The 243,793-nt window shown below is 38.9% G+C and overlaps 12 protein-coding genes and 1 non-coding gene across 21 annotated transcripts; 8 read left to right on the forward strand and 5 right to left on the reverse strand.

Moving 5' to 3' along the window:
• Window positions 1–1,686: 1,686 nt before the first annotated feature.
• LOC130931234 (interferon alpha-inducible protein 27-like protein 2A) lies at window positions 1,687–4,685 on the forward strand. The gene is made up of 4 exons (XM_057859847.1): window positions 1,687–2,055; window positions 2,144–2,173; window positions 2,296–2,457; window positions 4,486–4,685. The coding sequence occupies exons 1-4, from the start codon at window positions 2,046–2,048 to the stop codon at window positions 4,569–4,571; spliced, it is 288 nt and encodes a 95-aa protein (XP_057715830.1). The 5' UTR covers window positions 1,687–2,045; the 3' UTR covers window positions 4,572–4,685.
• Window positions 4,686–18,536: 13,851 nt separating this feature from the next.
• Window positions 18,537–22,502, forward strand: LOC130931132 (interferon alpha-inducible protein 27-like protein 2A). The gene is made up of 4 exons (XM_057859654.1): window positions 18,537–18,793; window positions 18,896–18,928; window positions 19,024–19,185; window positions 22,321–22,502. Exons 1-4 carry the CDS (start codon window positions 18,784–18,786, stop codon window positions 22,404–22,406), a joined length of 291 nt encoding a protein of 96 aa, XP_057715637.1. The 5' UTR covers window positions 18,537–18,783; the 3' UTR covers window positions 22,407–22,502.
• Window positions 22,503–30,259: 7,757 nt separating this feature from the next.
• On the forward strand, window positions 30,260–31,277 carry LOC130930656 (interferon alpha-inducible protein 27, mitochondrial-like). Its single transcript, XM_057858654.1, has 4 exons — window positions 30,260–30,285; window positions 30,381–30,410; window positions 30,896–31,039; window positions 31,144–31,277. Exons 1-4 carry the CDS (start codon window positions 30,276–30,278, stop codon window positions 31,227–31,229), a joined length of 270 nt encoding a protein of 89 aa, XP_057714637.1. The 5' UTR covers window positions 30,260–30,275; the 3' UTR covers window positions 31,230–31,277.
• A 6,749-nt stretch (window positions 31,278–38,026) lies between these two features.
• Window positions 38,027–56,333, reverse strand: LOC130930693 (cytosolic 5'-nucleotidase 1A-like). 2 transcript variants are annotated; one of them, XM_057858731.1, is made up of 6 exons: window positions 55,756–56,321; window positions 53,214–53,381; window positions 52,522–52,651; window positions 48,543–48,665; window positions 47,516–47,700; window positions 38,027–43,547 (listed from the first exon to the last, which is right to left on the reverse strand). In XM_057858731.1, exons 1-6 carry the CDS (start codon window positions 55,876–55,878, stop codon window positions 43,212–43,214), a joined length of 1,065 nt encoding a protein of 354 aa, XP_057714714.1. In that variant the 5' UTR covers window positions 55,879–56,321; the 3' UTR covers window positions 38,027–43,211. The 2 variants fall into 2 exon arrangements, with proteins under 2 accessions (XP_057714714.1, XP_057714715.1); XM_057858732.1 differs by lacking the exon at window positions 53,214–53,381 and having other exon boundaries at window positions 55,756–56,333.
• Window positions 56,334–94,688: 38,355 nt separating this feature from the next.
• On the reverse strand, window positions 94,689–115,180 carry LOC130930691 (protein L-Myc-1b-like). Of its 4 annotated transcripts, none has more exons than XM_057858730.1 (3): window positions 113,659–115,180; window positions 101,220–101,794; window positions 94,689–97,066 (listed from the first exon to the last, which is right to left on the reverse strand). In XM_057858730.1, exons 2-3 carry the CDS (start codon window positions 101,740–101,742, stop codon window positions 96,510–96,512), a joined length of 1,080 nt encoding a protein of 359 aa, XP_057714713.1. In that variant the 5' UTR covers window positions 101,743–101,794; window positions 113,659–115,180; the 3' UTR covers window positions 94,689–96,509. The 4 variants fall into 4 exon arrangements, with proteins under 4 accessions (XP_057714713.1, XP_057714711.1, XP_057714712.1 ...); XM_057858728.1 differs by having other exon boundaries at window positions 94,690–97,066; window positions 112,235–115,179; XM_057858729.1 differs by lacking the exon at window positions 113,659–115,180 and adding an exon at window positions 102,070–102,220 and having other exon boundaries at window positions 94,690–97,066.
• On the reverse strand, window positions 113,064–113,137 carry trnai-aau (transfer RNA isoleucine (anticodon AAU)). The gene has a single exon. It is a non-coding gene; the product is annotated as a tRNA-Ile (tRNA).
• On the forward strand, window positions 113,398–118,735 carry si:ch211-67f13.7 (uncharacterized protein LOC565426 homolog). 2 transcript variants are annotated; one of them, XM_057858725.1, is made up of 8 exons: window positions 113,399–113,847; window positions 113,916–114,028; window positions 116,275–116,381; window positions 116,463–116,637; window positions 116,708–116,825; window positions 116,900–116,979; window positions 117,052–117,140; window positions 117,217–118,727. In XM_057858725.1, the coding sequence occupies exons 1-8, from the start codon at window positions 113,467–113,469 to the stop codon at window positions 117,762–117,764; spliced, it is 1,611 nt and encodes a 536-aa protein (XP_057714708.1). In that variant the 5' UTR covers window positions 113,399–113,466; the 3' UTR covers window positions 117,765–118,727. The 2 variants fall into 2 exon arrangements, with proteins under 2 accessions (XP_057714709.1, XP_057714708.1); XM_057858726.1 differs by lacking the exons at window positions 116,275–116,381; window positions 116,463–116,637 and having other exon boundaries at window positions 113,398–113,847; window positions 117,217–118,735.
• On the reverse strand, window positions 115,275–185,406 carry si:dkey-157l19.2 (uncharacterized protein KIAA1522 homolog). 3 transcript variants are annotated; one of them, XM_057858723.1, is made up of 8 exons: window positions 185,136–185,406; window positions 164,147–164,465; window positions 133,050–133,190; window positions 132,928–132,971; window positions 132,715–132,850; window positions 127,473–127,583; window positions 121,683–125,408; window positions 115,275–118,703 (listed from the first exon to the last, which is right to left on the reverse strand). In XM_057858723.1, exons 2-8 carry the CDS (start codon window positions 164,439–164,441, stop codon window positions 118,645–118,647), a joined length of 4,512 nt encoding a protein of 1,503 aa, XP_057714706.1. In that variant the 5' UTR covers window positions 164,442–164,465; window positions 185,136–185,406; the 3' UTR covers window positions 115,275–118,644. The 3 variants fall into 3 exon arrangements, with proteins under 3 accessions (XP_057714706.1, XP_057714705.1, XP_057714707.1); XM_057858722.1 differs by lacking the exon at window positions 185,136–185,406 and adding an exon at window positions 181,456–181,619; XM_057858724.1 differs by lacking the exons at window positions 164,147–164,465; window positions 185,136–185,406 and adding an exon at window positions 134,233–135,250.
• Window positions 185,407–190,333: 4,927 nt separating this feature from the next.
• On the forward strand, window positions 190,334–192,342 carry LOC130931554 (syncoilin-like). The gene is made up of 4 exons (XM_057860464.1): window positions 190,334–190,756; window positions 191,417–191,827; window positions 191,893–192,017; window positions 192,215–192,342. The coding sequence occupies exons 1-4, from the start codon at window positions 190,334–190,336 to the stop codon at window positions 192,276–192,278; spliced, it is 1,023 nt and encodes a 340-aa protein (XP_057716447.1). The 3' UTR covers window positions 192,279–192,342.
• Window positions 192,343–194,813: 2,471 nt separating this feature from the next.
• On the reverse strand, window positions 194,814–201,940 carry rbbp4 (retinoblastoma binding protein 4). Its single transcript, XM_057860250.1, has 11 exons — window positions 201,780–201,940; window positions 201,152–201,299; window positions 200,929–201,074; window positions 197,839–198,012; window positions 197,632–197,747; window positions 197,396–197,556; window positions 197,195–197,321; window positions 197,029–197,106; window positions 195,472–195,606; window positions 195,272–195,382; window positions 194,814–195,181 (listed from the first exon to the last, which is right to left on the reverse strand). The coding sequence occupies exons 1-11, from the start codon at window positions 201,793–201,795 to the stop codon at window positions 195,119–195,121; spliced, it is 1,275 nt and encodes a 424-aa protein (XP_057716233.1). The 5' UTR covers window positions 201,796–201,940; the 3' UTR covers window positions 194,814–195,118.
• A 6-nt stretch (window positions 201,941–201,946) lies between these two features.
• Window positions 201,947–212,805, forward strand: zbtb8os (zinc finger and BTB domain containing 8 opposite strand). The gene is made up of 7 exons (XM_057860251.1): window positions 201,947–202,124; window positions 208,837–208,861; window positions 208,947–209,068; window positions 209,135–209,217; window positions 210,276–210,328; window positions 210,430–210,466; window positions 210,548–212,805. The coding sequence occupies exons 1-7, from the start codon at window positions 202,043–202,045 to the stop codon at window positions 210,632–210,634; spliced, it is 489 nt and encodes a 162-aa protein (XP_057716234.1). The 5' UTR covers window positions 201,947–202,042; the 3' UTR covers window positions 210,635–212,805.
• Window positions 212,806–219,422: 6,617 nt separating this feature from the next.
• khdrbs1a (KH domain containing, RNA binding, signal transduction associated 1a) lies at window positions 219,423–223,961 on the forward strand. The gene is made up of 10 exons (XM_057860486.1): window positions 219,423–219,779; window positions 220,259–220,380; window positions 220,564–220,680; window positions 220,764–220,910; window positions 220,984–221,105; window positions 221,192–221,447; window positions 221,563–221,639; window positions 221,724–221,785; window positions 221,871–223,687; window positions 223,758–223,961. The coding sequence occupies exons 1-9, from the start codon at window positions 219,689–219,691 to the stop codon at window positions 221,978–221,980; spliced, it is 1,104 nt and encodes a 367-aa protein (XP_057716469.1). The 5' UTR covers window positions 219,423–219,688; the 3' UTR covers window positions 221,981–223,687; window positions 223,758–223,961.
• Window positions 223,962–226,994: 3,033 nt separating this feature from the next.
• tmem39b (transmembrane protein 39B) lies at window positions 226,995–243,546 on the forward strand. Of its 2 annotated transcripts, none has more exons than XM_057858616.1 (9): window positions 226,995–227,102; window positions 230,354–230,539; window positions 230,616–230,835; window positions 235,273–235,356; window positions 235,616–235,770; window positions 238,895–239,228; window positions 240,674–240,861; window positions 240,945–241,065; window positions 243,183–243,546. In XM_057858616.1, exons 2-9 carry the CDS (start codon window positions 230,409–230,411, stop codon window positions 243,414–243,416), a joined length of 1,467 nt encoding a protein of 488 aa, XP_057714599.1. In that variant the 5' UTR covers window positions 226,995–227,102; window positions 230,354–230,408; the 3' UTR covers window positions 243,417–243,546. The 2 variants fall into 2 exon arrangements, with proteins under 2 accessions (XP_057714599.1, XP_057714598.1); XM_057858615.1 differs by lacking the exon at window positions 226,995–227,102 and adding an exon at window positions 227,701–228,356 and having other exon boundaries at window positions 243,183–243,544.
• Window positions 243,547–243,793: the final 247 nt, after the last annotated feature.

The following is a 243,793-nucleotide window of genomic DNA, read 5'->3' on the forward strand; positions in this document are numbered from 1 at the left end:
TGCGCCAAACTTCCCGTGCTTGTTGAGAGTCATACCCTGAAGGGCCTTGTAGAGATCATTTGCATCAACCCTACAGCGCCAACTAGTGGCAATAGAAAGTCACTCGTTTTTCCAATACATGTCCAGTTCTTTTCAGGTTGGTCATTGTAATTTGAAGACCTATTGTAATACTTATTTACAGCCCATGTCCACGTGTCTCTGTCTGTTGCCGTGACGACCCTTTATTCGCCATTTAAAGGAAATATTTTTTTTCAAAGACTCAGGCAGCTTATATAGCCACAATATTTGGCACACTTCGTCGAATTGGCCCAGTTAGAAGATTAATTTTGGTTTTGAATAAGGGCTTGGCTGCACAGCTCAGTAGTGGCTCCTTTTTTGTAGTACTCTCTCCAATAGGGGTTTTTATCTCTTGGGTGTGGGAATGTAAATAGGCGACTTTCGAGCATGTTATGTTCTAATGAGATGATTAGAGAGGAGCATCTGCCAACACCCTGACCTGCACACAGTCCGAGTTGCGTGACGTCCGAGTTGCGCTAGATTGCGAGGGCCCGTTCAGTCCTGCTTGCAGGCCTAGTTTTTAGTTTAGAATCAATAATTGATGTCTAATCTTTCGTTTAAAAAAAGACTTTAAAAAATTATTAACTCGCATATTTTTAACTTTTAAACAAATTACGTCACAATGAAATGGTGTCTGTAAAAAAAAGTTAAGGATCTCTACCTCATAACTATCGCTTAATTGTATGTTTTTTGTTACTGTCGCATTTTCTCCAATATGTTAGATGATAAATAATGGATCCAAACAAAGAAAAATTGTGGGGGGGGGGGGGGGGCGATGACATTTAAAAGGGTAAATATATGAAAATGAAGATCTCGACCGCTCCTTGATGTCTGCGATTTCTGCATCGGGACCCTTGATATATCACCCCTAAAATCCCCCCAAAATCCAACTGTGGCCATTCACATTTGTGTCTTGACACTCGGTGATATATGCTACATGGAGTTTTTGGATCGAAACAAGGTAAGTACGCGATAATATATCGTTAAAGTCATGGCGTCTGTAATTCTGCTCTCGCGTGCTCTCACCTCCAGATAGGGTTTTGCTGTTTCTTTTTCTTTTTTTTTTTTTTTTAAATGCCCTCCTGTTCAAAAGTTTTCCTCCCCCAGAAAATTGAGATTTTAAGCTTTCCAATGATGTATCACGCATGCATATAGGACAATTCTGAGTTTGGCCAAATTGGGAGTCTCAGAGCGGAACTTCAAGTCACCTGAGTGTTTTCCGCCATATGTATAATCCTTTATCGGACAGTCATTTAACTGATTGGCTGCCATTTGATTGAGGTTTGAATCAGAGAGTCAGAATGGATTAGACGTCTTGGACTGTCAATGGCACTGAAAATATGAGCACTCACAGCCAGTCCCCACAGTTTAAATGAAAATGGCAGGCAATGAGTTAAATACTGTACTATGAAGTTTTAAAAACTACAACCAGTGTTTTATTTTGTTTTTAACATTTTATATGTAATAAACATTTGATTATATACTAGTATGTAAAAATAATAATAATAATAATACAGTAGTCACTAAAATTGGACTTCAAGATTAACCCTTATTTGTTTAGTTTAATTATGTGCAAACGACGTAGGTAACTGCTCATGAAAACATTCTTTCAACACCCTAAAAGAAATGTCAACACCCTTGTTACATTTTAACTCATTGGCTGCCGTTGACGGCACAGACGTCCAATCCATGTTGGCTGGGAAGGAAAGCTATCGCTACTAGCTTCCAGTAAAATTAGATTGGACGTCTAACGCCGTCAGTAGCAGTAAAACATGATCACTCAATGCGAGCCCTCCCAGTTGATCTGGAAATGGATGACTTTCAATGGCAATTAAGTTTCGTTTCTTCAAAAGAGTGCACCGCACAGACGCCCTGCATTCTTTCGCTTTCGTTTATCCAGAATCGACACCACATGCGCATGAGATTGCAGTATATAAATAAACCTGGCCAAACGACAAGGAGAGGAAAAAAGCGGAGAGCAAGAAAACATGGACTTGTGTGAGTATCGCTTTCTCTATCGCTATCGCTTGGCGACTGAACCACGGGATAGAGTTAGATTGAACCCTTGTTGTTTGATTATTTTCAGTGACTGTTGCCGGTGTTGCTGCGGGCGCAGGTAAGATGCTTGACATGGAAAGCACATTAGGCGTCATAAACAGCCGCACAAGTTGTTGTTGGCGGCTTTAATTACACGTGCGCATTTACAGATTGTTTTGCTACAATAATGCTCCCATACAGCTGCCTCGGTGGTTGCGGCTCCTGTGGTCCTTGGGGCTGCCGGATTCACTTCAGCTGGGATAGCAGCGGGCTCCTACGCAGCAGGCTGGATGTCAAGCGCAGCCATCGCTAATGGAGGAGGGGTGGCGGCAGGAAGCACTGTGGCTGTCTTGCAATCAGCTGGTATTTAAAAAAAAAAAAAAAAAAAAAAAAGGATTGCAGTCATTTATTAATCTTCTGAGAATTTATCCTTACGAGGGTCGTAGGGGTTCTGGAGCGCATCCCGGCTAACAACGGGCAGGAGGCAGGGTGCACCCAGAACTGTGTGCCAGCCACTCGCAGTCTTTTATTTATATTTGGCGGAAAACACTGAGGTGACTTGAAGTTCCGCTCTGAGACCCCCAATTTGGCCAAATTTCAAAATTGTCCTATGTGCATGTGTGATACATCATTGGAAAGCTTCAAATCTCAATTATCTCGGGGCAGAAAAGTTTTGAACAGGAGGGCATTTAAAGAAAAAAATTTAAACAGCAAAACCCTAACTGGAGGTGAAAGCACGTGAGAGCATAATTAAAGACGCCATGATTTTAACGAGATATTATCGCGTACTTACCTCTTTTCGATCCAAAAACTACATGTAGCATGCAGTGTCAAGACACAGCTGTGCATGGTCACAGCTGGATTTTGGGGGGATTTTATGGGTGAAACATGGTAATATAACAAGAATCACGATGCAGAAATCGCAGACATCAAGAAGTGGTCGAGATCTTCTTTTTCATATATTTGCCTTTTTAAACATTTTTTTTCTTTGTTTTGATTGATTATTTATCATTTAACATATCGGAGAAATTGCGACAATAACACAAAAAAAAAAAACAACAAAGCGATAGTTATGAGGTATATATCCGTGACTTTTTTTACAGACACCATTTTTTTCATTGTGACGTAATTGTTTTAAAGTTTAAAATATGCGAGTGAATAACTTTTTGAAGTTTTTTTTTTTTTTTTTTTTTTTTTAAACGAAATATTAGACATTAATTAATGATTCTAAGCTAAAAATGACAGACATTTCGAATAATATGATTAGTTCTTTTTATGGCTAGGTTGAAACAAAAGCGGTCGCGCAACGTCTGTAAACGGGGTTCCAGGGTAAAACGGACAGATTAAAACTAGTTCGGGGACTTAATGCGCCATGAATCTGCTTTGGCAGCATATAGACATATTGTTCAGTCAAACACAACAGTTCTTTTGGCTTTAAATACAGCAGTTTATTCTAAAGAGGTGTGAGAAACTGCTTTTTCAGCTTTGTCTGTGTTTTCCCGCTATATACTGTATATACAGTATGTATATATATATATATATATATATATATATATATATATATATATATATATATATATATATCAATTACACTAACTCAGTTAATGTAAACGTTTGATCCATTTTGACTGGAAGGGAATCGAACATTCGCTAGCAGCCTCTCCCAGATGAAGTATATTTGACGTCTCTCGTCATAAATGAGAGCCGCAAATGGATGTAAATCAAGTCAACAATTTTGAAAAGCTTTTTTTGTGTGTGTGTGTGTGTGTGTGTGTGTGTCCACGAAAACGGGTAATGAACCATAATGTAATTAGATTTATCCATTTAGCCATCAGAAGTGCTTTCTATGGGATTTGATATTTCATACCATGTATCTTTTTCATGTTTAGGTTGCTTAAATACTTAACAATTCACCTATTCATTGTTTCATTGTCAGACCAAAGTTCTTCCTGATATAAAAGTTCCTTTGGCATCATCATTTCTCTCTACAAATTTTTTCAAAAGTCATGAATTTGGCAGTACTTAAGGAATTGTAAAATATACTGTCTCTCACTAATTATATAGACAAGAAAACACAATGCCTGAGTAAAACAAATCTGGAACTAAAGGTGTGACTTCACCACAAGAAGATTTCAAAGCAATATCAAATGATCGTGGTAGGAAAAATCCTAAAATCACACTTTCATGTGTGCAGTCGTGCTTGAATACATAAACATAAGTACATTGTTAGGTTAATCATAACAACAGATTTATATGTTACTCATGTTAGATCTTAGCAGAAATTGTACAGCTGCACTCAGCCTTGTGTCCATGTTCAGTTCAACACGATGCAGTTAGAGGACTTGAGAAGATAGGTAGATTAATGCATTGTTTTTTTTTTTCTTGCTGTAGGTATGGCTGGTTTGTCAGGTGCATTTTCTGCAGCTGTGGCCGGTGTAGGAGGAGCTGTGGGAGGACTTATCGGTTCACTCTTCTGAGGCCAAAACTTTAACCTAATAAGATGCTAATTCACATGTGTCATATGTCATTACGTTACTCATCCTAAGTCAATAAAAACCCAATAAAATGCTGCAACAGTACATGTGTAGTTATTTTTCTGAATTGCTTATTTGTTTCTGGTTCACATGAAAATAGAAGTCTATCCTGGTTAGCCTATGTGCAATGGTGTGATATATATGACCTGGACCTGTTACTTGTCACCAGGGGTGAAAGTGTGCCGGAACGCCGTTCCGGTAAAAGACTCGGGGGTGGAATGGTGCTTTAATCTCGAAAAAATAAGACTGCAACTGTCAAAACCCTATGTTTAAAAAAAAAAAAAAAACTGCCAGGCTGCCACACACGCATTTAATCTCCAAGAAGCAACAGGCATAATAAAGTGCTTGTGTAGCGTAATCCGTTTTCACAGATTTTATTCCACAGACGGCACTGACCTCTCCTAAACTGCAGCTGTTATCTGAGTCTCACGAGTTGTGTCGATATACGCATGAGCGCAGCAAAAAACCCTGGACTCAGTTGTCCGTTCAATCGGCTGACATACTGGCAAGTGATCAGCATAGATAGTTGCTCCGATTGGTACAAATGCACGTTTTCTGGAACAGCAAAACTAGAAAAGAAACAAGGTTGTTGAATCAATGCGATATGAAAGGGCAATGCAACGGAAAATTGATCCGATATTTGAGAGGAAAGTGTTGAAGGGGCCTACTGTATTTAAATTTATTTGCTCTGATAGTTCAGAATATCATCCATGTCAATGTTCACTTTGGACTAGGCCTGTCGCGATAACAAATTTTAGTGTGTGATAATTTATCGCATAAATTATTGCGATATGCGATATTATTGCGCCACCCCCCAATTGTTTTCAAACCAATTTACAATAACACAGTGAGAATACAGTATTTATGAATAGATGAAGTACACTCATTTAAACGCGATAAATATTTACTTTTAAATTCAAAAACACTTGAATACTATAAGGAATCACAACTAAAAACAATAGACCATGCCTCTTAAGTAAAAGACAACAATATTAATACCGTACAGAAACACAGAATAAATAAAATGTGTTTTTCAAGAAAAAAAAAGAAAATAAAATTGCACTTAATAACTTAAGCATTTAGGCAAATGAAAACTTTTCCCCTCATAGCTTCTGCAATGGTGTTCCATAGAGATGCAACGATACAGTTAAGTCATGCTTCCATACGATTTTCAATACAGGGGACACAATTTTCAATCTGATTCAATACATTAAATGCTCTGAAAAAAAATTAACAATTGTATTTTTTTTTTTAAATTTTTTGCTAACGAGCAAAAATTAAATTGCCATCATATAAACATGCATTTTAGTGCATAATATTTATATGCTTACTTCTTACTGATCTGAAGAAATTTTGTATAAAAGTGCGGAGAACAATCTTTACTGTTTGTAAAGTGAGGCGGGGCACACTGTTGATTGCTACAGCTCTCTTAGCAGCTAGGTTTACTACATGAGCAAGACATCCTATTTGTGGTCCGAATCCATCTGTGTCATGTACTGAATTAACAATATTTGCAGCATTATCTATAGTAACTGGTATGGATTGATTTGGCCTTCTTACCTTCCATTCAGTCGTGGCGGTTTATACGGTAATTCATCGATGTAGTATATGGAGTACGTGTCCCATAATCACTCTGGGCTCACGTAGCCAATGGCATGGGACGTAGCACATCTAGTTTGCTATTTCATGATATTTAGTGTGTGCGCGCATTAAAAAAAGTTAGCAAACGCCACAGAAATCACGTCTGCTCATGACTGCACAACACCAGCATATGACAATCGACTTTCATAAACAGGAGGAGTTTGAAGCACAGCGCTTTTAATTTGCCACTCAATGTCCGTTGTCGAAGCGAGGTTGTTCGTAGCAGCAGATGTCGGTAACAATGTTTGGCGGACTTCGCTGTAAATATCCGGTGTAGTGCCGAAAAATAGCCACCCCGCGTGAAATGTTACCCCTGACGGGAGCGCCCACACGTCAACAACACCGGCACGCCGGAGATGGTTCGCAGTCAATCCGGTGCACTGGTGCAGCCAGTATACGTTGAACAATAGGATTTAATGGGAACGATTGGCTCCGGCGCTATTTTTTGCCAGACCTGGAACGGAGATACATTTTGCGCATTTGGTAACAAGGAATCCGAACTTTTAACAGCACGTCTGCCGCACGTGCACGCGAGGCGATAAATCGCAGTGGAAAAATTACCGCCTTCATTTTTATTTATCGTGCGATAAATGGAATTATTGCATAATGCGACAGGCTTACTTTGGACTTATTTTTGTTTATTTATGTTAGGCTACTTATTTCCTTATTTGGAAAAATTCAATGTTGGGGTGATCTTCAAAATACAATTTATTCCATTTCCCTGTACATAATTTTGTGAATGTATGTTAGTTAGATCTTATTATTTAGAAGGGGAAAAAAGTAAATGTTTACTTTATCCTAAATTTTAATGTACATTGTATATTCTTCAGTAGTTAAAATTGAGGTTTTGCATTTAGATTTGAGGAAATGAGGGAAATAAAAATTAGGAAATGGAGGTGGGGGTTACTGCTGTTTTTGTTTATTGTTATTCTGCACATTATTGAAAAAATACAATTTTGAAAATCAGTTTCTCCCGTATGCCTTGTATGAGTAATGCTGTAACCTAATGCATTTGTAAAACCAGTTTTATCTGTGTATGTGTTATAGGTATAATACATTTTCGGGTTGTCACAAAGAACCCAATGCACTGGCACAAGCTCCAATGTGTCTCTTATCTCCATTCCATTATATATGATCATATACAATGGGGCAAATAAGTATTTAGTGAACCACCAATTGTGCAAGTTCTCCCACTTGAAAATATTAGGCCTGTAATTGTCAACATGGGTAAACCTCAACCATGAGAGACAGAATGTGTGTGTGTGTGGGGCGGGGGGGGAACAAGAAAATCACATCGTTTGATTTTTAAAGAATTTATTTGCAAATCATGGTGGAAAATAAGTATTTGGTCAATACCAAAAGTTCATCTCAATACTTTGTTATGTACCCTTTGTTGGCAATAACGGAGGCCAAACGTTTTCTGTAACTCTTCACAAGCAACACACTGTTGCTGGTATTTTGGCCCATTCCTCCATGCAGATCTCCTCTAGAGCAGTGATGTTTTCGGGCTGTCGTTGGGCAACACGGACTTTCAACTCCCTCCACAGATTTTCTATGGGGTTGAGATCTGGAGACTGGCTAGGCCACTCCAGGACCTTGAAATGTTTCTTAAAAAGCCACTCCTTTGTTGCCCTGGCTGTGTGTTTGGGATCATTGTCATGCTGAAAGACCCAGCCACGTCTCATCTTGCTGATGGAAGGAGATTTTCACTCAAAATCTTTCGATACATGGCCCCATTCATTCTTTCCTTTACACATATCAGTCGTCCTGGTCCCTTTGCAGAAAAACAGCCTCAAAGCATGATGTTTCCACCCCCATGCTTCACAGTGGATATGGTGTTCTTCGGATGCAATTCAGTATTCTTTCTCCTCCAAACACGAGAACCTGCGTTTCTACCAAAAAGATCATTTGGGGGGTTAAACCAAAAATGTGGTCACCCAAATTATGATTAGGCACACATTCGATTTTTTATGGTTAGGGTAGAGAGAATGTGTGTAATATATTGTTTATGAAAATAGTTGATCTTGAGGTAAAGGCATTTAATTCATTAGTTTTGTTTAGAAAATAGAATAAGGGTTAGGCTATATATAGGACTATTGTATAAAATAAATTGAATATGAATTTGAATCATTTTAACTTATTTTATTATACTGTTCTAGCAAACAATTAAAAAAGAAAAAGTTGTATGATGTATAACAACCCCCATCAAGTAGTTTTTGATAAATAATCAGAGAAGGAAACTTAACTTATTTTGCACATCATTGAAAAAATACAATTTTGAAAATCAGTTTCTCATGTATGCCTTGTTACAGTTTGTGTAATGCGGTAGCCTAATGTATGTGTAAAACCAAGTTTTTTGTGTTTATGTGTTATAGGTATAACTGTGCCAAAAGCAGTTTTCTCTGCATTTCAGTGTTTTTAGGAGCTTGATTGGACTGCTGGAACGTGAATTTCACCATCTCAAGCCCAGTAACGATTCTAGAATGTTTTGCCTGAGGTGGTAAAATTTTGGCAGAGGTTATTAATCCCCCACAGTGAATAATGTTAAAACGATTATGATGGTAGCGAGCAAAGCATTGGGGGAAAAATATCGAGGTACAGTGCATTTGCAGGCCTGCTCTCAATACAAAGTACAGCTAAATTCCTCAAAAGATCCTCAAGAGGACTAAATTTTCTACTGTATTAATCCAATGTATTACATCAAAAGTAATACTACATTCAAAATCAGTGTTTATTGTATTTCTATGTATACCTTTCTTTATGTCTATTAAAAATGTAAGACACAGTTTTAGAAAAGAGTGTTTAGAAATGTTAATGGGCCTCTCTTAAAAAAATAAAGAACAAATAAAATTTTCCACGCTTCTTTATGAAGAGGCTGAAAATAGATTTTTGTTTTTCAAAACAAAATTCTTTCAGTTTGTCAGGGCAAAAACAATTGGTTGTTGGGACACTAGCAATAATGACTATAATTATGTGTATCACAAAAGTGAGTACACTCCTTGCATTTCTGCAGATATTTAAGTATATCTTTTCATGGGACAACACTGACAAAATGACACTTTGACACAATGAAAAGTAGTCTGTGTGCAGCTTATATAATAGAGTTAATTTATTTTACCCTCCAAATACAGCCATTAATATCTAAACCCCTGGCAACAGAAGTAAGTATACCCCTTTGAAAAAACATACATTCCTAAATGTCCAAATTGAGTACTGCTTGTCATTTTCCCTCCCAAATGTCATGTGACTCGTTACAGGTGTGCTGTCAGCATTGCCGCAGAGATTGAAGAGGTGGGGGGTCAGCCTGTTAGTGCTCAGTGTTTGCGGGCTAACCACGGAACAGCGGTGATATGAACCTTTTAGGGGCCGTTTAAATGGTGACTCTCTGAGAATACGAAAAATTTCAAATTTGCATTTGCGTCTCCATTTGAACAATGTCGCAATTCCGCATGAAAACGATGTAGTATTCATGCCAGGCCCTAGGGGGCAGTGCAGATTTACAGTGCGACAGAGAATGATGCACTTTGACCCCACCAGGCTCCCGCAGCCCGGAAAAAAATTATGTGTTAGTTCATTTCAATACGATGCAATCGGGAGAAAAAGAAAAATAGTCGTTTGGGACAGCCCTAGTTGTACAGTGTCCCAGAACATATTTCCTTTACACCCTTCTCACCTTTTTTACCCTTGACCCATTTTCATGCCTGCTTTATCCATGTGCAGTCTGTTCTTGTTGTGCCATTGTCGATATTGGTGTCCAAGCCCTCGTGGTCCCAATCCTCTGCCAAGTACATTTTGATACCTGGTTTTGGTTTGATCCTCCTTGCTTTTGTTTGAACTTTTTTTTTTTTTATGTTCAATAAAACATTTTTGGGATCACCACCCTGCCTTACCTCCCCTTTACCCTGCATTTTGGTCCACCTCGCTGTCCATATCTTGACAGTTTTATTTTCATGACTGTTTAAGTTATAAATTCTCACTGAAGGTAATAAAACTATAGCCACGTTTACATGCTGACTTTTATTCATACCGATTCAAATCATTCCGAATGGAAATTTCAGATCAGCTGTTTACATGCCACTTCATCTATTCCGTTCCAGCGTTTACATGTGACTGCCTTTATTCCGAAAGGAAGTTTGACAACTGCCGTCTGACATGCGCAGATTAATCAAAACAAAGCGTCACGTTGCAAAACGTGGAGATCGATCGTCGGAGTGCTGCTGCTTTAACTCTAACCCACTTGTTGTGTTTGTGGGGTCGTATCCGCTTCTGCTGTTTTGCTCTTTTGCCTTGTAGTAGCCGGTTTTCCACCGGTTTCTAATCTGGTCAACGCTCCGGTCTATTCCGGCTTCGTGTAACCTCTCGTGAACTTTTTTAAATAGTCCACTGTTCCTCGTTTTACGCCCGTCTAAGCGAGCAATTATATTCAATTCTTTTAAAGTTTGAATTAAATACAATCTTTCCGCCGGACTCCAATTAGGTGCGCTGTGCTTGGAAGCCATGTTGCAAGTGACGTTACTTACGTCACAAAGTGACGTCACCACGTCAGTACGGAGCATGTGCAGAAAGAACGCAACCAGACACCATTCCGCTTCCCTGTATACATGATATAATTTTACTTCTAATCGGTTTGGGAAAAGGAATATTCCACCCCTGTGAATCGGAATGAAATTCCATTCGGTTTGGGCCTGTTCATTCCGAATGAAGTGTTTATATGGAACACATTTATTCGGTTTGAACAAATATTCCGATTGTAATTGGAATATTTGGCTCCATGTAAACGTGGCATATGATTGAACACGTGTGGAAGTACAGTGGTACATCTACATACGAAGTTAATTCGTTCCAGAACCTTGTTTGTAAGTCGAAATGGTCGTATGTCGAGCCGGATTTTCCCATAAGAATACCTTATAATTCCATTAGTTCGTTCCACAGCCCAAAAACCTCCACTAAATCCTTAATAAATACTGCTGGTACTATTACAAATGACAGTTACACATAGCAAAACAAATAAATTATAAATAAAAATCGAATAAAAATAATAATTCCTGTAATAATGTAACGAATCGCGTTCTAATGTGGCAGACGTTTTTTTGCTGTACGTGAATGCACCGCGCAGTTTGTGTAATGCATAATGCATGTGTAAAACCAAGTTTTTTTGTGTCTATGTGTTATACAGTGCCTTGCAAAAGTATTCGGCCCCCTTGAATCTTGCAACCTTTCGCCACATTTCAGGCTTCAAACATAAAGATATGAAATTTAATTTTTTTGTCAAGAATCAACAACAAGTGGGACACAATCGTGAAGTGGAACAACATTTATTGGATAATTTAAACTTTTTTAACAAATAAAAAACTGAAAAGTGGGGAGTGCAATATTATTCGGCCCCTTTACTTTCAGTGCAGCAAACTCACTCCAGAAGTTCAGTGAGGATCTCTGAATGATCCAATGTTGTCCTAAATGACCGATGATGATAAATAGAATCCAAATGTGTGTAATCAAGTCTCCGTATAAATGCACCTGCTCTGTGATAGTCTCAGGGTTCTGTTTAAAGTGCAGAGAGCATTATGCAAACCAAGGAACACACCAGGCAGGTCCGAGATACTGTTGTGGAGAAGTTTAAAGCCGGATTTGGATACAAAAAGATTTCCCAAGCTTTAAACATCTCAAGGAGCACTGTACAAGCCATCATATTGAAATGGAAGGAGCAGCAGACCACTGCAAATCTACCAAGACCCGGCCGTCCTTCCAAACGTTCTTCTCAAACAAGGAGAAAACTGATCAGAGATGCAGCCAAGAGGCCCATGATCACTCTGGATGAACTGCAGAGATCTACAGCTGAGGTGGGAGAGTCTGTCCATAGGACAACAATCAGTCGTACACTGCACAAATCTGGCCTTTATGGAAGAGTGGCAAGAAGAAAGCCATTTCTCAAAGATATCCATAAAAAGTCTTGTTTAAAGTTTGCCAGAAGCCACCTGGGAGACACACCAAACATGTGGAAGAAGGTGCTCTGGTCAGATGAAACCAAAATTGAACTTTTTGGCCACAATGCAAAACGATATGTTTGGCGTAAAAGCAACACAGCTCATCACCCTGAACACACCATCCCCACTGTCAAACATGGTGGTGGCAGCATCATGGTTTGGGCTTGCTTTTCTTCCGCAGGGACAGGGAAGATGGTTAAAATTGACGGGAAGATGGATGCAGCCAAATACAGGAACATTCTGGAAGAAAACCTGTTGGTATCTGCACAAGACCTGAGACTGGGACGGAGATTTATCTTCCAACAGGACAATGATCCAAAACATAAAGCCAAATCTACAATGGAATGGTTCAAAAATAAACGTATCCAGGTGTTAGAATGGCCAAGTCAAAGTCCAGACCTGAATCCAATCGAGAATCTGTGGAAAGAGCTGAAGACTGCTGTTCACAAACACTCTCCATCCAACCTCGCTGAGCTCGAGCTGTTTTGCAAGGAACAATGGGCAAGAATGTCAGTCTCTCGATGTGCAAAACTGATAGAAACATACCCCAAGCGACTTGCAGCTGTAATTGGAGCAAAAGGTGGCGCTACAAAGTATTAACGCAAGGGGGCCGAATCATATTGCACGCCCCACTTTTCAGTTTTTTATTTGTTAAAAAAGTTTATATTATCCAATAAATTTTGTTCCACTTCACGATTGTGTCCCACTTGTTGTTGATTCTTGACAAAAAATTAAAATTTTATATCTTTATGTTTGAAGCCTGAAATGTGGCGAAAGGTTGCAAGGTTCAAAGGGGCCGAATACTTTTGCAAGGCACTGTAGGTATAACTTTGCCCAAAGTAGTTTTCTCTGCATTTCAGTGTTTTTAGGAGCTTGATTGAACTGCTGGAACGTGAATTTCACCATCACAAGAACAGTAACGTTTCTAGAATGTTTTGCCAGAGGTGGTAAAGTTTTGGCAGAGGTTATTAATCCCCTACAGTGAATAATTTTAAAACGATTATGATGGTAGCGAGTAAAGCATTGGGGAAAAAATATCGAGGTAACGTGCATTTGCAGGCTAAATTTGAGGTACATTTAACCTTGTTGACGGAGGTTTATTTTGTTTTTCTGCTCTCACGACCAGCACAAAGGACAGACCAACTCTGGGACAGACAAAAAAATCTGCATTTATGCATCACCAAAACAGTTAAAAGATCCTCAAGAGGACTACATTTTCTACTGTATTAATCCATTACATCAAAAGTAATACTACATTCAAAATCAGTGTTTATTGTATTTTTATGTATACCTTTCTTTAAGTCTATTAAAAATGTAAGACACAGTTTTAGAAAAGAGAGTTTAGAAATGTTAATGGGCCTTTCTTAAAAAAAAAAAGAAATTTTTTTCCCCACGCTTCTTTATGAAGCGGCTGAAAATAGATTTTTGTTTTTCAAAACAAAATTCTTTCACAGTTTGTCAGGGCAAAAACAATTGGTTGTTGGGACACTAGCAATAATGACTATAATTATGTGTATCACAAAAGTGAGTACACTCCTTGCATTTCTGCAGATATTTATCTTTTCATGGGACAACACTGACAAAATGACACTTTGACACAATGAAAAGTAGTCTGTGTGCAGCTTATATAATAGTTAATTTATTTTACCCTCAAAATATAGCCATTAATATCTAAACCCCTGGCAACAAAAGTGAGTACACTCCTTTGAAAAAACAAACATTCCGAAATGTCCAAATTGAGTACTGCTTGTCATTTTCCCTCCCAAATGTCATGTGACTCGTTACAGGTGTGCTGTCAGCATTGTCGCAGAGATTGAAGAGGTTGGGGGTCAGCCTGTTAGTGCTCAGACCATACGCCACACTCTACATCAAATTGGTGTGCATGGTTGTCACCCCAGCAGGAAGCCACTTCTGAAGACGGTTCACAAGAAAGCCCGCCCGTCTCATCAGACCATAGGATATGGTTAGAGTAATCTATGTGCTTTGTTGACATGTTTTCAGCAAACTGTTTGCGGGCTAACCACGGAAAAGCAGAGATATGAACCTTTTAGGGGCCGTTTACATGGTGACTCAGAGAATACGAAAAATTTCAAATTTGTATTTGCATTTGCGTCTCCATTTGAACAATGTCGCAATTCCGCATGAAAACGATGTAGTATTCATGCTAGGGTGCAGTGCAGACTTACAGGGCAACAGAGAATGATGCACTTTGACCCCACCAAGCTCCCTCAGCCCGGAAAAAAATTATGTGTTAGTTTATTTCAATACGATGGAAAATTTGTCGTTTGGGACAGGCCTAGTTGTATAGTGTCCCGGAACATATTTCCTTTACACCCTTCTCACTTTTTTTTTTACCCCTGACCCATTTTCATGCCTGATTTATCCATGTGCAGTCTGTTCTTGTTGTGCCATTGTCGATACTGGTGTCCAAGCTCTCGTGGTCCCAATCCTCTGCTAAGTAAGTTTTGATACCTGGTTTTGTTTTGATCCCCCTTGCTTTTGTTTGAACTTTTTAAAAAAAAAAATTATGTTCAATAAAAAAATTTTGAGCTCACCGCCCTGCCTTGCCTCCTCTTTACCCTGCATTTTGGTCCACCTCGCTGTCCATATCTTGACAGTTTTATTTTCATGACTGTTTACGTTGTAAATTCTCACTGAAGGTAGTAAAACTATGATTGAACACGTGTGGAAGTACAGTGGTACCTCTACATACGAAGTTAATTAGTTCCAGAACCTTGTTTGTAAGTCGAAATGGTCGTTTGTCGAGCAGGATTTTCCCATAAGAATACCTTATAATTCCATTAATTCGTTCCACAGCCCAAAAACCTCCACTAAATCCTTAATAAATACTGCTGGTACTATTACAAATGACAGTTACATATAGCAAAAAATAAATAAATTATAAATACAAATCGGAATAATAATAATAATTCCCGTAATAATGTAACGAATCCCGTTCTAATGTGGCGGACGTTTTTTGCTGTACATGAACGCACCGCGCGGCTGACGTGACAGAGAGGGAAAGCTTACATTCAATGTTTTCTTGAGAACACAGTCAACTATGGGGGACAGTAGGCATTGCACAAGTTGATGGAATAAATTTTTAGAAACTTGACGAAGCTGGCAATTTCTTTGGCGATGTTACCACAATAATAATTGTCACCTTAACTTATAAAGACTGGCGAACGGTGGTCGTCGGAGGACCGTGAAGATGTATTGTTGAGCTAGTTCACGGATGCACACACCACACTCTTATTTTTCTATCATTAGCATCGTCATTTCAATGGTAAGCATCACCTTTTTCCTCGTTTCACCTCCTGTACCAACCTTTTGAAACCTGTGGTTTTTCTCACAAGAAAATCTGCCGTGCGTTTGTCCGTGGTGCTGTCATGTCCTCGCATTACGAGCGTGTCGTCGGATGTAGAAACAAATGGCGAGTCAAATTTTGAGTCGGATGTCGAAAAGATTGTGTGTCGAAGTGATCGTATGTCAAGGTACCACTGCATGTATTTATAATACATATAATTTTTAATATGTGCAGTGCCCTCCATAATTATTGGCACCCCTGGTTAAGATGTGTTTTTTGGCTTCTAATAATTTTTTTAAATTCAAATAATATGGGACCTTAATGGAAAAAAAGAGAAAAATCCAACCTTCAATACAAGTGCATTTATTCAGTGGGGAAAAATCCCACATAAAGAAATAATTATTTGACATCAAATAATGCGTCAAAATTATTAGCACCCCTGGTGTTAATACTTTGTACAACCCCCTTTTGCCAAACAAGGTCTGGGGACTGAGATGGCCATGGGAGGAGCTTGATTTTGTGTCTGGTGAACCATTTCTGTGTAGATTTGGCCATATGTTTAGGGTCATTGTCTTGCTGAAAGACCCAGTGACGACCCATCTTCAGCTTTCGGGCAGAGGTGCTCAGCACCTCATACCCACTGTGAAGTATGGGGGTGGGTCAGTGATGCTGTGGGCTGTTTTGCTTCCAAAGGCCCTGGGAACCTTGTTAGGGTGCATGTCATCATGAATGCTTTGAAATACCAGGACATTTTATATCAAAATCTGTTGCCCTTTGGACCTTAGTGTTGTATTGAATGAGGTGTGTCCGAACTTTTGGCCTGTACTGTATGTTATACAGTTGAGTTGAAATGGTTAAAATGGACTTTTTTGTTTCATCAGCCAGATCATCTACTGCAGCCAGAAAGTTATAACAAAGCATTTTAATATCACAATTTTAAAAAACTTAATTTAAGGTGCACTAACTGGCATGTTTGACTGTACAGTCGGTATGCTTTACCCTTCACTTGCCAGGACAATTTTGCAGCCAACTGCGTCAACTGGAACACAGGCAGGAACTGCAGCTGCAGCAGCTTCATCTCCAGCAGGAACAAGTAGTCATTGGGTGACTTGGTGGAACCATTTGAGAACTGTAAATCCCTACGATTATGGCAAATTCTGAAACAAAAAATATAGCGGGGGTGAGCTCTATATTGCTCTTGACTGTTAATTGCATTAGTAGCAGTTAGTAGAGATTAGGTTGGACTGATCACCAATTTTTAAAAAAGCCTGACCTGCTAATATCAAATTTTGCGGATCCCTTTTTTTTTTTTCAAAGCGAGTTAGCGGGTTGCATCTATAATATTTCAATCCATTTTTTTTTTTTTACTGTGAGCCAAGACTGTTCTTTTAACAGCACATGGGGTGGGCAAACCGGCCCTCAAGGGCCACAGTGGGTCCTGGTCAGGGGCGGACTGGTAATCTGTGGCTTCTGGAGGATCACAGAACGGCCGGTGCCCTGGACGGCCGGCGGCCGCCATTCATTATACATCACTGTTTTTATCCCCCCTATCCTCTGATTATCTACAGTTCGTATCCAATCCGACAGGAGGCAGCAATGCGCCTGGCTGTTCACCACCAATCTGATAGAAGAACGAAGAAAGCACAGAGTAGCCTTCATTGGTTTCTTGTGGAAGCAAAATAGCGACGAGCGTTAATGCACAATATGGATGGTGGTGGCAAAAAAAGAAAAGAGATGGGTGGCGCGGAGAAGTTTAGGGAGAAAAATTAAAGAAACTGGAGAGCGAAGCATTACAATGTCATAAGTTGACAAATATTTTCGCAAGCAGCAGTCTGGCTGCAACGGCCACGTCGGGTAACAACTGCCCAGCCCCCGGCGATGGTGAGAGTGGGAGCGGCAGCCGCTCTGACGTGCAGCTGGTGGAGGGAGAGAGAAAAGAAGAGGGAGGTGGTAATGATAAGCTGGTGGAAGTTCCCCAGACAAGCGCAGAGCAAATAAGTAGGGATGAAGAGAGTTACTTGCTCGGTATACTGGCAATTGTTATCCACCAGGTAGCTACATTTTAAATGAAATAAATGACAATTAAAGGGTTAGTGGCAGCTAGTCCATGTACCCGTTTGAAATCGTGTCAAGTTACAGTATGCTAGTCCTACTATCCCTCTCCTAAGAAAAAATATTTTAGCTGTAAAACAACGTATGCACACGCAGCAGCAATATTAATTCAGAAGAAATATAAAATATTAATGAATGGTTTTACTTTAAAGTTTAGGTAGCTAAATTGATGATATATATTTTTCATCTTATATATATCGTTTTGTTTTTTTTATAGTTAATACTTTCCAATGAAGGTTATGTATAAAGGATTTGTCTTGAAATGTTTATTGCATTTTAATTGAAATTTATTATTTGTGTGGCAAGATTAATTATGGCATAAACAATGAAGTCATTTTATAGACACAGGGGATAGGTGCTAATCAATTGGATACATAAAACTTGCATTAAAAAATAAATTCTTTCATTTGTTTATTCAGGTTGATCATAGAGCTAGGGCAGAAGATGAATCCAAGTCAGGCAGTCACAGTCTAGACACATTTCTTACTTACCACCCTCAGAAGACAAAACACCTGACTGTACAAAGAGTATTCATATGCAAAGATGGCACAGATAGAAAATGGCTAACATACTGCGAAGAAAATCATAAACTACATAGTCTATAAACTATATATATATGTTGTCCGCCCCTGGTCCTGGTCTTTGTTACAACTGATCCTACACAGGCAGTTTAACCAGTAAGGAGCCCAGGGAAACTAGAAGCACCTGACTGCAATCAGCTGATTGCACTTGTAAAACACCAGATTGGCTTTTTTTTTTTCTTTACAAAGAAAAAATTGTCACTTTTAAAGGGTTAATCTTGAAGTCCAACTTATTTGTTGACTAATTATGTGCAAATGACGTTGGTAATTACTCATAAATACATTCTTTCAACACCCTAAAGAATACATCATTCAACACCCTGCTAACATTTTAATTTATTTATTACCATGGATGGCGACCGACTGTTGAATTGGAAATGGGTGACTTAAGTTTCGGAAAGGGTGCGCTGCAGGCTCCCTCCATTTCCTTTGACTTTCGTTTCTCAGGAATCGACAGCACATGCGCAGGAGAATCTTGTACTGTAGATAAATAAACCCGACCTGGCCAAACAACAGGAAAAGAAGAAAACATGGGTCTGTGTGAGTATCGTTTTCTCTTTCCATGCCATCGCTTGGCGACTGAAACACGGGATGGAGTTATTAGACTGAACCCTTGTTTGTTTGTTTGTTTGTTTTTTTCAGTAACATTTGCCGCTGTGGCTACAGCAGGCGCGGGTAAGCATGACACACAGAGCACTTTAGGCGATTGTACTCGCACAAGTTGTTCGCGGCTTTCATCACCGATGTGGTTCACCTTCCTTTTCGTCCAGCCTCTTCGGTGGTTGCAGCTCCTTTAATCCTGGGGGCTGTCGGCTTCACTTCAGCTGGGATAGCAGCGGGCTCCTACGCAGCAAGCATGATGTCCGCCGCAGCCATCGCTAACGGAGGAGGGGTGGCGGCAGGCAGCGCTGTGGCTGTCTTGCAATCCGCTGGTAAGTAAGAAAAAGGATTACATTTAGGGTTGTGACCAGTGTTGTTAATTTTACTTTAAAAAAATAATTAATTACAGTTACAAACTTCTCCCAAAAAGCAATTGCGTTAGTAATTCAGTTACCTGAATGTAAGAGTAATTAGTTACTTGGCAAAGTCACTAGTGATAATTTTCATGTTTTATTTTCTCAAAAAAAAAAGAAGAAAAAAAACCAGGTCACACAATGTGAAGTTTAAAGGGATTTTGGGACAATTGGCCCTAGCCCAATTCTTTACCCTCCACTTAACTAGACACAAGGGTATTGCGATAACTAGATAATAACCTTTGCGATGTGTGGAAGTCATTTAAAGTTGTGAAGCAACCGTTAAAGTTGTTAAAATTGCTTTCTTTATTGCATTAGTTCCCTTCTGTCTACTTTCAACATGTGTAAGTTTGAACTGTTTCATCATTTAAAGAAGTACTTCTCAAATAGTGGGGCGCGCCCCCCAGGGGGGCGCAGAGCGATGACAGGGGTGGCGCGTGTGACCTCGGGGAACATGCTTTTTTATTTTTTTTGCCGTACTACAATAAAGTGTACTTGCACATCCACTCAGTGGGTGGCAGTGGCGCTCTCATTTTCAAAGTGCGCGCAGTATTTTTGAAGTAAGCAAGAGCACACGGAAGAGACTCATGAATGAAGAGCTGGAGAGCTGTGCGTCGTTTTCAAAAGCCGTTTTCCGGCCGGACTCACGCAGCGACCCACTGTCTTCTCCGGTTCTCACGTGTCCGCCCGAAAAGTGCCATTGTCGGCTTGGGATCGTCACGACGACCGCCGTCACCTACGGTTCTCCCTCGGCCGCCGAGAATGCGCTTTTTTCGGGCCTTTTGGCTTTGACATTTAATACAGTGGTAGACGAGGAAAGACCACTGTTTACTGTGTCTAAAAATGATTATAGCGGACAGCCGGAAGCCAAATCAATTAAGACGCCACTTAAAGACATTAGACCCCAATCTCATTGATAAGCTGCTTGGTTGTTTTTCAGCGAAAACGTGCCGAATATTGCCAACAATCGCCCTGCTTTGTCAGTGATATATCAGTAAACCAGTGAGCACTGTTAGCATGCCCAGTGTAATATAACCCCACATCATTGCAAACTGGAGGTGATACTGGGAGCAGCGAGCAGCGAAAATAAAAACTGTCCTTCTGTCCAAAGACACTTTTTTTTTTCTTCTATTCAGTTTTTTTTTTTTTTTTTTTTTTTCTTCTTCTTCTATTCAGTTTTGTTTTTTTTCAGTCAAATTTTTTGGCATATTGTCCTCATGAGTTAATGTTTCTAATCAATTTGAATTTGTTAGTATTTACTGATTTTATTTTTCATTATCAAATGGTCAAAAATGTACCTTGAGTGTATTTTTACAGTTTGGATGTGATTTTTTTTTTTTTTTTTTTTTAAATTCAGGCAAATTGATGCGTGTTAAGTCTTTTCTGTTACAAACAAAACAATGTTAATAAAGTAATACTTTATAAGTTGATCTCAGTTATTTTCTCTAATAGAAAAAAAAGGATACAATGTGAGGCAGAGGCGTACTTATAATAGTAATAGACAAATGATACTATTTACATTGGTGGCAGAGTTTTGGGGGGCGCAAAACATTTACGTCTTCCTTGGGGGGGGCGTAACAGAAAATAATTGAGAAGCACTGATTTAAAGATAGATTTAAGTCAAGATTTTGCCAATTTCGGAGAATTTTAGATTTAAAAAAAGTTACTTAGGTTCGCTAGGAAGGATCTCTACAACAGAGCCTTCCTGAGAGGTCTACTGCTTTAAGATGGCGGCTGTTTCCTAACGCATGTAGTCCTTAAAACATGTTGCCAATGCAGCTGTGTCTGTCATTTGCATCTAGTTTTATAATATATGATATGTACCGTATCATGTGGGCGTAGTTTGTAGGCTATTGGCTACAGTCAGGTATTATTGGAGCCACCTAGCATCGCGTTTGCAACGGCGTCTTCCCCACTCCTGCTCTGCTCTCTCGTCTCCGTGAGGCCGTCTCTCTCAGACTTTTTTTATTCAACCAACTTAGTAACGCATGCCTTTCCCGTCTCAGTAATGGTAATGGCGTTGCCAAGATGAGAAAAGTAATTAGATTACTCACTACTGAAAAAAATAATGCTGTTATATTCTAATGCCGTTATTAACAACACTGGTTGTGACAAAATATCAAAGAGGTGATATATCGTGATACTTTGTATTCCAAAAGGTTATCGATTTTTTTTTTTTTTTTTTTTTTTTTTTTAACATTGACCTCGATACTTGCATACCTGTCAACCCGAGGCCGTTGGCAATCTTACAAATAGTGACGTATGCCCTTACAAATTGGTGACTAATCTTATAACGTTGTATATAGCGTGCAATATGAAAAAATATAAAACTCTGTTTTTAAAATAATATGAATTATTGGTAATTTTGTAATATATAACATGGAGCAATTAAAGAACAATCAATATCTACAGCTACATCATGATTACTAAAATTAAAAGTGACTTTTGTTGTAATTGTATGTAGTACTTCATCTTAATGACCAATGTTGTTAATCTTACTTTTAAAAAGTAATTAATTAGTTACGAATTGCTTCTCCCAAAAAAAAAACAAAAAAAAAAACATTGTAACATTTGTTATGTTTGGATGTCATTTATTTATTATTTCATTTCGACGACACTGCCAATGGGAAAACCCATTGGCAGTGTATCAAATACTTGTTCTCCCCACTGTACATATTCCCACAAAAATCGGCTGAATATACCTATAAACTAAATTAAGAATGCATTAAAAAATAATTAGCTCAAACAAACTTGGCTTACGTTGGTCTTAACAGGGAGCAGTTGAATTCAGCCATGTGAAAAGAGGCAGACCAGAGGGCAGAGTATCCACCCTCATCAATAAAACTAAATGCAAACACTTTCAAAATAAACCATTGCAACGGTACTTTAATGAAAAGAATACTCGAACCAACAAAATTTAATTTGAATATTTTTTTCGAATCGAATACTCGAGTTAATCGATTAATCGTTGCAGCACTAGTTCATTTCCATACGATGCAATCAACAGACATGAGAAGTTAGGTAGGGTAATGCAATGTTTTTTTCTTGCTGTAGGTATGGCTGGTTTGTCAGGCGCAGCTTCTGCAGCCTTGGCCAGTGCAGGAGGAGCTGTGGGAGGACTTGTCGCTTTACTCATCTGAGGCTAAAACGTCACGTACTGTAATAAGAAAGAAATTCACATGTGTCATATGTCATTTCGTGACTCATCCTAATTCAATAAAGTTGTGACAGTACAAGTGTGTAGTTATTTTTTTGAATTGCTTGTTTGGTTCTGACTCACATGAAAATTGAAGTATTTCCTAGTTGGCCTAAGTGCAATAATGTGATCTCACCTGGACTTGTTGCCTGTCACTCACAGGATAGAAAATAATTCATACCCACTCAGCAAATACAGTAGGGGAAATGGTAATACAGAACTGACTCACACAACTCTATCCTCCCTGCACAAATATGAAGGAGATAAAAAACCAACAGGCATTATCATGTGCAATAAAGTATGTCAATATGTATATTCAAAGTTGAAAGGAAAATCCCAAGAGGCTGATTTGATGTTTTCTAATGCAATATTAATGTGTAATAATTGTAATCATAATTGTACAGCTGGAACATGAATTTCAGCATCCCAAGACCAGTGCCGATTCTAGAATGTTTAGCCTGAGGTGGTAAAGTTTTGGCAGGAGGTTCAGTTGGGAGGTGGTTAATACCCCCACACTAAGATAGTTTAAGATGATTATTATGGTAGCGAGCAAAACATTGGGGAAACAAATATCAAGATACAATCAGTGCCTTTGCAGGCCTGCACTCAATGATATTGATGGGTCAGCTCGGCCATGCACACTGCAACTCCTTCAAGCAGGGGGCCGCCCACATCAAGAGGAGCTATTCACAAACACTCACGCAGCGGACTAACAGTGGATTTCGGTTCAAAAAGTATGAAAGCTGTTCCACCTACAAACAGGAAGGATTGTCTCGGGAGTGATTTGGTCGAGGATTCAAGTTAATTATTATTTTTCGTACCATGCATGCGTTTTGAAACGTGAGAAATTGGCTGCTAAGGCATTGGAATCATAGTTCGCAATATTAACGTAAAATAAATGCTACCTGCAGTTTTTTTTTTTTTTTTTGCTTTTTTTGCTTTTAACCAAGAATCGAGACTGTTTTAAATCCATATCTGTAAAAAATTCAGGGATTTAAGCATTTATTGACAAAAATTTCAATGTAAAAGCTCTTTGTTGTGGTAAGGCGGCGCCACAGTGAACTTAAAGCCGAGCCGCACATCTATGAAGAATTCAGGGACTTAAACATTTATTCACAAGAATTTTCAACGAAAAAAGCTCTTTCTGACCCCACTCGGTCAGCTTTGACAGCCTCGTCAACAATGCAGGCCCCCTATTTATAGGCCCCGCGCCCCATGTCCCATCAATTACATTATGAAGTCCATGGCTGAGCACGGCTAAATTTTGAGGTTCATTTAACGTTGTTGATGCAGGTTTTTGATGGAGCTTTGCAAGGCAAAGCCAATCTAATAAAATTTCTCAACTTTCTTATTTCTAATGACATTCGAATTACAGTATATTTAAACTAGTCCTACAGTTTTTGACTAAATCACATAATTTAGACATATTTGTTTTGTTCTTCTGCGCTCACAACCAGCACAAAGGGCGGACAAAAAAAAAATCTGCATTTATGCATTACCAAAAACGTTTTGAGATCTTTAAGAAGGCCCATCAATTTGCCACTGTGTTAATCCAATGCATTACATCAAAAGTAATAAATTTAAAATCATTGGTGGTATTGTGTGTTTCTGTTTACCTTTGTGTTTATTGTCAGAGGTTGGTAGTAACGGGTTACATTTACTTGAGCATCTTTTTGAGAAAAATGTACTTAGCGTAGTTTTGCCACACAATACTTTTATAGTGTCATTTGAGTAGATTTTTGAAGAAGAAAGAAACACTACTCTTACTCCCCTACTTCGGGCTACACTAGAGTCGTTACATTTTCCTCTTTATTCTACATCTTGAATTTAGTTTGACAGAAATGCCGACAGTAGTGTTTTTTTTTTTTTTTTAAACTAATGACATGTCACAGCAATGAACACATGACTCCATTATACAATTCAGAGGTAACTGTGTTTTCTCCACTAGAGGCCACTCATGCTCTTTGGACGGGTAATGGGTCACAGTGTTCTGGTTTAAATTTGTGTCATCATTTTATAATACGGTCATGTAATTGGCTCAGCAATTTAGCAGGGATCCCAAAGTATCGGGCCAGGGACCGGTACCAGTCCTGTGCCTCTTGACTAATCCGAGTCGAGATTTGTGAACGTCGCCCTCAAGTGGTTGGCCGCCAATACTGGGGTGTTTGCACATCTATAGAAGCCCAGCGTCAGTCAATGTAAACAGTAACGTTAGCTGTCAACTGTGTGCTGCGTGCAGTAACATCTTTGGACTTTTTTACGGAGAAAAAGCCACCGGCTGTGCCAGAAGAGGAGCCTGCAACCAAGTCCATTCTGCATAATATGTGGCTAAAAGTTAGCAAACGAGGCAACACAAGAAAATGCACTGATAGCATTAAACCTCGTGGCGAACCGTATCGCTAAACCCAAGAAACCTTTCTCGATTGGAGAAAAACTCATTATGCCTGCGACCAAGGATATTTGCCATTTTAGAAGAGGGCGCTGTTAAAAAAGGTTGATTCAGCCTATGGTGCGTTACATTTTCCCTGCACTTAATGTGCATTTTTAGCGCTGTCATGTTATTTTATATTTACTGTAATTGTCTGCCATACATTGCCAGACCGTGAAAAAAGGTCCACATCACACCAGGATGTGGTGCAAAAAAGGTCAGGGACCACTGCGCTATAGTACGGTATAACAATAACAGTTCATATAGATGAGGTTATGCTGAGAAAATGTCTTTATATAGATTTCTTTAAAATCTGACATTGTAAGCAGTTACTCACAATGTTACTTATTATCTGAGTGTTCTTTTCAACGAATACTTTTTTAGTTGTACTTCAGTCAATTTTCTCTATGACTACTTTTAATTTTACTTGATTAATATTATTTACAAGTAATGCTACTCTACTGGTTACTCTACCCACCTCTGTTTATTGCAATTGTTTGACTCATATTTTTATTTTCAGAAAAGAATCTTTAGAAAGAAAGAAAAAAGAACAAATGGAACATGCTTCTTTATGATTAGTTAAAGATACAGTGGGGCAAATAAGTATTTAGTCAACCACTAATTGTGCAAGTTCTCCCACTTGAATATATTACATTCGCTGCTCAGCATTCAACGCGTAAAGACTCACTCCTCAGTAAACAGATGCAAAAATGTCAGGGACATGACTAAGCCATAACCTTGTACGTCCTGAAACTAATTGAGCTGCTTGACTGGACCTTCGGGCAAATCATATCACATTTTGTAATTGTCAATGATTGTCAATGATACCGATGATGATGGCAATAAAATTCCATTACATTACATTAGAGAGGCCTGTAATTGTCAACATGGGTAAACCCAGGGGTGAAAGTGGGCCAGAACGGTCAGGAACGCAGTTCCGGTATAAGAGTCAGGGCCAGAATGCAGTTCCGGTATAAGATTCAGGGCCAGAATGCTGTTCCGGTACACGTAGCTTTGATTCCAAAAATATGATGGCAACTGTCTAAACGCTATGTAAAAAAATAAATAAATAAATACGAAACTGCCACGCACGCATTACATCTCCAAGAAGAAAACAATCTACCAACATCAGATTTACGTACACAAGTGCTAACAACAAGCATAATAAAGTGCTTGTGTAGCGTAATCCGTTTCCACCCATATTTATTATTTGTTTTATTCCACGGTCGCCATGGAGGTTTCCCCAGCCGCTGCAGTTATCTGAGTCTGACGATGATGAGTCACGTCAATGTGCGAATGCACGCAGCAAAGCAAAACGCCTGGACTCATTTATCCATTCAATTGGCTGACATACTGACGTGTGCTCAGCAGAGATAGTTAGCTCTGATTGGTTCAAATGTGCATGTTTTCTGGAACAGCAAAAAAAAAAAAAAAAAAAAAAAAAAAAAAATATATATATATATATATATATATATATATATATATATATATATATATATATATATATATTTTTTTTTTTTTTTTTTTTTTTTTTTTTTTTTAATTGATGCGACAAAAATGCAACAGAAAATGGATCAAATATTTAAGAGCAAGGAAAGAGTTGAGGAGGCTTATTTATCATATTTAGTTCAGAACATCTTAGCTGTCAATGTGCCCTTTGAACTTATATTTGTTCATTTATGTTAGGCTACTTATTCATTTCCTTCTGATTTAAAAAAGTAATGGTTTGCGCGATCTTCAAAATATATTCCATTTCACTCTGCATAATATTAGTCATTTGTATTTATTTTTCTGAATGTATGTTACTTATATCTTTATTATTATTATTAAAGAAAAAAAAGGAAAGCAAAGGTAAATGTTTACATTAACTTCAGTTTTAACATACATCCTATGTTGTTAAGTAGTTAAAATTTAGATTTGGCATTTAGTATGTGAGGAAATGAGGGAAGATAAAAATTAGGAGTTGGAGGTTGGGCTTATTGCTGTTTTTGTTAATTTTTTATTTTGCAAATCATTGAAAAAATACAATTTTGAATGAAAATCAGTTTTTGTATGTGGTATGCCAAAACAGTTTTCTTTGCATTTCAGTAGTTTTAGGAGGTTTGTACCCCTCCCCTCCCCCCAAAATGAAAATAAATAAATAAACAAAATTTATGTCTCCGTGGCGACCTTCATGTTGGGGAGTTCCTGCAAGAAATTCTAGCCACTTTCACCCCCGGGTAAACCTCAACCATGAGAGACAGAATGTGGGGAAAAAAACAGAAAATCACATTTTTTTTATTTTTAAAGAATTTATTTGCAAATGATGGTGGAAAATAAGTATTTGGTCAATACCAAAAGTTCATCTCAATACTTTGTTATGTACCCCTTGTTTGCAATAACGGAGGCAAAACTTTTCTGTAAGTCTTCACAAGCTTTTCACACACTGTTGCTGGTATTTTGGCCCATTCCTCCATGCAGCTCTCCTCTAGAGCAGTGATGTTTTGGGGCTGTCGTTGGGCAACACGGACTTTCAACTCCCTCCTCACCCCGTGGCGTCAAAATGATAACAAGAACGGTGAACAAAAATCCCAGAACCACACGGGGGGACCTAGTAAATGACCTACAGAGAGCTGTGACCACAGTATCAAAGGCTACTATCAGTAACACAATGTGCCGCCAGGGACTCAACTCCTTCACTGCCAGACGTGTCCCCCTGCTGAAGAAAGTACACGTCCAACCCGTCTGCGGTTCGCTAGAGAGCATTTGGATGATCCAGAAAAGGACTGGGAGAATGTGTTATGGTGAGATGAAATGGTGAGAGGAGAAAGAATACTGAATTGCATCCGAAGAACACCATATCCACTTTGAATCATGCTTTGGGGGTGGTTTTCTGTAAAGGGACCAGGACGACTGATCTGTGTAAAGGAAAGAATGAATGAGGCCATGTATCAAGAGATTTTGAGTGAAAATCTCCTTCCATCAGCAAGGGCATTGAAGATTAGACGTGGCTGGGTCTCTCAGCATGACAATAATCCCAAACACACAGCCAGGGCAACAATGGAGTGGCTTTGTAAGAAGCATTTCAAGGTCTTGGAGTGGCCTCGCCAGTCTCCAGATCTCAACCCCATAGAAAATCTGTGGAGGGAGTTGAAAGTCGGTCTTGCCCAACGACGGCACCAAAACATCACTGCTCTACAGGAGATCTGCATGGAGCAATGGGCCAAAATGCCAGCAACAGTGTGTGAAAAGCTTGTGAAGAGTTAAAGAAAACGTTTGGCCTCCGTTATTGCCAACAAAGGGTAAATGGTAAATGGCGTTATACTTATATAGCGCTTTTCCACCTTTCAAGGCGCTCAAAGCGCTTTACACTACACATAACAAAGTAATGAGATGAACTTTTGGTATTGACCAAATACTTATTTTCCACCATGATTTGCAAATAAATTCTTTAAAAATCAAACAATGTGATTTTCTGTTTTTTCCCCCATTCTGTCTCTCATGGCATGGTTGAGGTTTACCCATGTTGACAATTATAGGCCTCTCTAATATTTTCAAGTGGGCGAACTTGCACAGTTAGTTGTTAACTAAATACTTATTTGCCCCACTGTATAGACCCTACTCACGTGACGTCACAGCCACGCCCCCGCGCCATGCTGTCCGTATACTCGTCATGTTAATGCATTAGCGCTTCGTAAATTCCTCCTATTATGGCGTGTTTTTCTGCTCGTTAACATTAATAATCAAAATGGTGAAGTCGTGTGTGGCGGTCGGTTGCAAAAACAGAGAAGATAGACGGAGAGACTTGAAGTTTTACCGTATTCAGAGAGACCCGGAGAGGAGACCGAGATTGACTGCTGCAATTCGACGAGAAAACTGGGCTCCAAACGACTACCACAGATTATGAAGTAGTCATTTTATATCTGGTAAGATGCATTTAATATATATTTAGAGGATTTTGGCCTGACAACCACAATTAAGATCATTGCTAGGCTAATCGCCGACAACATACACTCAGACGTTGTGAATGAACTACCTGAAAATATATAATTATAGGGGGATAATCAGACAGTTGTCATACAATTAATTTACAATTTCACTATTGAGGTCAAAAGCCAAAAAATAAATTCAACTAGGGACAATCTGGAGTAGTGCTATCGCACTTCATATTTACTACATATTATATATGTATGGTGTGAGAGTGCAATCGCTAAACCATATAAACATTAAAAGCCCTAGCTCTATTGACAAATGACATGAAATACATTAGACTTGACAGTAGATGTTAGCAAGAACAAAAGATTTTGAATTGAAAATTTCGTAACTCACCTTCCGAGCACAAGATTCCTGCTGAATTTTCGTGTACGAGGACCTGTTTCACCCAACCAGCAATGTAGCATTTATAAGCCTCCAAGCTCTTTCTTTTTTCAAACTTTCGTGAGAATAGGCTGATTTTGTGTGGACAAGATAGTTGTAAATATCAGGGTCAGGCAAAGATGGCGAAGCCAGCGGGTCGAAAAACATTGATTTTGGCATCAAATACGGATCTGGCGAATGGATAAACTGAAGCTTTTCCACGTAACGCCTTTTATGCAACGCATCCAATGAGTTTACAGCGTCAGATAACACCGGGGCTTCCATGAATTGCTCTATAACTTGCACGACTAATTGAAAACAATGAGAATAGGTCTAAAAAATAGGTACAATATGGCGGCCGGAAACAGCGACACGCCCATTTTGTGACGTAGGTGAGTAGGGTCTACATACTAGTATATATTTGAGCAGAATTCTTTCAGTTTGTTAGAGGAAAAAAAAAAGATTGTTGAGACACTTTGACAATAATGACTATAATTTTATTCAAATGATATTTATCAAATCAGCATAAATGATGGACAAACAGGGTGCACTTATCCATCACCCAAAAAATTAAAGAGATCCTTCAGAAAACCCACAAAGTTGCTATTAATCCAATGCATTACATCAAAAGTAATACATTCAAATTTGTCGGTGTTGTTTTTGTGCCTATACCTTTCTTTATGTTTATTGTAAATGTTCGACTCACATTTTTATCTTTTCAGAAATCTTTAGCAATGTCGACAGGACTCTCTTTTAAAAAAAATTAAGAACAAATAAAAGTTCCCACGCTTCATGAAGAGGTTGAAAATAGATTTTTGTTTTTAAAAACAGAATTCTTTCACAGTTTGTCAGGGCAAAAATAATTGATTGTTGGGACACTTTAGCAATAATGACTATAATTATGCTTAAATGACTTCTATCAAAATCATTCACTCAAAATTGATGTTGTTAGAAGAGGAAAGTCTTGTTTCTCTACTCCCTTGTTTCTATATAAGGTGGACACGGGCTGAAAGTGAATTTACCTGTCACTTCACAGGACAAGAAGACGACATGAGTTGGTGTGAGTATCGCTTTCTTTACACTCCATCCTCACCAAGAAACAGATATGAAATAAGGATAGAATTGAACTGAACCATAATATGTTTTGTCTTTCAGTGGCAGGTCTCGCACTTGCTGCTGGTTCAGGTAAGATGTTTCAAATAGCAAACACATGTTTAAAGGTCAAAACAAATACCTGTAGCACAAGCAATTGTGTTGTTGGGTGATTATACCAATGTCGTTCACCTGGCCTTTGGTCCAGGTTGTTTGGCGGTGTTAGAAATTGAATGTCTTAAGGCCACAGGACCGCAGTAGGTGTTAAGGGAAAACAATAATAATTAACTTTTGGTCGTGTTCATTTCCTGAGAGCAGTAGTATACTAATAACGCATTAATAGTTTAAAGAAGAGACTCACAGACCTGAAGTTGCAATTATATCTGAGTGTATTGATTTCAGAGATAGTTGCAAATGTTAAATACAGAATTCCGGCAGATAGTTCCGTACCCCGAGAGGTAAGGGAAGGTAATCAGTGATATCATCATACGATTAAGGCATGTTAACAATGTAATTAATTTTACACATGTATGTAGAGTAAAAAATCAATGATATCGGACGCAATTTTATTTAAACAGCGGTTTTGGGGCCGATGGCCCTTGGCTTCACTTCTGCTGGGATAGCAGCAGGCTCCGTCGCTGCAAGCATGATGTCATCCTCAGCCATTGCTAATGGAGGAGGGGTGGCGGCAGGCAGCCTTGTGGCTGTCTTGCAGTCTGTTGGTAAGTCAGTAAAAGTATTACAGTACAGTGGAGCCCTTTGTATTTGGTTGACAAATGCAGTTTTTTTTGTTTTGTTTGTTTGTTCTTTTTACCTCGCTTAATAGGTGCGACTGGATTGCCAGGCGCTGCCTCTGCAGTTGTGGCTGGCATTGGAGGAACTATAGCAGAATTAATTGCGGGAAACAACTGAGGCCAAACACGTTAGCCAAATGGATCCTACTTCAAATTACAATATGTCAATAATCTGATTCCAATATTATATGCATCCAAACTCAATAAAACTTCATTCATTTTCAGTTCATTTTCTGTATTGCTTATTTGGTTTGGGGTCACAGGAAAGTTGAACCCAATCCTGGCAAGTTTAGGTGGAGTGGTGTGCTTGACAACCATTCACACATAAATACAATTGGGGATGGAGCCAATCCGGTAAAGTATCAGTGTCTGGTTCCAATACCAGATTGATCAATGGATAAGATCAATCCAACCGATGAACATTTCCAATCCTGAGCCGTATCTGCGCCTTAAGTGTTGTATGTTGAAATAACTTCACAATTGATACCCTGCTGGCTTCTCTACTTCCTGACAGTAAAAGAGATCTACATTTCAATGAGAGTTGGAATAAAGAGGCCTGCCCCGATTGGAAAAAGATCTCCACAGTTTGCAGAGAACCAATGAGATGTTTCCTGTTAATAGGATTGTCTTTTTTTTCTGACGTTCAATTAATCTAGCATTCATATTATACATATCTCACTTGCATACAAGTAAGAGTTGATTACAGCCTCATAAACAGTAGGGAGCAGAAGTACAACCCCTAACAAAAAGTATGGAATCACCAGTCTTGGACGAGCACTCACTCAGCCATTTTATTACGTAGAACAAACTCAGATAAAAAGCTTGAAAAAATAATGAATTAGTTCAAAAGTGCAACTCCTTGGCATTCAGAAACACTAAAAGAATTGAATAAAAACATTGTGGTGGTCAGTAAATGTTACTTTTATAGAGCAAGTGCAGGGAAATAAATATAGAATCACTCCATTCTGAAGAAAAAGATATGGAATCACTCAATTTTGAGTAGAAAATACAGACACACCCAGTCAATTTCCTTTCCTTAATCGGGCCCCTGCCTCAGATTAGATCTGCTTTTTTCTCAGCAGTTAAAAACAGTGCAGTTATAACATCTTGGAGGGCTGCTGGACCAAGTGGGTTCACAAGAATCATGGCTCCAACAAGACAGATGTCTCTTGAGACTAAGGAGAGGATTATCAAACTTCTTGAAGAAGGTAACGCTACACGTACAGTTACCAAAGATGTGGGCTGTTCACAGTCAGCTGTATCAAAAATCTGGACCAAGTACAAACAGCATGGCAAGGTTGTTAAAGTTAAGCGTACTGGTAGACATCCAAACGTCATGACAAACAACTAATGATCATATGTCTTCAAAACAAGATGTACAACAAGACGAATGAAGAAGAAATGAGAGGAAGCTGGAGTCAAGGGATGTGACAGAACTTTGCAAAATCACCTAAGGGAAATGGGATTTTCATACAGGAAAGCTAAAAGGAAACCATCATTGACACTTAAACAGAAAAGAACAAGACTGCAATGGGCTAGGGAGAGGCAATCATGGACCGTGAATGACTGGATGAAGGTTATTTTCAGTAATGAGTCAAGAATCTGCACTGGACAAGGTGATGATGCTGGAATTTTTGTTTGGTGCAGTTCCAGTGAGATTTGCAAAGATGACTGCCTGAAGAAAACATCAAAATTCCCTCAGTCCTTGATGATATGAGCCTGCATGTCATGCAAAGGCACTGGGGATATGGCTGTGGTTAGATCTTCAATAAATGTGCAAGTTTACATTGAAATTTTAGGCAGTTTTCTTATGCCTTCAATTGAAAATATGTTTAGGGATAATGAAATCATTTTCCAAGATGACAAATCATCATGCCACAGAAGTAAAACTGTTAAAGCATTCCTTGGAGAAAGACTCATCCAGTCAATGTCATGGCCTGCAAAACGCCCAGATCTCAATCCTTATGAAAACCTGTGGTGGAAATGGAAAAAAATGGTCCACAGCAAGGCTCCGACCTGCAAGGATAATCTGGCAACTGCAATCAAAGAGAGTGGCACCAAATTGATGAAGAATACTGTTTGTCACTCATCAAGTCCATGCCTCAGAGACTGCAAGCTGTCATAAAAGCCAGAGGTGGTGCAACTAAATACTAGAGATGTGTTTTGATTGTTATTTCTTTGTTTGTTTCTCATGATGCCATATATTTTTCCTCAGAATGGAGTGATTTCCACCCCTTGTGATATTGCAAGTTAGCCCACTTAGAAAATAGGTAGAGGTCTGAAATTTTAATCATAGATGCATTTCCACTCATAGAGATATGATCTTTAAAAAATCCCCAAATCACATTGTATGATTTTTAAAATAATTTGTAATTTATTGGGGTTCATACGTATTTGTGCCCTTGAGAATCACCAATAATTATGACAGTCAAAGAGTTGTCAGTATACCTTTAAAAAAGTCCACCTTTACCCCATGAGTAACCAAACCACCTGTTTGAGCTCTTTACAGTCATCTATGCACCCCACAGTTAGTCATAGTCCAACTGCTTCAATGAGCAAGACCAGAGAGCTTTCGAAAGAGACCAGAGAAAAAAATTGTTGAGCTCCACAAAGATGGAAAAGGCTATGGGACAATTGGAAAGCAGAATGGTGAGAATAAAGCAACAGTTGCAGCAATTGTTAGAAAATAGAAAAGGCTAAACATGACTTATAATCTTCCTCGGACTGGGGCTCCATGTAAAAATCTCTCCTCGTGGGGCATCACTCATGATGAGAAAAATGATTGCTCAGCCTAGGACTACATGGCAGCAGTTGGTCAATGACCTGAAGAGAGCTGCATGCCAGGGCCGTGCAGAGACCGATGGAGGGGCAGGTGCTCATTGATTAAAAGAGGCACATAAATAGGAATTTAATAGAACTTACGACAACATAACTTCCAGTTTAACCAGCTTAACAGTATAATTGGCTGTGACTGTGACAGTCTTTAATTGGGAGGGGGGAATAGTGAATAGAAATCAACACTGTCATCAACACTTTCTGGCTGTGATTCAGTCAGTCTTTGCCTCTTTTCTTCCTTCAACCTCTATGTTCAAATTTTCCTTCCTCAACTTGTTGTTCATCTGAGAACAAATGACATCAGATGTTCACTTATATAATTGTTGGATTTTATACCTGAATATCCTTGCAAACTGTGTTTTTCTAACCTATTGTGCTCTTTACCGAGCTGATGAAAGAGCCACTGCCTTTAGCAGCCTGATCCAGCTCCCTTTTTTTTTTTTTTTTAATCCCTCAACCTTTCCTTACGAGGCATGTCTACATAATAAAATATAAATCTTAAATAAATAAAAAAATCTGATTCCCAGGTGGCTTTTATTTTTAAAGCTTTCTTCATTTCTTTCTTTCTCAATAACGTTGTGAAGAGAGAGAGAAGACAAAACACTAAACAAGGGGGACTAGAGGGAACAATACAAAACATAAATTTTACCACAAAATACAGAGAAATGGAATTACCTCATTATCACATTAAGATTCATACAAACACCGGAATCACAGAAAATGAAATAAAGGGGCGGATTGCAAATATTAAATTTAGATTAAAATGAGAACTGATGTGTACCTTTCTAGATAACATTGTAAAATGAACGGACAAATATGGTTGCCTACAGAGAGTAGAGACACACGGATCGATAGAGCCATAGGGCGGGGGGTAATTAACAGTGTTGTTAATCTTACTGAAAAAAAGTAATTAATTATAGTTACAAATTACTTCTCCCAAAAAGTAATTGCGTTAGTAACTAACTTACCTGAATGTAAGAGTAATTAGTTACTTGGCAAAGTAATTGGTGATAATAACTTTTTTTTTTTTTTCCCCCTCAAAAAAAAAAAAAAAAAAAAAAAAAAACATTGGCCACACTATGTGAAGTTTTTTGAGAAGGTTTTTGGTACAATTGGCCCGAGCCCAATTCTTTACCCTAATTTACTCTTTACCCTGAATCAACTGTTAAAAGTTGTTAAAATTGCTCCCATTATTGCATTAGTTCCCTTCTCTCTACTTTGGACATATGAAAGTTTTAAAACTGTTTCATCATTTAAAGATAGATTCAAGTCAAGATTTTGCCGATTTAGAAGTATTTTAGATAAAAAGTTACTTAGGTTCGCTAGGAAGGTTCTCTACAACAGAGCCGTCCTAAAAAGTCTACTGCTTTAAGATGGCGGCTGTCTACTAACGCTTTTAGTGCCATGTCTGTCATTTGCATCTAGTTATATCTATATACAGTACATGTGATATCTACCATGTCTACCATATCTACCATAACATGCGGGCGTAGTTTGTAGGGCTATCGGCTACAACATGTATTATTGGAGCTACCTAGCATCGCGTTTGCTCGGCGTCACAACTTTTTTGCCTCCTCCCCACTCCTGTTCTGCTCTGTCGTCTCGGTGAGTCCGTCTCCCTCAGACTTTTCGACAAATATAGTAACGCATAGTAACGCATGCCTTTCCGTCCTCAGTAACGGTAACGGCGTTGCCAAGATGAGAAAAGTAATTAATTAGATTACCCACTACTGAAAAAAATAATGCCGTTAGTAACGCCGTTATATTGTAACGCCGTTATTAACAACACTGGTAATTAAACATCAATCAAGTACAAAACTATATAAGAGAAAATTACCTATCATTAATTATTTAAGAAAAAATCCCCACAATTAATCAGGTGTAAGAATATTCACTATTTGCTCGAACACGGTTTATCAGGGTACCACCGTTTCCAACCACCAGATGTCCTCGAACTCTTCACCACACACCTAGGACCTACGTCAAAGAGGACCAACGTGCAGGGGTGGGCGGGCACACAGACGGCCTTTTTTTTTTTTTTTTTTTTTTTTTTTTTTAAGATGTTTTCTGCATTCAAGTAAAGTATATGTACTAAAAACAAAACCTTTAAAAAAAAAAAAATTTAAAGATGTTTTCTGTATTCAAGTAAAGTATATGTACTAAAAACAAAACAAAAAAAGCCCAGTCAAAAGGGGCACCTTGGCCATGTAGGGGCAAAGAGGCAGGTGCTCAAGCACCCGCCGCGCCCCCCTCTGCACGTGCCTGCTGCATGCACAGTTTGAAAGGCTATTGTCAGTAGAACACTTACAGTGCAATGGTTTAAAATCATGCATTGCTCAGCCCCTTTTGAAGCATGTACATGTGAATGCCCGTCTGAAGTTTGCCATGGACCATCTGTATGATGCAGAAGGGTCATGGGAGAAAGTCATGTGGTCAGATGAGACCAAAGTAGAACTTTTTGGTGAAAACTTTACTCGTCATATGTGAAGGAAATAGAAGGATGAGTACAATGCCAAGAACACCATCCCCACTGTGAAGTATGGGGGTGGAAACCTCATGCTTTTGGGCTGCTTTTTGGTAAAGGGGGCAGGACGACGGTACTGTATAAAGCAGAGGATGAATGGTGAAATGTATTGTCAGATTTTGAGCCACAAAAGCCTTTGAGCCTTCCCTCTGTCAGAAACTTGAAGATGAGTCATTGTTGGATCTTCCAACATGACAATGATCCGAAGCACACAGCCAAGCTGACCAAGGAGTGGCTGCGTAAAAAGCATACCAAGGTTCTGGAGTGACCTAGCCAGTCTCCAGACCTCTATCCAACAGAAAATCTTTGGATGGAGCTGAAACTTCGTGTTTCTCAATGACAGCCCCAAAATCATAGGCGGAGTTTGACTTTTGGGGCTGGGGGGGGCAAAATATGTTGATGACCCCAAAACACAGTGTCAGGAATAAAATTAACTTACAAGAATATTTGAACTAAGTTGACAATGAGCGTTTTTTTGTTTCCCATCATTCCTGAGGGGGATTCTAAATCAGGCTGCTTAGGCAATACTTTTCGCCAAGATCGTCATCCATTGAATTTGGTTCGCCCGCTGGTGTCGTGCCAATGTAGTTACCCCAGTCAAAAATTGTATCCCCTGGGCAGAGCCATATGGCGGTAGATTTGTGTCTTTATTATTCAATCCCAAAAAAGATGCTTCAATTAAAAAAAAGTTCATTCAATCAAAATATATATTTTCAACAAAAAAAAGTTGCTTAAATTAAAAAAAAAAAAAAAAAATGTGTTTGAATGTAAAAATAAATTTGAAACTGCATTTGAAAGCTATTTTTCTTTGATTTTTTTTTTTTTTTTTTTTTTTTTTTTTTTTTTGATTGAAGTCAAGTTTTTTTTTTATTGAAGAAACTTTTTAATTGAAGTAATGTTTATTTGTGTTTGGGCCACATTTTGGCTAGGACATTTTTCTCTTTATTATTCAATCAAAAAAATAAGTTGCTTCAAAAAAATATAGATTTTCAAAAAGAACTATCACTTCAATCAAAAAAAGAAAAATTTCAATCATAGAAAAAAGTTTTTGAATGCGAAAAAATATTTGAGATTGAAAAATTTGAATTCGAAAAAAATTTTCATTGAAAAAGTTTTCTTTGATTGAAGCAATCCTTTTTGTGTTTGGACCATAGTATGAGTAGGACATTTGTGTCTAAATCATTCAACCCCCCAAAAAGTTGCTTCAATCAAAAAAAGAAAATTCAATCAAAGAAAAAAAGAACATTTTTAAAAATATTTTTTTTTCTCTAATGTGTATTAATTTATATTAAATTATATGCAAAGCAACTGACTGTCTAAGGTGCTCGAAAAATAATTTTGACCCATTATAAAAATGTTTTTTTATTCATTTCATTCATGTTTTTTGCAGTTTTATTGCTTTACAACTTTTACATATATATATATATATATATATATATATATATATATATATATATATATATATATATATATATATATATATATATATATATATATATATATATATATATATATATATATATGCCTCCCCCCTTAAAATCTACTTATGCCCAAAACCTGACAGTTCTAGAGAAGATTTGTGTGGAGGAATGGGGCAAAATCCCTGTTTCCATATGTGAAAACCTGGTGAAGAATTTGCTAAGTGGGTGAACTTGCAAAATCACAAGGGCTGCAAATACATATGGTCCTCACTGTAAAATCAACTAAACAATCTTGGAATAACATTACAGGAAACAGTTCTACTATCGAAATAGTGTCGGTACCAGCAGATATCCTGATTTAGGAATCAAAATTAGTGAATCCCTAAATACAATAAAATTACGCTGTTATACTGTACACTGTTATAAGTCACACAAATACATTCTTTCTGGATGAATATAAAGTGGATAAAAAACAAACACATTCATCATGTTTTATACAATCCTTGTATAAGCAAAAAAAAAAAAAAGATTCTTCTTCTTCTGTTTTTTTTTTTTTTTTTTTTTTTTTTAAGCAAAATGCCACAGATGGAATGATCATATAATTTCCTGATAGCCACCACTCTGATAGACACACCTGGGCTCTGTACATTGTTTTTATTGTTTAAGTGAATTCCCTGATTTTTCTATTCACTGCCAGACAATCAGTGTGGCATGGGAAGTGTCCTATTTTTGTGGAAAATCATCATGAGAACCAGTTTAGAATAAATAGGAGAAAGCCTACCCTTTATGTCGTGAGTAGGTTGGTCTCTGTCACCCTCTACTGTCAAGAATAAACTACATCTGGGGTGTGTTAAAGCATTTGTACTCCTAACATTTGGAAGATTTCCATGTTTAACTATGCAATGTTAATATTTTGTAATTATTATAACCAAGATTAGATTGTTTGAATGCGAATTTCTGTCTCAGGACTCACTTTGCACTTGATTATCCTTCCTGATTCAATAGAAAGCTTGCATGCTTTGATGTGTAGGCTGCATTGTGCCGGACAGTTTGCATGTTTTCTCGGAGTAATCGTGTGTGCTCCTGTGTCAGAAAAACAAGCATGATTGAACTCTCCAAATTCTCCGAAAGCGTTATTGTGTATGTAAAAGGTTGTTTGTTTACCATTACAAGGTGGCTGGCAACCAGAACAGGGTGTTCGCCGGCTCCTGACCATCGTCAGCTGGGATAGGCCCCAGCTCCCTAGCGATACTTTTGAGAATAAGCAGTTTCGCAATAGAATGAATGAATGTGTGTGCGTAGACTTCATAATGATATTGACGGGTCACTTCCGTCAGACACTGCGACACGCCTTCAAGTAGGGGGCCTGCACACATCAAGAGGAGTTATTCTCAAACCCACGCACACAGCGATCTAACGCCAGATTCAGGTTGAAAAAGTATGAAAGTTGTCCCGCATACAAACAGGAAGGATTGTCTCAGGAGTGATTTGTTCGAGGATTCAAGGTAATTATTATGTTTTTCGTACCATGCATGCATTTTGAAACGTTGTGAAAAAAGTCAATGGGAGAAATTAGCCGCTACAGCATTGGCGTCATAGTTCACAATATTTTCGTAAAATAAATGCTAACTGCACGGTTTGTTTTTGTTTTGTTTTTTCTGCTTTTAACCAAGAATCGAGACTGTTTTTCGTCCATGTTTATAAATAATACAGGGATTTGAGCATTTATTCACAAGAATTATCAACGTAAAAAACTCTTTGTGGTGATAAGGCGGCGCCACAGTTGCTTAAAGACAAGCAGCACATTCGACATATTTACATAAAATAAATGGTAACTGCTGCGTTTTTTTGTTGGTTTTTTTTAACCAAAAATTAAAACTGTCACCTCCATATCTATAAAGAATTCAAGGATTTAAGCATTTATTCAGAAGAATTTTAAACATAAAAAGCTCTTTGTCTGTGTTTCCACTCGGTCAGCTTTGACGGGTATATGGCCCCCTATTAATCGGCCCCGCGCCTCGTCAATATTATCATGAAGTCTATGGTGTGTGATAGTTCAGTTAATGCAGCCTGTCCATGTGCAGCGTGAACAAAGCTTTTGAAATCTGTTACACTCAGTGTTGTTAATTTTACTTTTAAAAAGTAATTGGTTACAGATACAAATTACTTCTCCCAAAAAGTAATTGAGTTAGTAACTCAGTTACCTCAATGTAAGAGTAATTAGTTACTTAGCAAAGTAAGTGACGTTACTTTTCATGTTCTACACGTTATTACATGTTCCATTCAATCACATCTTTCAAATCAAATATGTTTATATTAACTGATTGAACTAAAATGTCGTTTTCATTCCCAAAAAAAAACCCATAGGTCACACTTTTTACATTTTTTATTTAATTTCACCTACCGTATATAAGAGCGTAATGGTCAGTGTTGTTAATCTTACTTTAAAAAAATAATTAGTTACAGACACAAGTTACTTCTCCCAAAAAGTAATTGAGTTAGTAACTCGGTTACCTTAATATAAGAGTAATTAGTTACTCGGCAAAGTAAGTGACGTTACTTTTCGTGTTGTACACGTTATTACATGATCCATTCTATAACGTCTTTCACATCAAATATGTTTATATTAACTGTTTGAATTGAACTCTTTTTCATTCCCAAAAACATAGGTCACCCTTTTTACATTTAAAAAAAAAATTTCACTCATATAAGCTGTAATGGTATACAAACTTTAACATTGAAATGCTGTGGGAAAAAAAGCCTTTTTGTTTTTCCTGTTGTACTGAATCCGCACCAAACCGTGACCCACGTACCGAGGTACGTACTGAACCGTGACCTGTGTGTACCGTCACACTTGTGTGTTCCTTTGAATTTTGGGAGCAGTGTATATACTGCACTGCAGCAGTTCAGTATATACAGTGTTACCTATTACTTGAGTATTGTTTTCAAGGAACACTTTTTTACTTGTACTTGAGTAAATTTTTGGATGACAACTTTTACTTGAGTAATATTATCTGGAAGTAATGCTACTTTTATTTGAGTATAATTTTTGGCTACTCTACCCACCTCTGCTACTGACAAAAATAACGTCGTTATACTCTAACGATGTTATTAACAACACTGGTTAAATGTCTGAAGACAAAAACCTTTTTTTTTTCTTTTTTTGTTTAGTCTGTGTTAGGTTTGTTTTTTCTGATTAAAGGCAGATAAATGTCCAGACAAGACAAAAGGAGACATAAAAATTAGAAGTATCAATTATATTTCAAATGTGTCCCATTTCAAGGAGAGTTTTTTTTTTTTCCCCCATAACATACCACATTTGTAATGGGAAAATACATCAACAAATCAACAAACCACATGTACAACATCTCTCTGACATTCTTCAACATAAAATACACAAAAATACTTTAACATTTGACAAATTTACGATAAACTACTTTATAACAGACAAATATGTTTTTTGATTCTGACATTTTGACAAAGAAAATATAACTTTAATTCCAATGAAATTGGGACATTGTGTCTAACATAAATAAAAACAGAAAACAATGACTGGCAAATCATGTTCCACCTACAGTATATTTAATTGAATATGCTGCAAAGACAACATATAACTGATCATCTTTTTTTTTTAGCAAATATTCATGACCTTAGAATAGCATACCGCACGAATGGTATTTTTAGACCGTGACGTCGCCATCGTAACCTGGAAGTGGGTCAACATAGACACGCCCTCGCATACAACTCATGTTATTACTGCTTGTTTTCTGCCGGTAATCTTTCAAAAATGCACATGCCGAGTAAACACTGCTGCTATGGAACTTGTAGAAACGACTTGAGACGTTACGACATATGAAGGATGTTTTCTTCATACGTTTCCCAAAGCCAAAAATGAGCAAAAATGTGAACAATGGATCAAATTGTGCGGACGTCCAAAAGACAAGATTAACGCGAGCAAGGTGAAGCCATTCACTTTCATATGCAGTAAACATTTTGTTGAGGGCCATAGTCCTACAAAGGACAAAGAAGTAAGCCATTATGAAATTTTTACTTATTTTTTAGCGTAGCGTTTTGCCGTGCTGCTTCTGTCTGACAATGAATGACCTGACAAAAAATTTAAATAGTATCTGACTGCTACTGTTGTTACCTTTTGTTATGAAAAAAAAAAAAACTTTAGGAAGGGGGAAGTGTACATAAATTATAGAATTAAGATTTGTTATTAATGAAAAACATTAAAAGTGTTCATTGGCTGTCAACGAGTAGCATTTGCGATCGCTACCCAAAAATAGCAATGTAAATTACCCCCATAAGACATAAGACAACCAGAGGATATAATATATAAGAAAGACAGGGCATATGGTGGTAAAGGATAGTTTGTTGAAACGGGAGAATGTCATTGTCAGTGGCGCTGGGCAAAGCACACAAGAAAAAGGTGTCGATATAAAAAGCTACGTCTGGATCAGGTCGGCTCTTTTTCCTGTCTTTTTCAGTCCTCGACACTCAAGCCATCTCTTTAATTGAACATTTGTATGTTCTTCCACATCTTTACCAGTGAATTTAGCACCAGGGACATCATTTTCGGACAGAATTGGTAGGTTTAGCTCAGTAAACATCTAATTTGTACACTATTTGCATGCATTTAGCATAAAGGACAAACGAGAGCTTCACCCGCCTATCAACAATTGCTAACGTCATGAATATTAATTAGCAAAAGTGACGTGTTGCGTGCAGTACATCATTGTATAGCTGCAACACATTCCAAAAAAGTGACTGAATCATGTTTACCACTGTGTTAACCTTTGCTTTTAACAACATTCAATGAACATTTAGTAACTGTTTTTACTGTTTAACTGTTTAGCAAAAGTTTTTGTAGTTTGGAATTCTTCCCCATTTTAATGTGCAGCTTTAGCAGTTCAACAGTCGGGGGTCTCTGTTGTCGTATTTTACACTTCATAATGCGCAAACATTTTCAATGGGCGACAGGTCTGGTAAGGAGGCGGGCCAGTCTTGTACCTACACTCCTTAGTGGTATAGCATTGTCTCGCTGAATTAAGCAGGGGCATCCAAGTTCATGATTATGTGCCTAAAACATTTAATACAACATTTAATATCTTGTTTTTTTGTAGTCCATTTAATTAAACATGATTTGCTGATAATTGCATTCCATTTTTAATTTATTTTTAACAATGTTCCATCATCATTGGAATTGGGGTGGTAGCATTTTTTATTTCGTGTGCAATCATTTTCATCCACTTTAGCATAGATTTTTCTGCCCTCTACTTCCAGACGTATATGGCCTCACCATCAAGGTTGTAAGAAGTCATTTCTTTGCCTGTCTCTGGGCAATGCCGTAAGGAACGTGACAAGCCACTGTGCCAAGCTCGGCCGCCCCTTCCACATGAAACATCTGGTCGTCAAAGAAAATGTGCGGCCTGATCTTCTCCAGCATGGGGCCCTTAGGCGCTCCTGCTAGAAAGAGAGCCTCGTCAATCTCCAGGCCCCACGACCGCAGAGTCTTTAAGGCTCTGGTGCCGGAACTGGCAGCGCTGCGTGCCGTCACCAGATAAGTGCGAATAGGGCAGTCCATTCGTAGGCCTTTTTCAAAAAACTTCCTCTGTAGTTTTCCCAAAACCTCCAGGAAGCCCTTCAGTGGGCCCTGCAGCAAGATGATAGAGCACAGTGAGGACAATATAATGCTTTATTTTTTTAAAATGTTTACTTCCTTGTGTGCACGACATTTTTTTAATTTTACAGCTTTCATAGAAACAACTGGATTGCTAATTCAGTTTTAAATGTCATTGGACAACACTACTTACTGTGAACGGTTACAAAACTTAAGACTGCTATGGCAGCACAAGGCCCCAAGAGGACAAAAAACGTCCAATGCCAAAATATTGCATCCAAAGAGAAACAGGACAGAAAAAGAACAGAGCTGTTGGAAATACTTAGATTTATACAATTTATTGAAAGAATTGCTTTTTTTTTTTTTTTTTTTTTTTTTTAATATGTAAATCGGTGCTTATAGTGTTTGAGCTGTCAGATTATAAGAACCTGTGAATTAATTTCATTTGCTTGGCCTCACATGTTTTTCTCCTCCTGATTTAAGGTGAAACAATTCCGTAGTACCATGTTTACATTACACAAACTCTTCCTTCCCTATTATTGAGAATCCCCCCAACAGATATCGTTCACTACTTCGTGTTTCAAACTTCACGCCCTACGTCCATCGTGGAATTTCTCTTTCTTTTTTTTAATTAAAAAATAAATAGATACAGATGAGCTGTCCCCATCTGATCACGTTGTCTCACTCTCTCTCCTGCTGCTTTTCTTGGTCAGGCAGTGCACTAAAGTTAACAATGATTGAGAGGCGTTAAGGTTTGATCTTGCCAGAGATGCTTAGAAGCTGAAACTTCAAAGCACCGCCTACGTCATTCATCGTTTAGCTTGTTAAACAGTTGCTGTGGCAACTCATTGTGTGTGAGTGAGCAGCTTTTTAAGTGGACACACTCAATGAAGCATTTAACAAGGGCCAGCATTTTTCTACTTCAGTCTTGTTTGAAAATAATTCGGTGGGACAGTAATATGTTTAAAACCTATTGTAATTATTGCATCTGAAGTGCTTAAAATCCATTTATTAAAATACACTATATATATATATATATATATATATATATATATATATATATATATATATATATATATATATGTATAGTAAGTACTAGGGTTGTTCCGATCATGTTTTTTTGCTCTCGATCCGATCCCAATCGTTTTAGTTTGAATATCTGCCGATCCCGATATTTCCCGATCCGATTGCTTTTTTTTTTGCTCCCGATTCAATTCCAATCATTCCCGATAATTTTTCCCAATTATATACATTTTGGCAATGCATTAAGAAAAAAATGAATAAAACTCGGACGAATATATACATTCAACATACAGTACATAAGTACTGTATTTGTTTATTATGACAATAAATCCTCAAGATGGCGTTTACATTATTAACATTCTTTCTGTGAGAGGGATCCACGCATAGAAAGACTTGTAATTCTTAAAGGATAAATGTGACTTTGTATATTGTGACTAAATATATCCATCTAGTGTATTTGTTGAGCTTTCAGTAAATGATACTGTAGCCATTTAACTGTTCTGCGCAAATGCATGATGGGAAGTGCAACCATGGCTGTGCGTAGTGGCACCAATTGATATATCTTCTCTGCGTTGGGAAATAACATAGGGTGTAAAGAAAAAGGTCAACTACTACCTTTCTTCCCAACATTGCTTCCCACGATATATCTAATTGTTGAGAGAGGGATTGTAAGGTTTTAGCCAATTACAAAAAGGCTCCAAAGGCTGCCAAAATTCTCTCTACTCATTTTACGCTGCCTTTTAGCTCTATATATAGGTAAAACGGTGCCATTATAGATTGAACCCGACAATGCGTGAGTGGGTCGTGCAGAGCATGCATTAATTGCGTTAAATATTTTAACGTGATTAATTTTTTAAAAATTAATTACCGCCGTTAACGCGATAAATTTGATAGCCCTACTTTAAGCCAAAACTAAAGACTCTGTGTAAGACATTTTGTCTGTAACATTAAATACAATTAGAAAACGATTTAATTAAAAAATATATATAAATCCAAAAAAGGCATGTCCGATATTTTTTTGCCGATTCCGATACTTTGAAAATGACGTGATTGGACCCGATCGATGCTGATCGATCGGGACATCTTTAGTAAGTACATACAGTGGGGAGAACAAGTATTTGGCAGTGTATCAAATACTATACTATATATATTTATGTTTACACACACACATATATATATATATACAGTGGGGAGAACAAGTATTTGATACACTGCCAAATGCTTGTTCTCCCCACTGTATATATATATATATATATATATATATATATATATATATATATATATATATATATATATATATATATATATATATATATGTGTGTGTGTGTGTGTGTGTGTGTAAACATAAATATATATATTTACACATTTGGCAGTGTATCAAATACTTGTTCTCCCCACTGTATATATATATATATATGTGTGTGTAAACATAAATATATATATAGCGGAAAACACAGACAAGACTGAAAAAGCAGTTTCTGCTCTTGCAGTCCTATTTAAAAGAAAATGCTGTATTTTTAGCCAAAACAGCTGTTGTGTTGGATAGAACAATATGTCTATATGCTGCCATAGCAGATTCATGGTGGATTAAGCCCCCGAACTATTTTTAATTTGTCCGTTTTATCCTGAAAACCCCCGTTTACAGACGTCGCTCAACCGCTTTTGTTTCAACCCAGCCATAAAACAAAGGTAAATTATATTTATTATTCAAAATGTCTGTCGTTTTTAGCTTAGAATCATTATTTGATGTCTAATATTTTGTTTGAAAAAAAAAAAACCGACTTTAAAAAATTATTCACTCACATAGTCACTTTTAAACAAATGATGTCACAATGAAAAAAATGGCGTCTGTAAAAAAGTCACACATATCTACCTCATAACTATCACTTAATGTTTTTTTTTTTTTTTGTTACATTTCCTCCGATATTTCAGATGATAAATAATCGATCCAAACAAAAAAAATTGAAGAAAAAAAACGTTTAAAAGGGTAAATATATGAAAAAGAAAATCTCAACCACTCCTTGATGTCTGTGATTCCTGCATCGCAACCCTTGTTATATTACCATGTTTCCCCCATAAAATCCCCCAAAAATCCAGCTGTGGCCATTCACAGCTGGATCTTGACACTCAGTGATACATGCTACATGGAGTTTTTGCAAGTATGCGATAATATCTCGTTAAAGTCATGGCGTCTGTAATTCTGCTCTCGTGTGCTCTCACGTCCAGATGGGTTTTGCTGTTTAAAAAACTTTTTTTTTTTTAAATGCCCTCCTGTTTAAAATGTTTCTTCCCCCAGAAAATTGAGATTTTTAAACTTTCCAATGATGTATCACACATGCATATCGGACAATTTTGAAAGTTGGCTAAATTGGGGGTCTCAGAGTCTCAGTGTTTTTTTTTTATTATACTTTGAGTAAACATTGAAAAAAAACATGACTTATATGTATTGCTTTCAAATGCAAAATCTGAATAAATACATTGACCATAAAAGAATTTTTTTTTTTTTTTTTTTGCGCGACTAGTTTTTTACTTATTGCGGCGGGTTTTGGTCACCATTAACCGTGAAAAACGAGGGATCACTGTAATGGTAACATATATTTTGTTATTACCTCATAACGTTAGCCTAAAAAACTATTAACTATTTATCAACCTGTAAGACTTTATTGGTCAAAATTTGGGAAAACCAAAAAATATTGAGACTGAAATTAAAATTCATAAATAATATATTATAATAGTATCCTGTTATTTTGTTTTTTTTTTTGTCTAAAAATTTCCTGATCATGACCTTCCTTCCCTGACTAGCCGAGAGGAATCATGTGGTTTTTCCATTTCAGAAGAAAGTGTGTGACCATCACCATTTTGAGCTGTTACTGACACTCAACCTGTGCTCAAAAGCAAAACTGCAACATTGACTTTTATTAATACTTATGATTCTGTCACCCATCAGCATGCACTGTGTGTAGGGCGCTATACTGTACATGGTCCAGAGGCTTGTTCTCATGAGCCTTCTCATGTTCAAAGAACTTGTCCAGTCCATGGGCCTTGAAAATGCGTTCTGACTCGTCAGAGAAGAGGACAGCGTCGCCGTCAAAGGCGACTCGAAGCTGAGTCTCCGACACTTCCTTCATCTTTTCAGGAGTGAACATGGTGGCTGCCGCAATACCTGACACACAGACACACATACTTATATTGTTCACACGCTTGTATTATACCACTACTTTGCGCTACTCTAGTAATGACATTTTTCCCCATTATCCTACATATTAGATTTTACTTTTTTTTTTTTTTTTTTTTTTTTTGCCACAGACGCCAACAGTGGCTCAACTAGTTTCACCAATGAGACATAGCAATAATAATCATATGACTCCATTATACCAATCAGGCTCAAGTTGCCGTTCTATGATTGCGCCAGCTTGTTCAATCACGTTACGTCTTTAAAGCAAAGTAGAAAATTAAGTATTTGACATAGCGCGCCAACGTCAATATGACTCGAAAATATGGATTCTAATCTGTCTCCCAGTTTTTATTTGGCACTGATTGACCAAGGAAAACCGGAGATAGGATCCTTTTAGTTTCGTAATGGGAAACATATTTTCTCCACTAGAGGGCGCTCATGCTCTTTGGACGAATAATGCTTAATTTCTGTAGATTTTTTTTTCTCTCGCTGGAATTCAATGTTTTTGTTGTTGTTGTATTTCTTTCGCTTCGTGTGGTTATGTAATATGTTTCAGTATAGTATACGGTAATAATAGTTTATATAGATAACCTTGTGCAAAGAAAAAAATACCCTTGTTTAAAAAAATAATAAATCAAACGTCTCAAGCAGTTACTCACAATGTTATTCATTACTTGAGTATTCTTTTCATTAAACACGTTTTTACTTTTACTTGAGTTCCTTTTTTAGGATGACTACTTTTACTTTTACTTGAGTAATATTTTGAAGTAACGCAACTCTTACTTACCAACCTCTGATTATTGTATAGTATGAAAATGGCTCATACTGACCTTCGGCCAGAGCTTCTCGCACTTTGGATGAGTCAGCTGAAAGATACAAATTTGTATGATAGGCTTTCAAGTAACCAATGGGACTGTTTCCTCCGGTCATACAGAAGCGCTCGATGAGTAAGTCTGAAAGACAATCAGAACGACTAGATATTATTTTACTGAAAATAATAACATTTGAAATCCAAAATATTGAAACACGTATGTCCATACAATGTTTGAGTATTTCATTAGCGTGCAAGTGTGAGCATGAAAAAAAATAACACATTTTTCCGTAGTTTCAGTGGTGTCCATAATGGTATTTGAGTTGGAATCAGGGAGGGCATTCGTCCATCTACACCCAAATGTACTTTTTAAAACGATTATAAGTATAGTGTATGTAAGTGTTTTATATAACATTTTTGTCCTCCTTGGTGGAGCGAATATTTATTTAGGGACTTGGCCTTATTTGTTTCCACACTGAGTGAACAATTGTCAAATAAACAAATTTTTTAAACCATGAAAACTCATTTTAGTCCAGCTTTGAGTCCAATCCTGACAGTAAGAGAAAAATAATTATGTAGTATACAGTGATGCCTCTACATAGGGGTTAATTTGTGCCGGATCCTGCTGGAAAGAGATCCGGCCCCTCTTGATTTTGGCCTCCCTGTGTTCCGAGACTTATTTGGGCAGATCTGACACCTCTCGTGTACAGAAAATAATAATATAAAAATGATTTTTAGAAATGTATTGTAATAGCTCCGTTGTCCAGCCAGTTAACTCACACGCACACCACGCTCATATTTTTCTTATCATTTACTTCTTAATTTCAATGGTAAGCGTCACTTCTTTCCTTTTATCACCTGCACGAACCTTTTTCGGACCGATGTTGATTTCTCTCACATGAAAATTTGCCATGCTTCCATCTTGTGGGAAAACAATGAAATTGCAACGCTCTCATAAATCGTCGAGACAAATGGGAAGTCAATTTTTACATCGGATGTCGAAAGGATTGTATGTCGATGCGATCGTATGTCGAGATGCCACTGTATTCGAACATTTTAGTACTGTGTAAGAGTGTTTCAATTATTTGTGCAAAAGCACTGGAGAAGTACTGTTTGGATTAAAGCATTTCAGTAGAGCAAATGAGAACATTTCAGTCGTACCTTTTGTGAATGTTTCAGTGCTGAGTCTGAGCAGAAAGATAATATCTCAAGTGTGTATGAAACCCTTTACACTTGGTGTACCGGGGTGGTGTTTTCGTAGTGCGTGTGAGTGAAAACAATTGTGGAAACGTCCATGAGAGGAAATCCTGAATGAGTTCCCTGATAGCACCTTGCAAACATGATGTTGGTGAGCAAGTTGGTCACATTATGTAAAAAGATCATAAATGATTAAAATTATAAAACTGTATCCTTGTTAATAAGATGATAAATTAATAAAGTCTGTACAGTCCGTGTCTGATGACATACAAGCAACTAAAGTGTAATGGTTAGAGAGGACTGCAAATAGCTCGCGAATACAACCATGATTCAGAACAACAAGGGAGATCAATTTCTTAAGGAGACAAATTTGATTTGAGCAGAGAAAAAGACCTGGGAAAAAAAACATATTACTGCTGTAAAGTGGAGCAATGTATACACTGCAGCATCGATGAGATTTCTAAAGTCTAAGTTACAACTTGAAGCACAATTTCCCTGAATGCATTCAAATCGTAAGACCATTAGGACATTCCACTGTAGCCCATTTATTCAATTTCTATAGTGCGTGTGCCTCCGCTTTGGGATAGACAACTATTCCCATAGACATTGTCACTCTCAACAAATTTGAGTCTTTTATAACGACCTACAAGGTTTTGGGAATATGGGAGGGAGCCCAGATTCTCACTCCATGTTATCAAGAACTTCACATATTTTAACCCTTTGATTATCCCATGGAGTCATGGCTGTGGGAGTGTGGGAGTCCCCAATTCCCCTACGGCACATTATTTAGTGTGTGAACCATGGGAAAGATCCGCTTTTTAAGCAGACATCAATCTATGATTAAGTCAATAAGAGGGACTTGACAAGGGGGAAAGAAATTTAGCACCACAAGACAAGAATCCACATTTGTCCTCCTCCTCTTCCTTCCTTTAACAAAGAAGGCTGGATGCCAGGATGCCATGAGAATTCTTTGTAACACATATTTGTGTGCACAGTGTCATGACAAAAATTGAAGAATTTAATTTTCAACTGTCCTTGTTCTTTTGACAAGCATTCGAAAACCGTAAAATTATTGGGGTTGGGGGGCTGTTTGCCTTTAAACATTCCTTAGCAGCCATTCTTAATTCAAATAAACCAAGGGCGTAGGTTTGGTCTCAACATTGGTACGGACAATATAACAGCATTACCTGCATGTATATTTTTTGTTCGGGTTGGATATTAATAAGACCAAACAGATTGGGTAAACAGGGGTCAGGGCTACAGTTCTCAAGAATAGGCACCTAATTAAATGACATGCTAAATCAGGGGTGCTCATTACGCCGATTGCAACGCTAGCGTGGGTAGCTTGCTGCATCCCCCCAAAAAATGAACAAAAACAGAAGGACATGTCTCTCTAGGCAGCTTCCTACTCAAGTTTTGCAGGGTAGCAAGTTCACACAGTTTAATGTTATGCTAACTCTGATGCAGGTCGGCCTTTCAGTAGCAAGATGAGTGGTGTGTTTCCCACCTCCACAACATCGGCGTCTTTTTGAATTACTTACAGTGGCTGCTGCTGGCCGAAAAAAACGTATAATATTCCTCCTTTTTGAAGGAGGCATGTTGTCTACATTTATTTCTGTCGGGGCTGTGTGTGTGCGTGTGTGTGTCGGGGTTGGTCAAGTCATTAGCCAATCCACGTGCATTTGAGGGGGGAAATGGAAGAGCACATTCAGCAAGTGAAAAGGGGTAAATATAAGGTTGAACATAATGAAAATAATTCCCTTAATGATTGTAGGGTGAATTATATCGTTACAACATAACTTGCTTAAAAGTTGGTGGGGACAATTTGAGCATCTTGAAAAGTTGGTAATGTTATGTCTCTATCGTCCATATGCAAACCTGCGCCCTTGAAATAATCAGACATCTGACCTTCATTTTGATAATTCAAGGGAATGGACTTGGTTGTAGTCTCCTGTTCTGGTACAGCAGGTGGCCTTTTCTCAGTAAAAAAAGCTGTCCAAAGATGTCGCTGCCCACAGCACACAGTCAACAGCAGCTAACGTGACTGTTTACATTGACTGACACTGGGCTGTGGCTAGGTGTCCAAACACCCCAGTAATGGCAGCCAACCACTAGAGGGCAACGTATACAATTCTCTACTCAGATTAGTAAAGAGGCGCAGGGCAGATTGTGATCGTTATATTTCTCTGCGGCTCGGTAGCAAATGAACAAAGAACCGGTACCGTACCGATCCCCAGCCCAGTGGTTGGGGATCGCTGATGTATAGTACACTATAATAATATTAATTCATATTGAAAAAAATATACCGTCTCGTAAAAAAAAAAAAAATGACATTGTAAGCAGTTACTTACAATGTTACTCATTACTTGAGTATTCTTTTCACTGAATGCTTTTTTTACTTGTATTTTAGTACATTTTTTTGATGACTGCTTTTACTTTTTACTTGAATAATAGTATTTTTGAAGCAATGCCACTCCGACATGAGTAAAGTTTTTCGCCAATCTATCCACCTCGGTTCATAACCCATGTAGCAAAAACGCATATACGCTACACAGAAAATATCAAATACACAAATTACCACTGAAAAGTGTCAAATCTCATTTCGGTACTGAGATGGCAACATTTGGCTTTAGCGGAAAGCCTTACAAATGTCCAAATCAGTTTGAATTATATTATTAAGAATACAGCAAATTACAGAATCATTCAATATGTCTCATAAAGGCTACAGAAAAATATAGTGAAATGAAAAGTAAAATCACCCTGTATTGTGTGTGTTCAGTGTTGTATGTCATGTAACTCACGGTGATGATTGATGGTATTAATGAGCCGGAGGCCCACGTATGCGTGGTTGTTTGTCACGAGCACCACGTCAAACAGCTCCTCACTGTGTGGGTAAAGTTCCCGCAGTCGACTGTTGACAGCCTCCAAAGCCTGGGAACACAACCAAGCACACATTTAAACTAAAATGTACAAACTAGCTGGCACGAATCTGTTTGTTATTTAATCCTTATTCTTTTTAACCACCCACACACACCAAGCAGCCTATTAAAACACTTTGCGGGGGCGAGTTTTATGCTCAGCATTTGTCACGACTAAATTATTACGCCAGAGGTGAACGTTTGTATACTTCATCAAACAGGTGTATTCCCCTCTTATGCCAACACAAATCATTATTTTCACATCTCCTGAGGTAGGACACTGACACAGAAAGAGAAGATACTGTATATCAGGTGATTGTTATTGTTTCAGTTTTAGACTGTTGTACAAAACGTTTGCTTTCTTGTGACATTTGCAGCCTTAGTATGTCCATTCAACTGATTTTACAAAAACATTTTAATGTTAAACTAGTCTGGGCTATGTAAAGCCCACTGTCAAATTATAGCTTTTTAAGATTTTCCCTCTAAATACTACACTAAACACAGCAGTTTGCATTTGACCTGACAGGTTTTGTTGTTTTTTTTTCTGCATTTGTACTGTTCTGGGGCTCTCTGACCTTGACAAAGGAAAAGGCAGGGCCAGGACTGAAAGGCTCGCTTTCATGCTCCAGCTGATACTTGAGATATTCCTCCATGCCTTGCTGCTCGTAGATCTGCTGCTCCCGCTCCATGTTGAAAAGGACCCGTGACGACACAGCGATAGTGATGGCATTCTCAGGTTTGGGCTGGGTAGTCACAGAGAACATCAATCCATTTTCAGGATTCAGGAAAAAGTTTAACTCAATCAATGATATGATTAGATCAGTGTTTTTCAACCAGTGTGCCGTGGCACACTACTGTGCCGTGAGAGATCGTCAGGTGTGCCGCGAGAAATTATGCAATATCGTTTTTTTTTTTTTTTTTCTACGTTGTCGGGTGTAGTTCCAGTAGGAAGGAACGAGTAGGTAGAAGGTTGCGGTCGTGTTGATGAGCGAGGTATTGCTCTTGTCGCATTCAAGAACTGCTCAGATTTCCAGCCCTCAGCCACCTTATTTACATGTGAAGACCGTCAATCCCCTCCCAATACATTGTGGAGGACAGCAACGTGGCTGATAGCTAGAAATCCAAGCAGTTCTTGAAGGTGGCATGAGCAATATTTCACTCATCTGCACACAATTGCAACCTTCAACCCACTCCTTCCTTCCTACAACTCCGACTTGTTGCTGAACATGTTGCTGAATCCAAAAAGTCCCACACTTTGGTAGAAACATTAATACTACCTGCCTGCCAAGCCATTGCCAGTGAGATGCTCGGCCCTGACGCAGTTAAAAACATTGCTAAAATCCCTTGTCTGATAATACTGAGCTTTTCAAGACTTACTGCTATAAAACAATAAAAACAGAGCAAGAAGAGCTGTTGAGGAAGATTCCTGCCAGGATATTGGCTTTGTGTTCATCTCACACTGAGGAAGTATAAATATTGAAAACTATTTTATAATTAAATACAATAGTGGAGAAAGTAATTTTGGAACATTTTTAGTTTGTGGTGTGCCGCAAGATTTTTTTCCAATGTAAAAAAGTGCCGTTACTCAGAAAAGGTTGAAAAACACTGGATTAGATGATTATACAATAAATTCTTGTGGAGTTTTAGGCTGTCACAATTCACTCAGATTTTGCAACTGACAACATCAAACTATTGTCTCAAATAAGACCATGAATAGGTTGTCATTGGTAACGCTCCGAAATTGTCATTTTTCCGCCTTACGAGACACCAAACAAAGACTGAGACCTAGACTGGGTTGCAAATTAGTCGATGCTATAAAATTTATGCATGATTATAAAACGCTATTAGCATCATAATCAACCATGCTGTAACACAGGGATCCCCAACAACCGTTCCGGAGACTGCTACCGGGCCGCAGAGAAATAATAAATATTTGTTAATGACTGCAATATGGCCTGTGCCTCCTAACTAATCTGAGTAGAGATTTGTGTACGTAACCCTGAAGTGGGGTGTTTGCACATCAGTCAATGTAAACAGTAACGTTTGCTGCTGTTGGCTGTGTGCTGCGAGTGGCGACATCTTTGGATAGCTTTAGCCAGGCAAAAGGCCAACTGAGTCTATTCTGCATAATGTGTGGCTAAAAGTCACCAAACGAACAAAAGCGAATGCACTGAGAGCATCATACCTCGTGGCGAACCGTATTGTTAAAGGCGAGAAACCTCTCACGATTGGAGAAGAATTAATTATGCCTGCGACCAAAGATATTTACCGTCATGTTTCAGGAGAGACCGCTGTTGAAAAAGGATGATTCAGCGTATGGTGAGTCACATTTTCCCTTCATTTAAGGTTCGATTTTAGCTCTGTTGTGTTATTTTATATTTACTGATACATTGCCGGTGCATGAAAAAAAGGCCCACAGCACACCAGTCAGTGGTGCACAAAAGATTGGGGACCACTGCTGTAAGGCACTAACTGAGATAATACTCTTGCGGAAAGAAGGAATCTCGGGGAATTCTGGAACACTGGAAATCAACTACTCGTTATTAAGTACAAGATTCAAATCCTTAGAAGTAGAGTATTCATTTGTGATCTAGTAGGCAGTCTATTTTTACTGTTCTGCACTATGGCCAAGAGTCATTTATTGTCACTTACTGTCGCTGGCAGAGACAAGGTGACAGTGATAAAAAACACTGCATCCCTTCTACACGGCCACATACCAAAATGTCTGTTTGTTGATATCAGTTGAAAGAAACAGTTGGCGTAAAGTGCCCATATAAAATGCTTTAGTAACTCCAAATGTTTAGCTCGGCTTCTGGGTTGTACTTTTCTATGCAGCACTTCCACAGGTTGGAGAACAGGCAAATGTGAAGAAAGAACATGGCCTTTATTTATATAGCTGGTAGAACAAAGGTAGTCCATTTATAAAACTTTTTTTCACTAAATGGAGAGATATTGTTAACAAGTATTTTCCCCCCTCTGAAATTTTAATCCAAAAATGTGCTTTTGTACTCTCACACACATTGCAACCCATCCAAGCGTTGAGAGATGTCATTATGAATTTCAACTTGATCACCAAATGGAGAAATTTGAAAATTTCATGATTGAACGCATACTCACTGGTTGAGGTTTCCTAGTTGGAGTTGAGGGCTTCATAAGTGTCTTCTTATCTTCCAAGCTGCCACCTGCGCCATTCCTGCTCTGTCCTCTAACTGTCGGAGTTTCACCATTGTTCAAATTCATTTTGAAAAACTGATTCCTTGCTCTGTTCTAACAGTGTAGTCCCCCTCTCTGGCTGCAAGGAGTTACCGTCAAAGTGCTGTCTCACTCATGCACAGTCACAATTTGAGCTGAGCCCCTGTGCACTCAGCATACGAGATCAGTCAGTCCGCATGCAGCAGTACGGCGAAACACTCAGGAAGAGGAATTACATGGAGGAAGAATGGGAAGAGATGGGAAAATACACATCCTTGATGACAGGTCTCAACCTCTGCATCGTGAGCATTCTCGTTCTGCTTGAGATCTCTCCTTCTCTCTCGTCTCTCATCCAACACTGTTGACTTCCAGGCATTTGATGTCATCCGCCTTATTTTAACCCTTTCACTGGTGACTGTGACTGGTGCCTTTTGAAAGACTGCATATCGTAGAGAGTGATACGTCAAAGTACAGTCTTTTCATAATATTTTCATCCATTTGTTATATGCTGAATTGATTTGCACATTTGTTTTTTTTTTTTATGTAATCGCTATCATGTTAATTTCATGCTAGGTAATTTTTACATCCCATAATTTACTGCCACTTTATACTGCTGCTCAGCAGTGTGGGAAATTGAGTGTCCTGCCCCCGTCCCCCCACAGCCTCCAAAAAGAATCTTGGCAACGAAGCAGCACTCGGTGTTGCCAGGCAACGGCCACAGACTGGTTAGGAGGGATACCTACCTCTAAGATCTGATTGGATATGGGAACATAATTCACTGTAGGCTCACTGGCCACTGCATTGGGTAAGCATACACAATTTAAAGGATCCATTGATAGAAAGGCTTGTAGTTCTTGAAAGATAAACGTTATTATGAGTTAAAATAATTTGATCTTAAAACCTCTCTTGATGTTTTTATACAATTTGTAAAATTAGTTTAACGAGTAGGTCACCATTGTTGGTGACGTCGCAGGGCGGTGACGTCACATGGTTAAGATGCTGGGCTTCCAGAGTATGACTTTAGCATCAGGAATCTACATGTGGACTTCCAACTCAAATGGAAAAATGTCATTTTTTTTCTTTAAGAATCTCAAGAATGAGAATGTTTTTATTATTAATCTACTCATCTTTTAATCGAAATTCTACCTTCACAAATGTAAATTTAGCAAGCTGTTACCTTCTTTTTCTCACTTTCATAACGAGACTGCTTAAAAAAAAAAAAAAATCAAAGAATATGAAAGAGGAAAAATCAATTAGTATTTGTGAATTTTTTTTTGTGAATAATTGATTACGGCATTATTCATTGTTTTTTTTCTTTGATGTGCAGTATTTGGAATGTTCATACCTCCTGGCATATTTGTTTTTTTTTTTGTTTTGTTTTTGGTTTGTATTGCTGATTGTTCATCTGTCTGTTTACCATGATAATAATAATAATGATGACAAGACAAAAAAAAGAGTAAGACTATAGCGACATAAACATGTCATCTGTTCAACCCTTTCAATTTGAACCTGAATGGAAAATTAATGAGCATGACAGCACTGTCGTTATTCACAGAACAAGCAGCAAAAGCAAAATGAACAGGGAAGACAGGGTGTGACGTGACGAGAGCATCACAAAACAGGTCTTCTGCCAAAATGTGCTACACCTGCGAAATGTTCTACAAGAGGCGAATTTGACACCCAAAGTACTACTGTGCGCTTTCAACTTGTTCTATTTAGATGCATACCGACAGAACATACTAAAAATGCCTTAAGAAAATACTTCAACGTAGTAATATCAAATAAGGGGTGTTTGAATACACTTACGCGACTAGTGTGGTCAACAGATCAACAATCTGCTTTAAAGCTACCACAACAAAACACAATGCTTTAAAGTATAAGGGGGAAAACACATGCAAATTGTATTTTGAGGCAATGAAAAGGTAATAAAAGACTCAATAAAAATAGAAATAGCAAGTACTCGCCGCTTTTAATCGCTGTGCGCATGTGTTGGGCGTCTCGCCACGTTGAAGGAATTGCCAATTCCTTCAATGTAGTCATGTCGCGTATTTAAACCGTCCTTATTTGATATAATTACATTGAAGTATTTTCTTGAGGCATTTTTTAGTGCATTCTGCCTGTATAGATCTAAACAAAACAAGTTGAAAGTGTAACGAGTATACACGTTGTGTATCCGTTGTAGCACGTGGAAACCTCCCCGCCGATTCCTTCATGTAAGGACGCTAACGGCTACGCTGTTGGCTCGAGCTTTAATGGCGCAGTGGTTAACATCCTTGCCTGCCGACTAGATTCGTCACGGCGCGCGGGTTCGCGCCTCAGCCTGGTCAGAGGTGGGAGCGGTACGGGTATCCGTTGTGGTACGTGGAAACCTACCCGCCGATTCCTTCATGTAAGGATGCTAACGGCTGCGCCGTTGGCTCAAGCTTTAATGGCGCAGTGGTTAACGTCCTTGCTTGCCGATTCGAGCGGCGCTGACACTCGGGTTACAAAAGCGCACGGTAGTACTTTGGGTGTCAAATTCGCCTCATGCAGACGTTTCGCCGATGTAGGACATTTTGGCAGAACACCGTTAGTGTTCGTCTAGTGATTGACAAACTACTACATCATCACTCCTAACGTCCATTGTGCGCATAAAACCTGGTGCCCTCCGTAGGGTAAAACATGTACTAAATGTTATAGATTTTTAAATCAATGGCAATATTTTATGTGTTTCTAATAGCATATTTTAGTAAAGGAGAACAATTTTGGCTCATTATAACCTACAAGTCTTTATGTCCGAGGTTCCCTTTAAATTGGCAACAGCAGTGGCATTGCCAGTGTTACAGAAGAGACTCTGTTTGCTTAAAGGGGAAAAACATTATTTACTCCTGATTTGCTCTGTCATTGTTTTATGATGTAGCTCTCTACAGCGCAGCATATAGCATCAGTCAGAAAGACAGACACAACATTAAACAAAGATGAAAGTGAATTGTGGATTGAGCTCATCAAATGTACTATAATTCAACTATAAACTAATTGAGAGCAGCACAGGAGGGCTTCTGGGTAGGTGATGCTAAGCAGACATATTTGTAGAAACTCAATGAGGAAGAGGAGGTCCCTGGTTGACACTTCCTCAATATCATGTACCCATAGCATGTCAATTGTGAACAAAGGACATGAGCTCAGGCCCGCTGCAAAGTCATTCATGTAAACCACTGTTGTGTGTGTGACTGTGTTATTTCATTATTGTACTTCTGGTTGGATCCTTAATGCAGCTTGACCACAGAAGAATTCTTTAATAAATTGGAAAAATTCCAAAAATATATATATTTTCCTGAATTGTAATAGTGGAGAAAAATGTCATTGAAAGTCCAGATGGGGTTTGAAACAACATTAGAAATTGATTGGTCTAGATCAGATTTGAAAATATCAGATACAATTTTTTTTTTTTAATTATAATAATAATAAATTGGAATTGAGACACTTCGGCCTGCAGTATGAACATAGCCTTATAACTGAAATCAGTTTTCATTTTTTCGTGTTTAAAATGTATTTTCTCCAATATCAGATGTCTAGGAAATTTGCAATTTGCACATTTAAAAACTGAGCAGCTATCTTTTATATAAAGGTAATTTACACTAGGTGATGTCTTGCGCGTTAACGCATTCATATTATTTATTAACTCTATATTCATAAATATAACTATACTATACGAGTATACATTCAAAATTTGCATCATTTACATGTTCTTGAAATATCAAAAAACATATTGGCGGTCCTATCGTTTAACTACTGGTATGCCGTAAATTAAGTCAACTACTGTAGGCTGCTTGCAATAATATTGAGACCCACCAGATGTCCCTATTTGACAACAGAATTGACCAATGTGCCGGGACGGTTCACAATGTTCCATCTATTAACTTTGGCCTTCGGGCACATTATGTTGTTCATCTTTTGTGTGCGTTACCTGCATTTATAACAGCTGCCTGACATTATATGCCGCTCCATTCGAGGCTCCAGGTGTGCCCAACCCTCTTATCATCCCATTTTTACAGAGGTGGGTAGTAACGCTTTACATGTTCTCCATTACATTTACTTGAGTAACATTTTGAGAAAACCGTACTTCTAAGAGTAGTTTTACTCTGCCATACTTTTTCATTTTACTTAAGTAGATTTGGGAAGAAAAAACGCTACTCTTACTCTGCTACTTTGGGCTACACAAGAGTCATTCCATTTTTCCTCTTTATTTTACATATTAGATTTTTTTTTTTTTTTTGCTAGCGATGCTATTGCTAAGAGTAATGCTACTAATTTCACCAAAGGGACGTCGCAACAATAATCACATGACTCCGTTACACCAATCAGGCGCAAGCTTGCCGTTCTATGATCACGCAAGCCTGTTCAATCGCGTCTTTAAAGCACCATAACAAATGAAGTATTTCACAGAGCTCTGCCCTCAACATGAATCGAAAGCACAGATTTAAACCTCTCCCAGTTTTTATTTGGCACCGATTGACCACGGAAAACCGGAGATATGATCCTTTTAATTTCATAATAGTAACTATGAGGGAACTACAGTATTCATTATTCAAAGTAGGAACTATTTTCTCCACTAGAGGGCAGGACACTTTAATTTAATGATTCTTTTTTTTTTCCCCCTTTGGCTTAATGTGGTTATGTAATGGGTTGTTGTACAGTATCATTATAACAACAGTTCATCTAGATAAGTTTGTGCTGACAGAAAAAAAATACCATTGTTTAAAAAAAATAACAAACAAAAATTTGCAGTTACTCAAAATGTTACTCATTACTTGAGTATTATTTTCACTAGATACTTTTTACTTGTACTTGAGTACATTTTGTGGATGACTACTTTTACTCTTACTTGAGTAATATTATTTTTAAGTAATGCTACTCGAGTAAAATTTTTGGCTACTCTACCCACCTCATTTTTAGAAGAAACAGAAGAACATGAAAGCAGTGTATTACACGATGGACTGGATTTGACAGCCTCCAAAATAATGACAGTAGTTCCAAGTGTAGCACGAGTACCATCAGTGGTACACGGGCTCCCTCTGGTGGCACGCAACATTTGACTGAATCCATAAATACATTAGCTGTTTATTTTTTCCCAAACCCCAGGGGCGGACTGGTAATCTGTAGCTTCTGGAGGATCACAGAACGGCCGGTGCTCTGGACGGCCGCCGGCCGCCATACATGCATCACTGTTTTTATCCCCCCTATCCTCTATGATTATCTACAGTTCGCATCCAATCCGACAGGTAGCAGCAATGCGCCTGGCTGTTAACCGCCAATCTGATAGGACAAGAAAAAAGAAAGCACAGAGTAGCCTACTTTGTAAAGCCTTACTCCTTGTGGATGCAAAATAGCGACGAGCTTGGATAAACAATATGGATGGTGGTGGCAAAAACAGAAAAGAGAAGGGTGACGCGGAGAAGGTTAGAGAGAAAAAACTGAAGAAACTTGAGAGCGAAGCATCGAAATGTCACAAGTTGACACACATGTTCGCAAGCAGCAGTCTGGCTGCAACGGCCACGCCGGCTAGCAACAGCCCAGCCCCCGGCGATGGTGAGAGTGGGAGCGACAGCCACTCTCACGTGCAGCCGGTGCAGCGAGAGACAACAGACGAGGGAGAGCGTAATGATGAGCTGGTGGAAGTTCCCCAGACAAGCGCAGGGCAAGTAAGTAGGGATGAAGAGGGTTACTTGCTAGGTAACTGGCAATCGTTATCCACCAGGTAGCTACATTTTAAATTAAATAAATGGCAATTAAAGGGTTACTGCCAGCTAGTCCATGTCCCCGTTTGCAATCGTGTCAAGTTACAGTATGCTAGTCCTACTATCCCTCTCCTAAGAAAAATATTTTAGCTGTAAAACAACGTATGCACACGCAGCAGCAATATTAATTCAGAGGAAATATAGTCTCCTGCCTTTTTCTGGTTCTACATAGAGATCCTGAGAGTGTTCTGTTCATTTCTCAGTGAAAATTCAAGTTAAAATGTATAACTACAGCCTCTTTTCACTGTGATTTATCATAAATCATACCATGTTTTCTTTGTGCTTCAGGCTGTCTCCTGCCTTTTCTGGTTCTACATTGAGACCTGGACTGTTCTGTTAATTTCTCAGTGAGTATTCAAGTTAAAATGTATACTAATGCAATGTGTAATTCTTCATAGCCGCTTCATTTTTCTCTCAAAGTGCACGAAATTGATGCATTTTACAATAAAATGTAAAAAAAAAAAAAAAAAAAAATCTCCCGTGGGGCCATGCCCCCGGACCCCCAGAGGGTCTGTGTTTCCCTTTGTACAGCGATTCTTGTGGGCTTGGCTGACTCAAAGCCCAGGGCTGCTTTTTAGTTCCAGTCCGCCCCTGCCAAACCCTATGTGCAGTATCAATGCTCAAACTGAGGATTATAAAAATAATTCCTCTTTTTTTTTAAAGTGTGCTTTGGGTCATTGTCCTGCTAGACCCATGACCTCTGAGGGAGCGTTCTCACACTGGGCCTTACATTATGTTGCAAAATTTGTTGGTAGTCTTCAGACTTCATAATGCCATGCACAGGGTCAAGCAGTCCAGTGCCAGAGGTAGCAAAACAACCCCAAAACATCAGGAAACCTACACCATGTTTGACTCTGGGGACCGTGTTCTTTTCTTTGAAGGCCTCGTTTTTTTCCCGGTAAACTCTATGTTGATGTCTTGTCTTTTCCTTTTGTCTCATCTGACCAGAGAACATTCTTCCCAAATGTTTTTGGCTTTCTCAGGTAAGTTTTGGCAAACTCCAGCCTGGCTTTTTAATGTCTCTGGGTCAGAAGTGGGGTCTTCCTGGGTATCCTACCATAGAGTCCCTTTTCATTCAGAAGCCGACGGATAGCACAGGTTGACACTGTTGTACCCTCGGACTGCAGGACAGCTTGAACTTGTTTGGATGTTAGTTAAGGTTCTTTTCCCACCATCCGCACAATCTTTCGTTGAAATCTCTTGTTAATTTTTCTTTTCGCCCACATCTAGGGTGGTTAGCCACAATGCCATGGGCTTGCACTTATTGATGACACTGCACACTGTAGACCAGTGTTTTTCAACCTTTTTTGACTCACGGCGCGTTTTTACATTGGAAAAAGTCTCGCGGCACACTACAAACCAAAAATGTTCCAAAATTATTTTCTGGGCAGTATATTTAATTACAAAATAATTTCTCAGTATGTATACTTACTCAGTGTAAAACTTGAGCCTGTTTAGATGAACACAAAGTCGATATCCTTATTCTTCAACAGCTCTCAGTCGTTCTCTGTTTTTATTTATTATTTTTTTAATAGCAGTTTGGCTTGAAAAAGCTCAGAATTATCAGACAGGGGGACTTGAGCAATGTCTTTAACCACATAAGGGCCGAGCATCTCCCAGACAATGGCTTTGCAGGCAGGTGGTATTAATGTCTCTGTCACGGTGTGGGACTTTTTGGATTTAGCAACAAGGTAACTGGCTTTGAGGGCTTTCTCATTTACCTTCGTAGTTTTTATTTAAAAAATTTGCCTGTTTCTCTGTGTTTTCACGAAGGCGAACAAAATAGTCCATCGAGTAGTTTTGGAGTGACGGGTGTTTCGTTTGGAGATGACGTTTAGGAGAGCTGCTCGTGTTGCGTTCAAGAACTGCTCGGATTTCTAGCCGTCAGCCATTTTGCTGTCCTTGACAATGTGTTGGAATAAAACACAGTTGGAGGATTGACGGTCGTCACATATGGATGAAATAGAAAGGACACTTTCGAGTATATCGACACATGACGAGTCTAACCAAATAATGTGCAGTAGACGTGCTGGGGTCCACATTGTCACGGATAACAAGGTCGTTGATGGCTAGAAATCCGAGCAGTTTTTGAACGCGACACGAAGAATACTGCGCTCATCTGCACACGACTGAGAACTTTCTACCTACTCCTTCCTACCTTCCTACTGCAACTCCGCCCTACGCGGTAAAAAAAAAAAAAAAACCTGTAATAGCTCCGAATGGGGAAATAGAAAGGAGAGGAGTCGGTGATGACTTTCCCACTTTATTGTGGCAACAATGGAAAATATTAAACAAAATAACAGCGGCATCCGCAACATGCGACCGCCAACTCCACTCTCACGCCGTTCTCCCTCCCTCCTTGCTTGCTTCTCGCTACGTCACCACTCTGCAGTCTGATGGCCCCTTCAAGGGCCTGCTCCGTTACGGACATTACAATATTTATATATATAAATGCGACATTAGATAATTTCTCGCGGCACACCTGACGATCTCTCACGGCACACTAGTGTGCCGCGGCACACCAGTTGAAAAACACTGCTGTAGACAGAGGAACATTCAGGTCTTTGGAGATTTGTAGCCTTGAGATTGCCCATGCTTCCACAATTTTGCTTAAGTCCTCAGACAGTTCTTTGGTCTTCGTTCTTTTCTCCATGCTCAATGTGGTACACACAAGGACAAAGGACAGAGGGGGAGTCAACTTTAATCCATTTTAAATGGCTGCAAGTGTGATTAAGTTATTGCCACCACTTGTTATGTGCCGGAGGTAATTAACAGTTGCTGTTAATTACACAAATTAGAGAAGCATCACATGATTTTTCAAAGGGTGCCAATACTTTTGTCCAGCCCATTTTTGTGGCTTTGTGTAAAATTATTATTATATATTTTTTTAATCCATTCTCTTTAGTGTTTTTTCATTGCAAGCAAAATAAATGAAGATATTACTACCAAAGCATTTGTAATTGCAATCATTTTCTGGGATAAATTGAGCATTATCTGACAGAATTGCAGGGGTGCCAATACTTTTGGCCAGCAGTGTATATTATGAAGTCTATGCCTCTGTTCTATTTTTCATACTTTTTAAAAATGGCTAGCATTGATTCAATGCCTCACTGTACCTCATACAACAGTTTTGTGAGAACGCTTGGAGGAAGGTCTCAAGTTCTCGCTTACTTTGTTGTTCTTCTTCTTGGGAGGACACTTACTAAAACTGCAACTATTCTGGTATTTATGACAGATCAGTACGAAATTTTGTAGGTACAGTGGGGCAAATAAGTATTTAGTCAACGACTAATTGTGCAAGTTCTCCCACTTGAAAATATTAGAGAGGCATGTAATTGTCAACATGGGTAAACCTCAACCATGAGAGACAGAATGTGAAAAAAAAAAACCAGAAAATTACATGGTTTGATTTTTAAATAATTTATTTGCAAATCACGGTGGAAAATAAGTATTTGGTCAATAGCAAAAGTTCATCTCAATACTTTGTTATGTACCCTTTGTTGGCAATAACAGAGGCCAAACATTTTCTGTAACTCTTCACAAGCTTTTCACGCATTGTTGCTGGTATTTTGGCCCATTCCTCCATGCAGATCTCCTCTAGAGCAGGGATGTTTTGGGGCTGTCGTTGGGCAACACGGACTTTCAACTCCCTCCTCACCCCGTGGCGTCAAAATGATAACAAGAACGGGGAGCAAAAATCCCAGAACCACACGGGGGGGACCTAATGAATGACCTACAGAGAGGTGGGACCACAGTAACAAAGGCTACTATCAGTAACACAATGCGCCGCCAGGGAAATCCTGCACTGCCAGACGTGTCCCCCTGCTGAAGCCAGTACACATCCAGACCCGTCTGTGGTTCGCTAGAGAGCATTTGGATGATCCAGAAGAGGACTGGGAGAATGTGTTATGGTCAGATGAAACCAAAATAGAACTTTTTGGTAGAAACACAGGTTCTCGTCTTTGGAGGAGAAAGAATACTGAATTGCATCCGAAGAACACCATACCCACTGTGAAGCATGGGGGTGGAAACATCATGCTTTGGGGCTGTTTTTCTGCAAAGGGACCAGGATGACTGATCTGTGTAAAGGAAAGAATGAATGGGGCCATGTATCGAGAGATTTTGAGTGAAAACCTCCTTCCATCAGCAAGGGCATTGAAGATGAGACGTGGCTGGGTCTTTCAGCATGACAATGAACCCAAGCACACAGCCAGGGCAACAAGGGAGTGGCTTCGTAAGAAGCATTTCAAGGTCCTGGAGTGGCCTAGTCAGTCTCCAGATCTCAACCCCATGGAAAATCTGTGGAGGGAGTTGAAAGTACGTGTTGCCCAATGACAGCCCCAAAACATCACTGCTCTAGAGGAGATCTGCATGGAGGAATGGGCCAAAATACCAGCAACAGTGTGTGAAAAGCTTGTGAAGAGTTACAGAAAACGTTTGGCCTCCGTTATTGCAAACAAAGGGTACATAACAAAGTATGGAGATAAACTTTTGGTATTGACCAAATACTTATTTTCCACCATGATTTGCAAATTCTTTAAAAATCTAACAATGTTATTTTCGGGGGGGGGGGGGGTAGGGGGGGGCGATATGGCCTTAAACATGTATCACGATAAATGGAGCAGATTTATCTCGATAACGATAAATGACGATAAAGTCGTCCAAGCGGACTGTTATATAATTTGAAAATCTGAATCAATGCATGAAATACAGATTAACAGTTTCTTGTTGATTTAGTTACCAGCATTCAATTTGATATATTTAACAAATGTACATGCAGTCTAGACATTAGGTTTATACAAATGAATTGTAAACAATAAGATTTCAAGTATGAGCATTTATAACAGAGTGTATGGCTTGAACAATGTACATTGTCAAAATCGATATGCCTGTGCAAACATGTCATTGTAACACAAATGACTTGCAGCTCGAACAGTACACTTCAAAAAGACAATTTATTGTTAATGGCTGCTGTGACATAATTATTCAATACAAGTGTTTACTTTATGGTTTCAGGGTCCCCCCCCCCCCCCCAGTGCATTTTTAAATAAATGCACACATACATGAACCCCCAAACAGACAGACAGACAGACAGACACACATTAAAGCTATATTGATCTTCTGCAAATGAAACACTTAAGATTTTATGATAGCAATAATGACACAGAATTAAACACATACAGAAAAATAGCTGGGGCCATTTGTGCTTTATGCTGAATGCTTTACCATCACAAAAGCTATCAGAGAAATCACACACAGTCAGATACAAAATAACGCGACATAGTAATTGCTAGATGCAGTCCATGCCCAATCCACTCATTAAATTCAGCCGTTTCGACAAGGTTAGAGCCGCTATCCGACTCCATCACGTTCATTTGTAGCGTTAGCCGCTAGCGGCCGCTAGCGTTAGCGGCTAGCGTTAGCCTGTGGCCTGGCTACCGGTAGAAAGCATTGAAAGCACCATCTCCGGAAATTGTGAGAACAAGGGAGGACAGCTGGTGAAAGCCCGTCTGGATGCCACCAAGAGTCTATTAAATGTCGGGTGAAAGTTTGGCGAACCTCCCTTAAGCCACACTCCATCACGTTTTGCTTGTAGCATTAGCTGCTAGCGTTAGCTTACCGGGCTTCTGTTTGATTGGCTTCCTGATGATCACGTGACTCCCTACGTAAGTACATTCACTGCTTTCTTAAAGGGGAATGAGCATAGACGAACAACACAGAGTCAAAGCGGGATGAAAAGACTATTTTCTTGTTTTATTAATTTACCGAATTTACCGACATGGTCAAAATTACGTCGGTCATCGTGAAGAATTTCGGTGACGGTAAATTTTCGGTTTACCGCCCAGCTCTAGGGGGGGGGGTGTCACATTCTGTCTCTCATGGTTGAGGTTTACACATGTTGACAATTACAGGCCTCTCTAATATTATCAGGTGGGAGAACTTGCACAATTAGTGGTTGACTAAATACTTATTTGCCCAACTGTATGTCCGAAACTTATGTTCCCGGTGTCAAATTCAGTGGTAAAGATGTGGAAGAATATACAAATGTTCATTTAAAGAGATGGCTTGAGTGTAGATTGCTGAAAAGACGTGAAAAAGCCGACCTGATCCAGAGGTAGCTTTTTAGCAACACGTTTTTTTCCCCTTACTAACATTGCGTTACGCCACTGACAATGACATTCTCGTGTTTCAAAGAGCTATCCTTTACCACCATATACCCTACAAATGTATCGTCTTGATAAATTTGAATTTAAGTGGACTAGACAAGGAAGTAGCTTGAAATACGCTGTTGTTGTTATTTATCAGCATATTTCAAGATAATTCCTCATGTAGTCCACTTAAATGTGAATGAAATATGCTTATTCACTGAAATTTATGTATAACTTCAGTGGCCATCAAATTTTGGTTACTGAAATGTCCAGTGCTACACTTTACCTTATTCTGATATTATTAAATATGATATTGTTGTAAAAGTGTATATTAAGAGGGCCAATTTATTAATACTCCCAATTTGTTGTTTGATAGAAAAAAATTTCAAACATCAAAATAGTGTAACGTCGCTTGGTGTAATATAGCCTATATGACAATCAGATTTACACTACATCATCAAACAACATGTTTGGACGCTTTTATTTTCTTCTGTGTCATTAACATCGAGAGGTGACATCATATAGAGATCCAACAAGATGTTAGCTGCGTAGAGAACATTATTTGCCGAGTTCACCACTTTCCTTCTTTTTGACGTTGGAGTACTTGCGAATTGCCATGGTATTGGTGCTTTTCTCTTGCACTTGACAATACGTTCAATCTGCAACAATAAACAAAAATTCTTTACAAAACTTTACAAAAACTCTTAACTTCTGAAACATGTCACTGTAGATGAGGCCTAAGTGATCAACAACAAATGCCTAATTCCCAATTTTCAACATCTAAATAAAAAAGATTGTTCATAAATATCACGATTGATGTGTGAGGCAATCTGACTATTGGCAAAACAGTTCAGAACAACAGTGGCAGTCAAATACAATTTTTTCAGGTCAGTCATTGTCAGACAGAAGCAGCACAGCAAAACGCCAAGCAAAACAATAAGTAAAAATATCAAAATGGCTTACTGCTTTCGGGCAGGCTATGGCAGGCAATGTGTCAAGATTGTCATCTGTAGGACCATGGCCCCCAACAAAATGTTTACTACATATGAAGGTGAATGGCTTCTCCTTGCTGGCGTTAAATTGGTCTTTTCGATGTCCGCATAAGTTGATCCATCGTTCACATTTATGGTTCTTAGTTTTTGGCTTCGGTAAATGAATGAAGAAAAAATCCTTCATATGTGGATGGTCATAATTTCGATTCTACAAGTTCCATAGCAGCAGTGTTTACTCGGCATGTTATTTTTTTAGGGATAACCGGCAGAAAACAAGCTGTATTAGCATGGGTCGTCTGCGAGCGCGCTTCTATGTTGACCCCCTTCCAAACCGGAAGACTGGGTGATGATGGTGACGTCATGCTGCCTTGCGGTCTAAAAATAGCATTCGTGCGGTACGCTATTCTGTAATGACCCAAATTGTTTTATGTGTGTGTGTTTTGAGTCCTACAATGTAAAAAAATAAAAGTTGAGCTAATTTAGATTTTAGGTAAGCACAACTCAAATTTTCAAGTTTTTGTTACTAACATGTTATTTTGAGTATTCTTAACTCATCAAGGTAACTCCCTTGCCTTTGATACAAAAACTGCATATGCAAGATATTTCAAGTGAAATAGGTTTATGTGTAGTGACATCAATTTAGTACAAATCAGCTTTCTACAGCACAAAATCAGACTTTTGTTTTGTGGCTTTTTAAATATGAAGCAGGTCAATTATTAATTGGAAAAAAAAAATAGTACTAAAAGGCCTCAAACAGACCTGTACAAAAATAAATAAATAAATACTGTATAAAAAGGAACTTTGGGCATTGATGGGAAAAGGGGCACCTATATCGAAAAAACCCCACCCATCTCGTAACGCCCATTCTCTTGTGTAACTGTGTCAGTTTCATAATAAACTTCCACTGGGAGTGACAAATGAAAGCTTGAAGCAGGCAACTTAGCACTGTAAGTTATTTCCTCAAAGTGATGTAACACAACAGTTTCCTATTTCTTGACAGTGAAAGGGTCAGCATATGGCCAAAATAATATTTTGAAATATTTTGTTTTGATAAGATTATGAGTTGTTTAAAGCTCATGACACTTCTGCCTTAAAGTTCTGCTCATGTATGATTCTAATTAAAGCATCTAATAAAAGTCTTAAAGATTAGAACATTTTTTTCCACTTATTATTATTATTATTATAGTATATATTTATTTTCATCAAACCATTTTTTGTTGTGCTTATTTGACTGAGGTTCAGAGAGGGTTAACAGGACATGGAAACAGTTGGGCCGCACCCACTGAGCTGATTTAAATAACGTAGGCGTTTTGGCGCGAGTCTGTGAAGAGCCGACCTTTCTTTATAGTTCAGACCATGCCCCTCTCCCCTCCCTGCCATCTGAGTGGCTGGAAATGATATACCAAAATACTCACACAAAAACAAAAGCAACAAAAAAGATCCCAGAAATAACCTAAAGTGGTTTATCTACTCCACACTAACTGCATTGGTTACCTGGAAACCTAATAGAATTACCTGAGGGCAAGAGCGAAAATAATAGTTATGCCAACCTTCCTGTTGAGAGACAAGCTCTCAGTGGGGAGAGTTAAGTAGACCAGAACAAAGAGGGTTCACTTTACTCCTTATTAAAGCCCCACCCCTCACTATACAGTATACAGTATATCCCAGAGGCACTACCTTGAATGCCTAGAACAAATTGAAGACTTTCACTTTGACTAAAATATACGTATATAGCAAAGAGTTAAAGACATACATTATTTTTGATAAACTTGTGAAATAGTGAAAATGAGTGCAAATGTGAATATAAACTTTGCAAATCGATTTACAAAAACTTTACAATACAAAATTTACAAAAAAATTCGCCTATAGCCTTGAAAAAGTGCACACTGTACGTATCTTTCTCGCAATCACAGTGGTACCTGTACGTACGAAGTTAATTCGTTCCAGGACCTTGTTTGTAAGTCGAAATGGTCATATGTCGAGCATTATTTTCCCATAAGAATACATTATGATTCCATTCATTTGTTCCAAAGCCCGAAAACCTACACTAAATCCATAATGAATACTGCTGGTACTATTGCAAATAGCAATTACACAGAGCAAAACAAATAAATTATTCATAAAATTTGGAATAATAATATAATAATAGTAATAATAATAATAACACCGTATTGGCCCGAATATAAGACGGGCCCGATTATAAGACGACCCCCTCCTTTTCAAGACTCAAGTTTGAAAAAAGACTTTTTGAACACCAAATTAATTTTTATACAGGAAATAATTACAGTACATCTGAAACAAATGATTATAACAATATATTTGAGAGAAAAAACATGTTATTTAGCCTTATTCAATTCTTAATATCTGAACATTTAAATATGTAAACTAAAGTGCAATCACATTAATAAATGAGCGGCTACTGTTTTTTTAAATGTAAATAAACCAATCTACTGTGATAAAACAACAAATTTGCAATAACTGCATTAACCATCAAAGAGAAGTCTAACTGTAACTGTAGTCTTGAAACAAATCTGAATAAGGAAAACCATTGCAATAAAATAATGCAAACTGGTTAAACTTGTGAGTAGCTGAGATCTGTCATGACAGAACATCGCGTCAATGATATCTGGCGCCATCTAGCGTCGTGAATGGGTATAATATCTAGACTGCGAATATAAGATGACCCCCACTTTTTCAGTCTTATTTCAATGCAAAAAACACTGTCTTATATTCGGGCCAATACGGTATGAATAAAAATTGGAATAATAATATAATAATAGTAATAATAATAATACCTTCTAATGTTGCAGATGTATTTTTGCGTGATGTACCTGTAGCTAACGTGTCAGAGTGAGGGAGGACTTTTTACTTTCACTTCACTTGTTCAGCTGCGCGGACAGTAGGCATGTTGTGTTGCACAAGTTCTGAAATAAATGGTTGAAAACCTGACGAAATTGGCGATTTCTTTGGCGATGTTACGATAATAATTATTGTCACCTTAACTTATAAAGACTGGCGAACGGAAGAGGACCGCCAAGATCATAGACTGTCTATGGCCGTATTTGAGCAAGTTCACAGATGCGCACCCCATGGTCATATTTTTTTTTTATCATTTCCATCTTCATTTCAATGGTAAGCCTCACCTTTTTATTTTTTCATCAACTGCACTAACATTGTTGGAACCCATGTTGATTTCTCTTACAAGAAAATCCACCGTGCGTCCATCTTGCGTGAAGACAAAGAAACTGCGGGGCTGTCGTAAATCGTCGTATTTCTAGCATGTTGTCGGATGTAGAAACAAATGGCGAGTCAAATTTTTCATCAGAGGTCGAAAAGATCGTGTGTCGAAGCGATCGTATGTCGAGGTACAACTGGATACAGAGATTTTTTACACCAAAACCTGACGGGTTATAGATTGGCTGAAGTCAACAAATTATTTTTAAAGTCCACAACCATTAACAGTTCTCTTAAGACCATTGACGGTGAAGATATTGCCTGCCTGTCCTGTTGTGAATGCTTCCTGAGTTCTGTTTTGCGATATCACTGCTTTCCCTGGTTTTCCTGCACTGTGATCTAAGGTCCATTTTGTCAAAAAGAAAGAAAGTTGGGAGATAAAACCCGCATTAAAATGAAGGAATGAAGAAAGAATGGAAAGAAAGAAGGTTATTTAGGCTAGGTTCATACTACAGGTCTTAATGCACAAATCCGATTTTTTCATATCTGTTTTTTTGGCATGCCTGTTCAGACTGACTTCGTCCATTCAGACCGTTCAAGTATCACGCATGCGCAGTAATTCGCAGTCCGTGATGCGCTCAGCAAAGAGACCCGCCTGCGCGGACGCATCAAAACAAATTACACATGCTAGCTGTATGTCATTCCAGGGTGATCATATTTTGATTTCCAAAAAGAGGACACAAATAGCAGACATTAATAATCCCCGTTTAGTCTTATATTCAAAGTTTATATGGACTGATAGAACGCATACATGCACACACATGAGCCTTGACGTGTGTGCGTCAGTTTGCCCCGACTCGGCCATGTGTGCAATAATGAAATATTGCTCATTCGGCGCACAGAATGAAAATAGAAAATTGTAAGGCTTATTCTTTTCTTCATTTAAATTTTTTTTTTTTTTTTATGACTGTGGTGAAGCCCGCTTCGTGCATAAAAGCAGAGTTCAAGCTAGGCGCTAATGCCTACATGGCTGCTGTCCTCCGTGCCTCTTGCTCTTTGCTGACGTAATTGCTGCATGAATTCCGATATGGGAGTCTTGACAGTTCAGACAGCCAGTCATGTTCTGAAAAAATGTGGCCCAGATTGGATTTGAACCACATACAAAAGTGACTCAGATCGGTTTTGAAATGGTCCACTTCTATGCGACTTGTCCCGTTCAGACAATGCCTGACTCGAGAAGTAAAAACAAGAAAAAATCGGATTCGTGCATTAAGACCTGTAGTATGAACCTAGCCCTAGAGTGGGAAATGTAAAACTTGTTTGAAAAAAAAAAAACATTTACACATGTACATACAAATTTAGATACACACTCTGGGAATGTCAGTCCTCAAAGGACGAGGAACCGTATGATGGTCATACATCGTTCATAGACCACTAAAAGCATCCACCAAGCACTCAAGTGATTTAATTCAATTTGCTTCCATTGCTTTCCTAAAATGCGATTGCCCGGCCAACCTGTTTGAAATCACTAGTGTTTGCGACTCATAGTCACAGAACAGCACTTTGTCTCACTTCCTGCCTCGTTTGACTCAACCCAAAAACAGGAAGTGTGTGCTGCCTGTGTGTTTCCTGGGCCTTCTAATGGGCTAAAGGTTCAGGTGCCTAATATACAGGTTGTATAGCGAGACTCATTTCTATTACATGAACTCCATTGTGGTGGTCCCTGATGACTACAGACCATGGTTGTTGTAAGCACCTACAACAAATATCAGCCATCTGATCAAAAATGCCGCGGGATTTTCATAGTATCTGCATTGGAAGCATCCAAATGCATTTTAATGCAGATACACTGTCACCTATCTATTCTCTAACAATGCAGTAATTGGTCAATAAATTGACTTTTGATGTGCGTGGTGGTGGGTGTGGAGGGGAGTCATCTAATCAGGCCTTACCCCCGAGGGTGGGGGGTGGCAAAGAACGCAAGAACTAAAGTAGATACCCAATGTGTTTGTGGGGGGTGTAGGCTTTAATGGTTTTAATGGTTGTAGGGTGATAAAGATGAGGTCTGCAGGGGGTGTGAGAGGAGTGGGGGAAGGGCAAATCTCCTTGCCTCAGTAGCTTGGGGGGTGCAGAAGGCGCGGGGGTTGGTGGTGACAGTCGTCAATGGGCCTACATTCAAAAGATGCGGCCCAGGTTCCAACTTCAGCAGAGGCAACTTTACACCGCTGAGCATAACAATGGAACATCTGCTAGCTGACAAAGCAGAGTAGCTGTGAGTTTAACTGCTTCACAGTCCTCGGCAACAAGTACACCCCCCCCCCCCCCCCCCGTTTGTTAATGCTACTCATGCTATCACACATCAAGATTCAATTTTACAACTTATTATTGGGGAAAAAACCCCACAGTTTTGAGCAGAAATTTGGTTCTGTAGAAAGGTGTGATTACCAAATAATTAAACACTTAAAATGGTTTGCATATAAAGCTGTGAAAAGCCACATATGCCCCATTCTTAACTCTTTACTTATCACACATAAACATTTCAAGCCATCAAACCAACTTTTACTCACTCACAAGGATAACACAAATAACGAATAAACTGGTTGTGCTACCCTTGGCAACAATATCGGAGCTCAATCGTTTGTGATACTGTATCTGATAATAAGTCTTTAACATCATTGAAAGGATGAATTTTGACCCAGTCTTCTGTGCATAATTGCTGTATCAGTCATACTGGAGTGTTTTTTGCATTAACTGCCAGTTTAAACTCATATCAGAGCTTCTCTATTGTAATTGAGTTCAAACTTTGACTTTGATGCTCCATTTTTTTTTTTTTTTCCCAGCAATGCAGGTGTGGATTTGTTGGTATGTTTTGAATCGATGTCCTGCCATGTAAAGCAGAAAACACAGCTTTTAGGGTTACAGTTCGCGTAGAAATTTTCCTGATGAACAGCAGAATTCATCGTTTAACTAATCACAGTAATTTGTCCAGGTCCTGAAGCAACAAAGCAGACTCAGACCACCAAACTGCCAGCACAGTTAACAGTTTGAAAGTTGGTATTATGTTCTTTGTATAGAGTGCTATGTTACTTTATCTCAGATTAGCTTCAAACCTTCCCAAATGTTTAAGTTTGTCTAGTCAGGGAAAAAAAATTCTCCAAAGTCAGAAAGGCAATTTTTGAAATAAGCCTTTGTGTTCTTTCTAGGTTCTTTTGTGATATCCTTGATGAGTCTTTGTTGCACTCTTAAAGTTATTTTGGTAGGCTGATGACTTGTAGAAAGGTTTACCACTGTTGTTGTTATTTTCTGTTTGTGCATAAAGACTCTGACTGTTGTTTCTCACAAATAGCTTGCTATATTTTTTAAAACTGATTCTCTTCAACCACGTCGTTTCTCATCTGTTCTCCCATTTCTTTGGATTTTGGCATTAGGCATTTTAGACCTCTGTTTGACATGTAATGTTAAAGCATTCTTGATTCAACAAGTAATTACCGTATATTGTACCTAACTAACTATCGTGTAATGTCCGAAGTTGCTTCTTTGCAGACCTTTGTCATGCTTTGAATTGAGTTGTTAGGGTTAGGGTTAGGATTTTGCCCTAATGTTTCTTGTCCATGTGATTTAATCATTGATTTCTGCTCCTTGTGTCTTGACCAATCCGCTGCCTCTTGGATCAACCACCTGTGTCTCATTGTTTCATTACCCAATGTATGTATTTAAGTTCCCCGTGTGCTGTCTGTTCTCGTTCGGTCATTGTCTATCCAAAGAACTGTCGAGTTCATGTCTATTTCACCGTCCGTAGCCCAGGTGTTCCTACATCCTCAGTTTAAGTAAATTTTTGATGATTTTGGTTTGTATTTTGCTTTTTTGGGCTTTTGTTAATCATTAAAACCATTTTGAGTTCACCTCCACCTTGCCTCTCCTCCGTTTCCCTGCTTTTCGGTCCACCTCGCTTTCATGTCCTGACAACCTTTCTCTCTGTGCTTGCATCCACAATACATGCAAGTGTACGTGAGATATTAAACAGACGACCTTTATAATACAACCAAGAACAAGATGCCAATATCGATGTTAACTGCTAATTCAGCCAACATTTGTCCTGTCTGGTCCACTAATGAAATCAGGCCTCAAATGATGGCTCCTAGCAGGAGCCGACCCCCCACAAAGCGCAACTGAGCACCCAGTGAAACTCAGCCAGGCTGACTCCTTCCCAGTAACAACTTTCAACCCTTCCCCCTTGTCGATACTTTTGATGAACAAATGATTGATCTTCCCACTCTTACTTATAGTAAGGACTGGACATTAGCCAGTAGAAGGTGAAATGTAGACAAAACACCATTCATGAATACGGACAATTTAAGCACCTTCACACATACCTGAACTCCGGTTAATTCCCCGGATTTAAACGGGTAGCCCTTGTGTGTGAAAGCAATTTCCCGTGTCAACTGACAGGTGACATGGACATTTACCGGGTTGCGTCCCAGTATAATGTATAATGACTTACCTGAGACGTGGCATGTGTGAAGGCCGGCGTTTAATTCCTGGGTCACAGCGCGAAGGCTAATGACATAAATATCATGGTGGGTCAATCATCATTTCCTCATTGTTCACAGTAAGATGAAAAGCGGAGAACAAACATCGCAATTATCAACATTGCATACTGGAAATAGAAAAATTCAACTGGAAACATAACAAAATTAAATAGCTACTGGATCGTAAAGCCGAGTAAGAGACAGTCCGTCAGAAGCGCAGTCCGTCCCACGGACGGCTCGCTAAGGGTGTAACATAAAACGAGCCACACAAGTTTACAAGTGGACACAAATTTATTCACAATAATCAAACTCGCAATGAATATACTAGTATACAAAATGCGGAAGAAGCGCACCTTCAGGGTAAGCCCAGACCAAAACAAACAAAAGGAACTACACTTAAACCCCACCCGCTAGCTAAAACCTGATCGTAAAAAGGAAATAAAGAAAAGACAGCCACGACCCTAGCTCCCTACTCTAAACAAAATAGGAGAAAACGGGTTGAACAGAAATGGCGGGTTACCCCTACTGCTTCAGTGCTCTTATTTACAGTGGTGAACAAAAACGATCCAATAACGAATAAACACAAAAGACCTCACTGAAAAAGCGGGAGTGTAACAAAGTAACGATCAAACGCACACAAGAGTGAATGGCGAGCTAACAGCTGGCGAGGAGGACCTCGGAATGAATGCTGTTAAAGGCGACTTCCCAGTGCGTTGACAGCGGCAGGTTTATGAAGCTTGGCACCTTTTCGTCATGGCCAATCAGCGGCGGCGGCGGCGTCTGTCCTTCTGGCGTTGATCAGCTCACGTCACAGTGGGAGGGGAGGCAGCCAGCTGGCGGAGGTGACGATCAGCTGACTGGAGGCTTCTCAAAATAAAACAACAGTTAAACGGCCAGGGCCGTCACAGTCCGCCTTTGGAATTGTGTGTTGTTGTTTTTTTTGCCGATGCTGACCAAAAATGACGTAATGTCCGGATTAGAAAATCCCGCCAGTCACCCTCCCCGCGAGTGTCGAGTCTTCAACATGGGACAAGTTGGAAAGTGTCCAACCCGGGTTATTCCCGGGATATCTCCCCATGCCTAAAAGCAATATCACAGATAAATCCCATGTCACCTTACACGGGAATTTACCATGATACAAGTCTGAAAGGGGCTTTAGGGTCTTCAAAGAACTTAACTTCTATGTTTTTGACGGCGTGAGAAGGCCTAAGTACTCCGAAAAAAGGACTAAATGCTAGAAGAAAAATGCAAACAGAACATCAGAAGGCCACCATGCTGCTTTACTCAGTATCATAAATGAACATAAAAAAAAATTTTTTTTTTTAAAAGTACTAACTACATCCGCCTCACAGTTATGAGACGGTTGGTTCAATCTCGCCTCTTTCCTCTCTGTGTGGAGTTTGCAGGTTCTCCCCATGCCATGCGGGGGTTTTCTGCGGGTACTTCGGCTTCCTCCTACATTCCAAAAACATGCATGGTAGGCTGATTGAACACTCCAAATTGTCCATAGGTGTGAGTGTGTGCATGGATGCTTGTCTGTCTCTTTGTGCCCTGCGACAGGCTAGCAACCAGTTCAGGATGTACCCTGCCTCCTGCCCGTTGTTAGCTGGGATAGGCTCCAGCACCCCCACGACCCTTATGAGGACAAGCGGTTCAGAGGATGAAGAAATAAATGAATGAATGAAAAACTACTAACTGAATATTGTTGCCATAAATTCATTCCTTTTTTTTTTTTTTTTTCAAATTTATCGTTTATCGTTAGTTTTGCATCAGTCATGTCATCTAAAATTTCCGCGAAATAATTGTCACTCTGTTACAGTCTACATGCCAATTAAATGGCTTGTTAGCAGTTCCTGTAAATGTCATGAAATCAAAATGCACCTGGCTTAGCAGGTAGTGTTGATGTAGCAGTTTCAAATTCTTTGTCAGTCATCAGTCTGCAGTTATAAGTTTGTCGTCATCTCCTGTAAATCATGAGCATGATCCTCTGCAAGACAAGTGTGAAATGACATTGAGATTTAATTAGTTAATGAGACTCAAATTGCAGCAGCCACATTCCATTGCACTGCAATAGCAAACAGCAAAGATGATCGTAGTCTATGAAGGTGAAAAAACAAGTAGATTATGTACATTTTGGCTGTGATATAAATTCTATTCTATGTTATATGACATTGTTATATATCAAATGACAACAGCCATTATCTCAAGGGCCACTATCCTTTAAGACATCCAATGGATCACCACATGTGTAAGCACTTAGGCAAAAGTGGCAATGCGGAAGAACCACCTCAAACTCTGAATCAGTGTACAAATCAGTTCATTGAAAGCATTATTTTTATCATATTTTAAATCATTCCACTGGCTGATATGCATCTATGAAGTGACCCTGTAGTTATGCTATGTGGAATGTTGTAAGTTTTATAAGCTTCAACTGTCTGTAGCCTGTAAAGATGTCTTGATTAGATAGTGGGTGGTGGTGGATGGAGAAACGGAAGCATGTTTTAGGGGGTTAGGCAAAACACTTGTTTGACTTTTTCTCCATTTCACAATGAAATGTTGTTAATTGACCACCACTCTGCCTTATTTCATAGTTTGAGCAAATGCATCATTATTGTTATTATTATTAGGTTTTTTTTCCATAGCTACAGGAGGGCATGAATTGATGAATTCACTAATTGACAGATGACTTGAGGATTTAGGCTGTTGAGAAATTGGATGTGTTGTAGATGGCTACGTGCTTTCGCCAATTGTGTTCAGTTTGAATTTGGTATATTTTCTCCCCGAAAAAAGTATTTTTAAAAAAAGATATTATCATTATCTATTCCACACTATAAATTGTGAGGAGAAAAAAGTCGAGGCAAAGATAGCCGGAGTCGACTTTCTCTTTTTACAGGTTCTTTACTTCTCTTAAATGAACAGAAGATGATGACACACAAATTCATAACAAATCAAAATAAGAATAATGAATACAACATGAACCAAAAGTATCAAATTAAATGAGAACAAAAAGGCAGGAAATAATCACTTTAGAAAGTCCAATTGTAAACCAACCCGGGCCACGCCCTCTGTCATTGATGGAATCAAGAGAAAAGGGGATGGCCCCAAGTGACGGGCAAGTTTATATTGTTCCTACGCAAATGAGCAAATTCATCCCAGCCTCTGGGTGCTAAACTATGGAATCATACGCGATGGTAAAATACAAATTGTAAGCAATGAATTCCTATGTCCCCTTATCACATCTTTGAGGGGGAGAGTTCAAATTTTTACATAAAGGAGAACAGGCACTCTGTGAACAGTAACAGAACAGCAATTGATGAATACGTACAACTACCGTGATTTCCCGAATATAAGGCGCACCCGTGTATAATGCGCATCCCAAATTTACTTGTAAAATCTAGGGGAAATTATTGTACCCGTTTATAACGTGCACCCTAATTTTAGCACCAATAAATAGAAGAATACAATGAAACAGAGCTCGTGTACAGATACAGAAATGTCATTTTATTGACTGGTGAAACACAGCACAAGCATAGCACATTGGTAGTTCAAAACATTACCATAAACTGACAATATTTACGGTAATAATATGATTTGACAACTTCTCCAACTTACTAGAACCTAGGAGAAAACAAAACAGATGTGACTTTTCTTCAAAAGGCTGCTGTATAACTTCCTCGTTTCATCATGATAAATAAATGTTTCTTCCATGGATTGATACGGTAAAATGAAAGGGAGAACGTAAGTCGTAAATCCGTGAGAGCTCATCGCTGTCAACACGACAGTAACAATAGGAACTATTGTTATTTGGGTTTGAGTTTCCCGAGGGACAGATATAGTTGACGGACACAGGAAGTCTGTGTGCTTACGTTTGTTGTGGTCCGAGTTGCAGAGCTGCAATAAATGTTGACTCAAATGACTTCAAGAAACTAAATTCTGTGCTTTATGAAGACTGAAAAAAGCTGAATTTAACACGGACGAAATCATTCGGCCGATTAGAGTGAAGTATTACCGAAACAAAATGGTGACGTCACGTACCGTAATGGTCGGCAACGGGTCGCCGCATACGTTTCTTCAACACAACGTGGCTGTGTCAATAAAAAAAAAAAAAAAGGTTTATATATATATATATGTGTGTGTGTAATATATATATATTTCGGTCTCCATCCATGTATCTGTTTATAATAAGCACCATGATTTTACAAGTTGATTTTGGGGGGAAAAAAAGTGTGCGTTATATTCGGGAAATTACGGTATACATGATTACATGAAAATATATTCTTATTCTAGTGCATCTGACTATAATTCGACCCACACAAATGCAATAAAATTAAGAAAAAAACACATATAAGCTGACTATAAGCTGCAGGTGTCCACATTTTATTTTTGGATATTTATTTTGAAAGGTTTTACAGAGAAAGATTTGATTAAAAATCTCTTCTATCCATCCATTATCTACCGCTTAATCTGGGCCAGCAGAGCCAAGTCTAGTTTATGTTCTCGGGTCTAGTCTGAAACACCAAAAGCATTACACTTTAAAAACCAGGTGACTACATTTCAGAAGAAGAAAAAAAATCACTTTACTTTGACTTATTAGTTTGTGGATGCTGACAGCTGTTGCTCTAGCCTTAACAATCGCAGCTTGGTCATAAATCATAGATCGTAAATCTGTCAAACCCCTCATTTTCAAAAAGTGATATGTGTAAAAATAGTCCAAAAAGATTAGTCACAAGAAAAATTAAAGTTTTAAGAAAAACTATAATTCTTCATGTGATTCTGTTCTTAGTTGTCTTTCCTTGTCGTAACTTCCTTATCTGTGGAACATGTCTACTGTCAGTGTGATTGTGTTATACATACAGCTTAGTTTGAGCCCCTGAAGGCTTACGCAGCGTGACACCTTGAAGACTTTTTGACGGGTTTATTATAATGAGCGCCATGGTGTTTGTGGGCACAGATGGTAACAGTGTTTACACTAAAAGGATTTGGATTGTCGCCAGATTAGACATACAAATTGATAGGTCTACTGTACTAACATGACAAAACCATATAGCCCTAAATAAGACTTCAACCTGTCTTCAACCCAGGTATAAAACCCTCCCAGAAGTTACATGGCATTGTATCAGATTTTTACTACTTTTTGGTAGTACAATATTAGATGAGTAGTTCAAATGTTCATGTTCAAATTGCATTATTCATTGCATTATTCATTTTTTTCACCCTTTCACATTTAACTGATTTTTAAAATGAAAGCAATGCACACAAGACTGTTTATGGAACTGAAATTCTCTGCTAAGATTTTTTTTTTTTTTTTTTTTTTTTTTTTTTAGCGTCCCTGAGTTTATGTTTGATTGTGATTTGCCTGCAATCCTCCAGGACCCTTTGCTTGAAGATGCTTCAAAAGTTCTCGATAAGGGTGGACATCAAGGGAGAATGAGTGCCACACCAGCGCACCCCATTATGCAGATGTTTTTCTTAGCCACAGATGTGCACAGTTTAACTTAGTGTAGCCTCTTTCAGACTTATATCCTGGTAAATTCCAGTGTAAGGTGACGCGGGATTAACCCGTGTCATGTCTTTCAAACATAGGGAGATATCCCGGGAATAACCCGGGTCGGACTCTTTCAGACTTGTCCCAGGTTGGCGACTCTGCGCTCTCTGTGCGGTGATGACAGGGGACAGGATTTTACAACCCAGACATGACATCATTTTTGGTCGGCATCGGCAACAAAATAAACCACACATTTTTAAAGATGGACGATGGACGGTCTCTTCCTCGGCTCAACGATCCAGTAGCAATTTAATTTTAGTTATGTTTCCAGTTTAATGTTGCTATTTTTAGTTTGCCATGTTGATAATTGGGATGTTTGTTTACCGCTTTTCGTTTTGCTGTGAAGAAAGAGGAAATAACAATTGGCCCGCCATGATATTTACGTCATAAGCCTTCACGCTGTGACCCGGGAATTCAACACCTGCTTTAACGCATGCCGCATCCCGGGAAAGTCCCAGACATTATACTAAGACGCGACCCAGTAAATGTCCGCTTAATCTCCGTGTCAGTCGACCTGGGAAACTGCTTTCACACATAAGGGCTACTAGTTTAAATCCTGTGATTTAAATGGTGTTCAGGTATGTGTGAAAGGAGCTTTAGTAGTTTTAGTATTATTCCAACGTTTTCTTACGAACAACTAAAAGCGTACTAGTACGTGGCGCTTATGCTTGATATCAACGATATTGAATAAAAACTCAGATGTCTTGCCCTGAAGATGTTTGAGTTTCTATTTCATATACAAACAAGTTTGCTGAATTGTCCTACTAGCGCGGATAAAGAGTGGACTTATTGATATCAAGAGGAATATGACAGAAATGTACAAATTCAGTCAAATAATACTGTCCATTATCCTCAGTGTCTTCATCAAGAATTTCACTAAAAAGAATTCTTAATGCTCACTCAATAAATATTCCTAGCCAGACAAACCCCACTATTTGATTTTCTTTTGTGTCAAGTAAGGCAGGGATCCCTGATGCGTGGCACATTTGACACTGGGCTGCAGAGAGATAATAAATAATTTGTTAATGACCGCAATCTGGCCTGTGCCTCTTGACACATACAGTGGGGCAAATAAGTATTTAGTCAACCACCAATTGTGCAAGTTCTCCTACTTGAAAAGATTAGACAGGCCTGTAATTGTCAACATGGGTAAACCTCAACCATGAGAAACAGAATGTGGAAAAAAAAAAAAGAAAATTACATTGTTTGATTTTTAAAGAATTTATTTCCAAATTAGATTGGAAAATAAGTATTTGGTCACCTACAAACAAGCAGGATTTCTGGCTGTCAAAGAGGTCTAACTTCTTCTAACGAGGTTTAACGAGGCTCCACTCGTTACCTGTATTAATGGCACCTGTTTTAACTCATTATCAGTATAAAAGACACCTGTCCACAATCTCAGTCAGTCACACTCCAAACTCCACAATGGCCAAGATCAAAGAGCTGTCGAAGGACACCAGAGACAAAATTGTAGACCTGCACCAGGCTGGGAAGACTGAATCTGCAATAGGTAAAACGCTTGGTGTAAAGAAATCAACTGTGGGAGCAATTATTAGAAAATGGAAGACATACAAGACCACTGATAATCTCCCTCGATCTGGGGCTCCATGCAAGATCTCACCCCGTGGCGTCAAAATGATAGCAAGAACGGTGAGCTAAAATCCCAGAACCAAGGCTGCTAACAAAGGCTGCTATCAGTAATACAATGCGCCGCCAGGGACTCAAATCCTGCACTGTCAGACGTGTCCCCCTGCTGAAGAAAGTACACGTCCAGGCCCGTCTGCAGTTTGCTAGAGAGCATTTGGATGATCCAGAAGAGGACTGGCCCATTTTTGGCCCATTCCTCCATGCAGAGCTCCTCTTAGAGCAGGGATGTTTTGGGGCTGTCGTTGGGCAACACGGACTTTCAACTCCCTCCTCACCCCGTGGCGTCAAAATGATAACAAGAACGGGGAGCAAAAATCCCAGAACCACACGGGGGGACCTAATGAATGACCTACAGAGAGCTGGGACCACAGTAACAAAGGCTACTATCAGTAACACAATGCGCCGCCAGGGACTCAAATCCTGCACTGCCAGACGTGTCCCCCTGCTGAAGCCAGTACACATCCAGACCCGTCTGTGGTTCGCTAGAGAGCATTTGGATGATCCAGAAGAGGACTGGGAGAATGTGTTATGGTCAGATGAAACTGAAATAGAACTTTTTGGTAGAAACACAGGTTCTCGTGTTTGGAGGAGAAAGAATACTGAATTGCATCCGAAGAACACCATACCCACTGTGAAGCATGGGGGTGGAAACATCATGTTTTGGGGCTGTTTTTCTGCAAAGGGACCAGGACGACTGATCTGTGTAAAGGAAATAATGAATGGGGCCATGTATCGAGAGATTTTGACTGAAAATCTCCTTCCAGCAGCAATGGCATTGAAGATGAGACGTGGCTGGGTCGTTCAGCATGACAATGATCCCAAACACACAGCCAGGGCAACAAAGGAGTGGCTTCGTAAGAAGCATTTCAAAGTCCTGGAGTGGCCTAGCCAGTCTCCAGATCTCAACTCCATAGAAAATCTGTGGAAGGAGTTGAAAGTCCGTGTTGCCCAACGACAGCCCCAAAACATCATTGCTCTAGAGGAGATCTGCATTGAGAAATGGGCCAAAATACCAGCAACAATGTGTGAAAAGCTTGTGAAGAGTTACAGAAAATGTTTGGCCTCTGTTATTGCCAACAAAGGGTACATAACAAAGTATTGAGATGAACTTTTGGTATTGACCAAATACTTATTTTCCACCATGATTTGCAAATAAATTATTTAAAAATCAAACAATGTGATTTTCTCTTTGTTTGTTTTTTCCGCATTCTGTCTCTCATGGTTGAGGTTTACCCATGTTGACAATTACAGGCCTCTCTAATATTTTCAAGTGGGGGAACTTGCACAATTAGTGATTGACTAAATACTTATTTGCCCCACTGTAAATATGCCTGTCTACACTTGACTAATCCGAGATTTGTGTACGTCGCCCTCTAGTGCAGGGGTGGGCAAACTGTTCCGCAAAGGGCCACTGTGGGTGCGGGTTTCTGTTCCAACCCATCAAGAGGAAACCTTTTCACCAATCTGGTGTCTAACAAGCGCAATCAGTTGATCGCAGTCAAGTGCTTTTTGTTTCAGCAGAAACCTCATTGGTTAAACTGTCTGTGCTGCATCAGTTGGAACAAAGACCAGGACCCACTACGGCCCTTGAGGACCGGTTTGCCCACCCCTGCTCTAGTGGTTGGTCGCCATTACTGGGGTGTTTCCACACCTATAGCTGCCCGCCCAGTGTCAGTCAGTGTACACAGTAACGTTAACTGCTGTTGGCTGCGTGCTGCAGACGGCGCACCTCAATATTGGCAGACGAGGTACTACCACTCGTTTTGCTTGGATTAGCTATCTATATGCGCTTGTCGTCGATAATGATGTTGGCGCATTAGATTTGTGCCTGGAAATAATAAGCCCACGTTAGCAAAGATGACTGAAAAACAAACGTCTTCAGACAGCTTTTTTACGGGGAAAGGGCACCTGCAGAGCCAGAAGAGAAGCCTACAATCAAATCCATTCTGCATAATACAGTATGTAGCTACAATCTAGCAAACGAGGTAAAAAAAAAAAAAAAAGAAAAGAAAAGAACCTTATTGCTAAAGCCAAGAAAGAGAACTCATTATGCCTGTGACCATGGATATTTGCTGTCAAGTTTTAGGAGAGGCCGCTGTTAAAAAAGGTTGATCCAGAATATCCAGAGTTTTAATGTCCCCTGCACTTAATGACCGAAGTGCCACGTTTAATCATTGACTACTGGGAAGATAACTCATGTGTAAAAAAAAAAAAAAATATATATATATATATATATATATATATATATATATATATATATATATATATATATATATATATATATATATATATATATATATATATATATATATATATACTGGACTGTCTCAGAAAATTAGAATACACAATATTCTAATTTTCTGAGACAGTCCTGTACATTAATCCACCATTTAAAGCAGGGGTGTCCAAACTTTTTGCAAAGGGGACCAGATTTGGCGTGGTAAAAATGTGGGGGGCCGACCTTGGCTGACGTCCTTTACATAGAACAATATACAGGACTGTCTCAGAAAATTAGAATATTGTGTATTCTAATTTTCTGAGACAGTCCAGTATATATTGCACTTGTATCACAAAGTGAAATGTCTACATTATCATGCGAAGATTTGCGTCCTTTGGTTTAATGGGGACGGGATTTATTAAGCCCAGGCTTCTCCCGTCAGCCCTAGTCTTTTCTTCAGGCTAATTAATCTTATCACAGTGCTATCTTGTAACTGTCAATGATACCGATGATGATGACAATAAACAACAACAATGTTCCTTTTTAGCTCCGTTTTGTTATTTTATATTTACTGTAATTTTCTGACACACTTTGCCTTTCCATGAAAAAAGGCCTACATCACACCGGTTCATGGTTGGGGACCACTGCTGTAAGGCACTGACAGAGATAATACACTTGCGGAGAGAAGGAATCACTTGGAATTAAAGCAAAGACCTACAGGTGCTAAAAGAGGAACTGCGTGTTTTTAGTTGGTCTTGACAGCACCAAGAGTGGCTTTGCTCATCAGAATGTCATGGCAAGCCCAACATCAGTTCAACACCAGCTCCCTGAAAAAGGAACAAATGTGGCCCGCTACAACTGAATCATCACTATTATGTAACGCTGACCTTCGGATGGGGAGGGCAACGGAAATGCACGCATGGAGGAATTGAACAGAGAAGCATGACCCAGATCACCAAACCCACATTCACATACCTGGGGAGCAACAACGTGTGGCTGTCAGATAGGAAGTTGATAAGAGGGGAAAGTGGGAGTGGTTGACAAGAAAAAGCAGTAAGACAGAGGATAAAGATTATGACTCGCATGCCTGTGAGTAGTGGCTGCCGGCTCAGTTCCAGGGACACAATCCTGCTGGAATGTGGGTCAGTAGGCAGAGAAAGAACATAAGTATGACTAGAGAAAGTTTCTTTAAACGTTTGTGTGCCTTTCCCACCACTGAAGCATGAGTGTCTCTCCCCACTTGTTTTTCCCAGTGCTTCCTTAACTGTCACCCTCATGAAAATAGACTAAAGGGATAGGTGTGTCCGTTTTAAGTGTTGAGCAAGTTCCAGCTTCTTCCTGCAACTACCAAAAGTCTCTGTGAATAGCATCCGATTGCTTGATTACGATCCCGCCATTTACAAACAGTGAGTTTGATGTTACCGCAAGATAAGCCTAATTATCTTTCGTCTTTATAATGTGTCCTATATCTGCAAAAGGGAGGTCAGTGATAAGGAAGAATGTCACAGGAATCACAAACCACTGCGGTGTGCTTGAGGCCTTTTCCACACCACCTCACTATGTAAACACACAATGTAAGCCAAGCCAGGTGGAAGACAACTGTCGACAGTGGTATAAATATTGCGTAAAAACCTCTTTTTAAAAAAACAGAGGCAAGAAACTCAGTACATGCTGGCGGATGTTGCAAAATTATCCTCCCTCTTTCCTAGAACGAAAATGCACTTTATCTCATTGCTCAATTCAAAAGTCTGCAAAGGTAAAGTTGATGCTATCAGCATTTACGTATAGCAACACATTATCATAAATGTGTAATAATAAATATGATCCTGAATTTCCATAAATTTGGAGGGCAAAAATGTGCTTTTGGTGCCAATTGTAATTGGATTTCTCATCAGATCTGAAATATCATTGCTGTTTTGGAAGACTCATCAAAATAACAGGACAGCCCAAAATATCAGTTCTCAAATTTAAACCTAAGTGTTTGGTTTTGATTGAATTGCATATTTCTGTGCCAGGTCAAGGTACGCTCTAAATCCTTCCCAAAATCAACTGGAATAGCTTCCATTTTACCTACGACCCGAATGGAGACAATCTGAGTGTGGGTGGGTCAGCATCATCATGAAGCAGACAAGTATCACTCTTAGTTGCCTTTTGTTTATTCTGCAGCTGAATTCTAACCACTAGGTATGTGCCAATAAGTTATTCTGACTGTATGATAACCTTAAATCAAAATATCACGGTATTGCAATTACAGCTCTAAAATGTGTTACTTTGAGATGTCTCGGTTTTAAAACCAAAAACTTTTTTCCATTGAACAGGATTTTTATTTTTCAAAACATATTAGCAAATTATAACATAAATATATTACATTAAAATAAATCAAAATAAATAAGGCAAGGCAAGGCAAGGCAAATTTATTTATATAGCACAATTCAACACAAGGCAATTCAAAGTGCTTTACATCACATGAAGATCATAAAAATCACATTTAAATCAACACAACGTAAAAACCAAGACAAATGATCGCATTTAATCACAGAATAAAAATAAATAAATAAAAATAATACAAAAATAAAAATAAAGCAAAAACTACTACTACTAATAATCATTGAAATCAGCAATGGAGATAAGCACAAGAGGAATAGAAGGCAGGTAGGTTGAACTATATAGACAGTTATGGATATGCAGTGCCAAACAAAAGCGTTTTTAGCCCTGATTTAAAGGAGCTAACAGTTTGAGCATACTTCAGACGTTCGGGTAACTTGTTCCAGAGGTGAGGAGCATAATAACTAAATGCTGCCTCACCCTGCTTGGTTCTTGTTCTTGGAACATGCAGAAGACCCGTTCCAGACGACCTTAGGGGTCTAGATGTCTCATAGGAATCTAACAAGTCAAGCATGTATTTTGGTCCAAGGCCATTAAGTGTTTTGTAGACGAGCAGTAGTATTTTATAGTCTATCCTTTGACTCACTGGAAGCCAGTGTAGCGATTTCAAAACTGGTGTAATGTGGTCCAGCTTCCTTGTATTTGTGAGGACTCTGGCTGCAGCATTCTGTACTAGCTGCAGCTTCCTGACTGATTTTTTATCAAGACCTGTAAATATACCATTGCAGTAGTCCAATCTGCTGAAAATGAATGCATGCATAAGTTTTTCCATGTCTTGTTGAGTCAGAAGCCCCTTAATTCTGGTTATATTTTTTAGGTGGTAATAAGCGGATTTAGTGACGGACTTTAGATGGCTATCAAATTTTAGGTCTGAGTCAATAATTACACCAAGGTTTCTGACTTGATTTAATAACATTAAAATAAATGCAGTCCTTTAGGTAAGCCTAAACCCACGGCCACAGCTCAACATTATTACATCAGAACAAAAATAATTGAATTGTTTTTCATAAAAAGCATGTGTGTATCTTGTTTACATTATGCACACACTCTCTTTCTCAACACTCTTGCCAGAGAGAAAAAAAAACACATTTTACCAACGCTAGACACACTAAACACGCTGGAGTTAACGCTCGTAGCTGGTGGGAAATGTTCATGACATTGTTTACTAACCTTTAATTTTGTATTTATGCGAAATCATTTCTTCTTTTTTTAAATTAAAAAAATAAAAAAAATAAATGTGAAATCATATTGGAGGTATTGCCTCCTCGGCAGCCATCCTCTGCAAACATGTTTTACTTGTCAGTTGGCCCTCCTCCTCTAAGCCAGCGATTTTGTTTTATTCGATGGGGAAAAATGATCAGGAGTTTCACCTCCTCCAGCCATCGAATATTACAGCTGACTCCCTGCCACTGAGCAACAACCGGTGGGGGAAGGTTGAGCCTTTCAGCTGCAAGCAAGGGATTTCTCCATGCATTTTTAGGACATAAAAAATTGCTAATACCTTAGGGACGGTATGACGGATTTTTTTTTTGCGGTTTTGAAACCTTGCCGTTTTCACACCACGGTATACCTTGAAATCGGTAATTGGCACATGTCTACTAACCACGAGCCTCGATCTCCAAAGCAAACATCAACTCAATCTGTTATAACAGTGCAAGAAATTCTTAATTTTATTGCTGGTCATGATCCCCTCGCGATCCAACCTGCAATAGGTTTGTTCCGCCTACACCCAAACTCACCAAGATATTGAAACCAGCAAGCCCCGGATCCGATGCCTGATGATTAAACTATGATATAAACTGAGATTAAACTATGAATCGAGCAAAATGCCAGAGGTCAAATGTCAAATCAAACCCATGTCTATTTTCACCCTTCACTTGGCTACCACGCATTGTTTTTGGCAGCCCTTTTAATTTTCGTCTTCACCTTAGTCTTTTGGACAATAATACTTATTAGCCTTAGTGATGATTTAGTCATTTCAAAATGTGTTTGTCGTCAAGTTTTTGTTGACGAAAACGCAGACTAATTTCAACTAGTTTTAGTCAAAGTTTAGTCAACATTTTCGTCTGTAAAATTGGAAAGTTTTACTCCAAAATTAAATTTAAAAAATTTAAATGAACATTGACAGACGAGCACACATTGTAGCATTCACAATTCTATCACGTGATAATACACCATCAGCAGGAAGACAGCACATTAGTTTCAATTATACCCACCTGGATGCAACGAACTGTATGTAAAAAAGTTGTCAGAGAGTTTAAGAGGACTATCGCCGTTAACAATGGCCTATTGCTAACGCAAACATGAATGCTAAGCTAACGCTACGACTTACCAGACACTGCTATGATGCAGGCTAACTACACATCAAATTGTGAACATGTGACAGAAACTATGGCGCATTTTGTCTTTCTCGTCTCGTCAGACTAAAACTGGCATTCGTGTTGCTATGTTTTAGTCTCCCAAGACACGTTTCTAGCTCATTGTTGTCTCGTCATCGTCATGAAAAAATTGTTTGTCGACGAAATATTTTCGTTATAGTCATCGTTGACGAAAACAACACTGCTACCACGTAATGTGCTATTGAACCACATCCAAGTTTCACTCCCGAGCAAAAGCAGATTGTCTCACAGATAAGATTGAGCGTGCATGGAAAGAGGAAGTACAAAGCTAAAAAAGGCCTCTGCATGCAGCCAAATCATCCATTCTCCACAGTCCCACCCTGATCGCACGCATCCTTCTTTGCATTCAAATCTAGCATGTCAGCAAATTGTCCTTCACATAATTAAGGAAAGCATGAATATTAGTATTTAAAAATCATAATTGTTGGGAGCAGAAAATGAGCCCTTGTGCTGTCCAGATGGGAGTAAATTTAAAAAAAAAAAAAACTACACATGTATGAGGTGTGTGTGAGGAGTGTGTGTGAAAGTGCACACATGAAGCTGTGTGTGGGCGAGAATCGGGAGCTGAAATTCTGGTCTGGCAAGTTTGTAGAGTTGAACCGGCAGAGCAAAGCATCTCCCAGGACAAAATGATCCACTGGTCCTGGTTAACTCATTTGCTCCCAAAAACGTATAAATACATTCTATTTTTTATTGTTTCAGTGTCCCAAAGACGTATTTATACGTCTTTTGTTTTTTTTTGTTGTTGTTGTTTTTTTTTTCAAAAAAGACATCTCTGGGTCGTGATTTAACTTAGCTCCAAAGCACAAAGCTAACAATCTATTTTAAAGCAATAAAACTGGCCACTGGAGGGCAGTAGTTCATTTGGTAAGACCCGCAACCCGATTCAACGGCAACGAACAGCCAAGCCGCACGGCCAGCCGCCGGCCGAAGACGATCGAATGGATGCCAGGCGGCGGACGACCGAGCAGAACAACCGGTAGGACGCCCGGGATGCCAGGCGCTGGACAACCGAGCAGAACGACCGGGACCACTAGTGCAGCGGACGATGCCTTTGAGTCCGTGCTGCTCGCGAGCAGAGCCCGCAGAGACTCAACCGGCTGTCGCGGCGAGAACAGCGTCCTCTTTCTTTTAGTTATGTGTAAATAAATTGTTACTTTGCTATCAAAAGCTCTATTTGTCTTGTGTTTATCTTATTTTGTCAAAGGAAAACATTATTCAGATGTTTGGGATGTAACTAAAGCAAAACATAGCTGTGTATAAGTCAAAGTTATTTTTGAAATGTATGCTTTCACAAAAAGCTCAATTTCTCCGTTTTTTCATCAGAAATTGGAAAATTGCTCAAACTAAGCTATTTTCTAATGCTGATTTCTAAAGAATGGAAAAAGATTGAACTAACTTTTTTTCTGCTGAAAAAAGAGAATCTAATCTTTCTTTTGGTGGGTTCCATGTTTATATATCAATAGAACAGAATTTTCTGTCAGCCTTGCAAAATCAGTCAAAATCCAGTAAAACAGCCGGGAGCGAAGGGCCTTGCTCAGGTGAAAATGGCTGGGAGTGAATGAGTTAATGAAAGTCTGCCTTTTGGCACAGGAACTTGCCAAGTGTTTGGGTATAATTTGTATTGAACCCTAAATGTGCTCAACGAGACTTATTTTGTAATTAATGAGAATAAGGTCAGTGCGATTGTACATCCCAAAGAGCCACAGTGACTCTTTTGAGAGCTGTTCTTTGGATATGGACTGCATTGTTGAACTAAGGATCAATAGCCTGTTTGTCCACGTCAACTTAAAAATGAGGATATAATGTAATACTAAAAGAGGATGATACTGGCCTCAGTCTACTCCTTACTTTCACTTCCTGATGTAGTAAAAGTTTAAACCATCTAGCCAAGGGTGACAAGGAAAATTGATGGACTATACACAGTATATTGTCAGATTGTGTACAATAACTAATTCAGTTCTTCAGTTTTAAGTAGGGCAGTAACAGGCGTTAGACCCCATGGTTAATGAAGCCCCGGCTTCTGAAAAACTACAAGATCAAGGTCACAAACATTGCTATCTAAACGCAACCCGGCACGCCAGATTGATTGTTCCATATATCCGCTATTAATATATTCCATTTATTAATATGGGAAAGGTCCAAACGAGATCTATTTCATGAGAGGAACCTTCACAAAATGGCTCTTCTCGTCATATTTGTGAAAATATTGTTTACCGAAATATCTTTGCTCCTCTTATAATGAGGAAATGAAGTGTATTTCAGATAAAACTTGACCTATTTTAATTGACCTATCGACAAAAACCGCATCGCATTCTGCCTTAGTAGTACTAGTCAAGCAGATAGTGATTTCCTGGTAACGTCTGCAGCTCCAGCCTCTTCTCAGATAACTGGAGAAGTGGTTGTACGGTTGAGGTATGCAAGAGGGTACTGCATGATAGATCAATGAATCAGGAAGTAGTGTCTTGCTTGCAAGGCTAAGCTAAACACTGATTGGTAAGGAATATCTGTTAGTTAAACAAAAACTAAACACGCAAATTTATCTTTAATAGCAAGTGACAATGTGTATGACAGTGTTGTTTTTGGTAGCCCTATTTTTCTCTTTAGTCTTTTGGATGATAATACTTCAGTTTTAGTCATAGTTTAGTCAAATTAAAATGGATTTGTCGTCGTCTCATTTTTGTTGACGAAAACTCAAGACTAATTTCGTTTAGTTTTATTCGACGTTTATTAAAAATGTTTTTGTCGGTTGAATTTTAAATAAATACTCAAAAAATAAATGAATAAAGGTTTCCAACTATTTTGAATGAACATTAACAGACGAGCACAATCATAGCGTCGTCAAGGACAGTGCCAACTTGGTGATTACACTCTCAGGAGGTAAACAGTGTATTATTTTCAATAACTATAGCCATCTGGATCCCATGAACTGTATGTAAAAATAAGTTGTCCAAGAGTTTGGAGGACACCGGCCATTAGCATTAGCCCTAATACTCATGCGAATGCTGTGCTAACGCTATGAGTTACATTTAGTGTGTGGGGATCACTCAGCAAAGGCTTTTAAAGGCTAAGGCAACATTGCATATTCTCTCTGGCCAAGAAAACAAATCTTACCGTGTCTGCAAGCCTGCATAGAGACTGGGAACGACACACTGGTGAGTCGGGAAGGGGGGGGGCAGCATGTCGCGAGTGACACAACCAGACACTGCTACATGCAGGCTAACTACACATAAAACGTCACACATTGTGAACATATGACGGAAACTATTGCGCATTGTTGTTTTTGGTAGCACTTTTAATTTTCGTCTTTAGTCTTTTGGACGATAATACTTACTAGTTTTAGTCATATTTTAGTCAGCTGGGTTTGTCTTCGTCTAGTTTTTGTGAAAATCTCAAGACTAATTTCGGCTAGTTTTAGTCGACGTTTACTAAAAATGTTTTCATCTGTAAAATTTAAAAATGTTATTTATTTTTGGAGTAAAGGTTTTCAACTATTTCAAATGAACATTGGCAGACGAATACAATTGTAGCGTCTAAAAGGACACCAACCTGGTGATTATACACACTCAGCAGGAAAACATTATTTTCAATAATTGTAGCCACCTGGATGAAACGAACTGTGTATAAAAATAAGTTGTCGGAGAGTTTAGAGGATGCCCGCCGTTAGCATTAGCCTAATTCTCACGCGAATGCTATGCTAATGCTACGAGTTACATTTAGTGTGTGATGATCTCAAAGCAAAGACTTTTAAAGGCTAAACCACGATTGCATATTCTCTCTGGCCAAGAGAACAAAATCTTACTGTGTGCAAGCCTGCATGGAGACTGGGAACCACACACTGGTGAGTCGGGAGGGGGGGCACGCAGCACGTCACGAGTGACACAACCAGACACTGCTATATGCAGGCTAACTACACATAAAACGTCACACAATGTGAACATGTGACAGAAACTATTGCGCATTTCCGTCTCGTTGATGAAAACAACATTGTAGATTTACACTAAGTTTATCACTGTACCGACATATGAGGTAAGAGTAGCCACTACAGTAGACAAACAACCTTTAATTACAGACTGACAATTTCAGTCAATTACAATGCATGTTTTCTTGTTTATAAATTTCAGTCTTAAATTGTCTTGCATGTTTGTGGAATGTGGAAGAAAACTGACCCAGGAAAACCCACTGGAAGGACCTGAAAATTCCACACACGAACGCCGGATTTGACAACCACTTATGCCACCACCATAAAAGCCCAATAAATGTATTATTGGACTATGTCAAAATGTATTTCAAGCATACAAATGAAAGTAAAGAATTTGCAAAGTGCTTTTGTAAATTCAAACTGAGTAATTTCAGTATGTTGTTGAATTATTACTCCTATTTCTTTTCTTGCTGAAAATGTGTCCTCAGGGGTGAAAATGTTCAGGAAGCTGGGGAAACACCAACCAATGATGAGGCCTTGGCAAAGGAAAGGTGTGACATGTTATAAGTGCAGGGTGTGTCAGGCTCGTCCTTCAAGTTGTACCTGAACAAAATTGTGCTTAAGTGTGCAACTGACAAAAATTCCACCCAGGCTTGCTGGGACTTGTCTACGAGGTCATCAACGTGGTCACCATGCACAGGAACAAACTGTACAGTGATCCCGAATTAAGACCAGAAACATGGAGTGGCCCATGATTAAAGAGTCTGACCATTTGTAGGAATGGTAGTAACAATTATTGTTCCAATAATATAATGTAGGTCACGACGTGGGAACAATAGGGAAATGTAGGTCCAAGACTGTGTGATAACTGCATAGAACCACTGCTTCAGAGATGCATGTAGTGCATTTCTCCAGCCTGTAAAAAGCAAAAGTAAAGGTCTATATGGACATCCCTCTCTGGGGACCATTCCAAAGATGCAAGATGTGTGTGTGGGAGAGTGTAACCTAGAGAGCACATCAGGTACTCTGTAATGCAGCAGCCACTGCAGAGAGGAAGATGCACGGCAGAATCGTGCACATGCTTGTCAAGGGCAAATCTCAAGGACAACCCCTCGTGTTGGCCTGTAGCTCGCCAATAGAACATGCTGCTTGAATGCAAGACAGAGTGAATTAACTGTAGGATATTGATCAGTTGGGTCTAAAAAATAAAAAAAAAATTTAAACATGTCTGTTGGTGTGTTTCTTGTGGATAAAGAGAAACTGCATCAATGTTTGGTTTGCAAACATGGTATCAAAATTTAATGTTGCATGAGTAAGCTTTAGAATAAACCAAAATCAGAGGATGCTTTGTGATCACAAAGTGACGTGTGAGTATATAAAGTACAGCAGTGCTACTTAGCAAACTTTTTTTTTTGTTTTTTACTCCAGATTTTTTTTTTAACAAAATAGAGACTCCTCAATGCCTAAGCAGAAAATTATACACAAGAGTAAAGTTCAATGACAACTCAAGATTTTGTTATGCTCTTCCACCAGGAGCAATAGGCTATTATATACAGGGAAATGTGAACAGCCACACACAAAATAAAAAACAAACCAGCTCACACTCGGCACTCCAATCCATTATGAATGTGCAATGATGGAATGAAGTCATCTCATCTCAATTCCACACATATTCTGAAGGATACGTCACACAGGTTATCACACATACCAGCAAATATCTTTTGCCATAGCTACAAACATCTTTTGTGTTATCCTCACTGTATAGCTGTGCAAAACACGAAAGAACCCCCACAAACTGACATCTGACAACCCTACAGTCAATGACAGACTCAAGTAAAAAAAAATCTGCTACAAAATGAAAGTATTCCAAACATAACTGGAGGCTAATGACATGAGGCATGTTGTCATAAAGAAAAATGTGGCTTTGCAATAGTTTGGAGTTTCAAGATCGCTTCAATGCAGATATTCTGCGCAGGAGATGTTGCTGTCGAGCTTTGAGGCGTTTGCGCTCCTGCAGTTGTCGTTTCTCTTTGGCGTGCAGCTCCATGAGGTATTCCGTAGCATGGGTCAAGATGGCGACCTTCGGGGTCTTTGTAGACTCCAGACCCGGGATCTGATCTCGTAGAGCCAAAAACCTGGATCGCAGGTCATTTCTCCTCTTCCTCTCCAGGTAGTTGTGAGTCTTCCTGCGGTCCGTGTCTTCCGCATCAGAGTTCAAGGAGCTTCCGGAGGGCGAAGGCAGACGGCTCCACGCCGGGAACGTATGCCCGCTTTGGAGCTCTTCATCATCTTCCTCCTCCTCGTCATCTTCATCTTCGCCGGGCCCACTGTCGGGAGAGCGGGCGGCGTAGTTGTGCTGCTGCCGGTGAACCGAGGCATGGAAACGCTTGGGACAGGGGTCCGCACGCACCGTGAGGGTCACTTGTTTACGGACACTGGCCAGTCGAGCCCGGGTGTGTTTGCTCTCCACGGTGACAACATCAATTTCCTCTTCGTCATCTGATTATGTGAAAATGAACAGAGAAAAATATAAATCATTATTCGATACAAAGACTTGTACTTAAAACTTATATTTATCAATTATTATTAAATCATTATACAGATAATGTATCTTTGTTCATCTGTGCATGAGAGTTATGTATGGTGACAGAAAGATAACTGCAGTGCCATGTCTGGAATAGACATCCGGTCCACTTTGATTAATGGATTGGACGTCAATCGCCGTCAATGAGAGCCAATGAGTTCAATGCCCTTACACTAGATAGTATGGCTAGATAGATCCAGATTTCACAGTTAGAAAGAAAAATACTTAAATTGTCATTTTTTCCCCCCCTCTGTACTTTGTGACAATATTGGAGTCCCGTGAGATTTGTTTCACACTCTAAAAAATGATCCTGATGAATTTACATTGAAATACTTTCAGCTCTGGTTGCTGGAATCTTACTGCTACAAAAGGGGGAAATATAAAATATGCGTAAAAATGTTAAGCTACTTTGGTAATTTGCCAGAAGTATTTTTCAAAAAACTGAAAATTATGCTAGGAAAAAATGTTAATAGTGTGGTTTTTTTTAATACTGTGATACATACAGCATGTAAATTGTCTTTATGATGACATCAAGCGCCCTGACTACAAAATTATTGCTGTGTGTGTAGTTTAGCAAAACCCTATTCCTTGAGAACTTAAAAGAGTGTACTAGCAGCTCCAGGTAGCCTGGGCAAATAGCTCACTTGTAGGCATGTGCCGATTACCGGTTTCAAGGTATACCGTGGTATGAAATCGTCACGGTTTCAAAACCGCAAAAATAATCCGCAATCATACCGTCCCCTACGGTATTAGCTATTTTGTATGTTCCAAAAATGCAGGGAGAAATCCCTCACTTGCAGCTGTAAGGCTCAACCCTCCCCCACCGGTTGTTGCTCAGTGTCAGTGAGTCAGCTGTGCTACACGATGGCTGGAGGAGGTGAAACTCCTGAGCTTTTTCCCCCATCAAGAAGAAAACAAAATCGCTGGTGTGGGAATACTTTAGCTACAGAAAAGTCACAGATGGTCACGGCTTAGAGGAGGAGGGCCAACCGACATGTAAAATATGTTTGCGGAGGGTGGCTGCCGAGGAGGCAACACCTCCAATATGATTTCGCATTTATACAAAATTAAAGGTTAGTAAACACTGTGGTGAACGTTTCCCATCAGCTCAGAGTTAACTCCAGCGTGTTTAGTGTGTCTACCAGTGGTAAAATTTGGTGTTTTTTTCTCTTTGGCAACTATCTGTGTTGAGAAAGAGAGGGTGTGTATAATGTAAACAGGATACAAGTCATACACAAGTGCTTTTCATGGAAAATAATTCAATTATTTTTGTTCTGATGGTAATAATGTTGAGCTGTGGCGTAGGTTTAGGCTCATCTAAAGGACATTTATTTTAATTTTATTTAGAATATTTGAGTTTTTAAAAAATGTTTTTATTTTTTATAATTATTTCAACTTAACATTATACATATGTTCCAATTTGCTCTGTTCTGTTCAGTAGAAAAAGATGTTGTTTTGTTTAACCAAGATACCTCAAAGTAACACATTTTTGAGCTCTTATTGCAATACCGTGATATTTTTGCTTGAGGTTATCATACCTTCAGAATTTTATACCGGTATATGCCTTCTCAGTAGTCAGCACGCTTGACTGCCACAGTGAGAGCGAAGGTTTAAACCCCAGTTGCAGAGGGGGCTGAACAACAAATGGAGTGCAGTTACATTACCATCACTACATAATTGCTTTCAACAGCAATTACTGTAACACAACTTTTAGTATGTGGTCGCTTTTACAGTACTTTTTTGTTAAATGAAAATTAACTTATACCTGTTTTCTTATTTTTTAACAGCACAGTTCTGGCAACCACATCTGCCTATATTTCACTGTAAATGTTTTTTTTTAACAATATGTATTTAAAAAAAAAAAAAAAAAACAAAAAAAAAAATGCAATAGGGACACGGCAATCCAGATTCGGTGTCACTAGGAAGTGCATTCCAAAGCCAAGCAAGCACATCACTACTATTTCCCCCACACAGCCTCGGGGCATTGGAGCACAGAAGAATTCAAGCCTTTGTCATGGGCTACAAGGAACATTCATCAGCAATTGTAATGAGAGGGGACCTGGTGGCAGTAGGCGTCCCCCAATTGGAGAGATCTGAAAGTTTGGGGATTTTGCTGCGGAGTGGAGCATGTGCTCCTAAATCCCTCGTGTTCAGCCAATCCAGATCCTACTGTGGACTCCGATTGAACTATACCAGTAGAAGGTGCTTAAAGAGGCATTTAAGCGCACTTTTTAAAGAGCCATTGTACAGTGGGGCAAATAAGTATTTAGTCAACCACTAATTGTGCAATTTCTCCCACTTGAAAATATTAGCGAGGCCTGTAATTGTCAGCATGGGTAAACCTCAACCATGAAACACAGAATGTGTGTGTGTGTGGGGGGGGGGGGGGGGGAAGGGGACAAAATCACAATGGATTTTTAAAGAATTTATTTGCAAATCATGGTGGAAAATAAGTATTTGGTCACCTACAAACAAGCAAGATTTCTGGCTGTCAAAGAGGTCTAACTTCTTCTAACGAGGTCTAACGAGGCTCCACTCGTTACCTGAATTACCTGTATGCTTCTCCCGTCTGCCCTTGTCTTTCTTCGGTTCTTTCTTCCTTCGGGCAAATCATATCACATTTTGTAATTGTCAATGATACCAATGATGATGACAATAAATATTTCATTCATTAATGGCACCTGTTTTAACTCATTATCGGTATAAAAGACACCTGTCCACAACCTCAGTCAGTCACACTCTAAACTCCACTATGACCAATACCAAAGAGCTGTCGAAGGACACCAGAGACAAAATTATAGACCTGCACCAGGCTGGGAAGACTGAATCTGCAATAGGTAAAACGCTTCGTGTAAAGAAATCAAATGTGGGAGCAATTATTAAAAAACGGAAGACATACAAGACCACTACTAATCTCTCCCGATCTGGGGCTTCATGCAAGATCTCACCACGTGGCGTCAAAATGATAAGAACGGTGAGCAAAAAACTCAGAACCACATCGGGGGACCTAGTGAATGACTTACAGAGAGCTGGGACCACAGTAACAAAGGCTACTATCAGTAAAACAATGCTTCGCCAGGGGCTCAAATCCTGCACTGCCAGACGTGTCCCCCTGCTGAAGAAAGTGCACGCCCAGGCCCGTCTGCAGTTCGCTAGAGAGCATCTGGATGAGCCAGAAGAGGACTGGGAGAATGTGGTATGGTCAGACGAAACCAAAATGGAACTTTTTGGTAGAAACACAGGTTCTCATGTTTGGAGGAGAAAGAATACTGAATTGCATCCGAAGAACACCATACCCACTGTGAAGCATGGGGGTGGAAACATCATGCTTTGGGGCTGTTTTTCTGCAAAGGGTCCATGACGACTGATCTGTGTAAAGGAAAGAACGAATGGGGCCATGTAGCGAGAGATTTTGAATGAAAATCTCCTTCCATCAGCAAGGGCATTGAAGATGAGACGTGGCTGGGTCTTTCAGCATGACAATGATCCCAAGCACACAGCCAGGGCAACAAAGGAGTGGCTTCGTAAGAAGCATTTCAAGGTCCTGGAGTGGCCTAGCCATTCTCCAGATCTCAACCCCATAGAAAATCTGTGGAGGGAGTTGAAAGTCGTGTTGCCTAACGACAGCCCCAAAACATCACTGCTCTAGAGGAGATCTGCATGGAAGAATGGGCTAAAATACCCGCAACAGTGTGAAAAGCTTGTGAAGAGTTAAAGAAAACCTTTGGCTCCGTTATTGCCAACAAAGGGTACATAACAAAGTATTGAGATAAACTTTTGGTATTGACCAAATACTTATTTTCCACCATGATTTGCAAATACATTCTTTAAAAATCAAACAATGTAATTTTCTAGGTTTTTTTTCCCACATTCTGTCTTTCATGGTTGAGGTTTACTCATGTTGACAATTACAGGCCTCTCTAATATTTTCAAGTGGGAGAAAATGCACAATTAGTGGTCGACTAAATACTTATTTGACCCAATGTATATTATCGTCCTGTGCACGCAGCTCGCACATATACGCATTGTGTAGAGGACAATGATTCGGAGGTCAAGCTGAGCCCTTACCGGAGGAGTCGCTCCGGGACTCGGAACCAGATGAGGCTGTCTTCCTGCAGCTACTCGCGGGATAGGTGAGAACAGCTGCAGGGTCGACGCAGTCCGCCGCCGAGGCGGTGAGGTGAAGGCTTTGCGAGACGCAGTGCGCTTTACTCGGCCTCACGGGGATATGCGTAGTCGGGGGGGCTCCCGTCGGCTGAGACGGAGCCGGTTGCCTCCCGTGGACAACCTTCTCCAGCTGTTTGCTGGCCGAGAAACTACTCCACATACAGTCTTGGATGATGATGGAGCTGAGGTTGCCGAACAGCTCTTGACCATCGCATTCGTCGACTCTGGACAACCAGCTCAGTTTGTCTCCCGTGGAGAAGAGCACGCCGTCCCCGCTCTGTAGAGTCCGAATGGGGGACATGGGAGGGGTGGGCAACAGCTCGAACTTTTTCCAAATACCCTCGCTCGGCGCGGTAGACTTGTAGAAATCCTCCTCTGTGTCAAAATCATCGAAAAAATAATGCTGGTAACAGTCCAACTCCATTGTTAGGCAAAACTGGGGGGGAAATCCTCTTTTGAGTTTAGTCCTTTTAAACCTGAAAGGAAACAGAGTTTTTATCGTCTTTGCCATCAAATAATAATAGAAATAATACCTTACACATTGAATTAACAATTGATTTTTCCGGTGACGCCGGCACACATGTGGAACTATATTACATAATGTTCTATTAATAAATTTCGGCGGTAACTATCTTGACTGGCAATGAGAGCGGCTTTTAAATGACCACACACACAAAAACTGCAAAGTCCACATGACCAAACCTCTACCGACCAAAACTTTCACGGAATTTACAACTATAACCTCACCTACTCGGAAAATGCAAGGAAATGACAAATCCACCGGTAGACTCCACGGCCCCAAAGGTGCTGGAATATTCGTGGTTTCTTTTTCTTTTGTTGTAGTAGTCGTTTAAAAAGCCAACAAGTAGCTGACTGCGGTTCCGCCCAGCGACGTGTTAAAAAAAAGCCGCGCAGTGCGTTTTTCGCGCCAGTAGAAATCCTGTTATAAGACGACAAAAGTAGAGGGAGGGGCTAGCAAATGTCTGCAGCAGAAGATCTGGGTTTAGCCTCCTCATTTGCGTTGTGGGCGGAGCCTGACACCCCACCGCGCCCCGCCCCGTCTGCACAGCCACATACTGTATGGTCACAGACAGTCTGCTCCAAGCAAAACATAATAAAAATGAAAAAAACAAAACTAAAAATGCTATTCATGGATAAATCAATTTCAAAATAATTTTGGGTATTTCTGGTCATTTCATTGGCAACACATTGGCTGCCATTGACGGCACTAGACGTCCAATACATTTTGACTGAGAGGGGTGAATAAATTTATTGATTGATTATCTCAAGTTAAAGCGCCACGCAGATATTAATAAATTTAATTGTGTAAGCAGGATTTGTGTATTATTCTTATTATTTAATTACAGGTGTTTCAGCTCATTTCAATTTATTCTATTTTTTTAGGGCTATTATTTATTTTATCATGTATTTATGTTTTACAAATGTGATGTAGTATTCATTTATATTCTATATTTTATGTTGTATAATTTTAGTTCCTATGTGAATATTATTCCTACTTGTTTTGTTATGGTAGGGTGGTTTTGTATTGAACACGGGGGTACTGATGCACTGAGATTAAAAGCAGAGTTGATATTGTCCTGCCGTGTTAGTTATTAATATAACAGAGAAAACAGCAGTAAATCAACAATAGCCACGATTACATGCTGACTTTTATTCATACCGATTCAAATCATTCCGAATGGAAATTTCACATCAGCTGTTTACATGTCACTTCATCTATTCCGATCCAGCGTTTACATGTGACTGCCTTTATTCCGAAAGGACGTTTGACAACTGCCGTCTGACATGCGCAGATTAATCAAAACAAAGCGTCACGTTGCAAAACATGGAGCTCGATCGTCAGATCAGCTGCTGTTTTAACTTTTCGAGTGGAAACAAAACTTCAGAATGATACGCCGTTCATTTAAAAAGTTGTATGGGTGCGCTGTGCGTGTGCTTGGAAGCCATGTTGCAAGTGACGTTACTTACGTCACCGAGTGACGTCACCACGTCAGTACGGAGCATGCGCAGAAAGAACGCAACCAGACACCATTCCGCTTCCCTGTTTACATGATATAATTTTACTTCTAATCGGTTTGGGAAAAGGAATATTCCACCCCTGTGAATCGGAATGAAATTCCATTCGGTTTGGGCCTGTTCATTCCGAATGAGGTGTTTATATGGAACACATTTATTCGTTTTGAACAAATATTCCGATTGTAATTGGAATATTTGGCTCCATGTAAACGTGGCAATTGACAAGTAAATTGTGAACCGATCTACTCACAGCCTCAAGAGATCTGATGGACTCGAAAAGTAATGGTTAAGATTGCATATTATTTTGAAAATCGAACGGATCCACCATATTTTTACACGAGTGACTTCCGAAACTCTGCCGTTCTATTCGCATGCGACGCGTTGAGCCGCTTCTGGGATGTGTCTAACACGCGGCTGTACTGTGACTGGTGTGCATTGGATAATTGACTTTAATGGCCACGTTTCCCTGTGTTGTCGCGGCGGCAACGTTGTCGCACCGTAGACGTTTCTGGTGTGTTACCGGGGTAAGCTCAGGTGCTAGTTGAGTCCAAGATTGAAGTAAAGCTCAACTAAATCATGTATTATCATTTTTAGCATGCCGAAACTGCTGGTGTCCGATGCGCGCCTGAACTTATCCGCAAACGATATAATAAAAAAAATTAAAAATGAGTATCTTACAAAAGAACAGTTGGCGAGCTTGCATAGCAATCGTCCGCCATCTTAAATGCTACTTAATGCTAATGTTTACCAGATTGTTTCTGGTACTATCTGGCACCAGATAGTATGTGGTGCGCACCAGATAGTTTCTAGTGCACACCACATACTATCTGGTGCGCACCAGATGGTTTAAATTTATTTTATTTCTGTCAATGTCTGTTTAGGGGCGCCGTAATTTCTTGAATTTTTTTAAGTGTAAATTACATGAATTGCATAAACTGGGAGGACTGGCTGTGAATGCTTTTGTTTCAGTGCCTTTGATACTGCTAGACGTCCATTCCATTTTGATTGGGAGGGGCAAATGAACCAATAACAGTACAGTCATTAAAATCTACAATATACTAGCCAGTGGCGTGGCCTTCATATTTATTGAGGCACATGGCTACCCCTGGGACACCATATTTACCCTTCTACCCATGTGTTGCTTTAGACAACATTTCAAGTGAAAAAGCACTAGTGGGATACTGAATATCATATCTAGGCATGTGCAGATTACTGGTTTCAAGGTATACCATGGTATGAAAACGTCAAGGTTTCAAAACCGCAAAAAAAATCTATCATACCATCCCTAAGGTATCAGCTATATTTTATGTCCCAAAAATGGATGGAGAAATCCCTCGCTTGCAGCTGTAAGGCTCAACCCTCCCCCACCGGTTGTTGCTCAGTGTGTCAGCTGTGCTACACGATGGCTGGAGGCGGTGAAACTCCTTAACTTTTTCCCCCATTTAAGATAACGAAATCGCTGGGATGGGAATACTTTGGCTACAGAAAAGTTACAGACGGCAGTGGCTTAGAGGAGGGCCAACCGACATGTAAAACATGTTTGCAGAGGGTGGCTGCCGAGGAGGCAATACTTCTGATATTATTTCACATTTATACAAAATTAAAGGTTCGTAAACACCGTCATGAACGTTTCCCACCAGCTATGAGAATTAACTCCAGCGTGTTTAGTGTGTCTAGCGGTGGTAAAATGTGTTTTTTTTTCCTCTCTGGCAACTGTCAGTGTTGAGAAAGAGAGTGTGTGTATAATGTAAACATGATACGAGTCATACACACGTGCTTTTTTATGGAAAATAATTAAATTATTTTTGTTCTGATGGTAATAATGTTGAGCAGTGGCTGTTGGTTTAGGCTCACCTAAAGGGCTGCATTTATTTTAACTTTATTTAGAATATTTCAGTTATTTTTTGTTATTTTTTAAATTTGTTTTAACTTAACATTATACTTATGTTCCAAAGTTTAATTGCAATACCGTGAAACCGTGATAATATTGCTTAAGGTTATCATACTGTCAGAATCTCATACCGGCACATGCCTAATCAAATCATATTATTACAAAAAAATAATAAATAAATAAATATATTAAATATTAAATCTCATGTGTCTTCCGGTGTATTATTTGTGGGTTGAAAAACTCCAAACAAAATTACATAAAGGGAAAAAAAAATAACAAAGTGCAACAACAAATATAATCCCTGAGATATAAACTAGGGCTGTCAAAATTATCGCGTTAACGGGCGTTAATTTTTTAAATTAATCACGTTAAAGTATTTGACGCATTTAACGCACTTGCCCCACTCAAACAGATTAAAAGGACAGCAAAGTGACATTTCCACTTGTTACTTGTGTTTTTTTTTCTTTCAAATATTTTTATTCATTTTTTAATGTACATAGATCAACAATAAACGACAACAGAATTATGAATACAATATTATTACAAATGAAAAACAGAAGCGTAAAGAAAATCAAAACAACCCCTCCCACCCACAACCCCAACTTTCCTGACTAGTTATATAATTCAGGCACACCATGCATACCAATGATAGGTTATTAGCAGTGCAACACAGACAATCAAAGCTGTTGTATTTATGTCCATCTACATGTATATATTCGATAACCTCTAGAGAAGGAAAATTAAACATAATAATAGTAATAATTATACACGTCTCAAGAGCCGTCTCCCCACCTCTAAGCATAACTCATGGCTTTGTTAGAGTATTGTGAAAATAGGTCAAAAAAGTATCCCATGTCGTTACTTGTGTTTTTTGGTGTTTTGCCACCCTCTTTTGGCGCTTGGGTGCGACTGATTTTATGGGTTTCAGCACCATAATTATTATTGACATCAACAATGGCGAGCTACCTTTTTGATTGAAAATTTTACAAACTTTATTAAAACGAAAACATTAAGAGGGGTTTTAGTATAAAATTTCTATAGCTTGTACTAACATTTATCTTTTAAGAACTACAAGCCTTTCTATCCATGGATCGCTTTAACAGATTGTTAATAATGTTAATGCCATCTTGTTGATTTATTGTTATAATAAACAAATACAGTACTTATGTACAGTATGTTGAATGTATATATCCGTCTTGTGTCTTATTTTTCCATTCCAACAATAATTTACAGAAAAATATGGCATATTTTATAGAAGGTTTGAATTGCGATTAATTACGATTAATTATTTTTTAAGTTGTGATTAACTCGATTAAACATTTTAATCGTTTGACAGCCCTAATATAAACATATTTTGCAAAAAAACAAAAAAAAAGATTAAAATAGGTGCGAAAATGGTTAAAATAACAACTCCTCGTATAAAGTTGGGACTGTGTACTTTTTAGTTTTAGTTAAAAAAAACAAAAAAGAGACACAACTTGTCCACCTGCTGTGAGCAGGTACTAAAGAAAAGGATAGAAAATAGACAGTCATTCATCACGATTGTAATGGTAAATTCAGCACACAGAAGAAGGTCTAATCATTCATACAAAGGAGATGCAAATAATTCAGTGGGTACTTGCCACACAGATACTCAGCATGTTTATAATGATGAGATTGAGCAGTTGAGGTGACACCTTAAAAGCGTGAAGGCAAGAGCCCTGGAAAACTACAATATGCTCCATGTTTGTGGCAAATAAAGAAGCACAACACCACACTGTACATAAAGGCAGCAGACATCAAATGACGGTATCATTTGCTGCCACCAACCCTTTTTGTGCTCTCTTGCAAGGAAAAGGCCAAAGTTCACCAACGTCTCGTGGCCAGGTCAAACCACTGTGCCAGCCGAGTGTGCCTCCACCTCAGCTTATTTAGCATACTGATCCCACTTGCTCCATTACACGCTCAGCCTTCATCTTAAATCGCACATCCCGGTGGGCTGGATAAAAATGGCAGTATCATGTTCAAGCTGAGTGAACTACATTGATTAGTGACGGTCGTCTGTCTTTCCTGAACAGCCTGAGGTCAACACATGATGGTGACGCCCCTCTACACCAAGCGTATATTGTATGATCAGAATGGATACCTTAACTACAATAATACACGCTTTTAACGTCTTTATAAAGCAGGTTGCCTATTTATGTAAAAACTGGCTTGTTAGCATTGCTCTATCATGACATCACATTCATGTATATTACTTGTCTTTAACACGAAAGTAAATAGATAAACCTACATAAAAAGTACACAATCACAGTACCGTACTTTCCGTGAACCAAATTAAATCTGTACAATACTTATTCAAAATGATTAGCTTTTGAATATAGAGGTATTTAAAATACACATATATATTTACAAATATTTTGTGAAGGGCACGTGAAAATCAAGAACTGAATTAATATGTTTGCACAAGTGTACACACGCTCTTATAACTGAAGATATGCCTGTATTGAGAATTAAACAATCACATTCTATCTTATGTTGAATGCACATAAGCACACACTTGCTGCCATTTGAAGTACTTCTAATTAACACAAAATTAATTTTAGATATTTGAGCAGGATTTTCGTGGCATTTTGTGGCATTTTTTTAAGTAGCATTTTGGTGGGTCCATTTTGCAAAGAACAATTGCAACAATTGCCTTGGGAAAATGTTTTACTTACTCTTTTTTAAGTTTTAGGCGTGGAATGATCTATTTTGAATTTGCAAACAGACCTGCTTGTAGAGTCTGCAGTATTAACAATTTTATCTGGTACTGAAGAGAGCCATAAAAGTAGACCTCATTTTCAATCCTTTAAAATATTTTTCTTTCCTCATCGGTACTTTGTTGGGGTAACAATACTTAACACCAACAATAGCCTCCACCATCCCTACCCCCCATTTAACTTCAAGTGGCCACCATTGTCCTTTATTGTTATAGTACCATATGTGTGAGGACTGTAAAGAAAGGAAAAGGGGGTAGGGGGTCATCTCAGTTGAGCACTCGTGTTAGTCACATGACTCATTGAGTATCTGAAGGAGGCTCACTCAGTCGGCAGTGATGGAATTTGGATGCTTGCATGTGCCTATGTTATATACAAGAGAAGCCCTCCTTTTACCCACGACCTTTGTGACACTCACACTAACCTTTAACCTGTACATCCCGTCTTGAAGCAGGTTTTAAAATGGGTCGAGTCAACCAGAGACTATGCACATAACATGAATAATTCACACAAGTTTTATTGCTCCCCTGAGAGGTAAAACACGACCACTCAGACACGCCCTAAAAACTCAGTAGGGTTTTCAGGGATGGTTTCATGTAGCCTACTCATCCACATCCATCAATGAAAATAACCAGCCTCATACTTTATGCCCAACAGCTGCAGCAACTGTTCACCTTCTTATTTATCATTTGACTTACAGTGAATGAACTGAGTAGCTTATCATTGATTTTGAGATGTTAGATTAGATTTTTAGAGGTTTATGTCAATATAAGTAGAGCCACACATATAAATTTTAGTGACAGGTTTTCAAACATTACTTGTACACAGCAAAAACACACCTCCTTAAAACTAGTGATTTTCCCTTGTTTCCAGAGTAAATCTAAGTCTAAATTATCTGCTAGAGCTTCAAGTAAATTTGACTTGACTGAGGTTTTTTTGCGCTGCCAATAAACGTAACAGATTTATTTTAAGCAATAAACTAGTATATTTAATCTTGAAATGTCAAACGTACTCAATTCAAGAATAGATATTGTTTAAAATATTATTTGAGAGCAGAATTTTTCTTGATTCAGGTAAAGAATGACCAATCTTAGATGTGTGGGCTTAATAAGAAAAAATAGTAATATTTACTTAAAGTAAGTGGAATTATCTGAGGCATTAATCTGTTAACTAGTCTTCTACACTCAAAACAAGATGGAGAAAATTATTTGACTAGATTTGAGAAAAATAATCCGATTGAGACGCTATAAATTTGCAGTGTAGAATAGGCCTGCACAATATATCGTTTGAACATAGCCATCGCGATATGCGCAATAGTCCCATTGCAGGACGGGTGATTGTTTTATTTATTTTTTGAACATGTAAAATTTTGTTTTGCTTAATAAAAGAAGCAAGTGTGCAGAGACATGGCCTCCCGGATCCCTGATATATGAATATATATACAGTATTGGCCCGAATATAAGACGGCCCTGATTATAAGACGACCCCCTCTTTCTAAAGACTCAAGTTTGAAAAAAGACTTTCTGAACACCAAATTAATTTTTATACAGAAATTAATTACAGAACATCTGAAACAAATGATTATAACAATATATTTGAGAGAAAAAGCATGTTATTTTGCCTCATTCAAATCTTAGTATCTGAACATTTAAATACGTAAACTAAAGTGCATTCACATTCGTAAATGAATGGCTTCTGGTTTTTGAAATGTAAATAAACAAATCTATTGTGATAAAACAAAATTGCAATAACTGCATTAACCATCAAAGTGAAGTCTAACTGTAATTGTAGTCTTGAAACAAATCTGAATAAGGAAAAACATTACAATAAAATAATGCAAACCGGTTAATCTTAAGAGTAGCTGAGATCTGTCCTGACTAAGCCTGTCGCGATATGCAATAATTCCATTTATCGCACGGTAAATGAAAATGAAGGCGGTAATTTTCCCGCTGCGATATATCGCCGCGCGTGCGACAGATGTGCAGCCGACTTGCTGTTAAAAGTTCGGCTTCCTTGTTACCAACAGCTCAATATGCTGTGACGAGGATTCACTCTGTACTATTGACTTCTGGGTATGTTCGTTTATATACACTCCAGTTTGCGTGACCATCATTCAATCGGGAGAGGCGGGGCCGAGTGCACTGTCTGCATACAGTGCACTCGAGATCGCGCAAAATGGCGTTCACTCACGGAAAGTGTAGTCCGCTTCATTGCTGAAGAAATGAGACCGTTTTACCTCCGTTTAGTGGTGTTTGACACTTTCTAGGTTCATACTGCAGGTCTTAATGCACAAATCAGATTTTTTCGTGTTTTTCTGACTCAAGTGACGCATTTACTTGACGGTCTGAACATGACAAGAACGTGACAAGTCGCATAGAAGTGGACCATTTCAAATCTGATCTGGCTCACTTTCGTATGTGGTCTAAATCCGAGCTGGGCCACATTTTTCCAGAATGTGGCTGGCGGTCTGAACTTTCAAGTCTCCCGAATCAGAATTCATGCAGCAATGACGTCAGCAAAGCAAAAGCAGCAGGCAGGACGGGAGCAATGTAGCTGTGCATTAGCTTCAAGCTTGAACTCTGCTTTTATGCAGAAGCCGGCTTGACCACAGTCATAAAAAACTTAATGAAGAAAAGGATAAGCCTGACAATTTTCAATTTTCATTCTATGCGCCGAATGAACAATATTTCAGTATTGCTTAAATGGCCAAGACGGGGCAAATTGACACACCCACGTCATGTCACGCACACAAGTCAAGGCTTATGTGCGTGCGTGTATGCGTTCTATCAGTCCATATAAACTTTGAATAAAAGACTAAACGGGATTTATTAATGTATGTTATTTGTGTCATCTTTTTGGAAATCAAAATATGATCACCCTGGAATGACATACACCTAGCATGTGTAATTTGTTTCGATGCTTCTGTGCATGCGGGTCACTTTGCTGAGCGCATCTCGGACTGCGAATTAGTGCGCATGTGTGATACTTGAACGGGTTCCATGGACAAAGGCAGTCTGAACGGGCGCGCCAAAAAAACAGACATGACAAAAAAATCGGACTTGTGCATTACGACCTGCAGTGTGAACTTTTCCTTTGTGAAGCCAAATTTTTGTTATTGCCACTTAATTAATGTAGTTTTCTCTTGTTGTTGAAGTACAATTGTTTGTGTTACTAAAACATTATACCTCTGTGCCTAAATGCTTAGTTATCGAAGTGCAATTTTAATTTTTCTTGAAAAAGAAATTATATTTATTCTGTGTTCCTGTGCAGTATTGATATAGAGTAAACGTTTATTGCGTTTGAATGGGTGTACTTAATATCACTTAGTAAGAATACAATATATATTAATAATACTATGTTATTGTAAATTGGTAAAAAAAAAATGTGGGTGGGGCGCAATAATATCGCAATAATTTATGAGAGAATTTATCGCTCGCTAAAATTTGTTATCGCGACAGGCCTACTCATGACAGAACATTGCTTCAATGATATCTGGCACCATTAAGCGTCGTGAATGGGTATAATGTCTAGACCGCGAATATAAGACGACCCCCACTTTTTCAGTCTTATTTCAATGCAAAAAACATCGTCTTATATTCGGGCCATTACAAAATTATATATATATACACACAGTATATATAGTGTTAATTCTTCATCATTCAAAGATTAACCCCCTTTGCGGGGATTAAACGGAATTGTATGAATGCGGTCATGGCGAGTCAACCAGTCTTCCCAATTTAATATTGCAATCTATGTATAGTGATATATCGCAAACACCCAGAAAGTCGAAATATAGTTTTTTCCAATATCGCTCAGCCCTAGTTTGAAAGCAATGTAAATTATGTCTTTTACAGTGTACAGTATAAAAACTTCAAAGTGAACTACGACCACCAGCTCGCTCCCTAAATGTCTCATCAGCCAGAGACATGATAAACACACCAGAAGAGCGCGCATATATTATAAAATCAAATTAATATATATTTTTGGGATCTTTAAAAAAAAAAATTCTCTCTGACTCAAAGCTACCATGTTGCAAAGTCAAAACAACCATCTTATCTTATTTTCAAGGAGAGACACTGTAACTGCTCCCAAAAGTTTCTACGTTTGAGACAAATAAAGCTATATGCTCCACCTTGCCAGGTTTTATTAACCTCTTCTGAAAAACCAAGAGTGAAAAACTACAGTGAAAATAAAAAACTATTCATTCAGCAATAAACAAAATTCACTATGATACATTTAGGGCTACCTACCATAATCGCGTTCTTCTCAGAGTTCAATTCTCTTGCTTTCCTCTAGTTTTCACAGTCCTCTGCTCGTTCTCTACGTATGTGAATGCGCATTTGTCATAATCTTCATTTTTAAGGCTGTTTTGCCACCTATGATTTCTTTTATGTGAACACTGGTTTATACCACCTTTGATGACTTTTATGTGAACGCTCAGTACCGGACACGTATTTGTCATGTCATTTGTACATGTTGGATTTTCCAAAATATACAGAGAAAATGAAAACATTTCACTGCGACAGCTTCAGAGGTAATTTTCGAGGCGTTTTAATTCTACTGGGGGACAGCAATACTGTAATTGCCATTTCCCTTGTTGCATTCATGACTGCTTGTAGTAGTATGCCACTTGGTGGGCTGGATGAGTAACTACAAACATTTTAAGTGGCGAGAAAGATTCGATATTGGCGTTATCTCTTAATGTATTTTAAAGTGACTCAGGTAATGAAATTGAATATTATTCAGGAAATCATCCTTGCTGTCTTTGTAAATGTTTTGTTTTTTATTATTGGTTTTGGACAAAACTGTTTCAAAGATATTATCGTGCGGATAACACTGCACAGAGCTGCGTAGTGCTGTTGTCCGTTTTAATTAATTAGTTAACTACTTTCGTCAGGGTTCAGATTCAGTATTCAGATTATGTATTTTCACTCGACTTCTTTAAATATTCGGACCAACGTTATATAAATGACGTGAACGGCGAATGTTGTTGTCGGTAATTGCAGCCTATTTTTCAAGATTTGTAATTTCTTAACGTCTTGTTTGACGTTCCAAAACTGACCCAACGAAAAAACCTAATGGCCCGTACGGGGATCGAACCCGCGACCTTGGCGTTATTAGCACCACGCTCTAACCAACTGAGCTAACCGGCCACACCTATTGACGGGCGAATGTTCCGAAATCATAAAGACCCACAGTGTTGTACTGTCCTGATTCTACACTTGTAATTAAATTGCAATATTTAACCTGAGAGATTTAATGAACTGTACCTTATTCTCTAAAAAGCATCGAATTTTCTGTATGAAAGACATATAGATTTTTTTTTTTTTTAAATGTCCAAAAATAATGTCAGTCAAAATGATGCACTCCAATTCTAGATTTTTTTTTTTTTTTTTTTTTTTAAACCATCACCTCTAATAGCACCCACCTGCGAGCGTGACGTTCTTTTACGCATACATTTGCGAGGAAACAGAACGTGACAATGGAAACGAAATATATTTATTTTTTGTTTTGTGTTGTATTATTTTTTGGGTGCTGCGAAATGAGCTTGAAGTTCACCGACAGGCCAATTGAAGTTACAAAACTAGGCAGTCCACATTCCAAACATCACACCTCTCGCGGGTTTCTTGACCATGATCCAACAGTTGGAAAAAAACGTTTCAACCGGACATACCTTCCAGACGTCTTGCTGACCTGCTCAGCGTTCGACTTGGTCGTCCGGGTCAAGCCATCTTTCTACGGATTCGGTGCAGACGAGTCAGAGCTCCAATTGGGCCAAAGCTGCCGAAGCAACGGTGTCCTGAGACCGTACGGAGACCTGCTCTTTGCATATCCCCTGACGGCGTGCGGCTCCCGGAAAGAAGTACGCGGTACTGTCGTCCACTTTCATCTGCCTCCCAAAATAACACATTGTATGCCTCCACCGCGTAGTCAACGAGCGACTTCTTGGTCTACAAATTCACTCTCCATTATGAACCTTCAACGGAGAGGTTTCCAAGCGGAGCGCCTCGGTTTGACGTCGTAATTGAATGTCGTTATCAAAGGTAAGCAAAAGTACTAAATTCGGTAGTCCTGCCTGCGTGTGTGGGGAAAAAAAAGACCCTGGTCAAGGGCTAAGGTAGTTTACAAATCCTGGAATAAAATTAAAATCTAAAAACTTTTTTTTTCTTTGGTTGTCTACAACTGTGTTTTTCAAATTGTTTTAAGAAAAACTGATTTTTAGACAAGTTTCCTGAGCGAAACACGGGCGGCGCCATCTTGGAAAATTTCTGCTCCGAACTTCCGGTGTTCTGTCAAAATATCTACATCAGCGAAACGTCCTACATTAGTCGAATTTGACACCTAAAGTACTACCGTGCGCTCTAAACTTGTTTTGTTTAGATGCATACAGGAAAAACGTACTAAAAAAATGCCTGCAGAAAATACTTAAATGTAGTTATATCAAATAAGGACGGTTTAAATACGATACGTGACTAATGTGGTCAACTGCTTCAAAGCTAACACAAACACAATGGTTAAAAGTATGAGAGGGTAATACATGCAAAAAGTATCTTTGAGGCAGTGAAAAGGTTCTAAATAACTAAATAAAAACAAAAATAGTAAGTACTCGCCGCTTCTAACCGATGTGCGCATGCGTGTGGATGCATGCGCAAGCACCCTGAGCATTGTGTAGGACGTTTCGCCGCGTAGCAAGGAATGGCCGAACACCGGTTTAGAAAGAACAGGCATGAATTGCGTTTGAAGTAAGCAGTGTGTTGACAAGGTTAAAACTGCTAAATTAAACCAGAGGAACCCACGGAATCTCCAAAAATGCATTTAGCACGACGTAGATTAGACTCCGAGACTTTCTGTGCTGTGCTTGAACTCCTGGAAGTGCCTATATACATGGTTTAAAGTGGAATGTTTTGAACAGCGTCCAGCTTCAAAGCGCCAGTGTGGATCTACCTCGCCATCCGCCTTAAATCGAAACCAGCTGCAGATAAGAAGCTAAGGATGTGATTTAAACCTAAGGATATACCTCAAAGATTGTGTCACTTCGTTGACCGTTTGTGGACAAAATTATAACAACCTGTAAGCCTGTGTTGACGTGAGGTGTAGATTGATACGCTGGCTACGTCAGTGACCAAAATGAAGTGAATTTACAATACTGCATTTGCCGAATGTAGAAGAGCTGACACAGATTTTGTTGTTACAAGGCAATACTACAAGGTATGTACATATAAACAAAAATAGTATGTAATTCTTTTTCATTGCAGATATTGATCGCAATACAACATTTGGACAACATGATTCCATTTCTTGTTTTATTTAAAACGATTAGTGCATGTGCAAAACAGGTCAATAGATCACAATTTATAAATTGATAAGAAAAATGGCATTCGAGAATGTGATATCAGACAGCAGAGCTCCGTAGCGGCTTAAGAGAGCCTCGCCAAACTTTCACCCGACATTACGGCGGCCTCCAGACAGGCTTTCTCCTGCTGTCCTCGGTAAATCTCCAATAGCGCATCTTAAAGTTGCTCCAGTTTAAAAGCTCGTAGTTGGATCTCTGGATCAAGTTGACTGTCCGCCGAGAGGCGAGCCACCGTCTCCCAGCCCCAGCTTCTTGGCTGTCCCCGGGTAGAACGCAAATGTGGTAGAACGATATATTTCCATCAACGTACAGTAAGGCTTGTTGTGAGGCACATCAACTTGTCTTCCCTTGCCTAACAGTGTTTTCCACCTGTAAACAAACTAACAAAAAACTTGTAACACTTGCATTTATGTGTTGACATAATTGTGCCATCTACATGTACTGATTAGCAACAGGCTAGCAGCCACAGCAATACAGTAGTTGTAGTAAATAATATTAAAGATCATTATAATTACAATCATCATTGTAATAACAATATCAAAGGCAACAAGTCGTTTCATTCGGAAGATTTAGCTTTAGTATTTTTTTTTTTGAGCACCGGACACATGGAAATGCTCGGATAGGAAGAACATACCTTCCATAACACAGCGGCAACATGGCTACAAAAACACCCGGTCTTTTTGGTGGCAAGAGCTTGGTTCCACATCTACCTTTATGAACATGTTGTCCTACCCTGTCATGATGATGGCAGATGGATGCGGTATTTCCAAATTGTCTTTTTTAAGGGATTTTGATGAGTAGTGTTACTTCAGCTCTGCTCCACTGTTGTTTTGGATGGAGAAATTGTAAAACTGAAGTTGCGAGCAGAAATGCGGAAGTAAACCTTGGAAACTTGTCTATATCCTGTACTGAATCTTTAATGCTATCTTTGCCTAGGTACAACTATGTACACCAACTCGCAGTCAAGCCCACTTGGACGACAGTGCATTTGCGGAAAAATCTGAGAGTGCATCCAAATGAGTTCCAAATCCATTTGATGGATGGTATGCATAAATACAACACACGCGTATAGAGTTATTTTACATTTAGTACATTATGTAATAGTAATTATGTATAAAATTCAGATTCATGGAGCAACCCGGTCAAAAATCAAGTGTTCCGGCTTGGCCAGAAAGTTAATGTCCAGGTCTCTGCTCCACATCTGCCTACCAGAAGGAGACTGTACATCAACAACTGCTTCGCTTTACCAGACAATAACTCTTCTATATCCCACAAATACACTATTATTGGCAATTTGGGGTACAGATTGTGCAGGAGATTGCAGGTTTGCCCCTAGGTGTTGGCGCTTTAATGTTCATTCCATCCAAAGGTGTATGCTGGACAGCAAGCGGGACCCTGGCGGGGCTTCTCGGTTCATCTCACGCGCTAATAAGACCCTGAGATTTTCGTTCAAAGCCTTCCAGTTTATTTTTGATCCGGAGAGTGAGGTGAGAATCGGCAGCCAGGCTTTGCCCGTCCTCACGTCAAATGTGATTTAATGCTGTCGTCCGTGCGTGTTCAGATCAGCATTTACTGCAAATTGTTTGCTTCATCCAAAGAACCAAGTCCAGCTCAGAAATCATGCTCTTACAGAAACAAAAGGTGAGAGAATGCTAAATGTATTTTTCAGTGTTTTCAATGTGTATTGGGCATGTATTTTTGGGCCCCTGTTAGGTGGAAGGCTCTCTTGGGACATGACTCTATATGCCAGTGCTGTGATTCACAGTGTGGGAGCTCAAAGTCAAAGAGAATAAGCATAGAAGGTACGGAAGTTCCTTTATTTCCCCTTTCTGTACTATGATTTTTTTTTTAAATGCACGCTCTTGTCTTTTTGCAAAGGTTCTGTAAGAAGTGCCCTGTTGGTTGCGGATCAGCCACTTGTTATTGAGGAAGGCTTACTACGTGTCAGTAGAATGACTCAACCTCAACATGTGCACAGTGGTGACATCTTGTGGCCAAATGATGATGTACCCAAAAATGATAAAGATTATGGAGGAAAAAGTGTGATTCTGAGGGGAAAGCTAGGACATACCGTTGGGAAAGTCGACCTTGAGAAGAAAAAGTCTGAAGAGGCAGGTTTAAAAGGGTTCATAAAGGATGGATATGATGTGGTGGAGGAAGAATTTAAAGGCCTAGGTGCCAAACATGCGATCCAAGATGATGAAATCAAAAGGGAAGAGTTGAGAGACCAAGTGAGAATGGAGCATATGTTAGTTTCACAAGTCCCTGAGCAAAAACTAGTTCCAAAACTTAATACTGAAGGTGATGAAGGAAACAAACACACAAATGGGACAAAAGAGGCTGCAAAAACGCAATCCTCTGACGTCCAAAATAATTATGAGCAGGTAGATGATAAAGAGCTGGCTTGGTATTTTTCATGGACGTAGTATAATTGAATGCATCAATCTTCATGGAAATATTTTTGTTTGACATTAAAACACTGTACATGTGGCAGTTTTTGTAGTTTCTTGTAGAACTATCTTGTTATTCAACAATCCTGACATTAAATCATTAAAGTTATAGCTTAGAACAGATGTGAAACCTGAAATAACAGTCGAACAAGTTGCCTGATTTATTACCCTCAACAGCAAAACCCACACATAAGTAACAGACCATATAACGGTGTTCATAAGTCTTTATTTTTTTCCTTATATAAAATGATTTATTACATTAGTTTTGGAAAGTGGGGAGAGTTCAAAGCAAAATAATCCCACTATTTGAGTCATAACAGCAGCAGAAACAGTGTTTCGGTATTACTTGACAGTGATTATTAACTGACCCCCAATTATACATAATAGGCCATGGACACGAATCCTTAAAGGAAAAAAACATACGATATGTGTAAGAGTGATGCATAAACTCATTATTTTAGAGATTTACACAACTTTGCAAAGAGGACTGTGGGCATCCGCTTTTTGAAAAATAACTTAAGATTTGTTTTCTTAAACGTGTTCGGAAACATCTTTGGTAAATTTGAGAACAAACCAGATTTAGCTTTATTTACAGAAGAGGGCGCCCTGAAGTCCCATTGTCAGATTTCGGACAGGCACCGATTCAGCAGGTCATACAAAAGTGGTACAATCATTTTCAAACACTCAAGGGCAGCGTATTTCAATGGTTTCTTGCACAAGTAAAGCTCAAAATGCCATGTGACAGGAAAAATGTGCTGTAGCTATTAAACTGTTGAATGTACACTTGAAAAACCCACACCATTTGCATCAATGAATTTTCTTACATCTTAACAGTAAAATCCATCGTTTGAAGGGATCATGTCTCTCCTCCTCCAGCACTACCTGCTTCTGCACTATTTGATTTCCCTGCAGCGTCTAAAGTTGGAGAGAAAAAAAAAGGAGGGTTTTTTTTTTTAGATAAAGTGTATAAAATGATCTCAACATTTTTTGAGTTTTTCCAATTGTAGATAACTATAGGATTAACTTATAAAGTCATTAAAAAGTCACTGCCGGTTTTCAACTGCTACTTCAAAATGTTAAATAGCATCTAAGCTGTGTTACTAACCCTCTTAGCAATCAGCTTTGTAGAATGACTAATATTAGTGTGGTACTGATGAAATGAGGCGTTGAAACATTACGACACATATCTGTCTTACAATACTTGGCCAAGGCCACATAAAAAAAGCAGCACAATGGCCATTTAATTGATTCAGTGAGAGAAAAGTTGTTTAATTTTATTTAATTCCATGTATGTGAAAGGCACTACACTAGTGAAGTTTTCTTCATCTGGTTTTATGAGTAAATATACCAATATTACCATTATGAAAGTGGCGTTTTTCTTCATAAAAATACAAATTACAAAACACAAGTGTAATAGTGTTAATTAATCACCTAAAAGATTTTGCATTGTGCACCAGGCAAGCTTTTTTAAATAGGGGCAAAGTGGCCCAAGTAGAGTATATAGGGGCTCACAACCCTTAAGTCGGTCGAAGTTATTAAACACATGCAGCGATCCAACGCTGGATTTAGGTTGAAAAAGTACGAAAGCTGAACTGGATACAAACAGGAAAGATTTTCTCAGGAGTGATTTGTTCGAGGATTCAAGGTATTATATTTTTCGTACCATGCATCCATTTTGAAACGTGAAAAAAAATCAATGGGAGAAATTAACCACCATCGCATTGGCATCATAATTCAAAATACAGTGGGGCAAATAAATATTTAGTCAACCACTAATTGTGCAAGTTCTCCCACTTGAAAATATTAGAGAGACCTGTAATTGTCAACATGGGTAAAGGTAAACCTCAACCATTAGAGACAGAATGTGGAAGAAAAAAAAACAGAAAAATCACATTGTTTGATTTTTAAAGAATTTATTTGCAAATCATGGTGGAAAATAAGTATTTGGTCAATACCAAAAGTTCATCCCAATACTTTGTTATGTACCCTTTGTTGGCAATAACGGAGGCCAAACGTTTTCTGTAACTCTTCACAAGCTTTTCACACACTGTTGCTGGTATTTTGGCCCATTCCTCCATGCAGATCTCCTCTAGAGCAGTGATGTTTTGGGGCTGTAGTTGGGCAACATGGACTTTCAACTCCCTCCTCACCCCGTTGCGTCAAAATGATAACAAGAACGGTGAGCAAAAATCCCAGAACCACACTTGGGGACCTAGTGAATGACCTACAGAGAGCTGGGACCACAGTAACAAAGGCTACTATCAGTAACACAATGCGCCGCCAGGGACTCAAATCCTGCACTGCCAGACGTGTCCCCCTGCTGAAGAAAGTACACGTCCAGGCCCGTCTGTGGTTCGCTAGAGAGCATTTGGATGATCCAGAAGAGGACTGGGAGAATGTGTTATGGAGATGAAACCAAAATACAACATTTTGTTAGATACACAGGTTCTCGTGTTTGGAGGAAAAAGAATACTGAATTGCACCATACCCACTGTGAAGCATGGGGGTGGAAAAATCATGCTTTGGGACTGTTTTTCTGCAAAGGGACCAGGACGACTGATCTATTTAAAGGAAAGAATGAATGGGGCCATGTATCGAGAGATTTTGAGTGAAAATCTCCTTCCATCAGCAAGGGCATTGAAGATGAGAAGTGGCTGGGTCTTTCAGCATGACAATGATCCCAAACACACAGCCAGGGCAACAAAGGAGTGGCTTCGTAAGAAGCATTTCAAGGTCCTGGAGTGGCCTAGCCAGTCTCCAGATCTCAACCCCATAGAAAATCTGTGGAAGGAGTTGAAAGTCCGTGTTACCCAACGACGGCCCCAAACATCACTGCTCTAGAGGAGATGTGCATGGAGGAATGGGCCAAAATACCAGCAATAGTGTGTGAAAAGCTTGTGAAGAGTTACAGAAAACGTTTGGCCTCAGTTATTGTCAACAAAGGGTACATAACAAAGTATTGAGATGAACTTTTGGTATGGACCAAATACTTATTTTCCACCATGAGCTGCAAATAAATTCTTTAAAAATCAAACTATGTGATTTTCTGGGTTTTTTCCACATTCTGTCTCTAATGGTTGAGGTTTACCCATGTTGACAATTACAGGCCTCTCTAATATTTTCAAGTGGGAGAACTTGCACAATTAGTGGTTGACTAAATAATTATTTGCCCCCACTGTATTTACATAAAATAAATGCTAACTGCCACTTTTTTTTTTTTTTTTTTGCTTTTAACCAAGAATCGAGGCTGTTTTACCTCCATATCTATAAAGAATTCAGGGATTTAAGCATTTATTCCCAAAATTTTCAACGTAAAAAGCTCTTTATTGTGATAAGGCGGTGCCACAGTAGCTTAAAGACTAGCAGCACAGTCGACATATTTACGTAAAATAAATGCTAACTGCCCGTTCTTTTTACTTTTAACCAAGAATTGAGACTGTTTTACGTCCAAATCTATAAAGAATTCAGGGATTTAAGCATTTATTCACAAGAATTTTCAACATAAAAAGCTCTTTGTGTTTCCACTCGGTCAGCTTTGACGGAGACAGGCCCCCTATTAATCAGCCCCGTGTCCCGTCAATATCATTATGAAGTCTATGATCTAGCGGTGGTAAAACGTGTTTATTTCTCTCTGGCAACGTGATATCTTTGCTTAAGGTTATCATACCGTCAGCATATCATACCGGCACATGAAAAATATATCTAAACTGTCAAATTTTAGGGACAAAATGCCTTCATTCAGGGGGCGTCTCGAGCCGTGATTTGGGAAAGAGACCATGTCCCTTTATTTTCAATTGATAACTCAAAAATTGGTGGCCCTATAACCTTTTTAAACTCGGTGTTTTCCTGTAATTTGTCACCACGCAAAGTAAGTTATTCGAGAATTATTCTTACCCATGATGCTCTCTGTCTGTGCTGGCTGTCCTTCAGTCTGCTCCATTCCATCGCTGCTCTCCATACCAATAGCCTTTGTTTTGGGCTTCTTTGCAACAGGTGGTGGCATCTTTGCTTTTGTTGTCAACTCCACCTCGTTGACCACCTTTGTAGAAATGTGTTGAATTTTCTGTGAGAGAGTTGTGGGGTCTATCCCCATCTTCTTGTTCTTTGAGAAGATAAAACTTGCTGTGCTGGTTGGAGACGGACAGTGATCTTTTGGTGAAGTAGGTGAATGCAAGCTGAGGCGAGATGCAGAACTGTCCCTTGATCTGGCAGCTGTCCGCAGGCGGATGGCCTCCTGTAGGTTCATGGAGGTGGTTGTTGCTGTAGATTTGAAGGGTGTGGGTGAAGGTTCAGGTGGAACAATAACGACAGACTGGGCCTGAGTTAGATCTGGTTGGGAGGTGACAATTGCAGGTGGAGACGTGGATGTAGGTGAGGATATGATCAGAGATCTTCTAATGGGCTTCTGTGGGGCCTCGGTGTTGGTTTGGGGAGATTGGATCAAGCCATTGAGTACCTGGATTTTCACATCTTCATCTTGAGCTGGCTCTTCCGCTGCAGGAGGTTCAGGGCTGTTGTTAACAGCCCGCAGTTTAACCATTTGCAACAATGAAGGTGTGACCACAGGGACAGGTTGCTCTTGAACAATATCAGAAGAAGGTTCAGGGCTTTCATTTTCTGTGTTTGCATTACTTGTGTGGTGCAAAGGACTGTCATGATTCACGACAGGAAGAGGTGGTGGCACAGGAATGCTTACAGGTGGGGAAGGTGCTGGTTCCTCAGGCTTCTCCGGCGATGGAGAGATATCAACATTTGATGGGATGGAAATGTCTTTTGGTGGTGAAATAGGGCCCTCATTAAGGTGCAGCCCATCAGTGTTTGGGAGAGCAGTCACATCTGATGGGAGAAGTTCTGAGGGAGGAGGAGGAGGTGGAATACTTTGAGGGGGAGTGAGAATACCATTACATGATATTTGCTTACTTTGAGATTCAGATGAGATGCTTTCTTGTTTAAGGATCACCTCAGAGTCCAACTTTAGGGTTTCGCTTGGTGGTGGGGGTGGAATACTTAGAGGTGGATATAGTTTGGAATCAAGGGTTTCTTCTTCTGTGATCTGTGAATTAATCTCTTGAGAAGATGGAAGAACATCTTCAGAACAGGGAGGTGAGACTGTTTCTGCAGGCAAAAGTGGGTGTTGGCTAACCTGAGGAGGGGGATCTTCCTTAACACGGGACAAAGGTGGAGGTATGTCTTTTGTCAGTAGAGAAGGCAGTACTTGAACCATTGGAGGGGCAGATTCTTTAGTTAACACAGCTTGAACCACATCTGGGGGTGGTGGAAAGACCCTTTGAGTTATCAGAGGAGAGACCTCCTTAGGTGGAGAAGGAATGACTTCTTTAGCTCTCACAGTGAGGGCAGCTATGGTTGGTGGAGGGGGTGCTGCATAGGTTGGTGGAGGGGGGATAATCAAGGGAGGTGAAGGTGCAACCGATTGGGACGTTATAGAATCCTGTGGTTCTGGTTCCGTGGTCACAATAACTGTTGGAGTTGTGCAAGAGGAGTGATATTCTGTGATAGTTGCTGCAGCAGGAACGTTACTCGGCGGTGGCGGCAGAAGCCCCTCCGTAATTAAGGGTGGAGGTGGTAGGGGGAAATCCAACTCATCTGGCATACTGGCTATTTGTATTATTGGTGGAGGTGGTGGGGGCCAGGAGGATTCAGGAGATGCCGCATTGTTTACCACTGTGATTTGTTTGCTGGGGGGCTCTGGGGGTAAGTGTGCAGGAGGAGGAGAAGGTGACGGGGATGTGCGTGTTAACGAAATGGCATGTACAATACTCTTTTTAACCTTCAACTCTGAAGCTTGCGTGGGTATACTTTTGCCTACGCCGCCACTCATCGCCACCAGTCTTTCTTCCCTTTTTTCTGCAGCTTTCACTAACATTCCATTCAACATGTCACTTACTCGTACCTTCTCATCGTTTTGTTTCACTTTGCCATTTCCTTCAAAATCTACGCTCTGATTTGTCAGTCTTTCATTGCTGATTTTGTGAATCTGATTCACATTCAAAAGTGCACTTTCTTCAACTTTCTCTTTCCCATTTGTGGAATCCACTGATGTAGTCAGATTTTTCTGTTTTCTTTCTCCAGTCAAACTTTTCACAGAGCCCTCTGTAGACACAGATGCAGATGATCTTTGTTGTCTCCTGTCTTTTGGATTCTTTTTTATAATAGCATAGACATTGTCTGGGGCTGGGGGTCCCAGTAGCAACTCAAAGGTGCGCTTGTTGTGAGCCCAAACCTCGGGAGGGGGGGCTGGAGGTGCGTGGACTTTAGGGTGTGGAGGGATGTCAAAGAGTTCTCTCAAGGTCTTTACAGAGGGGCTGACAATTTGACAATCCCCTCTTTCTGGTTGAGACTGTGGATCTTTGGAGGATATTGCACTTTTATTTGTTTCCAAATGTATGAGGGGGGATGGCGATGAGGCACTAGGGAATAACTTTTGAAGCTTTGCTAGAATTCCTCTTTTGTGTTTTGGTGAGGCGCTGCTAGGCTGAAACTGTGGGGATGTGCAATCTTGGCTTGAATAGCCACTGGACGGGGAGGTTATTTTGCTGACTTTATTCTCTTGTGTTGGTTCCAGTTTTTCTCGTGACGAAGGAACCGTTTTTACCGCCTTAGCTGAGTCACTGGCCAGTGGTGATTTCGTCTTATAAAATAACACTGAGCCTGTTGAGTCCTCTAGAGAGCTGGTATCTCCGTTGTAGCCGGGGCTATCTATCGCCCTTACAGGAGAAGGCGCTTCAGGTTCCTCAGTTCCCTCTCCTAAAGCAGAATTGCTTTGAGGACGTGGCTCCTTTGAAATAACCACCACCTCTGCTAAATCTCGCGATCGACGCTTCATCTTATTGTGCAGCGAATAGGAGCGACTTGGCGGAGGCGGAGCCCTTTTTGGCTTCATGACAGAGAGGCTCCGTACAAAGGGTCCCTCTTTCTTATTACCTTGTTCCATAGTAATAACGAGCTTGCCATTGACAGTGATGGAATCTGCTTCTTTGTCTTTTGAGGGCTCTTTTCTAGAGATATTACCACTGGAGATGGTAGAAGAGTCTGACACCAAAGTCTCTGAGGACTCGGAGTGGCTCCAGCCCGAAGTGTCCGATAGGTTGTAAGGGTTGTGGCGGTAGGCCGAGCTGATTTTGGAGCTTCTAGAGGAAGTGGTTCTAGTCGAGGTACGGGATGGGGAAGGGCTGGACAGAAGAAGGCTGCTCTTGCTGACAGTTCGGAGGCTGTTGCGGCTCTGGCCTCGGCTGATCTCCACCACTTCAATAGATGGTGGCAACACAGCATTGGGAATGATTTTGGACATGTAAGCAGCCTGGGGAGACATTGACATGACCGGGGATGGCATCTCCTGTTGAAGACTATTGGCGGTGGTCATTGAGGGAACTGCCACTGACCAAGGCCGCTGCCCATCTAGCAAGTCCGGGCCCAATCGCTGCAGCAAGGCCAGATCATCCATATGACCAACACGAATCTGCTCAACTTGCTCCTCGCTGATGGGCTGGGTGACATTTCTGCTGGGTTCGGATGCTCTTGTATGATCACTGTCACAATCGCTATTGAAACGTTCTTCCTCATCTAATTTTAAAGGCATTGACTGGCCAGCTCTGTCCAACCCTGATGCAAGGAGGAAAAGTTACAATCAATTCTTGACATCTGGAATCTGAATCATCTTTGCATTATACAGTCACCAATCTTTATTTAAGCATTTTAACTGCGTTTTAAAAGGATATTTAAATTTTACCTTTTGTTGCTTGTATATTAAATCGTAGCTGAGTCTCTAGAGTGCCTGCATGCAAAAGCTTGGACACCCCTGGGTATTGCCAAACTTTCGCATGTACATGTAAAATCAAACAACCAAGTATAAATAGTAAATAATAAGTATCTTTTTGGACCTAGCCAAGAAGCCAATTATGAAATTGTGTTTGTGAGAGAGTACTTTTCCAAGTAGAGCTGTCCCGACTAGTCGACATAGTCGACGTCATCGATGACGTAAATCCGTCAACGAGCACAACATCCCGTCGACGGTTAATGAAGGGTTAAAAAAATATATGCGCGGAAAGTTCAGAATGTCGGATGCTCTGTATGCAAGCGGGGAAAGCGGCACAAAGCCAAAAAAGCGCACCAGAGTGTCCAAAACATTGACTTATTTCAAAGAAACAAAGGAGGGTACACTCTTCTGTCCTGTCTCTTCAATGCCAAGCTTGGCTGCACGTCGGCCGTGAATAAACACCTCAAGCGCCGTCACCGTTTGTAATTTTTTTTTTTTTTTTTTTTTTTCCTTCATTTTTTGTACACCAGAGGGTGCTGTCGCCTTACTAGATAATAATGTTTCATTGACAATGGGCCTATAAGTGCTATTAGTATTGTTCTTAATGCTAACTGAAAGGTTTGTTTCATGTTATGGTTTATTTTATGGTATAGAAAATTATATAAGGTTAAAAGGTCATAAATATATACAGTATATACAGTGATTGCACTCAAGGGAGAGATTGTCAATGATAAGGTAATAAATTAAGGATAAGGCAATTCATAGAGGCAATTCACTGATATATAAATAAGGTTTAAAAGGAAAAAGGTAAAAAGTTTTCGTTAATTTCTAATTGTGTTGTTTAATTTGTGTGCACCGTAGCTCTTACAGTGTGATTACATCAAGGATGGAATAAGAGTTGTAAACCATCAGTTTAAGAGACCATCTTTTAAATCGGGATGCTACACTAGTTAATTCTATCAGCATTTAAACTCATTGTTTATTTGTGATTTATTATTGTTATTTACGTGTTTATTTGTACTTTAATAAATAATTTAAGTGTTCCAATATGTTTTTTGTGAATTGATAAGCGTCAACAAAAATTTCATTGCTAAATTAGTAAACAAACAAAAAAATGATAATATATATATTTTTTTATAATTATTAGATTAGTCGACTAATCGTAAAAATAGTCGGCTGACTAATCGGGAGAAAATTAGTCGTTTGGGACAGCCCTACATACAAGTACCGAAAGCAAAAAGCATTTGGGGGAATATATACAGTAAGTACATAAAAACTATATATTTTATACAACAAAATTGAAAAATTCATTAAAAAGTAAAAGGAAATTGGAAAAAAATATAAAGCAGGACCTTATTTCTCTTTTTGTATTTCAGAAAATAAACATCTTTATCTTTATAAAGTTTTTCATCCATAAGTTTGCAATATTTAGCTATATTTCCCATTGTTTTTCTCTTTTTATGAAATTTTAAGGTAAGGATTTTCCAATTTATAGCTGTATTTTTCCGATTTTCTATTTTGTACTTTGGTTTATGTATTATCAATACTATTCTATGCACTTATATAATTTATTGTAGGAATATATATTTGTTAAATGTAAATTCAGGAATCAAGTGGTTCGGATACTTTGCATTTAAACATATGATAGGCAGAACTGAACTTTTATTCATTTTTGCACTTAAAATGCAACTTCAAAAATCACCTATACTGTTGAACTATTAGGGTTATATGACTGACAGTGGCAGTTTGGTTACTAACTCTCATTGAATTATTGGTGTTTAGTCTTGGATTCCAATGTACAGTAGATTGCCAACACATTACATTGTTTTGAAAATCACCCAATGGCTAATAATGTGTCCTCTAAATCAGATCGTCATTTCAATGTTAGATTTGACAAATAAGTTCCATACCGAGTTCTCGCTGTACATGACGAGGGATGCTTCCCACGGTCTTCCTTTGTCGTCTTCGTGTCCTGCCTTTTTCTGACTGCTTACCAGCGTTTAAAGGCCTGAATGTTGATCCTGGTCAAAGGGAGGGAAAGTGGGGGGGACGGGGAGAAAAGTGTCTATACGTAAGCAACAATTTGGTTTTACTTAAGTAAAATATTGAAAGTACTTTTGTCACGATACTAAAACGTCACCTCGATTTCGATACTACTCTTTTCGATACTTAATGTTCTTTTTTAATAACTCTGTACCATTGACTGTGATAGATGTCCAATCATCCTTCTGCTGCGAATTGAAATGAGTAAATAGTACACGTCCAATCCATTTGAACTGTAACTGCTAACAGAGAATGCCTATTTTAGTGCTGCAATGATTATTCGCTTCAAATTCAAATTCATCAAATTTTGCTGTTTCAAGGATTCAATTAATTTGTGATGTTATAATGGTTTGTTTTGGGTGGATTTGGCTGCCCTCTAGTGGCAACAGTAAATATGCAATTACTCATCTAACATGGCCAATTGTTCTTTTGCTGTACTTAGATCCTCATTTATTTTAAAATGCATTAATTACTCTTGTGAATTCAAAGTGCAATTCTGCATCGTTTGAAGAAACACTCAGGAATTTTATTTTGTATTCGCAATCTTAACAAGCCAAAATAAATATTATTGCAAACATAAATACTTGTTTGTTTCCTAACATGTACAGTGGGGCAAATAAGTATTTAGTCAACCACTGATTGTGCAAGTTCTCCCACTTGAAAATATTAGAGAGGCCTGTAATTGTCAACATGGGTAAACCTCAACCATTAGAGACAGAATGCGGGGGGAAAAAAATAAAATCACATTGTTTGATTTTTAAAGAATTTATTTGCAAATCATGGTGGAAAATAAGTATTTGGTCTATTCCAAAAGTTCATCTCAGTACTTTGTTGGCAATAACAGAGGCCAAACGTTTTCTGTAACTCTTCACAAGCTTTTCACACACTGTTGCTGGTATTTTGGCCCATTCGTTCATTCAGATCTCCTCTAGAGCAATGATGTTTTGGGGCTGTCGTTGGGCAACACGGACTTTCAACTCCCTCCTCACCCCGTGGCGTCAAAATGATAACAAGAACGGGGAGCAAAAATCCCAGAACCACACGGGGGGACCTAGTGAATGACCTACAGAGAGCTGGGACCACAGTAACAAAGGCTACTATCAGTAACACAATGCGCCACCAGGGATTCAAATCCTACACTGCCAGACGTGTACCCCTGCTGAAGAAAGTACACGTCCAGGCCCGTCTGCAGTTCGCTAGAGAGCATTTGAATGATCCACAAGAGGACTGGGAGAATGTGTTATGGTCAGATGAAACCTAAATACAACTTTTTGGTAGAAACACAGGTTCTCTTGTTTGGAGGAAAAAGAATACTGAATTGCACCATACCCACTGTGTGGGGTGGGAACATCATGCTTGGGGCTGTTTTTCTGCAAAGGGACCAGGACGACTGATCTGTGTAAAGGAAAGCATGAATGGGGCCATGTATCGAGAGATTTTGAGTGAAAATCTCCTTCCATCAGCAAGGGCATTGAAGATGAGATGTGGCTGGGTCTTTCAGCATGACAATGATCCCAAACACACAGCCAGGGCAACAAGGGAGTGGCTTCGTAAGAAGCATTTCAAGGTCCTGGAGTGGCCTAGCCAGTCTCCAGGTCTCAACCCCATAGAAAATCTGCGGAGGGAGTTTGAAAGTCCGTGTTGCCCAATGACAGCCCCAAAACATCACTGCTCTAGAGGAGATCTGCATGGAGGAATGGGCCAAAATACCAGCAACAGCGTGTGAAAAGCTTGTGAAGAGGTACAGAAAACGTTTGGCCTCCGTTATTGCCAACAAAGGGTACATAACAAAGTATTGAGATGAACTTTTGGTATAGACCAAATACTTGTTTTCCACCATGATTTGCAAATAAATTTAAAAATCAAATAATAAGATTTTCTGGGTTTTGTCCACATTCTGTCTCTCAAGGTTGAGGTTTAACCATGTTGACAATTACAGGCCTCTCTAATATTTTCAAGTGGGAGAACTTGCACAATTAGTGGTTGACTAAATACTTATTTGCCCCACTGTATTCTGCAATGCATTAAATGTTATAATCTGATTAATTGATTAATTAAATAATCGATAGTTGCAGCCCCAGACTATGTGCTCATGTTTCAGTGACATTGGCAGCTCAAGATGTCCGATTCACTTTGACTTGGAAGAGCGAATGATTATTGGACATCTAATGCTGTCATTGGCCGCCAATAAATATATAAGAAAAATGGGGGGGGGAAATATCCTGCATTACCATTACTATCAAGAGTAGTGAAAATTTCGAGTATCAATACGTTTTCAGTCAAATGTGAAATCTGGTGAAAACATCTCAGTGTTGCTAATTTTCAATATACGTACTTGACAACCCCAATTTAAAATAAACTCAAAGTACAGGGTGAACCATAAAAACAGGAACTTTTTAACAATCCAATTAAATCAAGAGTGATGGAAGAAAAAATATTTAAATAATTATGGAAATTGATTTTATCTTTTGTCTTTTTTTAAATGTCATCCGCCTGTACAAATGCATTCTTGAAATCTGCTGATTCCTCATTGATTCCTAATCTAAACTGGGATACTATGAATTTCATCCCCAATTCACCATGGTTACTAAAATGGCGCATTGTTTACAGTGATCCCTCATTTTTTGCGGTTAATGGGGACCAGAGCCCGCCACGATAAGTGAAAAACCGCAAAGTAGCGCACCCTCCTTCCCAAATTTTTTTTTGTGTGTGTTCAATGTATTTTTCAGATTTAGTACTGGAAAGAGATACATGACAAGACATTAGGGGTGTAACGGTATATGTATTTGTATTGAACCGTTTCGGTACTGGGTGCTCGGTTCGGAACGGAGGCGTACCGAACGAGTTTCTGACGTGATGTAAAGTGCTGTCAAATTTAATGGGCGGTAATTAATTTTTTAAATTAATCACGTTAAAATATTTGACGCATTTAACGCAAGCGCGGAATGCCTGCTCATGCATCCCATAATCCCACTGTTACGTCCCACGGACGGCTCGCTAAGGGCGTAAGATAAAACGAGCCACGCACACAAGTTGCAAGTGGACACAAATTTCTTCACACAAGTCGAACTCGCAATGAACAAAATATACAAAATGCGGAAGAAGCTGGCTTCAGCGTAAGCCCAAGCCAAAACAACAAACAAAATGAAACTACACTTACCCGCTAAGTAAACCCTGATCGTAAAAAAGAAAACAATACAGCCACTACCCTGGCTTCTACACTAAGCAAAACGTGTTGAACGAAAACAGCAGTTTACCACTACTGCTGCGGTGCTTATATACAGTGGTGAACAAAAACGAATGAACACAAAATACCTCACCAAAAAAGCGGGAGTGTAACAAAATAGCGATCAAATGCACAGGTGAATGAATGGCGATAACAGATAGAAAAGATAACAATTAAACGGCCAGGGCCGTCACACCACTCAGAAGTACAGTGAGCAGCGTGGGTAACAGTTAAATGTAAACATGGAAGAAAATCAGGTTGGCCCTCTGGGTGGGGAATTCAAATTAAAGAATATAGATGGTACAACTCTCAGAAAATGTAAATAAGTTGGTTTGCCTCAGCAACTGGCTAGAGGATGAATAGGGAAGAGGGCCACATTTATGTGTGCACTACACACACTTTGCACACATTTTAAATAATACTGGTTTTGTTACTGTTCTAAGGCTCTGTTGTGTGTTTGTTTTTGCAGAGAAAAAATGTCTTCAACAGAAATAATGTTAATGCCATCTTGTGGATTTATTGTTATGATCAATAAATACAGTACTTATGTACAGTATGTTGAATGTATATAGCAGTCTTGTGTCTTTCCATTCCAAAAATAATTTACAGAAAAATATGGCATATTTTAGAGATGGTTTGAATTGCGATTAATTACGATTAACTCAATTAAAAATTTTAATCATTTGACAGCCCTAATAACCCTTACTTTTCAAAGCTGTGGTCATAAAGTTAATATGAGAAACTTGAAACTGTTCAGTGTTGCAACTGTTCAATTTTGCTCATGAGATATTTTTTTAAAGAAAAAGTCTTAGCCAAAATTATTTTTAATTTGTTTTTCAAAATATCTACATTTCAGAATATTGTATATTCTATTTTGGAGCAGAATTCTAGCTTTGTATAGGCTAATGTTCCTATTGTTGAAAGCACAAAAGTGTGTAATAAACAACTAGCACATTTATATTTTGCATTTTGTTTTTTTACTGTACCGAAAATGAACCGAACCGTGACCTCAAAACCGAGGTACGTACCGAACCAAGATTTTTGTATCCCGTTACACCCCTACAAGACATGTTATTTCACTTTTTTTCCCCAGAGTATATATATATATTTTTTATATGTATATAATATAAATAAATTATTTTTAAGCACTTCAAACGTAATAATTATGATAAGTTTTAAACATGTTGCTGACCCACCGAATTATTTTCAAACATGAATAAAGTAGTAGAAAAATGGTTGGCTTTATTGAATGCTTCATTGAGGGAGTCCACTCAAATCCTCTTAAGCTGCCCACTTACACACCATGAGTTTCCACAGCAACTGTTTAACAAGTTAAATGATGATTGATGCATGCGGCACTTTGAAGCTTTGGCAAGATCAAACCCAAACATCTGTCAACATCTGTTAACTTTAATAAGCAACTCCAGTGCAGTGACTGACGAACAAAGAGCAGGGAGTGGGAGGGAGGGAACGAGAGTGAGATTACACGATCGGCTCGGGACAGCTCATCTGTATTTGTTTTTTTTAATTGGAAAAAATATCCGCGATGGACTGAGAGTGCAAAGTAGCGAGGGATCACTGTACTTGCTCAAGTCTGACAATATGCAAAAATACCAATTTTTTTCGACAGTAGTCAACAGCAGATTTCAAGAATACACTCATAGAGTAGGACGTCATTTAAAGGATGTCATTTTCAAATGAAAATTCTAGAATTGTTTCTTAAATGGCGTGTTTTAAGGTTTCAATTACTATGAATAAAGTATTTCTCTTCCATCACTCTTTGTTTTATTGGATTGTTAAAAAGCTCAGTTCTTTTTTTTTTTAATTTTATTTTAATTTAGCGCATTTAATTATAGTGTAATTGTGTCTTATTTTGCATTTACCTTGCCTGGTCAGACCAGAACGGGATGATTTTGAAGACACAGACGATTGCATAGAAGCAACAGAGGATGCGTCAGGAATGGTGCTGTCAGTTGTAAACCCGCCACCCTCACCATCTGTCTGGGCTGTCATTGTCGACTTCCAGGGGAATAATATAATAGTGTGTTAGTTTTTAGAAAAAAGAAAACTGAAATTTAGGTTGAAATATCACTTACAGTTGTGCTTTCATTATCTTGGAATTCCACTCCAGCATTGTTCTCTGTAAAAAGAGTTACTTTTAAATCTGCACTGCCTCTTCATGCTTAGCTCAAAGACTACAAGTTTTATTTATACGTACCTTCTTGTTGCATCATTTTCAAGCCTTCCAAGGCCTCACTGTGAAGGTCCTCGAGGTACTTGGGCCTGCTGGCCTCGATGAACACGTTCTCCTGGAGCAGCGGAGGAGGTGGGGTCTTATCATCATTCAGATTTAGCACAGCTTGAACGAGAACAAGAAAGACAGGGGGAGGTGATCAGCAAAGTACATAGTTACTCTAACAGCAGATTAGTTGCCCATATGGACACCAAAGAGGCAATCATCTTGCTGCTAGGCACATTTAAACCCAAACAAATACATATGAGCACAAACAACAGGAATAATATCCGGATTAAACCTTTGTTCCACTCCTTAATTCAGGATTAATTTTTGCCTTTGAGAATAGCGCAAAGGAGGATTATCAAATCAAAGATCTACTTTCCTGCAATGTATGATAGGATTTACACATTCTTCTGGACTAGATGTGAGCTTATTAGACAGAGGAAGGGGAATTATTAAAACTGCCACATTCAATTGTAGATGCGTATTCCTATACATTTCTTCTTCGATAATTAGGGGATACAAGGTATTACGTGACAAGAACCATGGACGAAATCCATAAAAAAAACAACCGGATTTGAGATACAAATGACTTTCGGTCACATGTGAACTTCAAACACTGCAAAAACCTGAAGAACCACTTTGAATGGCTAATGAATTGACTCAAATTTTCACTCTTCATCACTGCTGTCCAACTGTACATACATCTATCCCTTATTTTTTATCTCCACACAAATTAAACCATGTCAAACATATGGTCGCTTCAATGTGTAGTGAACTTGCCACGTGATGCAACTCTAGTGAGACCTGCTAAGACACTTTTACGTAATGCTGACACCTGCTCTACATTTAGCCACCTACTGTGCTCAATTTGCCACAGTCACTGTAAGGCCATGCTGAAATTAGCCTGAGCAGCCACATGCTTAACTATTATTAATCGTCATCACTGTGTCTATTGTAACGGAATTCAAAAAACAAACATATTACATAGTATTTTCCCCCAATTAGAGAGAATTTCTATCTTAACTAGAGGATCACTTAAAAGGCAAGATTGATTTATGTGGTCCATATTGAACTCATTTTCTAAAAACAGTGTTGGCCATATTACAGTCATAATCTAATCATTTTTATTGAACTCTAATCAATTTGTGCTGCCTTCACTTACCTTTCTTTTTGAGTGTGGTAAAGCAGTAGAAATTAGTGGTGAGGTCATTGGTCAAAAGTACCACCATGACGGACTTCTTATATAGCTCATCAATTAACTTTAAAAGTCCAACATAAAATGTCTTGAATAAAACAAGGTAAAAATCCCCATGTGCCGTAAACAGACTGTCCGATCAGTACAAAATGCTTATCTGCATTGTTTTTGAAAATGATGTTTTTTTCCCAGTTCTATTCAGAGGCTCATCTGTGAATGTCTCAACAGCCAATAGACAACTGGCGTCCAAGCACACTAATCCTGTACAGCCTAATTCCTGCCATCCCTTTTGCCACCCATCTGCAAACACTGATTGGTCAATGGGGATTAAAGAGTGATCATAGATGTAAACAATGAAGGACTTGTTAAGGATTTGATGAAAGACACTCAGCGCAGTTTTCCCATATTACAGCATACTGTGATTTGTGGTACAATTATCAAGTTTCTTAAACACCTTTACTTGTAATGAGATTTATAAATGCACCACAAGGGGGAGCATGAATTTTAAGAAAATTTATTCCTAGAAACAAGTTTAAAGAGAAACCTGTGGCTCACGGCACATGGTCATGCATGTGAATGAATTCCTGGAGCCTTGTAAGGTTGTAATAATACACGGGGAAATTGGGGAACATTATTCATTGACTTAATTCTTTAAAACTCTTGTTACTTTTAGTTATTTTCTGTTTACATCAGCAATATAATATGTGCACTTCCTGTTACACAGAAAAAACAACTGAACAAATGCTAAATATTCTCATGCTTACAAGCAAACTAACAGCAGTTTAGAGATCAAAACAATTTCATGTGTCACAATTCTGAACCAAAATAGCAGCTTAAGTGGGTGTGCATGTACAATGTACAAGTAAATTAAAGTGCCTGTGACAGCATCCAAAAAAAAAATCTTAAATAGCATTATTATGTGAATTAGAATACTCTTTTGAGACGATTTGACTATACACGACAATTTGGCAAAGCGCAGATGACGAGAAATTAGTCTTTAATCTGCTGTTTAGCCCCGCCCGTCATTACAGTGCTCTAGTGTCCCCAGCTGGATGGTGACATCGGCAGGGTCACGATTTCATCTGATTTAGAATTCAGCCCATTGAGGGGGAAGATTCAGAACGAGGGAACTGCGACAGAGAGCAGCAAAATATCATGATTGTTTCAATCTCTCTACTCCAATATTTTTACAGGGCATTATTTTATCTAAGTATTTTCCACCAGTTGCTAAATAATGGTATGGTGATGACAAATAACAGTCTTGTGCCACTGTAAATGGAATATGAAATATTAAAAATGCATTTATTCAGTCCAACAGGGCAAAATTACTGCATAATGGTCAAAACTGCCGACTTCTTCCCCTCCCAAACGGTATTTTATGCCACCGGAGTTAGTCCGGCTTTTGTCATTTCCCTGCCCCGGCTTCGGAAAAGGAGGAAAGAGCGTAAACAAAGCAGGAGGCGTGACAGCTAGCCGACATGCTAACCCGAAACGACTAATGCCACACACGGCGGCGGTTTTGATTGTCTTCACCGATCGGCTAGCCACCGGCGGTGAGCAAGTTACAGCTCGTTGTTCTGCTGCGGCTCCGGCGGGCAGGCAGAGAGGGGAATAAACACCGCAATCTAGGTGGACAAACTGGCTGACACCGGAGCGTGAGGCTGCCCGAGCCCAAGCCAAGAATAGTGGTCTATTGGCGGCCACACGAAGAGGACCGAGGGGGTGGAAGTGACTATGGTGTGCGACAAGCCGCCGGTCGTTGGCCGAGTGGCCTTCTCTGTGGACAAGGAGTATTGTCACCCACAAAATGCAAGTCACCTCCTTATTAAAACATGTGCCATGATCCCAGTATTTGACATAATACAAAACACGTAGTTTAGTCACTTCGTCGTCGGTCAAATGTTCCAACAGTTGTCGGACTTGTTTTGGCCATTCTACACGGTGAACGGGAACATTTTGAAACCCAAAAAGGATCACACGCCTCTCCCTGGTGCAGCAACAAAAGCCTGCAGCACATTGGGCTGGCAGAATGCGAAAAACAAACAAATTAATCCGCAGTCCATCTGCATGCTATATAGCAATGGCTGTATTGCGAGATGGTGACCCGGCTGACGTCACATTCGCATTCTTCCTCAATCCAGGAAGTCACTCATTTTCATGGTGCTGGATTTAAAAATAAATAAATAAATTGATCGCTTTCACACACATCCAAGCCGTCCATTTCATTCTGAAAATACAGCGTGAAAGATGAAATAAACATGCTTTTTGCCGCCATAGGCACTTTAATATGGACAAAAAAATTGAACACACTTGACAAGATGTGGGTAGGGTGATACTATTAAAGGGAACCTCGGACTGAAAGACTTGTAGGCTCTAATAAGCCAAAGTTGTTCTTTTTTACTAAAATATGTTATTAGAAACGCATAAATCCACTGATTAAAAAATCTACAATATTTAGTACATGTTTTGACCTACGGAGGGCGCCATGTTTTATGGGCACTCGGGGTGATGACGTAGTTTGTCACTCACTAAACCAACACTACCGGTCTTCTGCAATTCCTTCTGCGCAGCGAGACGTTCAACACATAAAAACGGCGAGTACTTACTATTTGTGTTTTTATTGAGTCTCTTATTACCATTTCATTGCCTCAAATATGTGCTTCCCTTTCATACTTTTATGCGTTGTGTTTTCTTGTGGTAGCTTTAAAGAAGATTGTTGATCTGTTGACCACATTAGTCACGTAGCGTATTTAAACCACCCTTATTTGATATTCCTCCATTTACGATTTTCCTGACGAAAGTTATGACGTTCTGCCTGTATGCATCTAAAGAAAACAAGCTGAAAGCACACGGTAGTACTTTGGGTGTCAAATTCACCTCTTGTTGGATGTGTAGCCGATTTTGGCAGAACAACGGTTTTGTCATACTCTCGTCTCGTGTCATCCCGTCTTTACTGTTCATTTTGCTTTTGCTGCTCGGTTTGTGAAATATTGACAGTGCTGTCATGCTCATTAATATTCCTCACGGGTTCAAATTGGAAGGGCAGAACCAACAACATGTTTATGTAGCTAACGAGTGACACTGTGGAAGTACGGCAGCGTAACCAAGCGCCATTGACAACAATGGCGACCTACTAGTTAAACTAATTTTACAAATTGTATAAAAACGAAAACATCAAGAGGGGTTTTAATATCAAATCATTTGAACTCATAATAACATTTATCTATTTATATTAAGAACTACTAGTCTTTCTATCCATGGATCCCTTTAATGAGAAGGGACTTTAACTATCACTGGTTATAGTCAAATAGTGCGCATATTAATCACTCACCTCTTAAATGCACCATCTGTCCGTTGAGGATTGACAGTATTAACAGGCTGGAAGTGATTACTTATCAAATCCAGGCTGATGTTTACATCTTGGATTTGAATAAATGTACTAAATCCAATGATCGTGCGCAACAATTTGATTCAAATTCCACAACTCAGCCTTCAGAAAGGGAAAAACATTGTGTGACAGAAAATCTGCTTAAGGAAATATGATTACATTTCAAGGGGCGTATGATAAATAATAATTCTCTTTATAGTTCTTATGGAGATAAAAGGGTTTTAGAAATATGTACATAAATGTATTGGTCACAATACATTTTATTGTACCTTGAATTTGATAGTATACATTCATACCTTCTGTTAATCAAACTGGCCCTTTTGTGTCGAAAAGCAGTTGTTGTTTTTTTGTTTTTTTTTTTAAATTATCTTAATGCTAATATACACCATTAATGCGGTCACGAAAATTAGCAGTGTGTATTGTATTTAACTCTCAGATCAATGAATACGCTCACGCAATTGCCAACACTGCCAAAAACAAGTTTTATCAACAGCATTATCGTGATATCTTCGTCTATTACTCAATGTTACCGACAGTGACAGACGAAATCTAGGCAGCACAGAACTTTTGAAGAATGGCTGTTTTTGTAAATGTTTTCATTGTTGAGTGACTTTCTCATACTTTTCTATTACTTATTGCATTTGAAATTATAGACTTTGTATGTTAATATATTGGGGTTGCAGTTTTAAATACTGCCCCTTAAAAGTGTTGCTTGCCTCTTCATTTGGGGAGATTCCTGGGTCGCTTCCTTTTCTGTAAACCAAAATCAACAGGAAGTGACCCATAAATGCAACTCATTGGTTGCCATTCACCACCATAGATGTCTAATCCATTTGAAATGGGAGGGATTTCAGCAGATTCTTAAAACCTATCATAACAAAACAAAAACAAAACTAGGCCTGCAAGCAGGACAGAACGGGCCCTCGCAATCTAGCGCAACTCGGACGTCATGCAACTCGGACAGTGTGCAGGTCAGGGTGGTGGCAGATCGTCCTCTCTAATCTTCTCATTAGAACCTAACATGCGCGAAAGTTGCCTCTTTACATTCACACACCTAAGAGATAAAAACCCCTATTGGACAGAGGACTACAAAAAAGGAGTGAATAAAGGGTCATCACAGCAACAGACAGAGACATGTGGACATGGGCCGTAAAATAAGTATTTTAAAAGGTCTTGAAACTACAATGACCAACCTGAAAAGAACTGGACATATATTTTAAAAAATGAGTGACTTTCTATTGCCACTAGTTGGCGCTGTAGGGTTGATGCAAATGACCCCTACAGGACCCTGCAGACTATGACTCAACAAGAACGATATGTTTGGCGCAGATATGTTGTAAAAGTTATGACTGTTCAAAACTTGTGGTGAGACGAAATGGCTTCAGTCATTTTTACTTCTCCTGTTGGACCCTTCTGCTTCAACCAGAACACTAGAACTACTAGAACAATGCACACGTCACAAGAATCGCTGTCAGCGTGAAGGGATTACTGCCCGTCCGAGTTTATCCAACCTGCCATCCACACTATCAAAAATACTGGGGAAGTGGTTACAAAGCGGTGCCATTAAGCCGCTACTCTGCCGACAACAATCTGCTTGGAGATCTTTGGAAATTAAGTTACTAACTGCCGCAGCTAGCTAGCGGGCTAACTAGCCGCACTGCCTGGAGTGGAGTGGGCAAGTGGCGGCGTGTGGAAGCTAACGAGGCTCTTCGTTAGCTCCTTCTCTTGGAGGAATGGGTCCAAAGAAATCCGGTAAAGAGACTACTACTGATGAGGAATATGTAACTGTCAATGTCCTCACAGAAATGTTAGATCAGCAGAAAATATTCTTGAAAGACATGATGGACCTCCAGGAAAAGAATTTAAAAACTTTCCTGCAACTAATCATGGAGACAACTAACAAGCGCATCGACGACCTCGTGAAAGATTTCAATGAATATAAACACAGCCTGGATTATACCCAAACGCAGGTGGACAACCAAAAAAAGATTAACGATGAGATCACCGCTATGTGCAAGGACGCACGCAAAGACATCAATACTGTTTGCGAGTCTGTAATATCACTTGATGTCAAGGCGGATTATCTTGAGGCCCAGTCAAAAAGAAACAACATAATTATTGATGGCATTCCGGAATCTAAACCAGAAAGTTGGGAAGAAACGGAGAATAAAGTCCGCCGTATTTTATCTGAAAAGTTGGAAATGAACATGGAACGGATCGAGATGGAACGAGCCAATCGGATGGGCGAAACGAAAACAAACCGACACAGACCGATCATCGTCAAGTTCTTCAGGGGGAAGGACAAGGAGGCTGTGATGGCGAGAGCCCACAAGTTGAAAAGAACGAACATCTATCTTAATGAGGACTATTCCGAGGCTGTGAGGCAAAAACGAAAAGAGCTCATCCCAGTCATGAAGGCGGAAAGAACAAAGGGAAACATTGCCTACATTCGCTATGACAAACTTGTTGTCCACCCTCCCTCCCAAAAGCCTGTCGCGCTTGCAGAGGGATCCAGAGTACCCCACCGAAGGTCTGAAGGAGTCGAGGGGGAGTTGCCAGCTGGGAACACCGGCCCGTGACAAGCTCGTGTGCACGAACATAAACTGGACTTGGTAATCATTCTTTTCTCTCTCTCTCTCTCTCTCTCTGCTTTTGTTTGTTTTTTCCTCCTAATTTATTTATTTATCTTCGCTCTCTTTTCTCACTATGTCCCGGTTAACACTTCCCAAGAAAGGGTTAAAAATAGCTCATTTAAACATATGTAGCTTGAGAAATAAAGTTGTAGAGATTGAGAACCTGTTATTATCTGACAATATTCATATTTTAGCCATCTCGGAAACTCACCTTGATAAGACATTCACTGATGCTACCGTGGATATACAAGGATATAGCATTTATAGAAAGGACAGGGATATGCATGGGGGTGGTGTGGCAATGTACATTCAGAATCACATTCCTGTTAAAATCAGAAGTGATCTCATGTCATTTGATGTTGAAATGTTATGGTTACAGGTTCATTTACCCCATCTAAAACCTATACTGCTGGGGTGCTGCTATAGGCCGCCAAGCTCTAATTGTCAGTATCTTGACAACTTGTGTGATATGTTTGAAAGGGCATGTGATGAAAACCGTGAAATCTATGTACTGGGAGACCTGAACATTAATTTTATGATGTTAAGCTGTCCTTTGAAAAAAAGAATTGTTAATACCATTAATGTCTGCAATCTTGTTCAAGTCATTAATCAACCAACCAGAGTAATCACCAATAAGAATGGGAGTACATCATCCTCATGCATCGATCACATTTACACCAACGCTGTGGAGCTCTGTTCAAAAGCCATATCTGTTTCTATTGGTTTTAGCGACCATAACTTAGTTGCCATTTCCAGGAAGGCAATAGTGCCAAAAGCGAGGCCAAAAATTGTTTATAAAAGATCATACAGGGATTTCTGTCATGACTCATATGTTAATGATATCAGTAATATTTGTTGGACTAATGTCAGTAAGCAGAGTGACCCAGATATTGCATTGAATGCTTTCACAGATTTGTTAATTCCAATTATGGATAAACATGCACCTGTTAAAAGGTTGACTGTCAGAGCCACTAGATGTCCTCGGATTGATGATGAATTAAGAAAATGTATGGCGGAGAGAAACGAGGCAAAAGTAAAAGCAAATCGGTCAGGCTGCATGTCTGACTGGCAAGTGTACTGTAAATTAAGGAACTACACCACTAAGCTGAATAGGAATAAGAAGAAGTTGCATTATAAATCAAGAATAAATTATGTAAAACATGATAGTAAAAAGCTATGGAGTACCTTAAATGACATCATGGGCAGGAATACAAGTTTGATTCCATCCTTCATTGAAGTAGACGGCTCTTTTATAACCAAGCCTACTGACATTGCAAATTATTTGAATGAATATTTTATCAATAAGGTATGCAAACTCAGACAGGTAATGCCCTCATCAAAAAATGAATCACTGTATTCATATATACAAAACAAAATAATGAAGGACAGGAAATGTAGTTTTGAATTCTGTAAAGTAACGGTTGAAGATGTGAAAAAACTATTGTTATCTATAAATAATGAGAAACCACCAGGCATTGATAACTTAGATGGAAATTTATTGAGGATTATTGCAGATCATATTTCCACTCCTGTTTCTCACATTTTTAATCTAAGCCTTGACAGCAACAAATTCCCACAAATTTGGAAAATGGCTAAAGTAATTCCTTTACCCAAAAATGCTCGTGCAGCCTTTACTGGCTCAAACAGCCGGCCGATCAGCCTGTTACCCGCTTTAAGCAAACTGCTGGAGAAAATTGTGTTCAGTCAGATACAATCCTATTTTTCATTGAACAATTTAATGAGTAATTACCAACATGCCTATAGAGTAGGATACTCGACTTCTACGGCACTCACACAAATGACAGAGGACTGGCTAACTGATATGGACCAACAGAACGTAGTAGGAGAAGTTCCATTAGATCTAAGTGCTGCTTTCGATGTCATCGACCATAATATATTACTTAATAAACTTAGGTGCTATGGCTTTACGCCATCTGCTGTAGCTTGGATGGAAAGTTATCTGACCAGTAGAACTCAGAAAGTTATGTTCAGTGGGTGCTTTTCAAATGCACAACAAATACATTACGGAATTCCGCAAGGTTCTTCACTGGGGCCGCTGCTCTTCTCTATTTTTACAAACGACCTCCCACTTGTTTGTAAAAATGCGAGCGTGTGTATGTTTGCTGATGACTCAACACTCTATAAATCTGCCAAAACAGTGGAGGAAATCACCTCAGCCCTTAACCAAGAGCTACAGTTGGTGTTCACTTGGATCACGGACAACAAAATGGTTCTGAACATATCAAAAACTAAGAGTATTATTTTTGGAACGAAACATTCATTAAGATCCAAACCTCAGTTAAACCTTGTACTAAACAATGTGGTTGTAGAGCAGGTACAAGAAACCAGAAACTTTAGACAGCAATTTATCATGGTCAACACACATTGATTTGTTAGTGCAAAAGATGGGTAGGAATATATCAGTAGTAAAAAAATGTTCACCCTTTTTAACATCTCAGTTGACAAAACAGGTCTTGCAGACCCTTGTATTGTCACACCTGGACTACTGTTCGGCGGTCTGGTCAGGTACAACAAAGACGAACCTACAGAGGCTCCAACGAGTACAAAACAGAGCAGCCAGGCTTGCGCTTAAAAGCAGCCAAAGAGCCAACACAGACAATATGCATGACAAACTGTCTTGGCTTAAAGTGGATTCAAGGCTGCGAGTATCTCTTCTTGTTTTCCTGAAAAACACCATGACATTGAGCAAACCAGGCAGTTTGTTTAAGGATTACTCTCTGAGCTCAACTCTGCACTCATACCCAACCAGACATGCTATTAGCGGTAACTATACCATACCTATCATAAAAACTAACTTAACACAACGTACAATACTATGTAGAGCTATGATTGAATGGAATGCCCTCCCCGACCAACTTTTAAAAACTCAAAGCTAATTTCAAGAAGCAAATAAAGCAGTACTTTCGGGTCAACTGCATTTGATCACTGATGTAATTTGTAATGTATGCCTCTTTGTTGTTGTTGACTTATATTTTACCTCTTATATTGTCTATTTACCTCCTTACTTTCTTCTGTTTTTATGTTAGTATGTTGAATTATGTTTGTTTTAGTGTGTAAATTTTTCAAGATAAGAATTCTTCTTTTTTATACAGTATAGCCTATGTTGATTGGTATGTTAATGTTTTGTCTGTTTTATGTTTTGTGTGGACCCCAGAAAGGGTCCTCCATAGATTAGTATGTTGATATTTTGTCTGTTTTATGTTTTGTGTGGACCCCAGGAAGAGTAGCTGATGTTTTCATCAGCTAATGGGGATCCTAATAAAAATACAAATACAAACCAAACCTCAGTATTTTTCATCAGGCACCTGAACACATTTGGCGGAATTATTTCTAGTAGTCCAATTGGCTAAGAGAGGTTTCAGCTCACTTTTGACCCTTAAGAGGACAACTGGTACAGAAAATGAATTTGAGGGCGGCTGTGGCACAGTTGGTAGCTGGAGTTGTCTTTGGACCGAAGGGTCAGCGGTTCGATTCCCGGCTACGACTGCCCACTGTCGAAGTGCCCTTGGGCAAGGCACTGAACCCTGATTTGCCTCCAATGGGTTGACAGCGCCTTGCATGGCAGCAGCCCCATTGGTGTGCTAATGAGTGCGTGAACAGGTAACTGTGTACTAATGTAAAGCGCTTTGGGCATGGTAACCATGCAGATACTGTAAATGCGCTAAATAAGTACTGTCCATTTACCATCTACCATTTTAAATTCCCTGCACAAGGTGGATGTTTTCATGAAGCACTACAGAGAGTAGCAATCACATTAACTAGAGTATATGACTATCACATATGCCAAACAACACGACATCATGCTTGAATAAGGAAAATCTAGCAAGTAGCAATTGCATTAGTGTCACGCTCACATTGTATGTGTATGTGATGTGGATGAACAATTGTGCCGAACAATGGCCTCCCTGATTAGCAGTGTTGTTAATCAAACTTTTAAAAAGCAATTAGTTACAGTTACAAATTACTTCTCCCGAAAATAAATGAGTTAGTAACTCAGTTACCTCAACGTAGGAGTAATTAGATACTCGGCAAAGTAACTAATGTTACTTTTCGTGTTCTACACGTTTTTACATTGTCCATTCTATAACATCTTTCACATCAAATATGTTTATATTAACTGATTGAACAGAACTGTCTTTTTCATTCCCAAAAAAACCATAGGTCGACCTTTTGTTTAAATTTCACCTTGATTATACTATAAGAGTGTAATGGTATACAAACTTCAATTGTGGTGAGAAAAAAAAGCCTTTATCTTGTTGTACTGAACCGGGACTTGTGTGTACCGTCACCCCCTGACGTATATAGCTATATTTTTCAATATGCAGGTGGGGCTCTCAATCTCTTCCACCTTTGCTGTAGTCGTTTCGATTAAAAAAATAAAATCACAAACGTTTTATGGATCCGTGATTCAAGAAAAGTTTAGGGCAAGTAACTATTTTTGGTAATAAAAAAACTAAAATTATTATTATATTGTAGCATCTACAAGGAAAACAGTCCATTATTTCCAATTGATTGTTCCCACCTGAACGCCACGAACTGTATGTAAAAAAAAATAAAAAATTCCCCGAACGTTTAATATGACACACTTGCTAAATGCTAATGCTAGCGAAAATGCCAATGCTATGCTAATGCTCTGAGACACCTAGCATAGCGTTTGCAACAGCTTCACTATCCCCTTCCACTCCTGCTCTCTCTGTTTCTCTCAGAGATCTCTCATCATTCAACCAAACTGTAGTAACGCAAACCTTCATGCCCTCAGTAACAGTAACGGCATTGCAAAGATAGGAAAAGTAATTAATTAGATTACTCACAACTGACATAAATAACACTGTTAGAAACGCAGTTATTCTCTAGCACCGTTATGAACAACACTTCTTATCAGCACACTTGCAGTAGCCAAAAGTACAGGACAGTAGCAGTGGTAGTCAAGTAGCGGAGATTGTCGAGTGACAATCTCTGCTACCTATGTCAATTCTTTCATACAAGTCAACTTCCAAGATTTGAGGTTTTCATAGTATAATCAAACCCTTCTTGATACACATCAGCTACTAGTAGTGAACCAGATTCCAATAAAAACTGTGCAGGAGAATGTCAACTATTTAGGCTTGCTAGTGCGTGTTTAAGTGCAGCTTTACAGTTTCTTTCTGTATGATACTACAGGCAATTAAATTGAATTAGTAGTTTAAAAGTAGTGATACACAATAATGTGGTGGCCTGACTGACATGTATTGAGACAAGACATAAGTCAGTGGATTATCAGAAGAGTGCGAGTTTATCACTGCTGGCTCCTGACCTTGACTGAACACACCGTGCTAAGAAAAGAAACAACCAGTTCCTTTGTTATACTGAAGCCTTCTGTATGTTGTCATCCATACTATGATTTCCACTTTTTAAATATTGAGACTTTTGTTACAATGCACTCATTTGACGCCGTTTTTCCTGGCTAGGGACTCGCAAAACATAGACTTATCAATCTTTGTGTGTGCTTGCTACACTGCACCTTTCCTTCCTTAACAATAGTCACACTGTAGCATATCTCGCAAACGAACAATGTGTGATGTCATCAGCAATGGCAGGCAATCTGTCCTTTTAGCCAACACTAGACGACAAACAATTGAAGATTGCGCTGAAAAATTTAACACAGCAAATGGAAGTGGAATATTGGTACCATGTAAAAGGTCATGAAAGTGACGGATGTGATTACCTAAGCTAGACAGTATTTGGGTGTGGTGACGCTACACTGAACAAAATAGAATACCGGTACCTATAAATCATTGTGAAAGTCTGTTGTCATACAATAGGCATCATTTACTATCCAGGCAATCATGTTAAAGAAACTCTCATCTCACACATTGCAAATCAAATTTGAACCCTAGTTGAACCTCTACTTTGAGAAGAACACCTTTCTGTAGTGAACACATTCTCAAAATGTTTTTCATCACTTTCCATAATGAAGGGGAGATAGTGAGTCAAACCTGTTTACCTGTCTGTCCCTGTTATTGTGTCATCGTCACAATGACAACAATGACAAAACAGTTTCTGAACTACACATAATCTGACAAACAACATTGAGAGTAAATTGTAGCCAAAGGTGAAAAAATAGGTTACGTCACATCATTATTCCTCTACCAAAGTTTCTGTTGCACAAGTGCACCTTCCGTCTCAATGTGGCTACTTCTTTCACTTCCCTAAAGAAAAGTGGTGTGTTTCATTTCCATTCCCTATCCCACAGCTGAAAACACTGCTATTTTCATAGAGTTGATGCTGGAGCTGAAAAACCTGTACTTGCAACAGTAGCAATGGTGTCACACCTTTGCACAACCCGGGCATCTGGCAATTCACACAATCACACAAAGGCTCCTTAAATCCTCCCTTCTCAGACAAATATCTTTATAAAGTTCAGGCATGTAAGGAATCCCAGAATGAGCCTTTGGAGAAATCCGGCGATATCTGGAGGGTGGTATATCACTCCAACGATCGGCTTCGCACCTCATTCAAAATGTGCTTGGACCCACCTGCCATCTAAAGTAGGGCTGCAGCTATTGATTATTTTAGTAGTTGATTAATCGATGAGCCATTAATTCTAATAATTGAGTAATCAGATAAGGAATATGGATAAGGAAAATTACCTGAGCTGAGCTTCAAACGGTATATATAATAAATAAATGCTCTAGTTTAAATGGTTCAGACACATATTCCCACAAAAAGAGGCTAAATATACAGTATATATAAACTAAATTACGAATGCATTAAAAAATTAGCTCAAACAAAAACTTAGCTTATGTTAGTCTTAACAGGGAGCCCCTGGATTCGGCCTTGTGAAATGAGGCAGACTAGAAGGCAATGTATTCACCGAAGTCAATAAAACTAAAAGCAAACACTTTCAAAATAAACCATTAGAACGCCACTTTAATTAACGAATACTCGAAGCAGCAAAATTTAATTTGAATCTTTTTTTCTAATTGAATACTCGAGTTAATCGATTAATTGTTGCAGCACTAATCTAAAGGTAAAACATCGTGTAGAACAATTACGTATTGGCCAACAATAATTGTAAGTTATGTCAAATAAACACCACGCATAATACAAATCGATAAAAGGAGTAGAAATATTTTTTAAGGCAACAACAGGTTTGGTCATGCACACATCTTAAAGTGCATAATTACTGCAAAGATGATAACTACCGCTGTGTTTACTAGACATAAACAGTACTACAAATAATCCAAATCTATAGCCAAAAAAATAGACAGCATGCTCAGTCAGACACAAACACATTCACACAATGTGATTGTTATTTTCACGTTTTTTCAAGTAAATGCATACAGAGGTTCGTTATCAAGTTTTTAGAAAATGCACAGTGAGACTAAAAGACCCAAAAGGTCAAAGGCTATCACTTTCCATCCAGCCACTGTGCTGGTCAAATTCCACCCACCTTGTTTACACACAAAAAATACATTCCTAAAAAGGTAAAGGGTCAGATAAACTTTAGATTCAACATCTAGACCAGAGGTCAAAAAACCCTTACAACACCAGGCAAAACAACTCATGGAGGGCTAATTATTTGATATAACATCCCCAAATAATTTGTCACATACTTGTTATATGTATACTTTAAACTAGGATGATATTGCCAGGGTTTCCAAACACAAATAGACCAGAGGTGGGTAGTAACGTTTTACATTTACTCAGTTACATTTACTTGAGTAACATTTTGAGAAAAGTGTACTTCTTAGAGCAGTTATACCATGCAATACATTTACTTTTACTCAAGTAGATTTGTGAGTAAACACTACTCTTACTGCACTACTTTGGGCTACACTAGAGTCATTAGATTTTTCGTATTTATTCTACATATTGACTTAATTATTGCCAGAGACGCCGACAGTGGCCGTCTCAGTTTCACCAATGAAACGTCGAAACAATAACCACATGACTCCATTATACCAATCAGAGTTAACAATGTTTTTTCTTCACTAGAGGGCACTCATGCGCTTTAGACAGGTGATGTCTTATATTGTTGTTCTGGCCTGGATTTTTTAGATTTTTGTCATCATTTTGGCTTATATGGTCATGTAATAGGTTATAATACAGTATAGTAATACTTGCCTGGAACTCCAGACTCACCGCTGTTCCAGCTATAGAGTCTGGCGACTTTTCTGCGGATCAAATTCCCAGGATGGAGCAAGCCACAGCAAACAGACAGCGGAGTGGACCAATCAACGGTGTTTTTGGTCATTTAAAACTGAATTTACCGCGAATAGGAACAAATTCTCGGCTCTCCAGTTCGCCATCTGTGTTGTTGTGGAAAAGACTTCCGACGGGCAAGATTGACGTTGCTCGTTAAGAACACGTCACGCAAATAAACAAATCTAATTGCACGGGCAATTTCGTTCGGGCTTTAGAGGCCAATAAGGAGCTGGGTCCCAGACTCTAAAGCTGGAACAGCGGTGAGTCTGGAGTTCTAGCCTGGTACTCCAGACTCACCGCTGTCCCAGCTATTAAGTCTGGCCACCATTAAGCGGATAAAATTTCCAGGGCGGAGCAAGCCACAGCAAACAGACAGCGGAGTTGACCAATCAGTGGCGGGCGGGACGAGGGACCTGCGCGCGGAAGTAAACATACGAGGTGAGCGGAGTTTATTCAACTTGGCAAGCGCGAGACAGACTGTTGTCAATGACTTGTGTCGATGTGTTTTTGGTAATTTAAATCTGATTATACCGTGGATTGGAACATATTCTCGGCTCTCCTGTTCGCCATCTGTGTTGTTGTAGTGACGACTTGCGACGCGGAAGAGTGACGTTGCTCGTTAAGAACACGCCACGCAAATAAACGAATCTGATTTGTCGATTGATTTTGTACTTGCTCGAGAGGCCGTTAATGGGCTGAGTCCCAGACTATACTCTCAGTGTTCGGAAAAACACAGGGAGAACAGTCTGGCCGTGCCAGGCAACTGGAGTTCCAGGCTATAATAATACCAGTTCATTTCGATGAAGTTGCGCTGGGAAAAGAAATATACCATGATTTTTTTTTTAAATCAAACATTGTAAGCAGTTACACACAATGTTACTCGTTACTTGCGTATTCTTTTCAACAAACACTTTTTTTACTTGTACTTGAGTAAAATTTGAGTAAATTGAGTAAAAAATAGATTGGTCTATTGCCGTAATTTTCTTCACTGTGGTGTATCTGTGGCTCCTAGTCGACTGCTGTGCTAAGCTAGTGTGCTCCCAGTCATGTACAGAAGTATAGTTGTTTCATCAATGGATTTTACTTGAAAATGACAAAAACAAAAGCAGAGGGCAGTGCCATTATGCCACAGTTTTGTTTTCGGCTCTCCGACCAGGACGGATGGTAAAGAGGCTACATAGTTCAACGCCGCCGGAAAATTCCTTTCACTTTTGCCGAGGGCTTATTGATGAGATGGCTGCACCCTGTCCACGACTAAAAAAAGCATCAAAAGTGTATTTGGCACATTTTCTGCTCAAATGTTTCATAGTCGATATGGACGAGAAAAACACTGCGGTCACCACTGGCCGAAAAACAGGAGAACACAAAGGCCACATGAAAGCGACAAAGAACCAACACCAGAAGTGGTATAATAAGTATAAACAGTGTGCGCCTATTTTATTTGTTCTTTATAACTGTGTTCATTGTTTATCAGCGTTTACCTGCTGTGCGCCGACAGTGCCTGCTAAGTGCTTACGTTGTAGCTAGGGATGGTGCTTTAAACGTACTATATTATTATATATTTCCATTGAACCACTGCTCCGGAGCTTGCCTCAAATCACGTGACATGTGACGTATGAAACAGGATCTGTTTCGTTTCCTGAATGAAACACCCTCATTGGTTCATGGTACAATCAGGTGAGTCACTGACACAGACAGGTGACTGGCTGAGACGATTTGAATTTGGGCGTCTCATTACTTCATTACTGCGCTAACAAACGTCAAATTTGTGGGTTGTTGAGGTTCTTTTGCATTGTTGCAGTTGAGTTGCTGAGAAATCTATTTGTGTTTGATCAATATGGAGCAAGCTAGGGAGAAAGGTCGTTCTGAAATGTCGGAACGCTATAATCTGATCGCTCCTGATCAGGTACAGTGCCTTGCAAAAGTATTCGGCCCCCTTGAATCTTGCAACCTTTCGCCACATTTCAGGCTTCAAACATAAAGATATGAAATTTAATTTTTTTTGTCAAGAATCAACAACAAGTGGGACACAATCGTGAAGTGGAACAACATTTATTGGATAATTTAAACTTTTTTAACAAATAAAAAACTGAAAAGTGGGGCGTGCAATATTATTCGGCCCCCTTGCGTTAATACTTTGTAGCGCCACCTTTTGCTCCAATTACAGCTGCAAGTCGCTTGGGGTATGTTTCTATCAGTTTTGCACATCGAGAGACTGACATTCTTGCCCATTCTTCCTTGCAAAACAGCTCGAGCTCAGTGAGGTTGGATGGAGAGTGTTTGTGAACAGTAGTCTTCAGCTCTTTCCACAGATTCTCGATTGGATTCAGGTCTGGACTTTGACTTGGCCATTCTAACACTTGGATACGTTTATTTTTTAACCATTCCATTGTAGATTTGGCTTTATGTTTTGGATCATTGTCCTGTTGGAAGATAAATCTCCGTCCCAGTCTCAGGTCTTGTTCAGATACCAACAGGTTTTCTTCCAGAATGTTCCTGTATTTGGCTGCATCCATCTTCCCGTCAATTTTAACCATCTTACCTGTCCCTGCTGAGGAAAAGCAGGCCCAAACCATGATGCTGCCACCACCATGTTTGAGAGTGGGGATGGTGTGTTCAGGGTGATGAGCTGTGTTGCTTTTACGCCAAACATATCGTTTTGCATTGTGGCCAAAAAGTTCAATTTTGGTTTCATCTGACCAGAGCACCTTCTTCCACATGTTTGGTGTGTCTCCCAGGTGGCTTGTGGCAAACTTTAAACGAGACTTTTTATGGATATCTTTGAGAAATGGCTTTCTTTTTGCCACTCTTCGATAAAGGCCAGATTTGTGCAGTGTACGACTGATTGTTGTCCTATGGACAGACTCTCCCACCTCAGCTGTAGATCTCTGCAGTTCATCCAGAGTGATCATGGGCCTCTTGGCTGCATCTCTGATCAGTTTTCTCCTTGTTTGAGAAGAAAGTTTGGAAGGACGGCCGGGTCTTGGTAGATTTGCAGTGGACTCATGCTCCTTCCATTTCAATATGATGGCTTGCACAGTGCTCCTTGAGATGTTTAAAGCTTGGGAAATATTTTTGTATCCAAATCCGGCTTTAAACTTCTCCACAACAGTATCTCGGACCTGCCTGGTGTGTTCCTTGGTTTTCATAATGCTCTCTGCACTTTAAACAGAACCCTGAGACTATCACAGAGCAGGTGCATTTATACGGAGACTTGATTACACACAGGTGGATTCTTTTTATCATCATCGGTCATTTAGGACAACATTGGATCATTCAGAGATCCTCACTGAACTTCTGGAGTGAGTTTGCTGCACTGAAAGTAAAGGGGCCGAATAATATTGCACGCCCCACTTTTCAGTTTTTTATTTGTTAAAAAAGTTTAAATTATCCAATAAATGTTGTTCCACTTCACGATTGTGTCCCACTTGTTGTTGATTCTTGACAAAAAAATTAAATTTCATATCTTTATGTTTGAAGCCTGAAATGTGGCGAAAGGTTGCAAGATTCAAGGGGGCCGAATACTTTTGCAAGGCACTGTATGTGCGTTGTCTATAAACACGTAACATTGGAAGTGTAATTTTAAAAAGTTACATAGCTAACAAAAGTAATGTTCAGTATAGATACTCTGGACAGCAGTGTTGTTTTCTTCAACTATGACGAAAATATTTCGCCCACAAAAATTTTTTTCATTATGATGACAAGATGTTATTGAGATAAAAATGTGTCCTGGGAGAATAAAACATAACGAGACGAACGCCTGCTTTCATCTGATTGGACGAGAACGAGACGAAAATGCGCCATGGTTTCCGTCACATGTGTGTCATGTGAGTGACATTTTATGTGTAGTTGGCCTGCATCGTTGCGATGTCTGTGTCACTCATGTCATGTGACGAGCCAGTGTCGTCTCCAGTCTCCCCGTTGCTTGTTTTGAGACACTCATTGTAAGATGTTTTCTTATCTTGGCAAGAGAGAATATGATGAGTACTCATCACACACTAAATGTTACTAGTAGCGTTAACATAACATTAATGTTCGCGTAAGAATCCTTACGCCGAGCTGTTTTTACCTAGTCCGTGGCATTCAGGTGGGTATAATTAATTGAAAATAAAGTACAGGGTGTCCATAAAGTCTCTTTACTATTTCAAAAATTTATTAAAAATGCAATTGATAAGATATTCTGTTCAGATTTGTTGTATTGTATTCAGTGTTTATTAAAGTTTTTTATTACACTGCATTTGTGTGTTTTTCTTCATCTAGACATCAATTTCTGCAAATGTTTACCTTGACCTTTTAACTGAATATGTGGCACCACAACTGAATGACCTTCAACCAACCATCATTTTTCAGCAAGATGGTGCACCACTACATTGGGGGCTGCATGTTCGTGGGTTCCTCAATCAAACATTTCCAGACCGATGGATTGGAAGGGATGGGCCAATTCCTTGGCCGCCACGTTCACCAGATATCACCCCTCTGGACTTCTTTCTATGGGTCTATGTTAAAGATATCGTGTATCGAACAAAGATAAGGGACATTACTGACCTTAAGCGAAGGATTACTGATGCCATTGCCACAATTGATGAGGCTATGCTACAGCGAACATTGCAAGAAATCGAGTACCATCTTGATGTGCTTCATGCAACTAATGGTGCCCATGTGTAGTGTATTAAAAGAGGTAAAAAAATAAAAAAAAAAATTCAATAAACGTTGAATACAATAGAACAAATCAGAATAAAATATCTAATCAATTGCATTTTTAATACATTTTTGAAATGGTAAAGAGACTTTATGAACACCCTGTACTGTTTTCCTGCAGAGTGTGTATTATCACCAAATTTGTGATAGCTTTGGAGATGCTAAAATATGTGCTCGTCTGTCAATGTTCATTTGAAATAGTTGGAAACCTTTATTCATTTATATATTTTTAGAATAAAACTTTTGAATTTTACATACAAAAACATTGAGTAAATTTCGACTAAAACTGAACGAAATTATTTTCGTCAACAAAAACTAGACAAACACATTTTGAAATGACTAAAATATGACTAAGACTGAAACAAAAATTGAAAGGGCTGGCTGCCAAAAACAACACTGCCAGACAGAGATGCTTCTTGATACCAAGGAATGCTTCAGCGGATGCAACAACTGAGATGCAGCGATACTTTACTGAATCACCACTGGGAAGAGCAGAAAACACACTAATTTACAGGCAGAACCATCAAAAGTGTACCCTCTTCTGTTCCAGTTAACAAAACATTTTTATGCACACCAGAATCATCTTTACTTCGGGAGCGAGTATTTTCCAAATGTGGATGAGTTGTGCTCAGATAATAATGAACGTCATTAAAAATCTTTGAGTGTTCCCCATCCCACATAATGGCCATAGTTACACAAACACACTGTCAATTTTTCTCTCAAATCACTCATCAGTAACACAAAACACACATTCATAAGTCTTTATTCGTAATTCAATAATCTTTATTTGTAAATAGTCACCCTCTTGAAATTTTCGTCTAAGTCATATTTTTTTTCCCCTCAGGATGCTGGCCATCTCTATATCTGTAGTTTATTGGACAACTCATTTCTGCCCCTGAAATTAAATTACTAATCTGTATAATTTGGTTCAGTATTTCATGTTTAAAATAAAAAATAAAAGAATTTGAAAAAATTCGATTCAGCCCATTATTTTGAGAGGATGACGAAATAGCACAGCAAAATCAGTTTCCTTGTGTACAGCAAACTTTAAAGGAAAGATGCATGCATGCCCCTGTAGTTTTAGTTTTTGCCAGGAGAGGTAACTGGTAATGAAGCTTCATGTACTGAACTTATTTTCAAAGCAATTTGCCCAAGTGGTTCAGAGCTTCTCAAAAGCTTCATTTGCCATCACTAGTTGTAGCCTATCGTGAAGAGTGTACAAAAATCTGAATATTTACAGTTTTTTCTCCCAATGAAGACGCTAAATCAAATGGTTGACTCGGCTTGGCTCAAACTGTTAGCCATTACATTACTTTCTCCATTATCGTAGATCTAAGAAATCTGTGATTTGCATATTTAGATTCTATGAGTAACAATTTTGAAGGTCATAAAAACCTTGTCTTTTCATCAAGTTATTCTAATGTGTTGGTATAGTAGCCACATTGTGATTGTAGGTGCTAGTTTCTTTGAGAGAAATAGTAAGAGGTCAGGAAAAACTAAACCTCTTGTTCCTCCATCACTGTAACAGCGCTGGCATAGTTTTTTAATGAACTGGCCCAGTGCCAGGCATTGAGTGACCAGGAGGCCCCTTTCTGGCTTCACTACTCATCACCATCACAGACTCATGAGGAGGGATCTAATTCTCTGGGCCAGCGTGCTACACTCCACTGCGTCCAGCTCCTGACGGTTGTTACTCACAGAAAAGAAAAGGAGAGGTGTTTGCTATGTTTGCAGTTAATAGCAACCATGTGTACACAAACTGCTCATTTGCTTAGGATTGCACCATCACAGAAGCGTGGGGGGTAGTTTTTTTTTTTTTTTTGGGGGGGGGGGCTTATACAAAATGCAAGTGGGCATCCATCACGAAACCTATGCATGCATTAAGAAAACAAACAAAATCGATCAACAGATTGAAACACCTGAGATCATTTCCCAATTGAAATTGATGTGAATTTCCTACCTTAGTTCATTCATTGCCAGCTTTCCCTCAAAATAACGCTTGTAATGAGTGCATTCAGCGATAATCACTTGAAAGCAAAGAAATTAGCCGCCACTGTGCCCAGAAGAAGGGCACGTCATCACAAGTTTAATTTCAACCCAAAGCTTTGCAATTAATGCAGGTATGATGTCATTCTTTAATTGCTGATGATGTAAACAAAACATCATTTGTGGTTAACTCACATGCCCAGTTTGAAATTTATGTGACAAATTCAACGGCCAAAATTTTTACCCATAAATTTTATACAGAAAAAAAAAAAAAAAAAAAGTCCACAATTATTGTATTTTCATTACTATAAAGGCGCACCTAAAAGCCTTCAAATTTCTCAAAATCCAATAGTGCGCCTTATATATGGATCAATATTTGTTGTTCATGGCATAATGCAACCCCAGCAACTACTATTACTCCGCCTTATAATGCGGTGCGCCCTATTTATGAACAGTTTTATAATAGGCCATTCATTGAAGGCGCGCCTTATATTCTGATGCGCATTACAGTGCGCAAAATATGGTAATTAACTAGCCCTGATACAAAAAATAAATCAAAAATAGTCTCCGAGGAGCATTGAAAATACATCCCTAGAATATAACTTAAAAATTACATTTTGATCCGTCCAAGAATTACAGAGGATTAGCATAGACTTCACTATCAGTTGACGGGGCACGGGGCCGCTCGGTAGGGGCCTATTTTGAAAAACTTATAATTCAAATATTTTCAAAACCAAAGCCGCTAGTGACCTAAAACAAAAACGGGCACCTCCCTTAGGCATATATGAGTCTCCCTGAGCAGCGGCATAAAAAAATTCTACGTCGTTCCCTAATAAAATCCTGATTTATTTTTTATAGAAGTATAACTAAACTTAAAATGGCTGTCATATTCTCAGATTTTGCGCTAGATGCACAAAAATCACCAAATGCAGATAATCACCTACATTTTCAGGATCAATAGCAATATTTAACATTTCATAGTTCAAGTTTTTGCACGAAATAGCAATTTTTATTTTATTTAGTGCAAACTTGACATAATTTTTCAACAGCTAATAAATCACTCAATTTTCAAATCAGAACTGTAATACTTGGGGAAAACATGCAGAATCATCTTAATTTTACTCAACAAAAGCAAATTTTGCATTTTTCTATATAAAATCACAACAATTTAGGTTAAACTCTGACGTCATTATTGTTTAGCATGTCTTGCCAGCTATCTGGCATCCCTCATTCCTCGTCGATTTTAGATTGAAATCTTACATAAAATAAAACACGTAAAAGCAGATTTTTTTGTATGGAGGCAGAAATGTCTAAATTACTAGGTTGTTGTTTTTTTTGCCAATAAAACGGACAGCTGGCTAAAAAATTAGCTGATTAGTTGAATGTAAAGTCACCCTATTGTGTATGGACACAAAATCTAACATGGCGGCCATCACACTTTTTAAGTTGAAAATTCTTGTATATAAATGGACAAATCCCGGAATTTCTATAGATATGAACGTAAAACAGTCTAGATTCTTTGTTAAAAGCAAAGAACCGGGCAATTCTCCATTCCTTATATTCCATAAATATTTCAAGCTCAAGTTACACTAATTTTTTTCCATTCATTTCATTTTTTTCACAACGTTTCAAAGTGCATTCATGGTGCTATTTGACAGTGGGGCGAACAAGTATTTGATACACTGCCTATTTTTCTGGTTTTCCTACTTGCAAAGCATGTAGAGGTCTGTAATTTGTATCATAAGTTCTCTTCAACTGTGAGGGACGGAATCTAATACAAAAAACAGAAAATCACGTTGTATGATTTTTAAATAATAAATTTGTATTTAACTGCATGAAATAAGTATTTGATACATTACCAACTAGTAAATATGTCGGCTCTTAGTTCTTTTATAAGAACCCCTCCTGTTCTCCACTCATTACCGGAAGTAACTGTACCTGTTTGAACTTGTTACCTGTATAAAAGACATCTGTTCACATGTTCAAACAAACAAACTCCAACCTCTCCATAATGGCCAAGACCAAAGAGCTGTGTAAGGACATCAGGGATAAAATAATAGACCTGCACAAGGCTGGGATGGGCTACAGGAAAATAAGCAAGCAGCTTGTTGAGAAGGTAACAACTGGTGGAGCGATTATTAGAAAATGGAAGAAGTTCAAGTTGACGGTCAATCTGCCTCGTTCTGGGGCTCCATGCAAGATCTCACCTCGTGGGGCATCACTGATCATGAGGAAGGTGAGGTATCAGCCCAGAACTACATGGCAGGACCTGGTCAATGACCTGAAGAGAGCTGGAACCACAGTCTCGAAGAAAACCATCTGAAATACATTACGCCGTTATGGATTAAGATCCTACAGCACACGCAAGGTCCCGCTGCTGAAGCCAGTGCATGTCCAGACACGTCTGAAGTTTCCCACTGACCAACTGGATGATCCAGAGGAGCAATGGGAGAAGGTCATGCGGTCGGATGAAATCAAAATTGAACTTCTTGCTCTAAACTCGGCTAGTCGTGTTTGGAGGAAAAAGAAGGATGAGTACAACCCCAAGAACACCATCCCAACCGTGAAACATGGAGGAGGAAACATCATTTTTTGGGGCTGCTTCTCTGCCAAGGGTACAGGACGACTGCACCGTATTGAGGGGAGGATGGATGGGGCTATGTACTGTATCGCCAGGTCTGGGCTGACAACCTCCTTCCTTCAGTGACAGCCCTGAAGATGGGTCGTGGCTGGGTCTTCCAGCATGACAACGACACAAAGCACACAGCCATGGCAACTAACGAGTGGCTCCGTATGAAGCATCTTAAAGAGCATATGACACGAGAAAAAAAGTCTTAAATGGCATTATTATGTGAATTAGAATCATATTTTGAGACGATTCGACTATATACAACAATTTAGCAAAGCACAGATGACGAGAAATTAGTCTTTTAATCTGCCGGTTAGCCACGCCTACCATTATAGGGCTTTAGCGTCCCCAACAGGTGGATGACGTCAGCGGTAGACTGGGCTCATGGATTTTACTATTCAGCCCATTGAGGGGGAATTATTCAGAACGAGGAAAACGCGACGAAGACAGCCGCAAAATGTCATTGTTTCAGTCTCTCTACTCCAATATTTTAACAGGATATTCTTTTTATCCAAGTATTTTCCCCAATAGCTATATAAATGGCTTGAGAAGGACCAGTCAGCCCGTCGAGGGGGAACTATTCACAATGAGGAAAACGCGACGAAGAGAGCGGCAAAATGTCATTGTTTCTGTCTCTTTACTTCAATATTTTTACAGGATATTCTTTTTAGCCAAGTATTTTCCCCAATTGCTAAATAAATGGCATGGTCATGACAAATAACAGTCTTGTGCTGAATGGAATATGAAATAATAAAAATGCATTCATTCAGGACGACATGGCAAAATTACTCCATAATGGTCAAAACTGTCGACTTCACCTTTACTGTCGCACCTCCCGAACGATATTTTATGACACCTAAATCGGACATATGTCATTTCCCTTCCCCGGCTTCGGAGAATGTAAACAAACCAGAAGGCGTGACAGCTAGCCGACATGCTAACCCGAACCGAGTGATGTTTCAAAGTCTTCGAAGCGGAAAATCACACATAACTATCCTGGATTATTTGACATGACGACCCGGTTGTCGATTGTCTTTGCGGATCGGCAAACCGCCCGGCGGAGAGCAATTTACAGTTCGTTCCCCGGAGGAGGGTGGCTGGAGTTGTTGTGCAGCTAACGTGCTGCTGCTAATGAGCATTAGGAGAGCTTTTTACATGCCTATCAATGATCAAACGTAAGTAGTCCTTCATTTAAAGGAAGTTTGTAGTGTTTAGTTTGTAATCGCTGTATTCGTATTTGACATAATACAAAACAAGATGTTTACTCACTTCCTCGTAAGTCCAATGGTCCCACAGTAAATATCCACGGTGAATGGGAACCTTTTGAAACTCCAAAAAGGCGCATACGCCTCTCCCTCATACAGAATTCTTTTTCTGCAGCCGTTTGGCTGGCGTGATGCGAAAAATAAACGTATTAATCAGCAAAATCAGTTGAATCCTTCATCCTCATACACAACAGTACACTGTAGCGTGAAGAGGACGTCTTCTACCATACACGTCACAGCGCCCTCCTCCTCAATGCAAGACCGAAGCCGGAAGTCAATCATTTTAATGGCGCGGGATTCAAAAAACTAAATAAAAATAGCGATCGCTTCCACACACATCCAAGCAGCCCATATCATTCAGGGGCATAAAATACCGCGTGTATTATGAAATAAACATGCTTTTTCGTGTCACAGGCACTTTAAGGTCCTGGAGTGGCCTAGCCAGTCACCAGATCTGAACCCGATAGAAAATCTATGGAGGGAGCTGAAAGTCCGTGTTGCCCGGCAGCAGCCCCGAAACCTGAAGGCTCTGGAGAAGATCTGCATGGAGGAGTGGGCCAAAATCCCTGCTGCAGTGTTTGCAAACCTTGTCAAGGACGACAGGAAACGTTTGGTATCTGTAATAGCGAACAAAGGTTTCTGTACCAAATATTACGTTCGATTTTTGCAATGTATCAAATACTTATTTCATGCAATTAAATGCAAATTTATTATTTAAAAATCATACAACGTGATTTTCTGTTTTTTGTATTAGATTCCGTCCCTCACAGTTGAAGAGAACTTATGATACAAATTACAGACCTCTACATGCTTTGCAAGTGGGAAAACCAGCAAAATCGGCAGTGTATCAAATACTTGTTCTCCCAACTGTATATAATTACCTTGAATCCTCGACCAAATCACTCGAGACACCCCTGCCTGCTTGTATGCACTAAAACTTTCGTCCTGTTTCCACCAAATTGCGGCGTTAGAACGCAGCTTGTGTTTGAGTTTATCGCAGTGAAAGCTTCCTCGACGCTCTGCCTGACCCGGCTCCCTATGGGAAGCCATTGTGCAATGTCTGTAGGAGCTGTCTCTTCAACTGATAGTGAAGTCTAAAAGATCAGAGGAACGATTATACTATACACAACCCCAAGAACAATATAAGCCTCGACTTCACAGGCCTTCAGCCTGTAATAAAATCATGTCATTAATCCCCATTATCTCGTGCATCTGTGCTCGAGTCAGTGTGTATATGAATGGGTATAACTGGCCTCACAAAATGGTTGCTCCCATAAGCCGTGTCATTTTTTAATGTTTAAAACAATATATTCTCCGTTAGTTGCCTACTTCATTCAGTGTTGTTTTTGGCAGCCCTTTTAATTTTCGTCTTGGTCTTTTTGACAATAACACTTAATAGTCTTAGTCATGTTTTATTTAGTCATTTCAAAATGTTTTCTAATTTTGTCCAGTTTTAGTCGACGTTAACTGCCTACCTTTATCTGTAAAAAAATTTTTTTTTAAATAAATAAAAAAAGGTTTCCAACTATTTCGAATGAACATTGACAGACGAGCACATATTGGCGCATCTACAAATCTATCACATGATAATACACACTCAGCAGGCAAACAGTACATTATTTTCTATTAATTATACCCACCTGGATGCCACGAACTGTATATAAAAAAAGTTGTCAGAGAGTTTAATTGGACGCTTGTCACACGAACGTGAATGCTACGCTAATGCTACGAGTTACATTTAGTGTGTGATGATCACTCAGCACAAACCTTTAAAGGCTAAAGCAAAATTGCATATTCTCTCTTGCAAAGATAAGAAGATAAATTTTACTGTGTGTGTCTCAAAACAAGCAATGGGAAGACTGGAGAGGACACTAGTGGATCAGTTGAGGGGGCGCAGCATGTCACGAGTGACACGAGCATGTCACACAACCAGACACTTCTACGATGCAGACGAACTACACATTGTGAACATGTGATGGAAACTATGCGAATTTTTATCTTGTTCTCATTTCGTCAGATGAAAACTGGCATTCGTCTCGATATGTTTAAGCGTCCCCAAAACATGTTTTTAGCTCATTATCGTCCCGTCATTATGATGAAAAAGTGTTCGTTGACTAAATATTTTCTTTATAGTCATTGTTGACAAAAACATCACTGACGTCATACTGCATACTTAAATACTGTACTTTGAGCGGTACAGTGGTACCTCAACATACGATCACTTCGACACACAATCTTTTCGACATCTGACGTAAAATTTGACTAGCCATTTTTTTTCTACAACCGACGACATGCTCGAAATCCGACGATTTTTGACACCGCCGCATTTACTTTGTTTTCCCGCAAGACTGACGCACAGCAGATTTTGTTGTGAGAGAAATCATCATTGGTTCCAAGAATGTTAGTGCAGGTGGCAAAAAAAGGTAAAAGGTGAGGCTTACCATTGAAATGAAGTTGGAAATGATACAAAAATATGAGCATGGTGGGTGCTAACTTGACAATACGACCGTAGAATGTCTAGAATCTCGACGGTCCTCCTCGACCTCCGTTTGCCAGTCTTTATAAGTTAAGGTGACAATTATTATTGTGGTAACATCACCCCCACCCCAAAAAATCGCCAGTTTCGTCAGGTTTTTAATCATTTATTTTAGAATTTGTGCAACAAAACATGCCTATTGACCGCCCCAGCTGAACAAAATGATTTATTAATTAATTTATATATATATATATATTTTTTTTTTAATGATTTATTTGTTTTGCTCTGTGTAATTGCCATTTGCAATAATATAAGCAGCATTTATTAAGGATTTAGTGTACGTTTTCATGCTATGGAACAAATTAGTGATTATAATGTATTATAATGTATTGTTTTGCGAAAATCCTGCTCGACATACGACCATTTCGACTTACAAACAAGGTCCTGGAACGAATTAACTTAGTATGTAGAGGTACCACTTTATATTTATTTTATGTGAATATCATTTATACGATACCTTGTGCATCTCTATAAGAATTTCCAATATTACTTAAAACCGATTTCATGACCTTATAACAGTTTCATTCACTTGTTTATGTACTATAACAATACCATCTTCAATTACAGTAATAACAACTTGGAAATCCAACACAGATTCGATCGTGTTTGATTTTGGAAGTTCCCCTGTACACGCAAGCATAGACATTGGCCCCTAAAGTGGTCAATTCAACATGAAAAGTTAAAAAGAGCAACTAACTCTACATGCTTCTTTTTTAATTCATACTTGGAGTATTTTTACATTTTATCATTAGAAAATGTCCACATAAGGAGATAAGCAAGGTCCCACTTGTGTGGTTAACATACAAGCTGCCCTTGCAAAACGATATCTTCTTATCGCCTACTTAGTTTACTTTCTCTTACAAAACTTTCAGCTTTTTGTTCTAAGCGCAGTGAACCACATGTTGCAGCAAAAGTTGTTAAACAAGGAAACTGCACTCACCAGACATTTTATTAGGAACATATGGCAAATCTGATTTAATGCAACAGCACTATAAAAAAACAACAACTTGCAAATATAACTGTTATACAACAATAACAGATTATTTATAACATGTAATGAAAATAATAGTATGGCTATCAGTAAAGTTATGCATTGTACAGTGTCTGAACATGTGTTCTTACTTAACTAACTGGAAATGAAACTTCAGTGGCAGCCAAAATCTTTTTGAGCTTTGTGGAAATCCCCTGACACCAACCCCACTCAGATTTTAGGTTCACACTTGGAGAAGTAGCAGCAAGCTTAACAAGCAGACTCTCCTTTGTCCCGAAAGTAACCAGCCAAGACTGCAAGAGTGCTGCCAAAATACCAGGCATTTAAAAAAAAAAAAAAAGCCTGAAACAAGCAGTACTTTTGTGTTTTTGCAAGCGCTGCCTCATTTGCAAAAAGTACTGCTTGTGTGTCCGATGTTTTTGTTCTGATTGTACCTGCGACAAAGACATTTGAGTAATCACTATTAAATTTAGAAAAGAAGAAAGTAAGCTGTTTTGCATTCAACGAGAACGCAGTGTTCACAAGACTGCAGAGAGAAAACTGGTTTGGGGTTGCACAGCAGGCATGTGCAAGCTCAGACAAGACCTGCTGAGCACACCTCTGGGAAAGTCTCTTTTTGCAGGTGAGTGTGAATAATTTTTTGCCCTTCAAAGTGTGTGTGTGTTAAAACCACCTTCATATGGCTGTGTGAGTGTGACCTAATGTCTGAAAAAGCCCTGGTTCACACAGTCTGAATACAGCACTTGGAGGGGTAACACTAGGACCAGGTAAATCTGTGATTGTATCACGGAATGGGACAGAAAACAGCAAAGAAAGCAATTCTAAAGGTCAGCGGGTGAGTAGGAAGCCAGTCTGTTCAAACAGCCATCCAGTTAACAAACAACGATGCCCAGGCATGGGTAGCAAAATATTCCACTGGTTCCCATCAAACTCTCGAAATATGTTGCTATTGATTATAGCTAGTATTTGTTTCTGTCAACATTACACGAATCCATACGTATTTGCGCATAAACACTCATTTCCTTTTTGACACAATACGAAGATGCTACAATTTAAGGATGTTTTGAAATTAAATCTGCGAGCATAAAAAATACATAACTTTGTGCAAATGCTTTGCTTTTTCTTTTACTTCTTATTGGAGAACAAGTTTCAAGTGGCTTCAGGGGGAAACAAACATGACAAGATGTACAATAAATACATTGTACACCTGTTATGTAAAGCAGCTTGTTATGAATGTCAAGAAGTGACTAATTCGCATCACATCTGCAGCACTAATCACCTTTTCAGTACACCATTGTCACTGTTTTGATGTTACATGCAGAATTAATTCAGGTTTTATGAGTGTGGCGCTGCAACAGATACAATGTGAGATATGCTGTAAAACCCAAACATGACAGGCCAACTGAAATTGCGTTCTACGTACTATAAGGGTTGCACTTTACAGAGTTTAACTTCATATCAATAGTAAAATGCAGAAAGATTAAGACAAAACCCTTTTGTACAGAGTACAGCAAAAATATATGATCATCGATGCAAAGGTTTCTTACCATGGCTGTTTCCTTGAGTGTGGCTCTGTCTTCCTGACTTGTGTCCTCCCTTGTTCCCACTGAGATGCGCAGGCACGTGTCCGTCCAAAGCCAAGTCCAGCGCGGGACCGAGACCTGGATTCTGCCCATTAGCTTCGTGATCCTTCCTCTTCTTGCCCTTTAGCCAGCCCAAGGCCCGGCCCAGGGAGTGACTGCGCTTTTTCCTCCCTTTTTTATGATGCTTTTCTTGGGCAAAGATCTCAACCACATCGTGGGGAATCAGATCCCCAAAGCCCAGCGAGTCACGGTTGGACATCCCACCGCTTGCTGGATTTGAGCCCTAAAACAGACACACAGAAAAAGAATGGGTTCATCAACAGTGCTTGCTTTGTTTCTCAATGTCTGGTAGGTACATTCAAAAGCTTTATTGGGTGCGCCACAAAAGTAGCTACTGTAAACTGACAGTGATAGATTATTAACAATAAACTACATTGAAACTTGGGGTCCATTTGTATGCTTATGTGTGTTGTGTTTGTGCTACTCTGCAGGCAGCCAAACTCAGTCCTCTCTCCAGCCTCTAAACCAAACTTCACAGTTCTGCAAAGAAAGGCCTGGCACCGCTCCCTTCATTCCACAGCATGGAGTCATAACTCACAAAGCCGCACCCCTCAGCTCACAGACTTCTACATATATGCACAACTACACACTAGGAAGTTTAAAGCAGGAAAATAAACATTCCTAGTTGCCCATCAAAGTTCCTATCAGAGAAGGTCTGTGTTATTTTCAATCACGTCCACCCTTTCATCTCTCACCATGAGCTCATCGCCCTCCCTTTTCCTCCCTCATTTACCTTGCCAAACTATACCAATGTACTCCACCTGGGAATCTGCACAATTCACTAGGAGTCTTTCAGCAGCATACTTCATTAGTTATTTATCTACTACTCACAGGATAAGAGTAAGAATGTGTTTCCACAACTTTACCAGTAAGCTCAAGTAAATGAGCAAGAAAGGGAAGAAAATGATACATGTTGAGTATGAAGAATCATAAATCCTGGTTTGATTAGTCATCAAGTGTTGCTCAATTGTTTTTGGCTCATTCAAGCATGGCACCGCCCCCCCTCCCAAAAAAAAAAAACTTCTGTCTTTCAGCATAAAACTTACTGAAAAGAAACATTTCCAAATAAACTCTCGTTGTCAAAGCAGACATGGAGGATAAACACAAACATTTTGGGCTAATTAATGTTTTAGCTATTACATGTTGCCAAAGTCGTCGTGGGAAATTGTGGAAACATGGGAAGGAATATTCCTTCAAATGCCATAAAAGTTAAATATGGATGTGGACTCTTGGTAAAAGGGTGATAAAAATATATGCACACAGCAATGTATGCAAAGCGCCAGTAACTGGGGGTTTGGAAAGATTCTTAATTTCGTGTGACTGAGCTTAACTTTAAGTGAGTCTTGGAGAAAGGCCTTCTAAAAGACAATGCATGGATGATTAGATCTTTATGAAAGGAAATCACCAGGTCATTGCACTGATCCCTGTGGTTCTGCTGCTCCAAATTACAGTCCTTTAGCTATGACTAAGACCTGTGTATGCAAAAATCAGACGCTTTTCTATGGAGACGGGCCGGTTCCTTTGTTTACAACCCAGGGGATGCTGTGAGTGCCACAAACTCCCTGATTATTGCTCCAAAGAGGAACCAGAGCAGTTCCTCTGTAGTAGGATGTGGCAAAAGGACCACCCAGTGACTTACTGCCGTCTGCTCTTAAGGAGTTGACTCATGCTACTATTTCCACGGTTACACTTAAAAGCCTCCAAGTATTAGTCTTTGCAAACACATCTACAGGATGAACACACACTAAGAGTAAAACTGTCAAACTAACGAAATTGACGAGATCCTTTTGTGCACTTAGAATAGAGATTTACACAAATGAGCCGGAATGTTAAAAATCCTATTAAAAACATCTACTCGGTCAAAATACAGTATTTTGTACGCATCATTCTGCATCTCTCCTTTAAACAAGACAAACACAACCTTTTTTTTTCCATGTCCTGCTAGAGTCCTCATGTGTTCCAATATGCTGTTTACATGCCCTTCAAAATGGACATTGGACTATATTTTTTGCTTTCTAGCAGAAGACTGAAGGTTGCATGATAACTCAAACTGTTGATTTATTCCATTCACCTTGACAAAGTTGAAGACGATCCATGATTTGCTGTAGGTACAGTATAGTGTTCTTTTAGTGTTGTGTTTTCTCGAAAACATACCAAAATCATGTTTCATGAGACCAGACCAAAATCTTCCAAATCACGTCATGGTCCAATGAAAAAAAAGGATCATTCACATTAGACCAAGAAGACCAGGGTCCGGTTGGAGAGATACCTCGCTACAAAACTTGCATATTACATGTTGAAAACCTGCAGTATTCACACTACACCAACTAGTGCTGCAACGATTAATCGATTAACTCGAGTATTCGATTAGAAAAAAGTATTTGAATTAAATTTTGCTGCTTGGAGTATTCGTTTAATTAAAGTGACGTTGTAATGGTTTATTTTGAAAGTGTTTGCATTTAGTTTTATTGATTTGGGTGGATACACTGCCTTCTAGTCAGCCTCACTTCACATGGCTGAATCCAGGTGCTCCCTGTTAAGACCAACATAAGCTAAATTTTGTTTGAGCTAATGTTTTTTTAATGCATTCTTAATGTAGTTTATAGGTATATTTAGCCTATTTTTGTGGGGATAAGTGTCAACCATTTGTTAAGAGCATTGTAAAAAAAAGTTTAAACTAGCGGAATTTTGCGATGTAAGTTAGCCAATTGTTCTTTTGTTGTACATAGGTCCTCATTTATTTTTTATACCGTTTGAGGCTCAGCTCAAGTAATTTAATTTTTCATGTTCTTTATCCGATTACTCGATTATTCGAACTAATGGTTTATCGATTAATCGACTACTAAAATAATCGATAGCTCCAGCCCTAACGCCAATCAAACTTTCCGAATAGCATCGGACGAAAGGCGCACCCATTGATTGAACAATTTTAGCAGAGGAAGTACCACCCTCCTGGGCGTAAGTGCACCTGGCTCCAATTGCATTCACAAACGAGGCAGAGTGCGCTTCAGACACGTGCCGATTACCGGTTTCAAGGTATACCGTAGTAGGAAAAGGTCAAGGTTTCAAAACCGCAAAAATTTTCCGTCATACCGTTCCTATGGTATTAGCTATTTTTTATGCCCCAAAAATGCATGGGGAAATCCCTCGCTTGCTGTTGTAAGGCTCAACCTTCCCCCACAGGTTGTTGCTCAGTGTCAGTGAGTTAGCTGTGCAACATGATGGCTGGAGGAGGTGAAATTCCTTAACTTTTTCCCCTATCGAAGAAAACGAAATCACTGGTATGGGAATACTTCAGCTGCAGAAAAGTTACAGACGGCTGCGGCTTAGAAGAGGAGGGCCAACAGACATGTAATACGTGTGCGGAGGGTGGCTGCCGAGAAGGCAATACCTCCAATATGATTTCGCATTTATACAAAATTAAAGGTTAGTAAACACTGTCGTGAACATTTCCTACCAGCTTCGAGAGTTTACTCCAGCGTGTTTAGTGGGTCTAGCGGTGGTAAAACGTGTTTTTTTTCTCTCTGGCAACTGTCTGTGTTGAGAATGAGTGTGTGTTTAATGTAAACATGATACAAGTCATCCACACGTGCTTTTTATGGAAAATATTACAATTAATTTTGCTGTAACCGCAATACTGTGATACCGTGATATTTTGGCTTAAGGTTATCATACCGTCTGCATACCCGACGATTTTTGAGCAAACCAGAGGTCGTTTTGTTTGTTCCGAACTAGAGTACGTATGCGCGTTCCCATTTACAAAACGAAGGAGACTCTCTGAGAAAAAGAACTCTGGTCTGTTTAAAAAGGACCAAACACAGCTAGTGTGAAAGCGCCCAAAGTTTGATCAATTGAACTATACAGGTACGTAGGTCACATTACACTGGTCTACAAGCATAATGCTTCTTGTATGAAAGTAGTGAGTATTTACTATATTTGGGTTGGTAAAAATGAGGTCAAAAGTGTGATCCCTCGCTACTTCGTGCTTCAAACTTCAAACCCTCAGTCCATCGTGGATTTTTTTCAATTAAAAAAATAAATAAATGAATGCAGTATTTTATTTTAGAATGTTAAGATACATGTATGCATATATACAGTACATGTGCAAATATTTTTTTGTTAGTTATATATTAGAGCTGTCCCGACTAGTCGACGTTGTCGACGTCATCGATGACGTAAATGCGTCGACGGGCAAAACATACCGTCGACGGGTAAAAAAAAAAAAATACATGCGAATAAAGTTTAGAATGGCAGGCGCTCGCGATACAAGCGGTTGTTACTGGCACCCCCAAGGGTGCCGCTGTTATTTCAATGTGACCGGCGTTGTCAGATTGAGCAAAGAGGAAGAAAGTGGGCGAGCGAGCGAGAGAGAGGGAGCGAGATCAGTGAGTTGGAAAAGTTGACTGGCTTCATCCCTCACGTTTTAGTTTTGGTCAATAAAAGTATCCTTAAAGAGCCATCCGACGCCTCTCGGTGTTTTTATGCACGCCGCCGCCTTCCCGAGGAGGAAATCGGACGAACCCAGACGAGCCAAGTGAATCGCCGGTGAGGAGATAAAAACACCGTCAATTTCCAAAAAGGGCAGAGTTGGTAACACGTGAAAGCGGCATAAAGCCAAAAAAGCGGACCAGAATAGCCAGAGCCTGGAATTATTTCAAGGAAAATATGGAGGGTGCCACTTTGTGTACTCTTTGCTAAGCTGAGCTCGCATACAACGGTAGCACGTCGGCTATGAACAAACACCTGAAGCGCCGTCACCCAAGTGTAATTTTTGAAGACAACAAGAAACAACAAGCTAGCGGATTGTAAGTCCATACAACTTTTTAACGATTTTTTAAATGGAACTTGCCTTTATGTGCGTCGTATCAACGTGCATTTATATTTAATAAAATAATTAATATAATTATATATTTTTTTAAATTATTGTTAAATTTATTAGGATCATGGAAGCTCCCACTTGGGGAAAATATATACATATATCCTGTATATACATAATATAATAAAAATATATATGGAAACACCACTGGCCTGCTTACTGTAATCCATGAATGCACTGATGTTAGTTATTTAATATTATAAAGTCTTACATTTTGTAGTATACTATAAAATTAATACTATATATTTATGTTTTGTTACTGTGAGTATGTGTGCCTTTCATTCAAAATAATTGTGGTAATATTTCAGTGTGCCCTCTACTTTATTTATTTTCAGATTAAAACAAAAGTTGAACAGTTTTTCCCATCCCCAAAAATGCGGGATGCACACCAAAAAAAGCATCTGAACTCACACAAAGTATTCTGAAAATGGTTGTCCGGGACATTGCAATTCATTTTAACATTTAGAAATATATAGACAATGGCATACCACAAAAAGAGTAAGAATTGTTTTGACTCCTGTTAAAGAGGTGAAGTCCCCGTGTTTCCGTTTACATTTTTTTGCTCTAGTTAATGCCAGCAGCATTTGACCTCATTGTTTGTGATTTATTATTGGTATTTATGTTATTTATTTATACGTTAATAAAGAATTTAGGTGTTCCAAAATGTTTTTTGTGAATTAAGAAGCTTGAACAAAAAAATCATTATTACAGTAGTTTAAAAAAAAAAAAAAAAAATTAGATCAGTCGACTAATCGTAAAAATAGTCAGCTGACTAATCGGGAGGAAATTAGTCGTTTGGGACAGCCCTATTTTATATATATATATATATATATATATATATATATATATATATATATATATATATATATATATATATATATATATATATATATATATATATATAAATACTATATATTTATCATTCATATCATAATTATTACAAATGCAGTGCTTAAAAACCATGTTTTAAAATATACATAAAAGTTGTTGTTTTTTTATTTATTTATTAGACTTTGGGGGGATAAAGAAAAAAAAAACAAGAGTTACATGCAACTCTTCCCAATGCTATTAAATCTGAATAAATACATTAAACACACCAAAAACGAAAAACGAGGGATCAATATAGTTTTGAGATACAGTGTCTGGCCAAAATGTTAAAATACAAGCAATTTAGGCGAAATGTATAACTGTATATTAACCCTGGTGTTTTGGAAGTGGACAAATGCATTAATGTAGACACATTTCATAAGAAGTGGCACACACCAATATATCCATTTTATTTCAAATGTGGCAACTTGTAAAACTGTCTGTAATAACTAACATTAAATATCTTGAATACTTCAGCCAGCCAGCTCTAAAACCTTTTACTTTTCAATCCATGTCACCACAGCTAGTACGATTTAGCCATTTTCATCTCTGTTCCAGATATTTTCCAAAAATTTTATCAACGGCTGTTATCTCATTGAAAGCTAGTAATGACACTATGTCCAGTCCATTTTGACTGGGAGAGCTAGCGGGCACAATGGATTTCACGTCTAACGCTATCAATGGCATTGACACATGAGCATTCACGTCAACGGCAAGCAATGAGTTAAAAATGGAATGAAGTTCTGAAGTTATTTATCTAAATTTGTGGCGGAAACCTGGCATTTGAATAAAGGTGTTTATAGCCACTGTATCTCCAGCATTGATGAGTGTGCAAGTACAAGAATTCATACCTGTTTAGTAAAGGCAAGAAATAAACTGCAACAGTGTTCATATTAGGAAATGGCAGCTTTTGACTGTCGAGAGTTGCCCTTTTTCAAGCTTGAGGAAAACATTCCAGAGCAAATATGTCTCTACTCTGGTTTTATAAGGGAGTTAAGCAGAGTTAAACAGCCTTACCCGGATTCAGAGCATAGTGTCACACATTGGGGAGATTAAAACAAATCTAGAGAGACGTACCACTAATCTGGAATTCAATAGAATGCTTTTGAAAAAGTAGAATCCGTTATTTTGAACATTTTTGGGTACAATGATCTTGTTATTCAAAATGCTGAAAACCTGTTTGAAGGGTAAGCTTCAAATAGTATTTTTCTGAATTTGTCAGACTTGCTTTTTAAAGTGGGATTCAGACCACAAGAAGTCAGCCACAACTGTACTAATTTCAGTTGTTTTAATGTGTCAGGCTGAACCCATTTGGAAAAACTGAAACTTCAAACCCTCCAAGAGAACTTAAAAGGACTCAGAGCGGGCATCCACTTCAAGGCCATGTTCTCAAAAACATGCATATTTCAAAGACAGCATATCATCCTAAACTTAGTGCCTGCATGCTATGTTTAAATGACGTTAAACACTGGCCAAGAGAAAGATTTTCCAAATCTACAGTGTTTAAGCATTTTGTGGTATTAAGAATTTTTCTTCACTGTTTGAGTCAGTACTTAATCAATGGGATGATCAACGACGCAGAATCTTGACATCACCCATTGGTTTATTGAACAATGAAGAAGTACATTTTCTTAGCATATTAAGACAAAAATCTTTTGACTTTTGCTCAATAATGTAAGCCTATATGTAAATCGTCCGCTACATTACCTAACTGAGGTGTAATAAAAGATTAATGAGGCTAATGCTGGTTTTACAATCTCTGATGAGCTAAAATAGTACTTGGTAGTATTTAATTGCATGTCTAGTGAAAATTCTTAACCATTTTTAACTCATTGGCTGCCATTGACGACGATACTTGTCCAATCCATTTCGACTGGGAGGGGTAGCAGCGATTGTTTGATCCTCAGTCAAATTGGATTGGACCTCTATCGCCGTCAATGGCTGTGAAACATGGTCACTCAATTCCAGCCATCACAGTTACAATGGATTTGATGTAGGCCTGCACAATATATCCTTTGAACATCAATTGAACAATTGTGAAGAGACATGGCTTCCTGGATTCCTTTTACTGTACTGGCCCAAATATAAGACGTTGTTTTTTGCATTGAAATCTGATTGAAAAAGAGGGGGTCGTTTTATATTCGCGACGCTAGATGGCGCCAAATATCATTGATGTTTTGTCATGACAGATCTCAGCTACTCTCCACATTCACGACGCTAGATGGCGCCAGATATCATTGAAGTGATGTTCTGTAATGACAGATCTCAGCTACTCTGAAGTTTAACCAGTTGCATTATTTTATTGCAATATTTTTCCTTATTCACATTTGTTTCAAGACTACAATTACAGTTAGACTTCACTTTGATGGTTAATGCAGTTATTGCAATTTTTTTGTTTTATCACAATAGATTGGTTTATTTACATTTCAAAAACCAGAAGCCATTCATTTACGAATGTGATTGCACTTTAGTTTTCATATTTAAATTTTCAGATATTAAGATTTGAATGAGGTAAAATAACATGCTTTTTCTCTCAAATATATTGTTATAATCATTTGTTTCGGATATCGTAATTATTTTCTGTATAAACATTAATTTGGTGTTCAAAAAGTTTTTTTTCAAACTTGAGTCTCGAAAAAGAGGGGGGTCGTCTTATAATCAGGGCCGTCTTTTATACGGTATATACACCAATCTTCATCATTCACAGAAAACCCCCCTTAGCCTGGATTAAACTGTATTATATGAGCACTACTGATGTCCTGATCACGTATTTTTGCACCCCAGACCCACATAAAACCAGATTCTTTTCACCCGATTCCGGTCCTCTGAAAAATGGCCCGATCAGCCTAATTTCCGATCACGTGATCGGATCGGGACGTCTCTAAATTCTTCTAGTTTAAATATCGCAATATGTATCCAGGGGTGAAAGTGGCTACAATTTCTTGCCGGAATTCCCTTACATAAAGGTCGGCACGGAGCCCTTTTTTTTCTTCTTCTTCTTTTTTTTTTGTGTGGCAGTGGTGGGGTACGGAGGGGTTAAGCCTCATAAAACCACCAAAATGCAAAAACTGCTTTTGGCACAGTAATAAATATATCACACAATAAAACACAACAGGTTTCACATACACAATGGTTAGCACGTCTGCCTCACAGTTGTGAGATCAAGGGTTAAATCCCAGGCTCTGGCCTTCCTGTGTGGGATTTACATGTTCTACCCGTGCTTGTGTGGGTTCACATGCATTAGGCTACTGTATTACACTGAAACAAGGCATAAATGAGAAAATAATTTCCATTCAAAATTGTGTTTTTTCACTGATTTACAAAATTCAATCTAAAACTTCATCTAATTTTGATTTTCCCCCATTTCCTCAAATCAAAATGCAAAACCTCAATTTTAACTATTGAAGAACATAGGATGTACATTAAAACTGAAGATAATGTAAACATTGACTTCAAAAATAAATTTAATTAATTAATTAATAAAGATTTGAGTAACATACTGAACATTTATAAAAAAATAAGTACAAATGACTTACATTATGCACAGTGAAATGGAATAAAATTTGAATTGAAACATTGACTTTTTTTTAAGTATAAGGAAATAAATAGTAGCCTCACATAAATGAACAAAAATAAGTCCAAAGTGTACATTGACAAGGAAGATGTTCTGAACCTCCCAAATAGAATAAAATAAAATAAACCTCATTAACTTTTTCCTTTCTCTTAAAGATCTGATCAATTTTCCGTTGTCTTGCCCTTTTAATTCAACAAGCTTGTTTTTTTTCCCCTCTATTTGTTTTTAATAAATGTGCATTTGAACCAATCAGAGCAAACTATCCATGTCAGCCAATTGAAAGGACAGCAGAGTCCAGATTCTTATTTTTTGCTGCCTGCATGTGCTTTGTTCACAGCAACGCAACTTGTCAGATGCAGACAGACGCTGGGAAGAAAAATGAACGATAAAAATCGGCGATTAAAAAAAAACAGATTAGCTACACAAGCACTTTATTAGGGTTGTTGTTAATACTTGTGCATGTAAATCCAACGTTACTAGATTGTTCTTTTTGGAGATGCGTGTGTGGTAGCTTTTTGTTTTGTTTTGTTTTTTAAACATTGATCTTTGACAGTTGTCGTCATATTTTCGGGATCAAAGCACCATATGCCAGAACAGCATTCCAGCCCACGTTCATCCCTGTATACAGTATATATATCGCAAACCCACAAAAAGACAAAAAGTCGCAACGTCAATGTTTTCCAATATGGTTAAGCCCTAATTTGATCTGTATCACCCACCATCAATGGCGGTGAATGAGTTAAAAATACATGTCGACAAGAAAATTCTCCTTGAACTTTAGTAAACCTGAATAAAGATAGGTCCAATTTGGTTCATTTGTTGGCTAAAGCACTGCCAAGAGGGCGTGGCAGAACATACAGGCTGCCACCTTTGTTTGGACAAGAACAAGCTCAGTTTAACCACAAGGATGGTAACATCCACATGCTTTAATACTGCACTTCACGTCACCAGATTTAGCAGTCAATGATCAGCTGGATATCATTAGTCAGTCTGAAAGCAGGAAATAACACATTTGAAAGGTCAATACTATCTTAAAAAGATGGTTAGTTTTGGTTTGTTTCCAGTCTGCTTGCACCAGACCAGCAGCTGGTTAACTTTGCTTTGCAAAGATAAAATTTAGCACCTGCAGATTTCAGTCAGGGATTATTTTCAGTCTTTGTCTTCTATGCCCAACATCAAACAAAAGTGAGCCCAAATTGTAAGTAGACCTTCATATAGTACACTGCAAAAACTCTAAAAAGTACTGTAGAGAATTTTAATATTAATAGTTGTACTCCTTCCTAAAAAAATACTTTTTAAAAATTGTAAATATATTTAAACACACAATGAATAGTAAGCATAAAATAATAAAAATGTATCAAAAATAACTGATATAGTGAGGGAACAAAGTCGCTCAATTGATATGTGATTATTTAAGGGTGAATTAAGAGCGCAACATAAGTTTAACAGCAACACAGAATCTAAAAAATAACCCCAACTCAATGTTCTACTTCAAAAGGAACTGCAGCTGAAACAAATTGCTGTACATCAAAACTCCAATAGAAGCTAATGTTACAAACTGTAATTTAAATACAGGAAAACAACACTCACTAGTGGAACAGTTATGAAATGATAACAGACAGCGGGAAATAATTTCATACAAAACAAGTTGTAAATGTAGGTCAGTCCTTTTAAATGTGTTCAGGCCAGCATAGAAGGCCTTGAAGGCCTTGGGCCCTGACGACAAACCATTGCATCCCTGTAAGAATAATGCTTATATTTTAATTATAAGTATAACCAGCCGAGGGGAGGGGGCATATTGTAAACAAGAAGTTTGTGAATTTGTACCAAATAATGAGTGGTAAATGTATATGTGATACCAATGACTGCTTACAGTTGTGTTTAGACTTCACATGTCCTAATTTTAACAATATATGACATATCTACACTACAGCTTTTTTTTCTTTCTGGTAGCTTAGAAATAATATGGTACACAGTTGAGGTGAGCATGAGCAAATAAGAATTCCAGTTAAAAACAAGTTAAAAATGAACTACAACTGCCTGGCTCCGATAGCGGGGAGGAGCCTTCTCATAGCTTTTTTTTTTTTATAAGGCAAAGATGCGCCGGGCATTATAGCAAGAGAGACCACAAAAAAAGTTTGGAAAATACATTTTGGGAACTTTTTCAATTGGGATCAAATGTTTTTGCGTTTTGAATCAAAGAGGGTGTATCGAACGGTTCAATATATAACCGAGTATTTTGAATCTTTAATAGGTACTCCTCTATTGGCTCACGACAAGCGGAGTTTCTACCCCACTTTTTGCATTAAGTCAGTTGGGTTGGCTCATGGATGAGCTGTACAGTGAGATCTGGTTTCATTTTCATTACGTAGGAAATGCTGTGACAGAGTAAAACATTTTCCAAATTTTGTGATGCCTGTGTGCTTTGGGCATTATATGCAATGCAATTGGGCATTACAGGAAAAAATGATATGGATCCTCATCCCTTTAAGCAGTTGAGACACCTACCTAAAAGGGGGAACTAGTGTAAATCTTTCAATGCAAAGAGTTTACATTAAGTGGTGGTTGGTGAAAGCACGTGCGAGTGTCACCACTAACAATTGGCCAATCACTTTACTCGAACTGCCCCGTGTGGAACATTTTATAGAAAAGAAAGTTTCACTGCCACACCGATCTGAAATTTGATTAGAAAAGAGCACTGACTTGTTTTTGATGAAAAATATGCAAAGTACTGTGCTTACTGAGCAAATGACAAGAAAACCTGATCTGCTGAAAATGTATTAAACTTATAGTAAAGCAAAAGAACAAAACAATTTAAATGTTACGATAAATGTAGCTTTTCTGAGTGTCTGCTACATTATAAATTGTATTCCCAGTAACGTTACTTTGATCATCTGCATTAAAGTGCGTACGACAGGAGAAAAAAAGTCTTAAATAGCATTATTATGTGAATAAGAATCATATTTTGAGACGATTCGACTATATACAACAATATAGCAAAGCGTAGATGACGAGAAATTAGTTTTTTAATCTGCCGGTTAGCCACGCCTACCATTATAGGGCTCTAGCGTCACCAACAGGTGGATGACGTCAGCAGAGTAATGAACTCATCTGATTTAGTATGCAGCCCATTGAGGGGGAATTATTCAGAACGAGGAAAACGCGACGAAGAGAGCCGCAAAATGTCATTGTTTCAGTCTCTCTACTCCAACATTTTTACAGGATAATCCTTTTATCCAAGTATTTTTCCCCAATAGCTAAATAAATGGCACGGTCATGACAAATAACAGTCTTGTGCCAAATGGAATATGAAAAAATAAAAATGTATTTATTCATGACGACATGGCAAAATTACTCCATAATGGTCAAAACTGTGAACTTCACCTTTACTGTCTCACCTCCCGAACGATATTTTATGCCACCTAAATCGGGCTTATGTCATTTCCCTTCCGGAGAATGTAAACAAACCAAGAGGCGTGACAGCTAGCCGACATGCTAAACCGAACCGAGTGGTGTTTCAAAGTCTTCGAAGCGGAAAATGACACATAACTAGCCCAGATCATTTCACATGACGACTGGGTTGTCGATTGTCTTCGCCGATCAGCAACCCGCCCGGCGGCAACATATTAATATGATCCCAGTATTTGACATAATACAAAACACAATGTTTACTCACTTCCTCGTAAGTCCCATGATCTCACAGTAGTAGGGCTTTTTTTGGCCAATATCCACCGGTGAATGGGAATCTTTTGAAACCCCAAAGAGACTCACACGCCACTCCCTCCTACAGCAAGATTTTTCTGCAGCCGTTTGGCTGGCGTGATGCGAAAAATATACGAATTAATCCGCAAAATCAGCTGAATCTTTAGTCCTTCTCATACAACATTACGGCTGTATAGTGAAGAGGACTCCTTCTCCCGTACACGTCACAGCGCCCTCTTCCTCAATGCGAGACCGAAGTCGGAAGTCTGTCATTTTCGAAGCGCGGGATTCAAAAAATTGAATAAATATATCGAATTATTGATTGCTTTTTAACACATCCAAGTGGTCCATTTCATTCAGGAGCATAAAATACCGCGTGTATTATGAAATAAACATGCTTTTTTGTGTCACAGGCACTTTAAACTCAAGACTGTCTTACTTTGCACAGTATAGAAACCTCAACTAAAATGTGACAAAACGTCTGTTTATTTTGTCCACAGGCAAATAGTTTGTACACATCAATATTGAAGGCCTTTCCTGGAAAAACTAAGTGTGGCTTGCTGTTGAGCACATATTGCAAGGACAGCCCAGATTTTCTGCAACGTGACGCAAAGCCATATTATAAGATCCGCTTGTGAGCTATAGGTAGTTATAGTAACGTAACAGACAAAGATATGAATGACATGTGAACATTCATATTTCTTCTCTCCCGCAAGTTCACTTCAGAAAGCAGCACACAACAAGACTGATATTATATGGTACTTTTGTCTCAAGTGAAGTGGGTAAAGTATCAGGTGAAGACAATGTAGTGTTCAATAGAACAATGCTGTAAGTCTATCCTGGTGTAAATAAAGCAGAAATGCAGCACAAGTGAGTTGACGGTAAATGCAAGTTGGTGTGCCGTGAGGCCACTGTAGCCATGCAGCAGCATGTCTTCAACGAAAACAGGCTGCATTCCTAAGAGATTGATAATTACCCACCGCGGAAGTCTTCTGTCCAAATTTGCTTGCACCCTCCCACCATCTCCGTCTAACTCGCCCCCTCTGTTCACCCTTTCACCACCTCAGCGCATCCCTCAGCTCCACGCTGCACATCCCCTCATGCACATGAGTTCGAGAGACCAGCCACATGCCACAACAAGTCAAAGGATAGTGGTGGGGTATGAGTCATTTGGCGATAACTTCAAAACGTTCACTTACATGAACTGTTAGCAATTTTCTCCATTGTCAAAAGCAAGCCATTTGAATTTCTCTCTCACTTAGTTTCATTTTTTTTCTCCAGACCCGCAAAATCAGAGTCATACTACCAAAATAACGTGAACAGTACCATATTGCCACAGGGCATCCAGACTCACGGAAAATACAAAGATTTAGAAAGAGTAGTATGCAGTAGAAAAACTTGTGAGACGCGTTCCAAAAACATTCGACACAACCAGTTGCTCCTCTGTTAGTGTACCGCAATAGCACAAAGTCCTTTCCTAATGAGCAGTTGCTTCATTTAATGCCACAATCACAGAGTCGGACAAACTTGGTGTTGATCCTCATGTATGTTTCACAAGTTTTACGTAGACCTCGTGATCGACATTTTTTGGCAAACTGATGGTAGCAAATGTTAAAGTGCATTGGTTGTTAATCTTTCTAAAGGTCCCGAACTAGGGCTGAACGATATTGGAAAAAAATTACATTGCGACTTTTTGGGGGTTTGTGATATACTATTGCGATATGTATTACAAAATTTAAACTAGAAGAATTTTCACCAGATGACTTGAATAGCTCTGTTTGGGAAGACCTCGGTTGACTCACCATGTTTTTGTATTAGTGTATTGCATTCAGTATTTTATTACATTGTTTCCCGCTTGTTTTTCTCATTTATCCTTGTACAGTGAACCCTTGCTACTTCGCGCTTCAAACTTCGCACACTCAGTCCATCTCGGATTTTGTTTTTAATTAAAAAATACCAAGTGAGCTGTCACGAGCCGATCACGTAATCTCACTCTCCCTCCTGCTGCCCTTTGTTGGTCAGTCAGTGCACTGGAGTTGCTTATTAAAGTTCACGATGATTTGCAGGCGTTAAGGTTTGATCTTCCCACAGATGCTTGGAAGTCGAAACTTCAAAGCACCGCATGCGTCAATCATCTTCTAACTTGTTAAATAGTTGCTGTGGCAACTCTGTGTTAGTGAGTAGCTTGAGCGGATTTGAGTGGACTCACTCAATGAAGAAGAAAGACAAGCATTTTTCTACTTTATTCTTGTTTAAAAAAATAATTTGGTGGGACAGTAACATGTTTAAAGCTTAACATAATTACAGTGTTACATTTGAAGTGCTTAAAAACATTTATTAAAATATACTGTATATACACTTTCTTATTTTAATTTGGGGGAAAAAAGTGAAAAAAACATGTCTTATACTGTATGTATCTTTCCAATGCTAAATCTGAATAAATACATTGAACATGGGGGTCGCTTTTACAGTTTTTCACTTATCACAGCGGGTTCGGATCCCCATTAGCTGCGAAAAATGAGGGACCACTGTATTCTTTTTTTTTTGTATTCTTCAAACTATTTATCCAATTCTTCATTATAAAATGTTTTATCTGAGGTTCTCTAATTTTTTATTCTTGGCTTATAGATTTAAGGTGCTTCAATTTACTTTAATTGTATTTAATTACTCATTATTCATTTATTTAAACACTGAAAGTGCAAAAAATTGCAAAACCGCGATATATGATTGTATTCATATAATACCGTTTAATCCAGGCTAAGGGGGTTTATCTGTGAATGATGAAGATTGCTGCATATAAAGGGGATACAGGAAGCCAGGTCTCTGCACACTTTCTGCTTTTATGAAGCAAACAAAAGCTTTCGTGTTAAAAAAATTAATAATAATAATCGTGCATCCTGCGATAGGACTATTGTGCATACGCACATTGCGATGGCGATATTAAAACGATATATTGTGCAGGCCTATACCGAACCCCACAAGTTTCACAGCACCATTCACTGAACCCCTTCGTAATTTCATAATGAAGCCATTTTTTTTTACGAATTCAAAACCAACCGAGCTAACATCTAAGTGAATTCCTGTTCAGATTTCTTCCAGATATCGAATTTATTCCAAATAATTCTGCCTTTTGCTGTTAATTTCCACATTGGAAAATCAAACTCATTTCATTTCACACTGTTCCATTTGTGTTTTCATGTCTACATTCTTATTTTATTGTCGCATCCTTGCATCACATACTATTTTCATGGCATAAAAAGAGGCATATCTTTGTTTGTTTTTAAATTATCTACGCAGTTCATGTTGTTTGTAGGTCTGGTATACTTCCTCATACCAAGTGCCAGTCAAGTTTCCACTGAGCAAACCAATTTCTCCTCCCATTATATAGAGGGCTTTCAGTTGAAAGAAATGGACAAAAAAAACCTGTAAATTGAGGACAAACCAGTCGTAAAACCTGGTCTAAAACGCCACCTTACCTAGATTTAGTCAGCGTACAAAATACGGCTCTGCGTTTCTTAACCTTCACCGAACCCCTGAGGCTTACTTAGCATACCTTCAGTGTTTTACGTGAAAAACACGTAACTTTAATATGTTGCTTCGATGTAATCATGTAAATGTCTGACTCCACTTCACTAGTCAAATGAGTTAACCAACACTAGTACTTAGATTGGATTGGTGAAATAGCCGTCTGTGACGGAGTCACATTTCTTCCTAGCAAAAATACACATAAGCGTAAAAAGTATGCCGCATTGAACCAGTTCTGACTAGTACTGCTCCTAACACATCTCGCAATGTAATAATTGTCAGCATAATCATTGGGAGAAATTCAAATATCAGTCCTTGGCTGACTTTAATCAGAAGGGAGGAAAAATACTCAACTTTGTCCTGATTGTGACTTAGAGTGTACACTACCCGAGAGTAAGATCTTTTCAAAACCAAGCTCCTCTAGCCCAATAGTTGAATGAAGGATGCAAAATAATTTTATATTCTTTGCACAAAATGTAAAGACAATAATCATCACGTTTGTGCATGCTAAATATTGTTTGCAATAGGAAACTGCCGATGAGTTACTCAGCAGCTAATCTCATTGACCAACAGTGTCACTCATCAATCCTGATTTTTCTCCCAGGTTGATGCAAAGACAAACACTTAATCTACATACAAACAAGCACATGATCATGAGTGTGTACCTACTGTAACACCATAGAGTTCATCCACTCCATCTCCATCCATTTGGACTAAGAAAAAAAATTAGCTTGACTTCAGCAGAAAGCATATCCTTTCTTCAACCTAGTAGGCATGCCTGTGTTACAGTCTTTTCTATCCCTTCACATTGTAGGTCTTCCTTTTGAGACAAAGCAAATGCTGCGCCTGCGGTGATTGCATAATTCACCTGTAATCTCTATGGGTGGGTACATACATGCCCCGGCATGGCAGGACGGCAGAAAAAGAGCAGCAGTATACGGCACACCCTTACTAAACAACTGCCTCAGCCTCACCGATAGCTACAGGTACACAAGCTACAGTAAAATCCAAAAGCTTTTTCTTGCTGTGTGACCTCAACTGTTGGTGGTTGTTGTTTTTTGGGGGTCGAGAGGGGTATGTTTGGGACCTACACTTCCAAAAACCAAAGTCCAAAGCAGCATTAGACAAACAAAGGACGCATCACAAGTTATCGCTAGATGATTAAACAAGTATGAAATTCAAACAGCACACAGCAGTATTTCAATGTACACATGCACAAATATATAATGATCATGTGAGAAAGAAAAACAAGCTTGCTAGCGTTGGCCAAGGATTTTTTTTTTTTTTCAGATACATGTTCCCTTAGTTTTACCAATGTTTTGAACACACTAATTAATGAAGTAATTCGCGAATTAGCTAAAAACATTTGAGGAAAAACAATAACTTTGTCATTGCGTTTAGATTATATATTTTTTAAAGCAACAACCTGTTATTTTTAGAATGTCACAGGACACAACACATTGAACACACACACAGCTGATGACTGTTGTCACACATACAAAAACTTTCAACTCGATATCGATACTCAAAAAACACTCGAGATGTGATACGATATAATTAAAAAAATAAAATAAAATAAAAAAATTTTCTTTTTTTTTTTTTTTTTATAACTCTGTATTACTTCATTGGTAGTCATTATTATTGACAAATAAGAACCTCTTAGAATTGCTCAAAACTAAACAGGAAGTGACGCAAAACGTAGAGTAAGGCTAGGTTCATACCGTGGGTCTTAATGCACAAATCTGATTTTTCTTCATATCTGTTTTTTTGACATGCGACGCACACACATACGGGCAGTGTGCCCAGAGTCTCGGCCAAGTAATCAATATTGAAATATTGCTCATTTGGCGCACAGAAAGAATACCAATCATTCTCAGGCTTACCCTCCCCATTCTATTTTTTTTTTATAACTGCTGTAAAGCCCGCCTCTTCCCTAAAAGCCGAGGTCAAACTAGCCGCAAACGCTAACACCGTATCGCTGCCAAAGCTCCCTGCCTCTTTCGCTCTTTGCTGACGTAATTGCTGCATGAATTCCGATTAGGTAGACTTGACAGTTCAGTCCGCAGCCACATTCTGGAAAAATGTGGTCCAGATCGTATTTTAACCACATACGAAAGAGACATAGATCAGATTTGAAATGGTCCACTTTTATGCGACCTGTCCTGTTCAAACCATCAAGTTTAATGCCTCACTAGAGTCTGTAAAACACGAATAAATCGGATTTGTGCATTAAGACCAGCGGTATGAACGTGACCCGGGAATGCCCCAAAACCATCACAAAGTAAGCCAAAATCAACAGAAAGTGACTCGAAATCAACAGGAAGTGACCCAGAAATGCCCTAAAATCAACAGAGAGTGAACAATGAACAGGAAGTGACCCGGATATGCACTAAAATCTACAGGAAATGATCCAAAATGTACAGGAAGTGACCCTGGAGTGCCAAAAATCCACAGGAAGTGACCCATAAGTACCTCAAATTAACAAAGAACTGACCTAAAATTAACTGTTTGCCTGTCAATGACAATGGTAGACATGTAATTCATATAAACTGGAAGGACTGGCTGTAAATGTTCATGTCTGAGTGCCATTCATGGCACTGGACGCCCAATTTATTCTAACTGGGAGGGGCAACTCCCAGTCAAAATGAATTGGATGTCTAGTGCCGTCAATGACAGCTAACAACGAAAATACGCAAATAACCTCCATTTCCATTACTATCAAGAATAGTGAAAAATCCAATTTTATCCAAATTTCTGGTGACCGGTGGTAGTGCAAATACAAATAACTGAGCATCAAAACTTTACAACATTTTAGTACTTCGAGACTTTTGACAACCCTAAAGCAGAGAGCATTGAGAAATAGATCAACAGGTAAAAGGCCATATATGTCCTCTCTAATGTGTCGTCATCAGGGGTGGAAGTGGCTAGAATTTCTTGCCGGAACTCCCCGACGTGAAGGTCGCCATGGAGCCAGAAATTTTATTTATTTATTTAATTTTTGGGGGTAGGTGGTGGTCAAACCTCTTAAACTACTGAAATGCAAAGAAAACTGTTTTAGCACAGTTATTTCTATTACAAATACAAAAACTGATTTTCATTCAACATTGTATTTTTTCAATGATTAGCAAAATAAAAGTTAACAAAAACAGCAATAACCCCAACCTCCATCTCTTAATTTTTATTTTCCCAAATCTCAATTTTAACTACTTAAGAACGGATTGAACGGATAAACGAGTCCAGGCGTTTTGCTTTGCTGCGTGCATTCGCACATTGACGTGACTCATCATTGTCACTCGGATAACTGCAGCAGCTGGGGAAACCTCCATGCCGTCCGTGGAATAAAATCAATAATAAATATTGGTGGAAACGGATTACGCTGCTCAAGCACTTTATTATGCTTGTTGTTAACACTTGTGTATGTAAATCTGATGTTGGTAGATTGTTTTCTTCTAGGAGCTGAAATGCATTTGTGGCAGCTTAGCATCTTTTTTTTTTTACATAGCGTTTTTACATTCCGGCCCTGAATCTTATACCGGAACTGCGTTCTGGCCCTGAATCTTATACCGGAACTGCGTTCCTGACCATTCTGGCCCACTTTCACCCCTGGTCGTCATCCATGTAGGTTAAATAAAGTATCGAGTGTATTTTCACAAAAAAATGAGAAGTAAAGCACACATTTCCCCCCCCCTCAAATAAAATTTTGAGTTTTTTCTTGCCTGATTGGTGTTTAGATCAGGGGAAGTTGTCATATTTTTTCAACTGTTGGCCTGTGAAGCCCTTTGAGACTTTGTTATGATTTAGGACTCCATGAATAAATATGACTTGACTTGTTTTTGAATCTAGTTTTGCCAGTACAAATAATTACTTAAGTACAGAAATAAGAAAATCAACTTCAATACAGTGACCAAGTATCTGGATTACACACACAAGCACGCACACACATTGTCACTGAATGGATTAAGCCAAGTGTGTGAACTCCACGCTGTCAAGCCAAACCAGTGATGAGAAACAACACAATAGTCTTCATTGTCATGAACTCCGAGCTTGAGAGAAGCAAGACAGGTCTTAAATTACCTTTGCTTAGGATCCCTCAAGGCCAAGCTGAGCAAATGTCCCACACCTATTTTTCCCTTGACATGCCTCTACGCAACCAGGATCCATTTCTCACATTACATTTTGTGTTCGAGTGTTCAAGTACGGTAGATAAAACAATTGGGATTCAATCATGCTTTTCTGATTCGTTTCAATTATAACTCGGGTGTATCAGTTCTATTTCCATGTGACACAGAGAGAGGCAACACAAAAAAATAACGAGCGAAAATTACATTTTAAAATGACAAGATGCCTACCTTATTAAACTTTTATGATCCGGATGGCTTGACTTCCCTTCAGCCTCTCTCCATTTGCAGATTTTCTTTCCACTTTAAGTCCGATACTTCATCGACCCGAACATGCAAACTTCAGGTGAAACATTTCCGCGAAAGGCAAACAAGAGGCTGGAAGCTGCACTGGATTCGAGTATCGGCGCGGTTTGTTTGGAGGTCAGCTCAAGTTTTTTGTTTCCCAGCTGTCGGCCGTCTGAAGACTCCCCGCGGGGCCAAGGAGGGGAAATGACAAGAAGAGGTGGCGCTCGGGTGAACATGTAGCGGCCCACCTGGAGGAGGCTGGCCACTCAGGTGTGTGAGCGGCCCGCCAGGCTATGTTAGGATGACATCTAGCGGCCAACAGAGAAAAAATATGTGGCGGAAAACACAGACAAGGCTGAAAAAGCAGTTTCTGCTCTTGCACCCCTCTTTTAAAATGAATCAAGGGCGTAGGTTTGGTCTCAACATTGGTAGGGACGCTATAACAGCATAACCTGCATATACACTTTTTGCTGGGGACGGGACATTACTAAGACCAAACAGATTGGGTGAACGGGGTCAGGGCTACATTTCTCACAAATATGCTGAAGTGTTGCCTACGTAAAAATAAAAAAAAATTGAAATTGTTATTTTCAAGTGAGAAAATGAGAGAAATCCCCCTTTCTTCATATAAACGAAATTTCCAGTGGTTGTGTTTGTGTGTGTGTGTGGGGGGGGGCGTGTGTTGTTGTTTTTTTTTTTTTGGGGGGGGGGGGGTTAAAGAAATATCTGCATAGGCTGCAAAAAAAATATTTTAAATGAATGATGGAGAAAATACATAAATACATTTTAATTAATGAATAAATGCACAGTTCAATTAACGTTAACAGTAGAAAACACATACAATACAGGAGGACACCTATCTCTAAGCTGATTCCTCCTTGAGTTTTGCAGGTTAGCAAGTTCACACAGTTTAATGTTCTGCTAACTGTGATGCAGGTCGGACTTTCAGTAGCAAAATTAGTGGCGTGTTCCCCACCTTCACAACACTGACGTCTACTTACAGTGGCTGCTGCTGCTGCGGCTGGCCGAAAAAAATTGTAATATCCCTCATCTTTGAAGGGCGTGGAGGAGGCGGCATGTTGAGATGTATTTCTGTCGGGGTTGTCTGAGTGTGCGTGTTTGTTTGTTCTAGTCATCAGCCAATCAAAGGTGCGTTTGAGGGAAAAAAAATGGACCAGCACATTCAGCAAGTGAAAAGGGGTAAATGTAAGTCTGAACATAATGAAAACAGTAATACACTTAATAATGGAAGAGTCAATTCTATTTGTACAAAATATGGGAAGACATTATAAATAATCATCATTGATAATTATCATCAATTATAATCATTATATAATTGTATAATTGATGTATAATTGTTTTCATTATATAATTTTTGCTTAAAAGTTGGTGGGGACAATTTGAGCATCCTGAAAAGTTGGTAGTGTTATGTCCCTACCATCCTTATGCAAACCTACGCCCTTGAAATAAACTGCTGTATTTTAAGCCAAAAGAACTGTTGTGTTTGATAGAACAATATGTTTATATGCTGCCATAGCAGTTTCATGGTGCATTAAGCCCCCGAACTATTTTCAATTTGTCCGTTTTACCCTGGAGACCCCCGTTTACAGACACCGCGCAACCGCTTTAGCCTCAACCCAGCCATGAAAAAAAGTAAATAATTATATTTATTATTTGAAATGTCTGTCATTTTTAGCTTAGAATCATTAATTGATGTCTAATATTTAGTTGTTGTTTTTTTAAAAACGACTTTGAAAAATTATTCACTCGCATATTTTAAACTTTTAAACAAATTCCGTCAAAATACAAAAAAATAGTGTCTGTAAAATAAGTCACGGATATCTACCTCATAAATATTGCTTGGCGTACCGCAAGCAACACGTCACTTCCACTCATTAATATTAATGAGGTAAGCTACTGTTGCTAAGGGGGGATACGCTACCGTTTGTCCCTGATAGGAAATGAATGGAAATCATGTACGAAGAAGATGTTTACAGAGCTAAACCAACCAATTCTCTCCGAAAATGATGTCCCTGGTGCCAAATTCACTGGCAAAGATGTGGAAGAACATAAAAATGTTCAGTTAAAGAGATGGCTTGAGTGTCGAGGGCTGAAAAAGACGAAAAAAACTAGCCAACCGAAGCATAGCCTTAGCTTTTTTAGCGACACCTTTTTCTTAAGCGACTGACAATGACATTCTCCTGTTTCAACAAGCTATCCTTTACCCCCAGACCTGTCTTTATTAAATAATAAATCCTGTAGTTGTCCTACGTCTCTGACCGTTCTTGGGGGTCATTTATATTGTTTGTTTTGCGTAGCGAGCGCAAATGCTACTCAGTGACAGCCAATGAACACTTTTAATTTTTTTATTGATAACAAATCTTAATTCTATAATTTATTTACACTTCCCCCTCACTTAAGTATTTTTTGACAAGAGAAAATGTAACAGTGGCAGTCAGATATCATTTTAATTCTTCTCAGGTCATACATTGTCAGACAGAAGCAGCACGGGACAACGTCACGCTAAAAAATAAGTTAAAAATATCAAAATGGCTTACCTCTTTGTCCTCTGAAAGACAATGCCAACCCAACAAAATGTTTACTGCATAAATGTTTACTGCCGAGCTGGCGTTAAAAGTCCGCGCAAGTTGATTCATTCTTCACATTTTTTCCTCCAAGTTTTTAGTTTCGGGAAGCATGAAGAAAACATCCTTCTTATGTCGTAATAATCTAGTCGTTTCTACAAGTTCCCAAAAAGCAATGTGTGATCGGCATGTTCGTTTTTGAAAGATTACTGGAGAAAAGTAGCACAATTAACATGCTTTCTATGCGAGGGCGGGGCTATAATGTCCCACTTCTGTCTACTTCCGCTTCACAATGCGACGTCACGGTCTAAAAATAGCATGCGTGCGGTACTCCATCTAAACAAAGAACAGTTGGGGAAAAAACCGTTTAAGAGGGTAAATATATGAAAAAGAAAATCTCAACCACTCCTTGATGTCTGCGATTTCTGCATAGCGACCCTTGTTATATTACCATGTTTCACCCATAAAATCCCCGGTGTGCCGGTCCATTTTTTCTCCTCAAACGCACGTTTGATTGGCTGATGACTTGCGTTATTTAAAATAAATAAATTTATTTCCTACATTATTTATTAAAAAATGTTATTTGCAGCCTATGCAGACATTTTTTCAGATAATACATTAATCATGATCGAGGTACAAAATTTTTCATTTTTTGTTGAGTTTGGCTGTGCTTGTGGACAAAAGCAGTAAGCAGTAGTGTTTTACCTGAAGGAAGGCTCCATTTATTTATTTATTTTTGTGATACTCTAAGAAGTTTTTTTTCCAGTTATATTTAACTTATTAATCTAGACAATGTTGATTGGTCTTAAGACAAATGTTAATTTTTCTCATTCTTGGATAGTTAAGAGATTATGAACAAGTTTGTTTTAATTGTGTATGTTAATATAATTGAAGTTATGTTCAAATATTGCAATTTAGATTTGCTAATAAAATCCAGACATTTATTCTGGAAGTTTTCAAAATATTTCTTAAGTAATTTTTGAAAACAAAGGTTTGAATCAAACGGTGTATCCTCTGAACCAATACACATGAAAGTTATAAGTATAAGTTAATACAGATTTACCGTATTGGCCCGAATATAAGACGGCCCTGATTATAAGACGACCCCCTCTTTTTCAAGACTCAAGTTTGAAAAAAGACTTTTTGAACACCAAATTAATTTTTGTCCAGAAAATAATTTCAGTACATCTGAAACAAATGATTATAACAACATATTTGAGAGAAAAAGCATGTTATTTTGCATCATTCAAATCTTAATATCTGAAAATTGAAATATGTAAACTAATGTGCAATCACATTCGCAAATGAAGGGCTTCTGGTTTTTGAAATGTAAATAAACCAATCTATTGTGATAAAACAACAAAATTGCAATAACTGCGTTAACCATCAAAGTGAAGTCTAACTGTAACTGTCGTCTTGAAACAAATCTGAATAAGGATAAACACTGCAATAAAATAATTCAAACTGGTTAAACTTGAGAGTAGCTCAGATCTGTCATGACAGAACATCACTTCAATGATATCTGGCGCCATCTAGCGTCGTGAATGGGTATAATGTCTAGACCGCGAATATAAGACGACCCCCACTTTTTCAGTCTTATTTCCATGTAAAAAAACTTATATTCATAAGTATATAAAGTCTTATATTCGGGCCAATACAGTATTTTGCATTGATCATTTAGCCTATCATTTAATTTGCTTCATATCGGTGGGGAATGTATCCCTTACCCCCGTTCACTCAATCTGTTTGGTCTTATTAATGTCCCGTCCCGAGCAAATAGTGTACATGCAGGTTATGCTGTTATATCGTTTCTACCAATGTTGTGACCAAACCTATGCCCTAGTTCTCCCAGTCAAAATGGAATGGACGTCTAGTTTCTTCGATGGCAGCCATTGAGTTAAATGAGTGTCCTGTAAGGGTTAAAAACATTTTTTTTTTTAAGTCATAGGTAGTGCATGAGAGGGTTAAACACACACAGTACACAAAGTTCCGGTTTAGTACATGTTTTACACAACAGTGCTGTAAATACTATGATTTCTTTCACCCAGGGGGTTATATAGTCAATATTTAATGGGTTCATATGACACATGTGCACCACTTTGCAAGAGGTACTGATCGCTGTGGAGGTCTGGCTGACTTGAGGCAAACTCTGGGATAATATTACCACACTGACTCCAGTTGTTATTAATAAGCACAAAGTGGGTCTCTGTCTTTGCTAGCGATATAAACACAGTGAAGAGATTCTGAATAAACATGGACAAAGTCAACTGACTATCTTTCTGGACTTCCACTTTCTAACTGAGTGAGTATCAGTTGAGGATTGAATGACTTGTAATTAATCAATGGTAAATGAAATGTTATTGAGCTTAGTGGTGTTTATTTACTGTCATCACTATATGCTAAACTCATTGGCTGTTACTTCCCTTGTACTTGTTATGCAAAATTACTCAAGTGAACAGATTGAATTATAATTAAATCTTTTACTGGTGTGATTTGTTTGCTCATCACCTGATAAATGATTCTTCCAAAAATCATTTTGATTGTCTTGCAGTCAACATGGACAATCAGGACAATGCACCAACAGTAGAGCCGTCCACAGAATTCAGTCAATTAGTAGAAGACGTCGGGCAAAGTGCAGATGAATGCATTCTTAAACTGGATGAATCACATATGGATTGTGTAGGAGAAATGCTTGACCATTGCATCCAGCAAGTGTCTTGTTTGGAAATGCAGAGAGAGGAGCTGATACAAGAGTTCCTGTTCCTGCAAGAGCCCATGATGCGAGTAGTAGACCATCTTAGGGAAAAGTTGGTGGAGAAGCGGAGACTGCTTAACCTGGCTCAACTGGATCACGTGGATGTTCTGGAGGAAGTGCAGCAAGTGAAGAGGAAACTTTTCAACACTGCCAGAGACTGCATCCACTGCCAGGTGACGCTAGCTGAACAAAAGTACCAGGTGGCTCAAGCCGCACTTACAGAGGTAAGACAAAAGCTGAGTGCTTTTATGCAAAAATTGTCATGTTGCAGGCTTTTCTGCATCAGCATGTGATCATCATTCTGGTTTTACTATGATCCATTTATTGTGAGTCACTTGTTGGTCAGCTAATGCATGGGCTTGCAGAGATCTGGAGAAACCTGTTTTTTTTTTTTACAGGGCTCGAACTAACTTTCTACTTTTAATTAGGAGCCTCTGACCCAGGGTTGGGCAAACTATTCCACAAAGGGCAGCAATGGGTGCGAGTTTTTGTTGAAACCCATCAGAGGACAGCCTTTCACCAATCTGGTTTCTTACAAGTGCAATCAGTTGATTGCAGTCAAGAGCTTCTTGTTCCCACTGAAACCTCATTGGTTCAATCTGTCTGTGCTGAATCAGTTGGAATAAAAACCCACTGCAGCCTTCGAGGACCAATTTGCCCACCCCAGCTGTAACCTTAACCCTTTCATACACAAATTGTGTTTTATTTTTTTGTGTCCATAGGCTACCATTGACGGTGCTAGATTTCCAATCCATTTAGACTAGGAGAGGTGAATGAACAAACCCAGTCAAAGCGGATTGGACATGTAGCGCCATCAGTGGCCCCGAACAATGAGCATTTGCTGCCAGTCTTCCCAGTTTAAATGAATTGGACGTTTATTGCAGGAGGAGCTCAAAGCCCAAGTCCAATGTCTGACAGAGGAGTTGTTGCAGCTCCAGGAGTCCCACCAAAACCGTCTCAACTCTTTGAGAGATCAGGCCAAGAAGCCCTGCAGACCGAGAGCCATGAGCGACGTAAGCCTATGCCGCCAAGCCTCTGTCCGTCTCCAGCGCCGGCTCAGCGTTAGCATTCAAGAACTGGAGCGCTGGTACGAGCCTCGACTCATAGCACTGCTGAAGAGGAGGCAGTTTGGAGAGAAGGCCTTGAGAATTAGCAGTGAGCAGGCATTGAGCTTTAAGGCCAAATTAGAGCCTCTAAAATGGGAGGTCCAAAGACTCGAGGAGCAGAGGTCCTGTCTGGAGCAAAGGATCAACCTGATGCAGCAGGAGAGGGAGGAGATGATCACACAACACAAGGTAAAATACATCAAAAATTAAACAGGCTTAATGGATGATTGATATCAGAGTCTCTATCCACACAGGAAGCTGAGGAAGAACTAAAACAGGAGTTAGGAAACCTTGTGCTGGACATTGAGATTAAAAAAAGACACAAAAAAGATTTGGAAGCACTCACAAATGATATTTTAGAAGAAATGGCATATCTCAGGTGAGTTGTAACCAGGTGTATTACATAGCCTTAGAAATCATATGATGATATCTGCATTTAATGATCAAATTCGGCTGAGTCCATCGAGAAAAAAAATACAAATTGGTAAATATTTTTTACGCACACTAGCTTGTGTGTATTTAGCACCAACAAATTGATTTATACGAGTCTAATATGTACATTTTCTGTCTTTCTAGAGTCTGTAATGAAGCTACTGCAAATGAGCAGGCAGAGGGATCAACTTCTTGTCAGCCGATCTAATGTTAGAACAGTTTTGCATGAAATTTGTTTTTAATGGTGATTTGAATACAAAACATCTTTTACCGTAATAAGGACTACATTTTATTGTCTTACATGCCATTAATTCACTTTCTACATCCAGGTCAAAAAATACTGGGACAGTGACAATGGTGTAGTAATTCCTAAATGATTTTGAATCGTTTAACTTCCTCTTTTGAAACAACTGATCTCCCCCAACTATGGTATAAGTTACAGGTTGAAATAGAAGTAAAACAAATATTTCAGAGTCAATTTTTCTTATCACAAAAAAAGCTTTTGAACAGGAGTGTAGACTTCTTTAACGTTCATCCAAGGGCGTAGGTTTGGTCTCAATATTGGTAGGGACGATATAACAGAATAACCTGCATGTACACTTTTTGCTGGGGACGGGACATTAATAAGACTAAACACACTGGGTGAACGGCGGTCAGGGCTACATTTCTCACCAATTAGGACCTAATTAATTGATAGGTTAAAATGCCGCTAAATGATTAATGCAAAATAAATCTGTATTGATTTATACTGACTTTCACACTGCAAAGTTACAGCATAACGTCTTAATCTGATATTTTTAAATTTAGTCAGATAATTTTCTTCATCTTGTTTTGAATTTTAAAGGCTAGTTAACAGCTTAATGTGTCAGATTCTTCTACTTTTAGTAAATATTACGTTCTTACGCCCAAAAACTTAAAAGTGGGTCATTTTTCACCAAATCAAGAAACAAAAATGCTTTCAAATAATGTTTTGAACACTATCCTTTAATTAAGAATAGATTTAAAGATTTTTTTTTAAATATAGCGTTTTGCTTAAAATAAGTCAGTTAAGCTTATATACTCAGCTAGCTATTTCTATTTCAAGAAATCGGAGTAAAATTTTACTTTAAGCACTGGTAGATAATTTCACTTATTTCTAGTAGATTTACCCTGAAAACAAGGGACTGTGAGGCATTTTTTTTTTTTTTTACTTTAAGGTGATGGGTTTTTGCAGTGTGTATGTATAGGTTCAGGTGATGCTGTTCGATTCAAACCTTTGTTTTCAAAAACTACTAAAGAAACATTTTGAAAACCTCCAGAATAAATGTCTGGATTTTACTAGCAAATTTAAATTGGAATATTTGAACACAAATTTGTGTATTAACAAAGAAATACAAAATTGTTAATCATATCTAACTATCCAGGAATGCAAAAATAAACATTTGTCTTAATACCATTCATAATTGTCTACAAATGAAATTAACACCAAAAAAAAAAAAAAATCTTTGGGAATAATAAAAATGGACCTTCTTTCAGGAAAACTACTGCTTTTGTCCACAAGCACAGCCAAACTCAACAAAAAAATGAAAACTCCCATGGGCTGCTTTAAGACCACATAAGCAAAATAAATATGAAAACTGGGAAGAAGGGGGGTAAACCTTGGTTCACTACATTTCTTACAGCTGAGCAGAGTTCACTATATTTCTCAGTTTAATTAATATTAACATAGTAGAAAACACATACAGGAGGACACTTCTCCTGCAGCAGCTTCCTAATATCCCTCTTCGAAGCGGGCGGAGGAGGTGGCATGTCTACATATTACATAATTCTGTACTGTGAGTGCGCTGGTAGGCTCTAGTCATCAGCCAATCAAACGTGCGTTTGAGGGGGGGGAAAAAAACATGGATTAGCTCATTCTGCAAATGAAAAAGGGGTAAATGTAAGTCTGAAAATAATTCACTTAATAATGGTAGGGTTAATTCTATCGTTATAACATATGGGAAGATAATATAAATGACCTATGTAACCAAACACTTTATAATATAATGCGAATAAGGTTGCTTAAAAGTTGGTAGCGACAATTTGAGCATCCTGAAAACTTCGTGTTTTGTCCCTACCGTCCCTATGCAAACCCACGCCCTTGCATTCATCATATATTAGTTTGTACACTTATTTAGTAAAAGTTTAAAATCATCAATAATTGAAGTATAAATTATACCATGAACCTACCTCAGTGTATAAAGGTGCGTTTTCCAGCTCAAAACAAAAGGTCCGCTCATCTAATGGAAACATTCTCGCACTCCCACCACAAACAACATGCCGTACTTGAGGGGACAGCCTTTTCCATTGCTGCCTCGTCCCTTTGGAACTCACTCTCTAAACCCATCCGCAGCTGTTCTGATCTTCCTACATTAAAAAAATTGTTAAAAACTGTTTAAATTGGCTTTTAATTTATAATTCATTTCTATTGCTCATGTTGGGCGAGCCTTTTCATTGTTTCAACAGCTGTAAAGAGTCTTTGACCATCGGTAAAAGCGCTCTATAAATGAAATGTATTATCTGAAATATAAATGAAATGTATTATATGTATTATTAAAATTACCTTGTTTGGGCACGCGTTTGTAAATGTCCCAATACGAGTGTATAGAACTTGCCCTCAATACAGTGTCTACTCCATTTACAATTGGGTGAATACGGAGGACACCCAAGGCTGCTCGTAATTTGCAGTACATGGACATCCATTAATATTACAAAGAAGACCCAATAACTCCAAATATTTATTAGGAATATACTTAAGTACACAAGAGTTCAAATGCAGCACAGCAAAACAGAAAACGCAGCAGTGAACAAATTAAAAGGAGATACAAGACACAAGCCGGAAAATTTGTACTACGTTCGCACAAATAAAGTGGAAACCTTCGTATGTACATTTGTATAAAAATGGATCTTAGTATAAATGTGCTGACTGGTGCCCAAAATGAAGATGGAGAAGAAGTGCTTATGCACCCGACAGTGGAAAGGGATCGTTCAAATAAGCAGGTCAGAAGAAAAAAGATGAAAAGAACGGATTCATGCCTGGACTTCAGAATCTGCTACACCTTCTGGATCTTCATCATTGTAGATGTTTTCAGCCTATAGAAGACAAACAGATGCATCGATTTGCAAAAACTAAAGTAGACAATACGTCTACAACTGAGATGATGTTGCCCGTGAAGATATTACCATTTGCCACACTTGCATTATGTTGTCCTCAGACACAGAACAAATGACCCACGGCTCGTTGGGATTCCAAGAGAAGTCTGATATCTTTGCTGTGTGTCCACCATGAATGAACTAAACAAAAAGACATATTCTACATAGTGAGACACTTTACATCTGAGCTAAATGACCAAATGAGATAACAGCCAGTTGTCACAACTGACCAGCAGCTCAGGAGGGCCGTCCTCTGCGTCCTCAGGTGACTGCTCCTCGCCAATCTTACTAAGGTCCCACACGTTTAGCCTTCTGTCAGTGCCGCTTGAAGCCAGGATAGTTTCATTATGGGGAGACCACTGCACCTGTTTTGCAGAAATGGGACAGATGTTACATTTCCACCACTAGACTGATTTTGCACTCATAACAGCATAGCTATTTATTAGGACTGTCAAACAATCAAAATTTTTAATCGAGTTAATTACAGCTTGAAAATTAATCGCAATTCAAACCATCTATAAAATATGCCATAGTTTTCTTTAAATTATTGTTGGAATGGAAAGATAAGACAAGATGGATATATACATTCAACATACAGTACATAGGGACTGCATTTGTTTATTATAACAATAAATCAACAAGATGGCATTAACATTAAGTTAAAGCGATCCATGGATAGAAAGACTTGTAGTTCTTAAAAGATAAATGTTAGTACAAGTCATAGAAATTTTATATTAAAACCCCTCTAAATGTTTTCATTTTAATTTGTAAAAATTTCAGTCAAAAAATAAACTAGTAGCCCGCCATTGTTAATGTCAGTAATTACTTACACAATGCTCATGGGTGCTGAAGCCTATAAAATCAGTCGCACCCAAGCGCCAGCAGAGGGCGGCGAAACTCCATAAAACACAATTAACATGTGGGCATTTCACTGTACTGTCATTAAAATCCGTCTGAGCGGGGCATGTGTGTTAATTGCGTCAAATATTTTAACGTGATTAATTTAAAAAATTATTTACCGCCCGTTAACGCAATAATTTTGACAGCCCTAACATTTATTTGCTTTTAATTAGGGCTGTCAAAATTATCGCGTTAACGGGCGGCAATTAATTTTTTAAATTAATCACGTTAAAATATTTGACGCAATTAACGCACAAATGCCCCGCTCAAACAGATTAAAATGACAGCACAATGAAATGTGTACTTGTGTTTTTTGGAGTTTTTGCGCCCTCTGCTGGCGCTTGGGTGCGACTGATTTTATAGGCTTCAGCACCCATGAGCATTGTGTAAGTAATTATTGACATCAACAATGGCGGGCTACTAGTTTATTTTTTGATTGAAAATTTTACAAATTTTATTAAAACAAAAACATGAAGAGGGTTTTTAATATAAAATTTCTATACCTTGTACTAACATTTATCTTTTAAGAACTACAAGTCTTTCTATCCATGGATCGCTTTAACAGAATGTTAATAATGGTAATGCCATCTTGTTGATTTATTGTTATAATAAAGAAATACAGTACTTATGTACCGTATGTTGAATGGATATATCCATCTTGTGTCTTATCTTTCCATTCCAACAATAATTTACAGAAAATTATAGATGGTTTGAATTGCGATTAATTACGATTAATTTTTAAGCTGTAATTAACTCTATTAAAAATTTTTAATCATTTGACAACCCTACTTTGACTATTTTCTGTCAGGCACAGACATCATTGAGGCTAAAGCTTTTATGCTTAGCTAGTGCTTTGTTTCACACTGACTGATCAAAATCCCTTTTACCTGGAATATTTCATCTTTATGAGATTCGAAAGAGTGCAGCTTCAGCTTCAAATTTCTCAGGTCCCACAACGCCACGGTCTAAAAACAAACAAACAAACCCAATCACATCCAAATCAATTTACACTGATAATAAGACCGGTGACCGGCACAAAGAGCGCAAGCCCACCTTGTCTGCAGAGCCAGTAGCCAGTATGAACTCGCTGTAAGGATTGAAAGACAAGCAGTTGACCTCAGCAGTGTGAGCATCCACTGCGTGACTGGGCTTGGAGGTGTTGTTGGATCGTGTGTCCCAGCTTTTTAAAGGAATTCACAATCAGGTTGGGAAGTGTTTCGCTCTAACGTTTCCTCAAAGTTCAATTTGCCTTACATCATGAGTTTCTGGTCATCAGCCACAGACCCAAAGAGTGACTCGTGGAGGAGATGCCAGGACACGTCCTCTACGACGGCAGTGTGGCCCGTGAAGATAGTCTTGGCATCCACGATCTTTCCCTCCTTGGGCACTGTGCTTATGTCCCACAAGCAGATAGTCTGAAAAGAAAAGCAGACAGTGATAAGAGAGTGAGAATTGTTCATTTAAATTGTTTTGTTGGAGAAAAAAAATACATGGTCATCTGAAGCACTGAGGAGGCATCCACTTAGGTTTGGATTCCAGGAGAGGCCGTAGCCCTCTTTCTGGTGACCTCGCAAGCGAAGATCTGGAGTGCACTCTCCCGAAGGATCTATGATACAGAAGAAAAAAAAATGTTGTAAAGTAAGGCAGAAAAACAGCACCAGATAGTCCACGACTTTGAAATGCTGCATCATCATCACCTGGTTTAGAAGGGTGCTTAGTATAATCGAAAACCAGCACATCACTGGTGGGGGTCTTGGTGGCAATAATGCAAGGGTTCTGGGGCATGTAGCGTGCTCTGTTTACTTCTCCTTCATGATTGATTTTGATCTCAATTTCTATCTTTCCACTCACAGAGCCAAAACCGCCAAACTCTGGAACAAAACATGTAAAAAAAACCAAAAAACAGTGTGGTTAAAACTGATCAAAAATCAGAATTCAGATTAATATATAATCACAGAAGTCTGACCATTTTGAGAACTGAAATAATTAGAGGTGTGCAAAATTTCCGATTCTTAGATTATTCGCGATTCGGCCGTGGAAGATTCGAGAACGATTCACAAACATCCAAATTCCGATTATTGAAATATGCCAAGTAAAGCAGAAGTACGACACACTCAGCGCGCCGCGCGGTCTTCGGTACACAATTAGGGACGGAGCGAGAGTAGTTAAACATCATGCTTCTCATTACCCGGCCCCTCGGGTAACGCCAATGCTCAACTCACGGCTCTAGCTCAACTCATGCCACGAGATAAAAAAAAAACAACAACATACCTGACTGCTGCCGAAAAGCTGCTACAAGCCACATTATGTTACGGTAGATATCATTTATATAGGACTAGATGCATTATAGCTTCGGTATCGTTACCAGCACATCTACAAAAAAGTAGATGCGGGCGTTAGTAACGGCCGCCATCTTAAAGCAGTACACTTCCCTGCAAGGCTGTTGTTGCGAACCTTCCAAGCGAACCTAATTAACTTTTTATCTAAAATACTCCTAAATCGGTAAAATATTGACTTGAATCTATCTTTAAAATAGTTTTAAAACTTTCACATGTTGAAAGTAGACAAAAGAGAAATTATGGAATAACAGGAGCAATTTTAACAACTTTAACGGTTGATTCACAACATTAAATTAGTTGAAAGTAGTTTAAAGCTGCTGATATAGAATGGGGACTGGAGTTTTTTATTTATTGTTATTTTTGTATATTTGTTTACTGCTATATGTTAACTTGATACTGAAATAGTAGTTTGGTTTAGCCTGAGAGGATTTTTGAACAATTTTGGAACTAATGTACAAAACAAATTTAAAAATAAATAAATAAATAAAATAAATAAATAAAAGGAGTGGGGTGCATCAATAATCGTTTTATAATCGAATCGGAGCCTCTGAATCGTAATCGTAATCGAATCGTTAGGTGCCCAAAGATTCCCAGCTCTAGAAATAATAGAACTGGTAGCTAGCATTGACAATTGGGGCATGAAGAAGAGTTACATACTGTTAAATGAACAAGCAAGGCAATGTTATATTGCACAATAGTGTAATATGTTTTTGTCGTAATTTTGTATATGTGGAAAAACTTCCACATTAGTGATTCTCAACCAGTTTTCAAAGTAAGCATCTAGTATGCCGAAGCAAATTATCAAATTCCTAAATAAGCAATGTAGGGCTGCAGCTATCTAATATTTTAGTAATCGAGTAATCGACTGAAAATTCTATCGATTAATCGAGTAATCGGATAAAACAAATATATTTTTAGGTGAAGAGCAATTATAAATATACATGAGAAAACAAGACATTTCATCTAATCTTGAACCATTTTCAGTCAATCAATGTCTTTATTTTCGATGTATATTGTTGAAAACAGCCAACAATTGCATCTCAGATGTAACTAGAATAATAATAATAAAAATTTAAAAAAAGACTAATTCACTGCTTTCACTCAAAAACCTTTAGATCTTATTAAAAAAATATATATATATATATACACACACCTAAAAATGCTGTTATGCTTGATAACACACATCACTAAAAAGTTAGGATTTTTTTCCCCACGTCTTTCAATTGAATTTCTATTTGTGTCAAGCCATTTTTAAGTTCTAGTTAAGTTTTAAGTTAGTCTAAACTAAGTCCTGATAGGATTTTGAGTTTTTGCAGTGTTCAAAATAAATGTATGATACAGGCTGTATTGGAACACATTAGGGACCAGTGCTACTTGGTGTTTTATCCAGCAATGACTACTGAGCTAAAATTGATAGTTAGCATTATTTTTTATTTTACACCCTCATTACTCCACAATGCCATGTTATGTTATAGCCTGTATGTAAGACACGTTAGCCACGCATCGACAGTGGTCATAATTAATATAAACCTATCCCTCCGCAGGGCTAACGTTACTTGAATTAGTGATAGTAACGTTAATCTTTATTTATTAGCGCTTAGCGCTCTTTATTAGCGCTCTACTGCTTTAAGATGGCGGCTATTTACTAACGCTGCCCAGAGGCGGCCAAGTCTGTCAAGTCGCATCTAGTTCAACATACATGTGATCTCTATGAGACTCTCAGACGCTACCTACCAACGTAGCATTGTGCGGGCTAGTATGTAGCAACGTCGGCATAGTTTGTAGCGGCTGTTGGTTGCAGTAAGTTTTTTCTTTTTTTTTGTGCTTCTTCCTCTATGCACGTGACATCAGCGCGTTGTCCCGCATTAAAAGTAGTCCGAGCAAAACGTGATGCTTAGAGCTGTCAAAATAAACGATTACTCGAGGTGAATAAAATTACTCGGATTAGTTTTTAAACTCAAGTTACTCGAGTTGCTCGAGTATTCGTTTCAGCTCTAAAGCAATGTCACTTCATTTATTTTTGCTTAACCATTCCAATGAAACAAAGCGGCAAACAGAATAAAAATGTTCCTCCACTAGACAGAATGAACACACTGTATTTAACCTATGCACCTATTTTTTTAAAATAACATTTTAGCTTGATGACCCTCCCTCCCCATTATAGAATATTTACTCTGAATGGATATCATAGACCAGGGGTGCCCAATCCCAGTCCTCAAGAGCCCCTATCCAGCTTGTTTTCCACGTCTCCTTCCTCTAACACACCTGAATCAACTAATCAGGATCGTAATCAGGCTGCTGCAAAGCTTGCTGATGAGCTGATCATTTGATTCAGGTGTGTTAAAGGAGGAAGACACTGAAAACAAGCTGGATAGGGGCTCTCGAGGACTGGGATTGGGCACCCCTGTCATAGACACTGGAATACATGATTTGATAACGACTATTTACCTCCTTTCTCACTGTCATAATGGGAGGCATCAAACTGGGCATCGTCATTGGGGAGCTGAACACTAGCAATCACAAGGTGATTCTGCTCATCAGAGGTGTGTGTCCCCAGCACCAGTCTGTGTACACTGTAGTCCTTTCCTTCTGGTCTGAAGATGATAATGATGACAATAATTATACATTTACATTGCTTTGTGATGTTTTAGCACAGGTGGTATGCACCTACCTGGTGACATCTGGCAGCCATTGGGCAGTAAGACTGGGCCACTCCAGAGCATGAGTCATGACCAGATCGTAGAGAAATGGAGTGTTTTTCTTCCATATCTTATACTCCTCATTGATGACCCTCTCTTCCACAGCATCGTCAAAGGCAGCTACAAAGGGGCCAAAAATGATTCAAATTGTTAACTTTATCGTGGTAAAGTTTGCGAGGCACTACAAAATTAAGTGGACAATACACATGACCGACGTGTGTGTTATACAACAGATCATGTCTGACTAAATATTTGGCTTTAGGCTTTACTTTTAATTCAAGCTAATACCTTTCGGGTATACATTGTTCAAGCTAGACGAATAAAAATGAAAATATACCACAGTCCACAACTAAGCACAATTAACTTCAATTCCAAAATGGATCGACAAATTACACCGCACTAGGAGATTAAACCAGTTTATTTAACACGCTCGTGGTAGCTAATGCTACAGCCGCTAACGGCTAGCTCGAGCGTTTCTAACAATGAAAGAGATGCGGCCAGCCGCGCCAACACCGGTACAACTAGTCCATCTCTTTCGATATCCCGAAACAGCCTTGAACCATGTTTAGCCAAATGAATCCGAAAATGCACCACTCTTACCTTCTTTGTCACCCATCACGCCGAGGTTGGAGAGCTAATACTTGTGCAAAGGCGTATTTATGGAGCGAGCTAAGAGACTGAACGAGCGCTTGCAATGGCGCCAACTCCGTGAAGCACGGATATCCAATCGCTAAGCGGAAACCCAACCGGAAGTGCGACATGGCTTCCGCGTCCCGCCCCGTCGACCATGTTGGAAAACCACCGTGGATTCCGACATGCTACAAGTTAGCTCTCGACACTCACCAAACAGCCCTGTGAGCTAAATGGACGACCGACAGCTCGACCTGACAGAGGCGCAGAAACAAACCAAATTGAAGCACCCTCGCATTGTCAAGAAATATGAATGTGAGTGATTTTTTTTTCCTACTGTCTAATGAATCTAGGGTTAAAACACAGACTATGGCGTATTAATTAACTAGGTACATCAACACAGTTCCTCTTACATGTGATCTGGTTAGCGTCATTAGACCCTGGGGCATTGGCGAGCGAACCATTTTTTAAAAAGCATTTATCTATCATAATTAGTCAGAAATCGCGCTTTAAACTATATGTAATCAAACCAAAACATGTTGTGTAAAAAAAAAAAAAAAAAAAGTAACTTTTTTTTTTTTTTTTCAGCCATCTGTATTCAAAATCAAAATTGGGACATCCCTTGTCCCTGGCCATGCTCATAAACTTCCATCTCTCCTTCACCTATGTTGCTCTACTTTGTCTGGACAGAAATGGGGATATATATCACTGTAACTCTTATGCAGTTAATCAGTCTTTCTCAACTGGCCTTAAAGTTCCTATGACAGCAAACAGTATGTTTATTTCATATTTCACGTGGTATTTTATGCTCCTGAATGAAATGGACCGCTTTGATGTGTGTGGAAGCGATCGATTTATATATTTACGTAGACTTCACAATACTTGACATGACACGGGAAACGGGGCCTATCCGTAGGGGGGCCTATTTTCAAAAACTTCAGATTCAAATTTTGTCAAAACCAAAGCTCTACCAACCTAAAACCAAAACAGGCACCTACCTTAGCCATATATGAGTCTCCATGAGCAGCGGTATCAAACACTTCAAAGTCGTTCTCTTATAAAATCCTGATTAATTATTTTTTATGTAAGTACAACAAAACTTAAAATGGCTATAAAATTCTCATATTTTACACTAGATGCACAAAAATCACAAAATGGAGATAATCGCCTATATTTTCTGGGTCAATAGCAATATTTAACATGTATAAGTTTTTGACCAAAATAGCAACTTAATTTTTAAAAATTTTTATTTACTGCAAGTTTTCAACAGCTAATAAATCACTCAATTTGACATCAGAAACTTAATACTACTATTTGAGGAAAACATGCAGAATCAATAATAAATCATATGTTAATAGATTATTAATAAATTCTATATACAATCACAACTTATCATAGAACAGAATAGCCCTTTATTATCATTATACAGTTATACAATGAAATTGTGGAGCATCCCTTGATTCCCTTTACAGTGCAGGACAAGTTAAAATCTCAAAAGTGACTTGCAAGTATCAAATCTAAATAAACAAAAATATAAAATGTGTATGAGATAGTCCTATAATTCAGGCAGTCCAAATAATCGATGTGGTGTTACCAGGGTGTGAGCCTCGTCTTTCAACAATCACATAGCCTTTTTCTATGCCTTGCGTTTTCTGGTCACCTCAACTTGTACAAGTCCCTGTTCCTCGCCATCTCCTTACTGCCCTCCTCGACTCTGCTCCTTTTCCTGCCGGCCAGCCACTCCATGGCCTTGTTCTTCCTCGCTTCTGAAGTCACATCCTTTGAGAAGTTCGGACCAAAACAGTTGAAGAGGGACTGCCAGGAACTCCAGCAGGTGCTCTTGTGCTTCCTGGACATCAGGGAGCCCCACAGCGACATTCTGAAGGAAGCCATGTTGGCCATGGGGAGAGATGGCTGCTTGAGGACCGCCCGGCCCGTCTCCAGGTCTCCCTTGTCCTCTGTAACATCTCCAGGATGTCGGCCCTGTGTGTCCATGTGTTTGTCCTTGCCTGCATGACCGTGTATGAGTTGACGACCGCCATGATGAGCCCGGCGCTCTGCTTCTCGATCGAAGAGCGCGCCAGCACCTTCTGGGTCAACTTGTAGCCGGCCTTGACAGACTTGTAGTTCTCCCACCTGGCCAGCACCTTCTGGCTCGAGAATCGGGCTGTCCTCATTCTCTCAGGTTCCTAAAAACATGTGTGTTTTAGAAAGAGAGGTCTTTTGATTCATCTTTTTTATAAAGTGAATAATGCTGGCCACTTACTTCAGCCCCAGGACACCTGGGCAGCACCATATAGCCGTTGTTGTGGAAGGTGCTGTAGATGTTCTTCCAAAGGTGCACGTGGTCAAAGTAGATGAAGATCTGCTTGTTGCCGTTGGCGTACGCGTTGGTGTAGGACCATGGTGTTTCACTGAAAGTTATTAGATTGAAATATTACATAAAATAAAACCCATAAAAGCTGTTTGTTTTTTAATATGGAAGCAGAAATGTCTAAAATAAAATCTAGTGATACAAAATCCAACACGGTCGCCGCAGCAAAACAACAAGCTTTTTACGTTGAAATTCTTAATAAATAAATGCTTAAATCCCTGAATTCTTCGTAGATACGGACGTACAGCAGTCTCGATTCTTGGTTAAAAGCAAAAGAAACCGTGCAGGTAGCATGTATTTTACGTAAATACGGCGAATGTGCGGCTCGTCTTTAAGTTCACTGTGGCCCCGCCTTACCACAAGTCCACAGCGAAGAGCTTTTTACGTTAAAATTCTTGTGAATAAATGCTTAAAGTGCATGTGACACGAAAAAGCATGTTTATTTCATAATACATGAGGTATTTTATGCTCCTGAATGATATGGACCGCTTGGATGTGTGTGGAAGCGATCGCTATATTTATTTAGTTTTTTTAATCCCGCGCCATTAAAATGAGTGACTTCCGGCTTCGGTCTTGCATTGAGGAGGAGGGCGCTGTGACGTGTACGGTAGAAGACGTCCTCTTCACTATACAGCATACTGTTGTGTATGAGGACGAAGGATTCAGCTGATTTTGCGGATTAATACGTTTATTTTTCGCATCACGCCAGCCAAACGGCTGCAGAAAAATCATTCTGTACGAGGGAGAGGCGTATGCGCCTTTTTGGAGTTTCAAAAGGTTCCCATTCACCGTGGATATTTACTGTGGGACCATTGGACTTACGAGGAAGTGAGTAAACATCTTGTTTTGTATTATGTCAAATACGAAAACAGCGATTACAAAGTAAACACTACAAACTTTCTTTAAATAAAGGACTACCTACGTTTGATCATTGATAGGCATGTAAAAAGCTGTCCTCATGCACCTTAGCAGCACGTTAGCTCCACAACAACTGCAGCCACCCTCCTCCGGGGAACGAACTGTAAATTGCTCTCCGCCGGGCGGTTTGCTGATCCGCGAAGACAATCGACAACCCAGTCGTCATGTCAATAAATCCAGGCTAGTCATGTGTGATTTTCGGCTTCGAAGACTTTGAAACATCACTCGGTTCGGGTTAGCATGTCTGCTAGCTGTCACGCCTTTTGGTTTGTTTACATTCTCCGAAGCCGGGGAAGGGAAATGACATATGTCCGATTTAGGTGTCATAAAGTATCGTTCGGGAGGTGCGACAGTAAAGGTGAAGTCGACAGTTTTGACCATTATGGAGTAATTTTGCAATGTCGTCCTGATATAAAAGCATTTTTATTATTTCATATTCCATTTAGCACAAGACTGTTATTTGTCATGACCATGCCATTTATTTAGCAGTTGGGGAAAATACTTGGATAAAAAGAATATCCTGTAAAAATATTGAAGTAAAGAGACAAAAACAATGACATTTTGCAACTCTCTTCGTCGCGTTTTCCTCATTGTGAATAGTTCCCCCTCGACTGGCTGACTGTTCCTTCTCAAGCCATTTATATAGCTATTGGGGAAAAATACTTTGATAAAAAGAATATCCTGTAAAAATATTGGAGTAGAGAGACTGAAACAGTGACATTTTGCGGCTCTCTTCGTCGCATTTTCCTCGTTCTGAATAATTCCCCCTCAATGGGCTGAATAGTAAAACCGATGAGCCCAGTCTACCGCTGACGTAATCCACTTGTTGGGGACGCTAAAGCCCTATAATGGTAGGCGTGGCTAACCGGCAGATTAAAAGACTAATTTCTCGTCATCTGCGCTTTGCTAAATTGTTGTATATAGTCAAATCATCCCAAAATATGATTCTAATTCACATAATAATGCCATTTAAGACTTTTTTTTCTCCTGTCGTATGCTCTTTAAATCCCTAAATTCTTTATAGATATGGACGTAAAACGCTCGATTCTTGGTTGAAACTTGAAAGCAAAAAAAAACGGGCAGTTTGAATTTACATAAATATGTCGAAGAATGATACTAGTCTGTTGGCTCTTTATTATGATAAGGGAGCCTCCACTATGGCTTTTTCCGTTGAAAATTCTTATGAATAAATGCTTAAATAACTGAATTCTTTATAGATATGGACGTAAAACAGTCTCGATTCTTGGTTTAAAGGAATAACCGGGCAGTTGGCAGTTATTTTACGTAAATATTGCGAGGTATGGAGCGGCTTCTATAATTGATTTCTTTCACAACGTTTCAAAATGCATGCATGGTACGAAAAATATAATAATTACCTTGAATCCTTGAACAAATAACTCCTGAGACAATCCTTCTTGTTCGAATGCATTCCAGATTTTGTACTTTCTGAATGTAAATCCCGCAATGTGCTCAAAAGCAAGTGTGAGAGTTTCACTCCCACCGCTATCTAATGAATGAAGCTGAGCCACACAGCCCCCTCCGGGCAGGCGGGGCGCAGAGAATGACGAAGCTTACCAGTCAAGTATCTTGATGTGTATGATATGATTTTTTAATCCCGCCCCATGAAAATGAGTGACTTCCTGGATTGAGGAGGAATGCGAATGTGACGTCACCCGGGTCAGCATCTCACAATACAGCATTGCTTTATAACATGCAGATGGACAGCGGATTCATCTGATTTTGCAGATTAATTTGTTTATTTTTCGCATCACGCCAGACAAATGTGCTGCAGATTTTTGTTGCTGAACCAGGGAAAGGTGTGTGTGCCTTTTTGGGGTTTCAAAAAGTTCCCGTTAGCCAAGGAGATTGGCTAAAACAAGTTTGACAACTGTGGGACCATTGGACCTACGAGGTCCAAACTGTCCTGGTATTTTAAAGCACTCATGATGCCATGCACCCTAACAAGGTTCCCCGGGCCTTTGGAAGCGAAACAGCCCCACAGCATCACTGACCCACCCCCATACTTCACAGTGGGGATGAGGTGCTTTTCAGCATGCGCATCTTTCGTGGTGATGCTGTGAGGCTGTTTCGCTTCCAAAGGCCCTGGGAACCTTGTTAGGGTGCATGGCATCATGAACGCTTTGAAATACCAGGACATTTTAAATCAAAATCTGTTGCCCTCTGCCCGAAAGCTGAAGCTGGGTCGTCACTGGGTCTTTCGCAAGGCAATGACCCTAAACATATGGCCAAATCTACACAGAAATTGTTCACCAGACACAAAATCAAGCTCCTCCCATTGCCATCTCAGTCCCCAGACCTTTTGTTGGCAAAAGGGGGTTGTACAAAGTATTAGGGGTGCTAATAATTGTGACACACATTATTTGATGTCAAATAATTATTTCTTTATGTGGGATTTTTTTCCCCACTGAATAAATGCACTTGTATTGAAGGTTGGATTTTTCTCTTTTTTTCTATTAAGGTCCCATATTATTTGAATTAAAAAAAAATATTAGAAGATAAAAAACACATCTTAACCAGGGGTGCCAATAATTATGGAGGGCACTGTATATAGACTTAAAAGTCCAAAGTATTTAATATATATATATTTTTTTGATTACCGGTGAAATTTCTACTGGGCACTGCGGATCAACACTGGCGCTCGTGCCCCAGTGAAATATGTCTGGCGACACCCATGGATTTAATCGTCTATTGTCAAATTCACAAAAGCAATAAATGTGTTACTATCCTGAAAGCATGTTATACAATCACAGTTGTCAACCTCTTAAATAATAAAAAAAAAAAAAAGTGAGCTGGCTCATTTTTTTGGGTTAGGAATTCATGAAGGAAAGCCGAGTTATGTGTTTTGGTTTTGAGATTGACGAGGGCTTCAATCAATCACGTTTGATTATTAGTAGGTGGGACCCCACAAAAAATGGGAAGGCATAAAAGCCAAAGTCCAGGACTAGGGTTGGCCAAACCATTCCATGAGCCGCAGTGGGTGTGGGTTTTCGTTCACCCATCAAGAGGATGCTTTTTAATTAATCTGGCGTCTTAAAAGTGCAATCAGTTGATTGTTTCTGCAGAAACGTTAAACTGACTGTCTTGGGTCGGTTGGAGCAAAGACCAGGACCCACAGCGGCCTTCGAGGACTGGTTTGTACACCCCTGTCCTAGACAGTGAGGCTGAGGAGAGAAAGCTGGCGACACAACAGAGAAAAGATTTTTTTTTTAAGGGGCCGCTTCTGGGATGGTGACGACAACCTGGATTGTGGGAATTTTTAATTTTCGCTGCCCTGATTCTGTGTTCACCTTGGTACTTCTGAACTGACAGTAGTTTACAGTAGTAGAACTCACAAAATGTGTGACACAAAAGTGTTCAGAGAGCATATGCTTTTGAGTGTTGTTTTATTTCTTGTCCATAAATGCTCCCGAGTTGTTTTTGTGGGAAATATTAATTATTTTAGGAGTTAAATGCGATGTTAATTTTTGTTAGCGCGTAAATGTCATCTCAATTAAATCCATTCTGTTCACAGCATTGTAGTTAGTGCAAGCAGTACAATTAAACTTCATTTAATTGGCAAATTCAAATAGCCCAGCCCTAGTGACAAGTATGGTCAACTTTCATTTACTGTTAAAATAAACTGAAGTGATGAAGAATCAAACAATGATGATTGTCACTGTCTCAAAAGCAAGATGTGAACAGTTGCTAAAAACAGTTTTCATTTGTTTGTTACAGACTTGGATCATACAGCAGATGTACAGTGAGTGTCCTATTATTTCGGAATTCAAAGGTTTAGATTTTTAGAAATTGCAGTTTGTGTGTTAATTTTTCATCATCCTTCCAAGAATCCACTCCTGGGGGAACTCTTTGGAAGAAGCCTTTGAACAATGTGCCATGGGCATGTTTGGCTACATGACAGACACAGAGACTGTGGAACCCACAGATACTATAGAAGTGGTGTCAGAAGGTGAGGGATCTAAGTGCTATTACTTATTCAGTACAAGTAGTAATGCTTTTTCCTGCCAATCTACAGGAGACGACCTATTATCACTGCTCTTCCACTTCCTAGATGACTGGCTGTACAAGTTTAGTGCAGTTGATTTCTTTATTCCTAGGGTAAGTGTGGTTCTCAAAACCTGCCTAAAAATAAAAAAAAAGAAATAAAAATAACTATAAATTTATTTTAACCGCATGATGTTGACGTTTCCGAATATTTGTATGAACAGCAGTGTTGTTTTTGGCAGCCCTTTCAATTTTCGTCTTAGTCTTTTGGACAATAATACTAGTTTTAGTCATATTTTGGTCATCTCAAAATGTGTCTTTGTCTAGTTTTTCTTGAAAAAAAAAACTCAGGACGAATTTTGCCTAGTTTTAGTTTACATTTACTAAAAATGTACTCCATAAATAAATAAAGGTTACCAACCATTTCGAATTAACATTGACAGAAGAGCACATATTGTAGCACTACAAGGACAACCCAAACTTGGTGATAATACACACTCAGCAGGAAAACACTACATTATTTTCAATTAATTATGCCCACTTGGACGCCACAAACTATGTTTAAAAAAAAAAAGTTGTTCCAGAGTTTAAGAGATGCACACTGTTAGCATTACACTAATCCTAACGTGAACGTTATGCTAATGCTACGAGTTACATTTAGTGTGTGATGATCACTCAGCACAGACCTTTTAAAGCCTAAAGCAACATTGAATATTCACTCTGGCCAAGATAAAAAAAACAAATATTACCGTGTGTGCAAGCTTGGAGACTAGAGAGGACACACTGGTGAGTCGGGACAGGGGGCGCAGCATGTCACATGAAAGACACAACCAGACAATTCTACGATGCAAGCTAATTACAGATAAAATGTCACTCATTGTAAGCACGTGACTATTGCGGATTTTTGTCTCGTTCTCGTCAGACGAAAACTGGCATTAGTCTCGCTATGTTTTAGTCTCCTATAAAACGTTTTTTGCACATTATCGTCTTATCGTGAAAAAATTGTTCGTTAATGAAAATTTTACAGTCATCGCTGACAAAAACAACACTGATGGACAGACAAACATTCAACCTTTTATGGTGTTGGATTGTGCTTAAACAGATGCCGTCGTTACAATAATTCCAAAATGACAATTGATTTTTCATTGTTGTTTTCATTTCTCTTATGACAGGAAGTTAAGGTTTTGCACATTGACCGAACCAATTTCAAGATTCGCTCTATTGGGTAAGGTGAAAATCTTTGTGAAAATTTTTCAGAGAATAAATCTTGTGTTTGCATGTATCGTATCTCTCTCACCCTCTGCCCTCATTTTTTTTGTGTTGAAGGTGGGGTGAAGAATTCTCGCTGTTGAAGCATCCACAGGTATCAGTCCTGCCAAAAGGGCTATTGGGAGAAAAATGAACTAAAGTGACAGAAAATGTGTTTTTTTTCCCTTTTCCTTAGGGGACAGAAGTGAAAGCCATTACATATTCTGCAATGCAAATTCACGATACTGAAAAACCAGAGATATTTGCAATTGTTGATATATGATCCTCAAGGTGTTAATTACGTGACTGGTTCAGTGTGAGTGGAATAGTATATTGATAGCCAAATTAAATGGTCTTTTCGTGTAAGAAATTGATAATTTAATTGTAAAATATTGTTCTTAAATCCTTAAATATTTTATCATACTTACATCAACTATTCATTGTTTATGCCGGACATGTCCAAAGTCCGGCCCGGGGGCCAAATGCGGCCCGTGGTCAAATTTCATCCGGCCCCCAGTCCCTGTCATAAAATCAATAACGTCTGGCCTGTACACAGACTTGGTAAATTGGTCAGCAGTACTGCTACCAGCATATGAAGTAGCTTACACACTAAATGCTGCTCCTCATTTACCCACTAAAAGACAGCAGCACTCTGAGCAACATCAACCGTGTGACCCTCTACTTCCAATTTTCTGAAATGGCGACAATCAACAAGAAAAAGAAAGTTGACTGCGACGGCCGACACTCCAAGGATAGGTGGAAATTGGACTATTTCTTCACTAAAATACACAACAACTGTGTCTGCCTCATTTGCAAAAAAGGCAGTCGCTGTTTTTAAAGAGTTCAATGTGAGGCGATATTACCAAACAAGACACGCTGACATGCATGACAAGATTATAGGGAAGATACGCGAAGAAAAATTGAAGCAACTTGAAGCTAGTTTAACTTTACAACAGCAGTATTTTGCAAGAGCCAGAGAGTCGAAAGAGAACGCCACAAAGGCTAGCTGTGAGATTGTTAAAATTTTTAATAAAAAAAAAATAATAAAGCAATTGTAACAACCAGAATGGCTTGCTAAAATTTGCTTAAATATATTCTTCTACGTAAAGGACGTCAGCCAAGGTCGGCCCCCCACATTTTTACCGCACCAAATCTGGCCCCCTTTGCAAAAGGTTTGGACACCCCTGGTTTATGCACTACCAGAATAATTGTCATGATTGCTTGTTGATTTGCCATTCAGTATGTAGTATTTAACGTAAGAAGGGGAATTAGGCCCCATGGGGCATTCAAGGGATAGACAAAACCATGATCATGACATCCCAGCGGAAAGAATCTTGTTTAATAAAGTTAAGACACAATTTTATTTTTCCGGTGTGTAGTAGTGGAGAAAATGAAAAACAAAAGCCAATATTTCCCAGAAGTAGGTGAAATAGCTGGTGTAAGACATTTTTAAATGCCAGAACCATTTTAGCAAATCAAATGCGAGTATTTCTGATGGTCAAGCCTAACTATTCTATTCGTCACGCATTGGCTAACTACTGTGCTATGCACCGTCAATGGCCTATTCTGCGTCAATGGACCCAGGAACTGAAGCAAGCTTCGTCTGAGTCTCAGATGGAGCAAGATGGGGACAGATTGCACAGTTACAAAATCTATAAAGAGTGTCTGTGTGCCTATTTTCTTTGCCACTTTTTACGCGTGGTGTGACTGAGATCACATTTATGACATAATGGCTGTTTTCTTCGGAAGTGTCATTTTTGGGTTTGCACATTTTCTCCACTACCCGACATCTGGGAAATACTCGATATGCATTTCTCAGAGACATCAAGCCCCGCTACAACATGTTTCATCAGGCATGCTTTTTATCCCCACTTCTCTCCCAACGGGCCCCTTCGAGGCACAGGTGCAACTGCAACACTAGCCCACCTCTCACGCCAAGCTCCGCCCCTGTTCCCTTCCTGTTTAGTGATAACCTGGATGGTTCTCTGATTGACTCAACAAGTCAAGTGTATAATCTCCCTTTAGCCTGAAGTCTGCTGGGACAGACTCAAGTGCCCTACAATCCTGAGCAGGATAGGATGTGATTAAAATGGATTAATGGAAAAGTACTGTTTTGCTTTTTATGTTTGTGAATCAAAAGTCACTAAAATGATACTACTGTGTGGAGTTTTTTTGTCTACTTAATTTTTAAGCATTTGAGCAACCTGAGCTGTAACATACTGTGGATAAAACTAGAATGCAATAAAATAAATGTGTGTGTGTTTATAATTAAGTGTAAAATATATTGCTTTGTCCTGAAGTACATTGCAGACAAGAATGCACCTTTTAAGTAAAGATAATTCTACCTTTCATCAGTTTTTAATGGTGGCTCTATTATGTGTTTTTTTTTTTTTTTTTTTGGTGTTTATTAACACAACAAATACAAAATAAAAACAGGGTGACTGGTCCATATACTGTTGGCACACTCTTTTTTTTTTTTTTTTTTTTAAGCTTTGGAGTTCAGGGAGAAACTTAAATTCTCCTAGTACGAAGAGAACATATTTTAAAAAAAAAAATTGGCCTGATTTCTATGATTTTCATTACGATTATGGATTTTTTTGCCCAAATTAATGTAAGATTTATGACATATCTTCTATTTCTATTCATGGTCGTATAGGCGAAACAAAACATGTATTTTTAATGGGTTCTCAACTTTTGAGTTGATAAAATTGTTCGGGTCAACTCAAAAGATGTGGGTGTCAGTACACTACAAAAACAAATGGAAAACCTGTTTCCTCTGCAACTGTACAAAAGAACCATAATGCATCAATATTTTTAATTCAAATTTTACTATTGTCATTACAGGATAAGACCTGTGAAGTATTTTGTGTGTGATTTTTTTGTTTTTGTTTTTTTGCTTCTCAATATTTTCTAAGCAAAAGGCAAGTATTTTTACATTCAATATTTTCATGTGAATTATTCCAATAATAAATTGTAATATAATAATAAATAATTGCTGCATGTTTGGAAACTATTTCCCTTTAAAGAAGTCCTCTCACACAATGGTTTGAAGGCTTCAGAACTTAATAATACACATTTATAACCAATGAACCAATAATTTGATTCAACGATTGGAATCTTACAAGTTCTTCCTGTAGGAGACTACAGTAATCTTCTGGAGACCTCTGGTATTGCATCAAACACAATTGAATACTCACGAGGTTTAATCAATACTATAAACGTAACAACAAGGCGGCACGGTGGCTGAGTGGTTAGCACGTCTGCCTCACAGTTCTGAGATCAAGGGTTCAATCCCGGGCTTCGGCCTTCCTGTGTGGAGTTTGCATGTTCTCCCCGTGCCTGCGTGGGTTTCCTCCGGGAACTCCGGTTTCCTCCCACATCCCAAAAACATGCATGGTAGGCTGATTGAACACTCTAAATTGTCCGTAGGTATGAGTGTGTGCGTGAATGGTTGTATGTCTCCTTGTGCCCTGCGATTGGCTGGCAACCAGTTCAGGGTGTCTCCTGCCTACTGCCCGTAGTTAGCTGGGATAGGCTCCAGCACCTCCGCGACCCTCGTGAGGAAAAGCGGCATGGAAAATGAATGAATGAATGAATAAACGTAACAAAATTCTTTATACAGTGCCTTGCAAAAGTATTCGGCCCCCTTGAATCTTGCAACCTTTCGCCACATTTCAGGCTTCAAACATAAAGATATGAAATTTAATTTTTTTGTCAAGAATCAACAACAAGTGGGAAACAATCGTGAAGTGGAACAACATTTATTGGATAATTTAAACTTTTTTAACAAATAAAAAACTGAAAAGTGAGGCGTGCAATATTATTCGGCCCCTTTACTTTCAGTGCAGTAAACTCACTCCAGAAGTTCAGTGAGGATCTCTGAATGATCCAATGTTGTCCTAAATGACCGATGATGATAAATAGAATCCACCTGTGTGTAATCAAGTCTCCGTATAAATGCACCTGCTCTGTGATAGTCTCAGGGTTCTGTTTAAAGTGCAGAGAGCATTATGAAAACCAAGGAACACACCAGGCAGGTCCGAGATAGTGTTGTGGAGAAGTTTAAAGCCGGATTTGGATACAAAAAGATTTCCCAAGCTTTAAACATCTCAAGGAGCACTGTGCAAGCCATCATATTGAAATGGAAGGAGCATCAGACCACTGCAAATCTACCAAGACCCGGCCGTCCTTCCAAACTTTCTTCTCAAACAAGGAGAAAACTGATCAGAGATGCAGCCAAGAGGCCCATGATCACTCTGGATGAACTGCAGAGATCTACAGCTGAGGTGGGAGAGTCTGTCCATAGGACAACAATCAGTCGTACACTGCACAAATCTGGCCTTTATGGAAGAGTGGCAAGAAGAAAGCCATTTCTCAAAGATATCCATAAAAATTCTCGTTTAAAGTTTGCCACAAGCCACCTGGGAGACACACCAAACATGAAGAAGGTGCTCTGGTCAGATGAAACCAAAATTGAACTTTTTGGCCACAATGCAAAACGATATGTTTGGCGTAAAAGCAACACAGCTCATCACCCTGAACACACCATCCCCACTGTCAAACATTGTGGTGGCAGCATCATGGTTTGGGCCTGCTTTTCTTCAGCAGGGACAGGGAAGATGGTTAAAATTCACGGGAAGATGGATGCAGCCAAATACAGGAACATTCTGGAAGAAAACCTGTTGGTATCTGCACAAGACCTGAGACTGGGACGGAGATTTATCTTCCAACAGGACAATGATCCAAAACATAAAGCCAAATCAACAATGGAATGGTTCAAAAATAAACGTATCCAGGTGTTAGAATGGCCAAGTCAAAGTCCAGACCTGAATCCAATCGAGAATCTGTGGAAAGAGCTGAAGACTGCTGTTCACAAACACTCTCCATCCAACCTCACTGAGCTCGAGCTGTTTTGCAAGGAAGAATGGGCAAGAATGTCAGTCTCTCGATGTGCAAAACTGATAGAAACATACCCCAAGCGACTTGCAGCTGTAATTGGAGCAAAAGGTGGCGCTACAAAGTATTAACGCAAGGGGGCCGAATAATATTGCACGCCCCACTTTTCAGTTTTTTATTTGTTAAAAAAGTTTAAATTATCCAATAAATTTTGTTCCACTTCACGATTGTGTCCCACTTGTTGTTGATTCTTGACAAAAAATTTAAATTTCATATCTTTATGTTTGAAGCCTGAAATGTGGCGAAAGGTTGCAAGATTCAAGGGGGCCGAATACTTTTGCAAGGCACTGTATTTAAACAGTTGACCATCTTTCAATAACTGCCCTCTTCGGGTCCTTTGGACCTGGGGTGGGGCTGGTTGTCCCCTGACCGCTGGCACGTGGTGCGGTGCCCGATTGGGGATGGGGGCCGTTGGTCTGGGGTGGGGGGTGGTCGGGGCCCTGGTGCTTTCTTTTGCACTGTGGCTGGCAGTACTGGCGTGCAGGCACCTGCCCGCGGGAGCCTGCCTCTTAACTCACACACTCTTTGCACTGTAAATATCTTTCACTTTGGGCACCAACACATTCATTTTTCATCTTTGGGGAGAGTCGGAATGGGGCCATACAGTCCCGGTCCGGCTTCCCCTTGTTTTTAATGCATTATACACGGAGGGTGTGGGTCGGTTGGGTGGAGGGGGAGGTGGCGTGACAGTTGCCTCCCCGCCATTTCTGCACCGCTTTTAACACAACACTATATACAATTTATATACATTATACTCCATGGGGGAACTACGACGAGGGGCGGTGGGATTGCGGCAGGGAACAATTTCCACGCGGCGGTCCCACTGCCCTCTCAGCTGGGCTCTCCTATTTTAATGCATACACTGCACTACCCTCCCCACACAATCCCACCACGATGCTGGGTAGGGGCTGCCAGTCTGGTCACGCTGCTCTCTACCGGGTATCCTCCTTGGGCCTGGATCGCTGGCTGGGTGCCAGTGGATCAGCTCGGTGTCACACCCTCGTAGTGGGAATCCTGTCCTGCTCCGGGCCTGTTGGGCCATGGGGGTCCAAACGTGTGCCTCGTTGGTTGGGGGCGGTTGAGGTGGTGCCTAGTGATTCGGGTGGTCGTGTGGTGGTGGGGGCGCATCCCCTAATCCCTTCCCTAAGGGCCTATTAATGGGGGTGTGGATGGTCTGGGGGACCACTCTGGGTTCCAGGGGGATGGGGGTGGCCCCTTTGCCGCAGCTGCGGAAGGAGGGATGGGCCGTGCTCGCTCACTCCCCTGATTGGCTGGAGCGGTGCCAGGGCCCTGGGGTGGCCTTTGTGCAGCAGCTCCACTTTTCTGCAGGACTATCAAACGTCTGAGTGGGCTCACGCATGACTGGGTGCAATTAGACAGACTCATGTTGAGAGATTGTCGATGCCAGGATTAACGGTCAGGCAGCATAGAATAAGATGTCAAAATATCCACTTACATGTGATTCACAAAATACCTCACATTTCTGATTTATGTAAGCTCCACCCCACCTAATCACGTCTCCTTTTGACTCCCCTCCCCTCCTCTTTCTCCTCGCTTATTAGGCCCCCCACTTAGGCTTGCCACCTGTCACTTGAAATACGGAATCGTTCCGTAATTGGGAATTAAAAGTTGCGTTCCGTATTGGTTCAATACGGAACGCAGTTTATTCCGTATTTCACAATTGTACCATGGGGCGACACCGCGCGACCCGCGGCTCCGGTGGCGGGCGGCGGTGCACCCAGCCCATGCACGTCTGTCACACACAAACACACACCTCCTGCGCTCATGAGTGACCCCTGAGCCAACGATAATGAACAAAAAGCAGGAGATATTAAAGACAGCAAGATAGTTATCTGCGTGCCCGCTGCTGTCTGCCCTGCACTGCGCTCCACTTCCGGGTTCGTTGCCTAGTTACCTCGCTCGCTCTGTTCAGCCCACCGCCCCGCACGTTATCAAAACAAAAATGTCTTCTTCAGCAGCAGAAGTTCAGGACACCCCACCTCATCCTCAAAAGGGGAAACGTCTCCAAAAAATAGAGTGGAGTGGGAAGAGGGGAACCCGTGGCTCGATAGAGTCACTGATGATGATTATAAAGCGAACTGCAAGTCAGGCAGGAAAGTTTTTGCAGCGTCTCACGGAGGTGTAAAACGGCATGCTGCAGGGGACCTCCACCAACGGAATATAAGATCCCATCCCCCTTCGTCACAATTATTTGTACCTGAAACATCCCCTGAGCTTGATTTGGTATGTTATTTTGCTCTTGTATATGGATAAAATATAGGCTATATTTATATTTACTCTCATACATCTTGCATTGATAGGAGCATAGCTAGGCTATTTCAGTCGCTACTATGGTTGATTATTTTCAGGAATGTTGATTTTTTTTTTTTTCTTTTTAAACATGCATTTATTATCAGTCAATATGGAATGAATTTATGTACCCATAAAGAACATCTCATTTTGTTACACTAACTAATGCTCCTCATTTGGAATCATTCCTAATAGATTAGCAGCAAATAAACACTGGATAAATAGTCCTACTGCGGATATATTCTATCTATTGATTGATTGATAGTGAATTAGACATCATCCCACTCCTACCCTCTGAATTACTGCAGCTGAGGTGACACAGGTATACCACACAGTAAAACGTAGCCAGCCAGAGCTACAATAGTGCTGACTGTGGACACAGGCTCAATCAGAAGATTTTTATGTGATTCCAAAATGGTGAATAAAATGACTTTGGGGAGAACAAAGCAAGAGGCACTGTTGAAACAAGTCCTGGGTCCAAAGGCAGTGGGTGATGTGCTCAAGATCTTAACGTCACCCATCCCATTCTCCATACAGACAGATGCCTCGAATAAATTGAGCAGGAAGATGCTTCCCCTTGCTGTCCAGTATTTCAGTCCAGAGTCTGGGCTCACCAACAAAATGCTGGACTTCATAGAGAATGCAGATGAGTCAGCTGCTGGAATTGTAGCTCTCCTGGAACATTCCCTTAAGAAATTTGGCTTTTCAATGGATCACGTGACCGGATTCAGTGCCGACAACACAAATGTTAATTACGATATTCACAACTTTGATTTTGTTTTTTTTCTGCAGGTTAGTGAAAACAATCTGCTGCAAGGAAACTGCCATGCCCACATAGTGCACAATACAGTTTTCTCATCTAAAAATAGATACATTTCTATGCATTTTAGGAGTTTGGGGGATGCCCCTTTTTTTCGCCCGTAAGGCTTTGGGCGTGAAGGGGGCGCCCGTTATTTCTATTTCTGAAAGGTGGCAACCCTACCCCCGCTTGGTGTCCACCCGTAAATATATTTAGCTAACGATAGCACTTCTATGTTAATATACTGTAGGTAGCGTAGGCATGTTATATATTTCCGATTGTTGTTTGTTCTTCTCTTCTGTCTGCTTCCTTCCCTCTCTGTCCCCCCATTACCCCTCACTGCTCGCTGCTTTCTCCTTATAAATACAACATAATGAACAACCACAATGAGAGAATAACTCCCATGTGATACATTAAAACTGTTTAGACCATAAGGACATACAGATTCCTATTCTCTGTATCTAAGCAGCTGAACAGGACAGGTTCAAAAAAATCATTCAATTACTGACTACTTGAGAAAATGTTATTGACCCATCTTTCAATGTATAGATTTATTTTTATATTGAGTATCTTAATTGTTCCAAATGTATTATTGTGTCAGTCGAGTTGTATTTGAATATCATTGACTATGACAGAAGTTGAGTGTGGAATTGGCTAATTTAAATGTAAACTTAGAAATGTTGTAATACATAGTATACAAGAGTATAAGTACAGTTGCCATATTTAAGTTCTACGTCATATAGTAAATCAAGTCTGTTGTCCGTGATACATATAGTTTTCATAGATAATGGAGTAAAATGTAGCCATTTCTGTACATCTCATTATTGCCTTTAATAGTACTTGGTATGCGGTAGTAACGTCAAATGGCATTTATAATGTTATCAAATTACTTAGTATTTGAAGGCATAGTTTGTCGGTGTCTTTTTTTGTTTGAGCTTTGATAAGGATTTGCTAATTTGGGCGGTGCTTGTGACGTCACCTCCGGAAAGCAAGCCTCTCTCTTCCTCCTCAATCAAATGCAGCTGCGCCATCTCTTCTTTGTCCATTGACGAAAGCCAACAGCACGCTGCAGAGGCACGACGGAGAAAATTATCACGACGCTATTGGATGAAAGGACTTTTGTCTTTTCGCAACCCACTTTCGTTTGAAACCTCAGCGCAGCGAGTGACTCTCACATTTAGTGGTCTTCGCGAGGTTTGAGCTCAGTAAGTGCTAACAAAAGCCCCATTCAAATCCGCCATCGCGTCGGCCTTGTTCAACGTCGAGAGCAAAATGGAAGACACCAAGTACCTGCCGGAGCTCCTGGCCGAGAAAGACAGCTTGGATTCGTCATTCACACACGCCATGAAGCTTATTTCTGCTGGTAAGTCTATTTAACCGTTTTTTATTTTTTTTTAGCTTTTTGGCGCTAAAAGCTAATAGTCGGCTCATGGATGGCGCTGCGCCTTCAGCCTTGAAAAAAACGTTCAGATGAACAATGGCGAATTAAACACGCGGTGTTGACTTTTGGAGGTCAACCGTTATTGCTTTTCATTTTCAGCATATAAGTTATATTTAACGATCAACCAGAGTGGTTAGTTGTGGTAATTCTTATGAGCGCCATTTTACAACACGGCCCTTTCCTACATGAGTGTCGCGCCAAGATGTTAAGGTAGCCCTATTGTGTGTGTGTGCTGCGTTAGCATTAGCTATTGTTACTTGACTCCATTTTAAAATACCCACGTGTTCAATGTCAAGGTCCGTTTTTTTTTGTACTCGTTTATTATTCACCCAACGTGTGATATGTGAAAAATATTGTGTAAATATATAGTGAAAAAAGTGCTTTTTTTTCCCCCTCTGCAGAGATCGATAGGATCCAAAAAGGTGAACCCAAGAAAGAAGCAGAGAAGGAGACGTACCTGGACCTCTTTACTACACATAAACTTAAAGAGCGTCTACTTATCCCATCCAAGCAATACCCCAGGGTGAGCAATTTTGTTATGAAATAGTAAAGCTTTTCTGAATGAATCTGTTGGTTAAGGATATTCTTAAATGTGCTCTCTACTCAATTAAAATTACTAAGAACAAGGTCAATAATGATGGTTTATAAGTTGGGAGCGGGGTTGCATAAGCTCTTATCTCAATGTTGATACCCCTTATCCTTCCAGGTAAACTTTGTCGGCAAGATTTTGGGGCCACAAGGTAGCACAATCAAGAGGCTGCAAGAGGAAACTGGTGCCAAGATTTCAGTTTTGGGTAAAGGCTCCATGAGGGACAAGAATAAGGTATGTATATGTAGATATTGTCCAATCAAACATGGCTAGTTTCCCTTGTTCATCTTGCCTAATTTTCTGAATTTCCCTTACAGGAGGAAGAGCTTCGGAATGGTGGGGAAGCCAAATATGCACATCTTGCTATGGAGCTGCATGTTTTCATTGAGGTGATGGGACCCATTCCGGAAGCACACTTTCGGATGGCTAATGCCATGGAGGAGGTCAAAAAGTTCCTGATCCCAGTATGTGTCACTCACTGTAAAATTTCAGTTACTTGGTATTACGACAATTGTAACTTTTTTTACTTGTTGATAGGATCCCAGTGAATACGATCCATATATGGACCCCCACTTCCTCAATGGATCTCACGATGGTTCAGCCAGGGGACGAGGGCAAATGGGACGAGGCAGAGGAGGACCACCAGGTGCTGGGCCGAGGTAGGACAGATGCAAATAGTAACGGTCATACAGTGGCTCTGCTACGTACATTACCAAAACGCAAATGTATGGACTCCTTTCCACAGAGGGCGTGGATTTCCCCGCGGCGGTCCTCGGGGGGGTATGCGCGGCGGAGCCCCGCGAGGTGCAATGGGCCGAGGCAATTCGCGAGGCGGGCCAGCCGGTAGAGGTGGACCCGCAGCTCCAAATCGAGGGGCTGGTGCCTCTCGCTCCAGACCCCCTGCAGCCGGGGCACCAAGGATGCTCCCCGCTTCTGCCCTTTCCCACCAGAAGGTTCCCCCTTCAGGCACCCAACCCAAACCTGAGTCCTATGAAGACTATGTAAGCTATTAAACATAGCTTTCTTACTTAGACGCCCCAATAAATGGTTTATCAAACGCACGTCTTGACATCTTTTCGCCATGATAATGTACTCGGTGATTTATCTTCCTTCCAGCCTGCTTATGAGGATTCATATGCAGAGCCAGCCTATGAGGGGTATGAAAATTATTATAACCAACAACCTGTGCCCACGTAAGTCAATAGTCAGAGACAAACCAGCCGTCCAGTTTATTGCACTCAAACACATTGCGCTTAGGTTTGAATTCTCTGTTTCAGTGATACTGAGTATTACGATTATGGTCATGGAGAGCCCCAGGAAGCGGCCTATGAGCAATATGGTAAGCATTGCTGGCCCCCTCCCCCCTAACACCAAAATTTAACACTTGGTTTGTCCCCACCCCCATCCCTCGTTCCCTTTTTCAGGTCAGGAGGATTGGGAGAACCAATGGTCCGCCGCTGCTGCTGGAGGCAAGGCTGCTCCAGCCAGGCAGACAAAAGGAGCCTATAGAGAGCATCCCTATGGAAGATTCTGAACAGCTACTGGTAGAGAGTTGCCACAGCAACTGTCTTCGATTGTAACTCACTTAACGTTTCAAAGTAATTTCCCTCATTTTTCCCCCTTTTTATGGTTTAGTTTATTTTTATGGTTTTGCTTTTTTAAGTAAAAATTTTGTTGGATGTGTCGGATTTCCAGGGGCTAAAAGATGTTAAGTTTTTGTCGTGGTTTACTGTTTCCATTTAATAACTGTTACAATGCGTAGTTGGCAGTTCTAGCCTGACAAACCTAAAGTGACGTTCATATTTTAAGTGGTATTTGCTGGTTTATATTTTAATTGTGTCAGATATGTTGTGGCGAAAGAAAACACCTAGCCTGCATATTAGTAATTCTCAAATGAATCAAAAGAGGAGCGCTTAATTTGGAATTCAAAATCTTGTTTAATAGTCCCTGCAAATCTTAAGATTTCGCAACTCGTCTTTTATAAAGTCACTTAAATCTTATGGTAATATAGTTCATCAATGTAAAAATATACCTGATAATCTGATATTTCACACAATTGCAAAAATACTAAAGCCCAACCAATTTTCAATGTTTGTATGGAAGGCTGCAACCTCAATATTCTGTACATAACTGTAGGACAACTATGTATGTTTTAGACACATTAAAATGCATAAGTGTGTACGTTTGGCTAAATAGGATTCTAAAGACGTATATCCAAATGTCTTTTCTGCAGTGCGCTGTTTCTAGATTCAGTTTAAACATGACAAAAACATTTTGCATTTGTTGTACAAAATAAAATTTCCGTTGGTGAAAATGTAAGTGTATTTGACGCTGAAAAAAAGCTACATGTGTACTTTCAGTCTGATTTTTCTTTAAAACAAAACAAGTGTTTTGACATTGAACTTAGTGTGTTTTCCCAAATTTTTTAGATACACTTGTAATGTCACTTACAATAAATAAAGCTCATCATTCCAAGAAATAATGGTCTGGCAAATATAAGTTGGACTTGATGATATCCTGCTTGAATATGTATTGTCGCCAACCTTTAGTGTATCACCAACTCTCGAAGGCATCAGCCACTTGCAGTAACTGTATCTCAACAATATTTCAAACCAAGCTTGCAGGGGTCTTGACTTTGAAGCAAAGTCATGCTGGCTGCTTTTTTATAAAAGAAAAAAATCGCAGAGGGGAGGATTCTAAAAGCCAAAAGATCGCCACAAGAAGGTAAAACTAACCAACTCTCTTATTAGATCTTTGTGTTATATTGTGACAAGTGCAAGGTAATTTATATACAAAATGCACCAAAGATGCTCTACGGACCAAATATGCCATCGGCTGTTCAGAGCAAAATATACCGTACCAAAAAAATAAATGTTTAATTTACTCCAATACCTTTTATTTTTAGCTTATCTGAACTTTGTAAATTGGTGAAAATTAGTGTTTATAATATACATCACATCTAACAATATGTGGTTGTGATATCCTGAAAATTAGTGTATGATTACATCACATCTAACAATATGTGGTAGAAATATCCCAATAATGGAAAAAAATGTTTTGAGTTGGATAAAAATAGTCCATGTTAAGATTTGCATGTTTGCTTGTGAGAATGTATGCGAGAGTGTTAAGAATTCACGTTTGCAATGCCTCTGTGAACTCATTTTGTCTCTTTTCATAGGTTTTTACTGAAATGTCTCAATGCTGGAGACATACTCCCACTCTCCCATACCTATTATAGTTGGTAAGTACAAAATGTAGGACATGTTTTGCTCCACGGGCATGAACTAAAATTTGCTGTTCTACTTGAACAGGTCTTTCTAGTGTCTTGAAACATTTGCAGCATGGAAAGCTGCTCAGTCATCCTTGAATCTGGACTACACTAAATAGAATGTTTCCTGAGGAGACGTTTCATTTCCCCACATTGAGGAATTTAAATGTAAATTGTTTGTGTTTTTGAAAGGAATCGAAATTGCAATGTCGATTTTTTTATATAATAAAAGTATTTTTAATTGAAATGGTCTCATGTCATCAGAAAGCAAAATAACACTACTGTGAGTTACCCATTAAATAATGAAAGCTTCGTTGACCTGGGGCACAATGGAAGGAGACCCATCCTTAACCTCAATGGAGTTTAAATCCAGCTGGGGCACAATGGAAGGAGACCCATCCTTAACCATAACGGAGTTTCTGCAATCATATTGACCAGCTGAAAATGACGGTCAGCATTACAATCAACATTTTAATCATTTAGAATAAAATATAAATCTTGGAAAAGTGCATCAGAAAAACTTGTCCAAGAGAAGTACATTCAGAAGCAAGTGCAAACGTGAACGGTTATTGGATGTTTGGGAGATTCCTTAAACTATGTGATTGTCAGATTGTATACCGACAGGAAAGAATGTCTTGGAACTCTGTCACTGCTGGTCTTCCCGAATTTGATCATCTGGAATTGTAAATCATAATGTATATTCTGTATCACAAAATTGTTAACCTGCAGCGAAGCACAAAATGCTGTCTGGCAAATGTTTCTTTTTGTCGTGTGGAGTATGCAGTCACTTATCTGCTGCCAAGTTCAATTTAGAGTTTATGCAGATCATTAGATAGGAATAAAAGTCATTAAATGGATTTTGTCCAAATTCAGGCCTTGGAAAGCATTAAAACGATAAACAATGTTAGAGGCATTCAAAATTATGTAAATTTGACGGTTTAAAAAATTTACATAATAGGGAATGGGACGTACTACGTCATTGTTTGGACCCGCCTCCATGCTGGCAATATAATTCACTTCCGGGCCGGCAGAGTCAATGCGGATTGTAACGTGTGATAGTGCTAAGCTAACTCTTTCGGTGTTTTAGAAAGAAAATATGGGTGATTTATTGTTGCGTTACCGGGTGCAACAGCGTCTCCTACGACAAAAAAAGGGGTGAGGAAAAATGGACTCACTTTTCACCGTTTTCCTGCATGGAGGACCAAATATCAGATCACGAAGGTACGACGGATGGCTGGATTGCAGCGGTTCGTCGGAAAAGCATTTCTTATGATCATATTTCTGCTGGAATGAGAGTGTGTTCCTGTCATCTCTACTCTTGTAAGTTGAACGATTTATCCACTTTTGGTTTCAATACGTTTTTGTTTTTTTACACCGTTGTGTAAATCTGCCTCGGTAGCAATGCTCGCCTACTACGACTCCCCTACCTGTTGTGTTCCTAGGTAAACCTGCTGACAACACATCCCGATTGGTCACCATCTCTCTTCTTGGATCATTTGACAAAGAAAATTTGTTCAATGGAGTGGTTCCATTTGTCCTGTGTCGGACTCAAACAAGCCCCTGCAGCAGACGCCATCTGGGTCTGCCCTTCTCGTCGATGAACTGCGGGCTTTTAACTTGTGAAAATGCAAGAACTTTAATGCACATATTTATTCTGCCTGGCTATTTAACTATGGCCAGTGACGTTTTTTTTTTTTTTTTTTTTTTTTTTTTTAACCACTTTGACAAAGACACCTTTCATTGTAATGTTGAATTTATATATTCTTATTTTTAAATTATAATATTCTTATTTGCACTTATGTAGACTTTAGACTGTCAATTCAAATAGTGTTGGAAAAGTTGCAATACCTAAAATAGAAATGCAAGAACTGTAAAGTACATATTTATACACCTTTATTTACCTAAGGCCACTGGATGTTTTTTAACTGCTTTGAAAAATACAGGTTTTGTTGTGATCTTGTATTTATATAGTATATAGCTTTTTATAATGTATTATGTATTATAATATTTGCTGCCCCCTGCCAGAGTGTGGGCCATTTTGTACTAAAATGATTTTAAACTGTCAGTTCAAATACTGTGTTGGAGACTAGTACTTGCAATACTTAAAATGGAAATGCAAGAACTTTAAAGCACATATTTATCCTGTCTGGCAATTTACCCAAGGCCAGTAAATAGTGTTTTAAACTGCTTTGACAAAGACACGTTTATTGTGATCTTGTATTTGTGTATTACTTATAATTATATAATATTTGCTGCCACCGTCAGAGGGTGGGCCTTGTTTGCACTAATTTAAAGATTTTAAACTGTCAATTCAAATATCGTATTGGAGAAATTGCATTACTTGAAATAAATCTATTGCAACTTATCAGTCCCAGTTCTTGTCTACAACACTGTCCAAAAATTGTCAATGCATATTCCAAATAGAATAACAAAATTAAGTCACCTGACTTTGTAATTATTACACCTGTTTATTATGAAGACCTGAAGTAAACAACAAGCAGTTACAGTTTGTCAAGAAGTTGTTCAAGTAATGTTTTGGTATTCATATTTTATTGACTTTTCATAACACTTGGGATCGTGTTTGTAAGAGCAGAGCAAACTGAAGTTTCAGCGTGCACTCTTCGCCTTTCCAACCTCTCAACGCTCCGATGTGGTGCGCTTGACCTCAGAATAACCCAAGAAGAGATATGGTGACCAATCGGGATGTGTTGTCAGCATTTCATATGCAGGTTTTCCTAGTAACACAACAGATAGGTGATGAGGAGGAGTAGGTTAGCATTGCTACCGAGGCAGATTTACACAACAGTAAAGAAAAAAACAAAAAACGTATTGAAACCAAAACGGATAAATCGTTCAACTTACAAGAGTAGAGATGAGGGGAATACACTCTCATTCCAGCAGAAATATGATCATAAGAAATGCTTTTCCGACGAACCGCTGCAATCCAGCCATCCGTCGTACCTTCGTGATCTGATATTTGGTCCTCCATGCAGGAAAACGGTGAAAAGTGAGTCCATTTTTCCTAACCCCTTTTTTTGTCGTAGGAGACGCTGTTGCACCCGGTAACGCAACAATAAGCACCCATATTTTCTTTCTAAAACACCGAAAGAGTTAGCTTAGCACTACCACACGTTACAATCCGCATTGACTCTGCCGGCCCGGAAGTGAATTATATTGCCAGCATGGAGGCGGGTCCAAACAATGACGTAGTACGTCCCATTCCCTATTTATCGAGAAGATTTTGCGTGTGAATGTCTGCGCAGGGGTGACGTCAGAGACCGGCGACGGTTTTTTGAGTGCGCGGTGAGGATGTAAACTGCGCAAAACAAGAAAAAAAACCTGACAGTCTGAATTATGTCTACCACTTAAAAAACGTAAAAACGTCAAGGTATTCAAGACAACATAAGAAGCAAAACAAGGATATGCATTTTTTTGGCGTGGTTGTTTTGGGGTTGCCAACAGTCCTGGATTGCGCGAGACAACCGGAATTTAAGAAGTTCTGATTGGTATCGCCGCCGTTATTTAGCAAGTGGATCAATTGACCGGTGTTCTGCCAGCGCTACATTATTTAGTATGTATTGTAGATCAATTGACCACGGGCAAAGAGACAGTCTTTACGCGTGTATATATTTAGGCGGTAATGGAAATTAAAATGGAGCAATTAAATCGTTTTTGTGGATGATGTCAATATATTACCAAATTATATATTCCTTTGCCAGTGTGCCTATAAATTGAGAAAAGTATCCCTCCCTCACTTCAGTCATGGTGACATAATCTCTGCACTTGCAAATGACTCATCGCATGCCACTTGCACGTTTTTTTTTCCTTGCACGTTCTCCAATTTGAAGCGGCGCTCTGGCAACCCGAGGGGGGGGGCATTTTGTGCTTGTCAGTATTTTCTAGATCTCGATGCAGTATCATTTTTTGTCATCAACCCTACATTGTGCACCTTTGATATCAAACAAGCCGTTTGAAAATCGGTTGAAAAGTACAAACTCCGTTGACTATAATGTTATAATTATCCGACGAAAAATGGCCAACAAGTGACGACACCCGTCCCCATTGGCTCGTAGCAAAATATGACGTCTAGACCAAAATATATGATATCTATGCCCAGAATCTTCAAATATTCATCAACATTGCCAGATTGGGCGTGTTCCCTCCCATTTTTTTTTTTTTTTTTTTTTACCCCAAAAGCTCGGGGCTGGAGAAAATACTTTGTGCGAGTTGATAAGATTTCGACTACTTTTGACTAAATTCGGCGATTTTGGGAGGAACCGTTTTGATTTGTTTTTAACAGTTGACAAAGTAATGTCCTGGAGCCAAAGCAATGTAGCATCCCCTATCCCCAGGAAATGTACACATTTTCAAGATTCATTTTCGGATTCCACCCGGCAGCGACAGCTGAATTTCCACGTTAATTTCTGTTTGTTTTATTTTTTAGGTACTACCACTTTAAACTAGACTCCGCCCTCCAGTTGCTAACATATCCGCGCTGCCGTCCATCAGCGGCCACTTGTACAACAACAATGAATGTCTTTGGCGATTTCAATGAAAACTACACCAGTATCTCTGCAATTATTCTGAAACTCTGTTGCCTTTAAGTGGAAACTGATGCCGCAAAGCTGCATTTGACACACTGGTAGGGTTTCATCACCCTCTTGATCAATTTATTATCTTATCTCAACGTCAGCTAGCTCGCTACATGGACACTTAGGCCTCGCATCTTTGTATTCAATCAAGCATGGTCTTGGCGGAAAGACCCTCCATTCCTCATCGTACAGCCCTCCACGTTCATGCCGCTTAGAAGGAAATTATTGCCCGCTGATATTAGGAGACGCTTTAGCCTAGTGAGAACAGTTCGTGAAATTCTAATAGGCGCTTGTGCTGCAAGTGTGAACTAGTTTGCAAGTTAGTGATACGTATTAATATTGTGGGGCGGCGAGTTGTCGTTCCCCAACCGAGAGGTTGTGGGTTCGATTCCTCGCTCTGTGACCTCGTTTAAGTATCCTTAAGCAAGATACTGAACCCTACGGTGCTTCTGATGCTGCGTCATCACGTAAATAACGATGTAGTGCGAATTTTGAAAATATTTTAGGTGGAAAGGCGCTAATCAAGTGTAAGTCCATTTAACATTAATATGAATTAGAATCTTTGTGGCGATTAGGGGTGGGAACCTCTGGGTCCATCACGATATGATTTGCGATACAAAACAATATGGCCATACAATCATTATTGATTTATGGGGCAGGAAATCAATCTGCGATGTTCTATGATGGAACTAGAGGAAAAGGAAGCTATTTCTGAATGGAAGAATGAACAAGGGCTGCAGCTACTGGTTATTTTAGTCGTCAATTATTCAACTAGTTAGTTCGAATAATCGAGTAATCGAATTAGGAACATTTAATGCGTTGCAAAATAAATTTTAAGGGATGTAAAACAAAGGCTTGCTAAGATTGCACTTTCAAAAGAGTATTAGCATTATGCGAATACAAAATAAAATTCCCAGAGTTTTTCTTCAAACTATGCAGAAATGCACGTCCATTTCAAAATAAATTAAAATACTTGAGCTTAGCCTAAAACGGTATCAAAAAATAAATAAATGAGGATTTAAGTACAACAAATGAAAAACTGGCTAACTTGCGTAGCAAAGGTCCGCTAGCGTAAATGCTAACTTTTTTTTTTTTAAACAATGCTCTTAACAAATCGTTCACATATTCCCACAAAAAATGGCTAAGTATACCTATTAACTAAATTACAAATGCATTAAAAAACATTTTAGCTCAAACAAAAACTTACCTAATGTTGGTCTTAACCGGGATGCAGCTGGATTCAGCCTTGTTAAATGAGTTATGTATCCACCCAAATCAGTAAAACTAAATGCAAACACTTTCAAAGCCATTTGAACGCCACTCTAATGAAACAAATACTCAAAGCAGCAAAATTTAATTTGAAGCTTTTTCTTATCAAATTACTCAAGTTAATCGATTAATCGTTGCAGCATTAGAATAAACTGTTTATTTTTTGCACTGTCATGGACAATCTGTCATGAAGTTTTGTCTTCACCACAGTCTATGAGAACATTTCAGTGCAAAACTTCTGTAAATGGATACAACAACACTATATGTCAACATTATTTTAAACAAACGAGTCTTTCTTAACTTATCGCATAGACGCATACCACTGATAACGTTAGACTTCCAATTCACTTAAACTGGGAGGATTGGCTTTGAATGCTCATGTTTGAGTGAAATGAAAATGAAATAACTTTGCCACAGTTCTAGTGGAAAATTTTGGTCTAGTGGAAAATATTGGTATTTGCTTTATCAAATGCTGGCATCTTTTGAAAGCGATATATCGATTATTGGTTGGAACAAATTGATAATCTATTAGGTTACAAATTATCGCGATATATCCAAATATTAACTGTATTGTCACATCCCTAATAGCGACATTACTACACTATGTACTACACGTTTTCTGTAATTGCTGTGAGATGGCACAATCCCATTAGTTCTCATTGTAACCACCCCACCTTTGTCAAAATATGATTCCTCATGTGTTACTGATGTGAGCCATTCATCATCGGTGATAGGTGCAAATGATGCATGTCTTACCAGGTCCTGCTCTTTTTAACAGGTAATAACAGAATAGCAAGGAGAGGAATCCCCTTCGTGAGCTGTGGGTGTGTCTAATGGCAGGTGGAAGGCGAGGGGCAAACCGCACTACTTACTGCAGAACTCCACTTGGCGGTGAACCAGGTTCAGTAAGCAATGGCAACCACTCCACCAGCTCCCCAGTCACTGGTGTGCGGTCTCGCACGAGGTTAGTCTGATATTTTTACCTGCAATACTCACAAAAACGTAAAGAGTCTAATGTAGGGAGCTTCTTGTTTCTACAGGAGTGGTACTGGAGCCTGCATGAGCAGCCCTCCATTAGCTGCACAAACAGTGGTGCCCTTGAAACACAGCAAGATACCAGAGTTACCCGTGGATAACAACATACTGTTTGAGCTGCATCTGTTCTTCTGCCACCTCATTGCCCTCTTTGTCCACTATGTCAATATCTACAAAACTGTATGGTGGTATCCACCATTACATCCTCCCTCACACACTTCACTGGTGAGTACCCTCAAAATGTGGAAGTCAACCCGTGTCTTACAGTAGTAAAGATAAAAAAGATCAATTGGAACTATTGCCAAATTGTTGCATCCTCACCTCCAAAATATTGGAAGAATAAGTTCAATTCCTCTGTTTTTGTTGTATACTGAAGTCATTTAGGTTTCAGATAAAAAGATGAATATGACACAAAAGTTCAGAATTCCAGCTTTTGTTTTGTGGTTTTTACATCAAGATGTGTCAAACAATCCAGAAAAGGTGACATTTTCTTTGAACCCACCCATTTTTCAAGTGAGCAAAAATAATTAAAACATGTGATTGAAGGGTGTTTCTAGTTGCCCAGGTATTGCCTTTTTTGATTGATTGCAGAGACAATAAATAGTTCCCGTTTTTTTGCTTTGCATTTCATCTGTGTCAACTGCATTTTCTGTTAAGCAAATATGACGACCAGAAAGCTGTATGTGGGAGTAAAGCAAAACACTTTGAAGCTGAGAGAAGAGGGGAAAATCGATCATAGCTAGCTATTGCACAAACATTTGGCATAGCCACTACAGCAAATGGAATGTTGGGGTGGCTGCAGACTAGTTAACTTTAGAAGAAGCACAAGTGACTAATAAAAAGTTTTAGGTTTGAAAAGTGTAAATTGACTTATTAAATGTACATGTTATCATTAGAACATTAAAGAGTAGTTTGAAAAATGCAAATAAAATATTAATAATATAAGTTACATACATAAAATAATTAAAGATGCACGATAATATCGGTTACCGATAATTATCAGCCGATAATGGCAATTATGACGTCACACAGCTAATCCATATTAAAAAAAAAAATTCAACCGATAATGCAATCCGATAATTATATACTTGATTTCGCCTCCAAAAGTGCGCAACCGAAGCAGTTTTTTCCACTTCTGGATCACTGCCTCCTCAACCCTTCCTTTCTCTGGAGCCCCTAATGGAGGAACATTACACAACAGGGTTGAGGGATATATGGCGGCTCTGTCACTAGCGTGGGTTGATTTTTCCGTGTGTGAAACAAACGACGCTCTCGCCATCTGCAAAACAGGTACTGCAGAAGTTCCATGAGGCGGAAAAAAGCGTCCTCCTTCCAACACCACTAACCTGATCAGACATTTAAAACTGCTGGTGCTAGCGCGAAGGCTAAAGCTAATGTCAACAAACAGCTAAGGAACGGGGCTTGTGACGATGGAGAGACGCTGCTGTCACTCATCTCCGGTTCAACTCATCTAGCACCATGGCCAGACAGAGGCCTGGCGCAAGTGCTAATTTGGCGGCCGGACGGACTGAACGGCACAGGCGGGAGGAGATGCCGGACGGGATACTTTTTATACCGAAGTGACCCGAGAGTCAAAGGCCCGGATAAAACAATAATACAGTTTATACGACCACCATTCTTCATGAAAAACATGCCGATCACATCAGTTTCACCACAGACTTTCGGACAAGTGATGTCAAGTAAGCATGCTTATCATGACGGCAAAGTGGTTATATGATAATTTCAACATGGACCAAACCACTACACTCACAAGAAGTCAGCCAGTCAGTAATGCATTCAGTGCCCTGTAAATTTATGATGTCTTAATATGATCATTCTTTTTAAATCTAGTCAAATAATTTTCTCCATCTTGTTTAGAGTGTTAAAGACTAGTTAACAGATGAATGCGCCAGATTATTCCACTTACTTGAAGTAAATATTAGCATTTGTTCTTATTAAGCCCATACATCTAAAAAAAAAAAAAGTCATTTTTCACCTAAATCAAGAAAAAATTGCTTTCAAATAATGTTATGAAACATACCTTTTCTTGAATAAAGAACATTTGACAAGTTTTTTTTGAATCAAGTATAATGATTTATTGCTTAAAATAAGGCTGTTAAGCTTATTTTACGCTAGCTATTTTTCTTCAAGAAATTTGAGTGAAATATACTTGAAGTGCTGGCAGATAATTTCACTTATTTCCAAAAGATTTACACTGAAAACAAGGGAATTTAACTAGTTTTATAGAGGTGTGGTTTTGCAGTGTAGCAATGTTATATGTTAGAATTGGCTTACTTTTAAAGGCATTTTTGTGCAACTAGGTATTTACTCTGTAAGTAATTGTTGCCAAAAGCTTACCATTACACAATGTCAGACAATCTGTTGTTATTTAAATGTTGGAATTTACTACTTGTTCACATTTGATGTTGAAAAAAAGAGCAATAAATTCTATTTTTGCGCAGTCATATTTTCTCTTGTGTACACTTTAAAATTTTACATATATCTTTTAATTGAATTATCGGCTTGACATTATCGGTTATCGGCTGGAACGAGGAGGAGGTTATCGGTATCGGTTGAAAAATGTATTATCGTGCATCACTAAAAAAATAATGTAAAAATATAACTACTGCACAGTAATTCTCATATGATACTTGTGTGTGAGTGTACATACGAAGATGTGAATAAAGTGTACATTGATATGTTTTTAGAACAATTTTATTCTTATACCAAGTTTTAAAACTCAGCAATGCACTGTGGGCGTGAAGGTTGAGCCGCGAAGTAGTGAGTGATCACTGTATATAATAAAACTTTAAAGCAAAATGTCTATGACATGTTGGAGATTTATGACTGTAATAAAATATATACTAGTCCTTGTAAAAAAATTAGCATATTTGTGATAGTTAATTATTTTCTGTAATGTACTGATAAACATTAGACTTTCATACATTTTAGATTCATTACACACAACTGAAGTAGTTCAAGTCTTTTATTATTTTAATATTGATGACTTTGGCAAAAAAGTCTAGGAAAAAAAACAAAAATCTCTATCTCAAAAAATTAGCATATTTCATCCGACCAATACAAAAAAGTGTTTTTTAATACAAAATAAGTCAGGCTTCAATTAATTATATCAGCTATGCACTCAATACTTGGTCGGGAATCCTTTTGCAGAAATGACTGTCCATGCGATGTGGCATGGAGGCAATCAGCCTGTGGCACTGCTGAGGTGTTATGGAGGCCGTGGATGCTTCCATAGCTGCCTTAAGCTCATCCACAGTGTTGGTCTGGTGTCTCTCAACTTCCTCTTCTCAATATCCCACAGATTCTCTATGGGATTCAGGTCAGGAGAGTTGGCAGGCCAATTGAGCCAGTAATGCCATGGTCAGTAAACCATTTACCAGTGGTTTTGGCACTGTGAGCAGGTGCCAGGTCGTGCTGAAAAATGAAATCTTCATCTCCATCAAGCTTTTCAGCAGATAGAAGCATGAAGTGCTCAAAAATCTCCTGATAGCTAGCTGCATTGACCCTTCCCTTGATAAAACACAGGAGACCAACACCAGCAGCTGACATGGCACCCCAGACCATCACTGACTGTGGGTACTTGACACTGGACTTCAGGCATTTTGGCATTTCCTTCTCCCCAGTCTTCCTCCAAACTCTGGCAACTTGATTTCCGAATGACACGCAAAATTTGCTTTCATCTGAAAAAAGTACTTTGGACCACTGAGCAACAGTCCAATGCTGCCTCTCGGTAGCCCAGGTCAGGCGCTTCTGCGCTGTTTCAGGTTCAAAAGTAGCTTGACCTGAGGAATGCGTCACCTGTAGCCCGTTTCCAGCACACACCTGTCCGCGGTGGCTCTGGATGTTTTTACTCCAGACTCAGTCCACTGTTTCTGCAGGTCCCCCAAGGTCTGGAATCGGCCCTTCTCCACAATCTTTCTCAGGGTGCGGTCACCTCTTCTGGTTGTGCAGCGTTTCCTGCCACACTTTTTCCTTCCCACAGACTTCCCACTGAGCTGCCTTGATACAGCCCTCTGGGAACAGCCTATTGGATCAGAAATTTCTTTCTGTGTCTTAGCCTCTTGCTAGAGGGTGTCAATGATGGCCTTCTGGACAGCAGTCAGCTCGGCTGTCTTGCCCATGATTGCGGTTTTGAGTAATGAACCAGGTGGGAGTTTTTAAAATCCTCAGGAATCTTTAGCAGTGGTTTTGAGTTAATTCGTTGATTCAGATGATTAGGTTAGTAGCTTCTTTAGAGTATCTTTTCATGATATGCTGATTTTTTGAGATAGGGATTCTTGTTTTTTCTTGACGTTTTTTGCCAAAATCATCAATATTAAAACAATAAAAGGCTTGAACTACTTCAGTTGTGTGTAATGAATCTAAAATATATGAAATTGTCATGTTTATCAGTACATTACAGAAAATAATAACCTCTTGCGTTGTTGATGTTGTGCATGGTGAAGTCTGGTATGTTGTCATGTCACCCTGAAATTTGTATGAATCTAATGTGCTGTATAAGTATTAATGTATATTGTTATAACATTAAGACAGATATTTGCGTATTTGTAAAAGCATTTAAGATCAATGTGAAGATACATATTGACATATGTGACATCCGAGTGGGATTGCTAACCTGAAACGTTTATGTGGTTATTACAGAATTTCCACCTGATTGATTATAACATGCTCATCTTCATAGTCATCATTCTGGCTCGGAGGTTAATCGCAGCAATTGTTAAAGAGGTGAGACGATTTATTTTCCTCTTTTTTTAGACACTGATTTTTCTAAACTTTCTTCATATTTTCACAAAAGTAAGACAAACCTTCAATATTAGGTAAACAAGAACAATGAAAATGAAAATATTTTACCAGCTTGATTGTTATTTTTGTGCAGTTAAAAAAAACATTTTTCATGTCAGTGTGTTGTATGTAGATTTTTTTTTTTTTTTTTTTAAGAAAGAAATTAATTATGTTCTAACAAAGTATTTTGGCTGTCCTGTAGGCATCACAGAGTGGGAAACTATCATTTCCTCATTCAATCTTCTTAGTGATGGCACGATTTGTTGTGCTAACGCTGACAGGCTGGAGCCTATGCCGATCTCTCATATACCTCTTCAGAACGTACTCTGTGCTAAGCCTGCTCTTCCTATGTTATCCGTAAGTACCACCATGTCTGCTCCGTTCTAAGAACTTTGGACCTTGAGCTATTTAGAGTGTTTATATGTGCCCAATATTCTTGTCACTGACTTGGTTCACTCCCCTAATTTTTCCCGGCACATTAATCTATTAGTTACATGATTGCCAGTGTACTTCAGATGAAGCACTAGTTTCGTTACTAAATACGCAGAACATTTAAAAGATGTTATTTGTTGTCCATGTTTGAAATGGTTGTTATCTCTGTTTAATTTGACTTTATTACTTTATTACCTTTTGCTGATAAGGCACAATTCCATTAATATGTAATTTTACATATTTTTAACTTGAGGACATTTGAAGGATATAGTTGCCTTTCCTTGTTAACTCATTGGATGCCATTGACGGCGCTGCATGGCCAATTCATTTTGACCGGGAGGGGCGAATGAACAAATGTACTTTTCGAGATCTTATCACTAGATCTTCATCGCTAGTTGGCGTCCAAACCATTTAAAGTTGGAGGGTTGGCAGCGAATGAACGAATGATTGGACGTCTAGCGCCGTGAAAAAAATTAATTTTCATATAACCATTAATATCTATACTAGGGCTGTCAAACGATTAAAATTTTTAATCGAGTTAATTACAGCTTAAAAATTAATTAATCGTAATTAATCGCAATTCAAACCATCAACAAAATATGCCATATTTTTCTGTAAATTATATATATATTCTGTAAAATAAATTGTTGGAATGGAAAGATAAGACACAAGATGGATATATACATTCAACATACGGTACATAAGGACTGTAGTGGGCATTTCACTCTACTGTCATTTAAATCTGTCTATGCTGTCCTCACTCCGAAGCGTCTACTTTTTCCAAAGCTAGACAGCTAGTGAACGACGCCATAATAATCAGACTTCTTTCTTTTTCATCTGATTTATTAATGAAATGGCCTCAAACCATTGTCCTCTTTAGACCGTCGTAAAACTACAAAAAAAAAAGTACACAAGCATTGCATTAGCAACAACGTTAGCTTAGCACGCTATACAGGTTCACTAAACATAAACAAAAAGCGTCTCATACAAAAAATATAACATTTCGCTTACTAACATAATATGTACATTATTTACTACAACCATACTTACGGACAAATCTTGTCCAAGATCATATAGGCACAACATTACAACGTAGGCGTCAGCCCGAGACGTCGTGCAGCCATACTGAACTGGCAAGACAACAATAAACCATGTTGCAAAGCGACCACAAGAGTTCGCTGTTAGACAGCACAAAAAGCCTTGCTGTAAAACTTACCAAAAGGCAGAATACTGTCTGAGCGGGACATGTGCGTTAATTGCGTCAAATATTTTAACGTGATTAATTTAAAAAATTAATTACCGCACGTTAACGCGATAATTTTGACAGCCCTAATCTATACCTATTTTTTCTGGGCGTAATGGTACTCACGTCATGGTTCGGTGTGTAGCTCGGTACGAGGTTCATGGTTCGGTGCGGGTTCGGTACAACAGGGAAAACGGAAAGTTTTTTTCTATTGGCAAATAATAGAAAGGAGTTCTTATTAAAGTGCAAAATAATAGAAGACAACACTTAAGTTGTTCATTTGTGTTTATATTGTTCTAACATTCTTTAATTCATAGTTTATGTGCCAAAATATAAAACACACCCTCTATTGTAGGGATCGACTGAGGTAACAGTTAAAGTCAGGTAGCACTTGCCAGCCTATAACCTCGGTAACTTTTTTTATAAAAATATGACACTACCGTTTTTACTACTACATAAGATATATTTTTACTTTGGCTAAAATAAATAAATTGTTCCAAAACTGAAATCTGAGACCTCTTGAAATAGTGCAAAAATAAATACTCAGTTTTTCAATCAATTCAGCAAAATTACAAGAGCAAAATAAACATTAGCTGATTTGAAAATACAAAATGAATACACTTCAAAAAGTGTTAGTCATACAGTATTTGATAGTTCCGACAAGTCTTGTTTGCATTTACTTTATCATTGAAAAAAAGAATAAATATATACTGTATATATTAGGGCTGTCAAATGATTAAAATTTTCAATTGAGTTAATCACAGCTTAAAAATTAATTAATCGTAATTAATCGCAATTCAAACCATCTATAAAATATGCCATATTTTTCTGTAAATTATTGTTGGAATGGAAAGATAAGACACAAGACGGATATATACATTCAACATACTGTACATAAGTACTGTATTTGTTTATTATAACCATAAATCAACAAGAAGGCATTAACATTATTAACATTCTGTTAAAGTGGTCCATGGATGGAAAGACTTGTAGTTCTTAAAAGATAAATGTTAGTACACGTTATAGAAATTTTATATTAAAACCCCTCTTAATGTTTTCGTTTTAATAAAGTTTGTAAAATTTTCAAACAAAAAATAAACTAGTAGCTCGCCCTTGTTGATGTCAATAATTACACAATGCTCATGGTGCTGAAACCCATAAAATCAGTCGCACCCAAACGCCAGCATGACTGCACATGACTCTGTGCTGCCATTTTAATCTGTTTGGGCAGGGCATGTGCGTTAAATGAGTCAAATATTTTAACGTGATTAATTTAAAAAATCAATTACCGCCCGTTAACGCGATAATTTTGACAGCCCTAGTATATATATTTTTTTCCCTCAGATGCTGATACCAAACAGTCAGCTGTTGGAATCGATATCAACAGCCAAAAAATGGTATCGGTGCAACACTACTTATTAGACACATTAGTTTGCCTCTCTGAGCATTACAATGGCGCTTCAGTCAACCATTAAAGAGGAGGAAGTCGCTCTTGCAACTCGGGTGGACACTTGACTGACTGCTCGTTAATAGGCACTGACAATGTGAACATTGTACATGGACACGAGCTCATTGATTCACTTCGATCCTACGTGACTTGCTGTTGCTTTCACTGCAGTCACTGTCAGTCACACACACATCTTTGCACATTTCTGCATTTGTGTATTCGCTTCTGTTATTGCTTGGACAAACGATTTGCTTTGTTGTGCTCTGAGTGAAAATATTTCTCTGTCACCAATTCTTAGCACTTCTAGGTACTTGTATCTTTTTGGTTGGAATCATGATTGTACCTCTTGCCCTCTACAGATTTGGAATGTATATTCCGTTCTTTCGGTTGAGCTGCGACTTCCGACGTGCTGGTCCTCTCTCCCCCATCGCCAGCATCGGCTCCAAAGAGATGGGCAGCGTTGGCCGGGGGCGGGACTACCTAACAGTGCTCAAGGAAACCTGGAAGCAGCACACCAGCCAGCTGTACGGCGTCCAGGTCATGCCAACTCACGCTTGCTGCCTATCCCCAGATTTGATCCGCAAAGAGGTGGAGTACCTCAAAATGGACTTTAACTGGAGAATGAAGGAAGTGCTGGTCAGCTCCATGCTGAGTGCCTACTATGTGGCCTTTGTACCTGTCTGGTTTGTCAAGGTGAGACATTTGTAAATTTTAGTATTGACAAAAAAAAAACAATAAATTGAGAACATTCGCTCATTCACCCATTCTAAGTAAAAATGAATTGGGCGTCTAGCGCCATAAATGGTAGACAATGAGTTAATATAAACACTATTTTAAAGAAAATTTTTGGTCTAGTGGAGAATTTTGCAATCAAACGATAGCTGCTCAGCATATCGATATATTGTTACACCACTAATTAGGACTGCAACTAACGATTATTTTTATAATCGATTAATCAAACGGTCAATCAAGTGATTAATTAAACTATTAATTGGATAAATATCATTTTTTTCAATTACCATCCCAGTTTAACTTTAAGTTGTTTTAGGCATATTGAAAGTAACAGTGAAGACAAAATGGACGACTATTTCCTTTAAAAATAATATTACAGCTTCCTAAATAAACTCTACAACTGTACTGTTTTAAGTACCTAAAACTTGGTTCTGGTTTTTAATAAAGGATCTGAGTATAAAACTTTAAAAGACTATCAGTGAAAAAAATCAGACAAAAGTCCTGTTCATTCAAATTAAAAACAAAAAAACAATTGCTTCAGATTTTTTTTTCTTGTTTTCAAAGCGCTGATATAAATTGTGTCAATGACTCGTTTATTTTCTTTAAACTAAACAACAAAATCGAATAAGGAGGAGGCAGACTTTAATGGATCAGTCTCCTTTATCAAACAGTTTATTCATAAATATAATCCAAATCCAATTTCAAAGCACACTCTTTTGTATGACAATTTATAGTTTGAATGGGAGTTTGTGTCAAAAGGAGACTCTAAGCTGTTATATGAACGGGTTTACGTGTGTGGTTTCTTTATGAAAAGCAATGAGACAGTTTTACTATCTAACAATAAATGAAGCACTAATATGCTTCTCCAAAACACAATACAAACAGACACTAAAGACACATAATCGCTAACTTGCCTAGCACTCCGTGCTAAAGAGTAACGTCTCATTAACAAAGAATACATACAAACAATACAATGGCTTCATTTAGTCACCTCTGGCGGAGGCATATTGGATCTAACAACATAAAGGAAAATCTAACTTTAGACACTTAGTAATATTATTGATTCAGCAACTCAACCTGAGTGTAGCAGTGAACTCTCTCTCTCTTGCTTTCATCACTGACGCACACGCGCAGCCTCACATTACACACAAACAAGGACCCAAATGGGACTGCTCATAGCTGACGGCAAAAATAGATCATCAAATTCATTGGCAACTAATTAATTAATTAATTTTAATCATTAATGCAGCCTTGCCCCTAATTGATACATTGTAATCCACTTTAACATTATGCAGTTAGAACATTTCTTATATGCTAATGGAAGGTACCATGTGTACCATTGTTTGAGAATGACTTTCTAGATGCATGCTACGCCTCATAGATTGTTCCACCTTTGTTTTATCTAGAGCACACAGTATGTCGACAAATGCTGGTCTTGCGAGCTCTTCATCCTGGTATCAGTCAGCACGTCAGTCATTCTCATGAGGCACCTCTTGCCACCTCGCTACTGCGACCTGCTGCACAAAGCTGCAGCACACCTGGGCTGCTGGCAGAAAGTAGACCCATCCCTCTGCTCCAATGTCCTCCAGCACTTGTACGTACTACTCATGGTGAAAGTCACTGTGATGAAAAATTGGCAATAATGCAGAAATATTTTGTGATTGTGTATCCTTTCAGGTGGACAGAAGAATACATGTGGCCACAGGGAGTCCTCGTCAAACATAATAAGAATGTCTATAAAGCTACGGGCCACTACAATGTCGCAGTACCATCTGATGTGTCCCATTATCGCTTCTATGTGAGTAATACTAACATATCTGCTTGTCCGCACTCTGGTTTGTACTCGTGGTTCTCTGATACCTTTTTTTCCTCCTGATTCCGCTACCGTGTGGTGTAGACTAGAGGTCGACCGATATGAGATTTTCAAATGCCGATACAGATATCTAAAAAACAATTTCAGCCGATAACCAAAGCAGATTTTGGAAGCTGATATGTTATGCAGATATATATATATATATTGGCAGCGTATCAAATACTTGTAAAAGTTTTAGGCAGGACACCTGCCTAAAACGTTTGCGTAGTACTGCATATTTTTATTATATTATGTATATACAGGATATACTGTATGTATATATTTTCCCCAAGTGGAAGCTTCCATGATCCTAATAAATTTAATAATTAAAAAAATATACACACACACATATATATATATATATATATATATATATATATATATATATATATATATATATACTGGACTGTCTCAGGAAATTAGAATACACAATATTCTAATTTTTTGAGACAGTCCTGTGTATATATACAGGACTGTCTCAGGAAATTAGAATACACAATATTCTAATTTCCTGAGACAGTCAGGAAATTAGAATATTGTGTATTCTAATTTCCTGAGACAGTCAGGAAATTAGAATATTGTGTATTCTAATTTCCTGAGACAGTCCTGTATATATACACAGGACTGTCTCAAAAAATTAGAATATTGTGTATTCTAATTTCCTGAGACAGTCCAGTATATATATATATACATTTTTTAAACCACATAATTTTTTTAAATGCTTCAACAGCTCCAAATTTACATTGATGAATGAGACTTAATTTGGATTAATTCGGTCTAATGTTACCAAACTAACAAACGCAACATGCCTTTTTATGATTATATACTAGTACACTCAGTGAAAACAGTACATTATTTTCAAATAATTTAACCCACCTGGACGTCACGATGAGATGTAAACAAGTGAGAGTAAGAGTTTAGATGCTTGGATGCTCGCCATGCTAAAACTAATGCTGACGCGAATGCTAGGCTAATGCTACGAGTTACATTTAGAGTGTGAGGATCACTCATTAAACACCTTAAAAAGCTAAAGCAACATTGCATATTCTCTCATACATGATTGCAAAAAAATCTAACAATATTTACAAAACAGGCAATCCTGAAGCTTCCTGTAGCAGCCTGCCTTCAAGCTGCTGCTGGGTTCTTCCGGGCTCAGTCAGCGGCGGCCACAGTTGCCCACACAGATGTCTGATGAAAATCCTTTTTTATTGGCTTTTTTGTTAATCGGCCAATGGCGATTTTGGAAAAAAAAGTACATATATCGGCCAAATATATCAGTCGACCTCTAGTATCGACACTGTACCGATACCTCATTTTTAAAAACATACAAAATATATTTTTTCTTGTTAGAGCTAAATTACTGCATACTCATTCAAATGTAAAATAATTTGCATCATTGCTTGGTCAGGCATTCCCTAACAGTAACTGTGTCTACCTGGTATGGACAATAATTGACTGGAGTCTCCTAAAACTTAAAATGCTCTCAAAGGCCTAGTTGTAGTTTTTTTTAAATGTTTGTTCAGTTTGATATCAAGCCTGAACCACAGTCTAACTTACTGTAGCTCATGTGCTTATAACTTATGTTAGCCTGCTTTTTCCACGTTTCACTCTAACATATTTATAGACACTCATGTCAATGTCAGTGTTCTCAATACTGTACTTCAAATCCTCCCTGGTGGCATTACAGTTTTACATACATCCACTTTTTAAAGTATAGGGCCATACATTGAAAATATGAATTCTAAATAAACACATTGAACAACACTTACAGGAACAACACTTACAGGAATAAAAACTCTCCTAGGCTCAAAAAACACTTTCCTTTTCTTCTGCTTCTTTTGCGACTGGTGGCCATCTTGGGAAGGACGACCAGTGGTTAGAAACTATCTCTCGAATAGGACATATTGTGCAGCATTGGTGCATGATTTATGTATGCAGAAACCGATGCTTGCATTTTAATGCTTATCGAGGCCTGTTGCGATGCAAGTATCGATGCAACACTAGTTTGTACATTAGCTCCATGGGATCAGAGTCCTACTCATTCTGTTTTTTTCAACCCGCAGTTTTTTTTCAACAAGCCGCTGAGAATATTGAACATCCTTCTCATCCTGGAAGGTTCCATGATATTTTACCAACTCTACTCGTTGATCTGCTCAGAAAAGTGGCACCAGACCATATCACTGGCACTGATTCTCTTCAGTAACTACTATGCCTTTTTCAAGCTGCTAAGAGACAGAATCGTCTTAGGCAGGGCATACGCTTACTCAAATGGTCCGTCGGACCAGAAAGTAAGTTAGATCTAAGTTATTCCAGGGTGCATACAAGAAAAATAAGTTTAAGAGCTCTGTATTTTTTCTACAAATTGCATTTTGTGTCATGCTTTTGTTCTGATCTGTCATAATAAAAAAGATATTTTTGTATTACTTAAAATGTCTGATTGCAAAATTGTTTTCTGTCCTTGGCCAATTTTTAACCTAATGTTTTCAAGTGCAATTTTTGGGTATTTGGTTGATATGCCTTTTTTATGTCACACATATTTTTATTAAAGCGGAAGTTCAGAATTTTTGACATTAGGCTTAATCTTCGAGTTAGTGGGAATTTATTTAGTCGGTGGAGTTGATTTCCACAAATTCTGTGTGGTTTAAGTTTATTATTTTATTTATTTGTTAGTTTC

The sequence above is a fragment of the Corythoichthys intestinalis genome, chromosome 15 (assembly GCF_030265065.1).
Source record: "Corythoichthys intestinalis isolate RoL2023-P3 chromosome 15, ASM3026506v1, whole genome shotgun sequence".
Lineage (NCBI taxonomy): Eukaryota > Metazoa > Chordata > Actinopteri > Syngnathiformes > Syngnathidae > Corythoichthys > Corythoichthys intestinalis.

Coding starts and splice junctions, on each gene's coding strand:
- LOC130931132 (XM_057859654.1), top strand. Junction 18,929..19,023: donor TGTGGCTACAGCAGGCGCGG/GTAAGCATGACA, acceptor CTTTTCGTCCAG/CCTCTTCGGTGGTTGCAGCT. Junction 19,186..22,320: donor GGCTGTCTTGCAATCCGCTG/GTAAGTAAGAAA, acceptor TTCTTGCTGTAG/GTATGGCTGGTTTGTCAGGC.
- si:ch211-67f13.7 (XM_057858725.1), top strand. CDS start 113,467: ATGGAAACGAAATATATTTATTTTTTGTTTTGTGTTGTATTATTTTTT. Junction 113,848..113,915: donor CGTGCGGCTCCCGGAAAGAA/GTACGCGGTACT, acceptor TCCACCGCGTAG/TCAACGAGCGACTTCTTGGT. Junction 116,980..117,051: donor TGCTCTTACAGAAACAAAAG/GTGAGAGAATGC, acceptor GGCCCCTGTTAG/GTGGAAGGCTCTCTTGGGAC.
- tmem39b (XM_057858616.1), top strand. CDS start 230,409: ATGGCAGGTGGAAGGCGAGGGGCAAACCGCACTACTTACTGCAGAACT. Junction 239,229..240,673: donor TACCTGTCTGGTTTGTCAAG/GTGAGACATTTG, acceptor TGTTTTATCTAG/AGCACACAGTATGTCGACAA. Junction 241,066..243,182: donor TGTCCCATTATCGCTTCTAT/GTGAGTAATACT, acceptor TTCAACCCGCAG/TTTTTTTTCAACAAGCCGCT.
- LOC130930691 (XM_057858730.1), bottom strand. CDS start 101,742: ATGGAGTTGGACTGTTACCAGCATTATTTTTTCGATGATTTTGACACA. Junction 97,067..101,219: donor GTCCCGGAGCGACTCCTCCG/GTAAGGGCTCAG, acceptor TCACATAATCAG/ATGACGAAGAGGAAATTGAT.
- LOC130931234 (XM_057859847.1), top strand. Junction 2,174..2,295: donor CGGTGTTGCTGCGGGCGCAG/GTAAGATGCTTG, acceptor GCTCCCATACAG/CTGCCTCGGTGGTTGCGGCT. Junction 2,458..4,485: donor GGCTGTCTTGCAATCAGCTG/GTATTTAAAAAA, acceptor TTCTTGCTGTAG/GTATGGCTGGTTTGTCAGGT.
- si:dkey-157l19.2 (XM_057858722.1), bottom strand. CDS start 181,494: ATGGATGGAGATGGAGTGGATGAACTCTATGGTGTTACA. Junction 132,972..133,049: donor GAAAATGATGCAACAAGAAG/GTACGTATAAAT, acceptor CTCTTTTTACAG/AGAACAATGCTGGAGTGGAA. Junction 127,584..132,714: donor TTCTGGTCTGACCAGGCAAG/GTAAATGCAAAA, acceptor CCCTTTGACCAG/GATCAACATTCAGGCCTTTA.
- khdrbs1a (XM_057860486.1), top strand. CDS start 219,689: ATGGAAGACACCAAGTACCTGCCGGAGCTCCTGGCCGAGAAAGACAGC. Junction 220,911..220,983: donor TCAAAAAGTTCCTGATCCCA/GTATGTGTCACT, acceptor ACTTGTTGATAG/GATCCCAGTGAATACGATCC. Junction 221,448..221,562: donor CTGAGTCCTATGAAGACTAT/GTAAGCTATTAA, acceptor TCTTCCTTCCAG/CCTGCTTATGAGGATTCATA.
- rbbp4 (XM_057860250.1), bottom strand. Junction 197,748..197,838: donor TAAGCACCCTTCTAAACCAG/GTGATGATGATG, acceptor TCTGTATCATAG/ATCCTTCGGGAGAGTGCACT. Junction 197,322..197,395: donor GATGACCAGAAACTCATGAT/GTAAGGCAAATT, acceptor TCCTTTAAAAAG/CTGGGACACACGATCCAACA.
- LOC130930693 (XM_057858731.1), bottom strand. CDS start 55,878: ATGAATTTGAACAATGGTGAAACTCCGACAGTTAGAGGACAGAGCAGG. Junction 52,652..53,213: donor CTGCCTTTTCCTTTGTCAAG/GTCAGAGAGCCC, acceptor TTGTGTTCCCAG/GCTTTGGAGGCTGTCAACAG. Junction 48,666..52,521: donor TAATACCATCAATCATCACC/GTGAGTTACATG, acceptor ATTGTCTTTCAG/ACTTACTCATCGAGCGCTTC.
- LOC130931554 (XM_057860464.1), top strand. CDS start 190,334: ATGGACAATCAGGACAATGCACCAACAGTAGAGCCGTCCACAGAATTC. Junction 190,757..191,416: donor CTCAAGCCGCACTTACAGAG/GTAAGACAAAAG, acceptor CGTTTATTGCAG/GAGGAGCTCAAAGCCCAAGT. Junction 192,018..192,214: donor GAAGAAATGGCATATCTCAG/GTGAGTTGTAAC, acceptor CTGTCTTTCTAG/AGTCTGTAATGAAGCTACTG.
- zbtb8os (XM_057860251.1), top strand. CDS start 202,043: ATGGACGACCGACAGCTCGACCTGACAGAGGCGCAGAAACAAACCAAA. Junction 209,218..210,275: donor TTGATTTCTTTATTCCTAGG/GTAAGTGTGGTT, acceptor CTCTTATGACAG/GAAGTTAAGGTTTTGCACAT. Junction 210,467..210,547: donor CGCTGTTGAAGCATCCACAG/GTATCAGTCCTG, acceptor CCTTTTCCTTAG/GGGACAGAAGTGAAAGCCAT.
- LOC130930656 (XM_057858654.1), top strand. Junction 30,411..30,895: donor CGCACTTGCTGCTGGTTCAG/GTAAGATGTTTC, acceptor TTATTTAAACAG/CGGTTTTGGGGCCGATGGCC. Junction 31,040..31,143: donor GGCTGTCTTGCAGTCTGTTG/GTAAGTCAGTAA, acceptor CTCGCTTAATAG/GTGCGACTGGATTGCCAGGC.